Source organism: Sylvia atricapilla, chromosome 14, assembly GCF_009819655.1.
Source record: "Sylvia atricapilla isolate bSylAtr1 chromosome 14, bSylAtr1.pri, whole genome shotgun sequence".
NCBI lineage: Eukaryota > Metazoa > Chordata > Aves > Passeriformes > Sylviidae > Sylvia > Sylvia atricapilla.
This window is the reverse complement of record NC_089153.1, coordinates 2,430,547-2,711,572: the sequence shown is the minus strand read 5'-3', so window position 1 is coordinate 2,711,572 and position 281,026 is coordinate 2,430,547. Positions and strand designations below refer to the sequence as shown.

Sequence of the window (281,026 nt, the reverse complement as noted above, 5' to 3'; positions counted from 1 at the left end):
AGGGCTCTTGAGTGTTGCAAACTGGGAGGAAGGGGACAAATCCAGTGCTCCCCCATCCTGCAGGTCTGTTGCATCCAGGTTGGAGGGTTGCTGGATGGATGGTTTCTGCTGGGCTCGGTGTGGGGCCTGAGCACAAGGGAGGCTTTGCTTTGTCGTAAATGAAGTACAAAACCATCACCAGGCAGAGAACAAACAGCTCCAGGCTGGAGAGGGAGCGGGAGAGGGAGATGGGGAGGAGCAGGGGGAGCATGGGGACAGGGCATCCACAGGAGGTTTTTCAGGGACTTGTGATCTCAGAGCAAATTTCTGCTGTTGGCTGCACACCAGTGGCACCATTTCACCAACTCATGTGCCTCCCCATCGCCAGCTCCGCAGAGCTGAGCGCCTCGGGGGGTCAGGGCCGCTCTGCGGGGCTGCGGGAATATGGTCCCTGCTCGGAGAGCGTGTGATCTGCCAGGCAGCCGGGGAGCCCCGGGGACACTGCCATGCCTTTGTTCCTCCTTCTCTTTCTTTTCCACCTTCAGATTTTTTTTTCCCTCTGCTTCCAGCTGCGTATGCAGCACCCCCCCGCTTTCCACCCACGTTCCTGTCTTGATTTTCTTTCCCCTCTACAAATATGTGTTCCTTAGGCTCCTTCTCCTCCCTGCCCGGCTCCCCCCATCAGTGTTGCCTTCCCAAACTTCTTTTTTTTTTTTTTTTCTTTTTTCCCCCTTCCCCCTGTTTTCCCACAGGCCCACTTCATTCCTTCCCCTTCCTGCTTCTCTCCCCTTGCCTCCAGCCTCTCGGGCTCCCGTTCACTCACTCCGTCTCCCCTTCTCTGACAGTTTGGGGGAAATCTGTCTGTGTCAACACACAAATTCCATTATTTATTGGCTGAGTGGAGCAGGGTCCTACACTCGTCTGTAATTGTCTCCAGATCAAAGCGGCTGCTGATGGCAGCTTTGCCTTCTCGCAGCAGAACCCACCCCCAGCTTCCAGCTCCCCATCCTCCCGGGGGAGTCGGGTGCGTGTGCTTGACACCCTCGATGACTGATCTCTCAGACAGAGAGGAAAGAAGTAGGGCTGGTGGGGGAGAAAAGGGAGGCCTGGAGGATCTGCAAAGCTCCCAGGAGAAGATGGGATGATGGGGCATGTCTCAGGGAGACACGGGCCAGGGGAGAGTGGGAGGGTAGAGGTGGTCCCTATCCTGGAAATGGAGATAGAGAAATGAAGTGAAAGAAGGGACAGGGAAGCAGGAAAATCCCCATATCTGTCCAGGACTGGAAGAATTAGAATTTTAGAAATGGGGATAAAGGAGAACATGCCTTTTCATGCCTTTCCCTTCTGAGACCACCAGCTTATCCCAGGGATGTGGGACTTCAAAGTGAACTACTGGTACACACAGTTTTGTTTGGGTGCTGATGATGCAAGATATCTGTGGGGAGAGGAAACATCCACTTTGACTTCTGCTCCTTGGCCTCCTCACTGGGGCCCCGCTTCAACATGAATGGAAGAGCTACAGTGGTTTCTCTGCTAGAGGAGGTGAGATCAATTAGAACCACTCTTCCCAAGCCCAGTCTTCCCACTTTGTCATGATACACTGGGGAACTTGGGAATCTTTTGTTCCACGTGGATCTGCAGACACCAAAAGACAGAGACATCGTCAAAAGTCTGATAGCTTGGTCCCCTCTCACTGCCCAATGCATGAAGCTGCAGGCTCAAGCCATGGCTCTGCATTCCTTCTAATGTCCAAAGCATTTCCTCCTGGTGACACCTTCCTGACCCTACCATCATTTCTCCTCTGGTTTCTTTCTTCACAGAGTCCAGGCAGTTTCACTTGCACTTCTCCCTGTAAAGTATTGTTCCAAGACTTGAATCAATTTTTTAACCTTTTAGAACTTCTGGCACAAGTGTTGTGCATAATATTCCAACACCAGTCACACTTGTGCCTGACAGAGAGAGTGTCAGTTCCTCTTTCACAAAGCTTCTGCTCTTCCCCTGGGCACTCATCACACTGCTGCCCACCTTTCCTTCCTGCTCACTGTTCTTTTGTCCTTCCAGCAGAAAGGAGACATTCCCTCAGGACATTTAGGGAGACCCTCTAATGATGCCCCAGCAAAAAGAGTAGTACCAGCTCTCAGGATAATGTGGACACACTCCTTCTTTTGCTTTGGGTCCCCAGTCTCTTGCTCCAAGTGGAACAAGACACCAGCCATGGGAGCAGCTCCTCTGGCAGCTTGGGCTTACAAGGAATTCTCCCCCCTCCAGAGCTGGAGGGAGGACTTAGCTTCCTGAGCTGCCACTGAAGTCTGTCCTGCAGGGAGTCAGAGCTGCCTGCCTCAGAGGCTGTGACCTTGTGTCCTGAAAATGCTCAAAAGGAGGTGACAGCTAAGAGGGTTCACTTGGAGCTGAGCCTGTTTCAGTTTCCATCTGTCCCAGGTGAAGGGACTGGGGGAGCTGTCCCTGTGTGTGGCTGCCAAGAGAGTCAAGTGCCTTCTAGCAGTAGTGAGCCTTGAGTTGGCCGCCTCACTACAGACCTCCTGGAACTTCATGGAACAATCATGCCTAGTGCAAAAGGTTTTCCTGCACCACTGCAGAAGAAGAGGAGGGTGGTAAGCAACTCCAGCACCTTGCAGAACAAACCCCCACTGACAAGGACTCCCAGTAGGAAAAGAGTCCCAGCATCCTTCATTGCTCCATCCCCTCCACAGTGCCTGTGAAGAGAAGTGGCTCCTGACAAACCTGGGACCTGTGCTCTGGAAGCCTGGGCTCTCTGGGCTCTTTCCCTTGCCTTGGTGATCTATTCACCTCTGTTCAGTGACTGGGACTTTCTAGTTCACGAGGATTTTTTTCTTTTGGGACATCTGGAGGACCCTGGGGCATCCCTGCTATCAGAGCTAGATTCGGCAGCTCAGGAGGATCTCCAGGATGACAATCCCTGCCCCAGTCTGGTCCCTGTGACATCCTCATGGTGAAGATTTTTCCATAATAAGAATTTCCTTTCTCCAGTTCATGCCTGTACTTTCTCATCCTGTGCACTTCTGAAAGAAGGGCATGTGCTATATCTTGCATCACAGCACACAAGGGCAGGCAGAGTGCCCACCAGCTCTGATAAACATGCCAAGACAGCCACCATCCCCTTCAGGGCATGGGTTTTCCTCCCTAGGGAAGGCAGGGAACCAAAGCTTCGGAGCAGAAGGAGCACTGATCAGGGCATCCTGCTGCAAGAAAGTGTTGTGCCTTCACAGACCGAATCCCCAGCACCTGACCCTACAGAAGCAACCCCAGAGTGACTTCCCAGCTGCAGGGCCAGAGCTGCTCTCATTCCCATCAGAAGACCCCCCCTTCCACTATATTTGCCCTCCTGGGCACCACAAACTATAACTGCTCCTGCTTGGAGCGAGGAGGGAGCAGCACAGCCACATGCACGGCTGGGCAGACAGGTGCCCTGGGGAGCTGGGGGAAGGGCTGCATGGTCTGGCAGGGACAGTGTTTCTTGCAGCCCCTTCTGCTGCCCCAGAATGCAGCAGGCAGGAAAATGGAGTGACAGTGGTGGCTGGGCAGGGTTTAGCCCCCACAGGCACTGAGGGATGGTCCCCCCCAGTTCTTTGCTCTCTGCGTGACTTTTCCAAGGCAGCTCAACCTGCGGCATCTCCTGCTACATCCCACCCTGATCTCTCCGGCTGTACTTGCCAAGGCACATCAGAGCTGACCTGCGGCATCTGGCCACCCGCCCACCGGTGCCAAGACATCTCAGAGAGACATACCCTCTCCTAGCTTCCAGCATTTTCCAAAAACAAGCTCCTAGCTGCATCCTGATTCCCTGCCCCAAGAACAGGACTGGCAGCTGAACACTTCTGCAACACAAGAGGGGCCTTAAAATCTACAGGGTATGAAGTGGGATGTTAGTGATGCACTGTCCCCGTTCCATCCCCCCATCCTGCTGCTCCCCCTCCCCTGCTATGTTTCCCCAAAAAAGGCTCCTCTTTGGATTCCTCACCCCTCTGCAGCACCCCCGCCTGTGCCATTTCCTTCAGGAAAGGGATCCTTGGAACAAGTCTCTTCTCCCTAACCCCTCCCACGCCCCCCCCCCGTTTGACCTTGGTCCCCTGGAATCATGGGGTCTGGAAGAGGAGCTAGAAGAGACTACAAGGTCTGAGGAGATGAGGAAAATGAACTGGATGGGACTATCTTGTGATCTCCCTTAGGGGAGGGAAGCAAGAGGGAACATGACACGGTTCCCCTCCAAGGAAGCAGCGACGAGATGTGCGGGCGTGGGGGTGCATTACCAAGCAGAGCTGAGGAAGGGCGGGAAGGACCGGGCAGGGAGTCGGGGGGGCCGGGATCCTGCCGGTGCACCTGGGGGAGCAGGAAGTGGTGGTGAATATTTTACTCTAAATCAAACAATAGGACCAGAGCCGCTCCAATGATTTTGCAGAATGCATTTTGGTCGGAGACGGGGGAAGGACTGGAGGGAATGAAATAAGACCCCCCGAAAATTTCTGCCTCCCGTCTCACCCCCACCCTCAATCCCCCTCTGGCTGAGCAGCACTCGAGGGGGCTCCCGGAGGAACGCCACCCGCTCCATCCCACCTCCGGGGTCTCAGCCCCGGGAGGGCTGGGCGGTGATGGAAAAGGGAGGGGGGGGCGCGGGGGGGACGCAAATCGGGGATTGGGGAGGGATTAGAAAGAAACAGATCGGGGCGGGGGTGACAACGACGCCGCCGGGGTGGTCTTGGCGTGGGAGATGGCGCGGGGGACAGGCTGGCAGTGACCGGCGCTGCCGATGCAGGCTGGGCTTCACTTACCGGGAGCCGTCCCGATTCCACCCGTGAGCGGCCCGAGCCCACGCGTGTCCCGGGCGCTCCGCTGCTTCCCTGCCCCCCCTGCCAGCCCTCCTCCCCGACCGCCGACCCCACGAGCGCGGCACGTCCCGCGTGGGTCTCGCTGCACTCGCAGGGACCAGATCCTTTTCCCAGCCCGACAAACCCCTCCAGCTCCGCCGCCTCCTGCCTCCTCCGGTCTCCCGGTCGGCCCTGGATCCTGCTTCCCCTCGTCCCGTGGGGAGCAAGGCGGGGGAGCGGCTGGGGCCGGCCGTTCCCTTCCCTACGGGGACCGGTAAGCAGAGACAAAGGCGGTGAAATATCAATGCCCGGCTAAAGCCGCTCCGAGCCCCTTGGAGCCTTTAACTAGATCGTTAGGGGATTATCCGCACCCTGAGCAGCCGCGGGGCGGGGGCAGCGGCCGCCCCGTCCCGTTACCGAGCGCCTCCGGGGACGGCGACGGTGGGAGGCGATTCACGGAGCTGCCCGGGCGCGGCGGCGGCTGGAGACGGGTCTGCGGGGAGAACGGATCGGCCAGCGCAGGGACCGTGAGCGGTACCGGGGCGGGGAGGGGGGGCGCAGGGGCCGCCGTCTGTCGCGCTTCGGGGGCCAGCGGGGGACCAGCGGCTCGCTCTGCTCCCGCCTCCCCCTCGCCTTCCGCGGGGGGCCGAAAGTTTGTGCCCGCGGTGGGGCACCGCTGGGGCTGTGGGGAGGCAGATCCCGGGGTATCTGTGCTCCGAGAGCCCGAGGGGGCTGACACTGGGGTGCCCGGTGGGGAGCGGGATTTGGGACGCGGAGCCGTGGGCAAGCGGGTGTCGGGGGTGGGAAGGAGGCAGGGAAAGAAGGCGGTGGGGGGGGGTCTCTGTGCCTCCGCGCTGATGGGCTCAGCTTTATCCAGGGCTGTAATCCCTCTGCTCCTGTAATTAAAAACTCCGCATTACAAGGAAAACGGTGTGCAGGGAAATGTAATCAAGTCTGGAGGGGCTTAACCATCTGGTAAAGGTTAGGACCGGCACGGCGGGGGACGCGGCCGGGGGATTTGGCAGCAGCCGCGATCTGGGCTCCTCTTAATCTACCGCGGGGACGCGCAGCATTTGCGGGGTAATACCGGTGCCCCGGGCAGCGATCGGTCTCGCTGGAGCTCCTCCTACCGCCGTTAACGGGATCTCCCCGAAGGTGGCCCCTCTCCAGGTGCGTCCGGCTCCGGTGAACAGATTCTGCCGTGGCCCCGGGACCCGGATTGCAGCCCCTTGCGGGGGCCAGCAAAGAAAGGGTTAAGCGACTGCCGGTGGCCGCGGTTCGGCCCCGCAGCTCTGGGCAAGGCCCTCCTCCGCCCCCCCGGGAGCCCTAAACTCTTTGAAAGTGCAAGAGGCAAGCGAAGGAGAGGGGAGGAGGCGGAGGTGCGGCTGCGACTCCTCGTCTCGGGGCTGCCGCGGGGCCATGGGGGCCGGGGAAGGCTCCGGCCGGGGCAGCTCTTCCTCCGCTCCCTCCTCTTCCTCCTCTTGGCCGGGCCCCCGGGCGCCACCCGGCGAGGGGGCAGCTGCGCTACGCCGTGCCGGAGGAGCTGGAACACGGAGCCTTCGTGGCCAACCTGGGTGAGGACCTGGGGCTGGATGTGTCCACTCTGTCAGCGCGGAGGTTCCGCATCGTGTCGCGGGCCGGGGCCAGGCAGCACCTGGAGGTGAACCTGGAGAACGGGATCCTCTTTGTGAACGAGCGGATTGACCGGGAGGAGGTGTGCGAGGCCGGGGGCACCTGCCTGCTCCACCTGCAGCTCCTCGTCGAGAGCCCGCTGGAGCTCTACCGCGTCGAGGTGGAGGTGCTGGACATCAACGACCACGCACCCACCTTCCCTTGGCAGGAATATGTGCTGGAGGTGGCCGAGTCCGCCGTGCTCGGCGCCCGCTTCCCCCTGGAGAGCGCCCAGGATCCCGACGTGGGTACCAACTCTGTGCACACCTACCGCCTCAGCCCCAACGGCTTCTTTTCCCTGGAGGTGCAGACACGGAGTGATGCCAGCAAGTTTGCAGAGCTGGTGCTGGAGCGTGCCCTGGACCGCGAGCAGCAGCGTGTGCACCGGGTGCTGCTCACGGCTCTCGACGGCGGCTCCCCGAGCGCTCAGGCACGGCACACATCCTCGTCACGGTGCTGGACGCCAACGACAACGTGCCTGCCTTTGACCAGCCCTCCTACGGTGAGCCTTCCTGAGGATGCTCCTGCTGGCACTCTGGTCATCCAGCTCAATGCCACTGACCTGGATGAGGGCCCCAACGGGGAGATCGAGTACTCCTTCAGTGGGCACGCACCACCGCGTGTCCGGGAGCTCTTCCACATAGAGCCCCGGAGTGGGCAGGTGCTGCTCAAGGGCCGCCTGGACTACGAGCGGGCCAGCCTCCACGAGCTCTACGTGCAAGCCAAGGACCGCGGACCCTCAGCTGTGGCTGTGCACTGCAGGGTGCTTGTGCACCTCCTTGACGTCAATGACAACGCGCCAGAGGTGACCCTCACCTCTGTGTCCACCCTGTGCTGGAGGATGCCCCCCAGGCACTGTGATCGCCGTCATCAGTGTTTTGGACCGGGACTCTGGGGACAACGGCCGTGTGAGCTGTGAGGTTGGCCCCAACGTGCCATTCGAGCTCCGCTCCTCCTTCCGCAACTACTACACGCTGGTGACCACGCAAGCGCTGGACAGGGAGGTTGTGCCTGAGTACAATGTGAGCATCACGGCCCGAGACATGGGCTCGCCCGCCCTGCTGACCCGCAGCACCCTCACCATCCCGGTGTCTGATGTGAATGACAACGCGCCGCGCTTCCTCCAGCCCTCCTACAGCGTCTACGTGATGGAGAACAACGCACCGGGTGCCTCCATCTGCTCTGTCAGTGCGTTAGACCCCGACTGCCAACAACATGCCTACTTTCCTACCTCCTCGCTAGAGGGGCACATCCACGGCATGCCCTGGGCACCTCGTTGTCCTCAACTCGGACAGCGGGCACATGTACGCCCTGCGCTCCCTCGACTACGAGCAGATCCGCAGCTTCCAGATCCAAGTGCAAGCTCAGGACGCGGGTTTTCCCCCTCTCAGTTGCCAACGTCACCCGTCCACATCTTTGTGCTGGGACCAGAACGATCAACGCTCCGGTCATCGTTTCCCCCATGCTGCGCAATGGCTCCGGGGCCACGGAGCTGGTGCGCCGGTCAGCCCGCCTGGCTACCTGGTGGGGCACGGGTGTCGGCGGTGTGATGCGGATGCTGGGCTGAACTCTCGCCTCTCCTACCAGCTCCTCCAGGCTACTGACTTCACCCTCTTCAGCGTGGCGCCCGACACCTGGTGAGCTGCGCCCCTCCGCTCCTTCTGGAGGCAGGATGCCAGCCGGCAGCAGCTGGTGGTGCAGGTGCGGTGACGGGTGGCAGCCAGCCCTCTCTGCCACCGTGTCCCTCCTGCTTTCCGTGGTGGAGACCATTGCCCCAGACTCTCGTCCGACTTCAGCGAGTTCAGCCTCCCTCCAGAGGTGTCCTCATCTTCCCCAACTCACCCTTCTATCTCCTTGTCTCCCTGGGCTCCATCTCCTTCACCTTCCTCCTGGCCATCCTCATTCTCACAGCCTATTCGCTGCCGCGGAGAAGCGGCGCTCCCGCCCAGGGGGACAGCTGCTCGCCACCTCGCTGCCAACTGCGGTCCCGGGTCCAGACCCCTCCTCTGATTGGCCTGAAGACTTCCAACCTGACGGCACAGGCCCCTGCCAGGGAGCGCGGCTCTGCCACCTGCCTTGATGTGCCTGCGGGCGTGGCCCCCCAGGCTACTGCTACAAGGTCTGCCTCGGGTCTGAGTCTGCTCAGAGTGACTTCATGTTCCTCAAACCCTGCAGTCCCCCCCGGAACAACGAGAAGGATCCCGGGAAGCTGGTCCCGGCCAAGATAGCAAGCATCTCCAGGTCTCCAAGAGGTAACATAATGCCCAGCAGTGCTTACCAGCACTCGGCCAGGTCCCCCCAGCCCCCTCCCTCAGCCACCAGGGAAACCAGGCACGGCTGCTCCCAGAGGAATAACCAGAGCCTTTGATCAGTTGCGGGAATTAGGAGCCGTCAGGCAGAGGGATCTCCACCGAGCTTCCCGACGGTCTAATTACCGGGGAGCGCCAGGCTCGGCTGAGGCGAGAGGAAATCCCTTCTCACCGTCTTTTGTACCCATTAGAGGCAGCAGATGATGCTCCGGTGCCCTCAGGGCGATGGGATAGTGGGGGTGGCTTCCCCTTCGCGTGGGTAAGCAATCCACACTGGGACAGTCTGAGCATCTCTGCTGCTCTGCCTCCCCTGTGCTGGCAGGTCTGCGGTTGTCCCGGGCCTGGCTGCTGCCTCTGCACCAGGCTTGTGCCAGCAGGGAGGGCGTGGGTGTCTTCAGGGCAGGATTTTCATGTCAACATTTTGTTAGGTATTGAAATGAGGAATGTCTAATTTTCCTGATGAAATACTCTCCAAAAATACGATTACAAGGATGGAGAGTGATGAGGCGTTTTAATCACTTACGTCTGACTTTTAATAAACCAGCCCTTCTTAGGAGAGCCCAAGACTCTCTGCCAAGAGAGTCTCTCCACGTGTCTCCTTGCACCCCTGGACTCTCTTTCCTAACACTTAATTAGATTTTCCTGCAGTTTTCGCAACCCTCCTGGGACATGGAGCGTGCAGCCAATTTCTGCATCTCTCGCCATTTGATACCTCGGACTGGGCTAAATAAGCACTGCTCATGCAAAAAAGCCTTTTGAAAATTAGCAGGAATAGGAAAACACCTGTCTTTCCCCAGAACGACAGGCTAAAAACTCCCGAGGCAGAGAACCAATCCCTAACCACCCCATTATCTCAGGAGGGTGAGAGAGGTCCGGAAGGGAACTGGTGGATTCGATGCTGTCTCAGTTTTTTCCAACCAGGAATGTGCTGCTTGCTGTCCACAAATGGCACAGGGAAAGTGGAAGCTTTGGTCCTGCATCCCTGCCTGCTGAAGCTTGTGCTGGCTGCTGGGATTTTGGCAAAGAGTCCCAGGGGCTGTTGACAGAGGGTCCCAATAACCAACCTTGCTCTTCCCGGTTTTTCCAGGCCAAGCAGCCCAACACGGACTGGCTGCCTCCAGGCACACAGAGACCTGCCCTGAAAAGGTACTGAGCTAGCACTGGGGGGAACAGAGGAAGCAGGTGGAACGGGGGATACAGGAATGGGGAGGTTATTTCTGACACAGCTTAGAACCAGTCTGTTCTCTTTAGCTCCCAGAGCCTGGAAGACGTGGGGGGAAATCCGTAGAGCCCTCCAGAAGGAGCACGAGAGCTGTGCACCACTGGTGACCCCTGTCTCTGGTTAGTATTGGGATACTGGGGCTGGGAAAACCAGACCCTCTGGTGGCTTTTGGAGGTGCAATGGGGGCATCACATCCCTGTTCCTAGCAGTGGGTGGAGGTCTGTGGGTGGAAGGGGTGTCCAGACCCCAGGATGGAGGTTGATGACGCAGGAGTTGCACCCTGGGATGTGGATGTGACCTGAGCCAATCTGACACTCATCTTTTCTCCAGAGTTTCAGAAGCTTCAGCGGGCCCCAACAGCATCTGGACACCCCAGTACAGCCCCTTGTACCCAGCCCTGGATTATCAGCACAACGTTTACATCCCTGGCACCCCCACTCTGCTTTCCAGCAAGGATGGGCCACCTCTTCCCAGGCCGGGAGACAAAAAGCTTCTCCACCTTTGGCAAGAGGAAGAAGATGCACAACTTATTGTGACATGCATGACAGTGTGGTATATCAACAACGACCTGAAACTAGCCTGGATGGCTCTGTCCTTGGAATCTTCTGCATTATTTCAGCTGCCAGGTCCAACCACAGCACACGCCTCCATGCAATGGACCACTCGAGACTATGGGGCTGCTGGGAGAATGGCTCAACAGATCATGTGTGAAGGATTTAAGGACAAGAGATGAAAATTACAGGGATTGGGGGCGTGGTGGCTGGGGGAATTCTCCCATCTCATCTTGCAGAGCTGTATTGGCAGCAGGTGCTGTTTGAGGTCCATATGACCAGATTTAAGCAAATCTGCCTTGAGTTTACCCATTCCCATGTACCCTTAGGGACCATTCATCTCTGTAAACATTGTCTCTTCTTGTCTTGTCTGGCTGTGTGAATGTACTGAGCTGCATGCCTGTATCTCTGTCCCAGTAGGTGTGGAAAGTGTGTGCAGACCAAGCCTGGTTCAGCCAAGCCTGACCTTACACACGGGGACAGGACCACTGCTCTGTCCCTGAGATCCAGCAGGATGTGTTGCATGTCTAGAGCAGCAATTGGTGCCTGTTTTCTCTGGGAAGTGAGTGCAAAACCCCAGCCTTCATGAGGGCTTCTCTTCAGACCCTGACCCAGCCCTTGCAGGGCTGGACCTAGCCCGGCTCCAGGGCAGAGGACAGCCTTTGTGCCAGGAACAACACGTGCACACACGGATGGATGGCCAGAAGAGCTGCTGGCTTAAACGCCTGAGAGATGCACAAGGTGAGGCCCTGCTGGGTAGCTCTCTAGCCCAAGGCACCATCTTCTGAAAGAAAAACAGTTTTCCAACCATTGCAGTGACCCCAGCACAGGTGACAGTCTCTTCCCTCCTGCCCCTGCCCTCACTTGGATCTCTGTTTTCCCCAAATCCTGGATACCTGGAGGAACCCCTGCACTGGGGACCTCACCTGCACAGGACAAATATCTTCAAGTGTGCCCTGTTTCTCTTTGAGAGCTTTTAGCTGGCAGTCAGGAGCCCTCAAGGGCAGGACTCCAGCCCCAGAACAGTCTCTCCCCTGCCTTGTGCACCCTGCACCTGTCCACCAGTCTGTCTGTCCCCATTGCCAATTGCTCCAGTCATGGGACAGTTCATTTTGAATCCATCTGTGCAGAACATGACAGCTCTTTCTAAACTGACTTTGTTTCACTATGTTTGATTTGTACCAATAAATTGTATTTTAATAGCTCACCCTGGCTCCTGGCTGTCCCTGAGTTGCACACAACAGCAGGGATTGCTGCACAGCTCTGGAGCAGTACCCCTAGCTCCAGGAAATATGTCTGTCCTTCTGAGTTCTGGAGCACAGAGCTCCTTTTTTTGCCAAGAGCTCTTTTTATTCACTTCACCTGGATTCTGGGGGCTCAAGATCCCCTTCCCTCCTTCCCTGGACTCAGGAGCACTTTGGGGTCACGGTCAGAAGGAGCTGGAGATGTCACACAGCTCCTTGCTCGATATTGCAGCTCGGGCAGGGGGAATTTGCACCATGGTGAGGGCATCCACAGGCTGCTGGGGAGAGGGGCTGGATGTGGCACTAATGGCAGAACAACTCGTGGTTGTCACAGTGCTTTCTCTGGGTAATTTATCCTTCCTCTGGACAGGCACCCAGCAGCTCTCCTCAGGAGCCACAGAGATTACCGGGGGTCTGTGCCAGGTGTCAGGGCCAGCTCCCTGGGGATAGGCAAGCCTGTATCTGTTGCTGGGAAGCACTTGGCCTTCAGATGAAGTCCTGAGGTGGCTGGGCCGTGGTTGTCCCTTCTCGTACCCTGAACTTGCTCAGTGGCTGGCGTGGGGAGGGCTGCAATGCGGCTTGTGGGATTAACCCAGAAAAGTCCTTGTCTACAAGTGGGCAATGTGCTCTTCAGTGGAAGCAGGGGGCAGGGAGCACTCAAAGGGACCCCGTGGGAGTCAGGGGCCTGGGAGGACAATGCTTTGGACATGAAAGAGACCTGGCTGCTTCTGGTGACTTCACTCCCAGCTCACATCTGCCTGACTGCGGGTAGATGAAATATTCCCTGTCCCAATTAGGCGGTAGGATGAAGGATTTATGCTGCCAAGTGCATTCTTCAAGGGTCTCCAGAGAGAGTTAAGGGTAAAAGAACCCCAAACAGCTACTGCCTGAGACCTCTGCACAGTATTAGCCTGTTCCACTGCTTCAAAAGAACAAGGGAATTATGTAAAGTGATACAATAAGATTAATAACAGCCTCAAGAAGCAATAAAAGCATCAAATGGACCTGGCTCCCTGCAGGGCAGCATCTCCCCCTCCCGGATTAACTCTGGCAGTATCTCCCCTGCGTTTTTAGGTGGTGCTGGTCAGGCACTGGGAGAGGACTGCAGCCCCTCTGCAGGAGGGCCAAGCTGCTCACTGCGTTCCAGCTCACACAGTAAAAGCACGCAGCACATCCTGTCCTTCATGGCATCCCAGGGGCTAAATGAACACATGGAAGCGGGGTTTTGTATCAGCTGCCCAGGTGTGGCTTCCCAAAGGGAAATTGATCTCAAAGCTGACCTCCCAAAACCATAGGTATTTCAAAGTGACATTTTACATCTCTGTCTTCAGAAAATCATGGGGTTGAGCAAAGAAGGGGACAGGTTTGCCACCTCCCCTGTCACTCTCCATTGTATTTTCTTGGCGTTTTTTAATCCCTACTGCCAAGGCTCACTGATGCCTCCGTGTCCCCTCCATCAGTCCTGACCATCAGCCCACCCGATGAGATGGATATACACACACACATCTGTACTTCTTGCTGACCCCCCAGGGTTGTATATCCAGTTCAGGCACTTTCCAAAGGGGATTTGGGCAACACAGCACCTGGCCCTGGCCCCCATGTTCCCCCAATATCTGCTTCTGCTTAGCTGAAGGAAAACCTGCACTGACAAGAGCTCAGTTTCAATTTTTCATTTCAATCACCATATTGATAAAAAGGACAATGAAAAGGACTTGCTTTAGGGAAGAGAGGACTTGCATAAATCTAACTCAACCACACTACTATCCCTCTTCAAAGGGCATGTCTGGTCAGAATCGTCCATCTAATAGATGAGATCTCCTTTGAAGATCTCCCACAGGGACAGGGTCTCATTAAAAATGCAAGGTCTTTGCCCTACAACTAGTTATTTTTACAACTCTCCCTGTGCTAACACTCCTGCTCAGCCGATGAGCATTAGCTGCTTTCTGTAGCCTGGTAATGCACTGGCATGAGAGCTCCTTTGGAGATCTGCTCAGCAGAACACTCTCTGGATGCCCCTCTCACAAGTTCCAGCTTTCTCAGAGATCCAGAGGCAAATTTGGCTTTCAGGGACCAGCCAGCCAGCTTGAGATTTGCTTCTAGGACAGTGGGAAAGCTGCCGTGTGGTGCAGTTGGCTGCAAAATGCTTCAGGCCATGCGAGGCAGGCACACAGCGCTTCTGGGCACCAGCACAAACAGGAGGCTGTGCTCTTGCTGCTGCTGAATAGACTGCTCAGATGGAAACATTACTTGTATCTCTGTAATGACTTGAAAATGTATCCCAGAGAGACAAAACGAATCCAGAGGTAGAGAGAAGAGGCCAGAGGGAAAGACCCAGAGGGGCTGATGCTCAGTTCTACTCCCATCTGCCAGGCACGGAATGAAGAAACAGCCAGCAAATTCCCCAGAAAGCCTCAGCCTGGGCACGGCTCTCTGCATGCAGCTGGGTCGGGCTGGGTAGAGCCACGGGTACAGGTGGGTCTCAGCTCCCAGAGGGCGTGGTACTGGCAGGACAGAGCTAAACCCCATGATGACCAGTGGCCTCTGCATGGAGCTGGGATCCAACCCAGTCTGTGGCACTCAGTGGTTAGTTAGATCCTCCAAATATGCTAGGAATCTCTCCTCTCCCTCTCCTCTCCTCTCCTCTCCTCTCCTCTCCTCTCCTCTCCTCTCCTCTCCTCTCCTCTCCTCTCCTCTCCTCTCCTCTCCTCTCCTCTCCTCTCCTCTCCTCTCCTCTCCTCTCCTCTCCTCTCCTCTCCTCTCCTCTCCTCTCCTCTCCTCTCCTCTCCTCTCCTCTCCTCTCCTCTCCTCTCCTCTCCTCTCCTCTCCTCTCCTCTCCTCTCCTCTCCTCTCCTCTCCTCTCCTCTCCTCTCCTCTCCTCTCCTCTCCTCTCCTCTCCTCTCCTCTCTCCTCTCCTCTCCTCTCCTCTCCTCTCCTCTCCTCTCCTCTCCTCTCCTCTCCCTTGAAGATGATGTTGGAACACAATTTATTCAAGACTGGGTCAAGTTCCATTCAGATTTATTTTCAAGATGCCTCCTAAATGTCTCCCTGAACCCACCAACAGAGCAGCCTGTTCCTGCCTGGATCCTTTCCTCCTGTTTCCTTTTTGATCTTGGTAGATGCTTTGTAGAAACAAATATCCTTTAGCTTCTGTCATAATAACTTAGCCTCTGCCACACTGAAAAATGTCTGCGTGATTGTCACGTGCTGATTTTCTCTGCTCCTTTGCACCAACTGCTCTGAAAACATCAGTTGCCAACTCCTCCACAGAGATCAGATGGAAGAACAGGCCAGGGCTGAGGGAAGCTTTTGCTTCCCAGTTAGCCTATAATGTGTTTTCAGTTTAAGTGGGGGAAATGTCAGTGGCTCTGTTTTGCAGCATTCACTCAAGTGGAATTAATGCTTCTTGTTAGTGATAATATGACTTAATCAGCTTAATTACTTTGAGACATAAGTAGACACCTTTGTGTATTGAATAACTTATGACACACTGGACCAAAAAGCACGAATGAAGGCTTTGAAAATAAATTAAATATGACCCCTAGTGCAGCCTGCACTTCGACTAATGATTCGTCTCCCATGAAATTCAATGACTTACAAATCTTACATTTGAATAAATGATACATTTTTGCATGTTTTAAACAATAGCAGTGATTTTTATTTCAGCACTCAGAATTCAGAGTGCTTCTCCAGCGCCAGGAAGCAAGGCAAACAAGTTCATGCTAAACGGATTGAAAAATAAAACATTTGTGCAGTCAACTATCAGAAATACATTCAGAGGATCTGCAGGCATTTCTGATGAGATATTTATTTTAATTCATTGCTAGGAATATCTGCAACAACAGGTGAAAAAAAAGGCATCAGAAGAAATTAAGAGAGAGTGAAGATTCCCAGAAGGTTTACTAAGGTCTCACGTCCAATCAGTCCATTTCAATGATGTCTACAAGAGAAAATATCATTAAATAGCTCCAGAAGAGTCTTATCATACATTTTTCCTGCATAGAAAATAAATCACACAAAGGAAAGAGAAGCAGGAAAAGCAACCATCAATCAAGAAAATTATTATGAGCGTTTGTAAGATTTCTGATAGGCCAGGATGCAGAGGCTCTGTGATAGCAAGCTGCATGGGAAATAGAAAAATTGGGGTTAAACTGTTACGTGAACCCAGAGAAAAGATGAGCTGTCTGAATTTGTTCTGTTCTATTGCAGTGAGTCACCCAATTTCTGTATCCAAATCTTCCTCTAAAAAGCACTGGAGTTCAGCATGGTGCAGACAATAATGCAGATCCCTACACAGAGACTTTTGCAGCCCAAGTATATCTGAAATTCAGAGGTTAGCTTAAGCTGCAGCATCACAGGGGAGCCTCACTAGTTTGATGAGTCTAGTTTTAAGTCCATGTCCATATTTCTTGGTATTTTAGCTAACAGGAATTTTTTTCATACTGCCGAGGGTGAAGGCTGGGCACTCCAGGATTAATTTATCTTTGCTCTTGCTCTGCAGTTGTTCAGTATCTATTGACTAAATCTCCAAAGCTCCCCAGAGCACAGATGGAACAAAGCCACACAGGGATCTAAACGTGAGGAGTTTAATCTGGGGTTGAATCCCACCTGTAGGATTCCATCCTGTCCCCACTTTCCTTCTTGATCTTGCTTTAATACTATTTAGAGGAGACATCCTCAGCACCTCTCTGACACCAGCACTTCACCAGAGACCAGAGGAAAAGGTTTGCCATTTGCTTTGAGTGACCCCTAACAGACCAAACTTCAGGAATGCAATCCTGAGTGTAGTTCCTAAAACTAAATTCTTTTTCCTGTTTCCAGGAAATGCAATATTTTAATCCATTTGGTTACCTAAACCTCCTCTTCCTCTTAATCTCTCCCTGCAAAACAGTCTGACAGCTGCCCCAGAATGTAAGGAGATCATCAAAAGGATGATCGCCTGGGGCTGAATCCCTTTCCTGTGCTCCCCAAGAGTTCTCTTGGCTCATTGTGCCACATGACGTGAAGCGTTTAACCCCCTCAGTGCCTGTCGGATGTCACACGCCCTGATGGTTCTTCTCCTTTGATACCTGAGCACACTCCAGCCGGCTTCTCCTGAGTGCACCTTCTGGCCTTTTTTCTGCCTCTTTTTGGGTCCAGATTTTATATCTGCCGTAGCTCCCTGGTGCATTTCAATCAAACCTGACCCTGCCATGAGCAGAAGCCTGACCCAATCACTTCCAAGTATCCCAATTTTGCTCCACTTTTCCTGTCTATCCGTAAAGATCCATGAAGATTTGGCTGCAAACTGCCAAATCCCCGGTGAGATGGTGCCCCCTCCGTGTTACTCACATGATGCACAGCTCCACCAGCACCCAGCTGGGACTGCACCATCCCATCTGCTGTGCCTGTACCTCCCGAGCCCTGCTGTGCCCAGAGCCCTGGTGTCCCAAATCCAGGCTGGAACCACACAGGGAATCACAGGGAGCAGCAAGACACCCCAAGTCTTGCAAGGGAGGAGCAAGAACTTTGTTCCTGCTCCTCTTCTCTTGGAGATGGGCAGCGTGGGCAGCGACAAACTACACACTCTTTTTTTTTTTTTTTTTTAAACACTGTCTTTTCTTTAAAATGATTTTTAAAAATCGAATTAAAAACTCGGATGGATGTGAGCTGCAGGGACGAATCACAGCACAGAGCTTGGCAGCACGGTGGGGACCCTCGTGTCACCCCCCCCAAAACCTTCCTGCCTGGTTGCTGAAGGTATAAGGAAGGAAGACCACTCTGGGAGCCACTTCTGAAGAGCTTGATTCTGTTGGCATGGAGAATTTTTTTTCATAAAGGGGCCTCTATATGCAAATGGGAAATGGAGATGGAGTGGGAAATAAGCCCAGCAAAAAAATCATAGAAGTTTTTGCTGCCTGCAAGTGGAATTCAACCAAAAAGGGGGGGAGGGAGAAGAAAGGAAATTGAAACAGCCTCCTCTCTGCACAGATTGCATTGCTGGAGAAGCTCTGAGTGTTGCAAGGCATAATAGTTGTCTGCTCAGAGGTTCCTTCCCGGGGGACTTTCCCTGGGATAGTTTCATACATTTATCCCTGACTCCCGGCATCTGCATAACACGCTCACAGAGAGAGTTATTAGTTTAATTTTCTTGTGAATTACAATGGAGGCTGAGAGAATTAGAAAATACTTTTTTTTTTTTTTCATTATCATTACTTTTTGTTTTCCAGTTGAGAGACTGTAAATGAGGCTATTCATCCTGCTAACATCAGTAGGGACCCAAACCCAAGTCTTTCTGGGGTAATTGGTTTCTGATGAGCAATCACTTGTAAAACCAATAGCAAAGGCAAGAACTGAAATATAAATTCTCTCTTTACATGCTGAGCTTTTCATTAGGATTGTATGTCTGGTTTCTTTCTGGGATTCAGTGGAAAAGCCATGAAGTGGTAAACAAGGCAGTGGACTAAGTTTGACAAGAAGTTTGTGTTAGCAAAAAAAATTGAGATAAAAGCATTGTCTGTTATTCTCCAGAACAAATAAAGCAGCTGCAGAATCCCTCATGCTGCAGCTTTCTAGTGAGCCCTTTGGAACTAAAGCCCTGGACAGAGAGAAGAGACAGCAGATCTTCCTGTGGGCCAGATCTGAGTGTACTTTTCTCCAAAAGAGACCAAAATATTGAGGAAAGGATCAAAACACCTAGAGGCCAGGCACAGTTTTCCGTGCTGCTGCAGGTCTGACTAGGATGGCTGATGAAAATTTGCAGACCCTGACATCCTGCAGTTTGCAAAATACAGGGAACAGTAATGCCTGGATTTGTTGCAAGGGCTGAGCCTGAGTCAGGCTCCAGTTTGGTTTTTTTTTTTTTTTTTTTTTTCCTCCCAGTTACTAGTGAGGAATCTGCTAATCTGCACTGGCTTTTGTTTCCCTGATGAACGTCAGGGTGCTTAAGGCTTGATTTATTTATTTATTTTGGTGGCAAATTAAGCATCAGGCTGGATGCAGCTCTCAGTGCTTTCCAGGCTGGGGCTGTGCTGCTGTCATTCATTGGCTTAACTGGATTGCTTGCTGCTTTATGGGGTTTTTTCCAGTAAAATCTTCTGGCACACATACAGCTGGTTGTTGCCTTAAAGATGAGCAGGGAGCAGCAGGCTTGAAAAAGACAGGGAACATTTTTAAGCTCATGTACAAAGAAAGGCCTCTGAAACAAGAATGATGTGGACATATCTCACTCAAAACAAACCAAGCAAAACCCTGCAAATAAATCCATTTTTTTTTTCAGCTTTGAAATGCTGATCCCAAGGAAACAAATAGTCAAATCACTGATTGGATTCAGTCCTGAGGAACCTGCTGTGAGCAGAGGAAGGGGACACAATATGACACACTAAGTATTGTCTAGAGATCTCTTATAAACACAACTGTTCTGGGATTCTGTGGTGACAGTTTTTTTTGCTTTTATTAACCCAAAGGAGCCAAACACATCGCTGTGACCACAGCAAGAAATGAGGCAATTTGTACACTTCCATATTTGCATCACATTTGTGTACAACACATAGCTCAGGGCAATATTCTGCTGAGCTATTAAGCAAGCCTTTCTTTTTATCATTTCTCTCATTTGGAGCCAGGCTTCCCTGGAATCTCCCAAAGCCTGGATGTGCTCTGCACCAATCATGCCTCCTATTACCTGCACACCCATCAGGCTCTGCTGACTGACCCAAATTTTTGGCCTTCCACCTCGAATATAGGGCAACCTTGTAATTTTGGTATTATTTGAGAGGAAGGAAAAGTCTCTGTGACACTCCCAAGATCATTAATTCAAGTTTAAACACTGGAAGTTTTGGGAATATAAGGGAGAGGAGAGGAGAGGAGAGGAGAGGAGAGGAGAGGAGAGGAGAGGAGAGGAGAGGAGAGGAGAGGAGAGGAGAGGAGAGGAGAGGAGAGGAGAGGAGAGGAGAGGAGAGGAGAGGAGAGGAGAGGAGAGGAGAGGAGAGGAGAGGAGAGGAGAGGAGAGGAGAGGAGAGGAGAGGAGAGGAGAGGAGAGGAGAGGAGAGGAGAGGAGAGGAGAGGGAGAGGAGAGGAGAGGAGAGGAGAGGAGAGGAGAGGAGAGGAGAGGAGAGGAGAGGAGAGGAGAGGAGAGGAGAGGAGAGGAGAGGAGAGGAGAGGAGAGGAGAGGAGAGGAGAGGAGAGTTTTAGCTAAGACTGTAGTGTGATTTAAGACTTTTGGAAGAGGGCAAACTGGTCATAGCAATTTTTCCAAACTGCCCAAGCCTCTGCAATCACTTATAATTCAACCGTTTCTGTCTAGAATGTGGGCAGAGGTTTGTACCAGATTCATACCTTAGAGAAAACTTCAATGTCTTCCTGTCAAACTGTACAAGGACAACCTGCAGAATCTGGCCCTGCATCACTACCTGTGCCTGTTTAGAAATCTGTACATGTAGAAGCAGTCTGCAGATAATTAACATTTTTTCCTACTTGCAATAACAGCTGCATAAGCCCCAGTTCTCCACCTCCTTCTCGCTTCCCCAAACATTTCCACATGCTCTTTCTCTGGTGACAGCTGAAGCTCCCAACTGAGTTCTGTCCTGCAAGTTTATCCAGGTGATCTTTCAGAGGATGATTCCATTAGGTCTTTATGGATATTTCTTCCCTCCAAGTGATGAATATTACAGCTCAGCCTTTCATTCACAAGGCAATTGTGATGGGAATAAAAAGAGAAAATGTAGAAAGTGAATCCTTATAATTTTAGTTTGGTTTGTTACACGGTTCTACTTTGCAACAGTTATTTTGGTTGTGCTTGTATTTCCCTTTTCTCAAGTTTATTACTGAGGAGGTCAGCACTAGAAATAAGCAAAACAGCACCAGATCACATCATGACAACATTCCCTGAAAATATGTGTGTGACTGAAGAAGATTTACTTACTGTGGTGACAATCTGTCAGTGACAGAAAGTTGTGAGTGATTGAAGAACCTCGATTAATCCAGAAAACGATTTGTTGCTGTTGCAGGTTTTGCTCATTCTGTGCTTTATTCTGGGACCTAGGGAAACTCATTGAGGATATAAGTATTTGGAAAGCCCGTGAAAGAAAATGGAGATGGCTTTCAGGACCTGCACAGCTGGTGTACAGCAAAAGGAAATAAAAGAACTACGGGTGGAGGTTTGTCTAATTTAACTGACTCTAAGAATTTCTGCCATTGGATAATATTTGTATTTGTTATTATAGAAACAAGGAAGAAGAGTGGACAAAGCATTAAAAACTGAATTTAAAAGCTACTATCTGACCAGGGAACCTGTGCCAGTGTTGGAATTTCCCTGCACTTCCTTTCTGGTGGACATTTCAGAGAACCTGAGGAATCAGGAGAACCTCTGGATAAGAAATAAAATTGCCATGGGTTCCAGGTGCCAGGTATTAGAGGGATTCTGCCTGAAACTGGAAAGAGCTCAGTCCCTGTCAGCCCACAACCCCCCTTTGCATCTTCTCTGGCCATCGTAACACAACCCCCTGAGCTTTCATACCCTGATTTCCCTTTCCATCATTTCATGCTGCTCATCCCTCTTGCTGTAGAGCAAGGAGGAACTATTTTCCTGCAACCACGTAATTCTCTGACTTTATTTACAGAGGCTGAAATGAAGAAAACTCCCCCCTGCACTAAATCTGTTTGGCTTGGTGAAGGCAAGGAAGTGGAATTATATTGCAAATGTCAAGGGCTATGAAAAATGTAACAGACTTTAATATTCTTCTGCTGTTATTGCTGAGAGTGTCTCTCACCTGCATTCATGGAAAGTGAAGTGCCTTTTACCACTGAGCAGAAATGATTGCCTGTTTTTATTTTAAAGCTACACTGTGGCGTGCGTCCTAATAAGAAATGCATTTTCCTTCCAAACTCTCTCTTTAGCAATTAACCTTCAGCTTCAAGACTCAATTTTAGCCTTAAGCCTTTAGGGTTAACCCCTGCCTCAGGCTCCAATAAACTCCAGCCCCAAATATCCTATGTCTTGAAAGTGACATAGGGATTCTGCATTCCTAATTAAAACCACAGCCCCTACCTTCCATGATACCTGATGGCAGCTGGTGCTGAGCCAGACACTTGGATGCTGCTCTGAAGATGTAAAACATTAACTATGCCTCTCTTCATAGCTCTCTTTCCCGTGAGGTTGTGTTTCAAGGTAAGTGGTTTGCATAAGATCCCTCAGAGACCTGCATTTAGTTTATTCAGTAGGATAAACAACCTGCTGCTTTTGTGCTTCTCCCTATAGAGCAAAGAAAAGCCCATTTTATACATTAAAATTGAACATAGCATTGCTGAAAGGTCTGTGATGGCTTTTTCTGGAGCTCAGAGCATTTTATCTTGTTCCAGGAGGGGTCTCACAGGGCATAAGCCCTGTACATCTTCTCATACATCCCCCTCCTTAAAATACAAATTCTCCTCTCTCAAGAAGCCGTGTTCGTGAGGGAGAAGAGGTTACCGGCCCTCAGCTCTGCCGGTCTCGCTGACCGAACAGCCCAAGGCTGGAGGAGTTCGTGTCGAGGTTTTTTACAGGATGCTGTTTTATTTTCACCTGGATACAGCAATATCCCCACAGCTCCGGGAGGCGAAACCTGGCTGTTCGCGGCCCAATTAGCAAACCCCTCGGAATTAAAGGGCGTAAATCCGTGATGTTTTAGTGGGAATCACGACGCGTCGCTCCCTGCCAGAGCCGGGCACCAGCAGCACGGAGGGGCCCGTCCGTGCAGTGCCGGGGGACGCGGGGCGGCACAGGGCGGCTGTCCTCCCGGAACGGGGCTGGGACTGCCAACCAAGGCTGCCATCAGGCCACGTTCAGCTATCAGACACTTGTACCCTGAATTAGGACGGGGTCACACCCACTAGAATTTCACCCTTCCCCTCTTTGGTGAGGTCGGTGCTGCTAAGGCACAAAGAGGAACGGTGGGAGATAAACGAGCAGCTCTTCCCCGCCGCCGGGATTTGAGCAATCAGGAAATATAATCTGAGCTGGAAAGTGCCCGAGCATCTGTTGGGTTATTAATAAATTGTATTGCAATCTGTCCGGGATGAAGCTCGGGACGGAGGGGAACCATCTGCTCCCGAGCGGCAGCTCTAATAGTGTCTGGTGAATGAACTTGGCAAATGAAAAGCAGCGGGATGGGCCAGCCCGGCTCCCGCACGGCTTTTCCTGGGAGGGACAACAGGGAGGTTCCCTCAGCCCCTGGACCTCGCATGGATGCGCAAAGAATGGGAATTCAAGCCCAGCGTGGGCATCATCTCTGCAAGCCTCGTAGGCTCGGCCGGCTCCCTGGGAAGTCAGGCTCTTTCTCGAGATCCTTTCCAAAGGGTCCTGCTCCAGAGAAACCCCGCTCCCAGGGGCTGCCTTGTGTCCGCACCCCTGCGCAGGGACCCCGACCTCGCCTGCTCTTCCTCCGGGTCAGCGCTCATTGCTGCCCATAAACACTGTTCTCCACGTTTTATCCTCCACCTGTAGGGGTGTCTCATGTGTTTTCCCGGAGGATTTTCAGCTCAGCTCCTCCCTGCGCTAAGGAGCGGGCAGAGCAGATCACCTCCAGCCCACGGCCAGGGCTCGGCGCCGGCTGTCTCCCGGGAAAAGCGGGACTCCCTGGGCTACTGAGAGTGTCTGGATGTCACTTCTGTGAACTGAGCAAGGCTGGGAGTGTGGAGTGCTTATCGCATGAACTCTCATCGCAGAATAAGCAGCCAAAATGTTTCTTGCTGAAGGACATCTCCGCAGCCCGTGTGAGCAGACACGCCTTCCCTTAGAGGGAGAATCCAGCGGCACCACATCCCTAAAAGTCTTAACACAAGAGAAAACCCTGGCTTCCATAAACCCCACCGAGAGGAATTCCAACCGAAATAAAAGGGCTCTTGAGGACGACATTGGGAGCAATAGAAGAGAGAGGGGGAGCGAGAAGGGAAACGCCGCCGCCAGCGGGGTCAGCCCGTGGGGGCTGAGCCAGAGCCCGGACCCGCTCGGGGTGACGGCTCCATCATCTCTCGCCGGGGATGCCGAGCCCGGAGCTGCCGCCGCCGCCGCGCTCGGACCGGAGGCTGCCGGGAGCTTCCGGCGGGGCGGAGAAGGAGAAAGAGAAGGAGGCGGAGGGAAGAGAGCTCCGCCCGTGCCTCGCAGCGCCCCGGGCCCGAGAGGCTCCGTGCGCGCCCGGCGGGGAGCGCGCTGCCTGGGGAGTGGCTTGGCACTGGCTGCTATTGTTTTATTATGGTTCGATTGTATTTTCTTTTGGTTTGTGTATTTTATTAAAGGGCATTCCGACTGATGCCCCTCTTCTCTTCCTGCGGATTGAGGCGTGGAAAGCCGAGCCGGGAGCTGGGCCGCTGCGGGGAGAATGAAGGAGGTGACAAGGCGCTGGGTCCGCCGGGGACAGCGGGACAGCTCAGGGCCGGCCGCGGTCCGGTCACCGGCATCGCCAGCATCGAAGAAGGTCGGGACTTCAGCTGTGCCAGCGTCCCGAAGACAGAGGGGGAAGGGGTCGGGTTTTTGTCCGTTCCCCGCTCTCTGAGCCTGACCCCTTCTATTCGGTGACTGCTGGAGGTGATGTGCAGAAGCGTGGGTGCTCCAGCCGCTGAGCCACCACGGCATCTCCTTCCTCGGCCCCCGCTCGCATTGTCCAGGGAGGAATGCCTCTCTGAAAGACCGACAAGACCCTGTGAGCAGTGCTTGTCTCGGTGCTTAGGGTATTCTTGCATGGTAGAAGAGATTTCTGCCTCAGGACGCTTTGAAACCAGAGCCGGCTTTTCCGTGCCGTGCTCTAACCGCTAAACTGCGCTAAAGAGGTGAGAAGGACACAAAGACAAAGCCGACCGTGCGAGTTCGGGACTCGTCTCTCCTTCTGGAGGGAACGCGCTTTTCTTTCCGGATCCTCGTCGATGGAGACGGTCGCCCTGAGGCGGCTGATGTGGAGCTGCTGTGCGGTACTTTCCGTCTTGGGATGGTGGGCTGGAAGTGTCCTGGATGACGGGAGCGATTCTGTCGCAGCTGTTGGTTTTCCTTCTCTTGCCAATTCTCCATTTCTTGCCTCCAAGTGTAACTGGAGTAATGATCCAATTTCAGCGTGGGTCGAAATAGAACATTCCAAACACCCCTCGAAAAGTCAGTGTGTCTCTCTGTCCGCTAAAGAACAATAGGAGACGAACCTTTTGACTTGTGTTTGCCACTGGGCTGTACTTGCTTTTCTAAGAGCGTCCAGCGATCAATCCATGAGCTCTGATGAATGCTCTGAACTTGGGATGTCGAAACACGTGGTTATTATTTTTCAGGACTTTAATCAGGCCTTCACCCTTTCCTGCCTAATGAAGGAGGCTCAAAGTAACGCTCAGGCACTTGATGGGCTTTCAGGATGTTAAGATGAGCAGTTCATACTGTTTTTTCCTACAGATTCTTGCTGTGGATCACCACTCCTCACGTCTCGCTGCTTAGGGAGAGGCACTGGGAATGGTCTGAGGCTGACCAAAGTTGAAATAGCTAATCCAAGCCTTCCACCAACTCCTGTGCTTTTTGCAGGATCATTTCAGCTTTTTCTTATGACCTTTGTGGGTTCTCCTCATAGGTGCAGGTGGTGTAAAAGGCACTTAGTTGTGCATCTGGTAGTAAGACAATGCTGCAATGCCTAAAGGTTTTCCAATGTCACCCACCACCCCACTGCTATTCAGGTAGTAGCTGGATTTCATCAGTGTGAGAATCCCGCATGGACTGGATCCGAATAAGAAAGAGACAACTCTCTCTGTACGTGATCTCGGAGTCTTTGTCTTTGCATTTAGAAACGTTTTTATTTCGAGCTGATCTCATATATCCAGCATTGTGGGACCATTTAGTGAAGCTGCTACTTGGTGGATATGAAAATTATATAGAGACGTGTTCAGACCAGAATAAAAAGGACACCGTGTCCTATGTCCTCGACATCAGTGTTTGTCACCTCCTTAACAGCTGATTTGAAACATCCTACTACATTTTACATACAGCAATCTCAACTTAGTACGACTCTTAAAATGCTTCTAGATCGATTTTGCTGACATTTTCACCTCTATGAACACGACTTGAAATATTTCTCCAGAGAAGATCTACTTATTCCAGGTAAGTGAATTAATTTAGCAAGCAGGTAAGTAGGGGGGAAACCCGCAATCAACTGAAACAAACTCACCACAAAAATTAAAACAAAACCAACCGAACAAACAAAAAACCCCAAACCAACCCAAAACATAACCGAACTAAAAACCCAAACAAAGGAAAATAACCCAAGCCAAAAGCCAAAATCTGCTTGAACACCTCTCGTCCTGGACTCACGTGGAGCAAAGATGATTGATTTGTTGATAAAAGATCATTCCCAGCATTTCTTCCTATCCATGAGTCAAGATCGTTATTTACACTTATTATATCCATGGACCAAGACTCTACCCAAACCGTTATTTCGTTTTGCTACAGAAATTAAAACAAACTGCCTGAAAACTCCAGGAAACTCAAGAGTTCCTGAACATGTCTCCAGATCGACCTGACAAAAACTGTGCTGTGCAGGATTTTCTCACCAGTCCTCTCTTATCAAAAAGATCAGTTCTGTTGCCTGCACCTGGAAAGTTAACAAATGCTGTTCTACTTGATAGAATGAATTTGCCTGTGTCTGTTTACCTGTGGTCTATGGTAAGGAGAGTGTGAATCTGCAAACCTAATCCAAGGAAGAGAAGGATGTTTGGATGCTAGGAATGAGAAAGGGATGAGCTAATGGGTTTAATAAACCCGAGTCCTCGGCAACAACAGTGCCTACCAGAGGCTCCTTTTGCTGTTTACCGTGGGGTGCTCTGCTCAAGAGAAGCGCTGGAGGGGAAGACCACTCATCTTCAAAGTTCCACCAGGATTTGGGATATGAAACATAAACTGAATGTCTGAATTTCTCTGGGAGAAATCCCCGTTGCTGGTTGTGATATGAAAATGCAGGTAAGTCACAAAGGCGCAGTGGGAAGAATCCATCTTTGCATTGATGGCATAGGCCAGACAAAATGGCATCAGGAATGGATCTGGAATCAAGACATCATTTATATCCACAGAAAGCCTGACTGCCTCCAGCAGCAGGTTTCCGTGTGAGTCGGTGGCACTGCGGAGATCAATAAAGCAGGAACACAAACAGGTCAGTAGCACAATCGTATTTAATAGCGTTTTGAACCGTGGTTTGTGTAGCTACAGATGTAACAGCGGAAGTTATTCTTGTCCTTGGTGCTCCTGAGGGCAGGCGAGAGCTGTGAGGGCATGTGGAGGATTTTGCCCTGAAGCTTCAAATAGTGGTAGAAAATCTTCCCACAGCCATGAAATCGGCTTTGCCGGGATGGAGAAAGGGAGACTGTATTTTTTTTTCTTCTTCTTTTCTTTCCCTCCCCCGACTTTTTTTCCTCCACTAATGACGAATGTTGTGGTGGTGGGGCAGTGTCTGCGTACTGTGGCAGTGATCCTTCCCTCTGAGTGGCATGGAGTGGGGATTGGGGATTTATTGTAGGAAGGCTGAATTTGAGCAGGGAAGAGTGTTCCCGAGGAAAGGAGATGCTGTGCAGCTCGTGGGCTGTGTCGTTGGTGACAAACTGCAGAATGTCTGCCTAGCTGGAGATCTCTGCCCCTGCAGAGAGAGATTTTTGCTGTATCCTTGCAGAGCTTGTCTGCCGGAAAGGAGAAGCAAGAGCTTGCCATTCATCATGCAGGTGGAAAAGGGGGTTGCAAGAGCTTGCAGTTCTTCATCGAGCTGCAAGAATAGCGTACAGGAGCTGTGGTGGTCCCGTGCTTTCTCAGCATTCCTGGAGGATTGGTGTTCTGGGCTGTGATAAGTTTGAATGTCCGAAGTAAAGATTCAAACAATCCCCTCGTTTGTTCGGTGTAATCGAAGCCTTTTGCACAGATGTCGAAATATCTGGGGCTTGGGCTACTCTATCAAACTGAGGTAGATTATCTTCATAAGGTAACAGGTTCAGGATTGTGTCTGTCGGCCAAAAGGGGAGGGAAGCGATGGAGAAGGGCCAGTCTGGCTGTCTGTCTTGCATAAATTGCAGAAAAGCAGGAAGTTTGTTCCTCACGTGGAGAGATGAAAGTCGGCAGGAAAGAGGAAAGGGAGCTCTTGCCAAAAGATGTCCGACTCCATGTCGAAAGTGATGCAAGCATATGAAAAATTAGTCGGTTAAAGAGACAAAGAGAGTCAAAAAGAGAAGCAGAGAAGGAATCAGGGGAGCAGAAGATGATGAGGAAGAAGAGAAAGAAGGAAGAAACAATGCAGAAAAAAAAGACGCTGAGAAGGATGAAGAAATGGAAAGAGAGAGAGAACAGAAGAAACTATAAAATATTTTAGTAAAATGTCATTCACGGTATCACTGCGCACAAAAAGAAAGGAAGGTGACAAAGGAGGAAAGAAAGGAGGCAAAACATTACAAAGAAAAGAAAATAAGATGAAACCATAAATTACACTACAAGAGAACACCAAATATATAGCAGAAGAATATAGGAATAAAGGAGAAAGCCAAGAAGGAATATATATCCGTAAATTAGCAGAGAAAGGACAGACAGAGGCAGATGAGATGACTACCGAAATTACCTCTAAATGTGGAACGGAGCTGGTCCCTAAAAAATCCGCCTTGCTGACAGCACCGCATTCGGCGCTAATGTCCGTAATTAGTGCTGATCACTCCTGTTTGATGACCTCCACAGCGGCGCTGGAGGCAACGAACGATCTACCAGCAGGGGTAAGAAAGAGAAAAAGATCGGAAGAGAAGGGAAGAGGGAATAAAGGATAAAGCAATGAAAAGGCAAGGAGGAAAACGAGAACAAAGAGAAAAGAGAATAAAGAGAAGGAAGGAATATGGAAAGTAAAATAGAAAGAGAACAACTAAAAGAGACAACTGAGAAACTAGAGAAGGGTAAGGAAGGAAGAAAAAACAAGAAAGAAGAAGGAAAGACAAAAGACAGAAAGAAAGAGAGAAAGAAATTCAACCACAGTAGGAAGAAACGGCAGAAAACATACCCATCGCGGGGCGGAGGCAGAGGCGCTGTGTGTGAGCGTGTGAGGCGGCGGAGCAGCGCACGGTGTCGCTGCAGGCTCGGGAACGGCGTGTGGGCGGCTCCGCCCCGGTGCGGCGGAGAGCCCGGCTGTGAGCGCGGGGGGGCGGCGCGGGCCGGGCAGCAGAGCCGGTGCGTCCGGGCGGCGGCGGGGAGCCGTGCGGGACCGGGCCGGGCCCGGCACACACAGCGGCGGCCGCAGCAGCGGCGGAGAGAGCGGCGGCGGCGGCGATGGGGGAGCGTTGTCGTGCGGCGCTGCGGGTGCTGGTGCTGCAGGCGGCCTGGGCGCTGGCGGGCGGGCAGGTGCGGTACTCGGTGCCGGAGGAAGCCGAGGCCGGCACGGTGGTGGGCCGTCTGGCGCAGGACCTGGGCCTGGAGGCGGGCGAGGCGGAGGCGCGGCGGCTGCGGCTGGTGGCGCAGGGCCGGCGGGCGAGCGTGGAGGTGAGCGGGGCGAGCGGCGCGCTGCTGGTGAGCTCGCGGCTGGACCGGGAGGAGCTGTGCGGCAAGAGCGCGCCGTGCGCGCTGCGCCTGGAGGTGCTGGTGGAGCGGCCGCTGCGCGTCTTCCATGTGGAGCTGGAGGTCACCGACATCAACGACAATGCCCCCATCTTCCCCGCCGCCCGAAAAAACCTCAGCATCGCGGAATCGTCTGTGCCGGGGTCTCGTTTCCCGCTGGAGGGTGCTTCGGATGCGGATATCGGATCGAACGCGCAGCTCTCCTACACACTCAGCCCCAGCGAGTATTTTAGAATAGAGGAAGAAAACAGTAAGTCTCGCAGTAAGTCCTTATTTCTGGTACTGACGAAATCTCTGGACCGCGAGACGATTCCCGTTCACCGGTTGGTGCTGACGGCGAGTGACGGGGGCCGGCCGTCTCTGACAGGGACAATGGAGCTGGTGATCACTGTGGTGGATGCGAACGACAACGCGCCCCAATTCAAGCAGTCGGTCTATAATGTACATTTGCCCGAGGATGCCATACAAGGCACACTCGTGGCGCAGATGAACGCCACGGATCTGGACGAAGGAACTAACAGAAATGTGAAATATGAAATCGATACAATTATTCCTCCTTCTGCCTCAGATTTATTCAGCATAGATGGAAACAGTGGGGAGATCAGACTGACTGGCGCCCTGGACTTTGAAGTAGTTAGTTTATACGATTTAAATATTAAGGCCACAGATAAAGGCTTTCCTCCGCTGTCGGGTCACTGCAAGGTGGTGCTGGAAGTGCTGGACGTGAACGACAACGCGCCGGAGGTGCGGGTGACGTCGCTGTCGGTGCCGGTGTCGGAGGACGCGGCGGTGGGGACGGTGGTGGCCCTGCTGAGCGTGTCGGACCGGGACTCGGGGGCGAACGGGCGCGTGCGGTGCTGGGTGTGGCCGGCGTCGCCGTTCGGTCTGGAGGCGACGTTCGCGGGCTCGTACTCGCTGGTGCTGCGCGAGGCGCTGGACCGGGAGCGGGTGTCGGAGTACGAGGTGGAGGTGCGTGCGGAGGACGGCGGGGCGCCGGCGCTGCGCGCCAGCCGCGGGCTGCGGGTGCCGGTGTCGGACGTGAACGACAACGCGCCGGCGTTCGCGCAGGCCGTGTACACGGTGCTGGCGCGGGAGAACAACGCGGCGGGCGCGGAGCTGGCGCGGCTGTGGGCGCGGGACCCGGACGAGGCGGGCAACGGGCGCGTCAGCTACTCGGTGTGGGAGGGCGGCGCGGCGGCCGCGTCGTCGTCGTGGTCGTCGTGGTCGTCGTGGTCGGGGGCGGCGGGCGGCGGGTGGCGGCCGGCGTCGAGCTACGTGTCGGTGGACGCGGAGAGCGGGCGTCTGTGGGCGCTGCAGCCGCTGGACTACGAGGAGCTGCAGGTGCTGCAGTTCGAGGTGCGCGCGGTGGACGCGGGGGAGCCGCCGCTGTGCGGCAACGCCACGGTGCAGCTCTTCGTGCTGGACGAGAACGACAACGCGCCGGCGCTGCTGCCGCCCGCGGGCTCGGCGCCGGAGGCGGGCGGCGCGGCGGCCGAGGCGGCGCGGGCGGCGCAGGCGGCGGGGGGCTCGGTGTCGGCGTCGGACACGCTGTGGGCGTGGGCGGCGTGGGGGGCGCCGGCGGGGCAGGTGGTGGCCAAGATCCGCGCCGTGGACGCCGACTCGGGCTACAACGCGTGGCTGCGCTACGAGCTGTGGGAGCCGCGGGGCAAGGGCCCCTTCCGCGTCGGGCTCTACAGCGGCGAGGTGAGCACGGCGCGGGCGCTGGACGAGGCGGACGGGCCTCGCCACCGGCTGCTCATCGTCGTGCGCGACCACGGCGAGCCGGCGCGCTCGGCCACGGCCACGCTCAGCGTGTCGCTGGTGGAGGCGGCCGAGGCGGCGCTGGCCGCGGCCGCGGGATCGTCGTCGTCGTCGTCGTCGCGGGCGGCGCCGGGCGCGGACGCGGGTGCCGGGGCGGCCGGCGCGGCCACCAACGTGTGGCTGGTGGTGGCCATCTGCGCCGTGTCCAGCCTGTTCCTGCTGGCCGTGGTGCTGTACGGGGCGTCGCGCTGGGCGCCGCGGGCGGCCGTGCTCTCGGGGCCCGGGCCCACGACGCTGGTGTGCGCCAGCGAAGTGGGCAGCTGGTCGTACTCGCAGCGCCACAGCCGCAGCCTGTGCGTGGCGGACGGCGCGGCCAAGAGCGACCTCATGGTTTTCAGCCCCAACTTCCCTCCGCCGCCGCCCGGCGCCGCGCCCAAGGACACGCAGCCGGAGCCCTCCGCCCTCCTCGGCACGGTCAGTGGTGCTTCCCTCGTTCATTTCTCTGTTCCTTCTCATCCGCCCTCCGGGTAATTGCTGTTGGAAGCCGGGCTCAGTTCCCACGGCTTAGGGACGTTCGGTGCTTAGCGGGTACTTAAAGACGCCAAAGACCCCTTCGCTTCTGTCCCCGTGTCCTTTCCGCGGCCCCCGGCTCTTTCTGAGGCCGGTGCAGAATGTAATTCCCCTTCGAGCAGTTACTGTAGGCAGCTGAGGGTTTGGGCTCTGAATGTGAGTTCTTCTGCTCAAAAATTCAATTACTCTCCCGTGCGACAAGCAGTGCCCGGTGGTGTGAGGTTTGCAGACAAGAAGTGGGTTCTGATGCTGATGTGTAGCATTTCCAACCGAGCTGGGTGATGGAGTTGAAGACAGCCGGGCTGTGGCGGTGACAGACCCGCAGGCACTGTGTACCACCTCACTGCCCTTGCTGACTCTTGGTTGTGCTGGTATTCACTTGTGTTTTCATTGAAAACTGCCCTACTCTTCAATTGTAGTTATGTGTGAAGGTATGACACAAGGTGAAAAGTGGATATTCAAGGGCAATTTTTGTCTCTTATCCTTCTACTCTGAGACTCATTTAGAAAATAATGTAGTTGTGTCAGAAATTTCCAGTGATGTTTCTTTGATCCTGTATCAAAAGGATCATTGTGTTGTGGGTAGTAGTATAAAGTACTCAGGGAGAAGAGTGTATAAAGTAGAAAATATTCAGGGAGATGACCTGATATATGTGTTTGGGAAGGGAAATTGATTTGTTGTTTTCCTGTTGCCTGCGTTCCTGAGGATTTGTGTTCCTGACCAGAGACACAGTGTGAAGTGCAATGTCCTTCTTTGATGTTCTGTCGAAATTTGCATCAATTGTTACATCAGTGATCAAGACTCTAAGAGGCCCTTAAAAGTGGAAATCTTCCCTTCTGTAATGAACAAACAAATCTCCCCCAACATCAAAGAATCACCATTCCCCACCAGTTCTTATACAACATCCTGGTACACAGGCAGTATCATGTGTTAGTGTCCTCCCCACAGTATCGGTTCTTCCCTGGGATCACAAAATCAGTGCCACTGCTGTTTAGAGGTTCCAATATCACCTTCGAAAATAGCATTCCCATAGAAAAGCAGTGCAAAAGATGAGGTGTCAGCAGCAGAACATCTGCCATAGACGGTGTTGATGATACCATCCGTGGAGTTTTCTGGTGTGTCATTGCTGGGAAGGATAAGCAATGGTCATGTGGAACCTTGAGGAAGGAAAGGAAACTGTGATCTGTTGTACCGAGTAGGGCCTGGCCCTTTTCTGATGGGAAGGGTGACCATGAGCAGGAGAAAGGCTTGTGTGGGAAACTGAAAATCCTTGCAGAGACCATGGATCCTGTCATAAGAAAATATCATGAGGTTATATATTTGTCTTTAGAACAGGTCTCAGAGCGGGGGAGTGAGGGAGTTTTAGAGGAAAGGGTGAGACAGGATGGGAAGAGAGTGTTCTTTCTGAGGATGTTTTCCTTGGTCCTGAGGGTCTGGAGTGGGAGGCCTTTCTGATAATGAGATGAGAGTGTGATACAGAAATGTCCTCAATGTCCTTTGCAGTTTGGAGTCTCTCCACCAGGGACTGTGTCTTCTGCTGCTTCCTGCCTGATGTAGGCCCTGTGTTGGTAAGAGGTGGTGAGATGGAGAGTGCTGAGTGCTGTCTGATGGAACAACTTGTTCAGGTTCATGGTGTTGTGGGAGGGGAACACCTAAACTTGCTGTCCTCGTGTAGCTGTGGGCTTCCATAGTAGTGTCCACAGATGTAGATTTTGCTGTGATGGTTCCTTGCTCCTCCTCAGGTGGGGTTTACAAAGATTTATAATCTTTATGTGCTCAACTTCCTTTACTTGTTCACTGCTCAATTGGTCTCAGTAGAGATGGTGTGTCCTGATGTCACATGTGGATGGTTCTGATATTTGCAGGAAGACCCTGAAACCTGCCTGATTATCCCAGTTCATGTGGTACAAGTTGTCCCACTTGGTTGACACTGTGAGTGCTCTTGTGCTTTGGCAGTTTCCAAGTTTCTCTTGAAGAAATAAATTTGTGTGGACTGGGATCAGAACTGCCACAGCTCCAATCACAGGATATTTATGAGCTATATGTCCAGTTCTTTGGCATTTTTGCGTACACTTGCTGAAAAGGTGGAAAGCATTCATGCTGAAGATCACGTAGCTGGGAAAAGCCTGTCAGATTATTTTAGACTGTATATCATTTGTGGTGATCATGAAAGAAGATGAGGAAGCACAAGGGTCTGGACCATATGCAGAGTGGGTTTACAGACAGAGTATGTTTCTGAGGTTGAGCCATGTTGGATATTTTGGCAGTGATCCTGCGTGTGGCACTAAATAGGGGCTGGGCCTGTGTGATGGGGAGGGTGAATTTGAGAAGGAGGATTGTTGTCCCAGGAAAATGGAGCTGCTGCGTGGAAGACAATGTATGTGCTTGTGGAGGAACTTGTGGAGAATGTCTGGTTAGCTGTGGAGATCTCATTTCCCATGCCTTAGAGTGATAGATGATGCCAATAGAAAGCCTTGAGAAAACATCCACTGTAGGCAAATCTGCAGACGGCTGGGACAAGGACTTCTGCTGACCTGTATATTCTAGAACATGTGGGTTTATTGCAAGGGTCGTGGGTAAAAGGGCCTTGCCTTCAGCCACCAGCCTCGGCTGAAGAGAAGACCCAAAGAGAGAGGGAGAAAATACAGCAGGGTGAGAGCTGAGAGAGAAGGGAGCGAGAGAGCAAAGGGCAGGGGGAAGAGAGCAGGAGAGAGCGAGAATAGGGGGAGGAGGAAGGGTAAGAGCTAAGGGTTAAGAGGAGAGGTAAGAGTGAAGAGGTAAGAGAGTTAAGAGAGCGAGGTCTTTGTTACAATACATTATATTTCCTTTTGTGATGAATATTCTAATTTACAGTGAGTAACCAATATAAGACACAAAATCCTATAGAATCTACATACAGCCTATAAGAACTACTATATTACCATACTGTGTTATATTTTAAACTCTGGAAACTACTCTTTAGACTTCTGTTTTGCCACATTGACCTTTGGATCCCTCAGCCAGCAGAAAGGTTTTGTTCAATCAAAAGAGATTCTTCTTCAACTAGCTATGCTATTGTTTTCAGGTTATATAGTAACTAAGACTCAGTACCCTACAACTCAAAGTAAGCTTTCATTTCTATTTCGATTATAGGTTTCATATTTTCAGAATCTTTTGCTAAGCAATTATATTTATAAGGTTTCCCTGATTCATCTTCCCCAACATCCCACCCTGCAGTGCTGCTTTTGTGGGATCCTCTCAGGACCTCCAGCAGTTCTCAGTATTCTTGCTTGGTGTTGTTCCCTGTGATATTACAGCTTATCAAGTGACTTGCCATGCGTGCCTTTAGTCCCTTGCCATTGATGTGGAATTTTCTTGGTCATCCAGAAGACTTTTTGAAATTTATTTAGTTCTGCCAGCCTTTTTTTGGACATTGCATCAGTCATCTCCCTGGTGTTGGTCTTCTAGCTGGCATTCAGGGACAGTGTCCTTTCAAAGAAATACTCCTGGTGCTGGAGTTCGTTTTTCTGAAGAAGCAACCAGTGATGCTTCAGGTGAGTTAGTGCTACCAGCAGAGGCTCTGTGTGACACAAGCTGTACTTTGGTGGTTCCTGTCCAGCTGTGGTATCTTCATGTGTGATCGACCGAGTTTTGCCTGAATTAAAATTCCTGTAGGTTTGGAGCACCATTGTGTGCTCTCATTCATTTCTGCTGCTCCCTGGCCCCGGGTGAGAAGTGGGCAGCAAAGACAGATGGAGAGGTGACCTTAATGCTTTTCTAAGAGGAGATGTGTTGGGCATGCCGAGGATGCTTTCCGTGACAACGCCGTGGTGAATGTTTTAATAGCTCTGGAGGTGAATAGTGAGTCAGGCCGAATTGTTCTTCATCGAGGTAAATGAGGACCGTGCTGTCATCATGCTTCTTTTTTCTGCATTCTTGGAGGTTTATCATGCTGGAGTCTGCTGGGTTTCATTTTGCAAAGGAGAGACTCCCTTTGGTCATTTAGACTCGGGAGACTTTTTTGTATCAAATGTCTGAATGGGTGGGCTCTTCTCTGATGTAACAAAGCTGTTCTTTATGATGTGATTGCTTTGTTGATTTACTTCTCGGGTCGTTGAGATGATTGAAGGGTCCGAATGTGGTTTTGATTCTGAAGGGAGAGGAATCTGCAGGTGCATGTTAATGGAGGAAAGGAAGAAAGCAAATCCCTGTCACGAGGAATGAAAGCTGGGAGCGCCCTTTTGCTAAAGGGCCTGTCTGTGCTTCATGACGTGGTGGAGTAAGTATTTTAGAAACATTTCTTCAAGTGGAAAAAATAATAGAAGATACAAGGATGGCAGCACCCGATAAGGAGTGGAAAAGACTGAACAGCGAGGAGAGGAAGAAAAAAGAAAGAAAAAGTAAAACGGAAAAGGTCAAAAAGAAGTGGAATAAACGGAACAATGGAAGGAATCATTGCAAGGTACAGGAATGGGAAGTTTTTCGGAAGGAGATGTTCATTGAGAGTTTTATATAAACATTTGGAAAGGATTATAGTAAAGGAAATAGAAGGACGTAAGAGATAAAGAAAGAAAACGAGAAGGAGGATGTAAAAATTATGGCAGTTAAGAACATGAGGAGTACATAAGAAAGATAACCAGAAAACAGAATGGAAAGAGAGAAAAAAGAAAAATATGAATAGTAGAAGAAACTTAAGGAGGAAAGGATATATCAATTAAGGCGACTGTAGAAGTGAAAACTACGAGAGAAAGGGAGCAAGAAAGTAACGAAAAGAGAAGAGAATTGAAGAGGAAAAAAAAAAAGGAAGATAAAGAACCTGATCAGTAGGCAACGACCTCTGCGTTTAGACGCTGTGCAGACTTGGTGCCTAACATTCTTCCCCCGGTTACAGCACTTTGCCCCGGCGCTGATATCTCATAACTTGCGTTGACATACCATAATTAGCGCTGATATAACTTGCGCTGATATATCATAATGAGTGCTGACAAACCGCAATTTACACGGAGAGCTCCGACTTTGATGACCTCCACAGCAACGCAGAATGCAACCGACGAATTGCCGGCGAAAGTAAAGAAGAGCAAAGATTGGAAATAAAAAGAAGTTTATAAAAAGCACAGGGCAATAAATCAAAATGACAGCGAACAAGAGACACAACAATAGAAAGGAATGGGAAAAGTATACAGGAAAGAGAAGGTAAAAGAAGAATAAGAAAAACCGATGAAAACCAGAGGAAAAATAATGGAAGGAAGAAAGGAAGGAGAAGAGGACAGAAAGAAATGAAGCTATGCAAGCATAAAGCAAGCGATAAAGGAAAAGAGGTAAGAAGAATAAAACAGCACAGAGGGAGAGGCGTCAGATTGAATGGCAATGAGGGAAGCGGCGGCGCGGGGCGCTGTGGCGGAGTATGTGAGCCGGCGGATTAAACCAGATGAAAAATACGGGATTGAAAGATAAAAGAACAGACATAAAAAAAGTGGAAAAAAGAAGAAAAGGAATACAAAAAGGACGGCGCAACAAAAAGAAAAAAAGAACGAGAAGCAGGACACGGCAGAGGAGCTGGCCGTGAGGGAGCGGAGGCAGAGGCGCTGTGTGTGAGCGTGTGAGGCGGCGGAGCAGCGCACGGTGTCGCTGCAGGCTCGGGAACGGCGTGTGGGCGGCTCCGCCCCGGTGCGGCGGAGAGCCCGGCTGTGAGCGCGGGGGGGCGGCGCGGGCCGGGCAGCAGAGCCGGTGCGTCCGGGCGGCGGCGGGGAGCCGTGCGGGACCGGGCCGGGCCCGGCACACACAGCGGCGGCCGCAGCAGCGGCGGAGAGAGCGGCGGCGGCGGCGGCGATGGGGGAGCGTTGTCGTGCGGCGCTGCGGGTGCTGGTGCTGCAGGCGGCCTGGGCGCTGGCGGGCGGGCAGGTGCGGTACTCGGTGCCGGAGGAAGCCGAGGCCGGCACGGTGGTGGGCCGTCTGGCGCAGGACCTGGGCCTGGAGGCGGGCGAGGCGGAGGCGCGGCGGCTGCGGCTGGTGGCGCAGGGCCGGCGGGCGAGCGTGGAGGTGAGCGGGGCGAGCGGCGCGCTGCTGGTGAGCTCGCGGCTGGACCGGGAGGAGCTGTGCGGCAAGAGCGCGCCGTGCGCGCTGCGCCTGGAGGTGCTGGTGGAGCGGCCGCTGCGCGTCTTCCATGTGGAGCTGGAGGTCACCGACATCAACGACAATGCCCCCATCTTCCCCGCCGCCCGAAAAAACCTCAGCATCGCGGAATCGTCTGTGCCGGGGTCTCGTTTCCCGCTGGAGGGTGCTTCGGATGCGGATATCGGATCGAACGCGCAGCTCTCCTACACACTCAGCCCCAGCGAGTATTTTAGAATAGAGGAAGAAAACAGTAAGTCTCGCAGTAAGTCCTTATTTCTGGTACTGACGAAATCTCTGGACCGCGAGACGATTCCCGTTCACCGGTTGGTGCTGACGGCGAGTGACGGGGGCCGGCCGTCTCTGACAGGGACAATGGAGCTGGTGATCACTGTGGTGGATGCGAACGACAACGCGCCCCAATTCAAGCAGTCGGTCTATAATGTACATTTGCCCGAGGATGCCATACAAGGCACACTCGTGGCGCAGATGAACGCCACGGATCTGGACGAAGGAACTAACAGAAATGTGAAATATGAAATCGATACAATTATTCCTCCTTCTGCCTCAGATTTATTCAGCATAGATGGAAACAGTGGGGAGATCAGACTGACTGGCGCCCTGGACTTTGAAGTAGTTAGTTTATACGATTTAAATATTAAGGCCACAGATAAAGGCTTTCCTCCGCTGTCGGGTCACTGCAAGGTGGTGCTGGAAGTGCTGGACGTGAACGACAACGCGCCGGAGGTGCGGGTGACGTCGCTGTCGGTGCCGGTGTCGGAGGACGCGGCGGTGGGGACGGTGGTGGCCCTGCTGAGCGTGTCGGACCGGGACTCGGGGGCGAACGGGCGCGTGCGGTGCTGGGTGTGGCCGGCGTCGCCGTTCGATCTGGAGGCGACGTTCGCGGGCTCGTACTCGCTGGTGCTGCGCGAGGCGCTGGACCGGGAGCGGGTGTCGGAGTACGAGGTGGAGGTGCGTGCGGAGGACGGCGGGGCGCCGGCGCTGCGCGCCAGCCGCGGGCTGCGGGTGCCGGTGTCGGACGTGAACGACAACGCGCCGGCGTTCGCGCAGGCCGTGTACACGGTGCTGGCGCGGGAGAACAACGCGGCGGGCGCGGAGCTGGCGCGGCTGTGGGCGCGGGACCCGGACGAGGCGGGCAACGGGCGCGTCAGCTACTCGGTGTGGGAGGGCGGCGCGGCGGCCGCGTCGTCGTCGTCGTGGTCGTCGTGGTCGGGGGCGGCGGGCGGCGGGTGGCGGCCGGCGTCGAGCTACGTGTCGGTGGACGCGGAGAGCGGGCGTCTGTGGGCGCTGCAGCCGCTGGACTACGAGGAGCTGCAGGTGCTGCAGTTCGAGGTGCGCGCGGTGGACGCGGGGGAGCCGCCGCTGTGCGGCAACGCCACGGTGCAGCTCTTCGTGCTGGACGAGAACGACAACGCGCCGGCGCTGCTGCCGCCCGCGGGCTCGGCGCCGGAGGCGGGCGGCGCGGCGGCCGAGGCGGCGCGGGCGGCGCAGGCGGCGGGGGGCTCGGTGTCGGCGTCGGACACGCTGTGGGCGTGGGCGGCGTGGGGGGCGCCGGCGGGGCAGGTGGTGGCCAAGATCCGCGCCGTGGACGCCGACTCGGGCTACAACGCGTGGCTGCGCTACGAGCTGTGGGAGCCGCGGGGCAAGGGCCCCTTCCGCGTCGGGCTCTACAGCGGCGAGGTGAGCACGGCGCGGGCGCTGGACGAGGCGGACGGGCCTCGCCACCGGCTGCTCATCGTCGTGCGCGACCACGGCGAGCCGGCGCGCTCGGCCACGGCCACGCTCAGCGTGTCGCTGGTGGAGGCGGCCGAGGCGGCGCTGGCCGCGGCCGCGGGATCGTCGTCGTCGTCGCGGGCGGCGCCGGGCGCGGACGCGGGTGCCGGGGCGGCCGGCGCGGCCACCAACGTGTGGCTGGTGGTGGCCATCTGCGCCGTGTCCAGCCTGTTCCTGCTGGCCGTGGTGCTGTACGGGGCGTCGCGCTGGGCGCCGCGGGCGGCCGTGCTCTCGGGGCCCGGGCCCACGACGCTGGTGTGCGCCAGCGAAGTGGGCAGCTGGTCGTACTCGCAGCGCCACAGCCGCAGCCTGTGCGTGGCGGACGGCGCGGCCAAGAGCGACCTCATGGTTTTCAGCCCCAACTTCCCTCCGCCGCCGCCCGGCGCCGCGCCCAAGGACACGCAGCCGGAGCCCTCCGCCCTCCTCGGCACGGTCAGTGGCACTGCTTTGCTCGCCTTTACTCCTTCTCTCCCCCCTCTGCCAAGTCTCACAGTCCCCTTTGCAGTTCCTCTTTGTAGCGTGGCTCCGCCCCCACGGCCTGAGGGCAGTGGAATGTTGGCTCAATCTTTAGAATCGTAACGGCACCTTTTATCTGCCGGAGTGTCCTTTCCGGAGCTCCCCAGCTGTTAGTGAGCTGGGGAAATGTCTTCCGGGATCCTGCAGCAAATTTACGGACCGTGTCTGCGTTTGTTGCTTTGAGTGTGGGTTGTTCTCTCCTACGTTTGTTATCCCCTAGAAAGAAACCTCTGTGGATTGTGAGAATAGGTGCACCGAGGTGTCAGCTCTGCTGACAGCACTTTCCCTTGCTGGTGTGTAACATTTTAACCCTCGCTTGCTGAAGGAGGTGAAGACACGCAGGATGTAGTGGTGACAATCCCCCAGGCACCATGGACCGCTGAACTGCCTTTCCTGAGTGCTGATTGAGCCGGTATCAACATTGTCAAAACCTGTGCCCTCTTTCCTGCTCTGTTCAAGTGACTCCTGAAAGGTTACAGTTGAGGCCTCAAGGGTTTCTCCCGCTGTGGTGGATTTTCTGGATAGCATTATAATCGGTTTACGCAGGGGTTGGAAATTCAGGGACAGTGTAAGAAAATGGAAGTGGTTTTTAAGACAACCCCCTCTTTGCTCAAAATCATTCTATGTATTTTTTTTCATGCCTGGAGATTGACACTTGCCTGTCACAACATTCTTTCAATATTTGTATCCCCAGCAGCAGAGTTTTGAGTTATCCAGAAACAGTCTCTTAAAATACACAAATGTACCTCTAAGGATAATATCATTTACACTGCTGTGTTCATGAGGAGTTGTTTCTTTCCATGGGATAATGAAATTAATGCTCATTGTCATTAGAGATGTACCGGTACTGTGTCTACTAATGGATGTCCAGCATTTCAGGAGAGTGACAGAACTTGCAGGTGATTAGGATTTCCACCCAGAATAGCTGAAGCAGTAGAAAAGATCAAGGGTCAACTACAGGGAGTCTGCTGAGCACAGCATATATAACATCAGCTGTATGGGGGCTTTGTGCTGTCATTGAAGGAATGGCTGTAGACTTGCATTCCTGGCCAGAGAATTGGCGTGACCTACACTGGCTTGTTGTGATATTCTTGGAATATTTGTATCAGGAGCCACGTCCTTTCAAAAGCCCTGGAAATTTACTAACAAATAATAAACTCAACCATCCAAGCAAGCACCAAAATCCCTAATAACAAAGCTTGGAACATGGATTCTCCTAGAGAAAAAATGCAGTCTTTTATGTTGTAGTGATTGTTAGCAATTGAGTTGTTCTATCACAACATGGAATCATTGCCATCGTCATTTGGCGTTATTCTGACATCACCTTTAGAAGGAGTAGAGCGCTGGGCATGGTCTATATGACACCATCTGTATGTTTTTGATGGTGCTCTCATTGCTGGCAGTAGTGTGCAGAAGCTGCAGTGAGCCCTGTGGAGGTGAAGGGGGCAGTGACAGGTTGCAGAGGTGAATGTGGCTGTGGCATTGTGGAGGCCCTGTCCATTTCCTGGTATTAAGGTTGACCTGGAGGAGTGTGATGTGTCTAATGGCACTGAAAGTCCCTGGGGAGACGTGCACCGTGTCATGAGACAGTCCCCTAGGTACTATTCACTGTGCTGTCACTGTTGCTGACTGCTGATCATGCTGGTATTTAATGTGGTCTCCTATGAAGAACTCAGTACTCTTGTTTGACTCTCCTCCATAAGGGAGGTGATGCAAGATGAGAATTGTGACTTCACTATTCTCTCTTCTCTTGGTGTAATTTCTCCCATTTTCTTGGCTTACCAGAGTCATTGTGAAAGCAGGGAAGGCCTTAAACACTTTTCCTGTGTTCTTTCTGCAAGTATGTTGTTATTCTAGTTACCAGTAGAAGGTGTGCAGGCAGAGGATTGTGACCTGAAGTGTATGTTTTCTTTTCTTTGTCTTGCCTTTCTGATGTGGATTGCAGCTGGATTGTCCAGTGAGGTGGCATGACCATACACTGTCCTGTTTTCATGTTATGTTATTATTTGCATTCTCCAGCCATTTGCTTGAAAACCCCTGGAAACACTATTAAACAAAGAAACAAACAAACCAACCCCAAGAACAACAACAAAAACACCCCACAATCCATACTGGACACCTCATTTTCCTGTGCAGTAGGTATCATTGCTGGCACTGATGTATTTTTCAGCATTTGTGTTGGTCTTTCACAACGTTCTGTCAATGGCCATTGCCTTTAGAGTTGTCCTGACATCACCTCTATAAACAATATTCTCCAATGTAATGTTTCCAGCTGAGGCTGGGGCAGCCACAGGAGATGAGGTGAACATGGCAGTGGGGCTGAGTAGGCCCTGACCGTGTCATAATATGAAGTGTGACCTCACAGTGTGTGGGGACTGGAAATCCTTGGGAAGACCACGGGCCGTGTCATAAGAAGACAAGAATGTGAGCTGATGGTGTTGTCTGGAGAACACGTCCCAGAGTAGGGAATGGGGGATGTGTAGAGAAAATGAGGAGGCCGGATGGGCACAGGTTTCTTTCGCAAGATCCATTCCTGGGCTCCTGAAGGTATGGAGTTGAAGGCCTTCTGGGTGCTGAGTTAATTCCATGATAGTTTAATGCCCATCATGTCCTTTGAGGTTATGAATATTTCCCACCAGAGACATCCCTTGTGCTGTTGTCTGCCTGAGGCAGACAAGGTGTCAGTAAAGAGGGTGTGGCATGCAGAGTGCTGGCTAATTCCCAATGAACTTTTTGATTCCAATTTAGGACAACCTTTTGTAGGAGAGTAGCACTTCAGCCTCCTGTCCTTGTATTGTGGTGGGCATCTATAGTGGCTTCCAGAGCCACAGATCTTTCTATGATGGTTCCTTGGGTCTCCTCAAGGTAATTTTTAAAGGCACATGGTAATGTGGACGTTATTTCTGTTCATTCAACTTTCCCATAGTCGTGGACTTGAAAATTTACCCTTGGTAGAATTTGGGTGTCCCGATGTCACAGGTGGCTGACTCTGATGTCTGATGTACACACAAATCCCTGCACAGCAGCCCAGCTGTGGTTCTCCATGGTACAAATTCTCCCATCCAGCTGATACAATGGGGTGCTTTGTGCTTTGGCATTTGGTCTCATTCTCTCAAAGTGCCAACTCCATGTGGACTGGGGTGACAACAGACATGCCTTTATGTCATAAAGTTCTTGAGGAGTCAGTTCTTATGTTCTGTGCTATTTCCAGCAGAGATTGCCAAAAAGGCATAAATCATGATGTGTAGGCAGATGAGAAGAATCTGCCAGAGTGTGGGGGGCTTCATATCCCTCGAGATGTTCCTTGTGCCAATTGTAAGGGAAGGTGAGGATATGCAAAGGGCAATGTTATGGCAGGTTTTGTGGTATTGTGAAAGACATTCTGCAAGTGGCACAAGGTATGGCCTGGGCATGTGAAGAGGATGAGCTTTAGCAGGGAAGGCTCTTGCCTGAGGGAGATGATCTGCAGAACAGTTATGTCTTTGGTGAAGGACTGGAGAATGTGTGCTCAGGTGGGGTTGCCGTTTCCCAGGATGTGAGACAGAGGATTCTATTGGAAAATATAAAGAAGAGTCTCCACAGACATTACTAATACCTGGGATTTCTCCAGAAGTTTTGCATATCCTTACGCCCCAATGTTCCCTTCCTGCATTTCAATACAGTGGAGCTGGATTATTTGTCTTTCTTCTCCCTTCTTACCAAGCTCTCACAGTCTTGTTTTTCTGTCTCTCATGTTTGCAATGTGTTGGTAATACCAGACAATACGAAATATTGAGTTTTGGCAGCTTTCTGCTTGCAAACATTTGGGTAATTTTCTATCAGTGTGCAGGATGACTTTTCCATGCTCCTGAGCTGACGCTGATGTTGAGACTATGTCCTTCCTTAGCTTTAGGGTACCCATCCCTCATGATAGAAGTGCGCTGTGCTTTGCCTAACGATTCCAAGGCTTTTCTAGAATGCACATCATTATTTTCTATCTGTTGTACCCAATACTCCCTGCTAGTGTTAGAAGCAGTTTGCTGCTCTGAGAATATTTCTTTTCTGAAGAAGCAAGCAGTGATGCTACAGGTAAGTGGCTTCTTGCTGAAGAAGAGGGGTCTGAGAGACAGCTGAACCTTTCTGCCTCTTTAGTTGTGGTATCTTCATCTTGGATTGACCAAATGTGTCTAGATTGGGAGTTGGATTTAACAATCCTTGTGGCTTTCCTTCCAACCTGAAATATTGTATAACTCCCAGATTAGACCACAGTCTGCTCTCATTTCTTTCTTGCTTCTTCCAGCATGGTTTGAGCAGTTGGCAGCAAGCACAGATGGAGGGTGGCCTCTAATGTATTTCTCAGAATGGATGTCTTGGGAGTGGAGAGCATGTTCTCATGCAGAATTCTGTGGGATTAGGTTGGATATTTTGGCAGTGATCCTGCATGTGACACTAAATAGGGCCTGGGCCTATGTGATTTGGAGGGTGAATTTGAGTGGGGAGGAGTGTTTTCCCAGGAAAATGAAGGTGTTGGGTAGAACACAGTCTGTGTCACTGTGGAGGAACTTGTGGAGAATGTCTGGTTAGCTGTGGAGATCTCATTTCCCATGCCTTAGAGTGGTAGAGGATTCCAATAGAAATCCTTGAGAAAGCAGACACCCTGTAGTGCTGCTCTTGTGGGATCCTCTCAGGACCTCCAGCGGTTCTCAGTATTCTTGCTTGGTGTTGTTCCCTGTGATATTACAGCTATCAAGTGACTTGCCATGCGTGCCTTTAGTCCCTTGCCATTGATGCGAAATTTTGTTGGTGAATCAGAAGACTCTTTGAACTTTGTACAGTTCTGCCATCCTTTTTTGGGACACTGCATTAGTCATCTCCCTGGTGTTGGTCTTCCATCTGGCATTAAGGGACAGTGTCCTTTCAAAGAAATACTCCTGGTGCTGGAGTTAGTTTTTGTGAAGAAGCAACCAGTGATGCTACAGGTGAGTTAGTGCTACCAGAAGAGGCTCTGTGTGACACAAGGTGTACTTTGGTTCCTGTCCAGCTGTGGTATCTTCATGTTGGATTGACCGAGTTTTGCCTGAATCAAAATTCCTGTAGGATTGGAGCACCATTTTGTGCTCTCATTCATTTCTGCTGCTCCCTGGCACCGGGTGAGAAGTGGGCAGCAAAGACTGATGGAGAGGTGACCTTAATGCTTTTCTAGGAGGAGATGTGTTGGGCATGCCGAGGATGCTTTCCGGACAACGCCGTGGTGAATTTTTGATAGCTCTGCAGGTGTGAGAGGTGCGAGTCAGGCCGAATTGTTCTTCATCGAGGCAAATGAGAAATGTTTTGGCATCTTGCGGTTTTTTTTATTTTTTTTTTTTATTTTTTTTTTTTTTCCAGCATACTTGGAGGCTTTTCATGCTGGAGTCTGCTGGATTTCATTTTGCAAAACAGAGATTCCCTTGGGTCACTTTAGACTCTGGAGCATTTTTTGTATTAGGTGTCTGAATGGGTGGGCTCTTCTCTGATGTAACAAAGCTGTTCTTTATGATGTGATTGCTTTGTCGATTGATTTCTCGGGTCGTTGAGATGACTGAAGGGTCCAAATGTGGCTTTGATTCTGAAGGGAGAGGAAGTGGCAGGAGCACCGTTGTGGAGCATAACCAGAAGGCAAATCTCTGTCATGAGGAATGAGAGCTGGGAGCGCCCGTTTGGTAAAGGGGCTGTCTGTGCTTCATGACGTGGTGGAGTAAGTATTCTAAAAACATTTCCTCAAGTGGAAAAATTCTAGAAGGTACAAGGATGGCAGCGATAGAGAAGGAGAGGGAAAGACCACACAGCTAGGAGTGAAAGAAAAAAGCAAACAAAAGGAAGAAGATAAGCAGGGAAAAGACAAAGCAACGAAAAAGAAGAAGATAAACAGGGAGATGAAAAAGGAAAAAGGACAAAGAAAAAGTGGAATAACAGAAACAGTGGAAGAAATCATTGCATGGTAGAGAAATGGGAAGTTTTACCGAAGGACAAGTGGTGGACAAACGGGCATCTGGATTTCGAGGACATTCAGTCATATGACCTCGAGATCGAAGCAAGAGATAAAGGGGCTCCTCCACTTTCCTGCAGCGTGGAGCTTGAGGTGCTGGATGTGGACGACAATGCGCCGGAGGTGCGGTATTAATAGTAATAATATTCATAATAATAGCAGTAGTAGCCGAAGTAGTAAAGAAAATATTGAACTCGCTACAATGAAAACAACATAACTAAAAAACTACTCCACTCCCAAAAACCGGAACCCAACCAGCAACACCATTCCAAACCACAATGAAAGTAGAAAGAAGGGCAGAATGGAAATACAAAACAGAGGATAAAAGAGCTGACCAGCACGCACCGGCCACATCTGTAGACATTGAGAGGAGTTGGTTCCTAACCCCTTTGATAAGAGCAGCACAGCTCTCCAGCAACGATATTCTGTTATTAGCGGTGATGGTTCCGCATTTAATGATCTCCGCGGTGGCAGAGGACACTGACGAGTTTCCAGTGCAGCTAAAGAATACAGGTGGGTGGAAAGAGAAGGGAAAGGAGCGGATAGAATGGAGAGTGGCATAAAAAGGAGGAAAAAAAGACAGTCAAGAAAGAAACGGAAAAGAGTACAAAGAAAAAAAGGAAAGAGAAAGGAAAAATGTCCGTAAAGAAGGAACCGCAGGATGCAAGAAAAAGGAAAAGGCAGGGAAGAAAGAAAAGAAGAAATGAAGGTCTACTTTCAAAGAAAAAGGAAGATATAAGGGGAAAAAGAGTAGCACGACAGAAGACACGGCAGAAAACATACCCATCGCGGGGCGGAGGCAGAGGCGCTGTGTGTGAGCGTGTGAGGCGGCGGAGCAGCGCACGGTGTCGCTGCAGGCTCGGGAACGGCGTGTGGGCGGCTCCGCCCCGGTGCGGCGGAGAGCCCGGCTGTGAGCGCGGGGGGGCGGCGCGGGCCGGGCAGCAGAGCCGGTGCGTCCGGGCGGCGGCGGGGAGCCGTGCGGGACCGGGCCGGGCCCGGCACACACAGCGGCGGCCGCAGCAGCGGCGGAGAGAGCGGCGGCGGCGATGGGGGAGCGTTGTCGTGCGGCGCTGCGGGTGCTGGTGCTGCAGGCGGCCTGGGCGCTGGCGGGCGGGCAGGTGCGGTACTCGGTGCCGGAGGAAGCCGAGGCCGGCACGGTGGTGGGCCGTCTGGCGCAGGACCTGGGCCTGGAGGCGGGCGAGGCGGAGGCGCGGCGGCTGCGGCTGGTGGCGCAGGGCCGGCGGGCGAGCGTGGAGGTGAGCGGGGCGAGCGGCGCGCTGCTGGTGAGCTCGCGGCTGGACCGGGAGGAGCTGTGCGGCAAGAGCGCGCCGTGCGCGCTGCGCCTGGAGGTGCTGGTGGAGCGGCCGCTGCGCGTCTTCCATGTGGAGCTGGAGGTCACCGACATCAACGACAATGCCCCCATCTTCCCCGCCGCCCGAAAAAACCTCAGCATCGCGGAATTCACCACTCTGCCGGGGTCTCGTTTCCCGCTGGAGGGTGCTTCGGATGCGGATATCGGATCGAACGCGCAGCTCTCCTACACACTCAGCCCCAGCGAGTATTTCTCTCTGGATTTACAAAAGTCGAATGAGCGAAATCTTGTACCCGAACTTGTTTTAACGAAATCTCTGGACCGCGAGACGATTCCCGTTCACCGGTTGGTGCTGACGGCGAGTGACGGGGGCCGGCCGTCTCTGACAGGGACAATGGAGCTGGTGATCTCGGTGGTGGATGTGAACGACAACGCGCCCCAATTCAACCAGTCGGTGTATAAAGTGCAACTGCCTGAAAATGCTACCGTGGGGACGCTCGTGGGGCGGGTGAATGCCACGGATGCGGACGAGGGAATTAACAGTGAAATTACTTTTGCTGCAACAAGTTTCGTTCCCCCGAGTGGAAGAGATGTGATTTCCGTTAATCCGGAGACGGGGGAGATTCACCTCACGGGAGCTCTCGACTTCGAAGAAGTCAGTATATTTGATTTTCGTATTGAGGCGAGAGACCACGGGACGCCCCCACTGTCAGGTCATTGCAGCGTGGAATTGCAGGTGCTGGACGTGAACGACAACGCGCCGGAGGTGCGGGTGACGTCGCTGTCGGTGCCGGTGTCGGAGGACGCGGCGGTGGGGACGGTGGTGGCCCTGCTGAGCGTGTCGGACCGGGACTCGGGGGCGAACGGGCGCGTGCGGTGCTGGGTGTGGCCGGCGTCGCCGTTCGGTCTGGAGGCGACGTTCGCGGGCTCGTACTCGCTGGTGCTGCGCGAGGCGCTGGACCGGGAGCGGGTGTCGGAGTACGAGGTGGAGGTGCGTGCGGAGGACGGCGGGGCGCCGGCGCTGCGCGCCAGCCGCGGGCTGCGGGTGCCGGTGTCGGACGTGAACGACAACGCGCCGGCGTTCGCGCAGGCCGTGTACACGGTGCTGGCGCGGGAGAACAACGCGGCGGGCGCGGAGCTGGCGCGGCTGTGGGCGCGGGACCCGGACGAGGCGGGCAACGGGCGCGTCAGCTACTCGGTGTGGGAGGGCGGCGCGGCGGCCGCGTCGTCGTCGTCGTGGTCGTCGTGGTCGGGGGCGGCGGGCGGCGGGTGGCGGCCGGCGTCGAGCTACGTGTCGGTGGACGCGGAGAGCGGGCGTCTGTGGGCGCTGCAGCCGCTGGACTACGAGGAGCTGCAGGTGCTGCAGTTCGAGGTGCGCGCGGTGGACGCGGGGGAGCCGCCGCTGTGCGGCAACGCCACGGTGCAGCTCTTCGTGCTGGACGAGAACGACAACGCGCCGGCGCTGCTGCCGCCCGCGGGCTCGGCGCCGGAGGCGGGCGGCGCGGCGGCCGAGGCGGCGCGGGCGGCGCAGGCGGCGGGGGGCTCGGTGTCGGCGTCGGACACGCTGTGGGCGTGGGCGGCGTGGGGGGCGCCGGCGGGGCAGGTGGTGGCCAAGATCCGCGCCGTGGACGCCGACTCGGGCTACAACGCGTGGCTGCGCTACGAGCTGTGGGAGCCGCGGGGCAAGGGCCCCTTCCGCGTCGGGCTCTACAGCGGCGAGGTGAGCACGGCGCGGGCGCTGGACGAGGCGGACGGGCCTCGCCACCGGCTGCTCATCGTCGTGCGCGACCACGGCGAGCCGGCGCGCTCGGCCACGGCCACGCTCAGCGTGTCGCTGGTGGAGGCGGCCGAGGCGGCGCTGGCCGCGGCCGCGGGATCGCCGTCGTCGTCGTCGCGGGCGGCGCCGGGCGCGGACGCGGGTGCCGGGGCGGCCGGCGCGGCCACCAACGTGTGGCTGGTGGTGGCCATCTGCGCCGTGTCCAGCCTGTTCCTGCTGGCCGTGGTGCTGTACGGGGCGTCGCGCTGGGCGCCGCGGGCGGCCGTGCTCTCGGGGCCCGGGCCCACGACGCTGGTGTGCGCCAGCGAAGTGGGCAGCTGGTCGTACTCGCAGCGCCACAGCCGCAGCCTGTGCGTGGCGGACGGCGCGGCCAAGAGCGACCTCATGGTTTTCAGCCCCAACTTCCCTCCGCCGCCGCCCGGCGCCGCGCCCAAGGACACGCAGCCGGAGCCCTCCGCCCTCCTCGGCACGGTCAGTGGTGCTTCCCTCGTTCATTTCTCTGTTCCTTCTCATCTGCCCTCCGGGTAGTTGCTGTTGTAAGCCGGGCTCAGTTCCCACGGCTTAGGGACGTTCGGTACTTAGCGAGTGCTTAAAGACGCCAAAGGCCCCTTCGCATCTGTCCCCGTGTCCTTTCCGCGGCCCCCGGCTCTTTTTGAGGATGGTCCAGAATGTAAATATGACATCTCCTTCGAACAGTTACTGTAGGCAGCTGAGGGTTTGGGCTCTGAATGTGAGTTGTTCTGCTCTAGAGTTAAATTACTGTCCCATGCTACAAGCAGTGCCCGGAGGTGTGAGATTTGCAGACAAGAAGGGGGTTCTGATGCTGGTGTGTAGCATTTCCAACCGAGCTGGGTGAAGGAGTTGAAGACAGCCGGGCTGTGGCGGTGACAGACCCGCAGGCACTGTGTACCACCTCACTGCCCCTGCTGAGTGTTGGTTGTGCTGGTATTCATTTGTCTTTTCATTGAAAACTGCCCTTCTCTCCTTTTATTATTGTCATGTGTGAAGGTCTGATGCAATGTGAAATGTGGGAATTCAAGGACAATAATTCCCTATTGTCATTCTTTTCTGAGACTCACTTAGAAAATAATGTAGCTGTGGCAAAAATTTCCGATGATGTTCCTTTGATCCTTTTGTAAGTATCATGTTGTTGTGGGTAGTAGTATAAAGTACTCAGGGAGAAGAGTGTATAAAGTATTCAGGGAGACGACCCAAGGTGTGTGTTTGAAGAGGGAAATTGTTTTGTTGTTTTCCTGCTGCCTGCGTTCCTTTGGATTTATATTCATGACCAGAGACACAGTGTGAAGTGCACTGTCCTTTAATGTTCTCTCAAAATTTGTATCAGTTGTAACGTCAATGATCAAGACTCTAAGAGGGCTTTAAAAGTGGAAATCTTCCCTTCTGTAATGAACAAACAAACAAATTGCCCCCAACATTAAAGAATCACCATTCCCCACGAATTCTTAAATAACATCCTGGTACACAGGCAGTATCATGTGTTAGTGTCCTCCCCACAGTATTGGTTCTTCCCTGGGAGCACAAAATTAGTGCCACTGCTGTTTAGAGGTTCCAATATCACCTTCGAAAACAATATTCCAATAGAGAAGCCGTGCAAAAGATGAGGTGTCAGAAGCAGAACATCTGCCATAGACGGTGTTGATGATACCATTTGTGGATTTTTCTGGTGTGTCATTGCTGGCAAGGATAAGCAATGGTCATGTGGAACCTTGTGGAAGGAAAGGAAACTGTGATCTGTTGTACTGAGTAGGGCCTGGCCCTTTTATGATGGGAAGGGTGACCATGAGTGGCAGAAAGGCTTGTGTGGGAAACTGAAAATCCTTGGAGAGACCTTGGATCTTGTCATAAGAAAATATCATGAGATTATATATTGTCTTTAGAACAGGTCTCAGAGTAGGGGAGGGAAGGAGTTTTAGAGGAAAGGGTGAGACAGGATGGGAAGGGAGTGTTCTTGCTGAGGATACTTTCTTTGGTGCTAAGGGTCTGGAGTGGGAGGCCTTCCTGATAATGAGATGAGAGTGTGATACAGGAATGTCCTCAATGTCCTTTGCAGTTCGGAGTCTCTCCACCAGGGACTGTGTCTTCTGCTGCTCCCTGCCTGATGTAGGCCCTGTGTTGGTAAGAGGTGGTGAGATGGAGAGTGCTGGGTGTTGTCTGATGGAACAACTTGTTCAGGTTCATGGTGTTGTGGGAGGGGAACACCTAAACTTGCTGTCCTCGTGTAGTTGTGGGCTTCCACAGTAGTTCCCACAGCTGTAGATTTTGCTGTGATGGTTCCTTGCTCCTCCTCAGGTGGGGTTTACAAGGATTTTAATCTTTATGTGCTCAACTTCCTTTACTTGTGCACTGCACAATTGGTCTCAGTAGAGATGGTGTGTCCTGATGTCACATGTGGATGGTTCTGATAATTGCAGGAAGACCCTGAAACCTGCCTGATTATCCCTGTTCATGTGGTACAAGTTGTCCCACTTGGTTGACACTGTGAGTGGTCCTGTGCTTTGTTACTTTCCAAGTTTCTCTTGAAGAAACAAATTTGTGTAGACTGGGATCAGAACTGCCACAGCTCAAATCACAGAATTTTATGAACTGTAACATACAGTTCTTTGGCATTTTTGCCTACTCTTGTTGAAAATGAGGAAAGCATTACTGCTGAAGGTCATGTGTCTGGGAAGGGCCTGCCAGATGCTGTGTGGGTTTTACACATTCCATATGTCGTTTTTGTTGATAATGAAGGAAGATTAGGAAGCACAAGGATCTGGATCGTATGCACAGTGGGGTGTAAGGACAGAGTATTTTGCTGAGTTTGAGCAATGTTGTATATTTTGGCAGTGATCCTGCATGTGGCACTAAATATTTATGAGCTATACGTCCAGTTCTTTGGCATTTTTGCCTACACTTGCTGAAAAGGAGGAAAGCATTCATGGTGAAGGTCATGTAGCTGGGAAAAGCCTGTCAGATTATTTTAGACTGTATATCATTTGTGGTGATCATGAAAAAAGATGAGGAAGCACAAGGGCCCAGATCTTATGCAGAGTGGGTTTACAGACAGAGCATGTTTCTGAGGTTGAGCAATGTTGGATATTTTGGCAGTGATCCTGCGTGTGGCACTAAATAGGGGCTGGGCCTGTGTGATGGGGAGGGTGAATTTGAGAAGGAGGATTGTTTTCCCAAGAAAATGGAGCTGCTGAGTGGAACACAATGTATGTGCTTGTGGAGGAACTTGTAGAGAATGTCTGGTTAGCTGTGGAGATCTCATTTCCCATGCCTTAGAGTGAGAGATGATGCCAATAGAAAGCCTTGAGAAAACATCCACTGTAGGCAAATCTGCGGACGGCTGGGACAAGGAATTCTGCTGACCTGTATATTCTCGAACATGTGATTTTATTGCAAGGGTCGTGGGTAAAAGGGCCTTGCCTTCAGCCACCAGCCTGGGCTGAAGTCCCAAAGAGAGAGGGAGAAAGAACAGCAGGGTGAGAGCTGAGAGAGAAGGGAGCGAGAGAGCAAAGGGCAGGGGGAAGAGAGCAGGAGAGAGCGAGAACAGGGGGATGAGGAAGGGTAAGAGCTAAGGGTTAAGAGGAGAGGTAAGAGTTAAGAGAGCGAGGTCTTTGTTACAATACATTGTATTTCCTTTTGTGATGAATATTCTAATTTACAGTGACTAACCGATATAAGACACAAAATCCTATAAAATCTACATACAGCCTATAAGAGCTACTATATTACCATACTGTGTTATATTTTAAACTCTGGAAAATACTCTTTAGACTTCTGTTTTGCCACATTGACCTTTGGATCCCTCAGCCAGCAGAAAGGTATTGTTCAATCAAAAGAGATTCTCATTCGGGTATCCAGGCTATTGTTTTCAGGTTATATAGTAACTAAGACTCAGTACCCTACAACTCAAAGTAAGCTTTCATTTCTATTTCGATTATAGGTGTCGTATTTTCAGAATCTTTTGCTAAGCAATTATATTTATAAGGTTTCCCTGATTCATCTTCCCTAACATCCCAGCCTGCAGGGCTGCTTTTGTGGGATCCTCTCAGGACCTCCAGCAGTTCTGAGTATTCTTGCTTGGTGTTGTTCCCTGTGATATAACAGCTTATCAAGTGACTTGCCATGCGTGCCTTTAGTCCCTTGCCATTGATGTGGAATTTTCTTGGTCAAACAGAAGACTTTTTGAACTTTATATGGTTCTGCCATCCTTTTCTGGGACATTGCATCAGTCATCTCCCTGGTGTTGGTCTTCCAGCTGGCTTTAAGGGACAGTGTCCTTTCAAAGAAATACTCCTGGTGCTGGAGTTCCTTTTTTCTGAAGAAGCAACCAGTGATGCTACAGGTGAGTTAGTGCTACCAGCAGAGGCTCTGTGTGACACAAGGTGTACTTTGGTTCCTGTCCCGCTGTGGTATCTTCTTGTTTGATCTACCGAGTTTTGCCTGAATTAAAATTCCTGTAGGTTTGGGGCACCATTTTGTGCTCTCATTCATTTCTGCTGCTCCCTGGCACCGGGTGAGAAGTGGGCAGCAAAGACAGATGGAGAGGTGACCTTAATGCTTTTCTAGGAGGAGATGTGTTGGGAATGCCGAGGATGCTTTCCGTGACAATGCCGTGGTGAATTTTTAATAGCTCTGCAGGTGAATAGTGAGTCAGGCAAAATTGTTCTTCATCGACGTAAATGGCGAATGTGATGGCATCTTGATTTTTTTTTTTTTTTTTTTTTTTTCAGCATTCTTGGAGCATTATCTTGCTAGACTCTGATGGGATTGATTTTGCAAAGGAAAGACTCCCTTTGGGTCACTTAGACTCTGGAACATTTTTTGTATTATGTCTGAATGGGTGGGCTCTTCTCTGATGTAACAAAGCTGTTCTTTATGATGTGATTGCTTTGTCGATTTATTTCTCGGGTCGTTGAGATGACTGAAGGGTCCAAATGTGGCTTTGATCCTGAAGGGAGAGGAAGCGGCAGGCGCACCGTTGTGGAGCATAACCAGAAGGCAAATCCCTGTCATGAGGAATGAGAGCTGGGAGCGCCCTTTTGCTAAAGGGGCTGTCTGTGCTTCATGACGTGGTGGAGTAAGTATTCTAAAAACATTTCCTCAAGTGGAAAAATTCTAGAAGATACAAGGATGGCAGCGATAGAGAAGGAGAGGAAAAGACCACACAGCTTAGAGAGAAAGAAAAAAGCAAACAAAAAGAAGAAGATAAGCAAGGAAAAGACAAAGCAAAGAAAAAGAAGAAGATAAACAGGGAGATGAAAAAGGAAAAAGGACAAAGAAAAAGTGGAATAACAGAAACAATGGAAGAAATCATTGCACGGTAGAGAAATGGGAAGTTTTACCGAAGGACAAGTTCACTGAGAGTATTATATAAACATTTGGAAGGAATATTTGTAAAGGAAATAGAAGGACATAAGGGATAAGGAAAGAAAATGAGAAGGAGGACGTAAAAAAAATAAAGACAGTTAAGAACATGAATAAGACATAGAAAAGAGAACCAGAAAACAGAAAGGAAAGCGAGGAAAAAAAAGAAGAATAAGAATAGCAGAAGAAAATGAAGGAGAAAAGGATATATCAATGAAGGCGACTACAGAAGTCCAAAGTAAGACAGAAAGGGAGCCGGGAGGTAACAAAGAGAGAAGACAACTGAAGAGAAAAAAAGGAAGATAACCTCGTCAACAGGCACCGACCTTATGTTTAGACGCTGAGTAGAGTTGGAGCCTAACAGCCTTTTCCCGGTTCGAGCACCACACCCCAGCTCTGATACCGTAGTTAGCGTTGATATAGCTTAGTTAGCGCTGATAGAGCATAATGAGAGCTGATATACCGTAATTCACGCTGATATATCATAACTATTGTGATATAGCATAACGAGTATTAACATACCGTAATTAAGAGCGGAGAGCTCCGACTTTGATGGCCTCCACAGCAACGCAGAAGGCAACTGGCGAATTTCCGGCGCGGGAAAACAGCAGCAAAGACTGGAAAGGAAAATGACTTTAAGAAACCGCAGGGTAATAAATGAAAAGGATGGCGATCAGGATGCACAACAACAGGAAGGAATGGGAAAACTACTATGGGAAGAGAAGGTAAAAGAAGGGAAAGAAAAAGCGAAAGAAGGCAGAGAAAAAAAAGGAAAGAAGAAAGGACGGAGAAGAGGAGGGAAAGAAATTAACCTATGCAAGCAGAAAGGAGGCGATAAAGGAAAGGAGGTAAGAACAATAAGAAGAGCTCAGAGGGACAGAGCGCACAAGGCACGGCCGTGATGGAGCGGAGGCAGAGGCGCTGTGTGTGAGCGTGTGAGGCGGCGGAGCAGCGCACGGTGTCGCTGCAGGCTCGGGAACGGCGTGTGGGCGGCTCCGCCCCGGTGCGGCGGAGAGCCCGGCTGTGAGCGCGGGGGGGCGGCGCGGGCCGGGCAGCAGAGCCGGTGCGTCCGGGCGGCGGCGGGGAGCCGTGCGGGACCGGGCCGGGCCCGGCACACACAGCGGCGGCCGCAGCAGCGGCGGAGAGAGCGGCGGCGGCGATGGGGGAGCGTTGTCGTGCGGCGCTGCGGGTGCTGGTGCTGCAGGCGGCCTGGGCGCTGGCGGGCGGGCAGGTGCGGTACTCGGTGCCGGAGGAAGCCGAGGCCGGCACGGTGGTGGGCCGTCTGGCGCAGGACCTGGGCCTGGAGGCGGGCGAGGCGGAGGCGCGGCGGCTGCGGCTGGTGGCGCAGGGCCGGCGGGCGAGCGTGGAGGTGAGCGGGGCGAGCGGCGCGCTGCTGGTGAGCTCGCGGCTGGACCGGGAGGAGCTGTGCGGCAAGAGCGCGCCGTGCGCGCTGCGCCTGGAGGTGCTGGTGGAGCGGCCGCTGCGCGTCTTCCATGTGGAGCTGGAGGTCACCGACATCAACGACAATGCCCCCATCTTCCCCGCCGCCCGAAAAAACCTCAGTTTATCGGAGAACTCCCCTCCTGGGTTTCAGATCCCGCTGGAGGGTGCTTCGGATGCGGATATCGGAGCGAACGCGCAGCTCTCCTACACACTGAGCTACAGCGAGCATTTCTCTCTGGACTTGCAAAAAAACCGAGGAAGATGGTGAGTCCTTATTCCTGGTGCTCAGGAAGCCGCTGGACCGCGAGACGATTCCCGTTCACCGGTTGGTGCTGACGGCGAGTGACGGGGGCCGGCCGTCTCTGACAGGGACAATGGAGCTGGTGATCTCGGTGGTGGATGTGAATGACAACGCGCCCCAGTTCAACCAGTCGGTGTATAGAGTGCAGTTGCCCGAAAATGCAGAACGCGGCACTTTGGTGACTAGACTAAATGCAACGGATTTGGATGAGGGGGCAAACGGTAATATTTCTTATTCGCTTCAGATCCTGTCCCCTCAGGGTGGAAGGGATGTTTTCAGAATTGACAAAAACAGCGGAGAGATCCGTCTAAGGGGTGACTTAGACTTTGAGGAAGATAGTCTCTATCGCCTGCAAGTGGACGCGACAGATAAGGGGACGCCCCCGCTGTCGGGTCACTGCAAGGTGGTGCTGGAGGTGCTGGACGTGAACGACAACGCGCCGGAGGTGCGGGTGACGTCGCTGTCGGTGCCGGTGTCGGAGGACGCGGCGGTGGGGACGGTGGTGGCCCTGCTGAGCGTGTCGGACCGGGACTCGGGGGCGAACGGGCGCGTGCGGTGCTGGGTGTGGCCGGCGTCGCCGTTCGGTCTGGAGGCGACGTTCGCGGGCTCGTACTCGCTGGTGCTGCGCGAGGCGCTGGACCGGGAGCGGGTGTCGGAGTACGAGGTGGAGGTGCGTGCGGAGGACGGCGGGGCGCCGGCGCTGCGCGCCAGCCGCGGGCTGCGGGTGCCGGTGTCGGACGTGAACGACAACGCGCCGGCGTTCGCGCAGGCCGTGTACACGGTGCTGGCGCGGGAGAACAACGCGGCGGGCGCGGAGCTGGCGCGGCTGTGGGCGCGGGACCCGGACGAGGCGGGCAACGGGCGCGTCAGCTACTCGGTGTGGGAGGGCGGCGCGGCGGCCGCGTCGTCGTCGTCGTGGTCGTCGTGGTCGGGGGCGGCGGGCGGCGGGTGGCGGCCGGCGTCGAGCTACGTGTCGGTGGACGCGGAGAGCGGGCGTCTGTGGGCGCTGCAGCCGCTGGACTACGAGGAGCTGCAGGTGCTGCAGTTCGAGGTGCGCGCGGTGGACGCGGGGGAGCCGCCGCTGTGCGGCAACGCCACGGTGCAGCTCTTCGTGCTGGACGAGAACGACAACGCGCCGGCGCTGCTGCCGCCCGCGGGCTCGGCGCCGGAGGCGGGCGGCGCGGCGGCCGAGGCGGCGCGGGCGGCGCAGGCGGCGGGGGGCTCGGTGTCGGCGTCGGACACGCTGTGGGCGTGGGCGGCGTGGGGGGCGCCGGCGGGGCAGGTGGTGGCCAAGATCCGCGCCGTGGACGCCGACTCGGGCTACAACGCGTGGCTGCGCTACGAGCTGTGGGAGCCGCGGGGCAAGGGCCCCTTCCGCGTCGGGCTCTACAGCGGCGAGGTGAGCACGGCGCGGGCGCTGGACGAGGCGGACGGGCCTCGCCACCGGCTGCTCATCGTCGTGCGCGACCACGGCGAGCCGGCGCGCTCGGCCACGGCCACGCTCAGCGTGTCGCTGGTGGAGGCGGCCGAGGCGGCGCTGGCCGCGGCCGCGGGATCGTCGTCGTCGTCGCGGGCGGCGCCGGGCGCGGACGCGGGTGCCGGGGCGGCCGGCGCGGCCACCAACGTGTGGCTGGTGGTGGCCATCTGCGCCGTGTCCAGCCTGTTCCTGCTGGCCGTGGTGCTGTACGGGGCGTCGCGCTGGGCGCCGCGGGCGGCCGTGCTCTCGGGGCCCGGGCCCACGACGCTGGTGTGCGCCAGCGAAGTGGGCAGCTGGTCGTACTCGCAGCGCCACAGCCGCAGCCTGTGCGTGGCGGACGGCGCGGCCAAGAGCGACCTCATGGTTTTCAGCCCCAACTTCCCTCCGCCGCCGCCCGGCGCCGCGCCCAAGGACACGCAGCCGGAGCCCTCCGCCCTCCTCGGCACGGTCAGTGGTGCTTCCCTCGTTTATTTCTCTGTTCCTTCTCATCTGCCCTCCGGGTAGTTGCTGTTGGAAGCCGGGCTCAGTTCCCACGGCTTAGGGACGTTCGGTACTTAGCGGGTACTTAAAGACGCCAAAGGCCCCTTCGCTTCTGTCCCCCGTGTCCTTTCCGCGGCCCCCGGCTCTTTCTGAGGACGGTCCAGAATGTAAATATGGCAGAACCTTCGAGCAGTTACTGTAGGCATTTGAGGCTTGTTGCTCTAAATATGAGTTTGTCGGCTCAAAAATTAAATCACTCTCCCGTGCGACAAGCAGTGCCCGGAGGTGTGAGATTTGCAGACAAGAAGGGGGTTCTGATGCTGATGTGTAGCATTTCCACCCGAGCTGGGTGAAGGAGTTGAAGACAGCCGGGCTGTGGCGGTGACAGACCCGCAGGCACTGTGTACCACCTCACTGCCCTTGCTGACTGTTGGTTGTGCTGATATTCATTTGTCTTTCCATTGAAAACTGCCCTGGTCTTGTTTCATTATAGTCATGTGTGAAGGTCTGATGCAAGGCGAAAAGCGCATATTGAAGGACAATAGTTCCGTATTATCGATCTCCTCTGAGACTCATTTAGGAACTAATGAAGCTGTGTCAGAAATTTCCAATGATGTTCCTATGATCCTTTTGCAAGTATCATGTTGTTGTGGGTAGTACTAAAAAGTACAGAGTGAGAAGATTGTATAAATTGTTCAGGGAGACGACCTGTTGCATGGGTTTCAAGATGGAAAATGGTTGGTTTTTTTTCCTGCCGCTCAATTTCCTCAGGATTCGTTTTCCTGACCTGAGATCCAGTGTGAAGTACACTGTCCTTCTTTGATGTTCTCTCAAAATTTGTATCATTTGTTACATCAATGATCAAGAATCTAGGAGGGCGTTAAAAGTGGAAATCGTCCCTTCTGTAATGAACAAACAAACAAATTGCCCCCAACATCAAAGAATCACCATTCCCCACGAATTCTTAAATAACATCCTGGTACACAGGCAGTATCATGTGTTAGTGTCCTCCCCACAGTATTGGTTCTTCCCTGGGAGCACAAAATCAGTGCCACTGCTGTTTAGAGGTTCCAATGTCACCTTCTGAAATAGTATTCCCATAGAAAAGCAGTGCAGAAGATGAGGTGTCAGCAGCAGAACATCTGCCATAGACGGTGTTGATGATACCATCCGTGGATTTTTATGGTGTGTCATTGCTGGCAAGGATAAGCAATTTTTCAGCATTCTTGGGGGCTTATCATGCTGGAGTCTGCTGGGTTTGATTTTGCAAAGGAGGGGTCATGTGGAACCTTGTGGAAGGAAAGGAAACTGTGATCTGTTGTACCGAGTAGGGCCTGGCCGTTTTCTGATGGGAAGGGTGACCATGAGCAGGAGAAAGGCTTGTGTGGGAAACTGAAAATCCTTGCAGAGACCTTGGATCTTGTCATAAGAAAATATCATGAGGTTATATATTTGTCTTTAGAACAGATCTCAGAGCAGGAGGGCGAAGGATTTTTACAGGAAAGGGTGAGACAGGATGGGAAGGGAGTGTTCTTGCTGAGGATGCTTTCCTTGGTCCTGAGGGTCTGGTGTGGGAGGCCTTCCTGATAATGAGATGAGAGTGTGATACAGAAATGTACTCAATGTCCTTTGCAGTTCGGAGTCTCTCCACCAGGGACTGTGTCTTCTGCTGCTTCCTGCCTGATGTAGGCCCTGTGTTGGTAAGAGGTGGTGAGATGGAGAGTGCTGAGTGTTGTCTGATGGAACAACTTGTTCAGGTTCAAGGTGTTGTGGGAGGGGAACACCTAAACTTGATGTCCTCGTGTAGTTGTGGGCTTCCACAGTAGTGTCCACAGATGTAGATTTTGCTGTGATGGTTCCTTGCTCCTCCTCAGGTGGGATTTACAAGCATTTATAATCTTTATGTGCTCAACTTCCTTTACTTGTGCACTGCACAATTGGTCTCTGTAGAGATGGTGTGTCCTGATGACACAGGTGGATGGTTCTGATATTTGCAGGAAGACCCTGAAACCTGCCTGATTATCCCAGTTCATGTGGTACACGTTGTCCCACTTGGTTGACACTGTGGGTGCTCTTGTGCTTTGGCACTTGCTGTGTTCTCTTGAAGAAATAAATTTGTGTGGACTGGGATCAGAACTGCCGCAGCTCCAATCACAGAATATTTATGAGCTATAACGTCCAGTCCTTTGGCATTTTTGCCTACTCTTGCTGAAAAGGAGGAAAGCATTCATGCTGAAGGTCGTGTAGCTGGGAAAAGCCTGTCAGATAATTTTAGACTGTATATCATTTGTGGTGATCATGAAAGAAGATGAGGAAGCACAAGGGCCCAGATCATATGCAGAGTGAGTTTACAGAGAGAGCATGTTTCTGAGGATCAGCAATGTTGGATATTTTGGCAGTGATCCTGCGTGTGGCACTAAATAGGGCCTGAGGACCTTGGAATGTTGGCTGAATCTTTTAAGTGATAACGGCACCTATTTATCTGCCGGAGGGTACTTTCCGGAGCTCCCAAGCTGTTAGTGAGCTGGGGAAATGTCTTCCGGGATCCTGCAGCAAATTTACGGACCGTGGCTGAGTTTGTTGCTTTGAGTGAGGGTTGTTCTCTCCTACGTTTGCTATCCCCTAGAAAGAAACCTCTGTTGACTGTGAGAATAGGTGCACCGAGGTGTCAGCTCTGCTGACAGCACTTTCTCTTGCTGGTGTGTAACATTTTGACCCTCGCTTGCTGAAGGAGGTGAAGACACGCAGGATGTAGTGGTGACAATCCCCCAGGCACCATGGACCGCTGAACTGCCTTTCCTGAGTGCTGATTGAGCCGGTATCAACATTGTCAAAACCTGTGCCCTCTTTCCTGCTCTGTTCAAGTGACGTGCTGAAAGGTTACAGTTGAGGCCTCAAGGCTTTCTCCCTCTGTGGTGGATTTTCTGGATAGCATTATAATCGGTTTGCGCAGGGTTTGGAAATTCAGGGACAGTGTAAGAAAACGGAATTGGTTTTTTCCATAACCCCCTCTTTGCTCAAAATCATTCTATGTATTTTTATTTTTTTTTTCATACCTGGGGATTGACACTTGCTTGTCACAACATTCTTTCAATATTTGTATTCCCAGCAGCAGAGTTTTGAGTTATCCAGAAACAGTCTCTTAAAATACACAAATGTACCTCTAAGGATAATATCATTTACACTGCTGTGTTCATCAGGAGTTGTTTCTTTCCATGGGATCATGAAATCAATGCTTGTTATCAATAGAAATCTCCTGGTAACTGTGTCTACAAATAGATGTCCAGCATTTCAGGAGAGTGACAGAACTTGCAGGTGATTACGATTTCCACCCAGAATAGCTGAAGCAGCAGAAAAGATGAAGGATCAACTACAGATAGTCTGCTGAGCACAGCATATATAACATCAGCTGTGTGCGGGGTTTGTGCTGTCATTGAAGGAATGGTTGTAGACTTGCATTCCTGGCTAGAGAATTGGCGTGACCTACACTGGCTTGTTGTGATATTCTTGGAATATTTGTATCAGGTGCCACGTCCTTTCAAAAGCCCTGGAAATTTTCTAACAAAGAATACACTCACGCAGCCAAAGAAGCACCAAAATCCCTAATAACAAAGCTTGGAATATAAATTCTCCTATAGAAAAAATACAATCTTTTATGTTGGAGTGCTTGTTAATGATTGAGTTGTTCTATCACAACACGGAGTCGTTGCCATCGTCATTTGGAGTTATTCTGACATCACCTTTAGAAGGAGTAGAGCGCTGGGCATGGTCTATATGACACCATCTGTATGTTTTTGATGGTGCTCTCATTGCTGGCAGTAGTGTGCAGAAGCTGCAGTGAGCCCTGTGGAGGTGAAGGGGGCAGTGACAGGTTGCAGAGGTGAATGTGGCTGTGGCATTGTGGAGGCCCTGGCCATTTCCTGGTATTAAGGTTGACCTGGAGGAGTGACATGTGTCTAATGGCACTGAAAGTCCCTGGGGAGACGTGAACCATGTCATGAGACAGTCCCCTAGGTACTATTCACTGTGCTGTCACTGTTGCTGACTGCTGATCATGCTGGTATTCAATGTGGTTTCCTATGAAGAACTCAGTACTCTTGTTTGACTCTCCTCCATAAGGGAGGTGATGCAAGATGACAATTGTGACTTCACTCTTCTCTCTCCTCATGGTGTAATTTCCCACATTTTCTTGGCTTACCAGAGTCATTGTGGAAGCAGGGAAGTTCTTATACACTATTCCTAAGTTATTTCTGCAATTATGTTTTTATTCTAGCTGCCAGTAGACGGTGTGCAGGCAGAGGATTGTGACCTGAAGTGTATGTTTTCTTTTCTTTGTCTTGCCTTTCTGAAGTGGATTGCAGCTGGATTGTCCAGTGAGGTGGCATGACCATACACTGTCCTGTTTGCATGTTATGTTATTATTTGCATTCACCAGCCACTTGCTTGAAAACCCCTGGAAAACCCTCTTAAACAAAGAAACAAACAAAAATCCCCCAAGAACAACAACAAAAACACCCCACAATCCATACTGGACACCATATTTTCCTGTGCTGTAGGTATCATTGCTGGCACTGCTGTATTTTTCAGCATTTGGGTTGGTCTTTCACAACGTTCTGTCAATGGCCATTGCCTTTGGAGTTGTCCTGACATCACCTCTATAAACAATATTCTCCAATGTAATGTTTCCAGCTGAGGCTGGGGGAGCCACAGGAGATGAGGTGAACACGGCAGTGGGGCTGAGTAGGCCCTGACCATGTCAGAATATGAAGTGTGACCTCACAGTGTGTGGGGACTGGAAATCCTTGGGAAGACCACGGGCCGTGTCATAAGAAGACAAGAATGTGAGATGATGCTGTTGTCTGGAGAACACGTCCCAGAGTAGGGAATGGGGGATGAGTAGAGGAAAGGACGAGGCAGGATGGGCACAGGTTTCCTTCCCAAGATCCATTCCTGGGCTCCTGAAGGTATGGAGTTGAAGGCCTTCTGGGTGCTGAGTTAATTCCATGGTAGTTTAATGCCCATCATGTCCTTTGAGGTTATGAATATTTCCCACCAGAGACATCCCTTGTGCTGTTGTCTGCCTGAGGCAGACAAGGTGTCAGTAAAGAGGGTGTGGCATGCAGAGTGCTGGCTAATTCCCAATGAACTTTTTGATTCCAATTTGGGACAACCTTTTCTAGGAGAGTAGCACTTCAGCCTCCTGTCCTTGTATTGTGGTGGGCATCTATAGTAGCTTCCATAGCCACAGATCTTTCCATGATGGTTCCTTGGGCCTCCTCAGGGTAATTTTTAAGGGCGCATGGTAGTGTGGACGTCATTTCTGTTCATTCAACTTCCCACACTTGCAGTCTTGAAAATTTATTCTTGGTAGAATTTAGGTGTCGTGTTGTCACAGGTGGCTGATGTCTGATGTACACACAAATCCCTGCACAGCAGCCCCGCTGTGGTTCTCCATGGTACAAATTCTCCCATCCAGCTGATATTATGGGGTGCTTTGTGCTTTGGCATTTGGTCTCATTCTCTGAAAGTGTCAGTTCCATGTGGACTGGGGTGACAACAGACATGCCTTTATGTCATAAAGTTCTTGAGGAGTCAGTTCTTATGTTCTGTGGTATTTCCACCAGAGATTGCCGAAAAGGCATAAATCATGATGTGTAGGCAGATGAGAGGAATCTGCCAGAGTGTGGGGGGCTTCATATCCCTCGAGATGTTCCTTGTGCCAATTGTAAGGGAAGGTGAGGATATGCAAAGGACAATGTTATGGCAGGTTTTGTGGTATTGTGAAAGAGATTCTGCAAGTGGCACAAGGTATGGCCTGGGCATGTGAAGAGGATGAGCTTTAGCAGGGAAGGCTCTTGCCTGAGGGAGATGATCTGCAGAACAGTTGTGTCTTTGGTGAAGGACTGGAGAATGTGTGCTCAGGTGGGGTTGCCGTTTCCCAGGATGTGATACAGAGGATTCTATTAGAAAATATCAAGAAGAGTCTCGACAGACATTACTAATACCTGGGATTTCTCCAGAAGTTTTGCATATCCTTACGCCCCATTGTTCTCTTCCTGCATTTCAATACAGTGGGACTGGATTATTTGTCTTTCTTCTCCCTTCTTACCAAGCTCTCACAGTCTTGTTTTTCTGTCTCTCATGTTAGCAGTGTGTTGGTAATACCAGACAATATGAAATACTGAAATTCTGAGTTTTGGCAGCTCTCTGGTTGCAAACATTTGGGTAATTTTCTATCAGTGTGTAGGATGACTTTTCCATGCTCCTGAGCTCAGGCTGATGTTGAGATAATGTCCTTCCTTAGTTCCAGTGTACCCCTTCCTCATGATAGAAGTGCACTGTGCTTTGCCCACTGATTCCAAGGCTTTTCTAGAATGCACATCATTATTTTCTATCCGTTGTACCAAACAGTCTCTGCTAGTGTTAGAAGCAGTTTGCTGCTCTGAGAATATTTCTTTTCTGAAGAAGCAAGCAGTGATGCTACAGGTAAGTGGCTTCTGGCTGAAGAAGATGAGTCTGAGAGACAGCTGAACCTTTCTGCCTCTTTAGTTGTGGTGTCTTCATCTTGGATTGACCAAATGTGTCTAGATTGGGAGTTGGACTTAACAATCCTTGTGGCTTCCTTCCAACCTGAAATATTGTATAACTCCCAGATTAGACCACAGCCTGATCTCATTTCTTTCTTGCTTCTTCCATCATGGTTTGAGCAGTTGGCAGCAAGCACAGATGGAGGGTGGCCTCTAATGTATTTCTCAGAATGGATGTCTTGGGAGTGGAGAGCATGTTCTCATGCAGAATTCTGTGGGATTAGGTTGGATATTTTGACAGTGTTCCTGCATGTGGCACTAAATCGGGCCTGGGCCTATGTGATTTGGAGGGTGAATTTGAGTGGGGAGGAGTGTTGTCCCAGGAAAATGAAGCTGTTGGGTAGAACACAGTCTGTGTCACTGTGGAGGAACTTGTGGAGAATGTCTGGTTAGCTGTGGAGATCTCATTTCCCATGCCTTAGAGTGGTAGAGGATTCCAAAAGAAATCCTTGAGAAAGCACCCACCCTGTAGTGCTGCTCTTGTGGGATCCTCTCAGGACCTCCAGCAGTTCTCAGTATTCTTGCTTGGTGTTGTTCCCTGTGATATTACAGCTATCAAGTGACTTGCCATGCGTGCCTTTAGTCCCTTGTCTTTGATGCGAAATTTTGTTGGTGAACCAGAAGACTCTTTGAACTTTGTACAGTTCTGCCATCCTTTTTTGGGACATTGCATCAGTCATCTCCCTGGTGCTGATCTTCCAGATGGCTTTAAGGGACAGTGTCCTTTCAAAGAAATACTCCTGGTGCTGGGGTTAGTTTTTGTGAAGAAGCAACCAGTGATGCTACAGGTGAGTTAGTGCTACCAGCAGAGGCTCTGTGTGACACAAGGTGTACTTTGGTTCCTGTCCCGCTGTGGTATCTTCATGTTGGATCGACCGAGTTTTGCCTGAATCAAAATTCCTGTAGGTTTGGAGCACCATTGTGTGCTCTCATTCATTTCTGCTGCTCCCTGGCCCCGGGTGAGAAGTGGGCAGCAAAGACAGATGGAGAGGTGACCTTAATGCTTTTCTAGGAGGAGATGTGTTGGGCATGCCGAGGATGCTTTCCGGACAACGCCGTGGTGAATTTTTTAATAGATCTGCAGGTGTGAGTCAGGCCGAATTGTTCTTCATCGAGGTAAATGAGGAATGTTATGGCATTTTGCTGTTTTTTGTTTTTTTTTTCAGCATTCTTGGAGGATTATCTTGCTAGACTCTGATGGGTTTGATTTTGCAAAGGAGAGACTCCCTTGGGTCACTTAGACACTGGAACGGTTTTTGTATTAGGTGTCTGAATGGGTGGGCTCTTCTCTGATGTAACAAAGCTGTTCTTTATGATGTGATTGCTTTGTCGATTTATTTATCGGGTCGTTGAGATGACTGAAGGGTCCAAATGTGGCTTTGATCCTGAAGGGAGAGGAAGCGGCAGGCGCACCGTTGTGGAGCATAACCAGAAGGCAAATCTCTGTCATGAGGAATGAGAGCTGGGAGCGCCCTTTTGCTAAAGGGCCTGTCTGTGCTTCATGACGTGGTGGAGTAACTATTCTAAAAACATTTCCTCAAGTGGAACAATTCTAGAAGGTACAAGGATGGCAGCGATAGAGAAGGAGAGGGAAAGACCACACAGCTTGGAGAGAAAGAAAAAAGCAAACAAAAAGAAGAAGATAAGCAGGGAAAAGACAAAGCAAAGAAAAAGAAGAAGATAAACAGGGAGGTGAAAAAGGAAAATGGACAAAGAAAAAGTGGAATAACAGAAACAGTGGAAGAAATCATTGCACGGTAGAGAAATGGGAAGTTTTACCGAAGGACAAGTGGTGGACAAACGGGCATCTGGATTTCGAGGAGATTCAGTCATATGACCTCGAGATCGAAGCAAGAGATAAAGGGACTCCTCCACTTTCCTGCAGCGTGGAGCTTGAGGTGCTGGATGTGAACGACAATGCGCCGGAGGTGCGGTATTAATAGTAATAATATTCATAATAATAGCAGTAGTAGCCGAAGTAGTAAAGAAAATATTGAACTCGCTACAATGAAAACAACATAACTAAAAAACTACTCCCCTCCCAAAAACCGGAACCCAACCAGCAACACCATTCCAAACCACAATGAAAGTCGAAAGAAGGGCAGAATGGAAATACAAAACAGAGGATAAAAGAGCTGACCAGGACGCACCGACCACATCTGTAGACATTGAGAGGAGTTGGTTCCTAACCCCTTTGATAAGAGCAGCACAGCTCTCCAGCAATGATACTCTGTAATTAGCGGTGATGTTTCCGCATTTAATGATCTCCGCGGTGGCAGAGGACACTGACGAGTTTCCAGTGCAGCTAAAGAATACAGGTGCCGGGAAAGAGAAAGGAAAGGAGCGGATAGAATGGAGAGTGGCATAAAAAGGAGGAAAAAAAAGACCGTCAAGGAAGAAACGGAAAAGAGTACAAAGAAAAAAAGGAAAGAGAAAGGAAAAATGTCCGTAAAGAAGGAACCGCAGAATGCAAGAAAAATGAAAAGGCAGCGAAGAAAGAAAAGAAGAAATGAAGGTCTACTTACAAAGAAAAAGGAAGATATAAGGGGAAAAAAGAGTAGCACGACAGAAGACACGGCAGAAAACATACCCATCGCGGGGCGGAGGCAGAGGCGCTGTGTGTGAGCGTGTGAGGCGGCGGAGCAGCGCACGGTGTCGCTGCAGGCTCGGGAACGGCGTGTGGGCGGCTCCGCCCCGGTGCGGCGGAGAGCCCGGCTGTGAGCGCGGGGGGGCGGCGCGGGCCGGGCAGCAGAGCCGGTGCGTCCGGGCGGCGGCGGGGAGCCGTGCGGGACCGGGCCGGGCCCGGCACACACAGCGGCGGCCGCAGCAGCGGCGGAGAGAGCGGCGGCGGCGATGGGGGAGCGTTGTCGTGCGGCGCTGCGGGTGCTGGTGCTGCAGGCGGCCTGGGCGCTGGCGGGCGGGCAGGTGCGGTACTCGGTGCCGGAGGAAGCCGAGGCCGGCACGGTGGTGGGCCGTCTGGCGCAGGACCTGGGCCTGGAGGCGGGCGAGGCGGAGGCGCGGCGGCTGCGGCTGGTGGCGCAGGGCCGGCGGGCGAGCGTGGAGGTGAGCGGGGCGAGCGGCGCGCTGCTGGTGAGCTCGCGGCTGGACCGGGAGGAGCTGTGCGGCAAGAGCGCGCCGTGCGCGCTGCGCCTGGAGGTGCTGGTGGAGCGGCCGCTGCGCGTCTTCCATGTGGAGCTGGAGGTCACCGACATCAACGACAATGCCCCCATCTTCCCCGCCGCCCGAAAAAACATCAGTTTATCAGAGAATTCCCCTCCTGGGTTTCAGATCCCGCTGGAGGGCGCATCGGATGCGGATATCGGAGCGAACGCGCAGCTCTCCTACACACTCAGCCCCAGCGAGTATTTCTCTCTGGATGTTCAAAAATCGAATGGTGAAAATATTGAACCGGAACTCGTCTTAACAAAATCTCTGGACCGCGAGACGATTCCCGTTCACCGGTTGGTGCTGACGGCGAGTGACGGGGGCCGGCCGTCTCTGACAGGGACAATGGAGCTGGCGATCTCAGTTTTGGACACGAACGACAACGCGCCGAAATTCAGCCAGTCCGTGTACACAGTGCAGCTTCCGGAGAGCGCTGCGGTGGGAACGCTGGTGTTTAGGGTGAATGCCACGGATGTGGACGAGGGAAGTAACAGTGAGGTGACCTATGCCGTGACAAACTTCATTCCTCCGAGTGGAAGAGATGTGATTTCTGTCAATCCGAAGACGGGGGAGATTCACCTCACGGGAGCTCTAGACTTCGAGGATGTCAGTGTATTTAATTTTCGTATTGAGGCGAGAGACCACGGGACACCCCCGCTGTCGGGTCACTGCAAGGTGGTGCTGGAGGTGCTGGACGTGAACGACAACGCGCCGGAGGTGCGGGTGACGTCGCTGTCGGTGCCGGTGTCGGAGGACGCGGCGGTGGGGACGGTGGTGGCCCTGCTGAGCGTGTCGGACCGGGACTCGGGGGCGAACGGGCGCGTGCGGTGCTGGGTGTGGCCGGCGTCGCCGTTCGGTCTGGAGGCGACGTTCGCGGGCTCGTACTCGCTGGTGCTGCGCGAGGCGCTGGACCGGGAGCGGGTGTCGGAGTACGAGGTGGAGGTGCGTGCGGAGGACGGCGGGGCGCCGGCGCTGCGCGCCAGCCGCGGGCTGCGGGTGCCGGTGTCGGACGTGAACGACAACGCGCCGGCGTTCGCGCAGGCCGTGTACACGGTGCTGGCGCGGGAGAACAACGCGGCGGGCGCGGAGCTGGCGCGGCTGTGGGCGCGGGACCCGGACGAGGCGGGCAACGGGCGCGTCAGCTACTCGGTGTGGGAGGGCGGCGCGGCGGCCGCGTCGTCGTCGTGGTCGTCGTGGTCGGGGGCGGCGGGCGGCGGGTGGCGGCCGGCGTCGAGCTACGTGTCGGTGGACGCGGAGAGCGGGCGTCTGTGGGCGCTGCAGCCGCTGGACTACGAGGAGCTGCAGGTGCTGCAGTTCGAGGTGCGCGCGGTGGACGCGGGGGAGCCGCCGCTGTGCGGCAACGCCACGGTGCAGCTCTTCGTGCTGGACGAGAACGACAACGCGCCGGCGCTGCTGCCGCCCGCGGGCTCGGCGCCGGAGGCGGGCGGCGCGGCGGCCGAGGCGGCGCGGGCGGCGCAGGCGGCGGGGGGCTCGGTGTCGGCGTCGGACACGCTGTGGGCGTGGGCGGCGTGGGGGGCGCCGGCGGGGCAGGTGGTGGCCAAGATCCGCGCCGTGGACGCCGACTCGGGCTACAACGCGTGGCTGCGCTACGAGCTGTGGGAGCCGCGGGGCAAGGGCCCCTTCCGCGTCGGGCTCTACAGCGGCGAGGTGAGCACGGCGCGGGCGCTGGACGAGGCGGACGGGCCTCGCCACCGGCTGCTCATCGTCGTGCGCGACCACGGCGAGCCGGCGCGCTCGGCCACGGCCACGCTCAGCGTGTCGCTGGTGGAGGCGGCCGAGGCGGCGCCGGCCGCGGCCGCGGGATCGTCGTCGTCGTCGCGGGCGGCGCCGGGCGCGGACGCGGGTGCCGGGGCGGCCGGCGCGGCCACCAACGTGTGGCTGGTGGTGGCCATCTGCGCCGTGTCCAGCCTGTTCCTGCTGGCCGTGGTGCTGTACGGGGCGTCGCGCTGGGCGCCGCGGGCGGCCGTGCTCTCGGGGCCCGGGCCCACGACGCTGGTGTGCGCCAGCGAAGTGGGCAGCTGGTCGTACTCGCAGCGCCACAGCCGCAGCCTGTGCGTGGCGGACGGCGCGGCCAAGAGCGACCTCATGGTTTTCAGCCCCAACTTCCCTCCGCCGCCGCCCGGCGCCGCGCCCAAGGACACGCAGCCGGAGCCCTCCGCCCTCCTCGGCACGGTCAGTGGTGCTTCCCTCGTTCATTTCTCTGCTCTTTCTCATCCGCCCTCTGGGTAATTGCTGTTGGAAGCCGGGCTCAGTTCCCACGGCTTAGGGACGTTCGGTACTTAGCGGGTACTTAAGGACGCCAAAGGCCCCATTCGCATCTGTCCCCGTGTCCTTTCCGCGGCCCCCGGCTCTTTCTGAGGACGGACCAGAATGTAAATATGGCAGAACCTTCGAGCAGTTACTGTAGGCAGCTGAGGATTTGGGCTCTGAATGTGAGTTGTTCTGCTCTAGAGTTAAATTACTGTCCCGTGCGACAAGCAGTGCCCGGAGGTGTGAGATTTGCAGACAAGAAGGGGGTTCTGATGCTGATGTGTAGCATTTCCACCCGAGCTGGGTGAAGGAGTTGAAGACAGCCGGGCTGTGGCGGTGACAGACCCGCAGGCACTGTGTACCACCTCACTGCCCTTGCTGTGTGTTGCTTGTCCTGGTATTCATTTGTCTTTTCTTTGAAAGCTGCCCTACTCTTCAATTGTAGTTATGTCTGAAGGTAGGATACAAGGTGAAAAGTGGATACTCAAGGACAATTTTTCTCTATTATTCTTCTACTCTGAGACTCATTTAGAAAATAATGTACTTGTGTCAGAAATTTCCAATGACGTTCCTATGATCCTTTTGCAAGTATCATTTTGTGGTGGGTAGTAGTATAAAGTACTCAGGGTGAAGAGTGTATAAAGTATTCAGGGAGACGACCCAAGGTGTGTGTTTGAAGAGGGAAATTGTTTTGTTTTTTTCCTGCTGCCTGCGTTCCTTAGGATTTATATTCATGACCAGAGACACAGTGTGAAGTGCACTGTCCTTCTTTGATGTTCTCTCAAAATTTGCATCAGTTGTAACGTCAATGATCAATACTCTGAGAGGGCTTTAAAAGTGGAAATCTCCCCTTCTGTAATGAACAAACAAACAAATCAAGCCCAACATCAAAGAATCACCATTCCCCACGAATTCTTAAATAAGATCCTGGTACACAGGCAGTATCACGTGTTAGTGTCCTCCGCACAGTATTGGTTCTTCCCTGGGATCACCAAATTAGTGCCACTGCTGTTTAGAGGTTCCAGTATCACCTTTGAAAGTAGTATTCTCATAGAGAAGCAGTGCAGAAGATGAGGCGTCAGCAGCAGAACATCTGCCATAGACGGTGTTGATGATACCATTTGTGGATTTTTCTGGTGTGTCATTGCTGGCAAGGATAAGCAATGGTCATGTGGGACCTTGTGGAAGGAAAGGAAACTGTGATCTGTTGTACCGAGTAGGGCCTGGCCCTTTTCTGATGGGAAGGGTGACCATGAGCGGCAGAAAGGCTTGTGTGGGAAACTGTTAAATCCTTGGAGAGACCATGGATCTTGTCATAAGAAAATACCATGAGGTCATATATTTGTCTTTAGAACAGGTCTCAGAGTAGGGGAGGGAAGGAGTTTTAGAGGAAAGGGTGAGACAGGATGGGAAGGGAGTGTTCTTGCTGAGGATGCTTTCCTTGGTCCTAAGGGTCTGGAGTGGGAGGCCTTCCTGATAATGAGATGAGAGTGTGATACAGAAATGTCCTCAATGTCCTTTGCAGTTCGGAGTCTCTCCACCAGGGACTGTGTCTTCTGCTGCTCCCAGCCTGATGTAGGCCCTGTGTTGGTAAGAGGTGGCGAGATGGAGAGTGCTGAGTGTTGTCTGATGGAACAACTTGTTCAGGTTCAAGGTGTTGTGGGAGGGGAACACCTAAACTTGCTGTCCTTGTGTAATTGTGGGCTTCCACAGTAGTGTCCAGAGATGTAGATTTTGCTGTGATGGTTCCTTGCTCCTCCTCAGGTGGGATTTACAAGGATTCATAATCTTCATGTGCTCAACTTCCTTTACTTGTGCACTGCTCAGTTGGTCTCAGTAGAGATGGTGTGTCCTGATGTCACATGTGGATGGTTCTGATATTTGCAGGAAGACCCTGAAACCTGCCTGATTATCCCAGTTCATGTGGTACAAGTTGTACCCTATGGTTGACATTGTGGGTGCTCTTGTGCTTTGGCACTTGCTGTGTTCTCTTGAATAAATAAATTTGTGTGGACTAGGATCAGAGCACTCACAGCTGCAATCACAGAGTATGAGCTATAATGTCCCGTTCTTTGGCATTTTTGCCTACACTTGCTGAAAAGGAGGAAAGCATTAATGCTGAAGATCACGTAGCTGGGAAAAGCCTGTCAGATTATTTTAGACTTTATATCATTTGTGGTGATAATGAAAAAAGATGAGGAGGCACAAGGGCCCAGATCATATGCAGAGTGGGTTTACAGACAGAGCATGTTTCTAAGGTTGAGCAATGTTGGATATTTTGGCAGTGATCCTGCGTGTGGCACTAAATAGGGGCTGGGCCTGTGTGATGGGGAGGGTGAATTTGAGAAGGAGGATTGTTTTCCCAGGAAAATGGAGCTGCTGAGTGGAAGACAATGTATGTCCTTGTGGAGGAACTTGTGGAGAATGTCTGGTTAGCTGTGGAGATCTCATTTCCCCTGCCTTAGACTGAGAGATGATGCCAATAGAAAGCCTTGAGGAAACATCCACTGTAGGCAAATCTGCGGACGGCTGGGACAAGGAATTCTGCTGACCTGTATATTCTCGAATATGTGGTTTTATTGCAAGGGTCGTGGGTAAAAGGGCCTTGCCTTCATCCACCAGCCTCGGCTGAAGGGAAGTTCCAAAGAGAGAGGGAGAAAGAACAGGAGGGTGAGAGCTGAGAGAGAAGGGAGCGAGAGAGCAAAGAGCCGGGGGAAGAGAGTGAGAGAGAGCGAGAATAGGGGGATCAGGAAGGATAAGAGTTGAGACTTAAGAGGAGAGGTAAGAGTGAAGAGGTAAGAGAGTTATGAGAGCGAGGTCTTTGTTACAATACATTATATTTCCTTTTGTGATGAATCTTCTAATTTACAGTGACTAACCGATATAAGACACAAAATCCCATAGAATCTACATACAGCCTGTAAGAGCTATTATATTACCATACTGTATTATTTTTAAAACTCTAAAAACTACTCTTTAGACTCCTGTTTTGCCACATTGACCTTTGGATCCCTCAGCCAGCAGAAAGGTATTGTTCAATCAAAAGAGATTCTCCTTCAACTAGGTGTGCTATTGTTTTCAGGTTATATAGTAACTAAGACTCAGTACCCTACAACTCAAAGTAAGCTTTCATTTCTATTTCGATTATAGGTTTCATATTTTCAGAATCTTTTGCTAAGCAATTATATTTATAAGGTTTCCCTGATTCATCTTCCCCAACATCCCACCCTGTAGTGCTGCTCTTGTGGGATCCTCTCAGGACCTCCAGCAGTTCTCAGTATTCTTGCTTGATGTTGTTCCCTGTGATATTACAGCTTATCAAGTGACTTGCAATGCGTGCCTTTAGTCCCTTGTCATTGATGTGGATATTTCTTGGTCATCCAGAAGACTTTTTGAACTTTATTTAGTTCTAGCAGCCTTTTTTTGGACATTGCATCAGTCATCTCCCTGGTGCTGGTCTTCTAGCTGGCTTTAAGGGACAGTGTCCTTTCAAAGAAATACTCCTGGTGCTGGGGTTAGTTTTTGTGAAGAAGGAACCAGTGATGCTACAGGTGAGTTAGTGCTAACAGCAGAGGCTCTGTGTGACACAAGGTGTACTTTGATTCCTGTCCAGCTGTGGTATCTTCATGTTGGATTGACCGAGTTTTGCCTGAATTAAAATTCCTGTAGGATTGGAGCACCATTGTGTGCTCTCATTCATTTCTGCTGCTCCCTGGCCCCGGGTGAGAAGTGGGCAGCAAAGACAGATGGAGAGGTGACCTTAACGCTTTTCTAGGAGGAGATGTGTTGGGCATGCCGAGGATGCTTTCCGTGACAATGCCGTGGTGAATTTTTAATAGCTCTGCAGGTGTGAGTCAGGCCGAATTGTTCTTCATTGAGGTAAATGAGGAATGTTATGGCATCTTGCTTTTTTTTTTTTTTTTTTTTTTTTTTTTTTTTTTTTTTTTTTTTTTTCCGCTAGCATTCTTGGAGGATTATCTTGCTAGACTCTGATGGGATTGATTTTGCAAAGGAAAGACTTCCTTTGGGTCACTTAGACTCTGGAGACTTTTTTGTATTACGTCTGAATGGGTGGGCTCTTCTGTGATGTAACAAAGCTGTTCTTTATGATATGATTGCTTTGTCGATTGATTTCTTGGGTCGTTGAGATGACTGAAGGGTCCAAATCTGGTTTTGATCCTGAAGGGAAAGGAAGCTGCAGGTGCATGTTAATGGAGGAAAGGAAGAAAGCAAATCCCCTGTCATGAGGAATGAGAGCTGCGAGCGCCCTTTTGCTATAGGGCCTGTCTGTGCTTCATGACATGTTGGAGTAAGTATTCTAAAAACATTTCCTCAAGTGGAAAAGTTCTAGAAGATAGAAGGATGGCAGCGATAGAGAAGGAGAGGGAAAGATCACACAGCTAGGAGAGAAAGAAAAAAGCAAACAAAAAGAAGAAGATAAGCAGGGAAAAGACAAAGCAAAGAAAAAGAAGAATATAAACAGGGAGATGAAAAAGGAAAAAGGACAAAGAAAAAGTGGAATAATAGAAACAATGGAAGAAATCATTGCACGGTAGAGAAATGGGAAGTTTTACCGAAGGACACGTTCACTGAGAGTATTATATAAACATTTGGAAGGAATATTAGTAAAGGAAATAGAAGGACATAAGGGATAAGGAAAGCAAATGAGAAGGAGGACGTAAAAAAAATGACAGTTAAGAACATGAATAAGACATAGAAAAGAGAACCAGAAATTCGAAAGGAAAACGAGGAAAAAAAGAAGAATAAGAATAGCAGAAGAAAATGAAGGAGAAAAGGATATATCAATGAAGGCGACTACAGAAGTCCAAAGTAAGACAGAAAGGGAGCCGGGAGGTAACAAAGAGGGATGACAACTGAAGAGAAAAAAAGGAAGATAACCTCATCAGCAGGCACCGGCCTTATGTTTAGACGCTGAGTAGAGTTGGAGCCTAAGAGCCTTTTCCCGGTTCGAGCACCACACCCCAGCTCTGATACCGTAGTTAGCGTTGATATAGCTTAGTTAGCGCTGATAGAGCATAATGAGTGCTGATATACCGTAATTAACGCTGATATATCATAACTATTGTGATATAGCATAACGAGTATTAATATACCGTAATTAAGAGCGGAGAGCTCCGACTTTGATGGCCTCCAGAGCAACGCAATAGGCAACTGGCGAATTTCCGGCGCGGGAAAACAGCAGCAAAGACTGGAAAGGAAAATGACTTTAAGAAACCGCAGGGTAATAAATGAAAAGGATGGCGATCAGGATGCGCAACAACAGAAAGGAATGGGAAAACTACTATGGGACGAAAAGTTAAAAGAAGGGAAAGAAAAAGCGAAAGAAGACAGAGAAAAAAAGGAAAGAAGAAAGGACGGAGAAGAGGAGGGAAAGAAATGAACCTATGCAAGCAGAAAGGAGGCGATAAAGGAAAGGAGGTAAGAACAATAAGAAGAGCTCAGGATGACAGACCGCACAAGCACGGCAATAGGGAGCGGAGGCAGAGGCGCTGTGTGTGAGCGTGTGAGGCGGCGGAGCAGCGCACGGTGTCGCTGCAGGCTCGGGAACGGCGTGTGGGCGGCTCCGCCCCGGTGCGGCGGAGAGCCCGGCTGTGAGCGCGGGGGGGCGGCGCGGGCCGGGCAGCAGAGCCGGTGCGTCCGGGCGGCGGCGGGGAGCCGTGCGGGACCGGGCCGGGCCCGGCACACACAGCGGCGGCCGCAGCAGCGGCGGAGAGAGCGGCGGCGGCGATGGGGGAGCGTTGTCGTGCGGCGCTGCGGGTGCTGGTGCTGCAGGCGGCCTGGGCGCTGGCGGGCGGGCAGGTGCGGTACTCGGTGCCGGAGGAAGCCGAGGCCGGCACGGTGGTGGGCCGTCTGGCGCAGGACCTGGGCCTGGAGGCGGGCGAGGCGGAGGCGCGGCGGCTGCGGCTGGTGGCGCAGGGCCGGCGGGCGAGCGTGGAGGTGAGCGGGGCGAGCGGCGCGCTGCTGGTGAGCTCGCGGCTGGACCGGGAGGAGCTGTGCGGCAAGAGCGCGCCGTGCGCGCTGCGCCTGGAGGTGCTGGTGGAGCGGCCGCTGCGCGTCTTCCATGTGGAGCTGGAGGTCACCGACATCAACGACAATGCCCCCATCTTCCCCGCCGCACGAAAAAACCTCAGTTTATCGGAGAACTCCCCTCCTGGGTTCCGTTTCCCGCTGGAGGGTGCTTCGGATGCGAATATCGGATCGAACGCGCAGCTCTCTTACACACTGAGCCTCAGCGAATATTTTAGAATAGAGGAGGAAAACAGTAACTCCCGCAGTAAGTCTTTATTCCTGGTACTGACGAAATCTCTGGACCGCGAGACGATTCCCGTTCACCGGTTGGTGCTGACGGCGAGTGACGGGGGCCGGCCGTCTCTGACAGGGACAATGGAGCTGGTGATCTCAGTGCTGGACGCTAATGACAACGCGCCCCAGTTCAACCAGTCGGTCTATAATGTACATTTGCCCGAGGACGCTGTACAAGGCACACTCGTGGCGCAGATGAACGCCACGGACCTGGACGAAGGAACTAACAGAAATGTGAAATATGAAATCGATACAATTATTCCTCCCTCTGCCTCCGATTTATTCAGCATAGATGGAAACAGTGGGGAGATCAGACTGACTGGCGTCCTGGACTTTGAGGCAGTTAGTTTATACGATTTAAATATTAGGGCGACAGATAAAGGGACACCCCCGCTGTCGGGTCACTGCAAGGTGGTGCTGGAGGTGCTGGACGTGAACGACAACGCGCCGGAGGTGCGGGTGACGTCGCTGTCGGTGCCGGTGTCGGAGGACGCGGCGGTGGGGACGGTGGTGGCCCTGCTGAGCGTGTCGGACCGGGACTCGGGGGCGAACGGGCGCGTGCGGTGCTGGGTGTGGCCGGCGTCGCCGTTCGGTCTGGAGGCGACGTTCGCGGGCTCGTACTCGCTGGTGCTGCGCGAGGCGCTGGACCGGGAGCGGGTGTCGGAGTACGAGGTGGAGGTGCGTGCGGAGGACGGCGGGGCGCCGGCGCTGCGCGCCAGCCGCGGGCTGCGGGTGCCGGTGTCGGACGTGAACGACAACGCGCCGGCGTTCGCGCAGGCCGTGTACACGGTGCTGGCGCGGGAGAACAACGCGGCGGGCGCGGAGCTGGCGCGGCTGTGGGCGCGGGACCCGGACGAGGCGGGCAACGGGCGCGTCAGCTACTCGGTGTGGGAGGGCGGCGCGGCGGCCGCGTCGTCGTCGTGGTCGTCGTGGTCGGGGGCGGCGGGCGGCGGGTGGCGGCCGGCGTCGAGCTACGTGTCGGTGGACGCGGAGAGCGGGCGTCTGTGGGCGCTGCAGCCGCTGGACTACGAGGAGCTGCAGGTGCTGCAGTTCGAGGTGCGCGCGGTGGACGCGGGGGAGCCGCCGCTGTGCGGCAACGCCACGGTGCAGCTCTTCGTGCTGGACGAGAACGACAACGCGCCGGCGCTGCTGCCGCCCGCGGGCTCGGCGCCGGAGGCGGGCGGCGCGGCGGCCGAGGCGGCGCGGGCGGCGCAGGCGGCGGGGGGCTCGGTGTCGGCGTCGGACACGCTGTGGGCGTGGGCGGCGTGGGGGGCGCCGGCGGGGCAGGTGGTGGCCAAGATCCGCGCCGTGGACGCCGACTCGGGCTACAACGCGTGGCTGCGCTACGAGCTGTGGGAGCCGCGGGGCAAGGGCCCCTTCCGCGTCGGGCTCTACAGCGGCGAGGTGAGCACGGCGCGGGCGCTGGACGAGGCGGACGGGCCTCGCCACCGGCTGCTCATCGTCGTGCGCGACCACGGCGAGCCGGCGCGCTCGGCCACGGCCACGCTCAGCGTGTCGCTGGTGGAGGCGGCCGAGGCGGCGCTGGCCGCGGCCGCGGGATCGTCGTCGTCGTCGCGGGCGGCGCCGGGCGCGGACGCGGGTGCCGGGGCGGCCGGCGCGGCCACCAACGTGTGGCTGGTGGTGGCCATCTGCGCCGTGTCCAGCCTGTTCCTGCTGGCCGTGGTGCTGTACGGGGCGTCGCGCTGGGCGCCGCGGGCGGCCGTGCTCTCGGGGCCCGGGCCCACGACGCTGGTGTGCGCCAGCGAAGTGGGCAGCTGGTCGTACTCGCAGCGCCACAGCCGCAGCCTGTGCGTGGCGGACGGCGCGGCCAAGAGCGACCTCATGGTTTTCAGCCCCAACTTCCCTCCGCCGCCGCCCGGCGCCGCGCCCAAGGACACGCAGCCGGAGCCCTCCGCCCTCCTCGGCACGGTCAGTGGCACTGCTTTGCTCGCCTTTACTCCTTCTCACCCCCCTCTGCCAAGTCTCACAGTCCCCTTTGCAGTTCCTCTTTGTAGCGTGGCTCCGCCCCCACGGCCTGAGGGCAGTGGAATGTTGGCTGAATCTTTAAAGTGATAACGGCACCTTTTATCTGCCGGAGGGTACTTTCCGGAGCTCCCCAGCTGTTAGTGAGCTGGGGAAATGTCATCCGGGATCCTGCAGCAAATTTACGGACCGTGGCTGAGTTTGTTGCTTTGAGTGAGGTTTGTTCTCTCCTACGTTTGCTATCCCCTAGAAAGAAATCTCTGTTGACTGTGAGAATAGGTGCACCGAGGTGTCAGCTCTGCTGACAGCACTTTCCCTTGCTGGTGTGTAACATTTTAACCCTCGCTTGCTGAAGGAGGTGAAGACACGCAGGATGTAGTGGTGACAATCCCCCAGGCACCATGGACCGCTGAACTGCCTTTCCTGAGTGCTGATTGAGCCGGTATCAACATTGTCAAAACCTGTGCCCTCTTTCCTGCTCTGTTCAAGTGACGTGCTGAAAGGTTACAGTTGAGGCCTCAAGGCTTTCTCCCGCTGTGGTGGAATTTTCCCCACTGGTTCTCCCAGCTGATTGATTACAGTAGTCGGGATGGCTTTGGTGGACTTTTGCTGTGTTTTTTCCCAGTGTGTTGGTTTTCTGGGTAGCATTATAATCGGTTTGCACAGGGGTTGGAAAATCAGGGTCAGTGGAAGAAAACGGAATTGGTTTTTTCCACAACCCCTTCCCCCCACCAAATCATTATATATACATTTTTTCCTTGTTGGAGATTGACACTTGCCTGTCAAGATGTCTTTCAATGTTTGTATCCCCAGCAGCAGAGTTGTGAATTATCCTGAAAAATTCTCTTAGAAATCACAGAAATTTACCTCTAAGGATATTATCCCTTATACTGTTGTGGTTATCAGGAGGTTTTTTTTACATTAGATCACGAAATCAATGCTCAGTGTCATTAGAGATCTCCTGATACCGTGTCTACAAATACATGTCCAGCATTTCAGGAGAGTGACAGAATTTGCAGGTGATTACGATTTCCACCCATAATAGGTGAAGCAGTAGAAAAGATCAAGGGTCAACTACAGGGAGTCTGCTGAGCACAGCATATATAATGTCAGCTGTGTGGGGGCTTTGTGCTGTCATTGAAGGAATGGTTGTAGACTTGCATTCCTGGCCAGAGAATTGGCATGACCTCCACTGGCTTGTTGTGATATTCTTGGAATATTTGTATCAGGAGCCACGTCCTTTGAAAAGCCCTGGAAATTTACTAACAAATAATAAACTCAACCATCCAAGCAAGCACCAAAATCCCTAATAAGAAAGCTTGGAATATAAATTCTCCTACAGAAAAAATGCAATCTTTTATGTTGTAGTGCTTGTTAATGAATGAGTTGTTCTATCACAACATGGAATCATTGCCATCGTCATTTGGAGTTATTCTGACATCACCTTTAGAAGGAGTAGAGCGCTGGGCATGGTCTATATGACAGCATCTGTATGTTTTTGATGGTGCTCTCATTGCTGGCAGTAGTGTGCAGAAGCTGCAGTGAGCCCTGTGGAGGTGAAGGGGGCAGTGACAGGTTGCAGAGGTGAATGTGGCTGTGGCATTGTGTAGGCTCCGGCCATTTCCTGGTAATAAGGTTGACCTGGAGGAGTGTGATGTGTCTAATGGCACTGAAAGTCCCTGGGGAGACGTGCACCATGTCATGAGACAGTCCCCTAGGTACTATTCACTGTGCCGTTACTGTTGTTGACTGCTGATCATGCTGGTATTCAATGTGGTTTCCTATGAAGAACTCAGTACTCTTGTTTGACTCTCCTCCATAAGGGAGGTGATGCAAGATGATAAATGTGACTTCACTATTCTCTCTTCTCTTGGTGTAATTTCTCCCATTTTCTTGGCTTACCAGAGTCATTGTGGAAGCAGGGAAGTTCTTATACACTTTTTCTGTGTTCTTTCTGCAAGTGTGTTTTTATTCTAGCTGCCAGTAGACGGTGTGCAGGCAGAGGATTGTGACCTGAAGTGTATGTTTTCTTTTCTTTGTCTTGCCTTTCTGAAGTGGATTGCAGCTGGATTGTCCAGTGAGGTGGCATGACCATATACTGTCCTGTTTTCATGTTATGTTATTATTTGCATTCACCAGCCACTTGCTTGAAAACCCCTGGTAAACACTATTAAACAAAGAAACAAACAAACCAACCCCAAGAACAACAACAAAAACACCCCACAATCCATACTGGACACCTCATTTTCCTGTGCAGTAGGTATCATTGCTGGCACTGATGTATTTTTCAGCATTTGGGTTGGTCTTTCACAACGTTCTGTCAATGGCCATTGCCTTTGGAGTTGTCCTGACATCACCTCTATAAACAATATTCTCCAATGTAATGTTTCCAGCTGAGGCTGGGGGAGCCACAGGAGATGAGGTGAACACGGCAGTGGGGCTGAGTAGGCCCTGACCATGTCATAATATGAAGTGTGACCTCACAGTGCGTGGGGACTGGAAATCCTTGGGAAGACCACGGGCCGTGTCATAAGAAGACAAGAATGTGAGCTGATGCTGTTGTCTGGAGAACACGTCCCAGAGTAGGGAATGGGGGATGAGTGGAGGAAATGAGGAGGCAGGATGGGCACAGGTTTCCTTCCCAAGATCCATTCCTGGGCTTCTGAAGGTATGGAGTTGAAGGCCTTCTGGGTGCTGAGTTAATTCCATGGTAGTTTAATGCCCATCATGTCCTTTGAGGTTATGAATATTTCCCACCAGAGACATCCCTTGTGCTGTTGTCTGCCTGAGGCAGACAAGGTGTCAGTAAAGAGGGTGTGGCATGCAGAGTGCTGGCTAATTCCCAATGAACTTTTTGATTCCTATTTAGGACAACTTTTTCTAGGAGAGTAGCACGTCAGCCTCCTGTCCTTGTATTGTGGTGGGCATCTATAGTGGCTTCCAGAGCCACAGATCTTTCCATGATGGTTCCTTGGGCTTCCTCAGGGTAATTTTAAAGGCACATGGTAATGTGGATGTCATTTCTATGCATCCAACTTCTCATAGTTGGGGACTTGAAAATTTCCCCTTGGTTGAAGTTACATGTCCTGTTGTCACAGGTGGCTGATTCTGATGTCTGATGTACACACAAATCCCTGCACAGCAGCCCCGCTGTGGTTCTCCATGGTACAAATTCTCCCATCCAGCTGATATGTTGGGGTGCTTTGTGCTTTGGCATTTGCTCTCATTCTCTCAAAGTGCCAATTCCATGTGGACTGGGGTGACAACAGACATGCCTTTATGTCATAAAGTTCTTGAGGAGTCAGTTCTTATGTTCTGTGGTATTTCCACCAGAGATTGCTGAAAAGGCATAAATCATGATGTGTAGGCAGATGAGAAGAATCTGCCAGAGTGTGGGGGGCTTCATATCCCTCGAGATGTTCCTTGTGCCAATTGTAAGGGAAGGTGATGATATGCAAAGGACAATGGTATGGCAGGTTTTATGGTATTGTGAAAGAGATTCTGCAAGTGGCACAAGGTATGGCCTGGGCATGTGATGAGGATGAGCTTTAGCAGGGAAGGCTCTTGCCTGAGGGAGATGATCTGCAGAACAGTTGTGTCTTTGGTGAAGGACTGGAGAATGTGTGCTCAGGCAGGGTTGGTGTTTCCCAGGATGTGAGACAGAGGATTCTATTAGAAAATATCAAGAAGAGGCTCCACAGACATTACTAATACCTGGGATTTCTCCAGAAGTTCTGCATATCCTTACACCCCATTGCTCTCTTCCTGCATTTCAATACAGTGGAGCTGGATTATTTGTCTTTCTTCTCCCTTCTTACCAAGCTCTCACAGTCTTGTTTTTCTGTCTCTCATGTTAGCAGTGTGGTGGTAATACCAGACAATACGAGATACTGAGTTTTGGCAGCTTTCTGGTTGCAAACATTTGGGTAATTTTCTATCAGTGTGTAGGATGACTTTTCCATGCTCCTGAGCTGAGGCTGATGTTGAGATAATGTCCTTCCTTAGCTTTAGGGTGCCCATCCCTTGTGATAGAAGTGCGCTGTGCTTTGCCCACTGATTCCAAGGCTTTTCTAGAATGCACATCATTATTTTCTATCCGTTGTACCCAATACTCCCTGCTAGTGTTAGAAGCAGTTTGCTGCTCTGAGAATATTTCTTTTCTGAAGATGCAAGCAGTGATGCTACAGGTAAGTGGCTTCTTGCTGAAGAAGATGAGTCTGAGAGACAGCTGAACCTTTCTGCCTCTTTAGTTGTGGTGTCTTCATCTTGGATTGACCAAATGTGTCTAGGTTGGGAGTTGGATTTAACAATCCTTGTGGCTTTCCTTCCAACCTGAAATATTGTATAACTCCCAGATTAGACCACAGTCTGCTCTCATTTCGTTCTTGCTTCTTCCAGCATGGTTTGAGCAGTTGGCAGCAAGCACAGATGGAGGGTGGCCTCTAATGTATTTCTCAGAATAGATGTCTTGGGAGTGGAGAGCATGTTCTCATGCAGAATTCTGTGGGATTAGGTTGGATATTTTGACAGTGTTCCTGCACGTGGCACTAAATAGGGCCTGGGCCTATGTGATGGGGAGAGTGAATCTGAGTGGGGAGGAGTGTTGTCCTAGGAAAATGAAGGTGTTGGGTAGAACACAGTCTGCGTCACTGTGGAGGAACTTGTGGAGAATGTCTGGTTAGCTGTGGAGATCTCATTTCCCGTGCCTTAGAGTGGTAGAGGATTCCAATAGAAATCCTTGAGAAAGCACCCACCCTGTAGTGCTGCTCTTGTGGGATCCTCTCAGGACCTCCAGCAGTTCTCAGTATTCTTGCTTGGTGTTGTTCCCTGTGATATTACAGCTTATCAAGTGACTTGCCATGCGTGCCTTTAGTCCCTTGTCACTGATGTGGAATTTTCTTGGTCAAACAGAAGACTTTTTGAACTTTATATAGTTCTGAAGCATTTTTTGGGACATTGCATCAGTCATCTCCCTGGTGTTGGTCCTCTAGCTGGCATTAAGGGACAGTGTCCTTTCAAAGAAATACTCCTGATGCTGCAGTTCCTTTTTCTGAAGAAGCAACCAGTGATGCTACAGGTGAGTTAGTGCTACCAGCAGAGGCTCTGTGTGACACAAGGTGTACTTTGGTTCCTGTCCCGCTGTGGTATCTTCATGTTGGATCGACTGAGTTTTCCCTGAATTAAAATTCCTGTAGGTTTGGGGCACCATTGTGTGCTCTCATTCATTTCTGCTGCTCCCTGGCACCGGGTGAGAAGTGAGCAGCAAAGACAGATGGAGAGGTGACCTTAATGCTTTTCTAGGAGGAGATGTGTGGGGCATGCCGAGGATGCTTACCGTGACAATGCCATGGTGAATTTTTAATAGCTTTGCAGGTGTGAGTCAGGCCGAATTGTTCTTCATCGAGGTAAATGAGGAATGTTATGGCATCTTGCTGGTTTTTTTTTTTTTTTTCAGCATTCTTGGAGGATTATCTTGCTAGACTCTGATGGGTTTGATTTTGCAAAGGAGAGACTCCCTTGGGTCACTTAGACACTGGAACGGTTTTTGTATTAGGTGTCTGAATGGGTGGGCTCTTCTCTGATGTAACAAACCTGTTCTTTATGATGTGATTGCTTTGTCGATTTATTTATCGGGTCGTTGAGATGACTGAAGGGTCCAAATGTGGTTTTGATCCTGAAGGGAGAGGAAGCGGCAGGCGCAGCGTTGTGGAGCATAACCAGAAGGCAAATTCCTGTCATGAGGAATGAGAGCTGGGAGCGCCCGTTTGGTAAAGGGGCTGTCTGTGCTTCATGACGTGGTTGAGTAAGTATTCTAAAAACATTTCCTCAAGTGGAATAATTCTAGAAGGTACCAGGATGGCAGCAATAGAGAAGGAGAGGGAAAGACCACACAGCTAGGAGAGAAAGAAAAAAGCAAACAAAAAGAAGATGATAAGCAGGGAAAAGACAAAGCAAAGAAAAAGAAGAAGATAAACAGGGAGATGAAAAAGGAAAAAGGACAAAGAAAAAGTGGAATAACAGAAACAGTGGAAGAAATCATTGCACGGTAGAGAAATGGGAAGTTTTACCGAAGGACAAGTGGTGGACAAACGGGCATCTGGATTTCGAGGAGATTCAGTCATATGACATTGAGATCGAAGCAAGAGATAAAGGGACTCCTCCACTTTCCTGCAGCGTGGAGCTTGAGGTGCTGGATGTGGACGACAATGCGCCGGAGGTGCGGTATTAATAGTAATAATATTCATAATAATAGCAGTAGTAGCCGAAGTAGTAAAGAAAATATTGAACTCGCTACAATGAAAACAACATAACTAAAAAACTACTCCCCTCCCAAAAACCGGAACCCAACCAGCAACACCATTCCAAACCACAATGAAAGTAGAAAGAAGGGCAGAATGGAAATACAAAACAGAGGATAAAAGAGCTGACCAGGACGCACCGACCACATCTGTAGACATTGAGAGGAGTTGGTTCCTAACACCTTTGATAAGAGCAGCACAGCTCTCCAGCAACGGTATTCTGTAATTAGCAGTGATGGTTCCGCATTTAATGATCTCCGCGGTGGCAGAGGACACTGACGAGTTTCCAGTGCAGCTAAAGAATACAGGTGCCGGGAAAGAGAAGGGAAAGGAGCGGATAGAATGGAGAGTGGCATAAAAAGGAGGAAAAAAAAGACAGTCAAGGAAGAAACGGAAAAGAGTACAAAGAAAAAAAGGAAAGAGAAAGGAAAAATGTCCGTAAAGAAGGAATCGCAGAATGCAAGAAAAATGAAAAGGCAGCGAAGAAAGAAAAGAAGAAATGAAGGTCTACTTTCAAAGAAAAAGGAAGATATAAGGGGAAAAAAGAGTAGCACGACAGAAGACACGGCAGAAAACATACCCATCGCGGGGCGGAGGCAGAGGCGCTGTGTGTGAGCGTGTGAGGCGGCGGAGCAGCGCACGGTGTCGCTGCAGGCTCGGGAACGGCGTGTGGGCGGCTCCGCCCCGGTGCGGCGGAGAGCCCGGCTGTGAGCGCGGGGGGGCGGCGCGGGCCGGGCAGCAGAGCCGGTGCGTCCGGGCGGCGGCGGGGAGCCGTGCGGGACCGGGCCGGGCCCGGCACACACAGCGGCGGCCGCAGCAGCGGCGGAGAGAGCGGCGGCGGCGATGGGGGAGCGTTGTCGTGCGGCGCTGCGGGTGCTGGTGCTGCAGGCGGCCTGGGCGCTGGCGGGCGGGCAGGTGCGGTACTCGGTGCCGGAGGAAGCCGAGGCCGGCACGGTGGTGGGCCGTCTGGCGCAGGACCTGGGCCTGGAGGCGGGCGAGGCGGAGGCGCGGCGGCTGCGGCTGGTGGCGCAGGGCCGGCGGGCGAGCGTGGAGGTGAGCGGGGCGAGCGGCGCGCTGCTGGTGAGCTCGCGGCTGGACCGGGAGGAGCTGTGCGGCAAGAGCGCGCCGTGCGCGCTGCGCCTGGAGGTGCTGGTGGAGCGGCCGCTGCGCGTCTTCCATGTGGAGCTGGAGGTCACCGACATCAACGACAATGCCCCCATCTTCCCCGCCGCACGAAAAACCCTCAGCATCGCGGAATGGACCACTCTGCCGGGGTTCCGATTCCCGCTGGATGGTGCTTCGGATGCGGATATCGGAGCGAACGCGCAGCTCTCCTACACACTCAGCCCCAGCGAGTATTTCTCTCTGGATTTACAAAAATCGAACGGTGAAAATATTGAACCGGAACTCGTCTTAACGAAATCTCTGGACCGCGAGACGATTCCCGTTCACCGGTTGGTGCTGACGGCGAGTGACGGGGGCCGGCCGTCTCTGACAGGGACAATGGAGCTGGTGATCTCAGTTTTGGACACGAACGACAATGCGCCCCAATTCAACCAGTCTGTGTACACAGTGCAGCTTCCGGAGAGCGCTGCGGTGGGGACGCTGGTGATGAGGGTGAATGCCACGGATGCGGACGAGGGAAGTAACAGTGAGGTGACCTATGCCGTGACAAACTTCATTCCTCCGAGTGGAAGAGATGTGATTTCTGTCAATCCGAAGACGGGGGAGATCCACCTCACGGGCGCTCTAGACTTCGAGGATGTCAGTGTATTTAATTTTCGTATTGAGGCGAGAGACCACGGGACACCCCCGCTGTCGGGTCACTGCAAGGTGGTGCTGGAGGTGCTGGACGTGAACGACAACGCGCCGGAGGTGCGGGTGACGTCGCTGTCGGTGCCGGTGTCGGAGGACGCGGCGGTGGGGACGGTGGTGGCCCTGCTGAGCGTGTCGGACCGGGACTCGGGGGCGAACGGGCGCGTGCGGTGCTGGGTGTGGCCGGCGTCGCCGTTCGGTCTGGAGGCGACGTTCGCGGGCTCGTACTCGCTGGTGCTGCGCGAGGCGCTGGACCGGGAGCGGGTGTCGGAGTACGAGGTGGAGGTGCGTGCGGAGGACGGCGGGGCGCCGGCGCTGCGCGCCAGCCGCGGGCTGCGGGTGCCGGTGTCGGACGTGAACGACAACGCGCCGGCGTTCGCGCAGGCCGTGTACACGGTGCTGGCGCGGGAGAACAACGCGGCGGGCGCGGAGCTGGCGCGGCTGTGGGCGCGGGACCCGGACGAGGCGGGCAACGGGCGCGTCAGCTACTCGGTGTGGGAGGGCGGCGCGGCGGCCGCGTCGTGGTCGTCGTGGTCGTCGTGGTCGTCGTGGTCGGGGGCGGCGGGCGGCGGGTGGCGGCCGGCGTCGAGCTACGTGTCGGTGGACGCGGAGAGCGGGCGTCTGTGGGCGCTGCAGCCGCTGGACTACGAGGAGCTGCAGGTGCTGCAGTTCGAGGTGCGCGCGGTGGACGCGGGGGAGCCGCCGCTGTGCGGCAACGCCACGGTGCAGCTCTTCGTGCTGGACGAGAACGACAACGCGCCGGCGCTGCTGCCGCCCGCGGGCTCGGCGCCGGAGGCGGGCGGCGCGGCGGCCGAGGCGGCGCGGGCGGCGCAGGCGGCGGGGGGCTCGGTGTCGGCGTCGGACACGCTGTGGGCGTGGGCGGCGTGGGGGGCGCCGGCGGGGCAGGTGGTGGCCAAGATCCGCGCCGTGGACGCCGACTCGGGCTACAACGCGTGGCTGCGCTACGAGCTGTGGGAGCCGCGGGGCAAGGGCCCCTTCCGCGTCGGGCTCTACAGCGGCGAGGTGAGCACGGCGCGGGGCGCTGGACGAGGCGGACGGGCCTCGCCACCGGCTGCTCATCGTCGTGCGCGACCACGGCGAGCCGGCGCGCTCGGCCACGGCCACGCTCAGCGTGTCGCTGGTGGAGGCGGCCGAGGCGGCGCTGGCCGCGGCCGCGGGATCGTCGTCGTCGTCGTCGTCGCGGGCGGCGCCGGGCGCGGACGCGGGTGCCGGGGCGGCCGGCGCGGCCACCAACGTGTGGCTGGTGGTGGCCATCTGCGCCGTGTCCAGCCTGTTCCTGCTGGCCGTGGTGCTGTACGGGGCGTCGCGCTGGGCGCCGCGGGCGGCCGTGCTCTCGGGGCCCGGGCCCACGACGCTGGTGTGCGCCAGCGAAGTGGACAGCTGGTCGTACTCGCAGCGCCACAGCCGCAGCCTGTGCGTGGCGGACGGCGCGGCCAAGAGCGACCTCATGGTTTTCAGCCCCAACTTCCCTCCGCCGCCGCCCGGCGCCGCGCCCAAGGACACGCAGCCGGAGCCCTCCGCCCTCCTCGGCACGGTCAGTGGTGCTTCCCTCGTTCATTTCTTTGCTCTTTCTCATCCGCCCTCCGGGTAGTTGCTGTTGGAAGCCGGGCTCAGTTCCCACGGCTTAGGGACGTTCGGTATTTAGCGGGTGCTTAAAGACGCCAAAGACACCTTCGCATCTGTCCCCGTGTCCTTTCCGCGGCCCCCGGGTCTTTCAGATTACGGTCCAGAATGTAAATATGATAGCCCCTTCGAGCAGTTAATGTAGGCAGCTGAGGGTTTGAGCTCTGAATGTGAGTTGTTCTGCTCTGTTATTAAATCACTGTCCCGTGCGACAAGCAGTGCCCGGAGGTGTGAGATTTGCAGACAAGAAGGGGTTTCTGCTGCTGATGTGTAGCATTTCCACCGGAGCTGGGTGAAGGAGTTGAAGACAGCCGGGCTGTGGCGGTGACAGACCCGCAGGCACTGTGTACCACCTCAGTGCCCTTGCTGACTGTTGGTTGTGCTGTTGTTTGTCTTTTCATTGAAAACTGCCCTGCTCTTGTTTAATTATAATCATGTGTGAAGGTCTGATGCAAGGTGAAAAGTGGATGTTCAAGGACAATAGTTCCCTATTATCGATCTACTCTGCGACTCATATAGAAAATAGGGTAGTTTTGGTAAAGATTTCCAATTATTTTTCTATGATCTTTTTGCAAGTATCATGCTGTTCTGGTTAGTACTATAAAGTACACAGGGAGAAGAGTGTGTAATGTATTCAAGGCGACGAGCCAAGGTATGTGTTTCAAGATGGAAAGTGATTTGTTTTCCTGCTGCCCACTTTCCTGAGGATTTGTGTTCCTGACCAGAGACCGAGTGTAAAGTACACTGTCCTTTTTTGATGTTCTCTCGAAATTCGCAACAATTGTCACATTAGTGATCAAGACTCTAAGAGAGCTTTAAAAGTGTAAATCTTCCCTTCTGTAATGAAGAAACAAATAGCCCCCAACATCAAAGAATCTCCTTTCCCCACCAATTCTTAAATATTATCCTGGTACACAGGCAGTAGCATGTGTTACTGTCCTCCGCACAGTATTGGTTCTTCCCTGGGAGGACAAAATCAGTGCCACTGCTGTTTAGAGGTTCCAGCATTACCTTCGAAAATAGCATTCCCATAGAGAAGCAGTGCAAAAGATGAGGTGTCAGCAGCAGAACATCTGCCATACACGGTGTTGATGATACCGTCCGTGGATTTTTCTGGTGTGTCATTGCTGGCAAGGATAAGCAATGGTCATGTGGAACCTTGTGGAAGGAAAGGAAACTGTGATCTCTTGTACCGAGTAGGGCCTGGCCCTTTTCTGATGGGAGGGGTGACCATGAGCAGCAGAAAGGCTTGTGTGGGAAACTCAAAATCCTTGGGCAGACCATAGATCATGTTATAAGAAAATATCATGAGGTTATATATTTGTCTTTAGAACAGATCTCAGGGTAGGGGAGGGAAGGAGTTTTAGAGGAAAGGGTGAGACAGGATGGGAAGGGAGTGTTCTTGCTGAGGATGCTTTCCTTGGTCCTAAGGGTCTGGAGTGGGAGGCCTTCCTGATAATGAGGTGAGAGTGTGATACAGAAATGTCCTCAATGTCCTTTGCAGTTCGGAGTCTCTCCACCAGGGACTGTGTCTTCTGCTGCTTCCTGCCTGATGTAGGCCCTGTGTTGGTAAGAGGTGGTGAGATGGAGAGTGCTGAGTGTTGTCTGATGGAACAACTTGTTCAGGTTCAAGGTGTTGTGGGAGGGGAACACCTAAACTTGCTGTCCTCGTGTAGTTGTGGGCTTCCACAGTAGTGTCCAGAGATGTAGATTTTGCTGTGATGGTTTCTTGCTCCTCCTCAGGTGGGATTTACAAGGATTTATAATCTTTATGTGCTCAACTTCCTTTACTTGTGCACTGCTCAGTTGGTCTCAGTAGAGATGGTGTGTCCTGATGTCACATGTGGATGGTTCTGATATTTGCAGGAAGACCCTGAAACCTGCCTGATTATCCAGTTCATGTGGTACACGTTGTCCCACTTGGTTGACACTGTGGGTGCTCTTGTGCTTTGGCACTTGCTGTGTTCTCTTGAAGAAATAAATTTGTGTGGACTGGGATCAGAACTGCCACAGCTCCAATCACAGAATATTTATGAGCTATAACGTCCAGTCCTTTGCATTTTTGCCTACTCTTGCTGAAAAGGAGGAAAGCATTATGCTGAAGGTCGTGTAGCTGGGAAAAGCCTGTCAGATAATTTTAGACTGTATATCATTTGTGGTGATCATGAAAGAAGATGAGGAAGCACAAGGGCCCAGATCATATGCAGAGTGAGTTTACAGAGAGAGCATGTTTCTGAGGATCAGCAATGTTGGATATTTTGGCAGTGATCCTGCGTGTGGCACTAAATAGGGCCTGAGGACAGTGGAATGTTGGCTGAATCTTTAGAATCGTAACGGCACCTTTTTATCTGCCGGAGGGTACTTTCCGGAGCTCCCCAGCTGTTAGTGAGCTGGGGAAATGTCTTCCGGGATTCTGCAGCAAATTTACGGACCGTGGCTGAGTTTGTTGCTTTGAGTGAGGGTTGTTCTCTCGTATGTTTGCTATGCCCTAGAAAGAAATCTCTGTTGACTGTGAGAATAGGTGCACCGAGGTGTCAGCTCTGCTGACAGCACTTTCCCTTGCTGGTGTGTAACATTTTAACCCTCGCTTGCTGAAGGAGGTGAAGACACGCAGGATGTAGTGGTGACAATCCCCCAGGCACCATGGACCGCTGAACTGCCTTTGCTGAGTGCTGATTGAGCCGGTATCAACATTGTCAAAACCTGTGCCCTCTTTCCTACCCAGTTCAAGTGACGTGCTGAAAGGTTACAGTTGAGGCCTCAAGGCTTTCTCCCTCTGTGGTGGATTTTCTACATAGCATTATAATCGTTTTACGCAGGGGTTGTAAATTCAGGGTCAGTGTAAGAAAACGGAATTGGTTTTTTCCATAACCCCCTCTTTGCTCAAAATCATTCTATGTATTTTTATTTTTTTTTTCATGCCTGGGGATTGACACTTGCTTGTCACAACATTCTTTCAATATTTGTATCACCCATGGCAAAGTTGTGAATTATCCAGAAACAGTCTCTTAAAATACACAAATGTACCTCTAAGGACAATATCATTTACACTGCTGTGTTCATCAGGAGTTGTTTCTTTCCATGGATCATGAAATCAATGCTTGTTATCAATAGAAATCTCCTGGTAACTGTGTCTACAAATAGATGTCCAGCATTTCAGGAGAGTGACAGAACTTGCAGGTGATTACGATTTCCACCCAGAATAGCTGAAGCAGCAGAAAAGATGAAGGGTCAACTACAGGGAGTCTGCTGAGCACAGCATATATAACATCAGCTGTATGGGGGCTTTGTGCTGTCATTGAAGGAATGGCTGTAGACTTGCATTCCTGGCTAGAGAATTGGCGTGACCTACACTGGCTTGTTGTGATATTCTTGGAATATTTGTATCAGGTGCCACGTCCTTTCAAAAGCCCTGGAAATTTTCTAACAAAGAATACCCTCACCCAGCCAAGCAAGCACCAAAATCCCTAATAACAAAGCTTGGAATATAAATTCTCCTATAGAAAAAATACAATCTTTTATGTTGGAGTGCTTGTTAATGATTGAGTTGTTCTATCACAACACGGAGTCATTGCCATCGTCATTTGGAGTTATTCTGACATCACCTTTAGAAGGAGTAGAGCGCTGGGCATGGTCTATATGACACCATCTGTATGTTTTTGATGGTGCTCTCATTGCTGGCAGTAGTGTGCAGAAGCTGCAGTGAGCCCTGTGGAGGTGAAGGGGGCAGTGACAGGTTGCAGAGGTGAATGTGGCTGTGGCATTGTGGAGGCCCTGGCCATTTCCTGGTATTAAGGTTGACCTGGAGGAGTGAGATGTGTCTAATGGCACTGAAAGTCCCTGGGGAGACGTGCACCATGTCATGAGACAGTGCCATAGGTACTATTCACTGTGCTGTCACTGTTGCTGACTGCTGATCATGCTGGTATTTAATGTGGTTTCCTATGAAGAACTCAGTACTCTTGTTTGACTCTCCTCCATCAGGGAGGTGATGCAAGATGACAATTGTGACTTCACTGTTCTCTCTCCTCATGGTGTAATTTCCCACATTTTCTTGGCTTACCAGAGTCATTGTGGAAGCAGGGAAGTTCTTATACACTTTTCCTAAGTTATTTCTGCAATTATGTTTTTATTCTAGCTGCCAGTAGAAGGTGTGCAGGCAGAGGATTGTGACCTGAAGTGTATGTTTTCTTTTCTTGGTCGTGCCTTTCTGATGTGGATTGCAGCTGGATTGTCCAGTGAGGTGGCATGACCATACACTGTCCTGTTTGCATGTTATATTATTATTTGCATTCTCCAGCCATTTGCTTGAAAACCCCTGGAAAACCCTCTTAAACAAAGAAACAAACAAAAATCCCCCAAGAACAACAACAAAAAACGCCCCACAATCCATACTGGACACCATATTTTCCTGTGCAGTAGGTATCATTGTTTGCACTGATGTATTTTTCAGCATTTGGGTTGGTCTTTCACAGCGTTCTGTCAATGGCCATTGCCTTTAGAGTTGTCCTGACATCACCTCTATAAACAATATTCTCCAATGTAATGTTTCCAGCTGAGGCTGGGGGAGCCACAGGAGATGAGGTGAACACGGCAGTGGGGCTGAGTAGGCCCTGACCATGTCATAATATGAAGTGTGACCTCACAGTGTGTGGGGACTGGAAATCCTTGGGAAGACCACGGGTTGTGTCATAAGAAGACAAGAATGTGAGCTGATGCTGTTGTCTGGAGAACACGTCCCAGAGTAGGGAATGGGGGATGAGTAGAGGAAAGGACGATGCAGGATGGGCACAGGTTTCTTTCCCAAGATCCATTCCTGGGCTCCTGAAGGTATGGAGTTGAAGGCCTTCTGGGTGCTGAGTTAATTCCATGGTAGTTTAATGCCCATCATGTCCTTTGAGGTTATGAATATTTCCCACCAGAGACATCCCTTGTGCTGTGTCTGCCTGAGGCAGACAAGGTGTCAGTAAAGAGGGTGTGGCATGCAGAGTGCTGGGTAATTCCCAATGAACTTTTTGATTCCTATTTAGGACAACTTTTTCTAGGAGAGTAGCACGTAAGCCTCCCGTCCTTGTGTAATGGTGGGCATCTATAGTGGCTTCCAGAGCTACAGATCTTTCCATGATGGTCCCTCTGGCCTCAGGGTAATTTTTAAGGGCACATGTTAATGTGGATATCATTTCTGTGCGTCCCAACTTCCCATAGTTGGGGACTTGAAAATTTCCCCTTGGTTGAAGTTACATGTCCTGTTTTCACAGGTGGCTGATTCTGAAGTCTGATGTACACACAAATCCCTGCACAGCAGCCCAGCTGTGGTTCTCCATGGTACAAATTCTCCCATCCAGCTGATATGATGGGGTGCTTTGTGCTTTGGCATTTGCTCTCATTCTCTCAAAGTGCCAACTCCATGTGGACTGGGGTGACAACAGACATGCCTTTATGTCATAAAGTTCTTAAGGAGTCAGTTCTTATGTTCTGTGGTATTTCCACCAGAGATTGCTGAAAAGGCATAAATCATGATGTGTAGGCAGATGAGAGGAATCTGCCAGAGTGTGGGGGGCTTCATATCCCTCGAGATGTTCCTTGTGCCAGTTGTAAGGGAAGGTGAGGATATGCAAAGGACAATGTTTTAGCAGGTTTTGTGGTATTGTGAAAGAGATTCTGCAAGTGGCACAAGGTATGGCCTGGGCATGTGATGAGGATGAGCTTTAGCAGGGAAGGCTCTTGCCTGAGGGAGATGATCTGCAGAACAGTTGTGTCTTTGGTGAAGGACTGGAGAATGTGTGCTCAGGCAGGGTTGGTGTTTCCCAGGATGTGAGACAGAGGATTCTATTAGAAAATATCAAGAAGAGGCTCCACAGACATTACTAATACCTGGGATTTCTCCAGAAGTTTTGCATATCCTTACGCCCCAGTGTTCTCTTCCTGCATTTCAATACAGTGGAGCTGGATTATTTGTGTTTCTTCTCCCTTCTTACCAAGCTCTCACAGTCTTGCTTTTCTGTCTCTCATGTTAGCAATGTGTTGGTAATACCAGACAATACGAAATACTGAGTTTTGGCAGCTTTCTGGTTGCAAACATTTGGGTAATTTTCTATCAGTGTGTAGGATGACTTTTCCATGCTCCTGAGCTGACGCTGATGTTGAGACAATGTCTTTCCTTAGCTCCAGTGTGCCCCTCCCTCATGATAGAAGTGTGCTGAGCTTTGCCCACTGATTCCAAGGCTTTTCTAGAATGCACATCAATATTTTCTATCTGTTGTACCCAATAGTCTCTGCTAGTGTTAGAAGCAGTTTGCTGCTCTGAGAATATTTCTTTTCTGAAGAAGCAAGCAGTGATGCTACAGGTAAGTGGCTTCTTGCTGAAGGAGATGAGTCTGAGAGACAGCTGAACCTTTCTGCCTCTTTAGTTGTGGTGTCTTCATCTTGGATTGACCAAATGTGTCTAGGTTGGGAGTTGGATTTAACAATCCTTGTGGCTTTCCTTCCAACCTGAAATATTGTATAACTCCCAGATTAGACCACAGTCTGCTCTCATTTCGTTCTTGCTTCTTCCAGCATGGTTTGAGCAGTTGGCAGCAAGCACAGATGGAGGGTGGCCTCTAATGTATTTCTCAGAATGGATGTCTTGGGAGTGGAGAGCATGTTCTCATGCAGAATTCTGTGGGATTAGGTTGGATATTTCGGCAGTGATCCTGCATGTGGCACTAAATAGGGCCTGGGCCTATGTGATTTGGAGGGTGAATTTGAGTGGGGAGGAGTGTTGTCCCAGGAAAATGAAGCTGTTGGGTAGAACACAGTGTGTGTCACTGTGGAGGAACTTGTGGAGAATGTCTGGTTAGCTGTGGAGATCTCATTTCCCATGCCTTAGAGTGGTAGAGGATTCCAATAGAAATCCTTGAGAAAGCACCCACCCTGTAGTGCTGCTCTTGTGGGATACTCTCAGGACCTCCAGCAGTTCTCAGTATTCTTGCTTGGTGTTGTTCCCTGTGATATTACAGCTATCAAGTGACTTGCCATGCGTGCCTTTAGTTCCTTGCCATTGATGCGAAATTTTGTTGGTGAACCAGGAGGCTCTTTGAACTTTGTGCAGTTCTGCCATCGTTTTTTGGGACATTGCATCAGTCATCTCCCTGGTGTTGGTCTTCCATCTGGCATTAAGGGACAGTGTCCTTTCAAAGAAATACTCCTGGTGCTGGAGTTAGTTTTTGTGAAGAAGCAACCAGTGATGCTACAGGTGAGTTAGTGCTACCAGCAGAGGCTCTGTGTGACACAAGGTGTACTTTGGTTCCTGTCCAGCTGTGGTATCTTCATGTTGGATTGACCAAGTTTTGCCTGAATCAAAATTCCTGTAGGATTGGAGCACCATTGTGTGCTCTCATTCATTTCTGCTGCTCCCTGGCACCGGGTGAGAAGTGGGCAGCAAAGACAGATGGAGAGGTGACCTCAATGCTTTTCTAGGAGGAGATGTGTTGGGCATGCCGAGGATGCTTTCCGTGACGATGCTGTGGTGAATTTTTAATAGCTCTGCAGGTGTGAGTCAGGCCGAATTGTTCTTCATCGAGGTAAATGAGAAATGTTTTGGCATCTTGCCTGTTTTTTTTTTTTTTTTTTTTTTTCAGCATTCTTGGAGGCTTTTCATGCTGGAGTCTGCTGGATTTCATTTTGCAAAGGAGAGACTCCCTTGGGTCACTTAGACACTGGAACGGTTTTTGTATTAGGTGTCTGAATGGGTGGGCTCTTCTCTGATGTAATACATCTGTTCTTTATGATGTGATTGCTTTGTCGATTTATTTATCGGGTCGTTGAGATGACTGAAGGGTCCAAATGTGGCTTTGATCCTGAAGGGAGAGGAAGCAGCAGGCGCACCGTTGTGGAGCATAACCAGAAGGCAAATTCCTGTCATGAGGAATGAGAGCTGGGAGCGCCCTTTTGCTAAAGGGCCTGTCAGTGCTTGATGACGTGGTGGAGTAAGTATTCTAAAAACATTTCCTCAAGTGGAAAAATTCTAGAAGATACAAGGATGGCAGCGATAGAGAAGAAGAGGGAAAGACCACACAGCTAGGAGAGAAAGAAAAAAGCAAACAAAAAGAAGAAGATAAGCAGGGAAAAGACAAAGCAACGAAAAAGAAGAAGATAAACAGGGAGATGAAAAAGGAAAAAGGACAAAGAAAAAGTGGAATAACAGAAACAGTGGAAGAAATCATTGCACGGTAGAGAAATGGGAAGTTTTACCGAAGGACAAGTGGTGGACAAACGGGCATCTGGATTTCGAGGAGATTCAGTCATATGACCTCGAGATCGAAGCAAGAGATAAAGGGGCTCCTCCACTTTCCTGCAGCGTGGAGCTTGAGGTGCTGGATGTGAACGACAATGCGCCGGAGGTGCGGTATTAATAGTAATAATATTCATAATAATAGCAGTAGTAGCAGAAGTAGTAAAGAAAATATTGAACTCGCTACAATGAAAACAATATAACTAAAAAACTACTCCACTCCCAAAAACCGGAACCAACCAGCAACACCATTCCAAACCACAATGAAAGTAGAAAGAAGGGCAGAATGGAAATACAAAACAGAGGATAAAAGAGCTGACCAGCACGCACCGACCACATCTGTAGACATTGAGAGGAGTTGGTTCCTAACACCTTTGATAAGAGCAGCACAGCTCTCCAGCAATGATATTCTGTAATTAGCAGTGATGGTTCCGCATTTAATGATCTCCGCGGTGACAGAGGACACTGACGAGTTTCCAGTGCAGCTAAAGAATACCGGTGGGTGGAAAGAGAAGGGAAAGGAGCGGATAGAATGAAGAGTGGCATAAAAAGGAGGAAAAAAAAGACAGTCAAGGAAGAAACGGAAAAGAGTACAAAGAAAAAAAGGAAAGAGAAAGGAAAAATGTCCGTAAAGAAGGAACTGCAGGATGCAAGAAAAAGGAAAAGGCAGCGAAGAAAGAGAAAGAAGAAATGAAGGACTACTTTTAAAGAAAATGGAAGATATAAGGGGAAAAAAGAGTAGCACGACAGAAGACACGGCAGAAAACATACCCATCGCGGGGCGGAGGCAGAGGCGCTGTGTGTGAGCGTGTGAGGCGGCGGAGCAGCGCACGGTGTCGCTGCAGGCTCGGGAACGGCGTGTGGGCGGCTCCGCCCCGGTGCGGCGGAGAGCCCGGCTGTGAGCGCGGGGGGGCGGCGCGGGCCGGGCAGCAGAGCCGGTGCGTCCGGGCGGCGGCGGGGAGCCGTGCGGGACCGGGCCGGGCCCGGCACACACAGCGGCGGCCGCAGCAGCGGCGGAGAGAGCGGCGGCGGCGATGGGGGAGCGTTGTCGTGCGGCGCTGCGGGTGCTGGTGCTGCAGGCGGCCTGGGCGCTGGCGGGCGGGCAGGTGCGGTACTCGGTGCCGGAGGAAGCCGAGGCCGGCACGGTGGTGGGCCGTCTGGCGCAGGACCTGGGCCTGGAGGCGGGCGAGGCGGAGGCGCGGCGGCTGCGGCTGGTGGCGCAGGGCCGGCGGGCGAGCGTGGAGGTGAGCGGGGCGAGCGGCGCGCTGCTGGTGAGCTCGCGGCTGGACCGGGAGGAGCTGTGCGGCAAGAGCGCGCCGTGCGCGCTGCGCCTGGAGGTGCTGGTGGAGCGGCCGCTGCGCGTCTTCCATGTGGAGCTGGAGGTCACCGACATCAACGACAATGCCCCCATCTTCCCCGCCGCACGAAAAACCCTCAGCATCGCGGAATGGACCACTCTGCCGGGGTTCCGATTCCCGCTGGATGGTGCTTCGGATGCGGATATCGGAGCGAACGCGCAGCTCTCCTACACACTCAGCCCCAGCGAGTATTTCTCTCTGGATTTACAAAAATCGAACGGTGAAAATATTGAACCGGAAACTCGTCTTAACGAAATCTCTGGACCGCGAGACGATTCCCGTTCACCGGTTGGTGCTGACGGCGAGTGACGGGGGCCGGCCGTCTCTGACAGGGACAATGGAGCTGGTGATCTCAGTTTTGGACACGAACGACAATGCGCCCCAATTCAACCAGTCTGTGTACACAGTGCAGCTTCCGGAGAGCGCTGCGGTGGGGACGCTGGTGATGAGGGTGAATGCCACGGATGCGGACGAGGGAAGTAACAGTGAGGTGACCTATGCCGTGACAAACTTCATTCCTCCGAGTGGAAGAGATGTGATTTCTGTCAATCCGAAGACGGGGGAGATCCACCTCACGGGCGCTCTAGACTTCGAGGATGTCAGTGTATTTAATTTTCGTATTGAGGCGAGAGACCACGGGACACCCCCGCTGTCGGGTCACTGCAAGGTGGTGCTGGAGGTGCTGGACGTGAACGACAACGCGCCGGAGGTGCGGGTGACGTCGCTGTCGGTGCCGGTGTCGGAGGACGCGGCGGTGGGGACGGTGGTGGCCCTGCTGAGCGTGTCGGACCGGGACTCGGGGGCGAACGGGCGCGTGCGGTGCTGGGTGTGGCCGGCGTCGCCGTTCGGTCTGGAGGCGACGTTCGCGGGCTCGTACTCGCTGGTGCTGCGCGAGGCGCTGGACCGGGAGCGGGTGTCGGAGTACGAGGTGGAGGTGCGTGCGGAGGACGGCGGGGCGCCGGCGCTGCGCGCCAGCCGCGGGCTGCGGGTGCCGGTGTCGGACGTGAACGACAACGCGCCGGCGTTCGCGCAGGCCGTGTACACGGTGCTGGCGCGGGAGAACAACGCGGCGGGCGCGGAGCTGGCGCGGCTGTGGGCGCGGGACCCGGACGAGGCGGGCAACGGGCGCGTCAGCTACTCGGTGTGGGAGGGCGGCGCGGCGGCCGCGTCGTCGTCGTGGTCGTCGTGGTCGGGGGCGGCGGGCGGCGGGTGGCGGCCGGCGTCGAGCTACGTGTCGGTGGACGCGGAGAGCGGGCGTCTGTGGGCGCTGCAGCCGCTGGACTACGAGGAGCTGCAGGTGCTGCAGTTCGAGGTGCGCGCGGTGGACGCGGGGGAGCCGCCGCTGTGCGGCAACGCCACGGTGCAGCTCTTCGTGCTGGACGAGAACGACAACGCGCCGGCGCTGCTGCCGCCCGCGGGCTCGGCGCCGGAGGCGGGCGGCGCGGCGGCCGAGGCGGCGCGGGCGGCGCAGGCGGCGGGGGGCTCGGTGTCGGCGTCGGACACGCTGTGGGCGTGGGCGGCGTGGGGGGCGCCGGCGGGGCAGGTGGTGGCCAAGATCCGCGCCGTGGACGCCGACTCGGGCTACAACGCGTGGCTGCGCTACGAGCTGTGGGAGCCGCGGGGCAAGGGCCCCTTCCGCGTCGGGCTCTACAGCGGCGAGGTGAGCACGGCGCGGGCGCTGGACGAGGCGGACGGGCCTCGCCACCGGCTGCTCATCGTCGTGCGCGACCACGGCGAGCCGGCGCGCTCGGCCACGGCCACGCTCAGCGTGTCGCTGGTGGAGGCGGCCGAGGCGGCGCTGGCCGCGGCCGCGGGATCGTCGTCGTCGTCGTCGTCGCGGGCGGCGCCGGGCGCGGACGCGGGTGCCGGGGCGGCCGGCGCGGCCACCAACGTGTGGCTGGTGGTGGCCATCTGCGCCGTGTCCAGCCTGTTCCTGCTGGCCGTGGTGCTGTACGGGGCGTCGCGCTGGGCGCCGCGGGCGGCCGTGCTCTCGGGGCCCGGGCCCACGACGCTGGTGTGCGCCAGCGAAGTGGACAGCTGGTCGTACTCGCAGCGCCACAGCCGCAGCCTGTGCGTGGCGGACGGCGCGGCCAAGAGCGACCTCATGGTTTTCAGCCCCAACTTCCCTCCGCCGCCGCCCGGCGCCGCGCCCAAGGACACGCAGCCGGAGCCCTCCGCCCTCCTCGGCACGGTCAGTGGTGCTTCCCTCGTTCATTTCTTTGCTCTTTCTCATCCGCCCTCCGGGTAGTTGCTGTTGGAAGCCGGGCTCAGTTCCCACGGCTTAGGGACGTTCGGTATTTAGCGGGTGCTTAAAGACGCCAAAGACACCTTCGCATCTGTCCCCGTGTCCTTTCCGCGGCCCCCGGGTCTTTCAGATTACGGTCCAGAATGTAAATATGATAGCCCCTTCGAGCAGTTAATGTAGGCAGCTGAGGGTTTGAGCTCTGAATGTGAGTTGTTCTGCTCTGTTATTAAATCACTGTCCCGTGCGACAAGCAGTGCCCGGAGGTGTGAGATTTGCAGACAAGAAGGGGTTTCTGCTGCTGATGTGTAGCATTTCCACCGGAGCTGGGTGAAGGAGTTGAAGACAGCCGGGCTGTGGCGGTGACAGACCCGCAGGCACTGTGTACCACCTCAGTGCCCTTGCTGACTGTTGGTTGTGCTGTTGTTTGTCTTTTCATTGAAAACTGCCCTGCTCTTGTTTAATTATAATCATGTGTGAAGGTCTGATGCAAGGTGAAAAGTGGATGTTCAAGGACAATAGTTCCCTATTATCGATCTACTCTGCGACTCATATAGAAAATAGGGTAGTTTTGGTAAAGATTTCCAATTATTTTTCTATGATCTTTTTGCAAGTATCATGCTGTTCTGGTTAGTACTATAAAGTACACAGGGAGAAGAGTGTGTAATGTATTCAAGGCGACGAGCCAAGGTATGTGTTTCAAGATGGAAAGTGATTTGTTTTCCTGCTGCCCACTTTCCTGAGGATTTGTGTTCCTGACCAGAGACCGAGTGTAAAGTACACTGTCCTTTTTTGATGTTCTCTCGAAATTCGCAACAATTGTCACATTAGTGATCAAGACTCTAAGAGAGCTTTAAAAGTGTAAATCTTCCCTTCTGTAATGAAGAAACAAATAGCCCCCAACATCAAAGAATCTCCTTTCCCCACCAATTCTTAAATATTATCCTGGTACACAGGCAGTAGCATGTGTTACTGTCCTCCGCACAGTATTGGTTCTTCCCTGGGAGGACAAAATCAGTGCCACTGCTGTTTAGAGGTTCCAGCATTACCTTCGAAAATAGCATTCCCATAGAGAAGCAGTGCAAAAGATGAGGTGTCAGCAGCAGAACATCTGCCATACACGGTGTTGATGATACCGTCCGTGGATTTTTCTGGTGTGTCATTGCTGGCAAGGATAAGCAATGGTCATGTGGAACCTTGTGGAAGGAAAGGAAACTGTGATCTCTTGTACCGAGTAGGGCCTGGCCCTTTTCTGATGGGAGGGGTGACCATGAGCAGCAGAAAGGCTTGTGTGGGAAACTCAAAATCCTTGGGCAGACCATAGATCATGTTATAAGAAAATATCATGAGGTTATATATTTGTCTTTAGAACAGATCTCAGGGTAGGGGAGGGAAGGAGTTTTAGAGGAAAGGGTGAGACAGGATGGGAAGGGAGTGTTCTTGCTGAGGATGCTTTCCTTGGTCCTAAGGGTCTGGAGTGGGAGGCCTTCCTGATAATGAGGTGAGAGTGTGATACAGAAATGTCCTCAATGTCCTTTGCAGTTCGGAGTCTCTCCACCAGGGACTGTGTCTTCTGCTGCTTCCTGCCTGATGTAGGCCCTGTGTTGGTAAGAGGTGGTGAGATGGAGAGTGCTGAGTGTTGTCTGATGGAACAACTTGTTCAGGTTCAAGGTGTTGTGGGAGGGGAACACCTAAACTTGCTGTCCTCGTGTAGTTGTGGGCTTCCACAGTAGTGTCCAGAGATGTAGATTTTGCTGTGATGGTTTCTTGCTCCTCCTCAGGTGGGATTTACAAGGATTTATAATCTTTATGTGCTCAACTTCCTTTACTTGTGCACTGCTCAGTTGGTCTCAGTAGAGATGGTGTGTCCTGATGTCACATGTGGATGGTTCTGATATTTGCAGGAAGACCCTGAAACCTGCCTGATTATCCCAGTTCATGTGGTACACGTTGTCCCACTTGGTTGACACTGTGGGTGCTCTTGTGCTTTGGCACTTGCTGTGTTCTCTTGAAGAAATAAATTTGTGTGGACTGGGATCAGAACTGCCACAGCTCCAATCACAGAATATTTATGAGCTATAACGTCCAGTCCTTTGGCATTTTTGCCTACTCTTGCTGAAAAGGAGGAAAGCATTTATGCTGAAGGTCGTGTAGCTGGGAAAAGCCTGTCAGATAATTTTAGACTGTATATCATTTGTGGTGATCATGAAAGAAGATGAGGAAGCACAAGGGCCCAGATCATATGCAGAGTGAGTTTACAGAGAGAGCATGTTTCTGAGGATCAGCAATGTTGGATATTTTGGCAGTGATCCTGCGTGTGGCACTAAATAGGGCCTGAGGACAGTGGAATGTTGGCTGAATCTTTAGAATCGTAACGGCACCTTTTTATCTGCCGGAGGGTACTTTCCGGAGCTCCCCAGCTGTTAGTGAGCTGGGGAAATGTCTTCCGGGATTCTGCAGCAAATTTACGGACCGTGGCTGAGTTTGTTGCTTTGAGTGAGGGTTGTTCTCTCGTATGTTTGCTATGCCCTAGAAAGAAATCTCTGTTGACTGTGAGAATAGGTGCACCGAGGTGTCAGCTCTGCTGACAGCACTTTCCCTTGCTGGTGTGTAACATTTTAACCCTCGCTTGCTGAAGGAGGTGAAGACACGCAGGATGTAGTGGTGACAATCCCCCAGGCACCATGGACCGCTGAACTGCCTTTGCTGAGTGCTGATTGAGCCGGTATCAACATTGTCAAAACCTGTGCCCTCTTTCCTACCCAGTTCAAGTGACGTGCTGAAAGGTTACAGTTGAGGCCTCAAGGCTTTCTCCCTCTGTGGTGGATTTTCTACATAGCATTATAATCGTTTTACGCAGGGGTTGTAAATTCAGGGTCAGTGTAAGAAAACGGAATTGGTTTTTTCCATAACCCCCTCTTTGCTCAAAATCATTCTATGTATTTTTATTTTTTTTTTCATGCCTGGGGATTGACACTTGCTTGTCACAACATTCTTTCAATATTTGTATCACCCATGGCAAAGTTGTGAATTATCCAGAAACAGTCTCTTAAAATACACAAATGTACCTCTAAGGACAATATCATTTACACTGCTGTGTTCATCAGGAGTTGTTTCTTTCCATGGGATCATGAAATCAATGCTTGTTATCAATAGAAATCTCCTGGTAACTGTGTCTACAAATAGATGTCCAGCATTTCAGGAGAGTGACAGAACTTGCAGGTGATTACGATTTCCACCCAGAATAGCTGAAGCAGCAGAAAAGATGAAGGGTCAACTACAGGGAGTCTGCTGAGCACAGCATATATAACATCAGCTGTATGGGGGCTTTGTGCTGTCATTGAAGGAATGGCTGTAGACTTGCATTCCTGGCTAGAGAATTGGCGTGACCTACACTGGCTTGTTGTGATATTCTTGGAATATTTGTATCAGGTGCCACGTCCTTTCAAAAGCCCTGGAAATTTTCTAACAAAGAATACCCTCACCCAGCCAAGCAAGCACCAAAACCGCTAATCAGAAAGCTTGGAATATAAATTCTCCTATAGAAAAAATACAATCTTTTATGTTGGAGTGCTTGTTAATGATTGAGTTGTTCTATCACAACACGGAGTCATTGCCATCGTCATTTGGAGTTATTCTGACATCACCTTTAGAAGGAGTAGAGCGCTGGGCATGGTCTATATGACACCATCTGTATGTTTTTGATGGTGCTCTCATTGCTGGCAGTAGTGTGCAGAAGCTGCAGTGAGCCCTGTGGAGGTGAAGGGGGGCAGTGACAGGTTGCAGAGGTGAATGTGGCTGTGGCATTGTGGAGGCCCTGGCCATTTCCTGGTATTAAGGTTGACCTGGAGGAGTGAGATGTGTCTAATGGCACTGAAAGTCCCTGGGGAGACGTGCACCATGTCATGAGACAGTGCCATAGGTACTATTCACTGTGCTGTCACTGTTGCTGACTGCTGATCATGCTGGTATTTAATGTGGTTTCCTATGAAGAACTCAGTACTCTTGTTTGACTCTCCTCCATCAGGGAGGTGATGCAAGATGACAATTGTGACTTCACTGTTCTCTCTCCTCATGGTGTAATTTCCCACATTTTCTTGGCTTACCAGAGTCATTGTGGAAGCAGGGAAGTTCTTATACACTTTTCCTAAGTTATTTCTGCAATTATGTTTTTATTCTAGCTGCCAGTAGAAGGTGTGCAGGCAGAGGATTGTGACCTGAAGTGTATGTTTTCTTTTCTTGGTCGTGCCTTTCTGATGTGGATTGCAGCTGGATTGTCCAGTGAGGTGGCATGACCATACACTGTCCTGTTTGCATGTTATATTATTATTTGCATTCTCCAGCCATTTGCTTGAAAACCCCTGGAAAACCCTCTTAAACAAAGAAACAAACAAAAATCCCCCAAGAACAACAACAAAAAACGCCCCACAATCCATACTGGACACCATATTTTCCTGTGCAGTAGGTATCATTGTTTGCACTGATGTATTTTTCAGCATTTGGGTTGGTCTTTCACAGCGTTCTGTCAATGGCCATTGCCTTTAGAGTTGTCCTGACATCACCTCTATAAACAATATTCTCCAATGTAATGTTTCCAGCTGAGGCTGGGGGAGCCACAGGAGATGAGGTGAACACGGCAGTGGGGCTGAGTAGGCCCTGACCATGTCATAATATGAAGTGTGACCTCACAGTGTGTGGGGACTGGAAATCCTTGGGAAGACCACGGGTTGTGTCATAAGAAGACAAGAATGTGAGCTGATGCTGTTGTCTGGAGAACACGTCCCAGAGTAGGGAATGGGGGATGAGTAGAGGAAAGGACGATGCAGGATGGGCACAGGTTTCTTTCCCAAGATCCATTCCTGGGCTCCTGAAGGTATGGAGTTGAAGGCCTTCTGGGTGCTGAGTTAATTCCATGGTAGTTTAATGCCCATCATGTCCTTTGAGGTTATGAATATTTCCCACCAGAGACATCCCTTGTGCTGTTGTCTGCCTGAGGCAGACAAGGTGTCAGTAAAGAGGGTGTGGCATGCAGAGTGCTGGGTAATTCCCAATGAACTTTTTGATTCCTATTTAGGACAACTTTTTCTAGGAGAGTAGCACGTAAGCCTCCCGTCCTTGTGTAATGGTGGGCATCTATAGTGGCTTCCAGAGCTACAGATCTTTCCATGATGGTCCCTCTGGCCTCAGGGTAATTTTTAAGGGCACATGTTAATGTGGATATCATTTCTGTGCGTCCAACTTCCCATAGTTGGGGACTTGAAAATTTCCCCTTGGTTGAAGTTACATGTCCTGTTTTCACAGGTGGCTGATTCTGAAGTCTGATGTACACACAAATCCCTGCACAGCAGCCCAGCTGTGGTTCTCCATGGTACAAATTCTCCCATCCAGCTGATATGATGGGGTGCTTTGTGCTTTGGCATTTGCTCTCATTCTCTCAAAGTGCCAACTCCATGTGGACTGGGGTGACAACAGACATGCCTTTATGTCATAAAGTTCTTAAGGAGTCAGTTCTTATGTTCTGTGGTATTTCCACCAGAGATTGCTGAAAAGGCATAAATCATGATGTGTAGGCAGATGAGAGGAATCTGCCAGAGTGTGGGGGGCTTCATATCCCTCGAGATGTTCCTTGTGCCAGTTGTAAGGGAAGGTGAGGATATGCAAAGGACAATGTTTTAGCAGGTTTTGTGGTATTGTGAAAGAGATTCTGCAAGTGGCACAAGGTATGGCCTGGGCATGTGATGAGGATGAGCTTTAGCAGGGAAGGCTCTTGCCTGAGGGAGATGATCTGCAGAACAGTTGTGTCTTTGGTGAAGGACTGGAGAATGTGTGCTCAGGCAGGGTTGGTGTTTCCCAGGATGTGAGACAGAGGATTCTATTAGAAAATATCAAGAAGAGGCTCCACAGACATTACTAATACCTGGGATTTCTCCAGAAGTTTTGCATATCCTTACGCCCCAGTGTTCTCTTCCTGCATTTCAATACAGTGGAGCTGGATTATTTGTGTTTCTTCTCCCTTCTTACCAAGCTCTCACAGTCTTGCTTTTCTGTCTCTCATGTTAGCAATGTGTTGGTAATACCAGACAATACGAAATACTGAGTTTTGGCAGCTTTCTGGTTGCAAACATTTGGGTAATTTTCTATCAGTGTGTAGGATGACTTTTCCATGCTCCTGAGCTGACGCTGATGTTGAGACAATGTCTTTCCTTAGCTCCAGTGTGCCCCTCCCTCATGATAGAAGTGTGCTGAGCTTTGCCCACTGATTCCAAGGCTTTTCTAGAATGCACATCAATATTTTCTATCTGTTGTACCCAATAGTCTCTGCTAGTGTTAGAAGCAGTTTGCTGCTCTGAGAATATTTCTTTTCTGAAGAAGCAAGCAGTGATGCTACAGGTAAGTGGCTTCTTGCTGAAGGAGATGAGTCTGAGAGACAGCTGAACCTTTCTGCCTCTTTAGTTGTGGTGTCTTCATCTTGGATTGACCAAATGTGTCTAGGTTGGGAGTTGGATTTAACAATCCTTGTGGCTTTCCTTCCAACCTGAAATATTGTATAACTCCCAGATTAGACCACAGTCTGCTCTCATTTCGTTCTTGCTTCTTCCAGCATGGTTTGAGCAGTTGGCAGCAAGCACAGATGGAGGGTGGCCTCTAATGTATTTCTCAGAATGGATGTCTTGGGAGTGGAGAGCATGTTCTCATGCAGAATTCTGTGGGATTAGGTTGGATATTTCGGCAGTGATCCTGCATGTGGCACTAAATAGGGCCTGGGCCTATGTGATTTGGAGGGTGAATTTGAGTGGGGAGGAGTGTTGTCCCAGGAAAATGAAGCTGTTGGGTAGAACACAGTGTGTGTCACTGTGGAGGAACTTGTGGAGAATGTCTGGTTAGCTGTGGAGATCTCATTTCCCATGCCTTAGAGTGGTAGAGGATTCCAATAGAAATCCTTGAGAAAGCACCCACCCTGTAGTGCTGCTCTTGTGGGATACTCTCAGGACCTCCAGCAGTTCTCAGTATTCTTGCTTGGTGTTGTTCCCTGTGATATTACAGCTATCAAGTGACTTGCCATGCGTGCCTTTAGTTTCCTTGCCATTGATGCGAAATTTTGTTGGTGAACCAGGAGGCTCTTTGAACTTTGTGCAGTTCTGCCATCGTTTTTTGGGACATTGCATCAGTCATCTCCCTGGTGTTGGTCTTCCATCTGGCATTAAGGGACAGTGTCCTTTCAAAGAAATACTCCTGGTGCTGGAGTTAGTTTTTGTGAAGAAGCAACCAGTGATGCTACAGGTGAGTTAGTGCTACCAGCAGAGGCTCTGTGTGACACAAGGTGTACTTTGGTTCCTGTCCAGCTGTGGTATCTTCATGTTGGATTGACCAAGTTTTGCCTGAATCAAAATTCCTGTAGGATTGGAGCACCATTGTGTGCTCTCATTCATTTCTGCTGCTCCCTGGCACCGGGTGAGAAGTGGGCAGCAAAGACAGATGAGAGGTGACCTCAATGCTTTTCTAGGAGGAGATGTGTTGGGCATGCCGAGGATGCTTTCCGTGACGATGCTGTGGTGAATTTTTAATAGCTCTGCAGGTGTGAGTCAGGCCGAATTGTTCTTCATCGAGGTAAATGAGAAATGTTTTGGCATCTTGCCTGTTTTTTTTTTTTTTTTTTTTTTCAGCATTCTTGGAGGCTTTTCATGCTGGAGTCTGCTGGATTTCATTTTGCAAAGGAGAGACTCCCTTGGGTCACTTAGACACTGGAACGGTTTTTGTATTAGGTGTCTGAATGGGTGGGCTCTTCTCTGATGTAATACATCTGTTCTTTATGATGTGATTGCTTTGTCGATTTATTTATCGGGTCGTTGAGATGACTGAAGGGTCCAAATGTGGCTTTGATCCTGAAGGGAGAGGAAGCAGCAGGCGCACCGTTGTGGAGCATAACCAGAAGGCAAATTCCTGTCATGAGGAATGAGAGCTGGGAGCGCCCTTTTGCTAAAGGGCCTGTCAGTGCTTGATGACGTGGTGGAGTAAGTATTCTAAAAACATTTCCTCAAGTGGAAAAATTCTAGAAGATACAAGGATGGCAGCGATAGAGAAGAAGAGGGAAAGACCACACAGCTAGGAGAGAAAGAAAAAGCAAACAAAAAGAAGAAGATAAGCAGGGAAAAGACAAAGCAACGAAAAGAAGAAGATAAAACAGGGAGATGAAAAAGGAAAAAGGACAAAGAAAAAAGTGGAATAACAGAAACAGTGGAAGAAATCATTGCACGGTAGAGAAATGGGAAGTTTTACCGAAGGACAAGTGGTGGACAAACGGGCATCTGGATTTCGAGGAGATTCAGTCATATGACCTCGAGATCGAAGCAAGAGATAAAGGGGCTCCTCCACTTTCCTGCAGCGTGGAGCTTGAGGTGCTGGATGTGAACGACAATGCGCCGGAGGTGCGGTATTAATAGTAATAATATTCATAATAATAGCAGTAGTAGCAGAAGTAGTAAAGAAAATATTGAACTCGCTACAATGAAAACAATATAACTAAAAAAACTACTCCACTCCCAAAAACCGGAACCAACCAGCAACACCATTCCAAACCACAATGAAAGTAGAAAGAAGGGCAGAATGGAAATACAAAACAGAGGATAAAGAGCTGACCAGCACGCACCGACCACATCTGTAGACATTGAGAGGAGTTGGTTCCTAACACCTTTGATAAGAGCAGCACAGCTCTCCAGCAATGATATTCTGTAATTAGCAGTGATGGTTCCGCATTTAATGATCTCCGCGGTGACAGAGGACACTGACGAGTTTCCAGTGCAGCTAAAGAATACCGGTGGGTGGAAAGAGAAGGGAAAGGAGCGGATAGAATGAAGAGTGGCATAAAAAGGAGGAAAAAAAAGACAGTCAAGGAAGAAACGGAAAAGAGTACAAAGAAAAAAAGGAAAGAGAAAGGAAAAATGTCCGTAAAGAAGGAACTGCAGGATGCAAGAAAAAGGAAAAGGCAGCGAAGAAAGAGAAAGAAGAAATGAAGGACTACTTTTAAAGAAAATGGAAGATATAAGGGGAAAAAAGAGTAGCACGACAGAAGACACGGCAGAAAACATACCCATCGCGGGGCGGAGGCAGAGGCGCTGTGTGTGAGCGTGTGAGGCGGCGGAGCAGCGCACGGTGTCGCTGCAGGCTCGGGAACGGCGTGTGGGCGGCTCCGCCCCGGTGCGGCGGAGAGCCCGGCTGTGAGCGCGGGGGGGCGGCGCGGGCCGGGCAGCAGAGCCGGTGCGTCCGGGCGGCGGCGGGGAGCCGTGCGGGACCGGGCCGGGCCCGGCACACACAGCGGCGGCCGCAGCAGCGGCGGAGAGAGCGGCGGCGGCGATGGGGAGCGTTGTCGTGCGGCGCTGCGGGTGCTGGTGCTGCAGGCGGCCTGGGCGCTGGCGGGCGGGCAGGTGCGGTACTCGGTGCCGGAGGAAGCCGAGGCCGGCACGGTGGTGGGCCGTCTGGCGCAGGACCTGGGCCTGGAGGCGGGCGAGGCGGAGGCGCGGCGGCTGCGGCTGGTGGCGCAGGGCCGGCGGGCGAGCGTGGAGGTGAGCGGGGCGAGCGGCGCGCTGCTGGTGAGCTCGCGGCTGGACCGGGAGGAGCTGTGCGGCAAGAGCGCGCCGTGCGCGCTGCGCCTGGAGGTGCTGGTGGAGCGGCCGCTGCGCGTCTTCCATGTGGAGCTGGAGGTCACCGACATCAACGACAATGCCCCCATCTTCCCCGCCGCACGAAAAAACCTCAGCATCGCGGAATCGTCTGTGCCGGGGTCTCGTTTCCCGCTGGAGGGTGCTTCGGATGCGGATATCGGATCGAACGCGCAGCTCTCCTACACACTCAGCCCCAGCGAGTATTTCTCTCTCGATTTACAAAAGTCGAATGAGCGAAATCTTATACCCGAACTCTTATTAACGAAATCTCTGGACCGCGAGACGATTCCCGTTCACCGGTTGGTGCTGACGGCGAGTGACGGGGGCCGGCCGTCTCTGACAGGGACAATGGAGCTGGTGATCTTGGTGGTGGATGCGAACGACAACGCGCCCCAGTTCAATCAGTCGGTGTATAAAGTGCAGCTGCCGGAGAATGCTGACGTGGGGACCCTCGTGGGGCGGGTGAATGCCACGGATCCGGATTTGGGAAGTAATAGCGAGATGACCTTTACGGCGATCAGTTTCATTCCTCCGGGTGGAAGAGATGTGATTTCCGTTAATCCGGAGACGGGGGAGATTCACCTCACAGGAGCTCTCGACTTCGAAGAAGTCAGTGTATTTGATTTTCGTATTGAGGCGAGAGACCACGGGACGCCTTCACTGTCAGGTCATTGCAGCGTGGAATTGCAGGTGCTGGACGTGAACGACAACGCGCCGGAGGTGCGGGTGACGTCGCTGTCGGTGCCGGTGTCGGAGGACGCGGCGGTGGGGACGGTGGTGGCCCTGCTGAGCGTGTCGGACCGGGACTCGGGGGCGAACGGGCGCGTGCGGTGCTGGGTGTGGCCGGCGTCGCCGTTCGGTCTGGAGGCGACGTTCGCGGGCTCGTACTCGCTGGTGCTGCGCGAGGCGCTGGACCGGGAGCGGGTGTCGGAGTACGAGGTGGAGGTGCGTGCGGAGGACGGCGGGGGCGCCGGCGCTGCGCGCCAGCCGCGGGCTGCGGGTGCCGGTGTCGGACGTGAACGACAACGCGCCGGCGTTCGCGCAGGCCGTGTACACGGTGCTGGCGCGGGAGAACAACGCGGCGGGCGCGGAGCTGGCGCGGCTGTGGGCGCGGGACCCGGACGAGGCGGGCAACGGGCGCGTCAGCTACTCGGTGTGGGAGGGCGGCGCGGCGGCCGCGTCGTCGTCGTGGTCGTCGTGGTCGGGGGCGGCGGGCGGCGAGTGGCGGCCGGCGTCGAGCTACGTGTCGGTGGACGCGGAGAGCGGGCGTCTGTGGGCGCTGCAGCCGCTGGACTACGAGGAGCTGCAGGTGCTGCAGTTCGAGGTGCGCGCGGTGGACGCGGGGGAGCCGCCGCTGTGCGGCAACGCCACGGTGCAGCTCTTCGTGCTGGACGAGAACGACAACGCGCCGGCGCTGCTGCCGCCCGCGGGCTCGGCGCCGGAGGCGGGCGGCGCGGCGGCCGAGGCGGCGCGGGCGGCGCAGGCGGCGGGGGGCTCGGTGTCGGCGTCGGACACGCTGTGGGCGTGGGCGGCGTGGGGGGCGCCGGCGGGGCAGGTGGTGGCCAAGATCCGCGCCGTGGACGCCGACTCGGGCTACAACGCGTGGCTGCGCTACGAGCTGTGGGAGCCGCGGGGCAAGGGCCCCTTCCGCGTCGGGCTCTACAGCGGCGAGGTGAGCACGGCGCGGGCGCTGGACGAGGCGGACGGGCCTCGCCACCGGCTGCTCATCGTCGTGCGCGACCACGGCGAGCCGGCGCGCTCGGCCACGGCCACGCTCAGCGTGTCGCTGGTGGAGGCGGCCGAGGCGGCGCTGGCCGCGGCCGCGGGATCGTCGTCGTCGTCGTCGCGGGCGGCGCCGGGCGCGGACGCGGGTGCCGGGGCGGCCGGCGCGGCCACCAACGTGTGGCTGGTGGTGGCCATCTGCGCCGTGTCCAGCCTGTTCCTGCTGGCCGTGGTGCTGTACGGGGCGTCGCGCTGGGCGCCGCGGGCGGCCGTGCTCTCGGGGCCCGGGCCCACGACGCTGGTGTGCGCCAGCGAAGTGGGCAGCTGGTCGTACTCGCAGCGCCACAGCCGCAGCCTGTGCGTGGCGGACGGCGCGGCCAAGAGCGACCTCATGGTTTTCAGCCCCAACTTCCCTCCGCCGCCGCCCGGCGCCGCTCCCAAGGATACGCAGCCGGAGCCCTCCGCCCTCCTCGGCACGGTCAGTGGTGCTTCCCTCGTTCATTTCTCTGTTCCTTCTCATCCGCCCTCCGGGTAGTTGCTGTTGGAAGCCGGGCTCAGTTCCCTCGGCTTAGGGACGTTCGGTACTTAGCGGGTGCTTAAGGACGCCAAAAGCCCCTTCGCATCTGTCCCCGTGTCCTTTCCGCGGGCCCCGGCTCTTTCTGAGGCCGGTGCAGAATGTAATTCCCCTTCGAGCAGTTAATGTAGGCAGCTGAGGGTTTGGGCTCTGAATGTGAGTTGTTCTGCTGTAGACTCAAGTTACCGTCCCGTGCGACAAGCAGTGCCCGGAGGTGTGAGATTTGCAGACAAGAAGGGGGTTCTGATGCTGATGTGTAGCATTTCCACCCGAGCTGGGTGAAGGAGTTGAAGACAGCTGGGCTGTGGCGGTGACAGACCCGCAGGCACTGTGTACCACCTCATTGTCCTTGCGGTGTGTTGGTTGTGCTGGTATTCATTTGTCTTTTCATTGAAAACTGGCCTACTCTTTAATTGTAGTCATGTGTGAAGGTATGATGCAAGGTGAAAAGTGGATATTCAAGGACAGTTTTTCTCTATTTTCCTTCTACTCTGAGACTGGTTTAGAAAATAATGTAGCTCTGGCAGTAATTTCCAATGATGTTCTTAAGATCCTTTTCCAAGTATCATGTTGTTGTGGGTAGTAGTATAAAGTACAGAGGGAGAAGATTGTATAAAGTATAAAGTATTCAGGTAGATGACTGAATATATGTCTTTGAAGAGGGAAATTATTTTCTTGCTTTCCTGCTGCCTGCATTTCTTAGGATTTGTGTTCCTGACCAGAGACACAGTGTGAAGTACACTGTCCTTTTTTGATGTTCTCTCGAAATTTTTATAATTTGTTACGTCAATGATCAATACTCTACGAGGGCTTTAAAAGTGGAAATCTTCATTTCAGTATTGAACAAACAAATAGCCCCCAACATCAAAGAATCTCCTTTCCCCACCAATTCTTAAATAGCATCCTGGTACACAGGCAGTAGCATGTGTTACTGTCCTCCGCACAGTATTGGTTCTTCCCTGGGATCACAAAATCAGTGCCACTGCTGTTTAGAGGTTCCAATATCACCTTGTAAAATAATATTGCCATAGAGAAGCAGTGCAGAAGATGAGGTGTCAGCAGCAGAACATCTGCCATACACGGTGTTGATGATACCATCCGTGGATTTTTATGGTGTGTCATTGCTGGCAAGGATAAGCAATGGTCATGTGGAACCTTGTGGAAGGAAAGGAAACTGTGATCTGTTGTACCGAGAAGGGCCTGGCCTTTTTCTGATGGGAAGGGTGACCATGAGCAGCAGAAAGGCTTGTGTGGGAAACTGAAAATCCTTGGAGAGACCTTGGATCTTGTCATAAGAAAATACCATGAGGTCATATATTTGTCTTTAGAACAGGTCTCAGAGCGGGGGAGTGAGGGAGTTTTAGAGGAAAGGGTGAGACAAGATGGGAAGGGAGTGTTCTTGCTGAGGATGCTTTCCTTGGTCCTAAGGGTCTGGAGTGGGAGGCCTTTCTGATAATGAGGTGAGAGTGTGATACAGAAATGTCCTCAATGTCCTTTGCAGTTCGGAGTCTCTCCACCAGGGACTGTGTCTTCTGCTGCTCCCTGCCTGATGTAGGCCCTGTGTTGGTAAGAGGTGGCGAGATGGAGAGTGCTGAGTGTTGTCTGATGGAACAACTTGTTCAGGTTCAAGGTGTTGTGGGAGGGGAACACCTAAACTTGCTGTCCTTGTGTAATTGTGGGCTTCCACAGTAGTGTCCAGAGATGTAGATTTTGCTGTGATGGTTTCTTGCTCCTCCTCAGGTGGGGTTTACAAGGATTTATAATCTTCATGTGCTCAACTTCCTTTACTTGTGCACTGCTCAGTTGGTCTCAGTAGAGATGGTGTGTCCTGATGTCACATGTGGATGGTTCTGATATTTGCAGGAAGACCCTGAAACCTGCCTGATTATCCCTGTTCATGTGGTACAAGTTGTACCCTATGGTTGACATTATGGGTGCTCTTGTGCTTTGGCACTTGCTGTGTTCTCTTGAATAAATAAATTTGTGTGGACTAGGATCAGAGCACTCACAGCTCCAATCACAGAGTATGAGCTATAATGTCCCGTTCTTTGGCATTTTTGCGTACACTTGCTGAAAAGGAGGAAAGCATTAATGCTGAAGATCACGTAGCTGGGAAAAGCCTGTCAGATTATTTTAGACTTTATATCATTTGTGGTGATAATGAAAGAAGATGAGGAAGCACAAGGGCCTGGACCATATGCAGAGTGAGTTTACAGACAGAGCATGTTTCTGAGGTTGAGCAATGTTGGATATTTTGGCAGTGATCCTGCGTGTGGCACTAAATAGGGGCTGGGCCTGTGTGATGGGGAGGGTGAATTTGAGAAGGAGGATTGTTGTCCCAGGAAAATGGAGCTGCTGAGTGGAAGACAATGTATGTCCTTGTGGAGGAACTTGTGGAGAATGTCTGGTTAGCTGTGGAGATCTCATTTCCCCTGCCTTAGAGTGAGAGATGATGCCAATTAAAAGCCTTGAGGAAACATCCACTGTAGGCAAATCTGCGGACGGCTGGGACAAGGAATTCTGCTGACCTGTATATTCTCGAATATGTGGTTTTATTGCAAGGGTCGTGGGTAAAAGGGCCTTGCCTTCAGCCACCAGCCTGGGCTGGAGGGGAGTCCCAAAGAGAGAGGGAGAAAGAACAGCAGGGTGAGAGCTGAGAGAGAAGGGAGCGAGAGAGCAAAGGGCCGGGGGAAGAGTGAGAGAGAGAGAGCGAGAATAGGGGGATCAGGAAGGATAAGAGTTGAGAGTTAAGAGGAGAGGTAAGAGTCTAGAGGTAAGAGAGTTAAGAGAGCGAGGTCTTTGTTACAATACATTAGGTTTCCTTTTGTGATGAATCTTCTAATTTACAGTGACTAACCGATATAAGACACAAAATCCTATAGAATCTACATACAGCTTATAAGAGCTACTATATTACCATGCTGTATTATTTTTTAAACTCTAGAAACTACTCTTTAGACTCCTGTTTTGCCACATTGACCTTTGGATCCCTCAGCCAGCAGAAAGGTATTGTTCAATCAAAAGACATTCTCCTTCAACTAGGTATGCTATTGTTTTCAGGTTATATAGTAACTAAGACTCAGTACCCTACAACTCAAAGTAAGCTTTCATTTCTATTTCGATTATAGGTTTCATATTTTCAGAATCTTTTGCTAAGCAATTATATTTATAATGTTTCCCTGATTCATCTTCCCCAACATCCTACCCTGTAGTGCTGCTCTTGTGGGATCCTCTCAGGACCTCCAGCAGTTCTCAGTATTCTTGCTTGGTGTTGTTCCCTGTGATATTACAGCTTATCAAGTGACTTGCCATGCGTGCCTTTAGTCCCTTGCCATTGATGCGGATTTTTCTTGGTTATCCAGAAGACTTTTTGAAATTTATTTAGTTCTAGCAGCCTTTTTTTGGGACATTGCATCGGTCATCTCCCTGGTGTTGGTCTTCTAGCTGGCTTTAAGGGACAGTGTCCTTTCAAAGAAATACTCCTGGTGCTGGGGTTAGTTTTTGTGAAGAAGCAACCAGTGATGCTACAGGTGAGTTAGTGCTACCAGAAGAGGCTCTGTGTGACACAAGCTGTACTTTGGTTCCTGTTCAGCTGTGGTATCTTAATGTTGGATCGACCGAGTTTTGCCTGAATTAAAATTCCTGTAGGATTGGAGCACCATTGTGTGCTCTCATTCATTTCTGCTGCTCCCTGGCACCGGGTGAGAAGTGGGCAGCAAAGACAGATGGAGAGGTGACCTTAATGCTTTTCTAGGAGGAGATGTGTTGGGAATGCCGAGGATGCTTTCCGTGACAACGCCGTGGTGAATTTTTAATAGCTCTGCAGGTGTGAGTCAGGCCGAATTGTTCTTCATCGAGGTAAACGAGGAATGTTATGGCATCTTGCCTTTTTTTTTTTTTTTTTTTTTTTTTTTTTTTTTTTTTTTTTTCGCTAGCATTCTTGGAGGATTATCTTGCTAGACTCTGATGGGATTGATTTTGCAAAGGAAAGACTTCCTTTGGGTCACTTAGACTCTGGAACCTTTTTTGTATTACGTCTGAATGGGTGGGCTCTTCTCTGATGTAACAAAGCTGTTCTTTAAGATGTGATTGCTTTGTCGATTGATTTCTTGGGTCGTTGAGATGACTGAAGGGTCCAAATGTGGTTTTGATCCTGAAGGGAAAGGAAGCTGCAGGTGCATGTTAATGGAGGAAAGGAAGAAAGCAAATCCCTGTCATGAGGAATGAGAGCTGCGAGCGCCCTTTTGCTATAGGGCCTGTCTGTGCTTCATGACATGGTGGAGTAAGTATTCTAAAAACATTTCCTCAAGTGGAAAAGTTCTAGAAGATAGAAGGATGGCAGCAATAGAGAAGGAGAGGGAAAGATCACACAGCTAGGAGAGAAAGAAAAAAGCAAACAAAAAGAAGAAGATAAGCAGGGAAAAGACAAAGCAAAGAAAAAGAAGAATATAAACAGGGAGATGAAAAAGGAAAAAGGACAAAGAAAAAGTGGAATAACAGAAACAATGGAAGAAATCATTGCACGGTAGAGAAATGGGAAGTTTTACCGAAGGACAAGTTCACTGAGAGTTTTATATAAACATTTGGAAGGAATATTAGTAAAGGAAATAGAAGGACATAAGGGATAAGGAAAGCAAATGAGAAGGAGGACGTAAAAAAAATGACAGTTAAGAACATGAATAAGACATAGAAAAGAGAACCAGAAATTCGAAAGGAAAACGAGGAAAAAAAGAAGAATAAGAATAGCAGAAGAAAATGAAGGAGAAAAGGATATATCAATGAAGGCGACTACAGAAGTCAAAAGTAAGACAGAAAGGGAGCCGGGAGGTAACAAAGAGGGATGACAACTGAAGAGAAAAAAAGGAAGATAACCTCATCAGCAGGCACCGGCCTTATGTTTAGACGCTGAGTAGAGTTGGAGCCTAAGAGCCTTTTCCCGGTTCGAGCACCACACCCCAGCTCTGATACCGTAGATATAGCTTAGTTAGCGCTGATAGAGCATAATGAGTGCTGATATACCGTAATTCACGCGGATATATCATAACTATTGTGATATAGCATAACGAGTATTAATATACCGTAATTAAGAGCGGAGAGCTCCGACTTTGATGGCGTTCACAGCAACGCAATAGGCAACTGGCGAATTTCCGGCGCGGGAAAACAGCAGCAAAGACTGGAAAGGAAAATGACTTAGAAACCGCAGGGTAATAAATGAAAAGGATGGCGATCAGGATGCGCAACAACAGAAAGGAATGGGAAAACTACTATGGGAAGAGAAGGTAAAAGACGGGAAAGAAAAAGCGAAATAAGGCAGAGAAAAAAAAGGAAAGAAGAAAGGACGGAGAAGAGGAGGGAAAGAAATGAACCTATGCAAGCAGAAAGGAGTCGATAAAGGAAAGGAGGTAAGAACAATAAGAAGAGCTCAGGATGACAGACCGCACAAGCACGGCATTAGGGAGCGGAGCAGAGGCGCTGTGTGTGAGCGTGTGAGGCGGCGGAGCAGCGCACGGTGTCGCTGCAGGCTCGGGAACGGCGTGTGGGCGGCTCCGCCCCGGTGCGGCGGAGAGCCCGGCTGTGAGCGCGGGGGGGCGGCGCGGGCCGGGCAGCAGAGCCGGTGCGTCCGGGCGGCGGCGGGGAGCCGTGCGGGACCGGGCCGGGCCCGGCACACACAGCGGCGGCCGCAGCAGCGGCGGAGAGAGCGGCGGCGGCGATGGGGGAGCGTTGTCGTGCGGCGCTGCGGGTGCTGGTGCTGCAGGCGGCCTGGGCGCTGGCGGGCGGGCAGGTGCGGTACTCGGTGCCGGAGGAAGCCGAGGCCGGCACGGTGGTGGGCCGTCTGGCGCAGGACCTGGGCCTGGAGGCGGGCGAGGCGGAGGCGCGGCGGCTGCGGCTGGTGGCGCAGGGCCGGCGGGCGAGCGTGGAGGTGAGCGGGGCGAGCGGCGCGCTGCTGGTGAGCTCGCGGCTGGACCGGGAGGAGCTGTGCGGCAAGAGCGCGCCGTGCGCGCTGCGCCTGGAGGTGCTGGTGGAGCGGCCGCTGCGCGTCTTCCATGTGGAGCTGGAGGTCACCGACATCAACGACAATGCCCCCATCTTCCCCGCCGCACGAAAAAACCTCAGTTTATCGGAGAACTCTCCTCCTGGGTTCCTAATCCCGCTGGATGGTGCTTCGGATGCGGATATCGGATCGAACGCGCAGCTCTCCTACACACTCAGCCCCAGCGACTATTTCTCCCTGGATTTACAAAAATCGAATGAGCGAAATCTTGTACCCGAACTTATTTTAACAAAATCTCTGGACCGCGAGACGATTCCCGTTCACCGGTTGGTGCTGACGGCGAGTGACGGGGGCCGGCCGTCTCTGACAGGGACAATGGAGCTGGTGATCACTGTGGCGGATGTGAACGACAACGCGCCCCAGTTCAACCAATCCGTGTATAAAGTGCAGCTGCCGGAAAATGCTACCGTGGGGACGCTCGTGGGGCGGGTGAATGCCACGGATGCGGACGAGGGCATTAACAGTGAAATTACATTTGCTGCAAAAAGTTTCGTTCCCCCGAGTGGAAGAGATGTGATTTCTGTCAATCCGAAGACTGGGGAGGTTCACCTCACGGGCGCTCTCGACTTCGAGGATGTCAGTGTATTTGATTTTCGTATTGAGGCGAGAGACCATGGGACACCCCCGCTGTCGGGTCACTGCAGCGTGGAATTGCAGGTGCTGGACGTGAACGACAACGCGCCGGAGGTGCGGGTGACGTCGCTGTCGGTGCCGGTGTCGGAGGACGCGGCGGTGGGGACGGTGGTGGCCCTGCTGAGCGTGTCGGACCGGGACTCGGGGGCGAACGGGCGCGTGCGGTGCTGGGTGTGGCCGGCGTCGCCGTTCGGTCTGGAGGCGACGTTCGCGGGCTCGTACTCGCTGGTGCTGCGCGAGGCGCTGGACCGGGAGCGGGTGTCGGAGTACGAGGTGGAGGTGCGTGCGGAGGACGGCGGGGCGCCGGCGCTGCGCGCCAGCCGCGGGCTGCGGGTGCCGGTGTCGGACGTGAACGACAACGCGCCGGCGTTCGCGCAGGCCGTGTACACGGTGCTGGCGCGGGAGAACAACGCGGCGGGCGCGGAGCTGGCGCGGCTGTGGGCGCGGGACCCGGACGAGGCGGGCAACGGGCGCGTCAGCTACTCGGTGTGGGAGGGCGGCGCGGCGGCCGCGTCGTCGTCGTCGTGGTCGTCGTGGTCGGGGGCGGCGGGCGGCGGGTGGCGGCCGGCGTCGAGCTACGTGTCGGTGGACGCGGAGAGCGGGCGTCTGTGGGCGCTGCAGCCGCTGGACTACGAGGAGCTGCAGGTGCTGCAGTTCGAGGTGCGCGCGGTGGACGCGGGGGAGCCGCCGCTGTGCGGCAACGCCACGGTGCAGCTCTTCGTGCTGGACGAGAACGACAACGCGCCGGCGCTGCTGCCGCCCGCGGGCTCGGCGCCGGAGGCGGGCGGCGCGGCGGCCGAGGCGGCGCGGGCGGCGCAGGCGGCGGGGGGCTCGGTGTCGGCGTCGGACACGCTGTGGGCGTGGGCGGCGTGGGGGGCGCCGGCGGGGCAGGTGGTGGCCAAGATCCGCGCCGTGGACGCCGACTCGGGCTACAACGCGTGGCTGCGCTACGAGCTGTGGGAGCCGCGGGGCAAGGGCCCCTTCCGCGTCGGGCTCTACAGCGGCGAGGTGAGCACGGCGCGGGCGCTGGACGAGGCGGACGGGCCTCGCCACCGGCTGCTCATCGTCGTGCGCGACCACGGCGAGCCGGCGCGCTCGGCCACGGCCACGCTCAGCGTGTCGCTGGTGGAGGCGGCCGAGGCGGCGCTGGCCGCGGCCGCGGGATCGTCGTCGTCGTCGTCGCGGGCGGCGCCGGGCGCGGACGCGGGTGCCGGGGCGGCCGGCGCGGCCACCAACGTGTGGCTGGTGGTGGCCATCTGCGCCGTGTCCAGCCTGTTCCTGCTGGCCGTGGTGCTGTACGGGGCGTCGCGCTGGGCGCCGCGGGCGGCCGTGCTCTCGGGGCCCGGGCCCACGACGCTGGTGTGCGCCAGCGAAGTGGGCAGCTGGTCGTACTCGCAGCGCCACAGCCGCAGCCTGTGCGTGGCGGACGGCGCGGCCAAGAGCGACCTCATGGTTTTCAGCCCCAACTTCCCTCCGCCGCCGCCCGGCGCCGCGCCCAAGGACACGCAGCCGGAGCCCTCCGCCCTCCTCGGCACGGTCAGTGGTGCTTCCCTCGTTCATTTCTCTCTTCCTTCTCATCCGCCCTCCGGGTAGTTGCTGTTGTAAGCCGGTCTCAGTTCCCACGGCTTAGGGACGTTCGGTACTTTGCGGGTGCTTAAGGACGCCAAAGGCCCCTTCGCATCTGTCCCCGTGTCCTTTCCGCGGGCCTCGGCTCTTTCTGAGGCCGGTGCAGAATGTAATTCCCTTTCGAGCAGTTACTGTAGGCAGCTGAGGGTTTGGGCTCTGAATGTGAGTTGTTCTGCTGTAGACTCAAATTACCGTCCCGTGCGACAAGCATTGCCCGGAGGTGTGAGATTTGCAGAGAAGAAGGGGGTTCTACTGCTGTTGTGTAGCATTTCCATCCGAGCTGGGTGAAGGAGTTGAAGACAGCCGGGCTGTGGCGGTGACAGACCCGCAGGCACTGTGTACCACCTCATTGCCCTTGCTGACTGTTGGTTGTGCTGGTATTCACTTGTGTTTTCATTGAAAACTGGCCTACTCTTCAATTGTAGTCATGTCTGAAGGTCTGATGCAAGGTGAAAAGTGGATATTCAAGGACAGTTTTTCTCTATTTTCCTTCTACTCTGAAACTCGTTTAGAAAATAATGTAGCTCTGGCAGTAATTTCCAATGATGTTCTTAAGATCCTTTTCCAAGTATCATGTTGTTGTGGGTAGTAGTATAAAGTACAGAGGGAGAAGATTGTATAAAGTATAAAGTATTCAGGTAGATGACCGAATATATGTCTTGGAAGAGGGAAATTATTTTCTTGTTTTCCTGCTGCCTGCATTTCTTAGGATTTGTGTTCCTGACCAGAGACACAGTGTGAAGTGCACTGTCCTTCTTTGTTGTTCTGTCGAAATTTGCATCAATTGTGTCGTCAATGATCAATACTCTAAGAGGGCCTTAAAAGTGGAAATCTTCCCTTCTGTAATGAACAAACAAATCGCCCCCAACATCAAAGAACCACTTTTCACCACCAATTCCTAAATAGCATCCTGGTACACAGGCAGTATCATGTGTTAGTGTCCTCCCCACAGTATCGGTTCTTCCCTGGGAGCACAAAATCAATGCCACTGCTGTTTAGAGGTTCCAATATCACCTTCGAAAATAGTATTCCCATAGAAAAGCAGTGTAAAAGATGAGGTGTCAGCAGCAGAACATCTGCCATAGACGGTGTTGATGATACCGTCCATGGATTTTTCTGGTGCGTCATTGCTGGGAAGGATAAGCAATTTTTCAGCATTCTTGGAGGCTTATCATGCTGGAGTCTGCTGGGTTTGATTTTGCAAAGGAGAGGTCATGTGGAACCTTGTGGAAGGAAAGGAAACTGTGATCTGTTGTACCGAGTAGGGCCTGGCCCTTTTCTGATGGGAAGGGTGACCATGAGCAGCAGAAAGGCTTGTGTGGGAAACTGATAAATCAGTCCTTGCAGAGACCTTGGATCTTGTCATATGAAAATATCGTGAGATTATATATTTGTCTTTAGAACAGATCTCAGAGTGGAGGAGTGAAGGATTTTTACAGGAAAGGGTGAGACAGGATGTGAAAAGAGTGTTCTTGCTGAGGATGCTTTCCTTGGTCCTAAGGGTCTGGAGTGGGAGGCCTTCCTGATAATGAGGTGAGAGTGTGATACAGAAATGTCCTCAATGTCCTTTGCAGTTAGGAGTCTCTCCACCAGGGACTCTGTCTTCTGCTGCTTCCTGCCTGATGTAGGCCCTGTGTTGGTAAGAGGTGGTGAGATGGAGAGTGCTGGGTGTTGTCTGATGGAACAGCTTGTTCAGGTTCATGGTGTTGTGGGAGGGGAACACCTAAACTTGCTGTCCTCGTGTAGTTGTGGGCTTCCACAGTAGTCTCCACAGATGTAGATTTTGCTGTGATGGTTCCTTGCTCCTCCTCAGGTGGGGTTTACAAGGATTTATAATCTTTATGTGCTCAACTTCCTTTACTTGTGCACTGCACAATTGGTCTCAGTAGAGATGGTGTGTCCTGATGTCACATGTGGATGGTTCTGATATTTGCAGGAAGACCCTGAAACCTGCCTGATTATCCCAGTTCATGTGGTACAAGTTGTCCCACATGGTTGATATTGCGAGTGGTCCTGTGCTTTGGCAGTTTCCAAGTTTCTCTTGAAGAAACAAATTTGTGTGGACTGGGATCAGAACTGCCACAGCTCAAATCAGAGAACTTTATGAACTGTAACATACAGTTCTTTGGCATTTTTGCCTACTCTTGTTGAAAAGGAGGAAAGCATTACTGCTGAAGGTCATGTATCTGGGAAGAGCCTGCCAGATGCTGTGTGGGTTTTACACATTCCATATGTCGTTTTTGTTGATAATGAAGGAAGATTAGGAAGCACAAGGATCTGGATCGTATGCAGAGTGGGGTGTAAGGACAGAGTATTCTGCTGAGTTTGAGCAATGTTGTATATTTTGGCAGTGATCCTGCATGTGGCACTAAATATTTATGAGCTATACGTCCAGTTCTTTGGCATTTTTGCGTACACTTGCTGAAAAGGTGGAAAGCATTAATGCTGAAGATCACGTAGCTGGGAAAAGCCTGTCAGATAATTTTAGACTGTATATCATTTGTGGTGATCATGAAAGAAGATGAGGAAGCACAAGGGTCTGGACCATATGCAGAGTGGGTTTACAGACAGAGCATGTTTCTGAGGTTGAGCAATGTTGGATATTTTGGCAGTGATCCTGCGTGTGGCACTAAATAGGGGCTGGGCCTGTGTGATGGGGAGGGTGAATTTGAGAAGGAGGATTGTTGTCCCAGGAAAATGGAGCTGCTGCGTGGAACACAATGTATGTGCTTGTGGAGGAACTTGTGGAGAATGTCTGGTTAGCTGTGGAGATCTCATTTCCCCTGCCTTAGAGTGAGAGATGATGCCAATAGAAAGCCTTGAGGAAACATCCACTGTAGGCAAATCTGCGGACGGCTGGGACAAGGAATTCTGCTGACCTGTATATTCTCGAATATGTGGTTTTATTGCAAGGGTCGTGGGTAAAAGGGCCTTACCTTCAGCCACCAGCCTCGACTGAAGTCCCAAAGAGAGAGGGAGAAAGTACAGCAGGGTGAGAGCTGAGAGAGAAGGGAGCGAGAGAGCAAAGGGCAGGGCGAAGAGAGCAGGAGAGAGCGAGAATAGGGGGATGAGGAAGTGTAAGGGTCAAGAGGTAAGAGAGTTAAGAGAGCGAGGTCTTTGTTACAATACATTGTATTTCCTTTTGTGACGAATATTCTAATTTACAGTGACTAACCAATATAAGACACAAAATCCTATAGAGTCTACATACAGCCTATAAGAACTACTATATTACCATACTGTGTTATTTTTTAAACTCTAAAAACTACTCTTTAGACTTCTGTTTTGCTACATTGACCTTTGGATCCCTCAGCCAGCAGAAAGGTATTGTTCAATCAAAAGAGATTCTCCTTCAACTAGGTATGCTATTGTTTTCAGGTTATATAGTAACTAAGACTCAGTACCCTACAACTCAGAGTAAGCTTTCATTTCTATTTCGATTATAGGTTTCATATTTTCAGAATCTTTTTCTAAGCAATTATGTTTATAAGGTTTCCCTGATTCATCTTCCCCAACATCCCACCCTGCAGTGCTGCTTTTGTGGGATCCTCTCAGGACCTCCAGCAGTTCTCAGTATTCTTGCTTGGTGTTGTTCCCTGTGATATTACAGCTTATCAAGTGACTTGCCATGCGTGCCTTTAGTCCCTTGCCATTGATGTGGATATTTCTTGGTCAACCAGAAGATTTTTTGAACTTTGTACAGTTCTGCCATCCTTTATTGGGACATTGCATCAGCCATCTCCTTGGTGCTGGTCTTCTAGCTGGCTTTAAGGGACAGTGTCCTTTCAAAGAAATACTCCTGGTGCTGGAGTTAGTTTTTGTGAAGAAGCAACCAGTGATGCTACAGGTGAGTTAGTGCTACCAGAAAAGGTTCTGTGTGACACAAGGTGTACTTTGGTTCCTGTCCAGCTGTGGTATCTTCACGTGTGATCGACCGAGTTTTGCCTGAATTAAAATTCCTGTAGGTTTGGAGCACCATTGTGTGCTCTCATTCATTTCTGCTGCTCCCTGGCACCGGGTGAGAAGTGGGCAGCAAAGACAGATGGAGAGGTGACCTTAATGCTTTTCTAGGAGGAGATGTGTTGGGCATGCCGAGGATGCTTTCCGTGACAACGCCGTGGTGAATTTTTTAATAGCTCTGGAGGTGAATAGTGAGTCAGGCCGAATTGTTCTTCATCGAGGCAAATGAGGAATGTGATGGCATCTTGCCTTCTTTTTTTTCTGCATTCTTGGAGGTTTATCATGCTGGAGTCTGCTGGGTTTGATTTTGCAAAGGAGAGACTTCCTTGGGTCACTTAGACACTGTAACGTTTTTTTGTATTAGATGTCTGAATGTGTGGGCTCTTCTCTGATGTAACAAAGCTGTTCTTTAAGATGTGATTGCTTTGTTGATTTATTTCTCGGGTGGTTGAGATGACTGAAGGCTCCAAATGTGGCTTTGATTCTGAAGGGGGAGGAATCTGCAGGTGCATGTTAATGGAGGAAAGGAAGAAAGCAAATCCCTGTCATGAGGAATGAGAGCTGTGAGCGCCATTTTGCTAAAGGACCAATCTGTGCTTCATGACATGGTGATGTACCTGTTTTAAAAACATGTCCTTCAGTGGAAAAAATTAATAGAAGATACAAGGATGGCAGCAAGAATGGAAGGAGAGGGAAATACTGCACAGTGAAGAGAGAAAGAAGAACAAAGAAGCAAAAAAGAAGAAGAAGAAAAAAAAGAAAGCAAGAAGAAAAAGGAAAAAGGACAAAGAAGAAGTGGAATAAGAGCAGCAATGGAAGGAATCGTTGCAAGGAAGAGGAATGAGGATTTTTTCCAAAGGACTTGTTCATTGAGCGTGTTATATAAACATTCGGAAGGATTATTAGTGAACGAAATAGAAGGACATAAGTGATAAGGAAAGTGACAAGAGGAGGTAAAAAATAAGACAGTTAAGAACATGAAGAAGACATAGGAAAGGGAACCAGGAAACAGATGGAAAAAAAGAGAAAAAAGAAGAGTAAGAATAGCTGAAGAAAATGGAGGACGAAAGGATATATCAATGAAGGGTACTATACAAACAACACGTAGGAAGGAAAGGAAGCAATGAAGTAACAAAGAAAGAAGAGAATGGAAGAGAAAAGCAGGCAGATGAAGGACTTGATCATCAGGCACCGACCTTATCTTTAGACGCTGAGTAGAGCTGGTCCCCAACAGCCTTTTCCCGGGTTCGAGCACAGCGCCCCGACGCTGATATACCGTAATTATTTCTGATATAGCATATTAGCGCTGATGGAGCATATTTAGCGGTGATATAGCTTAATTAGTCCTGAGAGCACCAAGTTAGATCGTCTCCACCACCGCGGCGCCGGAGGCAACTGGCGGATTTCCAGCGCGGGTAAAGAAGAACCAAGATTGGAAAGGAAGAGAAAATGGCTCAAAGATTAGGACAGGGCAATAAAAGGGAAGGACAGTGAGCAGGAAACGCGACACTAGAAAAGAATAGGGAGACTATAAAGGAATAAGTAGGAAAGAGAAATGAAAGGCAAACGAATAAAAAAAATAGAAAAAATGGAAGGAAGAAAGGAAGGGGAAGAGGACGTAAAGAAATAAGCCTGTGCAAGAAAATAGGAAGCGATAAAGGAAAAAAGATGAGGAAAAAAAAAAAAAGAAAATCAAAAGAAGAGCCGTGGGACGCACGGCAGAGGGCACGGCCGTGAGGGAGCGGAGGCAGAGGCGCTGTGTGTGAGCGTGTGAGGCGGCGGAGCAGCGCACGGTGTCGCTGCAGGCTCGGGAACGGCGTGTGGGCGGCTCCGCCCCGGTGCGGCGGAGAGCCCGGCTGTGAGCGCGGGGGGGCGGCGCGGGCCGGGCAGCAGAGCCGGTGCGTCCGGGCGGCGGCGGGGAGCCGTGCGGGACCGGGCCGGGCCCGGCACACACAGCGGCGGCCGCAGCAGCGGCGGAGAGAGCGGCGGCGGCGATGGGGGAGCGTTGTCGTGCGGCGCTGCGGGTGCTGGTGCTGCAGGCGGCCTGGGCGCTGGCGGGCGGGCAGGTGCGGTACTCGGTGCCGGAGGAAGCCGAGGCCGGCACGGTGGTGGGCCGTCTGGCGCAGGACCTGGGCCTGGAGGCGGGCGAGGCGGAGGCGCGGCGGCTGCGGCTGGTGGCGCAGGGCCGGCGGGCGAGCGTGGAGGTGAGCGGGGCGAGCGGCGCGCTGCTGGTGAGCTCGCGGCTGGACCGGGAGGAGCTGTGCGGCAAGAGCGCGCCGTGCGCGCTGCGCCTGGAGGTGCTGGTGGAGCGGCCGCTGCGCGTCTTCCATGTGGAGCTGGAGGTCACCGACATCAACGACAATGCCCCCATCTTCCCCGCCGCCCGAAAAAACCTCAGCATCGCGGAATCGTCTGTGCCGGGGTCTCGTTTCCCGCTGGAGGGTGCTTCGGATGCGGATATCGGATCGAACGCGCAGCTCTCCTACATACTCAGCCCCAGCGAGTATTTTAGCTTGGAAGTGAAATCCAAAGATGAAAAAAAAGTCTCTGTATTGCTTGTATTAAGGAAATCTCTGGACCGCGAGACGATTCCCGTTCACCGGTTGGTGCTGACGGCGAGTGACGGGGGCCGGCCGTCTCTGACAGGGACAATGGAGCTGGTGATCTTGGTGGTGGATGCGAACGACAACGCGCCCCAGTTCAACCAGTCGGTGTATAAAGTGCAGCTGCCGGAAAATACAGCCCCGGGAACCGTGTTTTTTCAGTTAAAAGCGACAGATAAAGATGAGGGAAGTAATCGAGAAATAGATTATTCTTTTAGCGAAATGATTTCTTCTGAAGTTCAGGACCTATTCATAATTGACAAAAATTCCGGGGAAGTAAGGACAAACGGGCAACTGGATTTCGAGGAGGTTCAGTCATATGACCTCGAGATCGAAGCAAGAGATAAAGGGACTCCTCCGCTGTCGGGTCACTGCAGCTTGGAGCTGGAGGTGCTGGACGTGAACGACAACGCGCCGGAGGTGCGGGTGACGTCGCTGTCGGTGCCGGTGTCGGAGGACGCGGCGGTGGGGACGGTGGTGGCCCTGCTGAGCGTGTCGGACCGGGACTCGGGGGCGAACGGGCGCGTGCGGTGCTGGGTGTGGCCGGCGTCGCCGTTCGGTCTGGAGGCGACGTTCGCGGGCTCGTACTCGCTGGTGCTGCGCGAGGCGCTGGACCGGGAGCGGGTGTCGGAGTACGAGGTGGAGGTGCGTGCGGAGGACGGCGGGGCGCCGGCGCTGCGCGCCAGCCGCGGGCTGCGGGTGCCGGTGTCGGACGTGAACGACAACGCGCCGGCGTTCGCGCAGGCCGTGTACACGGTGCTGGCGCGGGAGAACAACGCGGCGGGCGCGGAGCTGGCGCGGCTGTGGGCGCGGGACCCGGACGAGGCGGGCAACGGGCGCGTCAGCTACTCGGTGTGGGAGGGCGGCGCGGCGGCCGCGTCGTCGTCGTGGTCGTCGTGGTCGTCGTGGTCGGGGGCGGCGGGCGGCGGGTGGCGGCCGGCGTCGAGCTACGTGTCGGTGGACGCGGAGAGCGGGCGTCTGTGGGCGCTGCAGCCGCTGGACTACGAGGAGCTGCAGGTGCTGCAGTTCGAGGTGCGCGCGGTGGACGCGGGGGAGCCGCCGCTGTGCGGCAACGCCACGGTGCAGCTCTTCGTGCTGGACGAGAACGACAACGCGCCGGCGCTGCTGCCGCCCGCGGGCTCGGCGCCGGAGGCGGGCGGCGCGGCGGCCGAGGCGGCGCGGGCGGCGCAGGCGGCGGGGGGCTCGGTGTCGGCGTCGGACACGCTGTGGGCGTGGGCGGCGTGGGGGGCGCCGGCGGGGCAGGTGGTGGCCAAGATCCGCGCCGTGGACGCCGACTCGGGCTACAACGCGTGGCTGCGCTACGAGCTGTGGGAGCCGCGGGGCAAGGGCCCCTTCCGCGTCGGGCTCTACAGCGGCGAGGTGAGCACGGCGCGGGCGCTGGACGAGGCGGACGGGCCTCGCCACCGGCTGCTCATCGTCGTGCGCGACCCCGGCGAGCCGGCGCGCTCGGCCACGGCCACGCTCAGCGTGTCGCTGGTGGAGGCGGCCGAGGCGGCGCTGGCCGCGGCCGCGGGATCGTCGTCGTCGTCGTCGTCGCGGGCGGCGCCGGGCGCGGACGCGGGTGCCGGGGCGGCCGGCGCGGCCACCAACGTGTGGCTGGTGGTGGCTATCTGCGCCGTGTCCAGCCTGTTCCTGCTGGCCGTGGTGCTGTACGGGGCGTCGCGCTGGGCGCCGCGGGCGGCCGTGCTCTCGGGGCCCGGGCCCACGACGCTGGTGTGCGCCAGCGAAGTGGGCAGCTGGTCGTACTCGCAGCGCCACAGCCGCAGCCTGTGCGTGGCGGACGGCGCGGCCAAGAGCGACCTCATGGTTTTCAGCCCCAACTTCCCTCCGCCGCCGCCCGGCGCCGCGCCCAAGGACACGCAGCCGGAGCCCTCCGCCCTCCTCGGCACGGTCAGTGGCACTGCTTTGCTCGCCTTTACTCCTTCTCTCCCCCCTCGGCCAAATCTCACAGTCCCCAATGCAGTTCCTGTTTGTAGCGTGGCTCCGGCCCCACGGCCTGAGGGCAGTGGAATGTTGGCTGAATCTTTAAAATCGTAACGGCACCTTTTTATCTGCCGGAGGGTACTTTCCGGGGCTCTCCAGTTGTTAGTGAGCTGGGGAAATGTCTTCCGGGATCCTGCAGGAAATTTACGGACCGTGGCTGAGTTTGTTGCTTTGAGTGAGGGTTGTTCTCTCCTACGTTTGCTATCCCCTAGAAAGAAATCTCTCTTGACTGTAAGAATAGGTGCACCGAGGTGTCAGCTCTGCTGACAGCACTTTCCCTTGCTGGTGTGTAACATTTTAACCCTCGCTTGCTGAAGGAGGTGAAGACACGCAGGATGTAGTGGTGACAATCCCCCAGGCACCATGGACCGCTGAACTGCCTTTCCTGAGTGCTGATTGAGCCGGTATCAACACTGTCAAAACCTGTGCCCTCTTTCCTGCTCTGTTCAAGTGACGTGCTGAAAGGTTACAGTTGAGGCCTCAAGGGTTTCTCCCGCTGTGGTGGATTTTCTGGATAGCATTATAATCGGTTTACGGAGGGGTTGGAATTTCAGGGTCAGTGTAAGAAAATGGAATTGTTTTTTTCCATAACCCCCTCTCTGCTCAAAGTCATTTTATGTACTTTATTTTTTCTGCCTGGAGATTGACACTTGCTTGTCATAACATTCTTTCGATATTTGTAGCCCCAGCAGCAGAGTTTTGAGTTATCCAGAAACAGTCTCTTAAAATACACAAATGTACCTCTAAAGGATATTATCCCTTACCCTGCTGTGTTCATCAGGAGTTGTTTCTTTCCATGGGATCATGTAATCAATGCTTGTTATCATTAGAGATCTCCTGGTAACTGTGTCTACAAATAGATGTCCAGCATTTCAGGAGAGTGACAGAACTTGCAGGTGATTAGGATTTCCACCCAGAATAGCTGAAGCAGCAGAAAAGATGAAGGGTCAACTACAGGGAGTCTGCTGAGCACAGCATATATAACATCAGCTGTGTTGGGGTTTGTGCTGTCATTGAAGGAATGGTTGTAGACTTGCATTCCTGGCCAGAGAATTGGCGTGACCTACACTGGCTTGTTGTGATATTCTTGGAATATTTGTATCAGGAGCCATGTCCTTTCAAAAGCCCTGGAAATTTGCCAAGAAAGAATACACTCACCCAGCCAAGCAAGCACCAAAATCCCTAAGAAGAAAGCATAGTAACAAAACTTGAAACATAAATTCTCCTACTTTATACTGGGGTCCTTGACAACGATAATTCATTCTATTACAACATGAAATCAATGCCATCGTCATTTGGTGTTATTCTGACATCAGTTTTAGAAGGAGTAGAGCGCTGGGCATGGTCTATATGACACCATCTGTATGTTTTTGATGGTGCTCTCATTGCTGGCAGTAGTGTGCAGAAGCTGCAGTGAGCCCTGTGGAGGTGAAGGGGGCAGTGACAGGTTGCAGAGGCGAATGTGGCTATGGCATTGTGGACACCCTGGCCATTTCCTGGTATCAAGGTTGACCTGGAGGAGTGAGATGTGTCTAATGGCACTTAAAGTCCCTGGGGAGACGTGCACCATGTCATGAGACAGTCCCCTAGGTACTATTCACTGTGCTGTCACTGTTGCTGACTGCTGATCATGCTGGTACTTAATGTGGTTTCCTATGAAGAACTCAGTACTCTTGTTTGACTCTCCTCCATCAGGGAGGTGATGCAAGATGATAAATGTGACTTCACTATTCTCTCTTCTCTTGGTGTAATTTCTCCCATTTTCTTGGCTTACCAGATTCATTGTGGAAGCAGGGAAGTTCTTATACACTTTTTCTCTGTTCTTTCTGCAAGTGTGATTTTATTCTAGTTACCAGTAGAAGGTGTGCAGGCAGAGGATTGTGACCTGAAGTGTATGTTTTCTTTTCTTTGTCTTGCCTTTCTGAAGTGGATTGCAGCTGCATTGTCCAGTGAGGTGGCATGACCATACACTGTCCTGTTTGCATGTTATGTTATTATTTGCATTCATCAGCCACTTGCTTGAAAACGCCTGGTAAACACTATTAAACAAAGAAACAAACAAAAATCCCCCAAGAACAACAACAAAAACACCCCACAATCCATACTGGACACCTCATTTTCCTGTGCAGTAGGTATCATTGCTGGCACTGATGTATTTTTCAGCATTTGGGTTGGTCTTTCACAACGTTCTGTCAATGGCCATTGCCTTTAGAGTTGTCCTGACATCACCTCTATAAACAATATTCTCCAATGTAATGTTTCCGGCTGAGGCTGGGGGAGCCACAGGAGATGAGGTGAACACGGCAGTGGGGCTGAGTAGGCCCTGACCATGTCATAATATGAAGTGTGACCTCACAGTGTGTGGGGACTGGAAATCCTTGGGAAGACCACGGGCCGTGTCATAAGAAGACAAGAATGTGAGCTGATGCTGTTGTCTGGAGAACACGTCCCAGAGTAGGGAATGGGGGATGAGTAGAGAAAATGATGGGGCAGGATGAGCACAGGTTTCCTTCCCAAGATCCATTCCTGGGCTCCTAAAGGTATGGAGTTGAAGGCCTTCTGGGTGCTGAGTTAATTCCATGGTAGTTTAATGCCCATCATGTCCTTTGAAGTTATGAATATTTCCCACCAGAGACATCCCTTGTGCTGTTGTCTGCCTGAGGCAGACAAGGTGTCAGTAAAGAGGGTGTGGCATGGAGACTGGCTAATTCCCAATCAACTCTTTGATTCCAATTTAGGACAACTTTTTCTAGGAGAGTAGCACTTCATCCTCCCGTCCTTGTATTGTGGTGGGCATCTATAGTGGCTTCCATAGCCACAGTTCTTTCCATGATGGTTCCTTGGGCCTCCTCAGGGTAATTTTTAAAGGCACGTGGTAATGTGGACGTCATTTCTGTTCATTCAACTTCCCACACTTAAAGACTTGAAAATTTATTCTTGGTAGAATTTAGGTGTCGTGTTGTCACAGGTGGCTGATGTCTGATGTACACACAAATCCCTGCACAGCAGCCCAGCTGTGGTTCTCCATGGTACAAATTCTCCCATCCAGCTGATATGATGGGGTGCTTTGTGCTTTGGCATTTGCTCTCATTCTCTCAAAGTGTCAGCTCCATGTGGACTGGGGTGTGTGGAGAGTCTTGCTACAGAGTGGCTGCATAGAAAAGGCCACGATGCTATGCAGCTGGTTGGAATTTAGGCATCAAGGTCGGAATGCAACAACAGGATGTACATCCTGCTTATGTGATAAGTTGTAGCTGCAAGATAAGGGAGCTGAAGGACATGATAAGGAATTTGTGGTTGTTACTAAGAGACATGTATGTAATACTTAGGTAAGGATGTAGGCACCAATAAGAATGTTCGCTTTGTGCATATGTATGAGCTAATTACTGTCTGTATAAGTATGATGACTTTAGAGCAATAAATCGATGCCAGCTGACCATGATAGCATGAGGCTGGCCATCCCGCGACTCCGACAGGGGTGACAACAGACATGCCTTTATGTCATAAAGTTCTTGAGGAGTCAGTTCTCATGTTCTGTGGTATTTCCACCAGAGATTGCTGAAAAGGCATAAATCATGATGTGTAGGCAGATGAGAAGAATCTGCCAGAGTGTGGGGGGCTTCATATCCCTCGAGATATTCCTTGTGCCAGTTGTAAGGGAAGGTGAGGATATGCAAAGGACAATGTTATGGCAGGTTTTGTGATATTGTGAAAGAGATTCTGCAAGTGGCACAAGGTATGGCCTGGGCATGTGATGAGGATGAGCTTTAGCAGGGAAGACTCTTGCCTGAGGGAGATGATCTGCAGAACAGTTGTGTCTTTGGTGAAGGAATGGAGAATGTGTGCTCAGGTGGAGTTGCCGTTTCCCAGGATGTGAGACGGAGGATTCTATTAGAAAATATCAAGAAGAGGCTCCACAGACATTACTAATACCTGGGATTTCTCCAGAAGTTCTGCATATCCTTACGCCCCATTGTTCTCTTCCTGCATTTCAATACAGTGGGACTGGATTATTTGTCTTTCTTCTCCCTTCTTACCAAGCTCTCACTGTCTTGTTTTTCTGTCTCTCGTGTTTGCAATGTGTTGGTAATACCAGACAATACGAAATACTGAGTTTTGGCAGCTTTCTGGTTGCAAACATTTGGGTAATTTTCCATCAGTGTGTAGGATGACTTTTCCATGCTCCTGAGCTGAGGCTGATGTTGAGACAATGTCCTTCCTTAGCTTTAGGGTGCCCATCCCTCGTGATAGAAGTGCGCTGAGCTTTGCCCAATGATTCCAAGGCTTTTCTAGGATGCACATCATTATTTTCTATCCGTTGTACCAAACAGTCTCTGCTAGTGTTAGAAGCAATTTGCTGCTCTGAGAATATTTCTTTTCTGAAGAAGCAAGCAGTGATGCTACAGGTAAGTGGCTTCTTGCTGAAGATGAGTCTGAGAGACAGCTGAAACTTTCTTCCTCTTTACTTGTGGTGTCTTCATCTTAGATTGACCAAATGTGTCTAGATTGGGAGTTGGACTCAACAATCCTTGTGGCCTCCTTCCAACCTGAAATACTGTATAACTCCCAGATTAGACCACAGTCGCTCTCATTTCTTTCTTGCTTCTTCCAGCATGGTTTGAGCAGTTAGCAGCAAGCACAGATGGAGGGTGGCCTCTAATGTATTTCTCAGAATGGATGTCTTGGGAGTGGAGAGCATGTTCTCATGCAGAATTCTGTGGGATTAGGTTGGATATTTTGGCAGTGATCCTGCGTGTGGCACTAAATAGGGCCTGGGCCTATGTGGTTTGGAGGGTGAATTTGAGTGGGGAGGAGTGTTGCTCCAGGAAAATGAAGGTGTTGGGTAGAACACAGTCTGTGTCACTGTGGAGGAACTTGTGGAGAATGTCTGGTTAGCTGTGGAGATCTCATTTCCCATGCCTTAGAGTGGTAGAGGATTCCAATAGGAATCCTTGAGAAAGCACCCACCATGTAGTGCTGCTCTTGTGGGATCCTCTCAGGACCTCCAGCAGTTCTCAGTATTCTTGCTTGGTGTTGTTCCCTGTGATATTACAGCTTATCAAGTGACTTGCCATGCATGCCTTTAGTCCCTTGCCATTGATGCGAAATTTTGTTGGTCAACCAGAAGACTTTTTGAACTTTATATAGTTCTGCAGCCTTTTCTGGGACACTGCATCAGTCATCTCCCTGGTGTTGGTCTTCCAGATGGCTTTAAGGGACAGTGTCCTTTCAAAGAAATACTCCTGGTGCTGGAGTTCCTTTTTCTGAAGAAGCAACCAGTGATGCTACAGGTGAGTTAGTGCTACCAGAAGAGGCTCTGTGTGAGACAAGGTGTACTTTGGTTCCTGTCCAGCTGTGGTATCTTCATGTGTGATCGACCGAGTTTTGCCTGAATTAAAATTCCTGTAGGTTTGGGGCACCATTGTATGCTCTCATTCATTTCTGCTGCTCCCTGTCCCCGGGTGAGAAGTGGGCAGCAAAGACAGATGGAGAGGTGACCTTAATGCTTTTCTAGGAGGAGATGTGTTGGGCATGCTTTCCGTGACAATGCCGTGGTGAATTTTTTAATAGATCTGCAGGTGAAAAATTTGTCTGGCCGAATTGTTCTTCATCGAGGCAAATGAGGACAGTGCTGTCATCATGCTTCTTTTTTTTTCAGCATTCTTGGAGGCTTATCATAGTGGAGTCTGCTGGGTTTGATTTTGCAAAACAGAGACTTCCTTGGGTCACTTAGACTCTGGAGCCTTTTTTTGTATTAGATATCTAAATGTGTGGGCTCTTCTCTGATGTAACAAAGGTGTTCTTTATGATGTGATTGCTTTGTCGATTTATTTCTCGGGTCGTTGACTTGACTGAAGGGTCCAAATGTGGCTTTGATCCTGAAGGGAGAGGAAGCGGCAGGCGCACCGTTGTGGAGCATAACCAGAAGGCAAATCCCTGTCATGAGCAATGAGAGCTGGGAGCGGTCTTTTGCTATAGGGCCTGTCTGTGCTTCATGAGGTGGTGGAGTAAGTATTCTAAAAACATTTCCTCAAGTGGAAAAATTCTAGAAGATACAAGGATGGCAGCAATAGAGAAGAAGAGGAAAAGACCACACAGCTTGGAGAGAAAGAAAATAGCAAACAAAAAGAAGAAGATAAGCAGGGAAAAGACAAAGCAACGAAAAAGAAGAAGATAAACAGGGAGATGAAAAAGGAAAAAGGACAAAGAAAAAGTGGAATAACAGAAACAATGGAAGAAATCATTGCACGGTAGAGAAATGGGAAGTTTTACCGAAGGACAAGTTCACTGAGAGTTTTATATAAACATTTGGAAGGAATATTAGTAAAGGAAATAGAAGGACATAAGGGATAAGGAAAGGAAATGAGAAGGGGGGCGTAAAAAATATGACAGTTAACAACATGAATATGACATAGAAAAGAGAACCAGAAAATAGAAAGGAAAGCAAGAAAAAAGAAGAATAAGAATAGCAGAAGAAAATGAAGGAGAAAAGGATATATAAATGAAGGCGACTACACAAGTAAAAAGTAAGACAGAAAGGGAGCCGGGAGGTAACAATGGAGAAGACAACTGAAGAGAAAAAAAAAGGAAGATAACCTCATCGACAGGCACCGGCCTTATGTTTAGACGCTGAGTAGAGTTGGAGCCTAACAGCGTTTTCCCGGTTCGAGCACCACACCCCAGCTCTGATACCGTAGTTAGCGTTGATATAGCTTAGTTAGCGCTGATAGAGCATAATGAGTGCTGATATATCGTAATTAAGAGGGGAGAGCTCCGACTTTGATGGCCTCCACAGCAACGCAGAAGGCAACTGGCGAATTTCCGGCACGGGAAAACAGCAGCAAAGACTGGAAAGGAAAATTACTTTAAGAAACCGCAGGGTAATAAATGAAAAGGATGGCGATCAGGAAGCGCAACAGAAAGGAATGGGAAAACTACTATGGGAAGAGAAGGTAAAAGAAGGGAAAGAAAAAGCGAAAGAAGACAGAGAAAAAAAAATGAAAGGAAGAAAAGAAGGAGAAGAGGAGGGAAAGAAATGAACCTATGCAAGCAGAAAGGAGGCGATAAAGGAAAAGAGGTAAGAACAATAAGAAGAGCTCAGAGGGACAGAGCGCAGAAGGCACGGCAATAGGGAGCGGAGGCAGAGGCGCTGTGTGTGAGCGTGTGAGGCGGCGGAGCAGCGCACGGTGTCGCTGCAGGCTCGGGAACGGCGTGTGGGCGGCTCCGCCCCGGTGCGGCGGAGAGCCCGGCTGTGAGCGCGGGGGGGCGGCGCGGGCCGGGCAGCAGAGCCGGTGCGTCCGGGCGGCGGCGGGGAGCCGTGCGGGACCGGGCCGGGCCCGGCACACACAGCGGCGGCCGCAGCAGCGGCGGAGAGAGCGGCGGCGGCGGCGGCGATGGGGGAGCGTTGTCGTGCGGCGCTGCGGGTGCTGGTGCTGCAGGCGGCCTGGGCGCTGGCGGGCGGGCAGGTGCGGTACTCGGTGCCGGAGGAAGCCGAGGCCGGCACGGTGGTGGGCCGTCTGGCGCAGGACCTGGGCCTGGAGGCGGGCGAGGCGGAGGCGCGGCGGCTGCGGCTGGTGGCGCAGGGCCGGCGGGCGAGCGTGGAGGTGAGCGGGGCGAGCGGCGCGCTGCTGGTGAGCTCGCGGCTGGACCGGGAGGAGCTGTGCGGCAAGAGCGCGCCGTGCGCGCTGCGCCTGGAGGTGCTGGTGGAGCGGCCGCTGCGCGTCTTCCATGTGGAGCTGGAGGTCACCGACATCAACGACAATGCCCCCATCTTCCCCGCCGCCCGAAAAAACCTCAGCATCGCGGAATCGTCTGTGCCGGGGTCTCGTTTCCCGCTGGAGGGCGCATCGGATGCGGATATCGGATCGAACGCGCAGCTCTCCTACACACTCAGCCCCAGCGAGTATTTCTCTCTGGATGTACAAAAGTCGAATGAGCGAAATCTTATACCCGAACTTGTTTTAAGAAAATCTCTGGACCGCGAGACGATTCCCGTTCACCGGTTGGTGCTGACGGCAAGTGACGCGGGCCGGCCGTCTCTGACAGGGACAATGGAGCTGGTGATCTCAGTTTTGGACGCTAACGACAACGCGCCCCAGTTCAACCAGTCGGTGTATAAAGTGCAGCTTGCGGAGAATGCTGCCGTGGGGACGCTCGTGGGGCGGGTGAATGCCTCGGATCCGGATTTGGGAAGTAATAGCGACATGACCTTTACCGCGATCAGCTTCATTCCCCCGAGTGGAAAAGATGTGATTTCCATTAATCCGAAGACGGGGGAGATTCACCTCACGGGGGCTCTCGACTTCGAAGAAGTCAGTGTATTTGATTTTCGTATTGAGGCGAGAGACCACGGGACGCCCCCACTGTCAGGTCATTGCAGCGTGGAATTGCAGGTGCTGGACGTGAACGACAACGCGCCGGAGGTGCGGGTGACGTCGCTGTCGGTGCCGGTGTCGGAGGACGCGGCGGTGGGGACGGTGGTGGCCCTGCTGAGCGTGTCGGACCGGGACTCGGGGGCGAACGGGCGCGTGCGGTGCTGGGTGTGGCCGGCGTCGCCGTTCGGTCTGGAGGCGACGTTCGCGGGCTCGTACTCGCTGGTGCTGCGCGAGGCGCTGGACCGGGAGCGGGTGTCGGAGTACGAGGTGGAGGTGCGTGCGGAGGACGGCGGGGCGCCGGCGCTGCGCGCCAGCCGCGGGCTGCGGGTGCCGGTGTCGGACGTGAACGACAACGCGCCGGCGTTCGCGCAGGCCGTGTACACGGTGCTGGCGCGGGAGAACAACGCGGCGGGCGCGGAGCTGGCGCGGCTGTGGGCGCGGGACCCGGACGAGGCGGGCAACGGGCGCGTCAGCTACTCGGTGTGGGAGGGCGGCGCGGCGGCCGCGTCGTCGTCGTGGTCGTCGTGGTCGGGGGCGGCGGGCGGCGGGTGGCGGCCGGCGTCGAGCTACGTGTCGGTGGACGCGGAGAGCGGGCGTCTGTGGGCGCTGCAGCCGCTGGACTACGAGGAGCTGCAGGTGCTGCAGTTCGAGGTGCGCGCGGTGGACGCGGGGGAGCCGCCGCTGTGCGGCAACGCCACGGTGCAGCTCTTCGTGCTGGACGAGAACGACAACGCGCCGGCGCTGCTGCCGCCCGCGGGCTCGGCGCCGGAGGCGGGCGGCGCGGCGGCCGAGGCGGCGCGGGCGGCGCAGGCGGCGGGGGGCTCGGTGTCGGCGTCGGACACGCTGTGGGCGTGGGCGGCGTGGGGGGCGCCGGCGGGGCAGGTGGTGGCCAAGATCCGCGCCGTGGACGCCGACTCGGGCTACAACGCGTGGCTGCGCTACGAGCTGTGGGAGCCGCGGGGCAAGGGCCCCTTCCGCGTCGGGCTCTACAGCGGCGAGGTGAGCACGGCGCGGGCGCTGGACGAGGCGGACGGGCCTCGCCACCGGCTGCTCATCGTCGTGCGCGACCACGGCGAGCCGGCGCGCTCGGCCACGGCCACGCTCAGCGTGTCGCTGGTGGAGGCGGCCGAGGCGGCGCTGGCCGCGGCCGCGGGATCGTCGTCGTCGTCGTCGTCGCGGGCGGCGCCGGGCGCGGACGCGGGTGCCGGGGCGGCCGGCGCGGCCACCAACGTGTGGCTGGTGGTGGCTATCTGCGCCGTGTCCAGCCTGTTCCTGCTGGCCGTGGTGCTGTACGGGGCGTCGCGCTGGGCGCCGCGGGCGGCCGTGCTCTCGGGGCCCGGGCCCACGACGCTGGTGTGCGCCAGCGAAGTGGGCAGCTGGTCGTACTCGCAGCGCCACAGCCGCAGCCTGTGCGTGGCGGACGGCGCGGCCAAGAGCGACCTCATGGTTTTCAGCCCCAACTTCCCTCCGCCGCCGCCCGGCGCCGCGCCCAAGGACACGCAGCCGGAGCCCTCCGCCCTCCTCGGCACGGTCAGTGGTGCTTCCCTCGTTCATTTCTCTGTTCCTTCTCATCTGCCCTCCGGGTAGTTGCTGTTGGAAGCCGGGCTCAGTTCCCACGGCTTAGGGACGTTTGGTACTTAGCGAGTGCTTAAAGACGCCAAAGGCCCCTTCGCATCTGTCCCCGTGTCCTTTCCGCGGGCCCCGGCTCTTTTTGAGGATGGTCCAGAATGTAAATATGACATCTCCTTCGAACAGTTACTGTAGGCAGCTGAGGGTTTGGGCTCTGAATGTGAGTTGTTCTGCTCTAGAGTTAAATTACTGTCCCATGCTACAAGCAGTGCCCGGAGGTGTGAGATTTGCAGACAAGAAGGGGGTTCTGATGCTGGTGTGTAGCATTTCCACCCGAGCTGGGTGAAGGAGTTGAAGACAGCCGGGCTGTGGCGGTGACAGACCCGCAGGCACTGTGTACCACCTCACTGCCCCTGCTGAGTGTTGGTTGTGCTGGTATTCATTTGTCTTTTCATTGAAAACTGCCCTTCTCTCCTTTTATTATTGTCATGTGTGAAGGTCTGATGCAATGTGAAATGTGGGAATTCAAGGACAATAATTCCCTATTGTCATTCTTTTCTGAGACTCATTTAGAAAATAATGTAGCTGCGGCAAAAATTTCCGATGATGTTCCTTTGATCCTTTTGTAAGTATCATGTTGTTGTGGGTAGTAGTATAAAGTACTCAGGGAGAAGAGTGTATAAAGTATTCAGGGAGACGACCCAAGGTGTGTGTTTGAAGAGGGAAATTGTTTTGTTGTTTTCCTGCTGCCTGCGTTCCTTTGGATTTATATTCATGACCAGAGACACAGTGTGAAGTGCACTTTCCTTTAATGTTCTCTCAAAATTTGTATCAGTTGTAACGTCAATGATCAAGACTCTAAGAGGGCTTTAAAAGTGGAAATCTCCCCTTCTGTAATGAACAAACAAACAAATCAAGCCCAACATCAAAGAATCACCTTTCCCCACGAATTCTTTAAATAGCATCCTGGTACACAGGCAGTATCATGTGTTAGTGTCCTCCCCACAGTATTGGTTCTTCCCTGGGAGCACAAAATCAGTGCCACTGCTGTTTAGAGGTTCCAATATCACCTTCGAAAACAATATTCCAATAGAGAAGCAGTGCAGAAGATGAGGCGTCAGCAGCAGAACATCTGCCATAGACGGTGTTGATGATACCATTTGTGGATTTTTCTGGTGTGTCATTGCTGGGAAGGTTAAGCAATGGTCATGTGGAACCTTGTGGAAGGAAAGGAAACTGTGATCTGTTGTACTGAGTAGGGCCTGGCCCTTTTATGATGGGAAGGGTGACCATGAGTGGCAGAAAGGCTTGTGTGGGAAACTGAAAATCCTTGGAGAGACCTTGGATCTTGTCATAAGAAAATACCATGAGGTCATATATTTGTCTTTAGAACAGGTCTCAGAGTAGGGGAGGGAAGGAGTTTTAGAGGAAAGGGTGAGACAGGATGGGAAGGGAGTGTTCTTTCTGAGGATGCTTTCCTTGGTCCTGAGGGTCTGGAGTGGGAGGCCTTCCTGACAATGAGATGAGAGTGTGATACAGAAATGTCCTCAATGTCCTTTGCAGTTCGGAGTCTCTCCACCAGAGACTGTGTCTTCTGCTGCTTCCTGCCTGATGTAGGCCCTGTGTTGGTAAGAGGTGGTGAGATGGAGAGTGCTGAGTGTTGTCTGATGGAACAACTTGTTCAGGTTCATGGTGTTGTGGGAGGGGAACACCTAACTTGCTGTCCTCGTGTAGCTGTGGGCTTCCACAGTAGTGTCCACGACTGTAGATTTTGCTGTGATGGTTTCTTGCTCCTCCTCAGGTGGGGTTTACAAGGATTTTAATCTTTATGTGCTCAACTTCCTTTACTTGTGCACTGCACAATTGGTCTCAGTAGAGATGGTGTGTCCTGATGTCACATGTGGATGGTTCTGATAATTGCAGGAAGACCCTGAAACCTGCCTGATTATCCCTGTTCATGTGGTACACGTTATCCCACTTGGTTGACACTGTGAGTGGTCCTGTGCTTTGTTACTTTCCAAGTTTCTCTTGAAGAAACAAATTTGTGTAGACTGGGATCAGAACTGCCACAGCTCAAATCACAGAATTTTATGAACTGTAACATACAGTTCTTTGGCATTTTTGCCTACTCTTGTTGAAAATGAGGAAAGCATTACTGCTGAAGGTCATGTATCTGGGAAGAGCCTGCCAGATGCTGTGTGGGTTTTACACATTCCATATGTCGTTTTTGTTGATAATGAAGGAAGATTAGGAAGCACAAGGATCTGGATCGTATGCACAGTGGGGTGTAAGGACAGAGTATTCTGCTGAGTTTGAGCAATGTTGTATATTTTGGCAGTGATCCTGCATGTGGCACTAAATATTTATGAGCTATACGTCCAGTTCTTTGGCATTTTTGCGTACACTTGCTGAAAAGGTGGAAAGCATTCATGCTGAAGGTCATGTAGCTGGGAAAAGCCTGTCAGATAATTTTAGACTGTATATCATTTGTGGTGATCATGAAAGAAGATGAGGAAGCACAAGGGCCCAGATCTTATGCAGAGTGGGTTTACAGACAGATCATGTTTCTGAGGTTGAGCAATGTTGGATATTTTGGCAGTGATCCTGCGTGTGGCACTAAATAGGGGCTGGGCCTGTGTGATGGGGAGGGTGAATTTGAGAAGGAGGATTGTTTTCCCAGGAAAATGGAGCTGCTGAGTGGAACACAATGTATGTGCTTGTGGAGGAACTTGTGGAGAATGTCTGGTTAGCTGTGGAGATCTCATTTCCCATGCCTTAGAGTGAGAGATGATGCCAATAGAAAGCCTTGAGAAAACATCCACTGTAGGCAAATCTGCAGACGGCTGGGACAAGGAATTCTGCTGACCTGTATATTCTAGAACATGTGGGTTTATTGCAAGGGTCGTGGATAAAAGGGCCTTGCCTTCATCCACCAGCCTCGGCTGAAGAGAAGGCCCAAAGAGAGAGGGAGAAAGTACAGCAGGGTGAGAGCTGAGAGAGAAGGGAGCGAGAGAGCAAAGGGTAGGGGGAAGAGAGCAGGAGAGAGCGAGAACAGGGGGATGAGGAAGGATAAGAGTTAAGAGTTAAGAGGAGAGGTAAGAGTCTAGAGGTAAGAGAGTTAAGAGAGCGAGGTCTTTGTTACAATGCATTGTATTTCCTTTTGTGATGAATCTTCTAATTTACAGTGACTAACCGATATAAGACACAAAATCCTATAGAATCTACATACAGCCTGTAAGAGCTATTATATTACCATACTGTATTATTTTTTAAACTCTAAAAACTACTCTTTAGACTTCTGTTTTGCCACATTGACCTTTGGATCCCTCAGCCAGCAGAAAGGTATTGTTCAATCAAAAGAGATTCTCCTTCAACTAGGTATGCTATTGTTTTCAGGTTATATAGTAATTAAGACTCAGTACCCTACAACTCAAAGTAAGCTTTCATTTCTATTTCGATTATAGGTTTCATATTTTCAGAATCTTTTGCTAAGCAATTATATTTATAATGTTTCCCTGATTCATCTTCCCCAACATCCCACCCTGCAGTGCTGCTTTTGTGGGATCCTCTCAGGACCTCCAGGAGTTCTTAGTATTCTTGCTTGGTGTTGTTCCCTGTGATATTACAGCTTATCAAGTGACTTGCCATGTGTGCCTTTAGTCCCTTGCCATTGATGTGGATTTTTCTTGGTCATCCAGAAGACTTTTTGAACTTTATTTAGTTCTAGCAGCCTTTTTTTGGACATTGCATCAGTCATCTCCCTGGTGCTGGTCTTCTAGCTGGCTTTAAGGGACAGTGTCCTTTCAAAGAAATTCTCCTGGTGCTGGGGTTAGTTTTTGTGAAGAAGCAACTAGTGATGCTACAGGTGAGTTAGTGCTACCAGCAGAGGCTCTGTGTGACACAAGGTGTACTTTGGTTCCTGTCCAGCTGTGGTATCTTCATGTTGGATCGACCAAGTTTTGCCTGAATTAACATTCGTGTAGGTTTGGAGCACCATTGTGTGCTCTCATTCATTTCTGCTGCTCCCTGGCACCGGGTGAGAAGTGGGCAGCAAAGACAGATGGAGAGGTGACCTCAATGCTTTTCTAGGAGCAGATGTGTTGGGCATGCCGAGGATGCTTTCAGTGGTGATGCCGTGGTGAATTTTTTAATAGATCTGCAGGTGAAAAATTTGTCTGGCCGAATTGTTCTTCATCGAGGTAAATGAGGAATGTTTTGTCATCATGCTTCTTTTTTTCCAGCATTCTTGGAGGCTTTTCATGCTGGAGTCTGCTGGATTTCATTTTGCAAAACAGAGACTCCCTTGGGTCACTTTAGACTCTGGAGCATTTTTTGTATTAGGTGTCTGAATGGGTGGGCTCTTCTCTGATGTAACAAAGCTGTTCTTTATGATGTGATTGCTTTGTCGATTTATTTATCGGGTCGTTGAGATGACTGAAGGGTCCAAATGTGGCTTTGATCCTGAAGGGAGAGGAAGCAGCAGGCGCACCGTTGTGGAGCATAACCAGAAGGCAAATCTCTGTCATGAGGAATGAGAGCTGGGAGCGCCCTTTTGCTAAAGGGCCTGTCTGTGCTTCATGACGTGGTGGAGTAAGTATTCTAAAAACATTTCCTCAAGTGGAAAAATTCTAGAAGATACAAGGATGGCAGCGGTAGAGAAGGAGAGGGAAAGACCACACAGCTTAGAGAGAAAGAAAAAAGCAAACAAAAAGAAGAAGATAAGCAGGGAAAAGACAAAGCAACGAAAAAGAAGAAGATAAACAGGGAGATGAAAAAGGAAAAAGGACAAAGAAAAAGTGGAATAACAGAAACAGTGGAAGAAATCATTGCACGGTAGAGAAATGGGAAGTTTTACCGAAGGACAAGTGGTGGACAAACGGGCATCTGGATTTCGAGGAGATTCAGTCATATGACCTGGAGATCGAAGCAAGGGATAAAGGGGCTCCTCCACTTTCCTGCAGCGTGGAGCTTGAGGTGCTGGATGTGAACGAAAATGCGCCGGAGGTGCGGTATTAATAGTAAAAATATTCATAATAATAGCAGTAGTAGCCGAAGTAGTAAAGAAAATATTGAACTCGCTACAATGAAAACAACATAACTAAAAAACTACTCCCCTCCCAAAAACCGGAGCCCAACCAGCAACACCATTCCAAACCACAATGAAAGTAGAAAGAAGGGCAGAATGGAAATACAAAACAGAGGATAAAAGAGCTGACCAGGACGCACCGGCCACATCTGTAGACATTGAGAGGAGTTGGTTCCTAACCCCTTTGATAAGAGCAGCACAGCTCTCCAGCAACGATATTCTGTTATTAGCGGTGATGGTTCCGCATTTAATGATCTCCGCGGTGGCAGAGGACACTGACGAGTTTCCAGTGCAGCTAAAGAATACAGGTGGGTGGAAAGAGAAGGGAAAGGAGCGGATAGAATGGAGAGTGGCATAAAAAGGAGGAAAAAAAGACAGTCAAGAAAGAAACGGAAAAGAGTACAAAGAAAAAAAGGAAAGAGAAAGGAAAAATGTCCGTAAAGAAGGAACCGCAGGATGCAAGAAAAAGGAAAAGGCAGGGAAGAAAGAAAAGAAGAAATGAAGGTCTACTTTCAAAGAAAAAGGAAGATATAAGGGGAAAAAGAGTAGCACGACAGAAGACACGGCAGAAAACATACCCATCGCGGGGCGGAGGCAGAGGCGCTGTGTGTGAGCGTGTGAGGCGGCGGAGCAGCGCACGGTGTCGCTGCAGGCTCGGGAACGGCGTGTGGGCGGCTCCGCCCCGGTGCGGCGGAGAGCCCGGCTGTGAGCGCGGGGGGGCGGCGCGGGCCGGGCAGCAGAGCCGGTGCGTCCGGGCGGCGGCGGGGAGCCGTGCGGGACCGGGCCGGGCCCGGCACACACAGCGGCGGCCGCAGCAGCGGCGGAGAGAGCGGCGGCGGCGGCGGCGGCGATGGGGGAGCGTTGTCGTGCGGCGCTGCGGGTGCTGGTGCTGCAGGCGGCCTGGGCGCTGGCGGGCGGGCAGGTGCGGTACTCGGTGCCGGAGGAAGCCGAGGCCGGCACGGTGGTGGGCCGTCTGGCGCAGGACCTGGGCCTGGAGGCGGGCGAGGCGGAGGCGCGGCGGCTGCGGCTGGTGGCGCAGGGCCGGCGGGCGAGCGTGGAGGTGAGCGGGGCGAGCGGCGCGCTGCTGGTGAGCTCGCGGCTGGACCGGGAGGAGCTGTGCGGCAAGAGCGCGCCGTGCGCGCTGCGCCTGGAGGTGCTGGTGGAGCGGCCGCTGCGCGTCTTCCATGTGGAGCTGGAGGTCACCGACATCAACGACAATGCCCCCATCTTCCCCGCCGCCCGAAAAAACCTCAGCATCGCGGAATTCACCACTCTGCCGGGGTCTCGTTTCCCGCTGGAGGGTGCTTCGGATGCGGATATCGGATCGAACGCGCAGCTCTCCTACACACTCAGCCCCAGCGAGTATTTCTCTCTGGATTTACAAAAGTCGAATGAGCGAAATCTTGTACCCGAACTTGTTTTAACGAAATCTCTGGACCGCGAGACGATTCCCGTTCACCGGTTGGTGCTGACGGCGAGTGACGGGGGCCGGCCGTCTCTGACAGGGACAATGGAGCTGGTGATCTTGGTGGTGGATGTGAACGACAACGCGCCCCAATTCAACCAGTCGGTGTATAAAGTGCAACTGCCTGAAAATGCTACCGTGGGGACGCTCGTGGGGCGGGTGAATGCCACGGATGCGGACGAGGGAATTAACAGTGAAATTACTTTTGCTGCAACAAGTTTCGTTCCCCCGAGTGGAAGAGATGTGATTTCCGTTAATCCGGAGACGGGGGAGATTCACCTCACGGGAGCTCTCGACTTCGAAGAAGTCAGTATATTTGATTTTCGTATTGAGGCGAGAGACCACGGGACGCCCCCACTGTCAGGTCATTGCAGCGTGGAATTGCAGGTGCTGGACGTGAACGACAACGCGCCGGAGGTGCGGGTGACGTCGCTGTCGGTGCCGGTGTCGGAGGACGCGGCGGTGGGGACGGTGGTGGCCCTGCTGAGCGTGTCGGACCGGGACTCGGGGGCGAACGGGCGCGTGCGGTGCTGGGTGTGGCCGGCGTCGCCGTTCGGTCTGGAGGCGACGTTCGCGGGCTCGTACTCGCTGGTGCTGCGCGAGGCGCTGGACCGGGAGCGGGTGTCGGAGTACGAGGTGGAGGTGCGTGCGGAGGACGGCGGGGCGCCGGCGCTGCGCGCCAGCCGCGGGCTGCGGGTGCCGGTGTCGGACGTGAACGACAACGCGCCGGCGTTCGCGCAGGCCGTGTACACGGTGCTGGCGCGGGAGAACAACGCGGCGGGCGCGGAGCTGGCGCGGCTGTGGGCGCGGGACCCGGACGAGGCGGGCAACGGGCGCGTCAGCTACTCGGTGTGGGAGGGCGGCGCGGCGGCCGCGTCGTCGTCGTCGTGGTCGTCGTGGTCGGGGGCGGCGGGCGGCGGGTGGCGGCCGGCGTCGAGCTACGTGTCGGTGGACGCGGAGAGCGGGCGTCTGTGGGCGCTGCAGCCGCTGGACTACGAGGAGCTGCAGGTGCTGCAGTTCGAGGTGCGCGCGGTGGACGCGGGGGAGCCGCCGCTGTGCGGCAACGCCACGGTGCAGCTCTTCGTGCTGGACGAGAACGACAACGCGCCGGCGCTGCTGCCGCCCGCGGGCTCGGCGCCGGAGGCGGGCGGCGCGGCGGCCGAGGCGGCGCGGGCGGCGCAGGCGGCGGGGGGCTCGGTGTCGGCGTCGGACACGCTGTGGGCGTGGGCGGCGTGGGGGGCGCCGGCGGGGCAGGTGGTGGCCAAGATCCGCGCCGTGGACGCCGACTCGGGCTACAACGCGTGGCTGCGCTACGAGCTGTGGGAGCCGCGGGGCAAGGGCCCCTTCCGCGTCGGGCTCTACAGCGGCGAGGTGAGCACGGCGCGGGCGCTGGACGAGGCGGACGGGCCTCGCCACCGGCTGCTCATCGTCGTGCGCGACCACGGCGAGCCGGCGCGCTCGGCCACGGCCACGCTCAGCGTGTCGCTGGTGGAGGCGGCGCTGGCCGCGGCCGCGGGATCGCCGTCGTCGTCGTCGCGGGCGGCGCCGGGCGCGGACGCGGGTGCCGGGGCGGCCGGCGCGGCCACCAACGTGTGGCTGGTGGTGGCCATCTGCGCCGTGTCCAGCCTGTTCCTGCTGGCCGTGGTGCTGTACGGGGCGTCGCGCTGGGCGCCGCGGGCGGCCGTGCTCTCGGGGCCCGGGCCCACGACGCTGGTGTGCGCCAGCGAAGTGGGCAGCTGGTCGTACTCGCAGCGCCACAGCCGCAGCCTGTGCGTGGCGGACGGCGCGGCCAAGAGCGACCTCATGGTTTTCAGCCCCAACTTCCCTCCGCCGCCGCCCGGCGCCGCGCCCAAGGACACGCAGCCGGAGCCCTCCGCCCTCCTCGGCACGGTCAGTGGTGCTTCCCTCGTTCATTTCTCTGTTCCTTCTCATCTGCCCTCCGGGTAGTTGCTGTTGTAAGCCGGGCTCAGTTCCCACGGCTTAGGGACGTTCGGTACTTAGCGAGTGCTTAAAGACGCCAAAGGCCCCTTCGCATCTGTCCCCGTGTCCTTTCCGCGGCCCCCGGCTCTTTTTGAGGATGGTCCAGAATGTAAATATGACATCTCCTTCGAACAGTTACTGTAGGCAGCTGAGGGTTTGGGCTCTGAATGTGAGTTGTTCTGCTCTAGAGTTAAATTACTGTCCCATGCTACAAGCAGTGCCCGGAGGTGTGAGATTTGCAGACAAGAAGGGGGTTCTGATGCTGGTGTGTAGCATTTCCAACCGAGCTGGGTGAAGGAGTTGAAGACAGCCGGGCTGTGGCGGTGACAGACCCGCAGGCACTGTGTACCACCTCACTGCCCCTGCTGAGTGTTGGTTGTGCTGGTATTCATTTGTCTTTTCATTGAAAACTGCCCTTCTCTCCTTTTATTATTGTCATGTGTGAAGGTCTGATGCAATGTGAAATGTGGGAATTCAAGGACAATAATTCCCTATTGTCATTCTTTTCTGAGACTCACTTAGAAAATAATGTAGCTGTGGCAAAAATTTCCGATGATGTTCCTTTGATCCTTTTGTAAGTATCATGTTGTTGTGGGTAGTAGTATAAAGTACTCAGGGAGAAGAGTGTATAAAGTATTCAGGGAGACGACCCAAGGTGTGTGTTTGAAGAGGGAAATTGTTTTGTTGTTTTCCTGCTGCCTGCGTTCCTTTGGATTTATATTCATGACCAGAGACACAGTGTGAAGTGCACTGTCCTTTAATGTTCTCTCAAAATTTGTATCAGTTGTAACGTCAATGATCAAGACTCTAAGAGGGCTTTAAAAGTGGAAATCTTCCCTTCTGTAATGAACAAACAAACAAATTGCCCCCAACATTAAAGAATCACCATTCCCCACGAATTCTTAAATAACATCCTGGTACACAGGCAGTATCATGTGTTAGTGTCCTCCCCACAGTATTGGTTCTTCCCTGGGAGCACAAAATTAGTGCCACTGCTGTTTAGAGGTTCCAATATCACCTTCGAAAACAATATTCCAATAGAGAAGCCGTGCAAAAGATGAGGTGTCAGAAGCAGAACATCTGCCATAGACGGTGTTGATGATACCATTTGTGGATTTTTCTGGTGTGTCATTGCTGGCAAGGATAAGCAATGGTCATGTGGAACCTTGTGGAAGGAAAGGAAACTGTGATCTGTTGTACTGAGTAGGGCCTGGCCCTTTTATGATGGGAAGGGTGACCATGAGTGGCAGAAAGGCTTGTGTGGGAAACTGAAAATCCTTGGAGAGACCTTGGATCTTGTCATAAGAAAATATCATGAGATTATATATTTGTCTTTAGAACAGGTCTCAGAGTAGGGGAGGGAAGGAGTTTTAGAGGAAAGGGTGAGACAGGATGGGAAGGGAGTGTTCTTGCTGAGGATACTTTCTTTGGTGCTAAGGGTCTGGAGTGGGAGGCCTTCCTGATAATGAGATGAGAGTGTGATACAGGAATGTCCTCAATGTCCTTTGCAGTTCGGAGTCTCTCCACCAGGGACTGTGTCTTCTGCTGCTCCCTGCCTGATGTAGGCCCTGTGTTGGTAAGAGGTGGTGAGATGGAGAGTGCTGGGTGTTGTCTGATGGAACAACTTGTTCAGGTTCATGGTGTTGTGGGAGGGGAACACCTAAACTTGCTGTCCTCGTGTAGTTGTGGGCTTCCACAGTAGTTCCCACAGCTGTAGATTTTGCTGTGATGGTTCCTTGCTCCTCCTCAGGTGGGGTTTACAAGGATTTTAATCTTTATGTGCTCAACTTCCTTTACTTGTGCACTGCACAATTGGTCTCAGTAGAGATGGTGTGTCCTGATGTCACATGTGGATGGTTCTGATAATTGCAGGAAGACCCTGAAACCTGCCTGATTATCCCTGTTCATGTGGTACAAGTTGTCCCACTTGGTTGACACTGTGAGTGGTCCTGTGCTTTGTTACTTTCCAAGTTTCTCTTGAAGAAACAAATTTGTGTAGACTGGGATCAGAACTGCCACAGCTCAAATCACAGAATTTTATGAACTGTAACATACAGTTCTTTGGCATTTTTGCCTACTCTTGTTGAAAATGAGGAAAGCATTACTGCTGAAGGTCATGTGTCTGGGAAGGGCCTGCCAGATGCTGTGTGGGTTTTACACATTCCATATGTCGTTTTTGTTGATAATGAAGGAAGATTAGGAAGCACAAGGATCTGGATCGTATGCACAGTGGGGTGTAAGGACAGAGTATTTTGCTGAGTTTGAGCAATGTTGTATATTTTGGCAGTGATCCTGCATGTGGCACTAAATATTTATGAGCTATACGTCCAGTTCTTTGGCATTTTTGCCTACACTTGCTGAAAAGGAGGAAAGCATTCATGGTGAAGGTCATGTAGCTGGGAAAAGCCTGTCAGATTATTTTAGACTGTATATGATTTGTGGTGATCATGAAAGAAGATGAGGAAGCACAAGGGCCCAGATCTTATGCAGAGTGGGTTTACAGACAGAGCATGTTTCTGAGGTTGAGCAATGTTGGATATTTTGGCAGTGATCCTGCGTGTGGCACTAAATAGGGGCTGGGCCTGTGTGATGGGGAGGGTGAATTTGAGAAGGAGGATTGTTTTCCCAAGAAAATGGAGCTGCTGAGTGGAACACAATGTATGTGCTTGTGGAGGAACTTGTAGAGAATGTCTGGTTAGCTGTGGAGATCTCATTTCCCATGCCTTAGAGTGAGAGATGATGCCAATAGAAAGCCTTGAGAAAACATCCACTGTAGGCAAATCTGCGGACGGCTGGGACAAGGAATTCTGCTGACCTGTATATTCTCGAACATGTGATTTTATTGCAAGGGTCGTGGGTAAAAGGGCCTTGCCTTCAGCCACCAGCCTGGGCTGAAGTCCCAAAGAGAGAGGGAGAAAGAACAGCAGGGTGAGAGCTGAGAGAGAAGGGAGCGAGAGAGCAAAGGGCAGGGGGAAGAGAGCAGGAGAGAGCGAGAACAGGGGGATGAGGAAGGGTAAGAGCTAAGGGTTAAGAGGAGAGGTAAGAGTTAAGAGAGCGAGGTCTTTGTTACAATGCATTGTATTTCCTTTTGTGATGAATATTCTAATTTACAGTGACTAACCGATATAAGACACAAAATCCTATAAAATCTACATACAGCCTATAAGAGCTACTATATTACCATACTGTGTTATATTTTAAACTCTGGAAAATACTCTTTAGACTTCTGTTTTGCCACATTGACCTTTGGATCCCTCAGCCAGCAGAAAGGTATTGTTCAATCAAAAGAGATTCTCATTCGGGTATCCAGGCTATTGTTTTCAGGTTATATAGTAACTAAGACTCAGTACCCTACAACTCAAAGTAAGCTTTCATTTCTATTTCGATTATAGGTGTCGTATTTTCAGAATCTTTTGCTAAGCAATTATATTTATAAGGTTTCCCTGATTCATCTTCCCTAACATCCCAGCCTGCAGGGCTGCTTTTGTGGGATCCTCTCAGGACCTCCAGCAGTTCTGAGTATTCTTGCTTGGTGTTGTTCCCTGTGATATAACAGCTTATCAAGTGACTTGCCATGCGTGCCTTTAGTCCCTTGCCATTGATGTGGAATTTTCTTGGTCAAACAGAAGACTTTTTGAACTTTATATGGTTCTGCCATCCTTTTCTGGGACATTGCATCAGTCATCTCCCTGGTGTTGGTCTTCCAGCTGGCTTTAAGGGACAGTGTCCTTTCAAAGAAATACTCCTGGTGCTGGAGTTCCTTTTTTCTGAAGAAGCAACCAGTGATGCTACAGGTGAGTTAGTGCTACCAGCAGAGGCTCTGTGTGACACAAGGTGTACTTTGGTTCCTGTCCCGCTGTGGTATCTTCTTGTTTGATCTACCGAGTTTTGCCTGAATTAAAATTCCTGTAGGTTTGGGGCACCATTTTGTGCTCTCATTCATTTCTGCTGCTCCCTGGCACCGGGTGAGAAGTGGGCAGCAAAGACAGATGGAGAGGTGACCTTAATGCTTTTCTAGGAGGAGATGTGTTGGGAATGCCGAGGATGCTTTCCGTGACAATGCCGTGGTGAATTTTTTAATAGCTCTGCAGGTGAATAGTGAGTCAGGCAAAATTGTTCTTCATCGACGTAAATGGCGAATGTGTTGGCATATTGATTTTTTTTTTTTTTTTTTTTTTTTCAGCATTCTTGGAGCATTATCTTGCTAGACTCTGATGGGATTGATTTTGCAAAGGAAAGACTCCCTTTGGGTCACTTAGACTCTGGAACATTTTTTGTATTATGTCTGAATGGGTGGGCTCTTCTCTGATGTAACAAAGATGTTCTTTATGATGTGATTGCTTTGTCGATTTATTTCTCGGGTCGTTGAGATGACTGAAGGGTCCAAATGTGGCTTTGATCCTGAAGGGAGAGGAAGCGGCAGGCGCACCGTTGTGGAGCATAACCAGAAGGCAAATCTCTGTCATGAGGAATGAGAGCTGGGAGCGCCCTTTTGCTAAAGGGGCTGTCTGTGCTTCATGACGTGGTGGAGTAAGTATTCTAAAAACATTTCCTCAAGTGGAAAAATTCTAGAAGATACAAGGATGGCAGCGATAGAGAAGGAGAGGAAAAGACCACACAGCTTAGAGAGAAAGAAAAAAGCAAACAAAAAGAAGAAGATAAGCAAGGAAAAGACAAAGCAAAGAAAAAGAAGAAGATAAACAGGGAGATGAAAAAGGAAAAAGGACAAAGAAAAAGTGGAATAACAGAAACAATGGAAGAAATCATTGCACGGTAGAGAAATGGGAAGTTTTACCGAAGGACAAGTTCACTGAGAGTATTATATAAACATTTGGAAGGAATATTTGTAAAGGAAATAGAAGGACATAAGGGATAAGGAAAGCAAATGAGAAGGAGGACGTAAAAAAAATAAAGACAGTTAAGAACATGAATAAGACATAGAAAAGAGAACCAGAAAACAGAAAGGAAAGCGAGGAAAAAAAAGAAGAATAAGAATAGCAGAAGAAAATGAAGGAGAAAAGGATATATCAATGAAGGCGACTACAGAAGTCCAAAGTAAGACAGAAAGGGAGCCGGGAGGTAACAAAGAGAGAAGACAACTGAAGAGAAAAAAAGGAAGATAACCTCGTCAACAGGCACCGACCTTATGTTTAGACGCTGAGTAGAGTTGGAGCCTAACAGCCTTTTCCCGGTTCGAGCACCACACCCCAGCTCTGATACCGTAGTTAGCGTTGATATAGCTTAGTTAGCGCTGATAGAGCATAATGAGAGCTGATATACCGTAATTCACGCTGATATATCATAACTATTGTGATATAGCATAACGAGTATTAACATACCGTAATTAAGAGCGGAGAGCTCCGACTTTGATGGCCTCCACAGCAACGCAGAAGGCAACTGGCGAATTTCCGGCGCGGGAAAACAGCAGCAAAGACTGGAAAGGAAAATGACTTTAAGAAACCGCAGGGTAATAAATGAAAAGGATGGCGATCAGGATGCACAACAACAGGAAGGAATGGGAAAACTACTATGGGAAGAGAAGGTAAAAGAAGGGAAAGAAAAAGCGAAAGAAGGCAGAGAAAAAAAAGGAAAGAAGAAAGGACGGAGAAGAGGAGGGAAAGAAATTAACCTATGCAAGCAGAAAGGAGGCGATAAAGGAAAGGAGGTAAGAACAATAAGAAGAGCTCAGAGGGACAGAGCGCACAAGGCACGGCCGTGATGGAGCGGAGGCAGAGGCGCTGTGTGTGAGCGTGTGAGGCGGCGGAGCAGCGCACGGTGTCGCTGCAGGCTCGGGAACGGCGTGTGGGCGGCTCCGCCCCGGTGCGGCGGAGAGCCCGGCTGTGAGCGCGGGGGGGCGGCGCGGGCCGGGCAGCAGAGCCGGTGCGTCCGGGCGGCGGCGGGGAGCCGTGCGGGACCGGGCCGGGCCCGGCACACACAGCGGCGGCCGCAGCAGCGGCGGAGAGAGCGGCGGCGGCGATGGGGGAGCGTTGTCGTGCGGCGCTGCGGGTGCTGGTGCTGCAGGCGGCCTGGGCGCTGGCGGGCGGGCAGGTGCGGTACTCGGTGCCGGAGGAAGCCGAGGCCGGCACGGTGGTGGGCCGTCTGGCGCAGGACCTGGGCCTGGAGGCGGGCGAGGCGGAGGCGCGGCGGCTGCGGCTGGTGGCGCAGGGCCGGCGGGCGAGCGTGGAGGTGAGCGGGGCGAGCGGCGCGCTGCTGGTGAGCTCGCGGCTGGACCGGGAGGAGCTGTGCGGCAAGAGCGCGCCGTGCGCGCTGCGCCTGGAGGTGCTGGTGGAGCGGCCGCTGCGCGTCTTCCATGTGGAGCTGGAGGTCACCGACATCAACGACAATGCCCCCATCTTCCCCGCCGCCCGAAAAAACCTCAGTTTATCGGAGAACTCCCCTCCTGGGTTTCAGATCCCGCTGGAGGGTGCTTCGGATGCGGATATCGGAGCGAACGCGCAGCTCTCCTACACACTGAGCTACAGCGAGCATTTCTCTCTGGACTTGCAAAAAACCGAGGAAGATGGTGAGTCCTTATTCCTGGTGCTCAGGAAGCCGCTGGACCGCGAGACGATTCCCGTTCACCGGTTGGTGCTGACGGCGAGTGACGGGGGCCGGCCGTCTCTGACAGGGACAATGGAGCTGGTGATCTCGGTGGTGGATGTGAATGACAACGCGCCCCAGTTCAACCAGTCGGTGTATAGAGTGCAGTTGCCCGAAAATGCAGAACGCGGCACTTTGGTGACTAGACTAAATGCAACGGATTTGGATGAGGGGGCAAACGGTAATATTTCTTATTCGCTTCAGATCCTGTCCCCTCAGGGTGGAAGGGATGTTTTCAGAATTGACAAAAACAGCGGAGAGATCCGTCTAAGGGGTGACTTAGACTTTGAGGAAGATAGTCTCTATCGCCTGCAAGTGGACGCGACAGATAAGGGGACGCCCCCGCTGTCGGGTCACTGCAAGGTGGTGCTGGAGGTGCTGGACGTGAACGACAACGCGCCGGAGGTGCGGGTGACGTCGCTGTCGGTGCCGGTGTCGGAGGACGCGGCGGTGGGGACGGTGGTGGCCCTGCTGAGCGTGTCGGACCGGGACTCGGGGGCGAACGGGCGCGTGCGGTGCTGGGTGTGGCCGGCGTCGCCGTTCGGTCTGGAGGCGACGTTCGCGGGCTCGTACTCGCTGGTGCTGCGCGAGGCGCTGGACCGGGAGCGGGTGTCGGAGTACGAGGTGGAGGTGCGTGCGGAGGACGGCGGGGCGCCGGCGCTGCGCGCCAGCCGCGGGCTGCGGGTGCCGGTGTCGGACGTGAACGACAACGCGCCGGCGTTCGCGCAGGCCGTGTACACGGTGCTGGCGCGGGAGAACAACGCGGCGGGCGCGGAGCTGGCGCGGCTGTGGGCGCGGGACCCGGACGAGGCGGGCAACGGGCGCGTCAGCTACTCGGTGTGGGAGGGCGGCGCGGCGGCCGCGTCGTCGTCGTCGTGGTCGTCGTGGTCGGGGGCGGCGGGCGGCGGGTGGCGGCCGGCGTCGAGCTACGTGTCGGTGGACGCGGAGAGCGGGCGTCTGTGGGCGCTGCAGCCGCTGGACTACGAGGAGCTGCAAGTGCTGCAGTTCGAGGTGCGCGCGGTGGACGCGGGGGAGCCGCCGCTGTGCGGCAACGCCACGGTGCAGCTCTTCGTGCTGGACGAGAACGACAACGCGCCGGCGCTGCTGCCGCCCGCGGGCTCGGCGCCGGAGGCGGGCGGCGCGGCGGCCGAGGCGGCGCGGGCGGCGCAGGCGGCGGGGGGCTCGGTGTCGGCGTCGGACACGCTGTGGGCGTGGGCGGCGTGGGGGGCGCCGGCGGGGCAGGTGGTGGCCAAGATCCGCGCCGTGGACGCCGACTCGGGCTACAACGCGTGGCTGCGCTACGAGCTGTGGGAGCCGCGGGGCAAGGGCCCCTTCCGCGTCGGGCTCTACAGCGGCGAGGTGAGCACGGCGCGGGCGCTGGACGAGGCGGACGGGCCTCGCCACCGGCTGCTCATCGTCGTGCGCGACCACGGCGAGCCGGCGCGCTCGGCCACGGCCACGCTCAGCGTGTCGCTGGTGGAGGCGGCCGAGGCGGCGCTGGCCGCGGCCGCGGGATCGTCGTCGTCGTCGCGGGCGGCGCCGGGCGCGGACGCGGGTGCCGGGGCGGCCGGCGCGGCCACCAACGTGTGGCTGGTGGTGGCCATCTGCGCCGTGTCCAGCCTGTTCCTGCTGGCCGTGGTGCTGTACGGGGCGTCGCGCTGGGCGCCGCGGGCGGCCGTGCTCTCGGGGCCCGGGCCCACGACGCTGGTGTGCGCCAGCGAAGTGGGCAGCTGGTCGTACTCGCAGCGCCACAGCCGCAGCCTGTGCGTGGCGGACGGCGCGGCCAAGAGCGACCTCATGGTTTTCAGCCCCAACTTCCCTCCGCCGCCGCCCGGCGCCGCGCCCAAGGACACGCAGCCGGAGCCCTCCGCCCTCCTCGGCACGGTCAGTGATGCTTCCCTCGTTCATTTCTCTGTTCCTTCTCATCCGCCCTCCGGGTAGTTGCTGTTGGAAGCCGGGCTCAGTTCCCACGGCTTAGGGACGTTCGGTACTTAGCGGGTGCTTAAGGACGCCAAAAGCCCCTTCGCATCTGTCCCCGTGTCCTTTCCGCGGGCCCCGGCTCTTTCTGAGGCCGGTGCAGAATGTAATTCCCTTTCGAGCAGTTACTGTAGGCAGCTGAGGGTTTGGGCTCTGAATGTGAGTTGTTCTGCTCAAAAATTAAATTAGTGTCCCGTGCGACAAGCAGTGCCCGGAGGTGTGAGATTTGCAGACAAGAAGGGGGTTCTGATGCTGGTGTGTAGCATTTCCACCCGAGCTGGGTGAAGGAGTTGAAGACAGCCGGGCTGTGGCGGTGACAGGCCCGCAGGCACTGTGTACCACCTCACTGCCCCTGCTGAGTGTTGGTTGTGCTGGTATTCATTTGTATTTTCATTGAAAACTGCCCTTCTCTCCTTTTATTATTGTCATGTGTGAAGGTCTGATGCAATGTGAAATGTGGGAATTCAAGGACAATAATTCCCTATTGTCATTCTTTTCTGAGACTTATTTAGAAAATAATGTAGCTGTGGCAAAAATTTCCGATGATGTTCCTTTCATCCTTTTGTAAGTATCATGTTGTTGTGGGTAGTAGTATAAAGTACTCAGGGAGAAGAGTGTATAAAGTATTCAGGGAGACGACCCAAGGTGTGTGTTTGAAGAGTGAAATTGTTTTGTTGTTTTCCTGCTGCCTGCATTCCTTTGGATTTATATTCATGACCAGAGACACAGTGTGAAGTGCACTGTCCTTTAATGTTCTCTCAAAATTTGTATCAGTTGTAACGTCAATGATCAAGACTCTAAGAGGGCTTTAAAAGTGGAAATCTTCCCTTCTGTAATGAACAAACAAACAAATTGCCCCCAAAATCAAAGAATCACCATTCCCCACGAATTCTTAAATAACATCCTGGTACACAGGCAGTATCATGTGTTAGTGTCCTCCCCACAGTATTGGTTCTTCCCTGGGAGCACAAAATCAGTGCCACTGCTGTTTAGAGGTTCCAATATCACCTTCGAAAACAGTATTCCAATAGAGAAGCCGTGCAAAAGATGAGGTGTCAGAAGCAGAACATCTGCCATAGACAGTGCTGATGATACCATCCGTGGAGTTTTCTGGTGCGTCATTGCTGGCAAGGATAAGCAATGGTCATGTTGAACCTTGTGGAAGGAAAGGAAACTGTGATCTGTTGTACTGAGTAGGGCCTGGCCCTTTTATGATGGGAAGGGTGACCATGAGTGGCAGAAAGGCTTGTGTGGGAAACTGATAAATCCTTGCAGAGACCATGGATCTTGTCATAAGAAAATATCATGAGGTTATATATTTGTCTTTAGAACAGGTCTCAGAGCGGGGGAGTGAGGGAGTTTTAGAGGAAAGGGCGAGACAGGATGGGAAGGGTGTGTTCTTGCTGAGGATGCTTTCCTTGGTCCTGAGGGTCTGGAGTGGGAGGCCTTCCTGATAATGAGGTGAGAGTGTGATACAGAAATGTCCTCAATGTCCTTTGCAGTTCGGAGTCTCTCCACCAGGGACTGTGTCTTCTGCTGCTCCCAGCCTGATGTAGGCCCTGTGTTGGTAAGAGGTGGTGAGATGGAGACTGCTGAGTGTTGTCTGATGGAACAACTTGTTCAGGTTCATGGTGTTGTGGGAGGGGAACACCTAAACTTGCTGTCCTCGTGTAGTTGTGTGCTTCCACAGTAGTTCCCACAGATGTAGATTTTGCTGTGATGGTTCCTTGCTCCTCCTCAGGTGGGGTTTACAAGGATTTTAATCTTTATGTGCTCAACTTCCTTTACTTGTGCACTGCACAATTGGTCTCAGTAGAGATGGTGTGTCCTGATGTCACATGTGGATGGTTCTGATATTTGCAGGAAGACCCTGAAACCTGCCTGATTATCCCTGTTCATGTGGTACACGTTATCCCACTTGGTTGACACTGTGAGTGGTCCTGTGCTTTGTTACTTTCCAAGTTTCTCTTGAAGAAACAAATTTGTGTAGACTGGGATCAGAACTGCCACAGCTCAAATCACAGAATTTTATGAACTGTAACATACAGTTCTTTGGCATTTTTGCCTACTCTTGTTGAAAATGAGGAAAGAGTTACTGCTGAAGGTCATGTATCTGGGAAGAGCCTGCCAGATGCTGTGTGGGTTTTACACATTCCATATGTCGTTTTTGTTGATAATGAAGGAAGATTAGGAAGCACAAGTATCTGGATCGTATGCAGAGTGGGGTGTAAGGACAGAGTATTTTGCTGAGTTTGAGCAATGTTGTATATTTTGGCAGTGATCCTGCATGTGGCACTAAATATTTATGAGCTATACGTCCAGTTCTTTGGCATTTTTGCCTACACTTGCTGAAAAGGAGGAAAGCATTCATGGTGAAGGTCATGTAGCTGGGAAAAGCCTGTCAGATAATTTTAGACTGTATATCATTTGTGGTGATCATGAAAGAAGATGAGGAAGCACAAGGGCCCAGATCACATGCAGAGTGGGTTTACAGACAGAGCATGTTTCTGAGGTTGAGCAATGTTGGATATTTTGGCAGTGATCCTGCGTGTGGCACTAAATAGGGGCTGGGCCTGTGTGATGGGGAGGGTGAATTTAAGAAGGAGTATTGTTGTCCCAGGAAAATGGAGTTGCTGTATGGAACACAATGTATGTGCTTGTGGAGGAACTTGTGGAGAATGTCTGGCTAGCTGTGGAGATCTCATTTCCCATGCCTTAGAGTGAGAGATGATGCCAATAGAAAGCCTTGAGAAAACATCCACTGTAGGCAAATCTGCGGACGGCTGGGACAAGGAATTCTGCTGACCTGTATATTCTCGAACATGTGATTTTATTGCAAGGGTCGTGGGTAAAAGGGCCTTGCCTTCAGCCACCAGCCTGGGCTGAAGTCCCAAAGAGAGAGGGAGAAAGTACAGCAGGGTGAGAGCTGAGAGAGAAGGGAGCGAGAGAGCAAAGGGCAGGGGGAAGAGAGCAGGAGAGAGCGAGAACAGGGGGATGAGGAAGGATAAGAGTTAAGAGTTAAGAGGAGAGGTAAGAGTCAAGAGGTAAGAGAGTTAAGAGAGCGAGGTCTTTGTTACAATGCATTGTATTTCCTTTTGTGATGAATCTTCTAATTTACAGTGAGTAACCAATATAAGACACAAAATCCTATAGAATCTACATACAGCCTGTAAGAGCTATTATATTACCATACTGTATTATTTTTTAAACTCTAAAAACTACTCTTTAGACTTCTGTTTTGCCACATTGACCTTTGGATCCATCAGCCAGCAGAAAGGTATTGTTCAATCAAAAGAGATTCTCCTTTAACTAGCTATGCTATTGTTTTCAGGTTATATAGTAATTAAGACTCAGTACCCTACAACTCAAAGTAAGCTTTCATTTCTATTTCGATTATAGGTGTCATATTTTCAGAATCTTTTGCTAAGCAATTATATTTATAATGTTTCCCTGATTCATCTTCCCCAACATCCCACCCTGCAGTGCTGCTTTTGTGGGATCCTCTCAGGACCTCCAGCAGTTCTGAGTATTCTTGCTTGGTGTTGTTCCCTGTGATATTACAGCTTATCAAGTGACTTGCCATGCGTGCCTTTAGTCCCTTTTTTTTGATGCGAAATTTTGTTGGTCAACCAGAAGACTTTTTGAAATTTATTTAGTTCTAGCATCCTTTTTTTGGGACATTGCATCAGTCATCTCCCTGGTGCTGGTCTTCTAGCTGGCATTAAGGGACAGTGTCCTTTCAAAGAAATTCTCCTGGTGCTGGGGTTAGTTTTTGTGAAGAAGCAACTAGTGATGCTACAGGTGAGTTACTGCTACCAGCAGAGGCTCTGTGTGAGACAAGCTGTACTTTGGTTCCTGTCCAGCTGTGGTATCTTCATGTTGGATCGACCGAGTTTTGCCTGAATTAACATTCGTGTAGGTTTGGAGCACCATTGTGTGCTCTCGTTCATTTCTGCTGCTCCCTGGCACCGGGTGAGAAGTGGGCAGCAAAGACAGATGGAGAGGTGACCTTAATGCTTTTCTAGGAGCAGATGTGTTGGGCATGCCGAGGATGCTTTCAGTGGTGATGCCGTGGTGAATTTTTTAATAGATCTGCAGGTGAAAAATTTGTCTGGCCGAATTGTTCTTCATCGAGGTAAATGAGGAATGTTTTGTCATCATGCTTCTTTTTTTTCTGCATTCTTGGAGGATTATCATAGTGGAGTCTGCTTTTGATTTTGCAAAACAGAGACTTCCTTGGGTCATTTAGAGTCTGGAGCCTTTTTTTGTATTAGATATCTAAATGTGTGGGCTCTTCTCTGATGTAACAAAGGTGTTCTTTATGATGTGATTGCTTTGTCGATTTATTTATCGGGTCGTTGACTTGACTGAAGGATCCAAATGTGGCTTTGATCCTGAAGGGAGAGGAAGCAGCAGGCGCACCGTTGTGGAGCATAACCAGAAGGCAAATCTCTGTCATGAGGAATGAGAGCTGGGAGCGCCCTTTTGCTAAAGGGGCTGTCTGTGCTTCATGACGTGGTGGAGTAAGTATTCTAAAAACATTTCCTCAAGTGGAAAAATTCTAGAAGATACAAGGATGGCAGCGATAGAGAAGGAGAGGGAAAGACCACACAGCTAGGAGAGAAAGAAAAAAGCAAACAAAAAGAAGAAGATAAGCAGGGAAAAGACAAAGCAAAGAAAAAGAAGAAGATAAACAGGGAGATGAAAAAGGAAAAAGGACAAAGAAAAAGTGGAATAACAGAAACAATGGAAGAAATCATTGCACGGTAGAGAAATGGGAAGTTTTACCGAAGGACAAGTGGTGGACAAACGGGCATCTGGATTTCGAGGAGATTCAGTCATATGACCTGGAGATCGAAGCAAGAGATAAAGGGGCTCCTCCACTTTCCCGTCACTGCAGCGTGGAGCTTGAGGTGCTGGATGTGAACGACAATGTGCCGGAGGTGCGGTATTAATAGTAAAAATATTCATAATAATAGCAGTAGTAGCCGAAGTAGTAAAGAAAATATTGAACTCGCTACAATGAAAACAATATAACTAAAAAACTACTCCACTCCCAAAAACCGGAACCCAACCAGCAACACCATTCCAAACCACAATGAAAGTAGAAAGAAGGGCAGAATGGAAATACAAAACAGAGGATAAAAGAGCTGACCAGGACGCACCGACCACATCTGTAGACATTGAGAGGAGTTGGTTCCTAACACCTTTGATAAGAGCAGCACAGCTCTCCAGCAATGATACTCTGTAATTAGCGGTGATGGTTCCGCATTTAATGATCTCCGCGGTGGCAGAGGACACTGACGAGTTTCCAGTGCAGCTAAAGAATACAGGTGCCGGGAAAGAGAAGGGAAAGGAGCGGATAGAATGGAGAGTGGCATAAAAAGGAGGAAAAAATAAGACAGTCAAGGAAGAAAAGGAAAAGAGTACAAAGACAAAAAGGAAAGAGAAAGGAAAAATGTCCGTGAAGAAGGAACCGCAGGATGCAAGAAAAATGAAAAGGCAGCGAAGAAAGAAAAGAAGAAATGAAGGTCTACTTTCAAAGAAAAAGGAAGATATAAGGGGAAAAAGAGTAGCACGACAGAAGACACGGCAGAAAACATACCCATCGCGGGGCGGAGGCAGAGGCGCTGTGTGTGAGCGTGTGAGGCGGCGGAGCAGCGCACGGTGTCGCTGCAGGCTCGGGAACGGCGTGTGGGCGGCTCCGCCCCGGTGCGGCGGAGAGCCCGGCTGTGAGCGCGGGGGGGCGGCGCGGGCCGGGCAGCAGAGCCGGTGCGTCCGGGCGGCGGCGGGGAGCCGTGCGGGACCGGGCCGGGCCCGGCACACACAGCGGCGGCCGCAGCAGCGGCGGAGAGAGCGGCGGCGGCGGCGGCGGCGATGGGGGAGCGTTGTCGTGCGGCGCTGCGGGTGCTGGTGCTGCAGGCGGCCTGGGCGCTGGCGGGCGGGCAGGTGCGGTACTCGGTGCCGGAGGAAGCCGAGGCCGGCACGGTGGTGGGCCGTCTGGCGCAGGACCTGGGCCTGGAGGCGGGCGAGGCGGAGGCGCGGCGGCTGCGGCTGGTGGCGCAGGGCCGGCGGGCGAGCGTGGAGGTGAGCGGGGCGAGCGGCGCGCTGCTGGTGAGCTCGCGGCTGGACCGGGAGGAGCTGTGCGGCAAGAGCGCGCCGTGCGCGCTGCGCCTGGAGGTGCTGGTGGAGCGGCCGCTGCGCGTCTTCCATGTGGAGCTGGAGGTCACCGACATCAACGACAATGCCCCCATCTTCCCCGCCGCACGAAAAAACCTCAATTTATCGGAGACCTCCCCTCCTGGGTTTCAGATCCCGCTGGAGGGCGCATCAGATGCGGATATCGGAGCAAACGCGCAGCTCTCCTACACACTCAGCTACAGCGAGCATTTCTCTCTGGACTTGCAAAAAACCGAGGAGGGCGGTGAGTCCGTATTCCTGGTGCTCAGGAAGCCGCTGGACCGAGAGACGATTCCCGTTCACCGGTTGGTGCTGACGGCGAGTGACGGGGGCCGGCCGTCTCTGACAGGGACAGTGGAGATGGTGATCTCGGTGCTGGATGTGAACGACAACGCGCCCCAATTCAACCAGTCGGTGTATAAAGTGCAGCTACCCGAAAATGCAGAACGCGGCACTTTGGTGACTCGACTAAATGCAACGGATTTGGATGAGGGGGCAAACGGTAATATTTCTTATTCGCTTCAGATCCTGTCACCTCAGGGTGGAAGAGATGTTTTCAGAATTGACAAAAACAGCGGAGAGATCCGTCTAAGGGGTGACTTAGACTTTGAGGAAGATAATCTCTATCGCCTGCAAGTGGACGCGACAGATAAGGGGACGCCCCCGCTGTCGGGTCACTGCAAGGTGGTGCTGGAGGTGCTGGACGTGAACGACAACGCGCCGGAGGTGCGGGTGACGTCGCTGTCGGTGCCGGTGTCGGAGGACGCGGCGGTGGGGACGGTGGTGGCCCTGCTGAGCGTGTCGGACCGGGACTCGGGGGCGAACGGGCGCGTGCGGTGCTGGGTGTGGCCGGCGTCGCCGTTCGGTCTGGAGGCGACGTTCGCGGGCTCGTACTCGCTGGTGCTGCGCGAGGCGCTGGACCGGGAGCGGGTGTCGGAGTACGAGGTGGAGGTGCGTGCGGAGGACGGCGGGGCGCCGGCGCTGCGCGCCAGCCGCGGGCTGCGGGTGCCGGTGTCGGACGTGAACGACAACGCGCCGGCGTTCGCGCAGGCCGTGTACACGGTGCTGGCGCGGGAGAACAACGCGGCGGGCGCGGAGCTGGCGCGGCTGTGGGCGCGGGACCCGGACGAGGCGGGCAACGGGCGCGTCAGCTACTCGGTGTGGGAGGGCGGCGCGGCGGCCGCGTCGTCGTCGTCGTGGTCGTCGTGGTCGGGGGCGGCGGGCGGCGGGTGGCGGCCGGCGTCGAGCTACGTGTCGGTGGACGCGGAGAGCGGGCGTCTGTGGGCGCTGCAGCCGCTGGACTACGAGGAGCTGCAGGTGCTGCAGTTCGAGGTGCGCGCGGTGGACGCGGGGGAGCCGCCGCTGTGCGGCAACGCCACGGTGCAGCTCTTCGTGCTGGACGAGAACGACAACGCGCCGGCGCTGCTGCCGCCCGCGGGCTCGGCGCCGGAGGCGGGCGGCGCGGCGGCCGAGGCGGCGCGGGCGGCGCAGGCGGCGGGGGGCTCGGTGTCGGCGTCGGACACGCTGTGGGCGTGGGCGGCGTGGGGGGCGCCGGCGGGGCAGGTGGTGGCCAAGATCCGCGCCGTGGACGCCGACTCGGGCTACAACGCGTGGCTGCGCTACGAGCTGTGGGAGCCGCGGGGCAAGGGCCCCTTCCGCGTCGGGCTCTACAGCGGCGAGGTGAGCACGGCGCGGGCGCTGGACGAGGCGGACGGGCCTCGCCACCGGCTGCTCATCGTCGTGCGCGACCACGGCGAGCCGGCGCGCTCGGCCACGGCCACGCTCAGCGTGTCGCTGGTGGAGGCGGCCGAGGCGGCGCTGGCCGCGGCCGCGGGATCGCCGTCGTCGTCGTCGCGGGCGGCGCCGGGCGCGGACGCGGGTGCCGGGGCGGCCGGCGCGGCCACCAACGTGTGGCTGGTGGTGGCCATCTGCGCCGTGTCCAGCCTGTTCCTGCTGGCCGTGGTGCTGTACGGGGCGTCGCGCTGGGCGCCGCGGGCGGCCGTGCTCTCGGGGCCCGGGCCCACGACGCTGGTGTGCGCCAGCGAAGTGGGCAGCTGGTCGTACTCGCAGCGCCACAGCCGCAGCCTGTGCGTGGCGGACGGCGCGGCCAAGAGCGACCTCATGGTTTTCAGCCCCAACTTCCCTCCGCCGCCGCCCGGCGCCGCGCCCAAGGACACGCAGCCGGAGCCCTCCGCCCTCCTCGGCACGGTCAGTGGTGCTTCCCTCGTTTATTTCTCTGTTCCTTCTCATCCGCCCTCCGGGTAGTTGCTGTTGGAAGCCGGGCTCAGTTCCCACGGCTTAGGGACGTTCGGTGCTTAGCGGGTACTTAAAGACGCCAAAGGCCCCTTCGCTTCTGTCCCCGTGTCCTTTCCGCGGCCCCCGGCTCTTTCTGAGGCCGGTGCAGAATGTAATTCCTCTTCGAGCAGTTACTGTAGGCAGCTGAGGGTTTGGGCTCTGAATGTGAGTTCTTCTGCTCAAAAATTAAATTACTCTCCCGTGCGACAAGCACTGCCCAGAGGTGTGAGATTTGCAGACAAGAAGTGGGTTCTGATGCTGATGTGTAGCATTTCCAACCGAGCTGGGTGAAGGAGTTGAAGACAGCCGGGCTGTGGCGGTGACAGACCCGCAGGTACTGTGTACCACCTCACTGCCCTTGCTGACTCTTGGTTGTGCTGGTATTCACTTGTGTTTTCATTGAAAACTGCCCTACTCTTCAATTGTAGTTATGTGTGAAGGTATGACACAAGGTGAAAAGTGGATATTCAAGGGCAATTTTTGTCTATTATCCTTCTACTCTGAGACTCATTTAGAAAATAATGTAGTTGTGTCAGAAATTTCCAATGATGTTTCTTTGATCCTGTATCAAAAGGATCATTGTGTTGTGGGTAGTAGTATAAAGTACTCAGGGAGAAGAGTGTATAAAGTAGAAAATCTTCAGGGAGATGACCCGATATATGTGTTTGGGAAGGGAAATTGATTTGTTGTTTTCCTGTTGCCTGCGTTCCTGAGGATTTGTGTTCCTGACCAGAGACACAGTGTGAAGTGCACTGTCCTTCTTTGTTGTTCTGTCGAAATTTGCATCAATTGTGTCGTCAGTGATCAATACTCTAAGAGGCCCTTAAAAGTGGAAATCTTCCCTTCTGTAATGAACAAACAAATCGCCCCCAACATCAAAGAACCGCTTTTCACCACCAATTCCTAAATACCATCCTGGTACACAGGCAGTAGCATGTGTTAGTGTCCTCCCCACAGTATCGGTTCTTCCCTGGGATCACAAAATCAGTGCCACTGCTGTTTAGAGGTTCCAATATCACCTTCGAAAATAGCATTCCCATAGAAAAGCAGTGCAAAAGATGAGGTGTCAGCAGCAGAACATCTGCCATAGACGGTGTTGATGATACCATCCATGGAGTTTTCTGGTGTGTCATTGCTGGGAAGGATAAGCAATGGTCATGTGGAACCTTGAGGAAGGAAAGGAAACTGTGATCTGTTGTACCGAGTAGGGCCTGGCCCTTTTCTGATGGGAAGGGTGACCATGAGCAGCAGAAAGGCTTGTGTGGGAAACTGAAAATCCTTGCAGAGACCATGGATCCTGTCATGAGAAAATATCATGAGGTTATATATTTGTCTTTAGAACAGGTCTCAGAGCGGGGGAGTGAGGGAGTTTTAGAGGAAAGGGCGAGACAGGATGGGAAGGGAGTGTTCTTTCTGAGAATGTTTTCCTTGGTCCTGAGGGTCTGGAGTGGGAGGCCTTCCTGATAATGAGATGAGAGTGTGATACAGAAATGTCCTCAATGTCCTTTGCAGTTCGGAGTCTCTCCACCAGGGACTGTGTCTTCTGCTGCTCCCTGCCTGATGTAGGCCCTGTGTTGGTAAGAGGTGGTGAGATGGAGAGTGCTGGGTGTTGTCTGATGGAACAGCTTGTTCAGGTTCATGGTGTTGTGGGAGGGGAACACCTAAACTTGCTGTCCTCGTGTAGCTGTGGGCTTCCATAGTAGTGTCCACAGATGTAGATTTTGCTGTGATGGTTCCTTGCTCCTCCTCAGGTGGGGTTTACAAGGATTTTAATCTTTATGTGCTCAACTTCCTTTACTTGTGCACTGCACAATTGGTCTCAGTAGAGATGGTGTGTCCTGATGTCACATGTGGATGGTTCTGATATTTGCAGGAAGACCCTGAAACCTGTCTCATTATCCCTGTTCATGTGGTACAAGTTGTCCCACTTGGTTGACACTGTGAGTGCTCTTGTGCTTTGGCAGTTTCCAAGTTTCTCTTGAAGAAATAAATTTGTGTGGACTGGGATCAGAACTGCCACAGCTCAAATCACAGGATATTTATGAGCTATATGTCCAGTTCTTTGGCATTTTTGCGTACACTTGCTGAAAAGGTGGAAAGCATTCATGCTGAAGATCACGTAGCTGGGAAAAGCCTGTCAGATTATTTTAGACTGTATATCATTTGTGGTGATCGTGAAAGAAGATGAGGAAGCACAAGGGCCCAGATCACATGCAGAGTGGGTTTACAGACAGAGCATGTTTCTGAGGTTGAGCAATGTTGGATATTTTGGCAGTGATCCTGCGTGTGGCACTAAATAGGGGCTGGGCCTGTGTGATGGGGAGGGTGAATTTAAGAAGGAGGATTGTTTTCCCAGGAAAATGGAGCTGCTGCGTGGAACACAATGTATGTGCTTGTGGAGGAACTTGTGGAGAATGTCTGGTTAGCTGTGGAGATCTCATTTCCCATGCCTTAGAGTGAGAGATGATGCCAATAGAAAGCCTTGAGAAAATATCCACTGTAGGCAAATCTGCAGACGGCTGGGACAAGGACTTCTGCTGACCTGTATATTCTAGAACATGTGGTTTTAATTGCAAGGGTCGTGGGTAAAAGGGCCTTGCCTTCAGCCACCAGCCTCGGCTGAAGAGAAGACCCAAAGAGAGAGGGAGAAAGTACAGCAGGGTGAGAGCTGAGAGAGAAGGGAGCGAGAGAGCAAGGTGGCAGGGGGAAGAGAGTGAGAATAGGGGGAGGAGGAAGGGTAAGAGCTAAAAGTTAAGAGGAGAGGTAAGAGTGAAGAGGTAAGAGAGTTAAGAGAGCAAGGTCTTTGTTACAATACATTATATTTCCTTTTGTGATGAATATTCTAATTTACAGTGAGTAACCAATATAAGACACAAAATCCTATAGAATCTACATACAGCCTATAAGAGCTACTATATTACCATACTGTGTTATATTTTAAACTCTGGAAACTACTCTTTAGACTTCTGTTTTGCCACATTGACCTTTGGATCCCTCAGCCAGCAGAAAGGTATTGTTCAATCAAAAGAGATTCTCCTTCAGCTAGCCAGGCTATTGTTTTCAGGTTATATATTAACTAAGACTCAGTACCCTACAACTCAAAGTAAGCTTTCATTTCTATTTCGATTATAGGTTTCATATTTTCAGAATCTTTTGCTAAGCAGTTATATTTATAAGGTTTCCCTGATTCATCTTCCCCAACATCCCACCCTGCAGTGCTGCTTTTGTGGGATCCTCTCAGGACCTCCAGCAGTTCTCAGTATTCTTGCTTGGTGTTGTTCCCTGTGATATTAGAGCTTATCAAGTGTCTTGCCATGCATGCCTTTAGTCCCTTGCCATTGATGTGGAATTTTCTTGGTCAACCAGAAGACTCTTTGAACTTTGTGCAGATCTGCCATCCTTTTTTGGGACATTGCATCAGTCATCTCCCTGGTGCTGGTCTTCTAGCTGGCATTAAGGGACAGTGTCCTTTCAAAGAAATACTCCTGGTGCTGGAGTTCCTTTTTCTGAAGAAGCAACCAGTGATGCTACAGGTGAGTTAGTGCTACCAGAAGAGGCTCTGTGTGAGACAAGGTGTACTTTGGTTCAGTCCAGCTGTGGTATCTTCATGTTGGATTGACCGAGTTTTGCCTGAATCAAAATTCCTGTAGGTTTGGGGCACCATTGTGTGCTCTCATTCATTTCTGCTGCTCCCTGGCACCGGGTGAGAAGTGGGCAGCAAAGACAGATGGAGAGGTGACCTTAATGCTTTTCTAGGAGGAGATGTGTTGGGCATGCCGAGGATGCTTTCCGTGACAATACCGTGGTGAATTTTTTAATAGCTCTGCAGGTGAATAGTGAGTCAGGGCCGAATTGTTCTTCATCGAGGTAAATGAGGACCGTGCTGTCATCATGCTTCTTTTGTCTGCATTCTTGGCGGCTTATCATGCTGGAGGCTGAAGGGATTGATTTTGCAAAGGAGAGACTCCCTTGGGTCATTTTTACTCGGGAGACTTTTTTGTATCAAATGTCTGAATGGGTGGGCTCTTCTCTGATGTAACAAAGCTGTTCTTTAAGATGTGATTGCTTTGTTGATTTGTTTCTCGGGCCGTTGAGATGATTGAAGGCTCCAAATGTGGCTTTGATTCTGAAGGGAGAGGAATCTGCAGGTGCATGTTAATGGAGGAAAGGAAGAATGCAAATCCCTGTCATGAGGAATGAGAGCTGTGAGCGCCCTTTTGCTAAAGGGCCTGTCTGTGCTTCATGACGTGGTGGAATAAGTATTTTAAAAACATTTCCTCAAGTGGAAAAAAAAATAGAAGATACAAATACGGCAGCACCCGATAAGGAGAGGAAAAGACTGAACAGGGAGGAGAGGAAGAAAAAATAAAGAAAAAGTAAAAGGGAAAAGGTCAAAAAGAAGTGGAATAAACGGAACAATGGAAGGAATCATTGCAAGGTACAGGAATGGGAAGATTTACCGAAGGAGATGTTCATGGAGAGTTTTATATAAACATTTGGAAAGGATTATAGTAAAGGAAATAGAGGGACATAAGAGATAAAGAAAGAAAACGAGAAGGAGGATGTAAAAATTATAGCAGTTAAGAACATGAAGAAATACATAGGAAAGAGAACCAGAAAAACAGAATGGAAAGAGACAAAAAGATAAAATGTAAATAGAAGACGAAAATGAATGAGGAAAGGATGTACCAGTGAAGGCGACTACACAATTAAAAACTAAGACAGAAAGGGATCCGGGAGGTAACGAAAAGAGAAGAGAATGGAAGAAAAAACAGGAAGATAAAGAACCTGATCAGTAGGCACCGACCTGTACGTTTAGACGCTGAGCAGACTTGACGACTAACATTCTTCCCGCGGTTTCAGCACTTAGCCCCGGCGCTGATATACCATAACGAGCGCTGATATACCATAATTAGCGCTAATATAACTAGCGCTGATATAGCGTAATGAGTGCTGATATACCGTAACTTGCGCGGAGAGCTCCGACTTTGATGGCCTTCACAATAATACAGAAGGCAACTAGCGAATTGCCGGCGAATGTAAAGAAGAGCAAAGATTGGAAAGGAAAATGAGTTTTAAAAAAGCACAGGGCAATAAATCAAAATGACAGCGAACAGGAGACACAGCAATAGAAAGGAATGGGAAAATTATACAGGAAAGAGAAGGTAAAAGAAGAAAAAGAAAAGCCGATGAAAACCAGAGAAAATAATGGAAGGAAGAAAGGAAGGAGCAGAGGAAAGAAAGAAATGAACCTATGCAACCATAAAGCAAGCGATAAAAGAAAAGAGGTAAGAACAATAAAAGAGCTCAGAGGGAGAGGCGTCAGATTGAATGACAAAGAGGGAAGCGGCGGCGGGGGGCGCTGTGGCGGAGCAGGTGAGCCGGCGGATTAAACCAGATCAAAAATACCGAACTGAAAGATAAAGGACGAGACATTAAAAAATGGAATAAAGAAGAAAATAAATACGAGAAAAGACGGCGCAACAAAAAAGAAAAAAAGAGAGAGGAGCAGGACACGGCAGAGGAGCTGGCCGTGATGGAGCGGAGGCAGAGGCGCTGTGTGTGAGCGTGTGAGGCGGCGGAGCAGCGCACGGTGTCGCTGCAGGCTCGGGAACGGCGTGTGGGCGGCTCCGCCCCGGTGCGGCGGAGAGCCCGGCTGTGAGCGCGGGGGGGCGGCGCGGGCCGGGCAGCAGAGCCGGTGCGTCCGGGCGGCGGCGGGGAGCCGTGCGGGACCGGGCCGGGCCCGGCACACACAGCGGCGGCCGCAGCAGCGGCGGAGAGAGCGGCGGCGGCGATGGGGGAGCGTTGTCGTGCGGCGCTGCGGGTGCTGGTGCTGCAGGCGGCCTGGGCGCTGGCGGGCGGGCAGGTGCGGTACTCGGTGCCGGAGGAAGCCGAGGCCGGCACGGTGGTGGGCCGTCTGGCGCAGGACCTGGGCCTGGAGGCGGGCGAGGCGGAGGCGCGGCGGCTGCGGCTGGTGGCGCAGGGCCGGCGGGCGAGCGTGGAGGTGAGCGGGGCGAGCGGCGCGCTGCTGGTGAGCTCGCGGCTGGACCGGGAGGAGCTGTGCGGCAAGAGCGCGCCGTGCGCGCTGCGCCTGGAGGTGCTGGTGGAGCGGCCGCTGCGCGTCTTCCATGTGGAGCTGGAGGTCACCGACATCAACGACAATGCCCCCATCTTCCCCGCCGCCCGAAAAAACCTCAGCATCGCGGAATTCACCACTCTGCCGGGGTCTCGTTTCCCGCTGGAGGGTGCTTCGGATGCGGATATCGGAGCAAACGCGCAGCTCTCCTACACACTCAGCCCCAGCGAGTATTTCTCTCTGGATTTACAAAAAACCGAGGAGGGCGGTGAGTCCTTATTCCTGGTGCTTAGGAAATCTCTGGACCGCGAGACGATTCCCGTTCACCGGTTGGTGCTGACGGCGAGTGACGGGGGCCGGCCGTCTCTGACAGGGAGAATGGAGCTGGTGATCTCGGTGCTGGATGCGAACGACAACGCGCCCCAGTTCAACCAGTCGGTGTATAAAGTGCAGCTGCCGGAGAATGCAGAACACGGCACCTTAGTCATCCAGCTAAATGCCACGGATTTAGATGAAGGGTCAAACAGAAATATCTCTTATACGCTCCAGACGCTGTTCCCTCAGGAGGGAAGAGACGTTTTCCGAATCGACAGAAAGAGTGGAGAGATTCGTCTCGGGAACAATTTAGATTTTGAAAATGTTAGCCTCTATCGCCTGCAAGTGGACGCGACAGACCAAGGAAATCCTCCGCTGTCGGGTCACTGCAAGGTGGTGCTGGAAGTGCTGGACGTGAACGACAACGCGCCGGAGGTGCGGGTGACGTCGCTGTCGGTGCCGGTGTCGGAGGACGCGGCGGTGGGGACGGTGGTGGCCCTGCTGAGCGTGTCGGACCGGGACTCGGGGGCGAACGGGCGCGTGCGGTGCTGGGTGTGGCCGGCGTCGCCGTTCGGTCTGGAGGCGACGTTCGCGGGCTCGTACTCGCTGGTGCTGCGCGAGGCGCTGGACCGGGAGCGGGTGTCGGAGTACGAGGTGGAGGTGCGTGCGGAGGACGGCGGGGCGCCGGCGCTGCGCGCCAGCCGCGGGCTGCGGGTGCCGGTGTCGGACGTGAACGACAACGCGCCGGCGTTCGCGCAGGCCGTGTACACGGTGCTGGCGCGGGAGAACAACGCGGCGGGCGCGGAGCTGGCGCGGCTGTGGGCGCGGGACCCGGACGAGGCGGGCAACGGGCGCGTCAGCTACTCGGTGTGGGAGGGCGGCGCGGCGGCCGCGTCGTCGTCGTCGTGGTCGTCGTGGTCGTCGTGGTCGGGGGCGGCGGGCGGCGGGTGGCGGCCGGCGTCGAGCTACGTGTCGGTGGACGCGGAGAGCGGGCGTCTGTGGGCGCTGCAGCCGCTGGACTACGAGGAGCTGCAGGTGCTGCAGTTCGAGGTGCGCGCGGTGGACGCGGGGGAGCCGCCGCTGTGCGGCAACGCCACGGTGCAGCTCTTCGTGCTGGACGAGAACGACAACGCGCCGGCGCTGCTGCCGCCCGCGGGCTCGGCGCCGGAGGCGGGCGGCGCGGCGGCCGAGGCGGCGCGGGCGGCGCAGGCGGCGGGGGGCTCGGTGTCGGCGTCGGACACGCTGTGGGCGTGGGCGGCGTGGGGGGCGCCGGCGGGGCAGGTGGTGGCCAAGATCCGCGCCGTGGACGCCGACTCGGGCTACAACGCGTGGCTGCGCTACGAGCTGTGGGAGCCGCGGGGCAAGGGCCCCTTCCGCGTCGGGCTGTACAGCGGCGAGGTGAGCACGGCGCGGGCGCTGGACGAGGCGGACGGGCCTCGCCACCGGCTGCTCATCGTCGTGCGCGACCACGGCGAGCCGGCGCGCTCGGCCACGGCCACGCTCAGCGTGTCGCTGGTGGAGGCGGCCGAGGCGGCGCTGGCCGCGGCCGCGGGATCGTCGTCGTCGTCGCGGGCGGCGCCGGGCGCGGACGCGGGTGCCGGGGCGGCCGGCGCGGCCACCAACGTGTGGCTGGTGGTGGCCATCTGCGCCGTGTCCAGCCTGTTCCTGCTGGCCGTGGTGCTGTACGGGGCGTCGCGCTGGGCGCCGCGGGCGGCCGTGCTCTCGGGGCCCGGGCCCACGACGCTGGTGTGCGCCAGCGAAGTGGGCAGCTGGTCGTACTCGCAGCGCCACAGCCGCAGCCTGTGCGTGGTGGACGGCGCGGCCAAGAGCGACCTCATGGTTTTCAGCCCCAACTTCCCTCCGCCGCCGCCCGGCGCCGCGCCCAAGGACACGCAGCCGGAGCCCTCCGCCCTCCTCGGCACGGTCAGTGGCACTGCTCTGCTCGCCTCTTGCCCTTTGATTCACCGCATCTTTTCATCTCTGCTCCTTCTCCCCCGCCCCCTGGGTAGCTCTCTCTTGCCGCGAGGCTCCGCCCCCGCAGCCTGAGGGCTGTTGGTGTTTGAAGACATTAAAGGGGCCGTTTTATCTTCCACCATGTCCTTTTCCAGTTTTGGGATTTCTTGGTGTGTCCTAGCGGAAATGAGGTATTATGTCGCCCCAGACCACTTATCACCCACAGCTGAGTCTTGCTGCGCTGGGGAGGAGTTTTACCCTTGGATGAAATCACTGCCTATTGGAGGGAGAGCTGCCGTGGGGTGCCAGTTTTGCAGACAACTTTCTTACTTTTTTACATGAAGGGCTTCGATATTAGCTTGGTGGAGGAATACAAGACAAGCCGTGGTGGTGGCAGACCCCCTATCACTTTGTGTTGATTTAATACCTTTGCTGACTTCTGACCATATTGGTATTAGGTCTGGATTGGTTTTGAAAACTGTTTTCTTTAGTTTTTCTTGCAGGAGACGTGACACAAAATTACACATGGGGCAAAAAATTTTTGTCTTACTGTGGAAACAGCATTCCTGCATTTTGATTCTATGAGCACGCTCATTAACAAAGTAGACAGGGATGTATGAATTTTTATTATCATCTTTTTCCTTGTATATTCCTTTCTGTAAAGGAAGGGAACTGTGACATGTTTATTAAAGTGAATGTGGCAGTGACAGAATAAGGCTCAGATATTTCTATATGTGACCTTGAGCAGAAGACGACTTACCCAAGGTAGTTGGGATTCATTGGGAAGACCACGGGCCATGTCTTAATAGAAGACCGAGTGATGATGTGGTTATCTTGAGAACTCGTGTCCTAGAGTGAGCAGTGATGGATACCTAGAGAAAACTGTGAAGCAAGATGGGCACAGAGTCTTCTGCCTGGGATGCTTTGCAGGGCTCGAAACTTCTGGAGTTGGAAGCCTTGTGAATCTTGAGATGCTGTGTGCTATATGAATGGCCACAAAGTCCTTTGAGGTGATGAAGTTCTCCCAAATAGAACGAGGTCTGTGCTGATACATTGTTAATATATTAAATGTGTTGGTAAGAGGAAACGCAATGCTGAATATTTTTTGATGAACCACTTCCCTCTTATTTTGAGAAAGGCATTGTGGGAGTGTAGGATTTCAGCTTGCTGGAGTCTTTGTGTAGGGATGGATGTCTATGGGAGCTTCCTCATCTGTTGATTTTGCCATGATGGGTCCTTGCTGCTTGTCAAGTGGGATTTGCAAGAGGATGTGGTGAGAAGGAGAGTATAATCTGTGTGTGCCTCATATCTCCTACTTGAGCACTTGCAGGGTCAGCCTCAGTAGAAATGGGGCGTTCCCTTGTCATGCCTAACCTTGGTACTTGCACAGCCACACAAAACCCTGCAGAGCAGCCCAGCTCTGATGTTATCATAGAAATTCTCCCCCACAGTTTATCTTGTGACTGTGCTTGTGCTTCAGCATTTGGTGTGGTTCTCACAAAACAAAATGAATCCGGATCAGCTGTCACTCTGATCACAGAATTTTAAACATCTCTAATGTGTAGCTCTGTGGTGTTTCCATCTGAGATTGCTGAAAAAGCACAGAACATTTAGGATTGATTTCACACAGTCTGCCAGACATTCTGTGGCTTTGCATCCCTTCGTAAATTCTTTGAGGCAGTTGTGAGGGAAGATGCAGATGTGTGGAGGCCTGGATCATGCTCAGAGTGGGTTTTATTGCTAGGCCAAGCTGTTTTGGTGGGGCAGTTTGGGTGCTGCCACTGTAGTCCTGCAAGTGGCATGGAGTATTGCTTGGGCCCTCTGTCATGGGGAGGGTGATTCTGAGTGGGGAGGTTTCTTCACTGAGGAAATGAAAATGCTGTGTAGCATAAGGACCATTACTGGGGAAGAAAAGCTCCATCTGCTTAGCTGGAGATTCATTTCCCAGAGCTTGGGTTAGAGGATTCCACTGGAAAACCTTGTGAAGGCACCTGTCACTCAGGACTGCTTGCCTGGGATCCTCTCAGGCCCTTCTGAAGTCCTGTGTATCCTTGGTACTCTCCATGCCCTTCCTGCCAGATGTGAAGACATCTACCATGCACAGCTCGGACCACTTACTTTTGAAAATAGGGTGTTGTTGAAACAGCAGCTTTTCCAAATATCAGTTCTGCTTGGTCAGCCTTCTCCAAAGCTCTCTGGATGAAGGAACTAGCAGAGTTAGTTCCTCCTTGTTTACATCTCTTCTCTTGTCTTGATAGGGAGTGGAAAAAGTTCTGCCCATAACCAAGAAGTTGACAGACCTAGCATTTTGATACGGTGTAATGGGACCTTCTAGTTTTCTTCTCTCCTTTAAAAAAAAAAAAAAAAATCCGTATTTATCCATATTTTAAATTTTTTCTACTTTAGCATTGGCAATGTGTTGGTAACAGTGGATGAAATGCAGACTGCTGAATTTTGGCAGCTCTCAGGTAGCAGATTTCCAGCAGCCAACCACCAGTATGAGGGATGGATTTTCCAGTCTTCTAAGCTGAGATTGATATTGGGAGGATGTTCTGAGATTTGCAGGTTCTCTCCTACTTCGCATGTGATAAAAGTACATGAAGGAGCATTATCCTTTGTTTAGTGATTTAGAGGCTTTGGCAGAATGTGGGTCATTTCCCCCTATTAATCTTCCCCAGAATTTTCTGATAACATTAAAAGAAAATATGTTTCAGAACCAATTCCCTCCCTTGAAAGTAAATCTCTTCTGAAGAAGGAGCCAGAGATGCTTCAGGTAAGTTGCTGTTATCTAAAGAAGATGAGTCTGAAAGACAGTTGTACCTTTATACATCTTTAGTCATGTCATTTTGGATTGGCCAAATGTGCCTGGATTTGGAGTTGGCCTGGGTGATCATTATGGATTCCTTCCATTTGGAAGAGGTCTATGATTCCTTTACTGGGTCAGCAGAGCACCGCTGCCTCCTCCCATTCCTATTTTGCTGCTTCCAGACACAATACGAGGAAATGGCAGGAAGCACAGATGAAGAAAGGACCCTAACATATGTCTCAGAGGGGATCTGTTGGAAGGCGGGGATGTGTTCCCAGAGAAAATTAAATTACACAGATAGAATGACTTTGTTGCCTTAGCCTGTGGATCAGGCTTCGCAGAGGCATTCCACGGGGAGTAATCCCCGGGGGATGGACGTTCTTGCTGTGTTTCTGACTGTCCTGGCCTGCCTGAAATATGAAGCCAGAAATTTTCATTCATCATGCAGGTGGCAAATGAGGCCTGAAAAAGTCCTTCATCGAGGTATATGAAGAGTGTTTGGAAGCTTTGGTTGCTCCATTTTTTTCTTTTTTTTCAGCACTCAGGAAGGATTGGTGTGCTGCACTGTGATGGTTTTGAGTTCGTCAAGAAGATACCCCTGGGTTGTTTGTGTTGAGTGAAGTCTGTTTGCACTAATGTCGAAATACCTAGGGATTTGGCCTGTGTGTCTGAGGGCTGTGGGTTCTTTTCCTGATGAGGATGAGGCCTGAAGAGTGTGGTTTCCATCCAGACCGTGAGGTGCAACAGCCCTCTGTCAGTCTGGCATAGACTTGAAGTGAGCAGGAAGTTTGTTCCTTGAGTGGAGAGATGAAAGACGACAGTGGAGAGGAACGAGAACTGTTACCAATGGGGTGTTTGTGCTTCATGGGGAGGGTGATGTAACCACATGGAAAAATACATTGATTACAGAGATGAAGAAGAAACAAAGAGAGAAGAAGAGAGAGTAAGTGTGCGTAAGGACCGTGACGAGGAGGAGGAAGATGGGAGAAGGAAGGAAGGCAGGCAGGAAGGACGAGTTTACTGGCATGCCGCAGATTCTATTGCTGTACACAGAAAGGGAGGAGATCCAGAAAGGAAGACATGAAAGGAGCGAGAGAAGAGAAAGAAAATCAAAAAGAAAATGCCGTGAAGGAATGACACAAGGATGAAAGATGACAAACACAAAAAAGAAAACAACAGCAAAGGAGAGGAGCAATAGCCACCGACCCTACCTGTAATCGCTGGGTGAAGCTGGTTATCAAGAGCCACTGCCTGGATTAGAATATTCCACGGTCTGACAGTAATGCCACGTAAATAGAGTTCATGGATCCGGCTTGTTTATTCTGCTGTCTGGCTCCGGAAGCCTCCTGCAAGTTACCGGAAGGAATAAAGAAGAGTAAACGGGAAAAAAAGGAAAGAAAAAAGCCCAAAGAAGAAAATTAAAGACGAGCACGTTTGGAAGAGAAAAAGAGAAAAGATGACCATTACGGAGCGGAGCGTGTGAGGCGGCGGAGCAGCGCACGGTGTCGCTGCAGGCTCGGGAACGGCGTGTGGGCGGCTCCGCCCCGGTGCGGCGGAGAGCCCGGCTGTGAGCGCGGGGGGCGGCGCGGGCCGGGCAGCAGAGCCGGTGCGTCCGGGCGGCGGCGGGGAGCCGTGCGGGACCGGGCCGGGCCCGGCACACACAGCGGCGGCCGCAGCAGCGGCGGAGAGAGCGGCGGCGGCGGCGGCGGCGATGGGGGAGCGTTGTCGTGCGGCGCTGCGGGTGCTGGTGCTGCAGGCGGCCTGGGCGCTGGCGGGCGGGCAGGTGCGGTACTCGGTGCCGGAGGAAGCCGAGGCCGGCACGGTGGTGGGCCGTCTGGCGCAGGACCTGGGCCTGGAGGCGGGCGAGGCGGAGGCGCGGCGGCTGCGGCTGGTGGCGCAGGGCCGGCGGGCGAGCGTGGAGGTGAGCGGGGCGAGCGGCGCGCTGCTGGTGAGCTCGCGGCTGGACCGGGAGGAGCTGTGCGGCAAGAGCGCGCCGTGCGCGCTGCGCCTGGAGGTGCTGGTGGAGCGGCCGCTGCGCGTCTTCCATGTGGAGCTGGAGGTCACCGACATCAACGACAATGCCCCCATCTTCCCCGCCGCCCGAAAAAACCTCAGCATCGCGGAGTCATCGGTGCCGGGGTCTCGTTTCCCGCTGGAGGGTGCTTCGGATGCGGATATCGGATCGAATGCGCAGCTCTCCTACACACTCAGCCCCAGCGAGTATTTTACCCTGGATGTTAAATCGTCTGATGAAAACAGGAAGTCTCTCTTTCTGGTGCTCGCAAAGTCTTTAGACCGCGAGACGATTCCTGTTCACCGGTTGGTGCTGACGGCGAGTGACGGGGGCCGGCCGTCTCTGACAGGGACAATGGAGCTGGTGATCACTGTGGTGGATGCGAACGACAACGCGCCCCAATTCAACCAGTCGGTGTATAAAGTGCAGCTGCCGGAGAACGCTACAGAAGGGACGCTGGTAGCGCGTGTGAATGCCACGGATCCAGACGAAGGAAGCAACAAGGAGTTTTCTTACACCATCTTGACTTCGATTCCTCTTAACAAAGAACTCTTTACCATTGACACCAAGACGGGCGAGATCAGACTGAACGGTACTTTGGACTTCGAAGACATCCATTTACACGAATTGCAAATCGAAGCCACAGATAAAGGGACACCCGCACTGTCAGGTCATTGCAGCGTGGAATTGCAGGTGCTGGACGTGAACGACAACGCGCCGGAGGTGCGGGTGACGTCGCTGTCGGTGCCGGTGTCGGAGGACGCGGCGGTGGGGACGGTGGTGGCCCTGCTGAGCGTGTCGGACCGGGACTCGGGGGCGAACGGGCGCGTGCGGTGCTGGGTGTGGCCGGCGTCGCCGTTCGGTCTGGAGGCGACGTTCGCGGGCTCGTACTCGCTGGTGCTGCGCGAGGCGCTGGACCGGGAGCGGGTGTCGGAGTACGAGGTGGAGGTGCGTGCGGAGGACGGCGGGGCGCCGGCGCTGCGCGCCAGCCGCGGGCTGCGGGTGCCGGTGTCGGACGTGAACGACAACGCGCCGGCGTTCGCGCAGGCCGTGTACACGGTGCTGGCGCGGGAGAACAACGCGGCGGGCGCGGAGCTGGCGCGGCTGTGGGCGCGGGACCCGGACGAGGCGGGCAACGGGCGCGTCAGCTACTCGGTGTGGGAGGGCGGCGCGGCGGCCGCGTCGTCGTCGTCGTGGTCGTCGTGGTCGGGGGCGGCGGGCGGCGGGTGGCGGCCGGCGTCGAGCTACGTGTCGGTGGACGCGGAGAGCGGGCGTCTGTGGGCGCTGCAGCCGCTGGACTACGAGGAGCTGCAGGTGCTGCAGTTCGAGGTGCGCGCGGTGGACGCGGGGGAGCCGCCGCTGTGCGGCAACGCCACGGTGCAGCTCTTCGTGCTGGACGAGAACGACAACGCGCCGGCGCTGCTGCCGCCCGCGGGCTCGGCGCCGGAGGCGGGCGGCGCGGCGGCCGAGGCGGCGCGGGCGGCGCAGGCGGCGGGGGGCTCGGTGTCGGCGTCGGACACGCTGTGGGCGTGGGCGGCGTGGGGGGCGCCGGCGGGGCAGGTGGTGGCCAAGATCCGCGCCGTGGACGCCGACTCGGGCTACAACGCGTGGCTGCGCTACGAGCTGTGGGAGCCGCGGGGCAAGGGCCCCTTCCGCGTCGGGCTCTACAGCGGCGAGGTGAGCACGGCGCGGGCGCTGGACGAGGCGGACGGGCCTCGCCACCGGCTGCTCATCGTCGTGCGCGACCACGGCGAGCCGGCGCGCTCGGCCACGGCCACGCTCAGCGTGTCGCTGGTGGAGGCGGCCGAGGCGGCGCTGGCCGCGGCCGCGGGATCGTCGTCGTTGTCGTCGCGGGCGGCGCCGGGCGCGGACGCGGGTGCCGGGGCGGCCGGCGCGGCCACCAACGTGTGGCTGGTGGTGGCCATCTGCGCCGTGTCCAGCCTGTTCCTGCTGGCCGTGGTGCTGTACGGGGCGTCGCGCTGGGCGCCGCGGGCGGCCGTGCTCTCGGGGCCCGGGCCCACGACGCTGGTGTGCGCCAGCGAAGTGGGCAGCTGGTCGTACTCGCAGCGCCACAGCCGCAGCCTGTGCGTGGCGGACGGCGCGGCCAAGAGCGACCTCATGGTTTTCAGCCCCAACTTCCCTCCGCCGCCGCCCGGCGCCGCGCCCAAGGACACGCAGCCGGAGCCCTCCGCCCTCCTCGGCACGGTCAGTGTTTCTCCTTTTCTAGCTCTGCCCCCTCTCACCGGGCTCCGTCCTCGCGGCTTAGGGCCGTCTCTGTCTCGTGGTCGGTTACCCTCTGAGTGCTGGTTGCACTATCCCTTTGTCCTAATGGTCTGTAATGTGCTACATCGCAGCAGGTGCTGTATGCCGCTCTGGTCTTCTCTCTTCCTTATAGCGTATTAAGGAGTGGAACTGTGCAAAATAGTTAAATATTGGTGCCCTCTGTGCAAAGCTGAATGAAATAGTTCGTTGTTTTGTGGCTTCTTGTGAGTCTTGACTTTTTTGATATCACTGAGAATGTTGTTCTTATAAATGTAATTTTCTTCTCTATTATATAATTTCAGAACATTACTTGACTGTTTCAGGATTAGTTTCTTTCTGTCTTAAAGCCTCATCTTCTTGTCTACTGAGATTTTTAGTCCTTGCATTGAAAATTTTTTGCCTTTTTCCTTCGTAGATCTTAAGAGTCATCAATTCTTTCTGCACTTCTTTTTCAGCAGACCTGTATTTGAACTCTGTTCAATAGGGTGATATCTTTTGTAATCTTTGATATATTACTGTCTGTGACTTTCTGAGATCCCCTCATGAGTTTTTAAATGGAACAATTCCTTGTAAAGATCTCTTCCCGACTGCAGTGTTTATCTTATCTTGCTGGTTTATCAGGTCTGGTTCTTCCACTGTCGTGTTAATCGTAACTCTTAGTGCCTCTTTCAGTCTTTTATCTTGAATGGAGTATCTTCACTTGCCCACATTTCCCTGTCTTAAAGGTAGGGCTGTTCTAATGAATTTCTTGCTTTTGACTGCTGAAAATTTCTGGTTTCCAGTTCTTTTTTTACTCAGAAGTCTGTCCTCCTTTTTGATTCACCTCTGGAACAGAAATCTGTATAATAAAGTTCTTGCCTCTTCACTGTGCATGGCACGTATTAGTTTGTGAATTACTACAGAATTACTATGGACCTGATAAAGACAGATGCGTTTCGTGTTTTCCCCTTCTAAGTATGATTGAAATGCACTTTCTGATGTAAGGCACTTAATTGCAGAAGAACAGGTACCGAAGGAGATGTCAAAATGTTCAGCTGTAGTGCTAGAGCGAGCAAGACATATTGGCAGAGGATTTGTTTTTGATGGGTTAATATATTTGTAGAAGCACCTTAGTTTGGTTTCCGACTTGGGTAGCCCCATGCACTCAGCAGTCATAGATATTATATTTCTGGGATGTTGTGGGATTTTAACACGATCTTATTTGTATTTACCTAATTTATTTTTATTTTTCCCATCCCTGAGAATATTTATAAAAATAAACTGGGATTTTTTTGGCTCCTTGTGTGCTTGACCTATGATGGTCATGTGAATACGAAGATGGGTGACGCTTGAAACTTCCGATTTCCTCATAATGCGATTTAGCTTGATTTTATCAGGAGATGTGTAGGCAATTGTGAGTGAAAGCCATGCTGCCGAATAATGCTCTTTTATTTCAGAGTCTGTGCCCCTTGCCATGGCTGTGGTTCACTGTCTTGTCGTCTCTTAAGGTCAATTTTACCTCGAGAGAGTCTTCAGGTTTCATTTGTTTCTGCCTTCATAGAAATGGATCCAGAAATGCTGGCAATACAGCGGGGATTTGAAAGGATGAAAAAAAACCCTGTTCGCTTTTTCAGCCCTGCTTCCCCGAAATCTTGAACAGTGATCCTTGAACACAGGCCTGACAATGGACACCCGTTATTTAGAAATAAATTATTATATTTGTGGTTTATATTACAAACCATATGGTTTATATTATAAACCATTTATTTAGAAATAAATCAAGGCAACAGTTAGAATAGCAACAGGTGTAATTAAAAATATCTATCGAGGGACCTACATGGACTTTTTTACCTCCGGGTACATGCATCATTAATTCTTCCCGTGGTAGAACCAGCACCTCACTAATGTGTGAAATTACCTGGTTTATATTACTGCCTGGCTTGTGTGGCAGGGCAGCAGAAAGTGCTGTAGTTGTGTAGAGAAGAGTCTCTGATGTATTTATGTCAGTAGATGAGGTGGGAGACTGGGAACATGTTAAGAGGTGAACTGTGCCTTGCCAGAACAGTGGTGCAGCCCTTTTATCTTGTCTTCAGTTGTGTCATGGTTGTATGATTCTGCTGTGTCCTGCACAGCTCATCTCCATCAGTAATGGGCAACTGTTTTGTCATACTGTGAGTTTCTACCTGCCTAAAAATGATAACCAAGACTTTGATCTTCACTGTCCAGCTACACTTGGGGGATAAAACTTACAGAAAATACTTTACTGATACATAAAGGTGGGAGAGTTCAGGTTCCCTGAGCTATTTCACCCTTCTGAGAGGATTTCTGCTCTTTTGGTTAACGTTTAGAGCATAGCGTTAGGGCATCGCTGATGGAGTTGAAAGCCTTTGGAATTGGTATGTGCCGATGCTTTACTCGATTGGAAATATACTTCAGAAGGCAAAACAATTCTTCTATGGACAGACACAGGTACTCTTCGTAACATGAATTTACTGTGTTATTTACTGTACAAAGAACCGAGGAGAATGTGTGGAATTGCTCAGCTACATCCCCGTCACAAAGCCATGAAAAGGTAAGCAATTTCTGTTTCTAGCATTCATGGACTAAACCAAATACATTAAATGGGAATCTATGTCTTCTGAAGACCTGAGTACTTTCTGCAGATGGAAGATGGAGGATACAATCTTCTTCTGTAGAGGAAAAAACAGAAATGTTTTCCTGAAGAAAACGTAAATAAGAAAATTGAGTTTTGCCTCCTCAGGCATAAGAGAAGATAAGTCCGGAGATCAGAAGTGGGGTAGGCTTCATGCAGTGAAGATATTCCTAGGTGTGATCCCTGGGTTAATATGAGCGTTCAATGATATGTACCTTTTCGCAAATGTACTTCTGAATTAAAGTGCCTTTAGGAAGGAGAAGTGGAAGAGGAGAAGGAGAAGGGGAGGAGACGAAAGAACCAACTATTACCGCTGCGGAGAAAGGCAGGATTCGGAAGGGAAATCGCGGGGCGCGTCGGCCGAGCGGGCGGAGCCGCGGCAGGTCCATCCCCGCACGGAGCCGCGGCGGCCGCGGTCGGAGGGCGGCGGCTCACGGAAGGAGCCGCGGTCGGACACCAGGTGCCGCTGTTGGCCGCGAAGGAGCCGGGAGACGGGGAAGGGCGGCAGCTCCTCCCCGAGCCTCAGTCACGGCGCCGTCAGCAGGAGGAAGAATGCGGTGGACCGGCCTGGGCGAGACGCCGAGAAAGCCGAGCGATTTGCCGCTGCTCCCAGGGAGACCCTAAGGCGGGGGAGCGGCGGAGAGCGGATCAGAGTCAGGGAAGGTCCCGGAGGCGATAGCGGCGGCGATGCGGTGGGGGCCCGTGCTGCGGGTGCTGGTGCTGCAGGCGGCCTGGGCGCTGGCGGGCGGGCAGGTGCGGTACTCGGTGCCGGAGGAAGCCGAGGCCGGCACGGTGGTGGGCCGTCTGGCGCAGGACCTGGGCCTGGAGGCGGGCGAGGCGGAGGCGCGGCGGCTGCGGCTGGTGGCGCAGGGCCGGCGGGCGAGCGTGGAGGTGAGCGGGGCGAGCGGCGCGCTGCTGGTGAGCTCGCGGCTGGACCGGGAGGAGCTGTGCGGCAAGAGCGCGCCGTGCGCGCTGCGCCTGGAGGTGCTGGTGGAGCGGCCGCTGCGCGTCTTCCATGTGGAGCTGGAGGTCACCGACATCAACGACAATGCCCCCATCTTTCGTGTGGAAGAAGAAGCCCTTAACATCGCGGAGTCATCGGTGCCGGGGTCTCGTTTCCCGCTGGAGGGTGCTTCGGATGCGGATATCGGATCGAACGCGCAGCTCTCCTACACGCTCAGCCCCAGCGACTATTTCAGTCTTGATCATCAGGGGAATAATGACCGGAGTGCCTCTTTGGGTCTTATTCTAACGAAATCTCTGGACCGCGAGACGATTCCCGTTCACCGGTTGGTGCTGACGGCGAGTGACGGGGGCCGGCCGTCTCTGACAGGGACAATGGAGCTGGTGATCACTGTGGTGGATGCGAACGACAACGCGCCCCAATTCAACCAGTCGGTGTATAAAGTTAAAGCCTTAGAAGGTTCAGAGCTCGGGACTCTTTTAGTCACTCTTAGTGCCACAGATCCTGACGAGGGGATCAATAGCGATATTATATATTTATTTAGTAGACGTGTTAATACGAAAGTTAAAGAAATGTTCACTATCGACGAAAGCAAGGGAGAAATTAGACTTCAAGGCAAATTAGACTATGAAGAAATAGATAGTTACGAGATCCCTATAGAAGCAAGGGACAAAGGCTTTCCTCCGCTGTCGGGCCACTGCAAGGTGGTGCTGGAGGTGCTGGACGTGAACGACAACGCGCCGGAGGTGCGGGTGACGTCGCTGTCGGTGCCGGTGTCGGAGGACGCGGCGGTGGGGACGGTGGTGGCCCTGCTGAGCGTGTCGGACCGGGACTCGGGGGCGAACGGGCGCGTGCGGTGCTGGGTGTGGCCGGCGTCGCCGTTCGGTCTGGAGGCGACGTTCGCGGGCTCGTACTCGCTGGTGCTGCGCGAGGCGCTGGACCGGGAGCGGGGTGTCGGAGTACGAGGTGGAGGTGCGTGCGGAGGACGGCGGGGCGCCGGCGCTGCGCGCCAGCCGCGGGCTGCGGGTGCCGGTGTCGGACGTGAACGACAACGCGCCGGCGTTCGCGCAGGCCGTGTACACGGTGCTGGCGCGGGAGAACAACGCGGCGGGCGCGGAGCTGGCGCGGCTGTGGGCGCGGGACCCGGACGAGGCGGGCAACGGGCGCGTCAGCTACTCGGTGTGGGAGGGCGGCGCGGCGGCCGCGTCGTCGTCGTGGTCGTCGTGGTCGGGGGCGGCGGGCGGCGGGTGGCGGCCGGCGTCGAGCTACGTGTCGGTGGACGCGGAGAGCGGGCGTCTGTGGGCGCTGCAGCCGCTGGACTACGAGGAGCTGCAGGTGCTGCAGTTCGAGGTGCGCGCGGTGGACGCGGGGGAGCCGCCGCTGTGCGGGAACGCCACGGTGCAGCTCTTCGTGCTGGACGAGAACGACAACGCGCCGGCGCTGCTGCCGCCCGCGGGCTCGGCGCCGGAGGCGGGCGGCGCGGCGGCCGAGGCGGCGCGGGCGGCGCAGGCGGCGGGGGGCTCGGTGTCGGCGTCGGACACGCTGTGGGCGTGGGCGGCGTGGGGGGCGCCGGCGGGGCAGGTGGTGGCCAAGATCCGCGCCGTGGACGCCGACTCGGGCTACAACGCGTGGCTGCGCTACGAGCTGTGGGAGCCGCGGGGCAAGGGCCCCTTCCGCGTCGGGCTCTACAGCGGCGAGGTGAGCACGGCGCGGGCGCTGGACGAGGCGGACGGGCCTCGCCACCGGCTGCTCATCGTCGTGCGCGACCACGGCGAGCCGGCGCGCTCGGCCACGGCCACGCTCAGCGTGTCGCTGGTGGAGGCGGCCGAGGCGGCGCTGGCCGCGGCCGGGGGATCGTCGTCGTCGTCGCGGGCGGCGCCGGGCGCGGACGCGGGTGCCGGGGCGGCCGGCGCGGCCACCAACGTGTGGCTGGTGGTGGCCATCTGCGCCGTGTCCAGCCTGTTCCTGCTGGCCGTGGTGCTGTACGGGGCGTCGCGCTGGGCGCCGCGGGCGGCCGTGCTCTCGGGGCCCGGGCCCACGACGCTGGTGTGCGCCAGCGAAGTGGGCAGCTGGTCGTACTCGCAGCGCCACAGCCGCAGCCTGTGCGTGGCGGACGGCGCGGCCAAGAGCGACCTCATGGTTTTCAGCCCCAACTTCCCTCCGCCGCCTCCTGGTCCTGCTGCAGAAAGCGGTTCTGCCGGGAAGGGGCCGTCTCTTTCGCCTCTTGCTTCAAGCGTGGTAAGATTCTTCGACAACTTACTTTTTTTGTTTCCCTCTCTTTGGACGTACGATATACTTAATAAATCGATCTTCGATCTATTAAAGCAACTTTTATGTGATCAGAGTTTTACAACATTGTCCTTGCTTTGCAGTGTGTTGTGTTCAGACGTGGTGATTCTTTAGACCCGCGTTTTCGCATTTTGAAAATTAATTTTCTTGTTACCTGACTGCCCTTCAAAATCTTCTTGCCTTCATTTCTTTTTTAATTAAAAAAAAAGTCTTTTATAGGACGTTATTTTTATCATGGGTTTTGTAATTTTTTTTTTTTTTTTTTTTTTTTTTTTTTTTTTTTTTTTTTTTTTTTTTTTTTTTTTTTATTACTGCCTACTTGGCTTCAAATTGCAATACTCGGTCTTAGGGAATATTTTCTTTTCCTGTTTTAATAGCCTTTCCATCTCTGCGTTGTTCAGTAGGTCCATGCTTGTCTCATGGTAAATGTACTTTTGTCTTTGAACCAGGTGACTTTATGCTTATTTGATTACTATCGTGTCTATGTGCGTTAAGGCACACTCATGAGTTTAGGAGATTTAGGACCTTTCTGATTGTTGCGATTCGCCACTCTTGAGTAGCTGAAATATACGCGGTAATAATTTTGGGATGAAATATTGATGGAGGTTGTGAATATTGTTCTGTTCCTGGAAGTCCGTCGAATATATCTGCGTGTGTGAGGGTGGAGTGAAGTAAAATTCTGGTTGCTGTGTGGAAAAATGGAGAATTTTTGAGGGAGGGGTTGCTCAGTGGCCATTCCCCACAACCTGATCTCACATTTCATAGTGATGGGGCATCTCGTTTATCCTATCCGTACAGAAATATCTGTGGAAAGAAGAGTCCAAATTTGGTAGGAGTGGAAAGAGGACGGAAAAATGGTTAAGGGAAAATTATAAAGGAAATTTTGTGTGGTGTTCAACAGTCCGGGGATGGTAGGTTGAAAGCTTTTGGCTCTCACAGCAGTAGAGCAGAAAAAACAAGAGAACAGTTTTGATACTAGTTTCCTCAGCGATTTCCAGACATAGAGACCAATTGTTTAATTACCGAGTGGTTTTCGACACCATTATTTTTCAGCTAGTCCTGTCCGTGCCCTGATGGCACTGAATTGACTCCGTTCTCACCTCGGCCAGCTTCGAAGCACTCTTTGAGATAAGATTTTAGGGTCATGTTTAGGGTTTCTTGTCCAGTGTCACAAAATTAAAGTAATTTTTAAGGGGAAAAGAGAAGATCTATCTCATTTAATTTTCTCTATAGCTGAAAAGCGAAATGTGTAAAGCTGCCGGGGTAATACAAACAAGCACCGCATGAATAATTTCGTGTTATGTATTCAATTCGTTTGGTAAAACCCCCATATTTTTAAGACACAGTGATATCTGAAAACGCGGTATTTTTATTTTGACAAAGAACACTTGGTTGGGCTTTGAGCTAATAGAATTCTTTCGATGCAGGACACGGGCTGAAGAACTTAAATGACGGGTAGTTATTTCCGAAATTACGAGACCGGTCCTTATAGATGTGCAGAAAATAGCAACGAATTTTGAAAACTTCCTGTTCCTTTTGAAAAGTATCGTAGGATATCGTAGGAGTGGATTATCTCTTGTCGATCCGTAGAAAATCATTTGAATGTGTCCCACGGTGTCCTCTTTCCTTCTCTTAGATCACTTAGCACCGGCTTTGAGTTCTTTGTGTATTTGCTGGGGGTTGTTTGTTTATTCTCCTCTGATGGTGAACGGGAGTCGCGTGCCGAAGGGGAGTGGGTCATCACCACTTAACAATTACCACTTAACATCACCACTTCACTAGGAGTGAACTACCTTCACTTGTGAGTAGCAAGGTTTACCCTAGCTCTGTAGAACTGTCACCTCTTTCCTTTATTCACGTGAATGTGATGAAACCATGGTTTTCTAAAGGAAAACCATCTATTTAAAACTTTTAAACAGATGTAACTACCTCTGTAGTAGATGGAGAAACAGCATCTGCGCACATATGTGGGAAGCGACTCATTTCTTTGGGTTATGATTGAGGGCGATGTGCGGTCACAGTGCCGGTCGTTTGGGACAGGGGAGGATTTGGCTTCTGCTCGGTTCCGCTTGGTTTCTCTAACTGTAGTAATGAGTTAAAGACCTTGGTTATAGACATATACTTTCAGGACAGTATTTCAATATTTCTGTTAGAAGCATAAAGCAGTCTTAACTTTATAAACAGCTCGTGGGCGCTTTTACTTCATGGAATAGTCTAGGCAGGGCTCGTTAGCAGAAGGCTCTAGAATATCCGTCAGTGCCTTGAATAAACGACGCCGATTTCGCGCAGAGCCGTCAGTCGCTGCCAGCCCAGGCTCTTACCGCCGCACGTTGTTCTGGAGAGTGATGCTGATTAACGCGATGTCACCAGGCACAGCGCAGCGCTGGCAGCCGAGGCGGGGCTGGCAGCCGGGAGCGCTGCTGAGCGCTTCTGCGGGCGGCTCCGGGAGCCGGAGAGGCGGACGGCGAGCGTCTGCAGCGCCTGCTCCGCCGTGGTGGCGGGAGGATGTTTTGCAGCTTCCAAACGAGATTTTACAGGCAGGGAAATGCCCGGCACGGCTACTTCGGAGCTGTGAGAGACTCCGAGTGCTCGGCTCGGAGCCGCTCCTGCCCTACGAGCGGGACTGAGCTCCTGTACCCGCTGTCGCTGGTGTCCTCCTCGGCAGCTTCCGTCAAGTCCGGTGGTTTCTGGCTGGGGGTCAACAGAGCGATCTGTGTCCTCGTGTTAAAGAAACGGGTTCTTGCCTGCGGAGTACTGAATAGCATGTCGTGGGTACCTGTTTCTGTGCCTTGATGCGGGTAATGAGGATTTTCGTGGGAATCTAGAAATCCTTTGCATATGAGATTGTTATTTTGGGCTGCTGGTAGCTAAAAGTCATCTCTGCTCCCGCGTCCCCCCGGAGCAGCTGCGAGCTTTTTGAAGGGCATCCTGACACCACTGCTCGCTCTGCCAGCAGGCGCAGCCTGCCTCGGCAAAGGGGACGGGCTCAGAGCAGATCAGCCGGGAGATGCTGCCAGAATTTCTGTCAGCCCCATCCTCCGGGAGAAGCGTGGGGCTGAGAATGAGCCTGGGCTGGGGGACTCCCGCAGGGCTCAGCGCGGGCTGACTGCCGCTCCTCCCGAGCAGGAGGAGCCCGGTGTTTCGGGTAGCCGGGGCACCCTGTCCTTCCTCTCTGTGAAAGGTGATATCGGGGTCCTGGCACCTCTGTTGGCGGCTCCACGCTGGCGATTTGGGCTCCGTCCGAGGTCCGGTCATCCTTGGTTCTCAGGCAGACCCTATTTACTGCCAGGTTCCCATCATTGTGGGAGATTTTCATGTGCTCCTTTCGGGCGGCGGTGAGGGCTGGAGCTGCCCTCTGGGGACAGCAGCCGCTGCGCAGAGCGGTTTCCTTGGGAGGAGAAACAGCAGAGCTGTTGCTCCGTCTGTTCTCCTTCACAGGTTCCCCTCGTGTCTCTCGAAGAAGTTCAGTGCCCTAATTTAGCACCAATGGGCGCCCCTTAGTTCTGGTCAGCTCCCCAGGGATTTTCCCAAGCCGCGGTACCGAGCAGGACGTGTCCTGCAAACCTCCATCGAAGGCACCAACTCTGATGCATTGCCCGCGGAAACGGCGCTTTTGAATCATTGCTGACGTGACGGTGATGCTCAAACACGAGTGTCCCTTGTGTGGTGCTTGAGTGTCCCTTGTGTGGTGCTCCACAGCCACGATGCAAATCGGTTTTGCTCTTTGCCTTTATTTTTTGCCTTTGCTGGTTTAACATTTTCTTCTGGCAGCCACCGTTGTTCTGAGCACAAGGTGCGTGGCTGGACTAGTGACGTCTAATCGCAGGAAAAGGGGGAGGATCGGCCGAAAATGTAAGACGGGGAGAGAGAATGAGTGCGCTCCGAGGTGGGGTAAGGGCAAGCAGAGGAACGTGGAGGAAGAGCTCTGTGAACATGTCAGGGAGTGAGACATGACGAGGGGTCGTGTGGAAGTGAATGGTACCTCAGAAGGATCGCAAAGATGAATTCCTCCATGAGCTGGGTCAAATGGGCTCTAAAGCAGAGAGAAGGGAATAGGGAGTGGTTTGGATATGGCATACTGAAGGCAAACGTAAGATGAGGGGGGTTTAAACAGAGGTTAAATTGTCTGCTGTGATACCAAGGGAAGTGTCTGTGTTAAAGATGTTTAATACAACTTAATTCTTTAATACAGCATAATAATGTAATTAGGGTAAGTGACTTGAAATGGAGAGGAGACCTTTGAGATTGGAGACCCTGAAAAGAAGGATTAGGTGGAAGGGTGGCCCAAAAGGCTGAGTAGGGACACTGTTATAAAGGTACACTTGAGACTGCCTTGAGCTGGATGTGGAAGGGAAAGCACAAACAGGCAGGGAGGAACATGCCTGGGACTCAGCCAAGCAGAGCACTGGCTTCACACAGCGGGCAAGGCTGGATTCTGCCCCCGTGGCACAACCGTGTTATTCCCTTCATGGCAGCAGTGTCTGTGCTGTAACTGGCCCTCGATATTTAATATTACTCGGCACTGGATCTTGGCTGTGGCCTGGAGCTGTTTACCTGAGTGATGTGCAGGTCAGATATTCGTGTGCTGGGAAGGATTGGGAAGGCAGAGTGGTAGGATCTGGGTGCTGAGATGGTGCTGGCAACCCATGCACGTTCTGGTGAGCAAAGCTGCCTGATACATCACTGTCCAAGAGGAAAATGACAACAGGATAATCTATGCCAAAACACTTAAGCAGGGTGGTGAAGTTTAAAAATAATGTTAAAAACAATTGACAACAAATTTACTTGGAGTCCTGTAAACAAGCACTGGGCAATGGTGCAAAATTAGAGATGTAGCAGAAAGATTAAGAACTTATTTCATGCTTAATGAGTAGTAAATGAATGGAATAAAGACTAATATCATTGTAGGCTGCCAGATACTTCTCAAAAGGTGAGTACATCTGAGAGGTAAATGTTCATTACTTTGGTTTTGGCCATTCATTAATCAGTTTCTTCTAGCACTGCTAGTATTTCAGGCACCAGGATGAATAAATACAGCTTGTCGTTACAATATTATATTTGAGGAAAATCTGCCTTTGAGAGGGTTTGTCCGTTCAATAGGAGGACGTTGAGCCCAAAATTCTTGGGTTTCTTCATTGTAAGCTAGGTGACAAACGGGCAGGTAGAGGCTGTTTGTTATACCTGTGTGTACACCTGAGGGATCAACGTGGCTTTTCAGCTCTTCCTGGGCAGATGGGTTTGTCCTTGCTGCAGGTTAATGTTAAGGAAATATATCACTCTTTCCTGTGACTTTAATAGATGTTATTGCTTTGGTTCAGGGTGTTTAGAACGATTGTGCATCAGTAAAGAGCAGTAAACCCAGCAACTTCTCAGGTACTGTAGATGACATGGTTGCAGAAGTTGAATCTAGGGCAGATTGGGAGTGGGGGGAGTCTGGATGACAATTCTGTACTGATTGGGTAGGATCTGGATATTTCTGCACTTAAAAATCAAGACAAGGGAAAGGGATAAGTACAAACCATGAGTATTTGCATTGTATACTGTGTGCAGTGGGTTATTATGTCCTCTCTGAATTGGGGTGGATGCACAGCAGCAGCTCTGTAGCTTTCTCTCAGCCTTCTGCTGCCACCCCTGCTTCCCCCTGAGCTGTAAGAGATTCGGTAGCATCAATGAGCAGAAGTAAAATGCAACATTCAGATACTGCCAGGACCTCCTGGAGTTAAAAAAACTCACATCTGCAGACAGCTGTGCTGGAGCAGACCAAAATGTGTTCCAGTGTGCCAGGATGAGAACCTTTTGCTGAGTTGTGAAGATGCAAACAGATGTATTGATTTTTTTTTTAATTTAATGTACAACTTTTGGCTGTGCTCCAGATTTTCTCCCATTTTGAAAGCCCCTGTGTATACTACATATAATTTAAATGTTCTGTTTCACTTGCCTGGAAATTCTCAGCTGCAGAAAGAAACAATGAATATGAGAAGGATTAAGATCTGTCCTTGTCACATTTATAGCCTCTTGCTTTTGATCGATCAGGATTTCATCATAACAAGCTCTCACAAAGGGGAACTGGAAATAGAGGAGATGGAGGTGCTGCCAGGGCCCATCTGTATAAACTGCTGCTGAAGATCATTCCAGGAAGGTTTCCCAGAAGGATATTTTGAAATGCTTTTCTTCCCTCTCGTACCTGCTTTGGGGTGTAGGTGGTAACCCTTCCCTCTGTGTGGAAAGCTGGAGGAGCAGAGAGCTTTGATGGTTTTTTTTCCCATTCATGATCTACAGTCTCTGTGTGGTATCAGCTCGTCTCTTCCCACAATTCCTGGGCATGTCCTAAATGCAAAACCTCTTTGGTGCCGATATTTAGCTCTATACGAGTAGTTGAACTGCTGCAGCGTCCCATTTTCCCCTGCCACTCGAGCCAGCCCCATCCTGCTTTGGCGGGCTGGATGGGAGCTCGTCTGTGGCTAGGGGTGATCTGACTGTCAGAGCAGAGGAGCAGAGACTCTTCTCTCCAATAATTCCTGTTAATTCCCCTTGCTCAGAAGGTGAAGCAGAAAAGAGACTGTTTCTTTTTCCTTTTCTCATTTTCTCTTTCTCTCCCCGCTGCTTTTTTTTTTTTTTTTTTTTTTTTTTTCCCTCCCGTAAAGTTTAACAGGGGTAGAGTCGACTGCCTCCTTTAATTGCGCTCTTAAAACCCCTCTGGGAAATGTTGTGCTCAGCCGGAGCGTGCCTGGGCTGTGCTGACCCATGTTTAGCCGATGCCTGTCACTTCTCATCCACCTTTCCCTTCCACCGCGGTTCCCTGACAGCGCTCGGCAGCGCGTCCTCCCGCTGCCTCTCCCGCAAGGAGCGGAGGGAGGAGGGGGCTCCGCTCCGCATCTCTTTTCCGCGGAAACACATCCATGACGCGCACTCGGCTGCGCTCAGCCCCCCGCTCCATCTCCGTCGGGGCGTTAAAAAAAAAAGAGGGGAAGGGAGAGGAAAGGGGCGGAGGAGCAGCCGGCGGGACAGCGGCGGCGGGGGGAGCGCAGCCCCGTCCCCGGGTGCCGCAGGTGTCGCCGCGGCCTCTGGGTGGCGTCGCCGCCGCTGCCCGTCTAAGAACCGCGCGGGGCCGGCGCTCCGGTCACAGCGAGCGGCGGCGGGCGCAGCGCTGCGGAGCTGCCGCCTCGCCCCGCACGGCAGCCGGCGGCACGGCCGCGGGGGGAGCGGAGCCGCCGCGGAGCCTCCCGAGCCTGCACCGGACTCTTCGCTTTGCCGCCGGCGCGCCCCGCTGCCCGTTCGCTTCGCGCCCGGGAGCTTGGGGTGTCCGCCGAAATTCTGGATTATGTTCCTGCTGAGCCGGTCTGCGGGGAGCTGAGCCAGGGGAGGAAGCATGCGGGGCTATTTAATGGTTTTCTGCCTTATTTGCTGCACCGCGGACGGGCAAATAGCGTATTCCATCGCCGAGGAAACAGAGCGTGGAGCGTCTGTTGGAAACATAGCAAAGGATTTAGGAATAGATGCAGCTACACTTTCAGCTCGGAAATTTCGCATGATCACCGGTTCAAGTAAGCAATATTTTAATATAAATGCCAGCACAGGGGCTTTGTCTGTTAACGAGCCCATAGACAGAGAACAGCTTTGTGAATTAAAGTCTGTCTGTCTTCTGAATTATGAACTCGTGTTAGAAAACCCTCTAGAGCTTTATAGGATGGAATTCAAAGTCTTGGACATAAATGACAACTCCCCCAGCTTTCCCTTAAGTGAATATCATATAAACATGCCTGAGTTCCTGTCACCTGGGGCACGGTTTACACTGCCTAGTGCCCAAGATCTTGATGAAGGTGCTAACAGTGTCCAGAATTATACTCTGAGCCCTGATGAACATTTCTATTTGGAAATGCAGATACGCGGGGATGGGAGTAAATATCCTGAATTGGTGCTGAAGAAAGCCTTAGACAGGGAGCAGCAAGCCACTCACAGACTTGTGCTTACAGCCAAAGATGGTGGGAACCCTCCAAAGTCTGGTGATGTCCCGGTCATTGTGACTGTGCTGGATACCAATGACAATGCACCAGAATTTGAGCACTCGGTCTACAGGGCGAGTATCTTGGAAAACTCCCCCAGTGGCACTTTGGTAGTCCAAGTGCACGCCACGGACTTGGATGAAGGTCCAAATGGAGAGGTCAGGTATTCCTTTAGCAATACAACTTCTGCTGACTTACAGCGAATGTTCTCAGTCCACCCACACACTGGGGAGGTGACAGTCAATGGCGTTTTAGCTGTTCAGAGACCCCTTCTCGAGATGCTTATTGAGGCGAGGGATAATGGGGCATTTGGCATGTCCAGCACAGCTAAGCTGCTGGTGGAAATCACAGACGTGAACAATCATGGCCCAGAGATTACAATTACATCCCTTTCCAGCCCCATTCCTGAGGATGCTGTTCCTGGCACAGTGATAGCTCTGCTGAGTATTTTGGATAAGGACCCTGGGGAGAATGGGAAAGTAACCTGCCAGATCTCTGAAAACCTTCCCTTCCAGTTAAAGCCTTCCCTTCAAAACTACTACAGCCTTGTCACCAGTGAGCTTCTGGACCGAGAGCTGATCAGTGAGTACAACATCACCATTACTGCCACAGACTTGGGTTCTCCTCCTCTCACCACTCAGAAGACTGTTTGGGTGCAGATTTCTGACGTCAATGATAACGCCCCTGTCTTCAGTGCTGATGCATTCGATGTGTTTGTGGAGGAGAACAACCCACTTGGTGCTTTTCTCTACCAGGTCTCGGCATCTGACCCCGATATAGGGGAGAATGGACGGGTCTCTTATGTGCTCAGGAATTCCACAGTTGCGGGCAGTGCCCTGACCAGCTTTTTGTCTATGAACTTGGCCAATGGGAGCATCTATGCAAAACGTGCCTTTGATTTTGAGCAGCTTAGGAGCTTCCACTTCCAAGTGGAAGCCAAGGACAATGGGTCACCAGCCTTGAGTGCTGCCGTAACAGTGAATGTTTACATCTCAGACCAGAATGACAATGCCCCAGCCATCCTGTACCCCATCAGCCAGAATGGCTCAGTAGCTGTGGAAGTTGTGCCCCGCCTGGCTGATGAGGACTACCTGGTGACCAAAGTGGTGGCAGACGATGAGGACAATGCACAGAATGCCTGGCTTTCCTATCACCTCACCCACTCCTCTGACTCCACCCTGTTCCAGCTGTCACCGCACACGGGCGAGCTGCGCACCACGCGCTCCATGCGCTCCACCGACTTCCTCAAGCACAAGGTGGTGGTGGTGGTGCGGGACCACGGGGAGCCACCGCTCTCCTCCACGGTGACAGTGGGCATCCTGCTGGCTGACACCCTGCCCCAGGCACTGCCGGACTTCGATGACAGCGGGGAACTGCCACCGCTGCTCAACGCTACCAACATCTACTTGATCGCTTCCCTCGCCTGTGTCTCCTTCATCTTTGCGGCGTTTATCTTCTTCCTCGCCATCATCCGGCTGTGCCGGTGCCGGACTTGCTGCTGCAATGGCTGCTGCTGCCCAGCTGATGACTATAAAAAGTATTGCTACAGTGTGCACATGCTTCCCAGCTCCCACCTCCCACCAGACATGCTGGAGGTCACTGGTGTGGGCAAACTCACTCACACCTACTTGTACAGGGCATCTGTAGGTCTTGGGCCTGGTAACAGCAGCATCCCAAATGGAGATGCTGGGAATGTTCCCAGTGGCTCAAGGTTACAGGTGCCAGGACCCTGCATCCAAGTGCAGCAGGTCCAGAGTGACCGGTTGAGTGCTGTCCTCGTGGTAAGTGCTTCTTCCTTTCACTTTTTTTCTCTCAGGCACGTGGCCTTGTGTCTGCACCAGGCTGCTCAGTGCAGAACACACTGAGGGCATTTGCAGGAAAACAGGTGTCAATTCATGGCACCTGGAGGAAATTTCAGGTTTTTTAATGTATTTTCTAAAGCCAAGAAGTTCTTCGGCTGAATTATTGTCATGGGATGACAAAAGAGATTTTTTTTCCACTGTAGACATTAAGGACCTTGAGACACAACTGAAGGCAAAGGTGTAAGTGAAAACTAAATACTTTGCAAGCCAAGCCATTATTTTCAGAGAGCTAAGTAGGGGCATGGTAAGAGTCCATGCAAGTTTCTAATCAATGGGTGGTTCCAAGATACACTCTAGAGTCTGTGATTTTATTGTTTTTTTTTTTTTTTATCCCTACCCTGCCATTCCTGAGATTTTTTTCATTGAGGGGGAGTAGTTTGTTGAGCCAAGATGCTGGTTTGCAATGCCTGAGGTAACACTGTGGTGGAATAGCTGTAGTTCCATATCCAACATCTCTTTAGGAAAAGTGACTTGTAGTGCTCATCTCACTTTCCAAGCAATCCACAGGTTTTGTGAATCTGAAGTAATTATCTTCTGGGCCTCTGACTGATCTGGTTTCTTCTCAGGAGGGTGATGAGTGATTTTTCAGGAGAAAATATCTTCCTGTGATTACAGTGTAGGGCTACATGGTGGGGTATGTCTGCAGGCCTAATCTGCTGGGTGTTGCTGTGTTACTTATCCAAGGTTCAGTTGTTTTATATCTATTTTTAATAGGTTCTGTAAGTTGTCTTTATATTTTTTATGAAGTTTTGAGATGTTTTGCCTGCAGACTGTCAAATTCCTTGGTGTGCATAACAGTAACTAACCACTGTTGGGTCAGGCCAGTACTCTGTGTCTGGTAAGAGCCACTCCAGATGTTTCTACGGGAAATGTAAGAACTCATGTTAGACAGACATGGTGTAATCTGCTTCCTGCTGTTGTTTTTTATTCTAGTTTACAATTATTAGAGGCTGTCCAAACTCTGTAGCCATCATGTTTATTTTCACCTGAAATCTTTATTGTACCTTTTAATATGTGTAAATGCCCAGCCCCTTTTTAAACCTTGATGTAGGGGTAGCTTCAAAAACTTCTTTGGATGATCAAATATACATTCAACTATATAACACTTTGATTTATAACTCTTGAATTTCCAAGTAGTGAATTTTTGTAAGCTTCCTTTCCTAGAAGAATTTAAATTTACTCTTCAGTATGCAATTAATTTCTCACGCCTTCCCTTATTTATATGTTGACCAGGTTTGATTTACACATGATGGTTTTGCTAGTATTTAATCAGTCATAATTAGTTTTAAATTCTGTTCTCTGAAGCAGCAGAGGGTTGCAGATGTTGTGGGTTTCTCACTGTTCAAAGAGGGGTGTGTGGAATACCGAGGTCTTGCAAAAGCAGAAGAGTGGGTGTCCTTCCTTAAGAAACTGTAGAGTCTAGGAAAACAGCAGCTGGCAGTATGTAAAGAAGGATCTGTACCTAATGCATTGGATGCTTTGGGAATATCATTGACTACTTGAGGATCTGAAAAACAAAAAAGTTGTGTTAGAACCTTTGTAATGGGGAGATAAAAAATGTTTTGGCAATATCTTGACTCAGAAGGTGTCCGCAAGAACCCTGACAGTGTCTGGGGGGTGTAACTTTGGCTAGAGAGTCATTCATAATTGCAAAATTAATAATAGGAATAAAAACAAAAAAAAAAACAAAACAACCCCCCCCCCCCCCAAAAAAAAACAAACCCCACCAAACAAACAAAAAAAAAACCCAAACAAAAACCCTCCAAAAATTGTCACAACTCATTTCTTTGTTCCAGTTGATCAAGATTTGGAAACTCAGGTTACCAACAAATTAAAGAACCAAATAATAGTAAAAATGCCCAAGTATCCCTAATCTCTATAATCAGAACAACTCTGATGTGTCTCATTTCATCTTGCTGTACTTTAGTCATTCAGGTGAATTTTTAAACTTATAACATGAGATACCTTTTGATAGTGGGCAAAATAAATCCCAGATGTCATCTTTGGCAATTTTATTTCTTTGGCTTCTAATACTCAGAGATGGGCAACCATAGATATGGCTTATGTGGAAATTCAAAGGCTATACATGAATTGAGCTGAGTAGGGGAGCAGAGGCAGTAAAAATCCATCTACTCTTGAAACAAAAATCATGCTGGTTATTATTAATTTGGTGCTGATCATTCCAGTGGCATTTGAGCTGGAGAATTAACTACCTATATATATATATATATATATATATATATACGTGTGTGTGTGTGTGTATCTACTATTAGAAATACTGGTTAAAATTTTTTAAATTTCATTTTGGATGTTTACTAAATGCAGTCTGTGTGTGCTTTCAGCCTGATTAATTTGGAGTTAAAAATATAAACCTACATGACCCTCTGAGCTTTTGAGGAGGGGTGCTTTTATTGCTCCCTAAGAGTATAAATGTAACAAAAAGGAAGTAATAAATACTTAAAAGGCACTAGGAGCAACTTCATAGTTATCATTCAAGGCACTGAAAAGTATTTCAAAATTACAATTTTAGCAGAACTTAAATAGACATGATTTTTATTTTTTTGGGTTTTTTGAATTGAGGAGGTGATTACAATTTTCAGGACATGTAGTACATGTAGTACAGTACCCACATACAAGAAAATGTAATTAAATTTCCAGAAATTGGATGTATTTTCAAAATTTGGGTTGATTTCTTTATTCATGTTCTGCTTTTTCTACTGAATTAAACAACAGGCTTGAATGGTTTTACACATGCAGACGCATGAGACCCATTTGTGCTTTTATATTTTCTATTTGGGTTAGAGCTATAAATAGCTCTGTGTATGGCCATAACAGCAGTAGAGTAAACTGTGATTGTATCTTTTACAGTATTTTGTTGTGTCTTTCTGCAGCATGGCATAAATGGCAGCTCAGTGAAAGGCTGGGTACGCCGCTGTGCTGCACAGGACACAAAGGCACCAGCGGTTACTAAAGTAAGCAGTGGTTCCCTGACTGATTTCTGGGATTGTGATGTGCCCGTGGATTGCTCCAGTCCTTTTGTTTGCTTGTGTTGGCCATTGTGCTGCACAAAAGGCCTGTGAGATATTTCCACATTCAGAGCATAGTGACCTCTCTGTGACTTGGCATTCGATATTTAGGTTACACCCAAAAATAGACGCGAACCTTGCAATGGAGAATTTTTCTCACTCAACTGTAATGGGAGTGGAATAATTTTGCACAACATGGCATGCATTTCCTGTGACAAAAATGGATCCACTTCCATTGAGACAGGCTGGCAACTGAGGCTGAACTGCTGCAGGCTAAGCATCAGTGGCTGCCTCACACAAGTGAAGACCAGATGTGTGTTTAAGCCCTTCCAGTGGCTAATTCTGATGAGGATAACACAGTCAAATGTAAGAGTGAAGGACCTTCCCAATTCTTCCTGTCAGTGCTAATAACAACCTGTCTAGAACCAGCAGTCTTATGCCCACATTACAAGAATTCAGTTTTTAGGAAGACTTCTTAGCTATGAATGTTGCTCCTGGGGTCAGGCCAAGCAAATCCTAAAAGGAGTGATGATCAAAGAAAATTCAGTGAGGGAAAGTGCCTCCTTCTGACCACTCCAATTGCCTTTCACAAAGAGGGATGTGTTCAGCAAAAGAACTGAGTCTTGTAAACTCTGCAAATGCCTGGACTGAAACTTTGCTTGTCTGATGACTGCCTTAGAGTGTTTTTTTTAGAAGTAGGTGAAGGGAGAGTGACAGGAGAAGCTGGTTGAGACAAAGGGCTTGAGGGAATCTGGAGAGTAATATGATTGTATTTGGAGATGGATAAGGGGAAGAGAAGGATGAGGCTGAATGGTGATGTGGGCTGAGGAAGGGTAATCCTTATATGAAAGCCTAACACAAGAAAACACAATTTAGATCAAGTCCAGTCCTTTCCTGTGTCAGTCACAATTTAATCTTAAATATTGAAATTCAAATAATGAAATTTTAATTGTAAAAAATAATAATAATAAGGAAAGTTATTCCTCCAAGGCTTTGAAATGCTCTTCTGACATCCTGCCAACTATTCTTTGCTATGAGTTTGTAGACTTTTGATTTTGTGCCAGGAATTCCCTTTTAGTATGAGTAGTTCCTTCTCTCTTTGCATCTTGCTTTATCCATGGCTTAGAAAGCAACCACATCCTTTCTAACCCTTTGTTTACCAAGCTGAACAAGTTGATCTCTTCCAGTCTTTTTTCTGTGGTCACCTCTGCACTTACCTGGTTATGCTGATATTCCTTCTCAGCATCAGTTTTTAATTTTTGGATATATATTTCTTGCTTGCAAATATGTGACCAGAATTATATATGTTTCAGGGAAAGGACTTCCTATGTACATAGGAATACTTCCTCACTCAGGTCATAGGGAATACATCACCTGATTCTTCTTGGGAGGCCAATTCCCTCCTCCATGGTTTTAATAAGTTGATTAATCAGTCACATAGTCATTATTGCAGAACTTCTTTGGGGGTAGAGGTGGATGGGTAAAGGTTAATTCCCAGCATGGTTCTTCTGCCCAAATTCATCCATATAAGTGCTTCATGTTTGAGCCTTAGATGTTAAAAATCTTAGTCGCCTGCTCTGAACATCTTTGTTATATGAGCTTAGACAAAGCCTACAGACAGCACTGAGAGCACATGAATGACTTTTGCCTTGACAGATATCCAGATTTTGAAGTGAATGATTCCATATGACTGTCCTCTGGAACTGTTGTCAGAATAACCCAACTTCTTGGGTCTTAAACCTTTCAATGCTGCACTGTATTCAATGTTCTACTGAAATCAGAATAGATGAGATGAATTTCTAGCTTGTTTCTATTGAAGAGAATTGAAAACCAGTCTAGGAAATTGTTGTCTTTGATAAATCTATGACTGTTTTCCTTCCTTTTCAGTGTACCTTCATTTATCTTTTAATCCTTCCTCCAAATTTGTATCCAAACAGAGTAATGAGCTTGTGGTCACAAAGGCTAGGTTTCACTGTTTTAAATTATGTCTGCAGTTGTTTTTCTTTAATGAGATTATTGTACTTCAGACTTGACAGGTTTATATTAAAAAAAAAAAAACAAACACAAAAACCACAAAGTAAACCAAAACAAATTATCTTCATTCCTATGCTTTTATTTATCAGTTCTTTTAGAAATCTATGATGGAAATCAGGTAGTGGGGAATTGAGGATTTTTAACTGTCAGCATTTTGGTTCTTCCTTGGTGACAGCAATTTCTGTGCCCTTGAGTAATTTGTCACATATTCAATGTCACCCTCAAGATACTGAAAGCAGAGGAAAATACAGATTAATTGTCATAAAATGGATTGGTGGCTCTAGGGGATCATTGGTCCATGTGTGCCATGTTTTTGTACCAATGGCCTGTGCATCCTCTGCTTCCTGGTGGAGACAAGCTGCTGGATTTTAGTGTGGCTCTAGAGAACTGTGTTAATGCTGTGTATTTGTGGGGTTACAGCTCACTTGCTTCAAAATAACAAAAGGAGTTGTGACTTGCTGAAGATTATTTAAAATTGCAGTTAATCAAAAGAATGGCAACAAAATCCAGCATCCAAACTTAAAAAGAGGGCAAGCAGGCACGTGGGAATTAAGGTATTTAGTTGAGAATTTGTGAGGAAAAGAAACAGGGAGGGCAATAGCTCAAAGATTTGGTGCTATCAGAGGCATTTGGAGAAGAATAAAAGCAAATTTGACCAATAAGGCAAGTGGAAGTTTAATATCATAAAAAGAAGGCACATTAAAAAAAAAGAAAAGGTTTGAAACCTCTCGTCTTTGAGCAGTCTCTCTAAGGAAAATGAACATATTTTTGTTCTTTGGATTCTTTCTTCTCCAAAGGAATGATTTTTATACTTTGATCTGTTAGTTCTTCCATCTCCCCCATGGCTGGTCACAGTCTGATGGGTCCTGACACTGTTTTTAGTGGCTTTTTACTTCCTTCTTACTCTGCAAAAGTCAAAGATCGTTGCACCATTGGCCTGCAAAATCAAAGTTTATGATGTTCCCTCACAAAACCCGAAGGTATTGATTCCAAAAGGTTCTGTGGTGCTACTTCTCAACCTTTTCCAATTCCTTTGTTGGGGTCAGAAGCAAAGGAGCAGGGAAGTCTTACAGCTGAGTGGGCTCTTCATCTTTTGAACTACACAGCTCTTTGCTCTTTGTCTTGGGAATGTGCTTTAGACAGCTTTTAGGTTCTGCTCTGTAGCCAAAATTTATATGGAGACTGGTGTAATATCCTTATGGTTAAAGCAGTTTTCATTGCATGATATTAAATTCACAGGATTGTGATCATACCTGTAGTATGATGGCATTTCAATAAAGGCTTGAATTCAGTCTTTAAGCTTTGTGATTTCAATAAAAGACAGATGTGGAGCTACTGGAGACAGGCCAGTGGTCAGCCTCTGAGGTAACAAAGGGACAGAAGCATTTCTCATATGTGGAAAGACAGAGAGCTGGGACTTTTAACCAAGAGAAGAGAAGGCAGTGGGGCTGGGAGCATCTCATTACTGTGTGAAAATACAGCCAGGCCCTTTTCAAGGGTGCTCAGTGAGAAGAAAAGAGGAGGATGCTCTGTCTAAACTTAAGTAGTTTGTTTTGTTGGTTGGGTTTTTTTCCTCTGTGATGATCTGAGCACTGTCACAGGTTGCCCAGGGAGACTGGGAAGTCTCCATCCTTGCAGATATTCAAAAGCCATCTGGACGTGGTCCCAGACAACCTGCTTTGCTTGACCCTGCTTGGGAAGTGGGGTTGGACAAGACAATCTCCAGAGATTCTTGTCCAACCTTAACCAGTCTGTGATTCTGTGCTGTCCTTAATGGAGAAGTTGACTCAGTTTTCTTCTTTGTAGAATATTAATCTTGTGGAATATGTCCTATGTCCATTCTATTATCTATGTATATCCCTCCAAGTGAAGTCTTCACTTCCATCGATTTATTGTTGTGTGTGGGTTTTGCTTTTTATTGAACAGTCATAAATACCCTAAAGATAATCAGTCTCTAAAGCTATTTGCTTTAAATATCATATTGGTTGGAAGGAGAGTTGGTGGAAAAAGAAAGTGATTTCTTCCCTGCAGTCAGAGGAGATATAACTGCTACATTATCTCACCTTTTTGGGGCTGGTGAAGTAGAATCACCCCAGCAAATGACTTCTATAATCAAAGTTGCCAGCTGGAATAGCTTCAAAGGATCTGGGGTTGTTGGTTTAGGACTGCTATTTGCACTTTCATCTTTGTTTTAATCTTATTATATATTTGTCTAGGGATTAGAATTAGCAAATTCCTGTCTTGTCTTCCACAGCACTGTGCTTCTCTACAAAGTATTCCACCTCTTTAATGCCTCTCACCTTATTTAAAAAACTACAGGAAAAATTAACCTGAGCTAATACAGAACATGGCAAGATGCCAGTTTGATCGTGGTCAGAATGGAGCTGCAGAATACAAATGTGCACTGACAAATATGATAACTTTGGAGCTGTTGGTCTGGTGAGGCCATTTAGCATTGTCGTGTCATGTTTTATAAGAACAGGTTTTCTTCACTCAACCTGCTCAAAGAGGATCCAGATGTTTCTGAATCAAATCCAAAACCATCAAGCTGTCACCATTCTATGAATTATACAGTTCATCTCCAAGTGTTTCTCTTCTGTTTTGTTTGTATTCTCAGCTAGGAGAGGGGGAAAATGTGGGTAATGTAGGTAACTGAGGTTCCTGCAAAACTTGTAAAACTGATAGTATTGGATTAAACTTGATTGGGTGGGGGAAAAAAAAAGAAACTTTGTGGCTGCCCAAGACATTTGGAAAGCCAAAGATGAGTTTAAATGTCCCTACTCCCTTTTAAACAGTTTCTGTAGAACAGAGATCTTGTTAGAATGGAAGTAGAACAAGGATGGAGTTACAATACTACTATTTTGTTGTAGTTTTTTTTTCTCCTCTAAAAACACTGACACATTTTTTCTCCTTTGTAAAAAATATATATTGGCTCTGAATTAATCAGAGTCTTGGCATAAGTGTTTTATGTGCAGTCTGGAAAATCTCCCTAATTTGTGGCCATTTCAAACACACTTACAATCTCAAAAAGATGTATATTGCATTATCTCATAACTTATTACATCTCTGTACTCAGGGTTTCCAGTCACCTCAAAGGTAGCAGAATTATTCTATTTATCAACCTTAATGTTGTATATTTAGACTGTTCCAAGTCTATATTTGGCTACTGCTAATGCTCAAGCCTGGTTTGCTTCCAATAAAGCTGGTGGAATTTTATATACAAAAGTGGTCTGCCTGAAAAACACTTTTTAGTTACTATTATAAATAGTGATGAGTCACTTAATATCATGCATTTTTAATGTAGTAATAATTTTTCCAAAAGGACTGTTTTTCAAAATGCTTTAACAGAGGAAAAATGGACCAGCAGCAATTACTGTCAGCATCCTGTATCCAAAGATCCAATCTAAATTTGCTTCCAGGGCCAAATCTATGTTGTTTATGGGGGATATTTTGCTTAAACCAAAGGATGGGTTTCATATGTGCCATCTGAAGAGAACTCTCACCTCAGGAACAGATGAAAGGAAGTTCAACAGTATGAGCAACTTTCAAATTGTTCTATTTTATTTAATGAAAGCAATTGCAATTGGTGGTCTTGGAGCCATCGAGTTCTGTATTTTCAGCTCTGTCCACTAATGAATGAACAAAAGCTTTTCAGCATTTTAGGCTGTGTTCATACCATTACTTACTACAAAAATGGTCTGATGCACAGAAACCCTGTCATCACAGAAACCCTCGGGTCTCTCAGGGTGGTGATAGGTGGGAACTGGGAATTACCTGTTAGACAGGTTTGACTGCACAGTTTGGTCTTTTCTCAGATTGGTTACTCCAAGCTCCATCCAGCCTGGCCTTGGACACTTCCAGGGATCCAGGGGCAGCCACAGCTTCTCTGGGCACCCTCCCAATGAACAATTCCTTCCCAATATCCCATCTATCCCTGCCCTCTAGCAGTGGGAAGCCATTCCCCCTTGCTCTACAACTCCACACTCTTTCAAATATTCTCTCTCCATCTTCCTTTTAGACTCCCTTAGGCACTGGAAGGCTGCAGTGAGATCACCCTGAAGCTTCTCTTCTCCAAGCTGAACAATCCCAATTCTCTTAGCCTTTCCTCACAGGAGAGGTGCTCCTGGACTCATTCCAACAGGTCCTTGACCTCCCTGTGCTGGGGACCCGAGGGCTGGAGGCAGCTCTGCAGGTGGGGTCTCAGCAGAGCCAAGGAGAGAGGCAGAATCCCTTCCTTTGACCTGCTGCCCACACGGCTTTTGACGTGGAATGTGTCTGATCTTTCCTTTAAATGTCTTGCTGGAGTATGTTTTGGAAAAAGGACTTGGTATTTGTTGCAAAGTGGTCTTTGTGTCATGCTTGATAGCCATTAAGAGCTGCTAAGGTTGGCTGAGTTACAAACTTTTGAGAAATTATTGTTCACTCTCCTTGGTAGATAATCACAGGAGCTGGAAAGCTCAGCTGCCTCTGAGCCCTGCCAGCAGAGAGCCCAGATCCAGCCAAGAGCTGGCAGGACCTTCTGATAATTGCAGTTGTATGACTGTGGCCCAGACCAAAACTGAGGCTGGGGCTGGAACTGAGGACAGAGGATTGGGAGGAAAAAAAAAAAACCCAAAATTGACACAGTGCCCCGTCCAGGACCAGGGTGTGTTGGAGTCCAGGACATCCCCTTGGATGGCCTGGGACCTGAGGAAAGGAGTTTGAGCCCTGGACAGGGGGGTGTGGAGACGGTCGAGGGGGCTCGGAGACCTTGGCACAGAGCCCAGGGAGACACCGGGTTTGATTTTGATCCATGGGAAAAGCTCTCAACATTGCAGAAGTAATTACAAACTCCCAGGATGTGAAAATTGTAGTCTAGCACAGTAGATGATGTAGAATTTAATAGTCTTAGAATTTTTAGAATAGAAGTAAATGGGGACAAGATGGTGGAATTTGGGTGGTACCTTATGTACTTTTCCTTCTTCCTCATCCTCCATTTTCTGGGGCGGTGATGGCACAAAGTAGTTCGAGTGGATTGGACCGAAGTAGAATGTCACTTCTGGTGTGGGCACTGGGCATTGGCACAAAATAGTAAATAACTAGTATGTAATAATCTGTATAAATGTTAGGGGACATCCCATCTGTGAGGCAGTCGCCTCGTGTCCCAGCTGCTGTCCGGACCTCGGCTGGGAGCAGAGAAAATTTTGAGATACCAAATAATAAACAACACGAGAAACCTGAAAACAAACCTTGAGGACTCTGCTTTCTTACACGGATGTGACTTGGGGCTTTTTAGAGGGCCAAGGACTTTAAACCACCTAAAGCTCGGGTGAGGAAACCCCCCCGACAAGGGTGCAGGGAAGAGGAGGGTCCCTAATTTTAGCACAAAGGTTTAGAAATATAAGTCCTGTACATGGGTACTGTTGAAGGCAGCACCTTGTCTGTGGCAGCCTTAGTTTAGCCTTTAGTTTCACAGTGTCACTAAAAAAAAATCTTCAAGGAGAATAAGAAACTAAGAGAAGTGAACAAATAAGTATCAAAGATGAGCATAAATAGATAGCTTAACTAATTGCATGATGCAAGAGTATAGTAATTAAATGCATGTGTCACAATGGAAGATAAAAGATAAAATATTTTATGCCTCAGAAATCTAATAGCTATTTTCTTCTACTACTTCTACCTGAAGTGAAGATGTTTTGTTTCAGAGAGATTCTAGCAAGGCTGAAGATTGTTCAGGCTTTTGTATTTCAGCAGAATAAAAAGACCAGAAAATAACTCATCAGTGTTAAAATTTGGCATAGTTCCTATTGTGGGTGAATTTAAGTGCCAGAATTCTTGAATGAAGGATTAAAGGAGAACTGAAAGTCTTTGGTGAAAATACAGTGTCAAGATTGCTCCCAGTGTATGTACAGCAGAAAGAGAACTGTGGTGTTCATGGTTAAAGGATTAAATACCCAAATGATAGCAATATCTATTGGCTTGTGCCTCCTTGTCTTTCAAAACCTCTTTTTGTCTGTTTTTATTTTGTCCTCCCTTATGCTTCCCTCTTTTTCCTTACCTTCTCCTGAGGTCTCGTTCCTACCCTCAGAAATGTTTTCACATTTCACTCTGATTTAAAATACATAAACCCCTGAGAGAGGGACCAGACCCAGTCTCCTGTTCTCACTGAACCAGCAGACAGAACAATCCTGCTTTTTGTGTTCTTATAAACCTTGATTTTGACTGCCTCTGTTTCCACAGAACTGCCTCCCCTGACCACCATGGTAATGGTTTGGGGGGTATGTCCTCCTCAGTGAACTGGATTTGAAGGCTTCTAAACTCTGTCTTTAACCCCTATTCAGAGTGATAAAGAAACCCAGGAGGTACACTGATGTAGCTGGACACTATTTTAATTTTTTTCCCAGCCATGTGCTCAGTGATAGTTTGTATTCCAAATGCACAATCCTAAAATCTGTCTCCAAAGCTCACACTTTGCAAGGAATATGAAATGCAAAAACCATGCTGAGACACTGCAGGTTTATCTCATTGTGGAGGACAATGTTTTGATTAGTACAAGGAGAGGAGATTGGTTTCACTGGGTACATTTGATATCATCATCCCTGCTCATCACTCAGAGTCTCACATGTCCTGCTGTGGTTTCTCTCTTCAGCGGTGGAAGGAATATGCTGAGCTCAGCTGAGTTGTTAAAAGCTGGAAGCCTGGTGTCATTTGAGGTGTTCCAGGGCTGGCAGATGTATCCTGTAAGGTTGGGAGATCTGTGTCCTTCTGGAAGAAGCAGCTGAGGAGCAGGCAGGACACCCTGTCCTCTGCATCCCTCAGCCTCTGCCTGCTGTTGCAGGACCCAGTAAAAACTGTGGGTTTTCCTCAGTACACAAAAATGTTTGGTTTTGCCACGTGTATGATCCATGCATAATGCAGTAATAAGGTAATTCTGCATTAATTCTACAGCACTAACTCTTGCTAAACACCTGGTACAGTCCAGCTTTTAAAGCAATATTTCATTAGGCCAATCACTCTGATCTATTCAGTAAGAGCTCTCATGCTCAAGGAAACAAATATTGAAATCCTACTAAATTCAAACCATAAATATTTTGTGTCGCTGATATTTTAAGAATTCCAAAGGGAAGTTTGAAAACAGATTTGCTTAATGTTTACTTAAAAATCCCCAAACACTTATCTTCCTTCAGCACCTAGTGCAAACAATAAATTATACATGTGCATATGTACCTTATTGCTTGAGACTACCCAAGGATCCTTTGCAGTAGTGCTTTAAACCTTGCTGTGGCCATTTGAGCCCAGATATTGCTGACATCTTAGGAACCAATTAAGATACTTGCCAAAAATCATGAAGTCCCTGGTGTAACAGTGAACAGAACCCAGCTCCCCTGACTTCCTGCTTTTATGGCGTGTGATCAATTGCCTCTGCCTCTATCTCACTTTTGTCTTGTCTTGATTTCTAAAGCCCCAGTTTAGCCCCAGGGTACTTTTCTTGTTACTGCATGAGTGCCACTGCTTCTCAAGCGTTCCTCTGAGCTTCTGGTCATAATCTGCCCCACCTCAAATGTTGCATCTCCCTTTTTCTTTGCTTCCCTTTCTGGGTACTCTCAGATGCCATAAATCAGAGGTGAACTTGTTGCACTGGTGGATCTGACAGAGCAATCACAGCAGCGTTGAGACTGGGCATACAGGTTCTGACCTGGACAGCTGTGATCAGTGGCTTTCCACCGTCACCTTAATACCTTGGCCACTGTTTTATCCTGAGGTGTGCCTGTCAGCCTGTACAAGACAGGATATTTTTTATGCCATGCTGCCAAATCCTTTTTTAATACAGTGTTTGATGTTAGAGTTCTTGTGTTTCCTAAAATCTGCTCACTGCTGCCTCATTCTGTGCTGCTATACCCATCCAGGGAATGAGCTGAGAGGTGTTGCTGGCTGCTGCCATTTCATCTCCCTTCTACTTTGCTCCTTGCAACCTCTCCAGCTGCCTGGAGCTCGTCCTGTTCTCCAGCAGTGATAGCACCAGTGAGTGCTACAGACTGAGGAATGCTGAGGAAGGATGCAGGAGCTGGTGTCTGTGTGTAGGTAGGGAAGTGGACTTGGAGCAGAGACCTCATATAGCTGTGCCTCATCCCTTTCCTAAAGTCTCTCTGGGTTGTAAAAACCAATATTGCTTTTTCTTCTCTGGGCCCCTCCACACAGTGTTGTCTGTGTTTTTGTTTTAACTTGGTTGCTGACAGCATCTTCTGGCATCAGTCTCATCCTTTCAGACTGAACTCTTGCCCCTCTCAGGGTCTGTGCAAATTGAGTCTTGCATGGAACAATCTGGAATTATTATGTAGAAAACCAGGATTACAGAAGTGATTGTAAGATCCTGTGGCAGGGATCAGTGATTTCAGTCTGAAAATCCCTGAAGTTTCCCACTCTCACTCGTTTTCTTACTGGATTTTGCAGACTCACACCCACATAGTCCCAAGCATCAGTGTCCAGGATCACTTGTGTGCAGTGCTTTGGAACAAGGGACACTGGCTGTTGTGGCTCACAGTCTCATTCCGTGGTGACAAGAGACTGATCTGGGACTTGACTTGGGACCATGAGCAATGGGTGCTGTCTGGGATCTTTTTCATCATTGTTTCATTTCACCTTTTTTTGTCTTAAGTAAAATTCCTTACTTTTCCAGTTCTCTTGTATTTCCCTCTGTGCATCTTAAGGCTTCAGTTCTCTTCTCCATCTTCTTTACACCTTATTTTAGGTAATTTTCCTCCTCTTCTTTCATTTGGATTAAAACCTCATATAGGGTCTTCTGTAGCAATTAATGCATTGTTTTCCTGTTAATCCTTGTTTTGTATTTTCCTTGTGTGCTTGAACATTTGCACACACTTAGAGTCATATATTGCCTTTATATTAATCCTAAATAAATATTTTTTTGCAAATCTCTGCATGCAAAAGGAAAGGAAGTAAATGGGTGCAAGTTATGAATTAAAGACAGGAAAAATTCAGATAAATTACATGTAATGAACTCAAACTACTGATTAAGTGTTGACAAGAAATGAGGAAGCTAAATTGTTGCTGGGGCTTTTTTTCTGCATAGAATTATTATCAGATTATTTTGGTGTGTTATCAGGTACTACTTGGAAGTGCACAGTTGGAATCCAATCCTCTGTGCTGTTTTGATAACCTTATTAAATATGACTGAGATTGTAAAGGGCATAAAATGGCTGGAATATAGATTCCAAGTCAGGAAAAAAAAACAACCAAACCAAAAACTCCAAGCTTTGACGTGTCTATTTAGGAGAGAGTTGCAAGCAAGGAGGGTGTGGAATCTCACTGTGTGCCAGCACCCTGCAGAGAAACACAAATCTAAACCAAAATCATTTAGCAGAGAGTGTAAGTCAGGGTCAAATGCTGCTCCTGGTTCTGCTGAGTAAGGAAATCAATGAGATGTGTCCTGAGGTCAGATAATATCAGCAGTATCTGCAGTATTAACATTTTGCCCATCATCTACATGGCTATAGGTTATAAATAGTCCAAGAACAGCACAGTTTGGGCTGAAGGATTTTTTTGTAATAGGATTTGAAGTAAAAATCTTCTAAGCTCAGAAATGCCTGCTGAGAATTAGCAAACAAAATGAAATATTCTCCTGCCCTACTTTCCTTGCTTAGCCATGCCCATGCAGACACATGAAACACAGAAAGATGTGGAGCAGAGTACTGGTCTTATTAAAAAATCCTCACATATTCAGTATGTTTTATGGAGTCTGTACTCTAATCCCCTCCTGCCTCCTTTATGGCTCTCAGCTGCTCTTTAAAATAGTTGAAGGGGTTTAATTTTCTATCTGGCTGCATGAGACATGGCACGTGTATCAGAACTGCAGCTGCAAGGAGGGTAAGAGCAGAGAGTTCTTGGGTGTTTGCCTGTGTTGCTCAGCAAAGCCTTTCCTATTTGTTCTCAAAGCCGTGTGGATTCTGTGATGGAGATTTTCCCCAAGAGGAGATTGAGGGCAGACCTCATAACAGTCTACAATTTCCTTATGGGGGCAGGCATTGATCCCTGCTCAGTGGTGACCAGTGACAAGAGGGCAGATTTAGGAAAATTTTCTTCACCCAGGGGGTGGTTGGGCACTGGAATAGGCTCCAGTGGTTGAGGCACCAAACCTGCCAGAATTCAAGGAGTGTTTGTACAACACTCTCAGGCACATGGTGGGGTTGTTGGGTGTCCTATGCAGGGCTAGGAATTGAGCTTCAATGATCCTTATGGGTCAGCTCAGAATATTCTGTGATTCTGTTTGTCCTTGGGGTCAAGTTTCTTCCTTCCCACCACACAGAGAACTGCAAATCTAAACCATGACTAATCCTGAGCCCACCATGAGAGGCTGGAACCAGAAGTGCAGAAGTTCAGTCCACACCATACCTGGCTTGTCTGTCGTGGCAGGTGTGGTGAAAAAACCCTGTACCAAACCTGTGTTTGTGCTGGTGAACTCTGGAAGCCCAGAGCACCACCTTCATTGCTCCTTTGGTTGCTCATCCATTCTACAGCAAGGAATGTCCCTGATATATCAACAGCTCTGCCTTTTCTGGCTTGGTGATGGCTGAGCCTCTGGCTGCAGAAAGCTTGGGACTTCTGTCTGACTTTAGCCAGGGGGAGAGGTTATGATTTGCTTCACTTCTGTGTTTTAAAAAGCATAGCTATAGTGATTTAATTTCCTGGCAAAGGTGACATTGACTTTGTCCAACATCAAGAAAAGAGCAATCAAGCAGTTAATTCTAAAATATAACCTTGAAAGGGAAAGTCATCGCTACACTTTAAAGTCTGATTAAGTAGAACTTGTTCTAGTAATTTGAGAAATTCAGGGCAGCTCTGTACTACTCAGTATAAGAGCATTCTGGGTCTGATTTTAGATTGAGAAAATCTGTCCATCGCTTCTCTGCTGCTTTACATATTTAGCTTCAGGAGCAAATTGTAGCTTGGTGCTGTGTAAGGATATCTTGGTGGTTTGAAACAAACCCTTGTAGTTCAGAGCTAACCTCCCATACAGCTTTGGAGTGATGTGTAGAGAGTAGGAAGAAATTCTTCCCTGGGAGAGTAGTAAGGCCCTGGCACAGGGTGCCCAGAGCAGCTGTGGCTGCCCCTGGATCCCTGGAAGTGTCCAAGGTCAGGTTGGATGGGGCTTGGATCAGCCTGGGACAGTGGGAGGTGTCCTTGCCCATGGCAGGGGCTGGAAAGAGATGAGCTTTAAGGCCCCTTCCAACTCAAACCATTTTAGGTGTCACAGAGAAATAAAGGACTAGAAAAAAAAAAAAAAGAGCAACATGAACACAGCTTAGATGTGTCCATTGCATGATCCAGCCATCTTCCAGCTGTGCATCTGAGCTTTCTACTTGTGTCTTGGGCTGCCTGGAGTGCCTTCAGTGAACATGTATTGGAAGGCATTCCTGTCTAGGGAATAAGCACAAAACCCCTAAGTCCCATTTAAATTGTCATGTGGGACTGAAGTTGCATGTAGGTGTGCTTTGGTGTGAGAACGCACCTGGTATTCCAGCACAGTTATAGGTTAATAGGTTAATGCTTGCTTCAGCTGGTGTTTTGAAAATACCAGGGGCAGAGTGGCAGCAGGTGTGAGACTGGTGAGTCTGGGCTGGGCTCTCTCTCCTTCTCTCAGTGAAAGGTCTGCAACATTTTAGAAGAAGTGTTAAGGATGGATTAGGCAGGCTTGTAAAAGGAAGTTGCAGTGAAAGCATCTGTGAATAACAAAAGCATGAGTTACCAGGAGTAATCCTGTTAGTACCTTAGCAGGGCAGCTGTGAGGAAAGGAGATTTTCACGTTGTTGTTTTGTGGCTCTGAACTGAATATGAATGCCCAATTGTGCACCTCAATAAATTAGGTATTGAAATCAGAACTTAAGAAATGCTTTTATGACTTAAATTTATCATTATGTTGCTTGATGTACTTTCACGAACTAAGAGAATTCATGGAAATGTTATTAGCAAATACAACAAACCTGGAAAAGTCATTAGTGAGCAGGAAAGAAACAAAGAAAAGTGCAAATGAAGGAGGAGAAAACACCAACCTCCCAAAAAGCAAAATCTGATCCAGCACAAGGTGTGCAAGTTACAATTAGGGCGTTTACGGTCAATACTTCCAACAGACTCAAAGGCAAACTCGGGTCATTATTAAAACTGTGTTTTCAAACCTTTCGAATTGCCAGTTCCTTGTCAGATCCAAACCAGGCAAATTCAGGTTTAGGTTGTTAACTTCTAAGGGACACTTTAGGAATATGGGAGTATAAACAAGGCTAATAGATGTGACTCAGCATGTGTTTTCAAGAGAGGGAATCCACAGTACTTGGGTACTTGTACAGTCTTTAATTATACAAACCAGATCTCTTTTCCCTATTAAAGAGAGGCACTGACAGGCTCTAAAGAAAATGCCTTTGGTCTTTCTCAGCAGTGAAGAAGGTGACTGTTCCTCATATTACTCCTTGCCTCTGCTTTTGATTCTTGCCCTCTATTTTTATACCTTGGTCTCCATTTCCATTGGTTCTGTGCCACTGTTTGGTGCTTAGCTTCCTACTTTATCTGAACTGTGTTGACAAAAACTTGGGGAAAAGGAGACCTCAGCATACCTTATCAGCATCATTTTGGAACACAGTGTATTTCTTGTATAGCCACAAGGAAAAACGCAAAGCTCCTAGTTGAGGAGGGAGAAATATGGAAAATTAACACAAAGGGAGAAAGTGAGTGGACATCCTGTGGCTTATGTTGAAGGCAATTCTGAGGGAATTGAGCACAAAACTGCTCCTTAAAGCAGAAAACTAAATTGAGTCTTCAGTTTCCAGACAAGTGCTTACTCATTTATGAATTCATATGTACATATTGAATTAAACATTCAGAGACAGTTTCAGGAGGGTCAGAGCTACCTCATAACCTTATTTGAGTTCTCAAACTCTAAAGGGGTCTGCAACACATGTGAATATAAGTATGGAGCAAAGCAGCAGCTGGAGCTGAGAAACTAATTAAATTATAATCCCCTGGAAGAAACTTGTCTGACTCCAGCGTGTCTCACCATCAGTTCACTGAGGTGAAATTTAGTGGTGATTGCTTGAGCTGGAGAATCACAGCCTGCATGGACAAGTGGTAAAGACTCTGTCTCCAAAGAGAGATAAAGGTGATAAAGGAAAGCACACCAACCAGAACCTTCCAGAAAATATTTGGTGCTAGAAGTGACACTTACAGGCTTGGTGGTGACTTTAGAAAGGTGAAAGTTATTTTGTTGGTGTCCACGTTGTTAATGTCCTTCCATTTAGAATGGTGCAGTGTGTGACATTATGCATAATAAATTACAAAAGCACTTTTAAGTCATTGGAAAAATATAGCAGAAGACAAACAGAATGAGTCAGACATTTCCATCCTCAAAATTTAGACTAGAAGTGAGAAATGATTGAATGTACTCTGACGATCAGGAGAAGAAAAGGAATTTTTTTCTATGTATCTTTGTGGTTTATCTGAATTGAAATTTATAACACCAACCCCATCTCCATACCCCAACCCCAATTTTTTTACATGACATTTTCTAGAACAAGCAAGTTACATTACTGCAAAGAATTTGTGACCTAAATACAAACAGGATTTTTTTTCTGGCTGTTTAGCAGACTTGGTTCCCATAACAGCAATGTTTTAAATAGCCTGGCTTCAGATGCTTGTGATACAAAAAGCAATTCTCAGCAGTTAGATTCCTACCAATGGGAAAATGGATTTAAGGAAAGACATGAAAAAACAGACCCAATCCAACTGAGTAATTTGGCACAGGATCTGTCTGTTTCAAACATGGGAGAGGCAGGTTCCAAATGAAAAGATGACTTGTCAACAAGTAATTCAAGTGTGGAAGATGGCTGAGACATAGGAGCAAAGAAATTTGCTGTAGAAATAAGTAGTTCACATTCCCTCAGGGAGGCATTTTCAGCATTTTTAGGAAAAGTGGGAATCCCACATCCCCAAGAAATTCCATACAGAATGCAGACCTTCATGTTGCCGTATCTCCAGGCAGTATCTTCCTGCTCATATAGTCCTTGAGGCATGGAAGTCACCAGAAAAAAAACCTTGTACAGTCTCCTTCAGACAGAGTTGAGGGGGGTCCTCACTGAAGTAAGCAGGGTTGCAGAAGACTGTAGGAATCCTAAGAACATGAAGTGGGAGATGGGGATGAACTGAAGAAAGTAGTGTGAGTGCCCCCTTAAAATACCAAAATGTTTTTTTCCATAGACTACGAAGTACCCATGGACTAGAAGATGGTGCTCACAGGAAAAAAACTGTGTATAACAAACTGCACAAACTCATCATTCCCTTACAATTTATTGTTAATGTTTTCCACTTTGGTTGATGTAATCTGGCCTGTGACTGATGGATGTGCCTTTCTCTGGAGTTGATTTAATTCTAAGCAAGGCAGACAAATTGCAGGCACCAAATGCAAGCAGGCACATAGAGGAAATCTAGTTTTTTTTTTTTTTTTCTGGGGAATGACACCAATTTCCTGTTTGTTAATGGCTAAAGTATGGATTTTGTGGAGTTTTCTCCATATTTTTTGCACACAGTTGTATCAGTAGGCTGAAACCATGTCTGTTTTTATACAATACTCATTGCTATTAAAAATCTATGTGCTGTGAAGTATGTGCAGGAATCTGGAGTCCAGTGCTTGGAGCTGATGTCTTCCCACCAGTTTAGAAAGGACACTGAGTCACTGGATTGAATGTTTAAGGGATGTGAGTTACTGAAAATGAAATTATAAAGAAGTGAATTGTCTCTTCAGATGTCAGAACACCTTGGAGTTCTTCAGTCTGAATGTTGTACTTTCACATCTTTCTGGTTTCTAATATGTCTTTCTCTCTCCTTTTATTGTATGAGACTCAGAAATAGCTAGAGGAGGGACTTTGCCTCGTGCTCTGCAATGGAGCAAATGCAACACAAATTTATTGTTGCCCAAGCAAGTTTATGAGATCCTTGTTACAATTTTATAGAAAAAAAATTACTTGTAGAAGTGTGATTAGAAATGGATGAACTTTTCAAGGGCCCAAATACCTACAGAAGTGTATCTGTATATAATTGTATCATTACCAAGAGAAAAATCTGCAGAGACGTGTTTCCGTGGCACTGCATCAGGCTGCTACTAATTCAGGCATATCTATATGTAGAACTGTTTCAAGGAAGACTTGCAGAGAAAATGTGAGGATTTTCCATACTGAAATAGTTATATTTCCATGCCTGCTGAGGTATACATGTATCAATGTATATCTGTCTTGAGATATACTTGATTTCCTTGTGCAGGACTTGATAAAATCAGTATTCTTTGCTCCACCTGCATGTTTGTACTTGTGCCATTTAATTTAGCCGAGCTAATTAAAGTGGTGCAGTTTTTGTATGTCAGCAAATAGCAGAGGCCTGTGTATATAGATACTGCACACAGGCTGTGGGCAATCACTCCAGGGGTTATCAGGTTTATCAGCTGGTTTTGCTGCAGGGATGAATTCTGATTCTCTTGCTCATGTGCATTGTTCTGAACTCAGTGGGTACATTTTTCTCTAGTGAGATTTGGAGGTGTTTCAAAATTTTAGATGAAATTTCAAGCAATTACTGAAAAGGAAAAGTCTGGGATAAAAAAAAGAAGCCCCTAAGCCTTGATTCAATTGAACAGAAATTACATTTTTCTGTGTTTCAATTTTTGGCTATTACTAGAAAAATCAATATTACTATGGGCTAGATCCTGAAGTATTTTCTCAATTGAAATTTTTCCTGAATTAAAAATCACAGCCTGCAGGACTGACTCAGCATTCACACTGAAGCTGATGGAAATAACTAAAATTATTATGACCATTGATGAACTTTATATAGATTTAAAAGGACCTGGGGAACATTTAATCAGAACAGAACACATTTTGGTATATCACTTAGCCACTCTGTAGGCAGCATTAACTTCATAAAGCAAGATTTTTGAGAAAGACTGTGACATTTGTGCAGTGCTACTGTAAATAAGCCAAGCTATATTATCAATTCATACAATGAGTATCAGAGTAGTATTTTATTGGTGCTATAAAACTTACAAAAAAGGCGAAAAGCCAGGCAATCCTAGATCCTACAATTCAAGAAGAGAAAGAGAAAAATTTTTGAAGAACTTGAGGTTGAGAGACAGGTTTGATGGGAAGGAAAATATTATGGAATATGTGTAGTACCTCTGTTCAGTTTTATGTTCTGTAGTGTTTTGCAACACTTTGGCTGTGCACAGTCTTAGCTGACCACTGAGGCACAGGGTATGAGAAAAGAGGACCCAACGTAATGTGTAAATAGTGAGGTGGGCCAGGATTTGGAGGTTCATCAGCCCTACCTTGTTGAAATACAATAGAGCAGAGCCTGAATGTCTATCACAGGTACCTCACTGAGGTCCAGAAACAGTGTGAAATATTCCTTGCTGTTATTAAACCCCTCTGGGTGTCTGATTGATGTGTTCCATTCACACAGAGTAAAATCAGCTTGTGGTTAGAAAGCTACTGCCTACAGAGAGGAGATTTATCTTCCCACCACCTCCTGGCCACGGGCATGGTCCATTGCCTGGAGAGTCTTCATTAAAGTGTTCTTTAAGGCAGGGCCTTAGATGTTACCAGTGTTGCTGGGGCTTTGGGCTTTTTATTGTTGTTTTGTGTGTTTATTAGAGGACTCTGTGGGTGTACACCTGGAGGTGTGGGGCAGACATGATCTGTGGGCTGTCTGGTGAAATCACTGTGTGATTTGTGGAAAACTGAGGGTGTCTCTCTTCAGGCTTCTTTCTGATGTGATGGCTGCAAGTTGCTTTGATACATGGCTGGATAGTGCACGGTCATGCATAGCACCATGGTATGTTAATGGTGCTGTAACTTGTATTTTTATTGCATTCAGCAGGGCATTGGGTTCTTTGATGGGTGGGGGTTTCTTCTGTTTTCGTTGATGGGGGTTTTGTTGTTTGGCACCTTTTTTTTTTTTTTTTTTTTTAGACTGTCAAGGTATTTTGTTCTGAATCTGTGAATAATGTGATCTTGAAGGTGAGAGCCTCGCCAAAAATTTGCAGTTAATTTTTTTCTAAGTATTTGGCTCCTGGCAACTGGTTGAAATGGGCAATTTTCCATGTGTTCTAGGCACTTGGCATTTCTACCTGCTCTTGTTGGTCTGCACAGACCTACATTTATCCTACTTAAAAATATAAACAGGGTTGGGTGGTTTGACAGTAGTAATTGCAGTTACTGGGCTACTGGGAGCATCAGAATAAATATGGGGGCAAATAAACATGTGACATTTGAGCCACAAAAAATGTGCTGAGGATAAAGGAACCATCAGCTAAAATGGGGTAATGTCTCTTCTGGTAGAGGTGGCCACAGATAAAAGCTGATTGGTGGCAGTTTTGGTGGTGCTGAGTCAGAGTGAGGGCAGTTGTGCTCTGAGGCTTGTGCATCAGATATGGTAGAGAAAAGCCTTTAGAGATTTATAGTGTTCTCATGGTGAGGGGTGCCCGGGCCAACAAAGGGCAATGAAAGAGGTTTCAGCTGAACATTGGGGTTACCCCTCCCCTTGACAGACCAGCCCAATCCAGAAAGGATTTTTTGGATGTTCCAAGAGACTTTATGGGGAAAAAAAAAAAAAAAAAAAAAAACCAAAAACAACAACAACAAAAAAACACCAAAAAACCAACCAACTCAAAAAACCAAAACCAAACCAAACAACCCAAAAAAACGAATCCAGAAACAATCCAATAAAAACCCAGGGAAAGAAATACCTGTAGAGAAAGAATTTCTCTTTTGGGTAGTAGGTGCAACATAGCTGCACACCTGGAGGACTACAGCCCACGGTTTATTTCATTGAATCTCTCACCTCAGTGACTTAGGTGGTGTATGAATGGGAGTTAAGTTTATTGTCTTTGCTGGGACTTTTGACATTGGGGTAAAACTCATTGCAGCTGCAACATCTCCACCCCCACTGCTGAGTTTGTTCAATTTCGTGACTGTTTTTTGTCAGCCCTCTGTCACAAGGGGAGAGGAGGCAACAAACTGTAACCGGAGAACAGATCATGTTCCACCTTCTCTGCAGCTGCACCTGATCACCTTGAGCCTGTGTATTGCGTTGGATGAGAAACTGAGGCTCACCTTAAATGCTCATAATTCATGGGTGTGACTTGCAGAATTCTCTCAGCCGAGCGGAGGTGCCCATAGAGGTTGGGCAGGGGGATGGTGCTGCAGCAAGGATGAATCTCCGAGGGAGCAGAGGGGCAGGTCTCCAAGAAAGAGGTCGTCAAACCCACTGCAGCAGCACACAAACGGCACCAGACCTGGCTGGAAGCCCGTTCTTTTGGGAGCTCTGCGCCGATTTAACCCTCTCGAGCGGACGTACTTCAGCGCTGCAGCAGCGGCGGGTCCACGAGTGAACGCAGTTGTCAGCTCCCCCGGCCGCCTCCCCGCGCCCCCAAAGCTTCGGCAGCGAGGCCAGGGCGGAGGCGAGGAGCGGCGGGGACGGCACGGGAGCCGCGCCCCTCCAGGCTCGGCGGCCACCGGCGCCGGGGGTCCCGGGGCTCGGCGGGGCCGCAACACGTGTGCGCGGCGGCGGGGCCGGGCGGGGCGGGGGCGGCGCCCGCCGTGCCGCTGTTCCCGGCCCAGGTGCTGAACCGGCGCCAGCCGCGGCTTAGCGGCCGCCCCCGCCTCCTCCCGCGCGGCAGCTGGAGCGGGAGAAAGCGGATCCGGCAAGTCCCGATCCCTCCTCCTTCTTCCTCCTCCTCCTCATCCTCCTGAGAGCCGCCGGAGGGAGAGAGGTCGGAGCGGCCGCTTGGCGCAGCCGGCGGGGCAATGGAGCGGGCGGCGGCGGGGCCGGAGGCGGCCGGCGGCTGCCGCTCGCCGCTCGCATGAAGCGGCCGGGCGGCGGCGGGGAGTGAGGCCGGGCCGGGGCCGGGCTCGGCCGCTCCGGGCTCCGGCTGCTCCCGTAGCCACCCCCCCGCCCCGGCCATGGCGGCGGCTGCTCGGCGGAGCCGCGGCGGGGCGGCGGTGCTGGGCCCGCTGCTGCTGCTGGGGCTGTGCGCCGGGCGGGCGGCGGGCGGGCCGCTCCGCTACTCCGTGCGGGAGGAGCTGCCGCACGGCGCCTTCGTGGGCAGCGTGGCCGGCGACCTGGGCGTGGATCCGCGGCGGCTGGCGGCCAGGGGAGCGCGGATCACCTCGGGCAGCGGCCGGCAGTACCTGGAGTTGGAGCTGGGCCGCGGGGCGCTGCTGGTGCGGGAGCGCATGGACCGCGAGGCGCTCTGCGAGCTGAGCCCCTCCTGCTTCCTCAGCCTGGAGTTGGTCATCGAGCAGCCCATTGAGGTGCACAACGTGGAGGTGGAGGTGCTGGACATCAATGACAACGCGCCGCGGTTCCCCCGCCAGGATTACCGGCTGGAGATCAGTGAGTCTGCCGTGCCCGGGGCCCGTTTCCACATCGAGAGTGCCCAGGACCCTGACGTGGGCACTAATTCTGTGCAGAACTATCTGCTCAGCCCCAATCGCCACTTTGCCCTGGACCTTAAAGGCTTCCAGAGTGGCAGCAAACTCCTGGAACTGGTGCTGCAGCAGCCACTGGACCGGGAGCAGAGTGCCCTGCAGCAGCTGGTGCTGACTGCTGTGGATGGTGGGGATCCCCCAAAATCTGGTACAGCCCAGATCTCTGTGCGAGTTGTGGATACCAATGACAACCCACCTGCCTTTGACCGCTCCACCTACACCGTGAGCCTTCTGGAGAACTCCCTGCCTGGCACGCTCGTGGTCAAACTCAATGCCTCAGACCCAGATGAGGGCTCTAACGGCGATGTGATCTACTCCTTCGGCAGCTACACCCCCCAGAAGGTGAGGCAGCTCTTCAGTGTGGACCCACATTCAGGGGAGGTGAGGGTTAATGGCACTTTGGACTATGAGGAGGCATCCTCCTATGAGATCTATGTACAAGCCACTGATCAGGGCCCTGTCTCTATGGCTGGGCACTGCAAAGTGCTGGTCAACATTGTGGATGCCAATGATAATGCTCCTGAAGTGGAGCTGACCTCCCTGTACAGCCCAGTACCAGAGGATGCAAGGTCAGGGACTGTGGTGGCCCTGATGAGTGTCACTGACCAGGACTCAGGGCTGAACAAGCAGGTGAGCCTGCGCATTCCCCCCGGCCTCCCCTTCACTCTTAACTCCTTCAAGAACTCCTACACCTTGGTCACCCAGGGCAAACTGGACCACGAGAAAGCAGCAGCCTACAACATCACAGTTACTGCTACTGATTCTGGGAGCCCCCCTCTGTCCTCCCAAAGGGTGATCCATGTGGAGATCTCTGACATCAATGACAATCCTCCACGCTTCGAGGAGCCTGTGTACTCAGTTTACATCCCTGAGAACAACCCCCTTGGAGCCTTCCTGTGCACTATTAAAGCCACTGACCCAGATGTCGCCAAAAATGCCTATGTGTCCTATTCTCTGCTAGATGGAGAGATTGAAGGGCTACCGGTTGCTTCCTATGTCTCCATTAAATCTGATAGTGGCAACATGTATGCTGTCAGGTCCTTTGACTATGAGACACTGAGGGAGTTCCAGGTGATTGTCCAGGCTCAGGATGCTGGGATCCCACCACTGAGCAGCACTGTCACTGTATACATCTACGTGATGGATGAGAATGACCATGCTCCACAGATTCTGTATCCTACCTCAACCAACACTTCAGCAGCCCTGGAGATGATCCCGCGCTCAGCATATGCTGGATATTTGGTAACCAAAATTATAGCCATTGATGGGGACTCAGGACAAAATGCCTGGTTGTTCTTCTACCTGGTGCAAACCTCAGATCCGGGTTTGTTCAGGATAGAGCTCCATACTGGGGAGATTAGGACTACTCGCAAGCTGGGGGAGGACAGCACACCTACTTTCAACCTGACGGTGGAGGTGAGAGACAATGGAGAGCCATCGATGTCCTCATCAGTGTCCATCACTATTGCTGTGGTGGATAGAGTTTCCAAAATCATCCCCGATAGAAGAAGACACTTTAAAAGCCCAAGCAATTACTCAGAGGTCACTCTTTATCTCATTATCGCTTTGAGCGCCATCTCCTTCGTTTTCCTCTTCACAATCATTGGGCTTTCTATTATCAAGTGCTACAGATACAGTCTGTATGGGAGCTCCTGCTGTGCAGGGTGCTGTACTGTCAGAGAACGGAGCCCTGCTGAATTGTACAAGCAGGCCAACAACAACATTGATGCTAGATTGCCCCAAGGTTTGAAAGTACAGCCCCATTTCATTGAAGTGAGGGGCAATGGGTCTCTCACTAAGACCTACTGCTATAAGGCCTGCCTGACTGCAGGATCAGGAAGTGACACTTTCATGTTTTACAATACCTGTGGCCCAACAGGAACTACTGGTCCCTCTGCAGTGGTGACTGAGAGGCATCTGACAGGACAAAGTGGGCAGAGTGCACAAAACCTGATCATACTTAGAAATGACTCCATTACTCCTAATGAGGTGAGGCTACCTTGGTAAATGGTCTGCACAGTGCTCTGAGCAAATCTGTACTCAGGCAGAGGTTCCAACTAGAAAACTCACATGAAGCATATTCCCTTAGGGGCTTGCTGACACTCACCTCTGGAAATCGGTTGCAATGAATCTAATCTATGCCATGCATTTTGTTTCTAGGTAAATACTGAGACTTTCAGGGTCCAGTTGGTAAGTTCAGTATATGCATCTGTTGTTTGAGATTCACCTCATTTTTGCAGCATATGCTATACTGGATATTGCATCCTTCCCTGTCTAAAATTGCCTGGTGCTACAAAGTGCTAGTGAATGACACATCTAGTCTAACAGTTTTGATGGGAAAACTCATATTGCAGGAGAAAAAATAATCAGTGATTAGCCTTGAAATCAAAAGGTTCCTTTATGGCAGTTTGGGATGTTTGCTGCTTTGCTGTCTTCATACCTAAGTAAATCTCTTGAATTTAGAAAAGCATATTATTGCGAGGATCTTGCTAATGTGACAGTGTTTTAGTTATCTGAAAACTGCAACCCCTCCTCTGATAATGTTTGTTCTACCCAATGCTGCATTTTATGCTTTCTGGCCTGTGATAACCCAGTGAGATCTTTGCAGAGAATTACAGCAGGTCACCATCATTAAGTTACAGAGCCACAACTTCAAACCTGCTGGGTTGCTGTTGAAAATTGTTTGATACCTATGGTTTGACCAGCCATGTGTTAACCTTTGCAATATTTTCCCACAGTGAAGAATTAATGGTTGCTTTATGCTGGCGTGCAGGAAGCCTGCAGCTGGTGTGTGGTTTGCATGGTTTGTGTGGTTTCCTTTTTACACATGTTAGGACTGAACTCAGAAGCACTCACAGGAGAGACTAATTCTGGTGCACAAAAGGAAAATATTGCCATTACTGTGTGTTGTTTCTGTCCCATAACCATGGCAGGTGTAAAATCAGTTTGTGCATTAATGTGTGCTATGCCCCAGATGGGAGAAAGTCAGGGAAATAACTGATGGGATAGAAAGAATACACAATACTCGTGTATTCTTGCCACAGAAATAGAACACGTTTGTTTATTTATTTATACTTTTTCACATGTGAAGATGTTAGCATCTTTAGCAACTGCTTTTTGTTGAGCAAACATGCCCTTATCTTAAGGGCCAGCAAGTCTTCCATAAAAATGCTTTTAGAGAGTAATGATCATCCACTCAACATTAATCCATTTAAAATTAATGCACTGTTTTTCTGTAAATCACAGTGGCAGGGTACAGGGGAAGTATGTTTTCTCTTTCTCTGCAGTTGTTGTATCTTAAATTTTTTCTGAGTCGAAAAAAATGCCTGGAGCATGTTTGATATAGGAGGAAATATGAGACATGCACTATAAGCATGTACGCTGAGGAATCAAAGACTGAAATACACACTTTACGGCTGAGTTTTGGGGTGGGGGGGTGTGCAAGAAGAAAAGCACTAACTGAAAATGTCTTCACTTTGGATGCAAGATGAGCAGGAAATCAGTTGAACAAAGAGATTCCTATCATATTTTTGAGAATGCAGGGAATTAGGAAGTTATGTAGATCATGCAGTGGCAGCAAAGCCAGCCCAAACCTGGAGTACAAAACCAGAGAAATGTATAGAACAAACTAATGAATGCTGCCTGTGTGGAGTTGTCATCCGAAATGGGAATCAATTATTCAACTCATTCTGTATGATTTAAACAGAGGTGAAGTTCTGACAAGTTTTACTCATCACAAGCTCTTTTCTTAGGTCTCTGCTTCTTAACCTGTCCTGTGGTAGGACATTCTATGAAGATGTATCAAGGCCATGTGCACATAAGGAAATGGCTGAATGTAATGGCATTCAGTAATTACTAGTTCCTTGCTAATTACATACTAAAAGTCACATCTTCCTCCTGTTTCAAGCTCAGCATTTGCACTGAGGATGCCATCAATTGCTTAGCAACACTGAATTCTACATTATAAGGATAATGATCTTTGTATTATTAGATTTTCAGAGAACTGTGTTTCTCTTTCTAGTTAAAGTGAATTTGAATCAGCCTTTAAGAGCCTGTGCCCTCACTTGTGAGGCATAACAAGGCAGTATTGTCCTTGCACCAATTTACAAAGACAGTCTCTGGTCCGTGTGTTACTTTTGGATAATGTGAACAGGTTCTTTCTTGCTTTTCTTCCACACAGTTTTTGGAAATGGATTTTCTACTGGTTGTTCATTGATGAGGATGGGACCAGGGGAATGGGTTTGCTATGCATGGATAATCATACCTAGGGGTTTACAGTAGCTAATGTTTTAAAAATATTGTTTATACAGTGAGAGGGAAAATATTTCCAAGTTATTTGGGATTAATCTCAGTAACATTTGGGGCAATAAGTCTTAGTTCTTTTCATATTTGCTGATAAGGTCAAGGATCCTAAAAACTAAGTTGTGACTGACTTTATTGGGTTATTAAAAGGATGCAGTGGAAGTACAAACAAGTGCAATAAGGTTAGGTAGAGGCTTTTTTATACCTAGTCAAGTTCTGATTCCTGTGTGACTATTCCTTTTTTACTGCCAGTGTTGTGATGGTGGAATGGGAGCTTGTTTCTGCAGGAGAGCCACTGCTTCTGTGCTCACCCTGCTTACCTGCACAGTCCTTTATGGGTTTACAAGTATGACTCAGACCAGGGTGCTCTGTAAAGGAAGAAATGTACTAATGCAGCTGCACAGAAAATCTTGGACACGGTTATTGCTGTCAGGGGGCTGGTGATAAGGGTAGCAGTGTGAGGTTAATGGATATTGCTCTCTCATCAGATAACTACTGCAGAGGGACCAGGCAGGCAGTGTAGGCAAAATAAAGGGATAAAAAAAATACTGTGGCTTCATTTCTAGTGCTGTGTGGGTTAGGGGCAGACTGGGCTCCTGTCTTTTGAAAGAGGGGTGCACACACTATGAAGAGGTTGTGTGTGAAGTTGTGATTTTCTTACTGGGCACTGCTGCAGTGATGATCTGTCATTTTCAGGAAGGGTTTCAGTGCTTTAGTCTGGAGTCTGCTTCTTCATATTCCTGTGAAGATGCTGAATGATGTCTGGGTAGTGTCTGGTCCTTGGTTTTTCTTTTCATCTTTCCTGTTTTGTTCTTATATCCTGAGCAGTTAAGCTCATTTCTTGTGTCTTGCATCTCATGACAGCCTTTTCCCTTCAACACAGGAAATAACAATCAAACCAAAATGTTTTAACTGGAGTTTTCTGTCCCAGAAGGCAGCCTGGCACATTCTTAATGAGGAGTGGGCAGTCAGGATACTTGATAGAACTAGATAAACTCCTTTCTATTATACATTTCCTTGTACCCTTTTTTGTGTGATGACACATGTGGATGAAAAAATATGATGTTTCATGTGTTGATCAGAAATAGAGTGTGTTGCTCTATGGACATTTTTAAAGAAACTGAAAAAACCTGCACATTGATGGTGGTTCGCCCCAGGAGATCCATTTGAGTTCTACAGCTGTTTGCTCTGCTTCTGTCTCTTTCTCTGTATTTTTTCACTTCAAAACCAGCTTGCTAAACACATGGAAAAAAAGAAAGCAACACTTGAGTTGGACACATTTTGATACTGCTTTAAATGCAAGCATGTTTTGAAGTGTCTAAACCTAGTAACCTCACAGCATTGTTTGCAGCAGTCTGTCCAGATTTCTCTCGGAGGATTTAAAGGTATTAATGGTGGAATGTCTTACAATCTCAGTTCAAGAACTTAAGCCTTTAAGAAATTCTCCAGCCCTCCTGACATTGAAAAGGTTAACTATAAATGTTTGTTCTTTTGTTTAATGGCAGTGTCTGAACCTGCTCGGCTCAGCAGGGACAGTTCTCTGTGCTTCAGGGCAGTCAGGAGCTTGGATTCTGCTGTGCCAGCAGAATTCTGCATCCAAGATTAAGCAGAGGTGTTTTCCTTCCCTTAGAACTCATTAAATGTACTTTACAGAAGCACTTGTCTCTTCCCTTCACCTCTGTTTTCTCAGAGTTTGGAATGAAAATGATCATTCTCAGACTTTGGGCTTTTGAATTACACCCCTTTCCAGTTTCCTTTTTCATTTCTCGAATCATAAGCACATATTTAAATAGTTTGTTCTCCACATCAAGTTAGCTCTAAACATTTACAGAGGGAAAGCAGGAATAGAAGCCTCTGTTTCCTCACACCTGTCAGCATTGTCTCACTGGAAAATAAGCAAACCCTTGTGTGGTCAGAGGTTCTAAAAGGCTTTTATTATTGCTTCAAAGCAGATGCATTTGATAAATATACCTTATGTCATTCTGTTGTGCATTTGTGTGGAAATCAGAATGAAGCAGGATATTTTTAGGAGTCTCAGCATCTGGAAACTGTTTGTAAATATTTGATTCACGCTTCTCTACCTCAAGCAGGTTTTGTTCTAGCGAGCACTGAAGTAAAAGGTAGTGTTTACTTTGATCCATTGAATATGGGAACAGGACAGTGTTTTAAAAAATTAGAATTTTCTCCTACCCCAGGGAGAAATTCTTACTGTATCAGGTAAAAAAGAGAGCTGAGGAAAATGTTTCTAACAATACATTTTCAACTAAATGTATTCTCCACAAACCAATGAAACGATTCTTCAGTTAACCCTCTTGAAAACAACTGCATGACGTTTTGCATGAGCATTCTTGCTCCTAAGATGGCTCTGTTTTACATTATACATTCACATTATCAGATTTCCCAGCGGGGCTGGTTTTTTATGACTAGTAACACTAATGCCTGTGGTTATGTGGTCGGCAGAATGTGAGCCTGGTGCCTGGAAGGAGCAGCAGGAGCAAACTGGTGGCAGGAAGTGTTCACCTGGGGCAGTGACTTCTATAGGCACCTGGATAGATTTTGGCTCATCTCACACTATGATGATGTGTGCTGTAACTGAACCAGAATAAGCAGCTGATGGGGGGAAAAGGGAATGGTTGATTACTTCTGTGCTGGATCGTGGGATTTATTTCACTTACTGACAGGACTGCTGGATTTGCTACATGACTTCCAAAAATCTCTGAGGGAAGTGGCAAGCTAAAATTACCTTCAACGTAGTAGAATGTGGTGGATTGTGATAAAACAGAGTCTTGCAATGAGCTGGGGAGGTAAAAAGAACAATATTATCTTCTTCAGCATTGTGTGACATAAGTGAGGATGTGGGGATTTACAAGTGGGAAGCATCCAGACCCCTTCAGAGACTAGTTCCTCTTTGTGCTCCCCCTTCCTGTGCTCACACTTCCTGCTCAGCTGTGCCTGGCCCTGGCGGCGTTGGTTTAGGGCACAATGCACATCCCACAGTCTGTGACAGGGCTTTGCAGAGGGGCTGCTGTGCAGCCCCCCAGCCCCTGGGGCTGCCTGGGGACTCAGCTCTACCCTGAGAGCACAGTGACACAGTCCTGGCACAGTGACTCTGTGCTGTGGGACACACCTGGCTGTGAGGCAGATTTCAGGGAGTGGTGAAGGTGGACTGTTCACTGAGACATAAACCAACCCAAGCTTGCAGAGTGTGAATTCCTGTTGGATTTCTAAGAAGCAGCACTGCTGCATGTGAGCTGGGGACAGATACTACTGAATAGGTTTGCTGCTTCTGCTGTGCTCAGCTTCTGTTACTGGTCATGCTTTATTGCTTTTCTAGTCCAGTCTCATTTAGAGATGTATTGAAACAACTTTTCAATATGGCCAGAGAAACTAAAAGAATTACTGCCTATAGCAGAGCAAAAGGAGAAGCCAGTTCTGCTGACAAAATAGAAATTTCACTGATTTTTCAACTGCAGGACACTGACCCTTGGTAACACAAGTGTGGGACAAATGTGCCTCTTGCTGAGCTCTGAAAATACCCAGCGAAGCAGCAAGCACATGGTAAAACTGGGTGAAAATAGGTCTGCACAAAGGCAAACTGCTATCCAACTGCTTTGTGCTCTAGTTCTTCCTGCAATCACTTCAAAAAGTCACAGATATTGATTTTTTTCACAGTTAAAAAAAAAACCCCAGCCCCTGATGGTCAACTTGGCAATAAAATTCCACCTCCAGAGTACATTTTTCTCATCCTGTTCCCTCCTTTCCTTCTTCTGCTCCTCTGGGAGCAGCACTGCAGCCCTACCTAAAGAGTCATAGGAAAGAAAGAACTGTTTGGGAATAGACACAAGATGTTACAGCTTCTGGATAATAACCCCTGAAAATACCAGTTTCCTAATTTCTCTTATGAGGAGTCTTGGTCCATGCATGTGAAGTGAAAAAATGCTTCTAGCTGATGAGTTTCTCCTGCCACCATCACCCATTTAAGATCTGATGTCCCACTGCAAACACAATATAGATTTTTGTGTTCTAGCCAGGAGTTGGAAAACTCTCATCCAAAACCCAAAAATCTGTGTACTGTGAGTGAGTGGTCATTTTCCTCTTTTCTCACTCCTACCCAACTCGTGTCAGACTTTTTCATTGCTTTCATGCAATCTCATTTAATCTGTGTTTTGCCTGGGACTCTGGTAAGATCCCTCCTCCTCACCTTGCCTACGGGCCTGTACATGTTAGTGACCTGCACCTCTTAAACTGCAAAACAGAACAAAACTCCAGCAGTTCCCCTGCCATAAAAAACCCCCAGCAGAAGGAAAGACAAATCTTCTGGTGTCAGCACCCTTCATACTCAAAAAAGGCAAACTCAGGAGAGGATCTGATCAGTGTGTGTTGTTCTCTATCCTCTTTCATTGACTGCTACTATGTGGTTGACTTTAGAGTTGCTTTGACATCCCTGGGACTAGGGCCAAAATGGAATTAATAAGAAAATACTAGAACCATGCATAATGGGCTTCTTACCAAACCACTTTCTGCTAAACTCAGCAGAACCTGAGCATGACAGAGAACAGGGGGCTAAATGGGAAGGAAATTGCTAGCACAGATGTTTAATGTGTGGTTGCAAACAGCAGCCTCCTCCCTTTTGTGTAGCTCAGACCATAAAGAATACTCGTATGTGCATCATCCAAGAGCATCTCAGCCTTGAGTGATGCTGGACCTGGGAAGTGTGGTGATAGAGCAATACTGTAAGTTGTAATTGCTCCATTTTTGCTTGAATAAAACCTATTGATCCAGGGAAAAGTGTACGCCAAATCTCAAGAGGAAAGACAGAGTTGGCTTTAAATAATTCAGAACATTCAACACTTTCTTTTTCTCTTTCAAGTAATGGGGTCAAATTCATTTCTGATCTGCCTCCAATAATTTGAAGAGAATTAAACCATTACTGTCATTTATTATTTGTATGATTGGCACTGTGCAAGACACATCAGGAATGAATGTAGTCCATTATGGTTTTGGATAGAAGTTCTGTCTTTGAATTCCAGTGCCTGATCTTATGCATTCACTAGACTATCACCTACAGGATAACATTTTAGTATCCTGAGAAATAACCTTGGTATGTCCTCAGGACTTAATTTTAAGGGACCTGAACTTGCACTCATTGGCTGTAGTTGGAAATTACAGTGATGGTCCCCTGACAATGTGAAAATTATTTTCTGGATTAATTTTTGATCAGCGCAGGATTTCTTAATTATCTCCTTATTTAGCAAGTCATGCTGCAGCACATCAGCATATGCTGAGGTTTGTTGGTCAAAGGGTATTGCTGGCTACTTTCCCCTTCTACCTTTTATGCCCTCTCATGAATATGGAGAATCTAATAGGGTTTGGTATTATGGACATGTCTGTCCTTAATAAAAGACTTGCTGCAGTCTGCAAATCTGATACCATCCATTGCAGTCCTCTGCAGCACACTGAATTCCAGCAGAAACATCACTGCCCTCACAGGGAGCTACATTTATCAGGGAGATAATATTCAGTACAGGAGTTTGAGTTTCCTCACCTTATCAGGTAAACAAAAAAAAATGCATTTTCTGGATTTCTGATGTTGTTTTTTATCCTATGCCCAAAAGGTTGATGAATGTATGAAATAACTTTCCACCAGTTTGCAGCATTAAATGTTGTTCCACAGAGATCATCTCTAGCTAAAGGGCTTGGCATGCAGACAAGTTAATTGCAGAGACACTCCCTGTGTGCCCATTTGAAACTTGAGATTTGTAGAAAGATTTGGCAATTCACAAAAATTGAGTATATCCATATAGGCTTTTCTGACAAAATTAGCCAGATGCAGATGCTTTTTAGCATGTTTTACTGACACTAACAGCATTGTCCTGGGCTTTTGTTTCTACAGCCAAAACACCCCAATCCGGACTGGCGCTACTCTGCATCCCTGAGGGCAGGAATGCAAAGGTATGTGTGGTGTTTCTCCCGAGAAGGGGAAATCTGTCTTTTTCCTCTGTGAAAAGGACAAAGTTTCTTCTGATGCCCTAGACTGATGATATCTGTGCTGAGGTGGAAAGCACCTGAGTTCTGCTGCTGTCACTTCCAATCACCACGTGCTACAGATTCAGTCTGACTTGCATCTTATGCTGTTATTGCACTGCTGTAGAGCTGTGCTGTTCTTTCTTTTTACCTCCTGCTTTTGTATCCGTTGACTGCCAAGGCTTAATTGTTCCAATTATTGAATCATTCAATTGTCATTATATACTTTTTGTTTATTTTAAAGCTCCCTGTAATCATTGGTGCTGATGTTTCAATAGGCAGTCTGCATTTCCATCTTCTTTTTCTCATTACCATGAAAGTAGCTGCTCCTGCAGCAGGTTTATTAACCACATGGTGCAATCAAGAAGATTAGTACAGTTGAAAGGACTTTTTGAAGATGTGAGATGGATTTTCAAAGAAGGAAAAGTGAGGGTTTTGTCCAAATCTCTTTAGACATCTTTGAAAATCTGCTGCCTAACACTGCAAGCAGTCTCTGCTATAATTTTCTACTCACCACACTTGAAAAAAAAGAATTATACTAAAATTGCATCTGCAGAGCCTAAATCAAACAGCATTTTTACTCTCCCTGAGCAGACTAGAAAATGAGTTCTGTGTTCAGGTGTAATCTGATGGTATTAGTAAGATTCCTGTACAGGTGTAGATGCAGTTATGAGGCTGCAGTCATTCCTAGTGGCATCACAAAGTGCAGGGTTGTATATGGGCTTCTCAAAATTGTAGGTGCAGTGGTGCTGTACCTTTATCCATTAGCCACAGGCCTGAATAGTCTTTATGAGATTGAAGTCCTAAATTCAGAGTCACACTGTGCTTCATGTGAGTGAGGACACAGAGTGACTCCCAACTGACTTTGAGATGCTGTGTGAAAAGGAATCTAAACCTCAAGGATCAAAAGCAAAGGAAGACAGAGCAAGCTTGACTTTAGGCCTACTGGGCAAGCTGATTTCTTTCTTTTATATTTCTGCTGTGACTTTCCATTTTTTTGTAATCCATAACGGCAAAATCAATGGACAGTCTGGGGAGCAGGATTCTGAAGAAGGAATTCTGCCTACCTGAGCGCCTTATCTGCTGGTCCTGAGTCAGGCATGCTCTTGTGGATCCCCATTCCTATCTATACAAAGTACAAGATCTTATCTGAAGCTACTTGAACAATTAATGAAAAGTAAGAGCTTATTTTAATCCCACAAGACTAATGGGGCCTTTCTGGGGAATTGTACATGTTCCTCTGCTCTCTCACATCAGCAGCCTCTGTCCTTACCTGAAATCTCAGGTTCTGAGCCTGTCTGCCTTGCCCAGTTGGATGGTTTACATAAAATGCTGATTTTTCATAAAACTTGTAGAATTTTTGTGCCTTTGATGTCTGCCACCTTTGGATGAAACTTGTCCTTAAGTTCAGCTGGAAGTGTGAAAGGGGGTGTGAGGCCAATGTGCAGAGACAGGGACACAGTCACGGAATCCTGTTTCCCTTAAGGAACAGCATACAAATATCATGTTTAGTTTCGTATTTTAAAATAGCAGATTTTTTCTTTTCCTTCCATTTAAGGTGCAAACTGGTGTTTTTGATGCTGGATTCTCATGATGTGGTACTGTTAAATTTGCTGTATTTGTTTTTGCATTTGAGAAAATGCATTTCTCTTCCTGAATTCCTCACTTGAAATGTGCAGTAACCCAGAAAGGTGGGATTTGTTAAAATGACATAATGACAGAAGCTCAGAGCTAAGTTAACCAACTTTTTAAACATTTCCCCAATGTTGCTACATCCTAATAGCAAAAATGTGTCCCTTCCTTATTAGTGACTCCCAGCCAATGAGAGCAAAGTGTCCTGCAGGTGTGTTTGTTTTATAACTCACAAATGAGTTTTAGTAAATAATCAAAAGTATTTTTTGCAAGTCAAAACAGCTGCTTCTTGTGCACTGCTGTAGGAGTGGCTGCACAGTGACAAATAGTTCTGAACTTTGAAGAGTAGCAGGAAAGGGAAATGCTGTGAAGTCCAGAGCAGAAGGGAACTGTATAATCCAACTGTGATATTTGCTTACCCAGTGCTGTGCATATGGAGGAGGCAGGAGTCCTGCGTGGAGGACCAGCAGGGCCTGAGCAGCAGTGGCCAACAGTCTCCAGTGCTACAGCAGGTAAGGGTGTGAAAATCCAGAATATTTGTAAAGAACTGATGTTAATTGCGTTAGTTAACCTCCTAATGCTGCTATTTACTTTTTCCTCTGTTTTATATCTCTGAGTGAAGACCCTCAGATGAGCTCAGCTGGTCAGAGCATGGTGCTAATAACCCCAAGGCTGTGGGTTCAGTCCCTGTAGGAGATATGAGCCATTCACTTAAAACTTGGACTTGATGATCCTTGAGGGTCCCTTCCAACTCAGAACATTCTGTGATCTGGATATAAAGTTCTTGTAAATCGATCTGTTGGATCTAAATAGAGTGGAACAATAAAGCATAAAATACATATTTTTCTTTACTCAGTCTCAGATGGGCACTGGAGATAAGAGTCCCTGATTCCAGCTTTCACCCTGCTTTTGGAAGTTACTGGTTTGTGTAATGGAATAATGGAAGAATGGTTCAGTTCTGATGTGTGTATTCAGGTGTGTGCATTCCAGAGCTGGTTTGCCCTCCATTTCAAAAGAACAGTGAAACTGGGGTAGGAGCTTATCAGTTTTCCCTTTGTTGTTTTTACAAAGCCAGTAAGTCTCTTTGAATGTCTCTTCTCATTTTACTTTTCTGTGGTGAAATCAGACCTAAATTTTTGCTAGCTATTTTCATTCACTAACACATGATTATGGAAAACAAAAGATTATTTATTTGTCAAAATAATGACAAAAAGCATGGTTTAGAATGTAGCTTAATTTACTCTGTCACTGACAACTTCACAGCAGTCAATAAGAATTGGCAGAAGTTTTTCACAGAGTTTAAGGGGGGAAAATCACCTGGATGTTTTACAGTGTAGACAAAAAATATTCTCGATTTTGATTTTGGAGTAATAATAATATAAAGACGTTGAGGAGTATTCAGTCACTGTTCTCAGCCTGGAAGCTGTAAACTCAGTGGATGTCCTGTGCAGGGGGATGAGCCCTGTATGGCAGTTCTGTGAGCACTGTCAGTCAGGAATTCAAATGAGGAGTGATGCTCATGTCACAGAGGCACCTCAAATGCTGGGAAATGGGAAGCAGCAAAAATTATAATTAGTTCATTTAATCTTTTTTGGTTCAAACCTTTCTTTCTGTTTAAATGGGATTTTCACCTGGGTAAAGGGCTGAGGAACAACCTGAGGATTTGCAATCGCGGTTACAACATCCACAAATTGACGGTGCCCAGCAAAACCTGCACTGGTGTTCCAGAAGTGCTGTTTGCAGAAATAGATTTGGAAATTAATGTAATATATAATGGAGCCCTAGGCTATGATCACCTGGGGTTTGTGTGCCCTTCCTCCTGCTGCAGGCCTTGCAGGAAGACACAGCCTTTGCAGAATACGAGGGGGGTGTGACTGTTGAGCTTGCATTTGAAAATGTCACAAGAACACTCTAACCTTTGCAAGGGCTCCTCTCAGGCTTTTGGCTGTGCTGATCATCCTTGACTGAGCGCTCAGTGTATTGTCTCATACCCAGTTCAGTATGGATACAAACATTCTCCCAGATGTCTCCTTGCTGGTACTGCCGATTTCCAAGCACCTGAATGTAAGTGCAAGGGTACAATGGTTCTGCCATCTGAGGAGGTCCAGTGGGCATTTGGGTCCCAGAGCCCTGTACCACTATCTGGAGTCCTGACTGCTATTCTATTTTGGGTCTTATCATTTTAGACCTCCTTTGGGAACCTGAACATCTCTTCCTTTGAGCAGCCAGTATATTGTATAGTTATATAGCAAGAGCCAGTAACCCTTGGCTCTTATTGCTGCTTCCTTCCACAACCTGTGAGGCACTTGTTGAATAAATGCATCCCAACACAAAGAAGATTATTTTGTTTTGTCTTTGTCCATTCTCAAGGGATTAGTGACCCTTATATTACATTAATTAGACCTTTTTTCTTTTTTTGTGATTGGTTTCAGGTAATATTGTTCTCCTCTCTTTGTAACCAAAGGCTTTGTATGTCTCTGATCCTTAACAGCAAGCAGGTGTTTCATGGAGAAATCTCAGGATTAATGGCTGTGTTAGCTTCTGTAGCCTCAGTACACCACATATTTAGCAAATTACTACCACTGCTTTAGAATCCTGCCCATAGTTTCCCAGAGATATCTCTTTCAGTGCTTCTTTCCTTTTTTTGGTTTAGGTTCAAGACCTGTAATAGCAAGTCAAGTGTTAAATCAGTGAATCCTTTATTCCTAATATATAGCTGAACTCGAACATCATCACATGTTTTTCAGCATATATGTGTTGCCCAAGCAAAACCTGGTCCTTATTTGGCTGAAAGTATTCCTGTTGGCTTTATTGAATATTTCATCCATGCAAGGAACAGTGAATCTGGATGTGGCATTTTTAAAATTGTGTTTGCATCTTCTTAGGCACCAGTCCAACCAATTGTAGGTTTGCAGTTGGGAAACTTCTGGGTGAGGTGGGACAAGAGGGTTCAAAGTCCCTCTGGCTTTGAGTTTAGCTCTCTGGGACATCTTTTTAGTCCCCCACCTGCTATATAGTGAGATCAGGGAATGAAGACAGATTTCTGGTTTCTGCTCTGTGACCTTTGGCAGTTTTGGCAATTCCATCAGACTTTAGATGACAACTAACCTGAGTGAACTCTGGTTTTTGATAACTAACTCAGAATAAATGGAGCTTGACTAGCAAAACAATGGTGAGAGCTCATAACAGAAACTAAGATGAACAGAAATTTTGCTGGAGACATAAAACACTGACAATTTCTGAATAAATCAGGCTTATGAATAATTCAGAGCTTAGAGTTAGTAGGCATTAGACAAATCTATGTGTATTTCTCTGTGCTGCTGGTTCCAATCTACAAAACAGAACTGGTGTAATGCAAATGCTTCACAAAAGCAGTCTAAAAATGCTTTCATAGCACATGTAAGGCTCAGGAGAACAATAAGGATTTGTGATGAAAAACAGTCGTGAGAAATTTCAAATCCTGTATTCAATGTAGACTATATATGTGTGCAGTAAATGAGGCACTGGGCCACACACCACATGTAGAGAGGGGAAAATAAAAGACTTCCATTCAGATAGCTCTGTAAAAGATGAAAGGATCTCATGATAAAATCTGCATCTGAAATTTGTGTGTAGGTGAAGCTGTGGGTGAAATACTGGCATCTCTGAAGTCCATGTCAAATAGCTCATGGACTTTCAGGAAATTAGGATTTCAGTGTCTACCCTTATAAATATACACAAGGGACTGAATTAAGGTTTCTGGGCAAATGCCATCCTAAAATACACTAATTTTGTACTTCTGGTTTTGCTGTGGTAACACTCCTCTAAATATATCTGCTATTTCTTTTCCTTTTCTCAGGGAATTAGCTGGGGAGGAGAATTGGTAGTGCTGGTTTCTAAAGCTCCAGCAGGTCCATGTCCTCCCTGTGCTGGGGCCCCAGAGTTGGATACAGTGCAATTATTTTAACAGAGCCTGTCTGCACTCCCTGGGCTCTCCCAAGGACAGAAGGACACCAGACAGACCAACATGGACTGGTTGGGGGCACTGCAGGAAGAAATTCCTCCCTGTGAGGGTGGGGAGGCCCTGGCACAGGGTGCCCAGAGAAGCTGTGGCTGCCCCTGGATCCCTGGAAGTGTCCAAGGCCAGGTTGGATGGGGCTTGGAGCAGCCTGGGACAGTGGGAGGTGTCCCATGGCAGGGGGTGGAACAAGATGATAAATAAGGTCTGTTTATACAAAGCTCTTAGCATCTCATCACCCCAAATCCGAATCTTTCATCATTTGTCCTCTGAAATTTGTGTCTCACAAGTTTCCTGGTTTTATTCCAGTTTTCCTGCTGTTTCTTACTTCCTGCCTGTGACCTTCTCACACGTGCCATGCTAGCTAGGGATATTCCTTGTCCACATACTCCTAGACTGCCCTGGGTTTATGCTGGGAACTACAGTTCCTCTGGAATAAATTTATATTGCTCTCAGAGGAAGGTTCCTGCTGCAATCACCTGGAATGCAGACAGGCTCCACTGATGGGGTATGATATGCAGAATAAATTATGACTTCAGAAAACTAAATGTGAAGCAACTGTATATATGTCAAATAAGCAAAATTTCCTGAAAAGTAAAGTCAGTCTTCCCTATGAGTTTTGTACTCCTGGTTTGGGGTCGGGTAAACAGAATGACTGTGGGAAAACTGAAGAAAGGACAGGGAGTTTTGTCTGGATTTTACGAAAATGTCCAAATGCCTTGATAGGGAAAGAAATCATTAAAATAATCCACTGTTAGTTGTGGCATTCCCAGTTCTCTGTTTCACAGACTGATTTGCATGTCAAGCAAATAAATCCAACCTGAATGAAAATATTAGATCTGAAAATGATACTTAATTCCAATGAAACTGTGAGAAGGGCCCAGATGAGATACAGCATGATAATGCAAGGAGAAGAGATCTGAGCAGAGAAACCTAAGGGCATGAGAAGGGAGACCAGTAAAAATCTTGTATGGAAAGGTGAGCACAGAGGATCTGGTATAGAGAAACAATTGGAAGAGATGCTGGAAGGTCTACAGGAGGCAGAGAGCCGTGGGAATGGCACAGTGTTGATTTTTAAGTGACTACTGAGCACAGGTCACTGGAAAGAAGATTGGCACCCTGGGGTTGGGCAATAGATTGTGATGAGGGGCACAAAAGCTGCCCTGCAGTTGTTCTTTTCATGGAACAACCATTTGACATTGCATCTTGGAGTCCCTGCAGCATCAGCACAGAAGGAATGGAAAGTGTGAGGGGGAGTTGACTCTCACTATTAGAGCAGACACTGGTCCTGAAATCAGGCAGGCATTACAGGAGAGGCTCACAGGGCCCCACAGTACTGTCACAAAGCTCTTGGCCACTGAATTAGTCTTCTTAAAATCCAGTCTGAAGGGAAAGAGCCCAAGAAAAATAACTCAGAGAGTGATGAGACCTAAGTTGCAACGTTTTTCATATGATACAGCTTTACACTGTGGCTGTAAGCAGAGGACAATTTCTTCCTAAAATGTCAGTGACTTTCTATTCTCCTTCAAATGACCTTCCTCATCTACAGGAAAAGGGTGTGATTAAGACTCATCAAGCAGTCACTGCAAAGAACGTGCAGGTGCTGAAAGTGCTGCTTCTTTGAGACTGTTAAAGGTTAATTTACAAATAAAAGCACTGCTCTGGCTTAGGTTTAGCAGTTCGTTGATTAAAGCTATAAAAGATAATAATTAATTAGCAACCCAGAATACAAAACTGGGTTCTTGGTTTGTTGCAGAATGCTGCAGCTGTTTAAAATGGAAGGAGCTAGAAAATGCAGCTGTGAAAATCTACAAGCTCTCTGTATTTTTTTAATTGATAACCACTTTGCTGTGGAATTTTATTATTCCAACCTTCAAAACTAGAAATATATAGAAAGCCAAATATCAGCCATAAAATTAGTATCTTTAGTGGTCTCAGAAACACTGTGATAATATATGCAATATTTTAAAGAACAGAATAGGGGAAATACAGAGCAGCCTAGTTATTTATGTTTCTCATGAAAATTAGTCTTCAAATCAGTGATTTAATAAATTCCCCAAATAGACGTCCTGAGCAGTTCCTAAGAACTCATAGGAAAGTATCACAGAGATTTGGTTCACAGCCTCTTGAATCATAGAGAAAATCATGCCCTTAAAGCACACTGAAGTAATTATTTGAAGCTGCAGTATCTATCAGCTCAAGGCAGTCTGGGGAAGGAAATGATGCCAGCTTACTTGTGTGGATGCAGTGCAACGACCTAAACTGAAATAGAAATAATCTGCAAGGGCTATATAAGGCTAAATCCCTTTCTTGCATTTTACGTTTAGATTTCGGTCACTGAATCCTCAAGTCAATTCCAGCCAGTTGCTGAGACCTTCAGCATGATGTACAGTCTTCAGTTCTGCCCCTACCCACAGAACACTTTATTCCCAAGACATTCCCTGCATACCTCCTGCTTTTTGGCTTTCCACTTCTGTTTATTCCATTTTCACTCCTTTCTTGTTACCCATCTGGTTTGCCAAGTATGTACCTCTCTCTTTCTAATTTTTCTTGTTTTTTTCCTTCCATCTAATGACTTTGATCTCTTCCTGCTCATCTGTCCACTGTCTCCCCTCTGTATTGTTATTTCAGGAATGTTGAAATGTAGGTCACCAGCTTGGCCCCACATCACCTTTTCAATATTTCATACTGAACTAAGAATTTTTCGGGGATAAATACTTCCTATTTTGACAGCCTGATGGAAGCTGGAGAGGACTGAGAATTCCAAATGCTACTTGGACTGAAGAAAAGCATTTTGAAATCAAAAGGACTTTTTCAAAAGAGCATGTCAAAAATACATATTTTTATGACAGATGCAGCTTGACATACTGAGCATTATTTTTTAAAAACTGATGACTCTTATGACCAGGAACTCATTTGCCTTACCCCATCCAAACTGTGGTAGAACCAGCACTTTTGGCTTTCCATATTGGAGCCAGAACTGGGTAAATTAATAGGTTAGTTTAGATTTCTGTTCAGCTGAGTGAGCAAAGAGAGGAGGGGATGATAGATGATATTATACAGAAACTGCAGTCATGACTTGGCAAAAGTTAAATTTACTTTCTGTTAATTTATTTTCCTTTTAGCTGCAAAACCCTCATGACTGACCTGAAATAGTGTTTGTGATCTTTATCAAAGGGGTCTATTATTTTTCAGCAGGGTGTACCAAGTAGATGAGATGACACGGATGAGAGATTTAATATCTTAGTCCTTGAAGGCTCAGAGTAAGGAAAAAAGAATAAGATTCATCAGAATTTGGAAAAGGCTAATGCTAGAAACTTCTAAATTGTGTGGTCTCTTTGACTTCATGTATTTGAAAAGGCTTTGTGTTAATTTTGACTGTCAAAGAGAGTGGTCTTGGAAGAGTTTATGTCTTCATCTACTACAGATAATTCTTGGTTTCTCCTGCTGCAAATATTTGTGAGAACAATTTCCCTTTCCCATTAGGCCCAGAATACATTCATGCATCTCATCATTTAGTCCAGCCCTTATGTATTTGCATCCTTCCATCTGGATCAGGACCATATCTGTCCCTGATGGGAACCAGTTGCTGAATTTTCCCAACTGGAGATCAATCCAGTTTGTGATTCCCACATGGGGGGATTGTTTCAATGCAGGTTTCTTAAAGGCAGGACTGATAGCTCCAGCTGAGATGTAAATAACCCAGGGGACCTGCAAAATTTCTAAAACCAGAAATGAAATAAGAATAAAGGGGGCAAAAGGCTAGAGGTTTTCTGTGCCTGAACAACATGAAGAAAGTCTTCTGAAACTGTAGGCAAAAGCTGCTGCAGCTCCAGACGTCATCATTTTAAAAACTGATACAGAGATTTTATGTAAGCAGTTTATCTGGATATAATTTCTATATTTAAGCACTGGGAGAAAGTTTAATAGCAATAACTCCTTGTTTACCTAATTCATCCTTTCCTGCAATAATTTTTTTGCCTCCTCAAAATGAAGGTTAAATTTGCACTTAGAAAATAAAATATTTCTCATAACAGCAAAAATATAAAAGGGGGAGGGGGAGCAAGTGTAACATTTGCCAGATGATGTGATTAGTTCTGAGACATCTGGTAGGAAATCATTTTATAAATATAATAAAGTCAGATTTTCAAATCTAGGCAACTTTTTCACTGTCTGTTGCTTTAGGCACACAGTTCTTTGTGATCTTCATAACAATACCAGTGAGTTTGCCTTGTCTGCCTACTGGTAATATTTTGTAGGTACACAGAAGACATGGACTTTGATTCCTGTCTTTATTATTTTCTCAGCAGTTTCAATAAATAAATAGAAAAAAATCACTCTCTTGCCAGTGTACTACCTTGGGTTGTGATCTTGTCAGAACTTATAAACTAAACAAGTGTTTATCTGGTCAGTACTTCAGGGAATTGATGGTAATCAAATTGTTTCCACTTGAGGTTACAGCCGCTTCATTTTTTCCCTGTTATGCCTTGCTTTTGTGTGCATGGTTTGGGGGTTGTTTTCTATCTCTTTCTCTACTGCTGTGGGCTTTTTTTTTTCTGTTTAGATTTTTTTAAAAGAAAATATACTCAAGTAAATGTTTAAATAACCTATGGTATTTGTGATCCCAGATGAAGTTTAACCCTGTTATCTCTTGCAATACACAATTCACCCTATCGGATAGAAAATAGATGGATAAAATAAGGATGTTTCTAAATAATCCTAAGAAATTCTGATCTGGAATGTATTTATACTGTGAGTGGTGGAAGAAGAAAAGAGGTTGAGGGAGCCCAGACCTCTCTGTGATATTGAATCTTCTCTTAATGGATGTCTGCCTGTGTGCAGCACTTTGCTGTACACAAGGGTCATAAATGTATTTTTCATGTGTTTATTTTTGTAACCAGGCATTGCTTCAGCGTCTGTTGTTAATGTTGCAGTGTGGCAGTGCCTCTCAGGTCAGATGGTGCTGCACAAAGCCCACACAAACAGCAAAAGACAAGCCTTGCCTTAAGGAACTTGCCACTGACATGAGCAGGGCAGACAAAGTCTGGGAACACAAGGGAAAAGACATGTTCATTATCCTGGTTTAAAAAGAGGAAAACCAGGGAAATTAGAATGACTCTTATCGCAGAGTGCTCTGTGAGGATGTTGATCAGCATCCACCTGGCCCAAAATGCTCTCACTGCAGCAGGAGTGAGTGAAGGATAACAGCATGGGAAAACACAGACTGTTTTGGGGCTCTCCTTCCCTGCTCCTGCTGAGCCACGCAGAGTCCATTAGGTCAGGACTCCCAGAACACTGTGCAGTAATTGCAGGAAAGTCCTGTTTCCCTGCAGTGCTCACAGGCCCTTTGCCTCTGAAGTCTGACCTTTAGCAGCTCCCAAGCCCTGCTTTTAAAGAGGCAAGCAGAGCCTGCTTCCTGCTCCTCTGGGCCATTGCAGGCAGACTTTCTACAAGAGCACAGTGTCAGGACAAGGGGAATGGCTGCACAATGACACAGGAGGCTTAGCTTAGATACTAGGAAGAAATTCTTTTTTTTGAGGCTGGTGGGGCACTGGCACAAGTTGCCCAGGGAAATTATGAATCCCCATCCTTGGGAGTGTTCAAGGCCAGGTTGGCAGGAGCACGGAGCACCCTGAGATAGGGGAAGGTGACCGTGGCCATGACAGGAGGTTTGAAACTGGATGATCTTTAGGGTCTCTTCCAACCCAAGCCATTCCATGATTCTGTAATGATGTTCCTCTTTTGTGAACCTCTCTGATCTCTTGACTGTACCCTGGTTTTGTTGAGACTCCAGAACAGAAGAGGGCTGCACAAGGCAGAGAAAGCAATATGTGCATGTTTTTCCAGCACACATTCTGGCTATTTATGTATCCTCGACCTAGAGGTGCTGATTTTACTTCAAGAGCTAAACCCTGAAATCATTTGGTCATTACTTGTGTGCACAGGGAGGGTGTAATGAGAGATGGGGAAGCCACACAAAGGCTTCCCCTTCATTATGGGGATTTAATTCTCAGAAAATCAAGGCTCTGGCTGTGGAGGAAATGAATCTGAATGCAGCTTCTCTGCTCTTGTCTTATATAATTACAGTCAGCCATCCCTAAAAGCATCCCCTCTTAGCATGCACACGCAACTAGCAAAATAAATGGGTTATTAGGAAGAAAAAAAAAAAAAAAAGCCGTGCCAGAAACCCTTTGTGGTCTTGTGGAAATTGTTCCAATGTGTTTATGATGAGAAAAAGTGTGCTGCTTCTATTTGCACAGGTGGATCAAACAGGTTCAGGGAGCACAAAGGAGGCTTGGTGAAGCCTGGATGTCCCCAGTCAGCGTGCAATGCTGGGGTCAGATACCAAGAGGCGACCAGAATAAACCAGTTAACAGCAGCAGCTCACCCCACAACAAAGCTGTGGAGACTGGAGCTAGAACAGAACTGACCGAGAGCGGTTTGAATATAGTGAAATTAAATTTTTTTATATTTTTACTGAATTGGTTACTAGGAACGGGAGAGGTGCTTCCAAAGAATGAGGGTGTGGAGTGACAGGACAAGGGGGATTGGCTTCAGACTTAAAGAGAGTAGGTTTAGGTTGGCTGTTAAGATGAAATGCTTCACTGTGAGCATGGTGAGGTACTAAGATGAGCTGCCCAGAGAAGCTGTGGCTGTCCCATCCCTGGAAGTGCTCCAGACCAGGCTGGATGGGGCTTGGAGCAACCTGGCACAGTGGAAGGTGTCCCTCCCCATGGCAGGGGGTGGGACTGGCTGAGCTTTAAGGTCCATTCCCCCCTAAGCCTTTCTACAATTTGCTGTTTATATCCCAGTTTTGTCTCATGCCTGCCTTGCATGGCTTCTTCTCGGGCTCTTCTGAAAAGGAGTTTTGAAAAAGCAAGATTTGTTTCCTGACAAGTAAATCCTGTGCCAGTGGATCACAGACTCTCCTGTGGTGTGTGTGCTATGCTGAAGCACGGCGTGAGCTGGGGTTTGAGGGGCTGCAGAGGGAGTTCAAACTCCATTTCCAGGTCAGACCTCAGGTGTATAATACTGAAGCACAGAAAGCAGGCTGCTGTCCTGGCTGGGAGTGGCACTAATTAGATCCCTAATTGTGCAGCTAATCTCCTTAGGCTCACTCAGACAATTAAGGGCAAGAGAGGTCCTCTGCCCTTCCCTCTCTGCATTTGTCCCTGTGATTACTTGAGCTGGCCAAGGGATTTAGCCTCAGGTTACTCCTTCTTATCCTGTAACCACACCTCCTTGGCCCACTGCCTGGGCCTTTGGGTAGCTTATTCTAGCTAAATTATTCAAACCTTGGGAAAAGGAACAGTTATTTCCAAGATGCAAGGTCTGATCTTCAAGTCATTTCAGCGGTTTTCTCATATGCAGATTTTTAATGCAATGAGAGGCACTTGAAAATCCAGAACACAGATTACCCTTAAAAACAATTGGGAAAGTCATAAGCCTTCTTTAGTTCCTTTGATTAAATTTTATTATAGTTTTGTTCCACATCATCACTTGAATGTGGTAGCCGAGTTTAAAGGAGAAATGTTGTAAGATAGAATAAAATGGAAGAAGTTTTGACCAAAGGCAGTGAGTGAAAAAAGGCAAAATAAACATCAAACATATTATCATAATACTGAAAAATGCAGAACAAACAATTCCTCCCCCCACTTTCCTTCAAACCCTGCATGTAGACCTTATAACTTCCCTTTTAAGAACCAAAATCCAAACGAGAATTTTCTTTACCAAGGAACACTATGCATTAAACACATTGCAGGATTTGAGGTCAAATGTACAAAGTACATTCTCCTCCCTCCTGCTTTCTGCTTTTCACTGTCTCCCGCTGCATTTGTGATCCAGTATGCTCCCAGCAGCAAGAGACTGTCATTTTAGTGGTAAATCATCTTGCACACCCATAGCTGTGCAAAGTGGTCACGATAAATAACTACAGCAGCTGAATTGTCCATACTGAACCATTTCAGACCGCTCCTGTTGTCACCTCTGACAACAGAAACGGGCGGATTCTCATGGTAACAACGTCCTTTCCAAATGCCTGGAGTCAAATGCCTTCAGTCACATACAGAGGATAAATTCTTCCAAAACCCCTGTGACTGCAGCATGTGTGGACTATCAGCAGGAGGAGTGGGCCAGCACCACGCTGCTGATTCGGTTTCCAGGTGATTTGTTCTCTTCAGTTACCATATATAATGTCATCTCTTCACGGGGAAAATTACCTGTTCTCAGTAGATTATTATCTTGCTGCAAACTTATGCTAAGTAGGTAGCAGAGTCTCCCACATGTGTAGCTGCAAAGCAAAGAATTAAAATAAATTAGTAACATTAGTGTCAGATTATCTGCTTCATTTATTCCCAGACTTCAGTTAGGAGAAATAAATCACCATGAGGAACATTAGTTTTTACTTTTAATTGCACTGATTTTCTGTGGAGCAAGAAAGGTGACAGAGTTTCTCCAAGAGCACAAATGCTCTGGGTCCCTGCCTTTTCCCCTCTGAAGAGTGCAGGTGCAGTTAGACAATAAAACTATTTTCAGCAGTGAAGTCTGGCGCCAGAACAAAGCACATTTCTCTTGGTCAACACTGTAAATCAGTGCATCCATCCTGGTGCACAGGCTTCCAAACTGCAGCTGAACCTATCCAGAAGACCTGTAAATGGAAAAGAGAACTGCTTTACTTCTGGGCTGACAGGCAAAGTAATTTGGTGATCTTAATTCAGTTCCCCACTGGCAACTTGCCACATCGCAGAAAACATTATCACAACTGAAGCTAATTGGCAGCCCCAGCAGGGAGGCCAGTGGGTCGTGCAGACTAAATCCGTGCAGGTCAGCTCCTGATCTTCTCTGAGGCATGTTGGCTAGACAGTGTGCATGGAGAGCTCGGAGCATTTCTGCCAGCTTCGGAGCTCTTCTCAGTGGAAAATAAATTCCCAGCCATAAATCCTGATGCTCCCAGTGTTTATTTCTTGGTGCATTTTTATGAATGTTCAAATGATATGCCAAATATAATTTTAAAAGCTCGGTGCTCATCAAGGTCTAGAGTTAACCTGGTTATTCTTGCTTGGTTTTTCTCCTTTTACCATTCACAGATAGCAAGTTTTTGTAACAGACATTGCAGAAACTGCATCTGGGTCCTTCATAGCTATGATGTGAGGTCAGCTCTAGCTTTGATCTTCTTTGATAATAGCTTCATTTTAATCTGCAGATTCTCCTTTCCATTTGTTCATTTCCCCTGACCAATTTGATTAAATACTAGTTTAAGAGCTCTTCATCATTTTTTCATGTGGAATAAAAAATCATCAGAGGATGGAATGTAGGTAAAAGTAAAACGTAGGTGTTACTGATCTACCAGTCAGCCTAAGATTGCACTTTACTTGTGCATTAAAGGAGAGAGGGAGGCAGTTAAGGATTCTTAAGTCTCTCTGTGAGAAGAGCTGAAGCAACCCTGTAACTGGTGCTCAGTATGAAACCACTGCTGAATTTGCCTTCGGAGTTGCTAGGAAACCAAAATACAAATCCCTAGTCTGTAAGGCACAGATATCATAAGCATGACAGATTTTTGCTGCTGTTCCTCTTTTTTTTCCTTCCTTGGTGGAGGATGGAGAGAATCTGCACAAACCAGTTTGGAGAAAACATTAGGAAGCTGATTTCTGTCCTGATGTCTGTAGTCCTACCTGCAAGTGATTTTAATTTCTAGAAAGAGCTATGTTTCAGCTTTAAGAAGAGCTTGCATACATTCCAGGGAGATTATGAATTAAATGAATGGCTTTATGTAGTTCCCTATCAGCTTTTACCTGTCTAGGTCTCTTCCTGGAAGTGTTCACGGGCAGGTTGGATGGGGCTTGGAGCAACCTGGTGTAGTGGAGATGTCCCTGCCCATGGCACGGGTCTGGAACAAGATATTTAAGGTCCTTTCTAATCCGGGCTATTGTATGAAATCTTGGTGGTTTTTTGTTTGCTATTTTCTTTTAGCTCCTGCCATATATTCCAGTCCTCTATCAAATCTCCTCTGACTATAGAATTAGCTGGTTCAGGGAATGGCTCTGCCTGGAGAGGCTTGTGTAGGCTCGATTTTCAACTCAATTAGCTGCTGCTGAGAACTCAAACTGGCACAAAAGGGGTGAGGGATACCATGGACTCAATGTGTGGAACTGCATGTTCAGAACAAAGGACTGTTGTGCTTGTGGAGAATCAGATTTGTGAAAACAAGGCAGAAAGAGGAAAAAAGGACTGATCTTGCTGTAGAGCTGATCAGAGCAGATGATGAAAAGCAAAGAAAGATAAGGACTTCCATTGTGAGTAAAACACAAACAATGAAAGAGACACAAACAGTGAAAGAGATACTATGTCTAAGAATAATAAAGTATTTGATAAAGGGGTTGAGAAGTATAGTAACCCCCTGAAAAATATTATTTCTCCTAAAATTTGTTGGTGTATTTATGAACTAGAATGTTGAATAGAAATCTGCTTGAAGAACATAAGACTGCATCATTCGATACAGCAAATTTAGAAATTACAGATGAAATGCAGATGGGTTACACCTATGCTATAACAAGTTAGACAAGTAAAAAACTAAAAATCAGGAAAAAAAAGATGAGATTTTGGTTGATCTTTAGTCTCCTGTGGTGTCAATGGTAGCATCCCACTTGGTCACACAAACTTGCAAATTCTGGTGGAGAGAAGGGATGTGCTACTTTTAATTAGTCATTTCCTTGAGCAAGTAATTAAAGAGGTCAGCTGAACTATGTTCACCAAGTTCCTTTTTCACTGTTTTGAGTAGTTTTATCATCACTACTGCAAATGCACCCAGACCCATGACTATAACTTTTGCCCTTTGCTGGGAAAGACCAGCAGTGATACTGGGTATGGAAAAATATTTACTCCAAGTCTGGATACAGCAGCCATAAAGCCATGCAGTCTTAAACAAACCAGGTACAAGGATCCACCTGGTAATGTGGAAATGCAGGATGAAGATGACACCCATGGCAGGATTTTGCAGACCCAGACTGCCCCAGGAGATATCCTCACCACAAAGAGCTGCCAGGCATTCAGCTGCCATCTGGGCAGCCTGATCGATGACCAATTCCATTTCAGATGGATTGTGCTGCCAGCTGCAATATGATCAGCAATGCTGATGAGGAGAACGTGACCCAATGATGTATTCAGGTTTGATGGCTGGTGGGCACGTGGAGGCTGTGGGGAAGAAACCCACCAACCATGAGACTGTTATTTGGAATTTATCCCAGTAGGCAGAGTCACTCTTGCATGTGGCTGCAGTGTTGCCTGAGCATATTCTAAAGAGAGAAGGGAGAACTCCTTTGTGTTTTTCCTCCCATTCCCACACTCTCCAAGAATGTTTCTAGGAGCAAGCTGAAGTCAAAACAGAGTTTGACAGTTTCCTCTGTTCATGAAATGCAATAGCCATCAGATGCAGTAATACCACTACAGAAAGAACAGAGTGTGAAGAAGGGGAAGTGTTATCTTCATTACAATTGGAAAACAAATCCACAACTAAATAATTCTTTTAAAATTTGTGGGTAAGCTGAGAATCATCATTGGCAATCCACTGATAAAAATGTCATCTATTTCCACAATCTGAGGACAAAGTGACCTGCCCGAGGCAGTATTTCCTGACTGTGGTGCCAGGACTCTGTTCTGTCACACAGAACTCTCTGTCTGTTTTTGCCTCAGCTTTTAGGAGGCATTTCTGGGAGTAAGTATTTAAGGGCATTAGGGCTTGAAAAAAATGTATTGATATATGCAGACAATAGAGGAACTAGACATCTAAATAGCACCCAGTGTCACTGAATTACCATTTATTTGGAAAGATCCAAGCCCAGAGAGAAATCCTCATATCATACCCTAGAAGTGGGTGTAGGGGGTACGTAGCCAACTGGAGTCCTGGAAATGAGGGGAAATCTTCCATGAGTATTTATCCAGTGCTTTCCATGGAAAGTGAGGCTGCTCAAGGAAGTGATTGTTCTCTTCTTATGTGGGCTGACCAGTTGTTATCTTACCTGTACCTGCTCCTGTTAAAAACCAAAAATGCTGAAGTTGTGGTGAGGAGACTCTTAATTGGAGACCCAAATTTTTGAATTTAAGTTTTAACTCAATCACTCAATGTAGTTGATGTCTTTCCAAAATGATAAGCAGTGCCTAGAAAGCCAAAGATATTTTTTTTCCAAACATTTCATCAGTCTTTGATACTACTGCTTGGGATTTAGGTAATATGCTGATGGATTGTGGCTAAAGTGGGCAAGATTGCATTGGGTTCTACTGTTGAGATACAGCCTGGGAGTTGGAGAAAACAGTAATTAAATATTTGCTCTGCCATTCTGAGTTAATGGCAATAACCTTTCCTTTGAGCTGTGCAAAGCATTATACTTGAGAAAATCCTTGAGAAGTAATTATTACCAACCCCATGCACAGAGCTCAGTAGTTAAAGATCATCTAACTTTAAAAAAATTAAACTTCTTATTTGTTCTTTTTACATCATTACAGTTGTGTTTATTTCTTTTTCCTTCCCCCCCTTGCCCCAGCTTTTTCTAAAGCCGTAGAGATTATACATTTGATTTTGTTTAATTCTGTGATTATGTAATGCTGGAGCAGCTTTTGAGCCTTCAAAAACTCTAGCAGCCATCATGTAGCATGCACAAAATGAGAGAACTGGGCATTTTGCACTTCAGAGTAATTACTGCTAAAAAGTGGAGCTGTGTTAATTCTGTGGTATTAATTTTTGTGAACATTCTGTGACTTTTGGGAGCCAAACTACTCACATCCTGTGTTACATTAATAGTTAAGGTCAGCTCAGATACTCAGTGTATTACTCTTGGAACTGGCAGATAACTGTTCTTGTGGAGCAGAGCTTGCTTTCTGCTCTGCCATATGCTGAGCTTTTGGCTTTCTGGTCTGTATACAAGGTCCTACTTTCCCAGGGGAACTGAGGGGACAGAAGATGATTTTGGTTTCAATGGCCTTTATCTGATTTGCAAAGTGGCAGCTGTTGCAGGGGCTTTTTTCCCCTACAGAAGATGTGATCTGAGACTGTGCAATTCTCATGGCAAATATGACAAATATAAAACATGAGTTAAGGTAAGTGGAATATTTGGCCGTTGAGGTCAATTTAATGTTTGTAGAAGGGAGCAAATTGTTGCACCTGGCAGTGAGGTCTCCTTTTTGCTACACTGAAGAGGTGCTGGGCAGAAATCCCACCTCCTTTGCAGACCTCTTTCATCTGTGACCTGGAAGAATCCAGGCTAGCAGTCAATAGCTAATTCTTATTTAGGTGTTAATAGATCTTTCTTTCTCTGCTGAGGTTGGTACCACCACTTGACAGAGAATTGTCACTTCATAACACGTGTGCTGGGAGAAATAAGGGGCAGCAATGTCTGGAATCTGGAAGTTAAAACTTCCAAATCATGCTAATAACTGAAGTTTTTGAAATACAGACAGTGTCACACATCTGGGTTTTCAGAATAACTCCAGCACACCTTTATGCTGAGACAACAATTTGAATGTACAAACAGAGTTTCCAGATGAGAATGTCACTGCCTAATCGAGAGAAACATATTCAGGTCAAGTGCCAGATAGAGTTATGCAGGATAACAGTGTTGGTCCACACAGCCTTTAGGGAAGCTGCATAATCCTGAAATACTGAAAAAGAATCCAGAATCTGGTGCACAGCTTTGAAGGAAGCCATCGGAAGATATTTTTCTGTCTTGCAGACCATGATTATTGATTACGCAGTTCTGTGATTCTCAGACACAAACTCTTCATTGACTGGAATTAGATTTATGAAGGCAGTTGCTTTCTCTGCAGCATGTTCTGTTTGTCACAGATGCCTGGGTAAGGGAAAGCACCTGTTATTAAATGCATTATGGTGTAGAGAACAGGATGGATAAACAGACCATGAAATTGTGTTGGGTCAGTCCTATGCTGCCAATCCCAAACATTCAAAGCTTAAGCCTCAAGTTTGCTTTCTGGTGTGTTAACAGCCAAAATTCGCTTTTTTAAAGGTTTGAGGTTTCTTTATTCCCATGTGAAACCTGAGATTCTCACAAAACTGCTGATACTTTTAAAATAAAGTGACCTGTCAAGGTTGAATGGGTATGACATGATTCCACGTTGCAAAGACTGGAGACACTAAAATCCCACATGGAATTTTCCACCCCACATGGGGAGAAAAAACTACATGAGAGAATCCAGGCTGTAATTTATGCTCCTTCATTATTTAATTGTGTTTAAAATACAACAGCCACGAGGGAACAAGCTTGATTCCTTTCTCTGTTTGTTAGACTATGGCAGTGCCACCTGCTCAGCATTTTTCTATCTTAATGTAGCTTTTCTTACTGAGCCCAAAGCAGAATTACCTGGAGGAGCAGCAGAGAACCTGCAGAGCTTTGTGATAGAGTGAGGATTAGGAGTCAGGAAATGGGTGATTCACTCTGGCTTCTGAAGACAGGCATGAAATCAAAGCTGAGGGCAGGAGTGGGAGGGATATTTGGGAGGAGTATGAACTGATTCCTAAAGTTATTTTTAGAGGGGGAAGAGTGGGTTTTGCATGAAGAAAGCTCTGTAGGCTTGGATGCAGTTGCAGACATATTTGTACAAACAGGAGAGTTTGGGTGAAAGGAGAAACAGAAAATTCCTACTATGTCCATGGATTAATTAGTTTATCTGAGCTTCCTCAGTGAGGGTGAAGCCACCCCACTTAGCACCACTTGGTGTATTTTGATGAAAGTCTGAGGCCCTGAAGAGAGCAGCTGAGCAATTAACACAATATTCTCAGTAGTTGCAAACAGTTGTTTTGTTGTCATATTGTTGGCTTTCCCTCTCACTTCTTTTTTTAAGTTGTGTTTATATCTCTCAAAAAATATGTGGCAAGAAAAAGCTCTGATCCCTGCAAAAAAAAAAAAGAGAGTAAAGCCATCATAATTAATTTTTGTCAACTGATTCTCTCCCATACTAAAACCTGTATGGCTCATATCACTAGAAGCATAGAGTCACAGAATGGTTTGGGTTGGAAAGGACATTAAAGCTCATCCAGTTCCAAACCCCCTGCCATGGGCAGGGACACCTCCCACTGTCCCAGGCTGCTCCAAGCCCCATCCAGCCTGGCCTTGGACACTTCCAGGGATCCAGGGGCAGCCACAGCTTCTCTGGGCACCCTGTGCCAGAGCCCCCTCACAGGGAGGGATTTCTCCTGTAACCTAATTTTTCTGTATTTCAGTTTTAAACCATTCCCTCTTGTCCTATCACTACAGTTCCTAATGAAGGGTCTCTCTCTGGTATTTGCTCTTAAGCCTAAATATTTGTCCTCTCTCCAGGTATTGTCCCTTCCTGAAGACCGACACTTTAAGCAATTGGCAGATCTGCTCAAGCACAGAGATAAAAATCTGTTTGCCTGTTCACTGAGTTGTTTCACTTGAGATGCAAATTGGATGATTGCTGAGGCAAAAATGGTCCATAGCTGCTTGTGGAAGATCTGCAGGCATGATTATCTTGTTTTTGCAAGAGGAGGTATTAAATATTCGTGCTAGTTTCAGGAGCTATGCACACATGTTTTTGAATATGAAATTGTGTGCCTCCCTGGTGAGTCGAATGAACCAGATCAACCAGAGCATTTCAAAGCATCCTTTTGCTGTCTCTCCTCCTCGGCACAGAGAATATCTGCTTTGACTGCACTTCCTCGAGCCTCGAAGCCGCTGCAGAAATTCCAGCCACTGAGCAGCTGCGTGTATGCTTGAATGAAGTGTGTGCTATTCCATGTGTCAGCAGGAAGGGATATAAATAGAGCTTTTTCCTCCTTGTTGTCATGGTCTGTGTTTCCGCTGGCTACCCCAAGCCATTTCTTCTTCAAGTCTGGTGGAAGGGGAATACATTTAAGTGATGTTTGGTGCTGCAGTTGTGGATCATAGAGAGCATATGAAGCAATTTGAGGGTTGCAGCCATTTACACCTAGAGCTTAGTGGGGCAAGGCACATCAGGATTAATGAATGGCAGCTCTTGCTGTCCAGGGAACTGGCATTTGGCATTGGAAGTTGCTTTTTCTTGTTGTTTTGTTGCTATTCCCTTCCCTTTCCAGTGAGGGAATATATTGAAATAGCTGGAAAAAAAAATCCCTTTTTATGGAACTGTCAGATTGCACAGTGTGAGGAAGAAGCATTTTTGACTTTGCACTCCCCTTCTGACACATGCTCCTTGGTCTCACACCTTTGCAGTGAAGAGTTGCCAACTCAGACATCAAAGCTGAAACCTGATTCCCCAGTCCAAAAAAGGGAAGGAGCCACTGGAGAGGGTCCAGTGGAGGCCACAAAGATGATGAGGGGTCTGGAGCATCACTTTGATAAGGAGAGACTGCAGAAGCTGGGCCTGTTTAGTCTGGAGAAGACTGAGAGGGGATCTCATTAATGCATATAGATATCTCTGAGCGGTGTCAGAGGATGGTGCCAGTGACAGGACAAGGAGCAATGGCCATAAACTAAAACACAAGAAGTTCCAGCTTAACATGAGGAAGAACTTAATAACCTTAAGGTGGCAGAAGAGTGGAACAGGCTGCTCATGAAGGTCAGGGAGTCTCACTCTCTGGAGACATTCCAACTCCACCTGGGCACATTCCTGTGTCACGAGCTCCAGGTGTCCCTGCCTTGGCAGGGAGGTTGAGGTGGATGGTCTCCAGGGGTCCCTTCCAATCCTAAAAACCTCTGTGACAGCACCCACACAGCTACTTCCAGTTACAGGGTTGATAATGTAGGAAGCCCTTTCCTCCATCACATCACCTGGTTGTGGTGGGACTGGAAAGGTGCTGGGAAAGTAGACTCTGATGTGTGACATTTAGAAGTCAGTCACCACCTCAAGAATTGCAGACTCCAAACAAATTACCTAGTTTTGTAGTAACCTGGACACATATAATACACACAGGATATACACAATATACACAATACACACAATACAACAGGAAAATGAAACTGTTAAGTTTAATTCAGTGTTAAAATAGTTTTAAAATACTCTACAGGTGGATTCCACCAGATGGCAAATTAAAATTCCTTTTGAAGTGAAGATTTAAGAAGCAATAACATCACCTTTTAGCCTTTATGAAAACTAAGATCTTTTAAATGTTTCTATTCTTTGACAGCTTGTCCTAGTTACCTGAGCATATGACACATTTCCTGGAAGGAAAATAACTATGCTATCAATCCAGATACAGTCTGTCCTGATTTTTTCCCCCTGCCTATTCATTTAAAGGGATCACAAATAAAAGAAAAATTCTCCAATTTAACCAGGGTGGGATTTTTTCCTAAGTCAGCCTCCATTAAGCAATGATGTGGAAACAAAGTTAATTTCCCTTTCTTTGCTCTCAGATACCCATTGCAATTGATGCGTGATAATTAATTTCCCAGATTTGATCTTCCTGTTTGTATCAAGCCAGTTCTTCCATTTTTAATAGTTCCTTCAGAAAAGTGAAATGGCAGGAATATTAAATAAATAAGTTTTGGATGTTTTACTACAACTCTTTGAGCCTTTCTTGACAGACAGTTCATTAACGAATGAGCAGAGTATAATGTAAAGCATCATTTTATGTGGCAGGACAAGTCTGAGCCATTTCTCCAATTGTTCCATTGAGAGAACAATTCTTGGCTTAAAGCGTGACTGGGGATATAAAACTAAAATCAAAATATTGAAATACAAAGCATATAATTTACTAACTCTTACACTGGGATTATGAGTGGCCTATTCTGAAATGGTTCTAGTGATGAAGTGAGATAGCTCTACCCACTTTTTGTGTGTTAGACTTCAAAGAGCCTCCCAGAATTAATACTCACCATCTGATGAATATTTAAGAAGGTGTAGTCTAAGAGAAAAGTCACAAAGGCAGCTGCAGCTGTTAAAGTGCCTTTTGCAAAATCCATTTCGAGCAACTGCCAAATTTGATCTTAGCTTTACTTAGGTAAATGTACCTTAATATTCCCTAGCTGTGTATCACCCCCCCTCAAGTTATGGTTTTGTTAAGTATATTTTGTTTCAGTATTACCTGGCCTTTACAGCACATCACCTGGCAGTTTGTGATTTCAGTTCGTGTGACCAAGTAGAATAAAGCACTGACCAAGTTAGGAGGTTTATAAACACATTTAAATGGGATTTTAACAACCAGCCAGAGGTGGGGTTTGATATTTGATGGATTAGCATGCAGACTTACACCTATAAAATCCTTTGAAAAACTAATTCATCATATGGCTCAGTTTTGAGAGGACACCCTTAGGTGCAGCAGAAGACAAACAGAAGGTTTGGCTGCATGATCCAGCAGGTCCAGACCTGCAGAGCAGTCAGGCAGGTTCATCTCATCAGCACCAAAAAAAATCTGCTTTAAAGAGTTAAAGGCCCAGATAACTCTCAGTGATCGTAACACCTGGATTTACCTACAACTTGAGAAAAAAAATCCTCCAAATGTGGGCCTTACAAGCTCTTGAAAGAGCAAAACTATTTCTGCAGTAGGAGAAGGGATGTGGGGAGTCTTTGCAAGGTCACCTCCATTTTCTTCTCGAAGAATATTAAAAAGATTCTGAAAAAGAGAGAAATTATGTAGCGTGCTTATCCAGGGGGCTTATCATATTGTATTAGCACTTAGTCATCACGTTTAATTAAGATTCCTTTTTAACTGATGTGGAATATTATTAGCTCCATTCATCCCATATCAGTAGAAAGGGATAATAACAGGATGTGATGCTAACAGGAGATGATAGGAAGCTGCTAATATGACATATATATTGTGGGAGGGAAAGAGTGCTGTGACTGCCAGAGTCTGTTTTGAGGCCTTTGATGTCTTCAGTTTTACAGCCTCGTTTTGTGGAAGGTATTACAGTGACAGATGTCTTTTAGGGCAGGTTGCTGGCTAACAGCCACGTTGGAGAGAATCAAAATAGGCATTGGTTAGTGTTTAGTTAATTGGCTTTCAGAGGAGGAGAAGTTTGCAGAGATTTAGTGATGAACTAGTCAAAGTAGGTCAGCTAAAGGATTTTGTAGGTATAAATTAATTTTGTTTATCTGTATGGTACAGTTTACTTTTAATATTATGCAATCAGCTGGGGATGACACAATCAAACTAAATTAAAAATTAATAGTACCCTTTCTTCTCCTTCATAAATAGAGAAAAGACCAGTTTCAGGTTTCATCCATAAACTACTGGTAAAATTATCCCTTTATTTGAGATCAGATCCAGAGGGAGCCAGGGAACAGGTGTCAGCTCTGAGGTTCTGAGCCACCTCCAACCTCTGAGAGACAAGGAACTGCATTTCCCACTGTCTGAAGTTTTGTGGGTTTGGAGGTTTTTTTAAGAATATCTAAGCAAAAAGCTTTACCCTGTAATCATCTGGGCTGGAGATTGCAGTGGTTTGGGCTACTGGGGTGAGAGCCCAAGAGGAATGGTTGGAGTCTGTGAGCTAAACACAGATGAAGAAAGAAAGAAAGAAAGAATTATCTCTAAGACCATTTCTCATGTATCCCTGTTCCATTACTATCCTATCCTCTCCAACGAGTGAAGCTCACACATTCATTCATGTTTAAAATAGATGCCTCTAAGATCACTGACAAAAATGTGTCCCTTTTTCTTCCACTACCACTTCAACATCCAATTAGTTGGTTAAAATTAGATTCTGCCTTGAAAGGCTAAAATTGATGCTTCAGGTTTCCATAGTTACTGTCTTTCTATTAATTGTGCTCAGCCAAGCAGTGGGGATTCTCTCTTGCCTCTCCCACTTGGTTTTGGGGGCTGTGCTGGACACTGCTATTTGTGCACCTGCAGTGATGTGGACTGTGCTCAGGTGAGCGTACCTGTGGAAGGTTTTCAGGGCTGTAGAGGCTGGTAATTGATAAAGTTTTGTTGAGGGGAAGCAGGAGGGAGGGGCTGAATTCGAGTCATTTCTCTTAGTAGTGTTCATTCCCCAAGATGGACACAAATGAAACCAATTTAAGCCTGTCTAGGAAAACATAGAATCACAGAATCATGGAATGGCCTGGCTTGAAAAGGACCTTAAAGATCATGTTTCCACTCCCCCTGCCATGGACAGGGACCTTCCACTGTCCCAGGCTGTTCAGAGCTCCATCCAGCCTGGCCCTGGACACCTCCAGGGGCAGCCACAGCTCCTCTGGGCACCTTGTGCTAGGGCCTCCCCACCTTCCCAGTAAAGGATTTTTTTTCTAATATCTAATCTAAACCTATTCTCTTTCAATTTGAAGCCATTCGCCTTCTCCTGCCACTCCAGACCCTTGTAAATAGAAATCCAATACTAGAACATTTAATCCTGTCTTTCTTTTAAGTAACCTGAAATTTTCCTTCTTTGGGGATCAATCACAGCCGGGCTTTGAGATGGCTGGAGGCAGGAGTCCCGGTGAATCCTGAATCACCCCATAGAAGCAGAGTGGCCTCCAGTGGCAGGAGATGCCTGGAAAGAAGGCACGTCTGTGCTCTGGCTCCAGTTCAGCAGCTCATCCAGCAGAGAGCAAGGGGAGGAGGGGGCTGGCTGGCTGCAGGGCACTGTTACAGGCTCCAGCAGCAGCCAGGAAATGCTTCCTCCTTTTCACCTTCACAGCAGGATTTATGATGCTCAGTGAGCCTGTTGTCTCTCACATAAAAAGGGCTTGGATGTTGGAATAAATTTTTTTAAATTTAAATTTGACAGAAGACAGTAACCAGAATTGGCTTTCCGTAATATCGATTAAGCAGTGCACAGACATGTTTTGTCCTCCCGAAATTCAGGGCTTTGCTTTCTGCAGTGGTTTTTGCTCTCTTTACAATATTTCATGTCCTTATGTAACAGAGGCAAACCCCACCTACAGCAGCAGCCTCCTGAAAATGTCTCAATCCCCACTCCCGGTCACATACAAAAGATGTGAGCCACAAAACAAAAAATCTTTAGAGATCTGACTCCACCTTTTTGGGATGTGTTACCAAGCACTCCTAAAATCAGCCTTCTGCAGAGGTCTGGGCAGCTGCTCCAGTCATTCAGTTTAGGGCGTTCCAGGACGTTTAATTAGGGCATTTAGGCTACATAGCACCGAGTTTGATATGATAGCAAGAAAAGCCTTTCCTTTGTGGTATTCAGACCGACCCACCACAGATCTTCAGGGGAACACTGTCCCCAGCCTCTGCCCACACCCTTCCCAGGTACTGAAGGGCAGAGCAGTCCCCCCAGCTCCAGTTTCAATTTTTCTTGCACTTTTCACTGCTCTTTACCTTAGTGCTGACATTAAAACAAGGGCGGAATGGCTGCTGCTGTAACTGCCCACACTGTATTAAAAGCACATTTATAAGATGAAAATAATTTCAGGAGGTTTTTTGGTTAGCTGGTTTGGGTTTGGATTTTTTGGGGGTGGGGGCGTGCGGTTCTCTTTTCAGCTATGAACTCTTAAAAACAAACACTGTGAGTCTGCAGACATAGGGAACACAACACCCCCCCCCCCCCAAATATTTTTTTTTGTATTGCAGAAATAATATCTCTCCAGTCGCTTCTTCATGCGACACAAACATTCAGTGCTGCATCCCCCCAGGTCCAACATTCAATTAGCGCTAAAAAGATGATAAGGAGCAGCCTGGATGTGTGGACGTGCAGTCTCAGGGATGCAGCAGATTAACCCTCAATTTGGGGAGGAAAGGGTTAAAATTGAGCCTGTGGGAGCAGGACTGGGCACAAGTGCAGCAGTAGAAGGATATTAGCTGAAGAAGTCGATGTTTTATGAGAAGAAAAGCATCTCTTTGCCAAAGAAGAGTGAGAGGGGTTGCGGAGCCCGTGCTCTGTTTGCTCCTTCAGCAGCTGCGGGAAACCATTTACCCCGGGCTGTGCTCTGGCCACAGCGGGCTGTGGTGGCAAGGAAATCAAATTAGGCTTCCACATATCTCCAAGTGTGCTGGCAGAGCTATTTGATAGCTGAGACAATTCCTTTAATGCAGCCGTGTAAGATTGTTTTTTTATAATGAGGTAAATAATCTCTGTTTAAATTAATTGTCGGTGTCAGCGTGGACAGTGTGAGCTGGAAGTGACCTCCGTGCCCACCCCCTGCTTTGTGCTGGATGTTGGAGCAGTGGGGGGTTACAAATCTCCCGCAACATGTGTGCTATAATTACCTTCTTTAATGGCCCTGACTTTAAACCCAAGCACTGGATTAAAGCTACAGGCTCCTTGGTGGGGACGAGTTTCCATTTTGTTCATTCCTCCTGGTTCATTGATGCAGAACAGGTCAAAGAGATGGGAGGGCAGAGGGTGAGAATTTGGGTTTGTGTTTAATACTCCGATTTGATGAAGACATTAGAGATGGTTGGGGTTGTTTGGCAAAGTGATAGTTAAACTGGTTCAGTTTTGTTGTGATTGAACAGTTTTTTTGTCTTTCAGTTCTATTTCTGTCATTTTATCGTGCTGATGATGGATTTTATTCGCTGTCTTTTTTTGTAGGATTGAGTTTTTGGTTTGTTTTGTTTTTTCAGAAAAAAAAAAAAAAAGAGAAAGATTAAATGGGCTTTTTAATCCCAAAAAGGCTTAGGGATGATCAGTGAAACCAGAATGTCCGCAGAGATCCTCCAAATGACACAGAGAGGGTTTTTCAGTGCACGCTGTTTGCATTGGATGTGCTGTTTCAGACTCTTTATCATGGTGAATATTCATTAAGCCTGCCAGAGGCAGAAGCTGCAGTCAGTACAGCATCAGAGGAGGAGGCAGGGAAGAGAGAAATCAGGTTAATGACTAGCTTTCCCTGCAATTTGCTTCCTGCTTATTGCCTCATCTCAGTTTTAAACAAATTCATTTAATTAATGTGTTTTGCTGCTTTGACCTGCGGACAGAAGGGGCTGTAATTAATGATGGGGTATTCCGAGACTTACAGAGGCTTTAGCCTGCATATTCTGCTGTCTAGAAAAAGAGCACTGAAAAATATTCTCTTTAAATTTAATATTAATGGAAGTTTGGATGGAAAGCTTTTATCTATGATATTTTCTGATTCCACGAGGTACCAAATTTTTTAAGACAGGGACAAAGTGGGGAGGGGTGGAACAGAGGGAAAACAAGCTGCTGTCTTGGCTGAGCATGTCACACAGTCAAAGATGTCTCTGCAGGCAGACAGAGCTGCACAGAAATGCTTTCCTCTTCTCCCCCTTGAGCAGGGGCACATCTGTTCTAACATGAGTTAGCCCTTTTCTGACAAAGGTTCTTGGAGAAAGCAGCAGAGGCATAGGAGGGAGAGAAGATGTTCCTGACACTCAGGATATATGGGCAGCTCGCATTATGGGAAGTGAGCACCACCTGTTCTCAGTAAACACCAGATTGGAGCTGTGGGGCTGTGCAGGGTCAGGGGAAGACCATGTGGCCTCCCCAAAAGCGAGAAAAATGTCAGTGAGATAGAAGCTGCAGGCCTGATGGGGCAGCCCAGACCTGATGGGATACTGTTTCCTGGGCTGAGTGATGGGATGTTCTGTGAGCAGACATTTTGCCCCAAATTTATGAGACAGCTCAATTTCAGACTGTTTGTACCCATCGCTCAGCATTACCTTTCAGCTTGGATGGTTTTACAAGCTGATGAAAACCAGCCCTTCAATTGAGTGTATTTGCAAATTCCACATCTGAAAAGACAGCACCTTAAATCTCAGTGACAGACCTGCACTTGGGAATTCTGCACCAGAGGTTCTGAGCTGTCCTGGTGTCATTGCTGTCACAACAAAAATGTGGCCTTTTAAAGGGTGGAAATGTGGCAACCTTAAGAATTTGGCTGCACTTCCTCAGGCATTTTTGGACAGAAGATACCAATGCCTATCTAAGTGAAAATCCCGTGAAACGATTAGAGCTGAGGAAGTTGCAAACAGTTGCACAGGATTTTTTGTGGCTGCCACCATTTAAAGAGATTAGTTTCAGACTTCTGTTTTTTCCCAAAATACTCTGGCATGGTCATTAGTACAACACCCCCTGAGCCATGGTGCTGCTCACCTGGCTCCTGAGGGTAGAATTCAGCTCCTTTTTCACTAGCTACCCAAAAGTTCACTGTCTCCAGCAGAGAAAGAGGATCAAAGAAAATCTGGATTTTTTTTAACAAAATCATTTAGGTTGGAAAACACCTCGAAGATCATCAAGTCCAACCTTTGACTGATCTTGTCAACCAGACCAGAGCACTGAGTGCCATGTCCAGTCATTTCTTCAACACCACCAAGAATGGGGACTCCACCACCTCTCTGAGCAGCTCCTCTCAGTGCTTGTCGCCCCTTGTATGCAAGTTCTCCACACAGCAGTAAGGACAATTAGTTTCCTTTGGCTTAGTGAGTATTAAGGAGTATTAAAATGCTTAATTTGTATGGACAACAAACATATTCAGGGGCTGAGACAAAACCAGATGTAAGTGCTGTCGTCCTTTTTGTGAAGAAATTCTTCCTAATGTCCAATCTGAATCTCTCCTGGTGCAGTTTGAGGCCATGTCCTCTTGTCCTGCCACTGGCTGCCAGAGAGAAGAGGCTGATCCCAGCCTGGCTACAACCTCCTCTCAGTGACTTGTAGAAAGCAAGAAAGTCTCCAAGGAGAGTAATAAGGTCTCCAATTCAATACCTCCTAAACCAAGCTTTTAAACCAGGTGGCTTGAACTGCCTTCTGAGGGTGCCTATCTGTTTATAGACCAGAGGATGAATTAAATTAGACAAGGTAGATTGGATGCCTACATTTCTGGTGGCCACATTTAGGGAAGGGGTGTCTAACTCTGTAAAAAAAAAGAGATGTAGGTGCCTACAGTTACTACAGGTTAAATTTTAGAGGCCTGGTTCCTTGTAGGTGTCTGAGCTTCCTGCACAGAGAGCATGGGTGCCTCTGAAAAGCCTGTGTGCTGAGAGCAGGACTGCCTGGGGCATGCAGGAGAGGATCAGTGAGGGGACACAGCTCACCTGCAGCCTGCTCCCATTCTGGAATCTCGGAGACTGTGACATCCACACAGAATCCTGAAATGGTTTGGGTTGGAAAGGACCTTAAGGACCATCCAGTTCCAACCCCCTGCCATGGGCAGGGACACCTTCCACTGTCACAGGGTGCTCCAAGCCTCATCCAGCCTGGCCTTGGACACTTCCAGGGATCCAGGAGCAGCCACAGCTTCTCTGGGCAGACATGGGCCTCTGTATCTGACATTGTGTGGGAAATCAGGTGTTTCAGAGCAATTAGGGCTTTTGAACCAGTGCCTATTAACTGAGGTGTTCATGTTTTTCAAGTCCTATGAGAGGTAGAAGCCTACAATACATGGCCATTAAATACCTCTGGAAGACAAAAAACATCAGCCATGCACCATACCCTGTTCCCTCCAGCTTTCAGATAGGTTATTTGAGGATATGGAGTTTTTTTCTAAGTCTGCCTGTGCACTTCAGACACCAGCCATGGAATGGAAAAAGAAGTACTTTGAAAGACAGCTTAGAAGTCCCATCATGCCAGCTAAATATGTGACCTACTCAGCTGCAGAGTTTATGCTGGTCTGGGTTCCATTTAAAGTCTACTGAGACTTTTGTATTTCGGTGAGAGTAGGAAAGGGATGGGGTGAAAAGTTCATCTCCCATTTTAGCTTGCAGACACACAGGCAAAGAAGCATCAGGACCTGCAGGTGCAGCCTAGATTTTGGGTTCTGCTGCGTGCAAGCATTTAAAAATTTAATTATTTGGTCATTGAGCATGAAGTCTGAAGTATTCCTTGAGAATGAAAGAAAAGGTCCAAAGTAATCCCATAAATCACCCCAGGAAATGATCAGACCCTGGGCTTTTATGTATGAAGTCTGGCAACCCCCTCTGTCTAGCTGTATCAAGAAAAGAAGTGTAATGTTTTAAATTGAGTATTATAAATATAACCAGAGGGGTTGTTTTATTTGGATTTTCCTCTAAGTTTAACAAACAAATTTGAAGCATTCAATTAAAGATGCAGGAAATATGCATGAGAAGTACAACTAATCCCATTAAATGTAGTATGACACATAAGAAGAAAGCTTTTGTTGTTGAATCCCTGCTGATAAGAAACAGAAGAGACATTTAAGGAAGCCTTGGAAAGTAGCTAGTAAATGACATTTATCCTTGATCTGAAATGCCTAAACATACAACTTTGTTAGTACAGCTGAACTGTGACCTTCCAGCCTGCCAATACAGATAATCAGACATCTTTTCAGGTAAATCACGCAGAAGAGAAATTTCCTGAGGACTGGAGAAGCCCCACTTGTAGGAAATGATGGCCATTAACTCAGTAGATTCTCTATGTCTCTGTCTTTTTGTATGCAAGTTCTCCAAAGCAGTAAGGATAATTAGTTTCCTTTGGCTTAGTGAGTATTAAGGAGTATTAAAATGCTTAATTTGTATGGACAACAAACATATTCAGGGTCTGGGACAAAACCAGACATAAGTGCAAGCAAACCCCCATATTCTGACAGAATCCTGACTCCAAGGTAGGTGGGATGGGTTTGTTGTGTTTGGATGCACAAAGTCAGATGTTTTTGTGACAAACATTACTGACTTCAGCTGGTGAGTTGATTTGCCTAAGCAGAACCGGATTAAACAGTTGGTTTCCTGCTCTGAATTAGATTTCAGTAGTGCAGATGTGTATGTGCATCCCAATAGTCTGGCAGGAGGGTTCATGCAGGGGATTTTTTTACCTCAGGGATACCCTGGGTTCTTGCATGTTACTGTATTTGTGTGGTGAGATGGACAACATGAAGTCTTCTCATTGTCCCATGTCCTGTGTTCAGCCTAATAAACTGGTCAGAGGACTGGAGCAGCTCTCCAGGAAAGGCTGAGAGAATTGGGATTGCTCAGCCTGGAGAAGAGAAGCTTCAGGGTGACCTAACTGCCTCTTCCAGTACCTGAAGGGAGAGCACAAGAAAGATGGAGCAAGACTATTTAGAGGGGCCTGGAGTGACAGGACAAGGGGAATGGTTTCAAACCCACAGAATAGGTTTAGATCAGATATCAGGAAGAATATAAGGTGGTGAGACCCTTGCACAGGTTTCCCTGAGAAGCTGTGGCTGCCCCATCCCTGGAAGTATTTAAAGCCAGGTTGGATGGAGCTTGGAGCCACTTGGTCCAGTGGAAGGTGTCCCTGCCCATAGCAGGGGATTGGCTCTGGATGATATTTGGAGTCCCTTCCAACACAGGCCATTCTATCATTTTATGTTTCTATGCTCACATCGAAATGGCACAGCCATGCCCTGCAGTCCCAGCTGTGCTGTGGTGGCCCTGCAGCCCACAGAGTGCTCTCACCCTGTACTCTTCAAAGTAATTTTTCCACTGTTATCTGCTACAGGGTTCTCCGCAGCCAGAGCAAGGGTGGGTCAAACATGATTTGAGTCACCTTCAGCTGTCTTCTTCCTGCCAGGAACAGTAAAAGAGCGTTGGGTCTGGGCCAAACTTTGGAATGCATATTGTGTGGGCTTGTGGGAAAAAAGAGAGGATTTGTTTGTCAAATAGGGCTTAATTTATTATGTGCAATATGAAAGCTCACATTTTTTGTTTTGCAGTAAAAAGAGAATTGATTAATAATTTGGAAAAAGGCCAAGACACACTTTTTCCACCTTTGTAATTTATCATTTCAGAGAAACAAAAGTGATATAAAAGCTACCTGAACAAAACAGTTTATTAAGCAGAAATGAAAGCTGGTTCATATTAATGCATTTATTATGAAAGGACTTTTTAGGACATTGTTGTTGCTTGCAGAAAACATGTAAAAAGTCTGAAGCTGATAGTTAAGACCATAGGAAATTTACAGAAAAGCTACAACTGATAAAATAGAGGAACTTCTACATTAATAATAACTTCAGAAAAGCTATTTGAGACTCAAGAGCTTAAGGTCACTAAAACAATGTCAGCGACTCCTGGAAAGAGCATAAAGTCAAAGCTTCTTCATCATTAAATCCAGTCTTAGGGGGAAAAGAAGTGTACAGTGTCTTCTAGCTCTTGATTAAATATCAGACTAGAAAAGCAGTCATGTCCTGTCTGTGTGCCATGGAGGTTCAGAGATGCTGAAGATTTCATGTACCAAACCTCTTTCATAGATGGGTTCAGAGATGGTCCCAGTGTGTTTTGTAAACACGTTTCTTGGGCTCTGTAACATGGGCCTGCTGCATCACTATGGAACAGCTTAAAGAAGGAATCCTGCTTCCCAGCCTTGCTGGTTTTGCTGCCAGGCAGGGGTTGTCAAACAGCAAAATATGTCTTTTCAGCTTTTGAACCTAAAAGGAGAGCCTTATGTCTGCATGTGCCACACCCCATTTTTTTTGTAAAACAGAAAATTATACAAACAATGTAACAAAAGGTGAAGGATCGTTAAAGAATGAGAAATATAGGAGTTGCTAATGTTAACAAACATTCTTCATTACAGCTGCAGGGGTACAGGGCAGCTAGTACCAGATGTTTTCTGGCAAAGCATTGGGGATCTCCCTCCAGGTTATCTGCTTTGTTTCTCTCCCTGCCCTCTTTAACCAGCAGGAGACCTAGGACTTCTCAGTTCCTTCTCCCCCATTCAGTGTCTTCATCTGCTCTTCCAAGGGACATGGAGCCCTTCTGAAATGGTTTTCCAACACAGTTCCCACCTCCTTCTTTATCCCAAATATCACTACCTCTTCAGCTGGACAGCTCTGATGCATGATGCTGAGGCTTAACCAAATCGGTGGTATTGGACTGTTTGTGTGGTATTGAGAGGATTTGTGTGTGGCTGGGAGTGTTACAAGGGTGAGAGTCCCATGTTTTGTTGCTACATTTTTTAGGGTGTAAATAAGAAAGCTTTCCTCTGATTGAAGGGCTTTAGCATCAGTGCATAAACATTGAGCTTTCCCCTGGTCACAATTGTTTAAACACTCAACATGATACATTAAAATAGGTATGCTGCTCCTATTCAAAATTGGGAGTTATGTAAATTACAACAAATGTTCAAAGTATAAAAGGAAAGAAAACAACCGAGTCTTAAGGCTTTCTCTCATAGGAAAACCTAATTCTGTTGCATTTTATTATGCTAGAAATTTGTCCTTGTCAGAGCAACATACGCAAACATTTCAATCTGATTAACTCAATCTAATCAAAATAACAGAAATAAAATTAAAACTTACTTCCTACTGCAAGCCTAAAACTGGGGGTAGAACATCACTTTATATTTGCCTGTATAAAATAACTGATCTAGAGGGAATATCAGGATATTCTGTGATTCTGTGAAGACCGTGAATATTTCTGAGACCAGATTGTGCACCCTGATGGAAGCAATCCTGCAGTATCTCTGCCCAGACAATTCAGTTCACTCCTGGTGTTGCTCTGGGGCTGTGTCTGCTGCTCAGCCAGATTGCATCCATACCAGAGCTACCTGCTGGTGGGCCTCAGGTTCCTCTCTGGGATGCACCAGCTCAGTCCCACAGTGGGTCAGCTCAGAAGGGACCACAATGGCTCATCTGGTCCAACCTCTCTGTTCAAGCAAAGCACATGGCTCAGGATTACATCCAGATGGTTCTGGAAAATCTCCAGTGAGGGGAACCCCACAACCTCTCTGGGCAATCTGTTCACTGCTTGGTCACTGCGCAGGAAAGAAGTTCTTCCTCGTGTTCAGGTGGAACTTCCTGGGCACCCATTCCTGTTACCTCTTGTCCTGTTGCTTGGCACCACCAAACAGAGTCTGGCTCCATTCTGTCCTCTTGACACCCTCCTTTTCCCCTGCATGAGAGTTCCTGAACACATCCATGACAGGATGGTTTGCTAAAATATCCACCTGGATGTGCATAATGGCAAGGCTGTCACCCCCTGCCCTGGGCACTCTTCTAACCCTGTCCCAAGAGACTCAACACCCTAGATACATCTTTTGGCCGTGCAATGCATGTAACTTGTGTTTCCTGCTATAAAACACTACAGTGGGCTGCATCACAGTGATCTCTTACTCCAAACACTTCAAGTCTAAAAGAAGAAAATGAGCTCCAGAGCGTGTTGCTCCCAAAGGCACATGGAGTGGGTCAGTGCATGCAAACACTGAGCAGACTGCACAAGAACCAGATGAGACAACCAGATCTGGATAGCTCCCAGATGAGCAGCCAGGCAAGCAGGAGTCACTAGGCTGAGGCCAGAGCTTTCGAACAAAAAGCTGCTGCTCACTGAGTGCCTGTGTTTAAAGATGCTTTAACCTTTTCTTGCTGTTTTGACTTTTTCAGAACCTGAGGCAGGAGAGGTGTCCCCCCCAGTGGGAGCTGGTGTGAACAGCAACAGCTGGACCTTTAAATTTGGACCGGGCAATTCCAAACAAGGTGGTCCTGGTGAGTTGCCAGACAAATTCATTATCCCAGGATCTCCTGCAATCATCTCCATCCGGCAGGAGCCACCAAACAGCCAAATTGACAAAAGTGACTTCATAACCTTTGGCAAGAAAGAAGAGACCAAGAAAAAGAAGAAAAAGAAGAAGGGAAACAAGACTCAGGAGAAAAAAGAAAAGGGCAACAGCACCACTGAGAACAGTGACCAGTGAGGGAGTTATACTGAAAAAACCCTCTTAGCCAGTTTTTGTAATAATGGCAGATTTCTCCTATGTAGCAAATCCCAACTTCTTCCTACTGTTAACAAATTTCCTGTATGTACAGACTTGAGAAAATCAGCAGGAAATTCAGTGTCTGTCTAAATTGCTTAACAGGTTTTGTCTTAAAAGCTTTATTAAGTCTGGTGTTAACTCTTTTTCTCCACTCTGGCTTGTTTTCAGAATCTAAAAAGCAGACACAAGTTTCCTTTCTCCTACGCCGAAAAGGAGAATCTTCACAGTACAGCCAGTGAGAGGTTGGACTCTGCACTGTGGTTCCTGTGCTCCTGTCTTGATGACACTTACAGGACAGGTTTAAAAGTTTTAATGTTGTGCACCCTCTATCTGATTGGAAATATTTGTGTGCAGATGTCAGCTAGGTGATATGAGATCAGATTATAAAATGCAAGAAGAGCTGGTAAATATGCAACAGAGAAAACACCTAATGAACAAAAATATTCAAAGATGTTCAGGCTGGGGAGAAAATGTCTGAAAGGGGATGAGCAGACTTGTCAAATCCTGAGAAGTCACTGTGTGGAAATACTGACTCCTATACATGACGTATTGTACACACTGCTTCAAATGAAACTTCACATTTACAGCTCTTTCAGACACCATAAATTATATCTCTTTGCCAAGCAAGCCATTGGAAAAATTGTCCCTTAAAGCCCTGCATTACCCTGGTGAGGCTAGCCCTCAGAGAGTGAGAGTGGCTGGGCTGACATCCCAGGAATGTAACTGTGATGCTGTGTGTCCCTATTTCCACATTATTTTGCACATTATGTCTCTGAGAAGGTCAGAGTTTTTCCACGACACTTATGCAAAAGAGAGAAAAAAAGTAACATTAACTATGCTATTTGTTATTTGAGATATTTATTTATAAAGAAATATAGCTGTAAATGTTAAAGAAATACGATGCCCTTTGACCCAAACAGAAGTCAATCTAGAGCCATTATAAATTACAATTGCTGCTATTAAAGTGCTTTAGAAAAATTGCCTGAAACATCTGTATTATATCGGCCACTTGCCAATAACAGCTTTATTCTGTCGGGTGATTTGGGGGCTGCCTCTTGCATGTATTAATAAATACAAGAATTTCTTCTCTTTTTTTTTGCATTACTCTGCACTTTGAATACACCTTTGCAAACAAACTGTCCTGATATGAAGGAAGAAAACTCCTCACACAAATGGATTTATTAACCTGCTAGCTCTGTGCAGTACCTTGGTGTTACCTCCTACACGACCTTTTCTGATTTTAGTTTTACTTTTCTATGAGATTATGAATTTCTGACCCTACTAACACTCCTTATGTAAAATTCAAGTACTGTATGTATGCTGTATGCTCTTATAAGAATCCTGAAATATTTATTCTGTGCTTGTGTATGTGAATGTCAATGCAACTATTATTAGAGTGGACTTTAAGCTTTACCGTTGAATGTAAATTCATTATTTCTTTTTTGTACACTTGTGAAAAAGTGGAGTAGTGTTAATTTTTTAAGCCACTGTTGATTATCAGTTTCTTTTGTGTATGAAACACAAGTAAAATATCTTTCTTAAACCAAGCCATGCATGCATTTTGGGATTTATTGGTAAGAATCTGTGAAGCTGAAGTTCTGTGAATTACTAAACCTAAAGGTACAAATGGAGTATTGAATGTGGTTGAGGATGTTGATATAAAACCAATACATGTATTTTTAAATAGAATATAGCTGATGAGGGAATACCAAGGAGTTTTCTACATTGTTGTACATTCACAGAATAAAGCTCAAGTGTCGTGTTAATTGGAACTGTGTAAGAAACTACATAGCTCTGAAATTTCTAAAGGCCCTTTAATCTAGGATCAAAGAGAACAACTGGATTTCTTGAGACATGTCCTGGATGTTTTAAGTTTCCAAACTGCTGACAGTTCAGAATAGAACAATTCCTATTCATTTTTAAGAACCTGCAGCTAATCTTAAAACATCACAGCAAAGCTCCAATAAAAGAATTCATATCTCAAAGCATGAACCACCAATGGCCTCATGTGGTCTATTTAGAGTTTTCTTTTGTTACCAGTCTTGTTTTACTGGCAATAAAAAGGTGCTACTTGAGAAAGAGAATCCATGATTCACTTTTAAAGGCTAGACAAGATGAAAAAAAAACCTTAAGCTTTGGGGAGAGAACTGTTCTTTTATGCAAATGTGCTATGCAAGTACATTTAGATGTGATTTTTTTTATTTGGTGACTAATCTAACAGCTCCCAAAATGTTCATCAGCTGTAGTTAGCGTGGTAGCTTAAACACACAGAAGAATACTGTTGTTTTGTATTCGTCATAAAATAGCTCTCTCAATGCCTCTGGCAAAAATTCAGTACAAAGATTTAATTCTTACAGGAATCTTCTACACTTGATTATTTTTAAATTTTAACTGAATATTGGGGGGGCTTTTTTGAGTGCTTGCATTTTCCCCTATGCAAGCCAGTTCTGATTCATTCCTTTTTCACCAGTGGACATACACAGCTGATTTTCCAAGGCTTGCATCTATTAGAATGAACCAAGAGCTGCAGTATAATTCCAAACTGCTGGTTTTAACACAAAATTACATTTACCAATGCTGCCTTTGTTGCAGGTGCTCACTGTATGTTTGCGTGCCTTGGGAGACAAAACATAATCTGAAGCTAATCATTCCAGCATGATTATCAATGATGATAATCATTCCAGTGTGGAGAGCTGAGAGAACAGAGAAAAACCTCTCAGAGGAGAGGAGGAGCTCTCACTGGACCTGTTTGAAATGAGGCTGGGTTGCACCAGGAGGATATACATCCCACACATTAATTGTGTTTTATGAAGATTGAATCAGGCACCTCACCAGATTTTTTAAAGTTTATATGAACTAGAAGGTTTGTATTTGAACCTTCTAGAACAACTGGAATGCTGTGATGGCTACAGTGAAATTTGGCTGTTTTATAACTAATATACAGATTATACCATTAACATCCTTGCTTTTGGGTGTCCAGGATGAAACGAAACCCTTGGCAAGAAGTATGTTTGGAGGACCAGGGGTAGGTGGGGGCAGAATCTGCACATTCCACCACAGTTTAAGGGTTACTGCTTTAATAGTACACAATGGAAATTGAGAACTGGAGGTGGTCAATAATAACACAAATTAAAAAAAAAATATTCTTTAATCCTCCTGCTGACAATGAAATGAGCACAACCAAATACACTGCAGAGTTTGCTAACAAGGAAATTACAGTTTTGGGGCCTTTTACCACTTGAACAATTAATGTCTTTCTGAATCCTTATATACTTTCTGTGAGCATATTGTCTTTGGAAGTCTGGTTTCTATGCATACAAGACCAGTGATGAAAACTATTGGGCTTTTATAACAATAAACCTGAGCTATGTTGTATATTAATTACAGCCTGTCATTAAACAAATATCTCATTTTACATTAGGCTTCTAAGATTTAGTCTTGTGCAGTTTCTTTCTGCTCAGCACATGGGTCATTGCACATCATACTAGGGGATCTGATTAGAAGTTTTCACATCAGGGGAAGAACATAGAACCCAAAATGCATTTCCCAAATTTCAGATATGAAGATCAATCATGAAATTAATTTCAGGTAGTTTTGATACCTTTTAGAAGCTTCTTTGATATCTGCTTCTACTTCACTCATTCACGACCTGCTTTTGTCAACAACTGGGTAAAATAAACCAGGAGCAATTTTCCTTCCAGTTCCGATTCTCCCCTAGCAGCAGTTTTGAGGATCTTGTTTAAGACAAATATTAAGGAAGGAGCTGAGCCATTTTTCCTCATTTGAGTACCAAAGAATGAGAAGGTTCCTCATTTTTGCTGTTATTTGATTGCTCAGAAACCACTGATTGTTCCTCACACCTTTTTAAGACAGTGTCAAGAGCCCTGTGCTCTGTTAGGGCTCCTGTAAATATGCAGAAATATCACTTTGATCAAAATTTTGGCTTTGGTAAGTGAGTGTACCCTGAAGTCCCTTGTTTTCTTCCTATACAAGCCTCTGAAGGAGAAAAGAGTGAAGAGCTGAGCAATGTTTTGATATCACACATAGCTGGATCTGCATGAAGCAAATGGATACTCTGGAAAGTGGAGCTGAGGGCTCCAAGCACAGCAGTAATAAATCGTGGCTGTGAAGGGCTTCATGTGGTGGCTGGAATCATATCAGAAGCTGACACATGCCTGAATGGCTGGCTTGGCTGCATCAACTCTGAGCAGGCAGGGAGTGCACAGCACTGACAGAATAAATGCTTTATCACATTGAACTGACCTTGTACAGCTTCAACCAGCATGCTATGGAATCGATATTGATAGCATATACATTAATTTTCCATTAACTCTGGGTATGGGGATACTGTACTCTCTCCTCCTCTGGGTTCATTCTCCTCTCTGTGGATCCCTGGAGGGATCCCTGGAGGATCCAGTGTCACTGCTCTGCATTTCCAGGGTGGGAGGGGGGCTGTATCCAATCATTTCCAGACAAAAACAACCCTACCCTGGGCTCATCCCAGAGAGTGGCCATCAAGGGAGGGGATTGTGCCCCTGTGCTCAGGTGAGAGCCCACCTGCAGAGCTGCCCCAGCCCCGGGGCCCAGCACAGGAAGGAGCTGGAGCTGCTGGAGCCAGGCCAGAGGAGGCTCCAGGATGAGCAGAGGGATGGAGCAGCTCTGCTGGCAGGAAAGGCTGCGAGAGCTGGGATTGTTCACCTGCACAGGAGAAGCTTTGGGGTGAGCTCAGTGTGGCCTTGCAGGGCCTGAAGGGAGATGACAAGAAAGATGGAGAGAGACAATTTATAAGGGCCTGGAGTGACAGGACAAGAGAAATGGCTTCAAACTAAGAGATTGTCAGTTTAGACTATATGTTAGAAGAAAAGTCTTTCCCTGTGAGGGTGGGGAGGCCCTAGATGAGATTTGGAGCAACCTGGTCTAGTGGAATGTGTCCCTGCCATAACAGAGGGGTGAAACTAGATAATATTTAAGGTCTCTTCCAACCCAACCCATTCTATATGTATTCTAAATATAAAAATATGGGACATGGTTATGTTGTTGTACAGAACACTTCAATAACCACTGTCGGTGACAACACTGCTTAGGTATCATGAAAACCTGGTTTTTCAAAGTGATTCTACTATGGTGATAAAAGGCACCTGCTTCTAGAATATTTGTAGTTCAGGTGCCTTAGGCTGGCTTAAAGAACTAATGAATGAAATCCTTCAGCATGAAGTAGCACAGAATTTTCTCTGCCACACGGTGAGCAGAGCAGATTTTACACTGCACCATGCATTCCCTTTCATATCCCAGGACAGCCTCCATGAAATCACTCTGACACAGGTATTAACATCAAAAGATGACAGAGATGCGGTGAAGTAAACATCTCTCAGAAGTCACACAGCTTGAAAATATTAAAAATGTTTGCCTGCCAGTGGTGCCCAGAGCTGTGTCACTGTTGTGTGCAAAAAGACAGCAAGTGACTCATGCACATTTAGGACCTGATGTCTGAAACACATTACACAACAGACATGCCAGGCTTGAAAACTAGATTTTAAAACCTTGACAGAGGGTCAGAAATACTAAGCTGGCCTTCATACCAAATAGAGCAGCCCTAAGTCTCTGTCAATCCCACTCCTCAACTCCCTTGTTCCTTCATTATGGTAGGGGGGACCTGTGGGAAGCAGAAATCCTGAGGAGATAGTCCCATTTATGCTGCCAGGAGGGAAATGTTACCCTCCAGGCAAACCATGGCCACAAGCACATAAACGAGTGTTGAACACACCTGTGGGGCACAGTGTTAGGTGAAGAGTGACGATGTCACCGAGGTGCCGTCCCAGCAGGAGTCACACCTGAACCTGACCCAAATGCGAGAGCCTGAAGCGCTCCCTGGGAGCTCAGCAGTGGGTGGTCATTAGTGCCAGGGTGTTACATGGGATTTCAGGCTTCAGCACTGAGATAGGGTCGCTTTAGAGCTGGCCCCGGCAGCCCCGTTCCAGCTCCTCTGGCAATAGTTTATGGACACCGCGAGTGTCTTGGCACCACTTGAGCTGCACTGAGGAGAATTAGAAAGTCTCTGCCCATTAATTACAGGAATGGTGCTGCATAAGAAGGCTGATAAGATGTAATTTTTTACACACATCAATCACAGCCATCCAAGACTTTTAATCCTGCAATAGTTTTCCTGGTAGATAAATCCTTCTGCTTTCCTGTGTCTCAAATTCCACTTAGTGCAGACTCAGTGGGAGCAATGTCTGTGGTTCTGAGGGAAGCTAGAATGAAAATATCCTAACGAAGCCCACAGTGTATCTTAGCTGCGACTGAGGGAGGCATGAATCACTCTCTACCATGAAGAACTTCCTTGTGTAGGTGTTTAAAGGATCCTGCCTGAAGTCTCTCAGGTGTGGAGTGAGGTGCTGAGCAATTACAAATCAAACCAACTCTGTATAGCAGGACTTAAGACCTTCCACACATTCCCACTTCTACCCCAAATTATCTACACGGTGAAAGCCTTTACTGACTGATGTCCAACTTCCTCATCATCACCTGTGATGCAAACAGCCTGAGGCTCAGTGAGGACCCAGGATTTTGTCCTGTGGGCTGGCACAGGAGGCTCAGCACCTGTCTAGAGCAGCTTTTTCACCCTGGCTCTTCTCGGATGCCCTGAACCCCAGCTGTGAGTGATTTCATCCAGCACCGGGGCCACATGGTGACAGGATAAGGGGCTTAACTTCGCTGAACTTGCTCTCACCTTTCACCTTCAGTACAGAAGTTTCCTGAGGTGTATGCTAGATAAAAGACAAGCCTAAAATAATGAAAAATCTAGCCTAAAATCTGCTTGTCTTCTTACATGCTTAAAAGGGGATTATGCAACACTTAGGTACTGACATTTGAGGAAATGATCCACAAAGCTCCTGATGGGTGTTTACACAATAAAGAGGATCTGCCAAACCCCAAGGGTGTGTAAATTGTGTTTGTCCAGCTACTTGCAGACTCAGAAAGTACTTTGTACAAATATAAGCAGCCACCAAGCATCACAAAAGCTACCTTAATCTTTCCAAAGCCACATGTAACAATCTCCTGTTAATCTACTTTAGTGCAGTCACAATATAAATACAATCCTGAAGATGAGCCACATCCTACCCTGAAGGATGACTACACTGAAAATGGCAGGCACAAGTACCTCCTTCTGTTCTCAAGGAACAAAAAGTTGAAACTAGTTTTATTTTATCCTCAGGCTCCCTTCATATGCACAGGAGTAGGTCTCAGCTAGCCACATTGAGTCAGATTCTGACCAGCAGCATGAGCAAGGAGATATTTATTAGCTAGAAAGTGATAAAAGGGTTATGTGACTGAATTCTTTCACAACATTAGAAGGTACTAGAGATTCAAAGTGTGACAGGTCAGCCCAGGTCGCTAAATGCACTTACTTTCAGTCATAGGGAGTGGCTGGTCTGCTCACAGAGCTTGCTAATGGCCCCCTGGGTCAAGCGGGCTTTCACAAATGCACAGCCCATATCATCCTTAAAGCTGTCAGATATGCTGTTGGGCTCATGGCAGGAACTGCTGACCTGTGAATTATATTGACACATTTTTTTAGTATCTAAGACAAAAATTAAAATTCCTCTGAAGCATCTTACTTTTGGCCCTTATTGTGCTCTGCTGGGCTCCTCTGTGAGCCTGTCAGGCTGCGGAGGTTCATGCATTAATCTGCACACAGGCTCCTGCAAAGCAGCCTGGAAAAACCAGGATATTGCAGTGCTATAATGCCAAAGCCTTCACAGTCTGATCAATATTGATGGTGCAGTTATTCTGCATTGATTAACTTCCAGAGGCAAACCCCTACAGCAAGTGAATTCTGTGGTGAAGCACTGCTGCCGCCGCGGCTGCCAGATCTGTGTGGGATAATAAATAGGTCACAGGCAAGCTGCAGGTGTGTGTGCAGCCCAGATGTTACACCGTGCAATGAGCACGAACAGGAGGGCTGCACACCCCTCAGGGTGATTTATGTTATGCAGTCTTGTCCTCCCCTTGCACAGAGGTTTGTACTCAAATCTCTGAAGCCCCAGGGGCATTTCTCCGTGCTCCCTGAGCTCAGTGTGTAAGGACATGTGTACACTGCACCATAAATGTTTGCATTGCTGGCTGTGGGTGCCAGTGGGCTTTGGGCTGCTGGTACCTGCTCTCTGTAAAGGCATAAGGCTGCCTCCAAAATCCATACATGCAGCTAATCAATGATGGCATTATGGTGGCAAATGGGATAGATGACCTGATGCTTACCCATCCACAGTGCAAGTGATGATTTGCTTCTTCCCATCCTGAAAGATCCCAAGTTTCTTCCTGCCTGTGCAGCTGGGTGAAGTCATTTCCTCTGCTCTGGTGAGTTAGCTCAACCGCGAGTTCTGTGGGTTTTTTTAGACGCATGGAGGAAACTACATCTTCCTGTGGTTCCTATGTATTTCCCTGTCCTCCCCTTAAGGGCAGAACTGGGCATATTGAGCAAGACTGGATTTCTGCCCAAGTCTAGACACACATTTAAAATTAAAATCTGTCCAAACACTTCCTGTCTAAGCCCATCATGTCAGCTTCTCTTCTGTTCTCCTACCCATTCACCTACCCCAAATTCTGTTCCAGAAAATTCATTAAAATGCTTTGAAATGCCATGTCTCTCCTTCCTGGCAGCAGATGGCTCATGGATTTTTAGCTGTTTGTAAATTTGAGTGGCCAGTGGCTGACAAAAAACAATTCCAACACCCCCAAACTCCACTAACCAGTGTGCCTATCCTTCCCTAGCAACACTTACACATCCAGGACAATCCTAGCTGACATGCTCAGCATAAGCTCCCATGGATTCATTCAGTGACTGGTCCAAAGCCCTTTTCAATCCGTGGCTGTTATGGGTATGATTCCTCTAGTCAGACACATGACCTACATTCTTGATCATATAAGATAATGCCTTTGGATGTTGTAAAGTAGATCTGTCTCAGTTGCTCTCCACCTTCCAAACCAGTTGAGCTTAGTCTGTGTGATTGACCTAAGTGTCTCATTTCTGACAGTGTGTGCCATCTGCATGTTTTTCCTTAAATAATTTTGCATCTTCTTATACATTATTCATTTAGCAGCATTTGGTGAAGAAGAAATTCCCTGAAGATGTACAGAAGATCCCAAAAATTCACATTGGTCATGTTCTATCTCTTGTAAGATATTTTGTAGCCAGAATCTTCCAATGAGCCTTGTGGATGCCATCCAGCTCAGGATATTCAATGATTCTTATGATTCTTTGATTATAGCTTTATTATATATCATCACTGTTGTGGAAAACTAAGGACGAGAAATTGATTAGGTTTTTTTGTTAACACACTTTTCTATATAAATCAGGCCAATGAGTAATTAAAAATTGTATTGCACCTACTTGACAAGACCCATTTTTCATAGAACTGTGGTTTTACTTTTTACCGTATACTTACAATTCCTGGATTTTCTTTTGTATTCCTGACACAAATTCCAGGCTCTTTGCCCACTAATTTAGGAAAGTGGCCCAGTCTCTTTCACAGGTCTCTCTCCAGAGTTCCAAGAGGTGTTAAAAATACTCAGTCACTGAAGGGACCAGAGCCAATTCTTGTACTGTACTTGAATGAAGATAAAGAATCATAGAACAGAATTACAGAATAATTTGGGTTGGAAGGGACCTTAAAGACTATTCTATTTCAAGTCCCTGCCACGCCAGAGACACCTCTCACTATCCCAGACTGCTCCAAGCCCCTTCCAACCTGGCCTTGGACAGTCCCAGGGATCCAGGGGCAGCCACAGCTTCTCTGGGCACCCTGTCCCAGGGCCTCCTCACCCTCACAGGGAGGAATTTCTTTCATTTATCTAGCCTAATCTCCCTACTTTCAGTTTGAACCCACTATTTCTTGTCAGGTCCTGATGAAGGGTCCCTCTCTGGATCCTTTGTAGGTCCCTTCTGATGCTGGATGGCTGCTACTGGGTTTCCATGCATCCTTCTCTTCTCCAGGCTGAACAGCCCCAACTTTCTCAGCCTGTCATCACACCAAAGGTCTATTTTATATTTAACAAAGAAGAACAGCCATTTTAGATGAAGACTATGGGACAACACTTTGATAAAATAACAATCACTGCTGAAAATCCATGCACAGCACAGAAGAAACCTGTCCAGAAATGTCATTTCTTGCAGTCATTTTTGGCAGATACTTATCTAGCAGTTTCTCATTCCCTTCAATGTTCTCACAGCTTCTCAGGGCCTGTTTCTTATCTCACAAAAGTCACCCTTTTATTAACAGTGGGGTGTACTGAAGCTTGGACTCTGATGAAATCTTTTACTTGGGCCACAGTGATGTGTAATAATCAAAATAATGCCACTGCCAACTGCAGTTTAGGGTGGGATAGGGAAATGTCACAAATCTAATTGTCAAGGCCATGTACATGCTGCAGCAAACAGTCCTAAATCCTACTTTCAAGCAGCTCATTCCAGAGTTCCCTGGTGCAAAAGACTAGAAATTTTGCACTGGTTTCTTTTTCAATTGCTCACATAATCAGTACAGTTCTTCTGAACTGTTTCCTTTAATATGAAATTGCATACATGACACAATTTCTCTTTTTATTCTCTAGAGCCCTGATTGTCCTATTCTCAGAAAATAGTCTCAGAGAAAATGTCAAAAATTATGAGAAAAGAATTGGAGCTTTTGGCACATGAAAAAATGTGGGAGAGAGTTGTAAATCAAGGAGCTTTTCTGTAAAAATGAAAGAGTTAAAGGCATTGATTTTTGAACTCTGGATGTTTCATTTCACCATTTTCAGCTCTTTAGATGTGGCAGTTCACATTTCTCTGGCTGACTGGCACCTTAGGACAACCCCCTCAGAATGGAGACACGCTGTCAAGTTTGTCATCTGTGTGACAAGGACAAGCAGGAAATAACAGAAATAAAACAGGAATCAGATCATGCAGTGGGCAAATGGCACAAGTTCTTTCATCAGCCTCTAGTTTTTTACAGTAATGAAATGTAGCATGTCACAATAAAAGCTGGGGGCAAGTTTGTCTTTGCTGGCGTGTTTTAGGAAAAGTGGATTATTACATACACTTCTTTTTTCTGCCAGTACAAGACATTTTCTGCTGCAGCCACATAGCTTCTTCCTCAAATATATCCAGCAAGGTCACTGTGACAGCTCTTTTTCCCTGCTAATATGAGATTATCATGACTTACTGTGAATAGGGGTAAGAAAAAGCTCATGTAGACTCAAGGCATTAGCAGGCACTATTCCTTTTCCACTCAAGGAACATTATTAACAAAATGTTTGTTCTTTCTTGTTTCACTGCTTGGGCAGTGACCACAGCAGATCCTACAAGAAATGGTGTTACTGCTGTTAGAGAAATTGTCCAGAGCTGGCAAAGTTTAGCAGCTGTCTGCTTAAGGAATCCAGAAGACTGAGTGATGAAACCATATCCTTACAGCTGGAAAAGTATTTAGAGTTTCCTTGTTGCACTGGAGGAGATGCTATCTCACTTGTTAGGAAAACTGGCCTTTTCTGTTCTTTAGGTTTTTTTATTCTAATTCACTTTTTCTCAGTATTGGCTCAGAGAATTATTATCAATAAAGCACCAGCTCTCTGATGCAGAAAAAAAAATCAAGTAGTATTTGATGTTAGTTATGATCCTTATTATGCAAAATGTATTTCCTTCAAGAAATCTGTTGTTTTCTTTCCCTGTGAAAATTTTAGGAAGGCATTTTTAAGATGAGACTTCACATAAATGGATGTTGGTCTAAGTTCTGGCTTTTGAGCTCTTTTTTTCCTAAGCAGCACCAGGTAAGAAATTCTTGGCTGTTTTTGAAGACTCAGTCTAAAAGAAAATCCCTTGTTTTCAAATATGTGAAATGTTATCCGTGTTTTCTTAGTCCCGAGTGTTGCAAACTGTCATAAACAATTTTACTCCAAATCACAAGTATGGAATTATGTTGTTGAAGTCTCAGCAGACTTTCCAGATGAGGCTCCCTATTCTTTTCTTTAACAGTTTTGTTTAATCTCTGCTGAACTTTTTATGCTCCTTTTTGAAGTAAGCATAGAAGTCTCACTGAAAAACAAGGGCAATAAGAGCCACAAATTCAGACAGGGCAGCTTGAAGAATGAAGTTCTTTAATTTGTAAATAAGGCTACAGTTTCTTCATTAGTATAATGAGTACTTGTATTTTTGGACAAGGCACTTGAGACTGATAGCTCTTTCTGGAGAAGATGAGGCTTTCAAAATATTCTGTAGCCAGACTGGAAACCTGTTGGACCCCTGGAAGCAGGAACTCCATAGGCAGGATGTAATTAATACCATTTTGTTTTGAATTCATACATGAGGACATTAATATCACACAACTATCAAACAGTGGATAAGCATTTTTGTATCTGGGGTCCCAGTAAAAGGAATAATAGCAGTGCCAGGAGCAGGTCACAGGCTTTATGTGAATTGTGCCAGACTGCAATCCTTCCTACAACAACCTTGTGTCAGCTTCATCTGGGGTCTTCAGCTAAATACACAATTTAAACATAGGATAGCATTTGAGGCAGAGCCCCCAGCAATAAACTGATCACTGCTGATCAGACACTGGTGACTAAACACACCCTGAAAAACTGGGAAAGGGCTGCTGCTGCTGTGAGGTGGTGGTGATGGGCAGCAATTGCACAGCTTATCAAGAGATTAAAAAAGAAACAAATGCACATAAATGCTAACACCAACCAAGAAACAAGTCACAGGCCAAGACACATTTGGTAGCCTGGAGAAGTAACACCCCCAGCATGCTGCAGTGAACAAGTGAATGGCTTACAACTGTCTAGAAAATGAAACACTTATGAAAGGAGTAAACATTGAATTTGTGGGTTGTAAAGAAAGGGGGAATTATTTCTCAAAACTGATCACCTTCACCTCAAGGACTGAACCTCTTGGCCCTGTATATATGACACCCTCTCCAAGGCACTGACCACTTACAGCAAAATCAGAATAAGGTAGTTAAAATAACCTATGTGACTATGTTGTGATGGTTATTTATAGTAAGTACCAACAAACACTCATTGTGTGTATGTTAATATCTAACAAGTCAAGTGGACTTGATTTTTAGAGTTTAAAGCTGCCTTTGTTTATCTGCCCTCTAAATGTTCCTATGGCAGCAGTCTCCTTTTCTCTGACTAGTACAGCTGTAGTCAGTTACAGCATGGTAAGCAATCTACTAAGGGATTTTATTTTCACTAGAGAAGGAAGAAAATATCTAATATTTAATATTATATCTAGTGGTTTTGTATTTCATGTTACATAGGAGAAATGGGAATGGTGTGGGCAAGATTTACAAAGTCTAGTGAGACTCATCTCATCTAATCGGAGAAGTCTGCATCACAGATATCTGCCTCTGATCTAATCTTTAAGTCTCCTTTCATATCCATTGGAGGGAAATAAATTCTTCTGAAATTCTAGTCATTTGTCCTATCTCTGAGGGAGATGAGGTGACCCTTGAAAGGCCTATTTCTGTCTCTTTGTCAAGAGAGCCCAGACAATGAGCTCCAAGGTGACAGTCTGCACCACGAACATCTCCATTTTGACAGGGGAATCTCACCCTTTGGCTGTTAGGGATGTCTGCTCCTGGAAGCTTGTCTAGCCAGAGGTTCCTCTTCTGTCTCTTCACGGGGAAAAGGTACTAAAATATTGATTTAGACAGGGCAAGAAAGCCCAGCCAAATTACTTTTTGTTATTTCTAATCTTCTTCAAGCAGTTCAGTTTTTGGAGTCAAGTAGGTCATAGATCAGTCATTAATAAATCCTGAGTTAATGAGGTAAATGAGTTTTGGTATTTTTTTTCCCCCTGGTTAAATTGTTCCCAGTATCCCTTCTCCCTAAGCCTTGCCACACTCTGCTCTGCTCCCCAGTTTGAATCCCATCAGTTTGTTGTTGGAGTGTGGGAGGAACGCAGGTTTCTAAGTTAATGAAAATATTAACTGGTTGCTGTTAACTTCAGGCAAATCCAGTAGGGTTGATTTTTAAAATTTTAAGCTTCTCTAGTTTCTTTGGCTTCCTAATTCTAAAACTAGAACTATTCTGGGGGGCAAGGGATGGTGACAACACAATTTGCATGGGCTAAAGGGAGAGGATGACTAATGGAATGAAATCCAAGCTCTTCTAGATGTCACTATCTCATAATGTGGGACAAATAGGCACAGAAAGAGGCAGAGATGGAGAATTAGTTGT

The 281,026-nt window shown here is 49.6% G+C and overlaps 19 protein-coding genes and 1 pseudogene across 19 annotated transcripts; all 20 read left to right on the top strand.

The window, feature by feature from the left end:
* Positions 1-4,208: 4,208 nt before the first annotated feature.
* On the top strand, positions 4,209-10,758 carry LOC136367688 (protocadherin gamma-C3-like). The gene is given in 21 exon segments (XM_066329490.1): positions 4,209-4,245; positions 4,873-5,097; positions 5,204-5,475; positions 6,166-6,907; positions 6,910-6,997; positions 6,999-7,319; positions 7,321-7,758; positions 7,760-7,886; positions 7,888-8,002; positions 8,005-8,201; positions 8,203-8,265; positions 8,268-8,333; positions 8,336-8,587; positions 8,590-8,746; positions 9,850-9,949; positions 10,055-10,076; positions 10,078-10,144; positions 10,364-10,488; positions 10,490-10,546; positions 10,548-10,580; positions 10,582-10,758. Coding segments are annotated over 21 exon segments (3,681 nt in total).
* An 18,316-nt stretch (positions 10,759-29,074) lies between these two features.
* On the top strand, positions 29,075-31,651 carry LOC136367746 (protocadherin alpha-6-like). The gene has a single exon (XM_066329542.1). The coding sequence runs from the start codon at positions 29,075-29,077 to the stop codon at positions 31,649-31,651; it is 2,577 nt and encodes an 858-aa protein (XP_066185639.1).
* Positions 31,652-37,498: 5,847 nt separating this feature from the next.
* Positions 37,499-40,116, top strand: LOC136367745 (protocadherin alpha-6-like). The gene is made up of 2 exons (XM_066329541.1): positions 37,499-40,006; positions 40,093-40,116. The coding sequence occupies exons 1-2, from the start codon at positions 37,499-37,501 to the stop codon at positions 40,114-40,116; spliced, it is 2,532 nt and encodes an 843-aa protein (XP_066185638.1).
* A 7,024-nt stretch (positions 40,117-47,140) lies between these two features.
* Positions 47,141-49,711, top strand: LOC136367743 (protocadherin alpha-6-like). The gene has a single exon (XM_066329540.1). It carries the CDS (start codon positions 47,141-47,143, stop codon positions 49,709-49,711), a length of 2,571 nt encoding a protein of 856 aa, XP_066185637.1.
* A 6,007-nt stretch (positions 49,712-55,718) lies between these two features.
* On the top strand, positions 55,719-58,284 carry LOC136367687 (protocadherin alpha-6-like). The gene is given in 2 exon segments (XM_066329489.1): positions 55,719-56,246; positions 56,248-58,284. Coding segments are annotated over 2 exon segments (2,565 nt in total).
* Positions 58,285-67,700: 9,416 nt separating this feature from the next.
* On the top strand, positions 67,701-70,262 carry LOC136367686 (protocadherin alpha-6-like). The gene has a single exon (XM_066329488.1). The coding sequence runs from the start codon at positions 67,701-67,703 to the stop codon at positions 70,260-70,262; it is 2,562 nt and encodes an 853-aa protein (XP_066185585.1).
* A 5,769-nt stretch (positions 70,263-76,031) lies between these two features.
* LOC136367685 (protocadherin alpha-6-like) lies at positions 76,032-78,646 on the top strand. Its single transcript, XM_066329487.1, has 2 exons — positions 76,032-78,536; positions 78,623-78,646. Exons 1-2 carry the CDS (start codon positions 76,032-76,034, stop codon positions 78,644-78,646), a joined length of 2,529 nt encoding a protein of 842 aa, XP_066185584.1.
* Positions 78,647-85,732: 7,086 nt separating this feature from the next.
* LOC136367684 (protocadherin alpha-6-like) lies at positions 85,733-88,316 on the top strand. Its single transcript, XM_066329486.1, is given in 2 exon segments — positions 85,733-87,742; positions 87,744-88,316. Coding segments are annotated over 2 exon segments (2,583 nt in total).
* Positions 88,317-97,657: 9,341 nt separating this feature from the next.
* LOC136367683 (protocadherin alpha-2-like) lies at positions 97,658-100,229 on the top strand. The gene is given in 2 exon segments (XM_066329485.1): positions 97,658-98,208; positions 98,210-100,229. Coding segments are annotated over 2 exon segments (2,571 nt in total).
* Positions 100,230-108,965: 8,736 nt separating this feature from the next.
* LOC136367682 (protocadherin alpha-6-like) lies at positions 108,966-112,139 on the top strand. Its single transcript, XM_066329483.1, is given in 4 exon segments — positions 108,966-109,038; positions 109,386-110,845; positions 110,847-111,067; positions 111,122-112,139. Coding segments are annotated over 4 exon segments (2,772 nt in total).
* Positions 112,140-117,888: 5,749 nt separating this feature from the next.
* On the top strand, positions 117,889-120,456 carry LOC136367681 (protocadherin alpha-6-like). The gene has a single exon (XM_066329482.1). The coding sequence runs from the start codon at positions 117,889-117,891 to the stop codon at positions 120,454-120,456; it is 2,568 nt and encodes an 855-aa protein (XP_066185579.1).
* A 5,987-nt stretch (positions 120,457-126,443) lies between these two features.
* Positions 126,444-129,110, top strand: LOC136367680 (protocadherin alpha-2 pseudogene; annotated as a pseudogene).
* Positions 129,111-136,450: 7,340 nt separating this feature from the next.
* Positions 136,451-139,018, top strand: LOC136367742 (protocadherin alpha-6-like). Its single transcript, XM_066329539.1, has one exon. The coding sequence runs from the start codon at positions 136,451-136,453 to the stop codon at positions 139,016-139,018; it is 2,568 nt and encodes an 855-aa protein (XP_066185636.1).
* Positions 139,019-144,936: 5,918 nt separating this feature from the next.
* On the top strand, positions 144,937-147,498 carry LOC136367741 (protocadherin alpha-6-like). Its single transcript, XM_066329538.1, has one exon. The coding sequence runs from the start codon at positions 144,937-144,939 to the stop codon at positions 147,496-147,498; it is 2,562 nt and encodes an 853-aa protein (XP_066185635.1).
* A 6,009-nt stretch (positions 147,499-153,507) lies between these two features.
* LOC136367740 (protocadherin alpha-6-like) lies at positions 153,508-156,072 on the top strand. The gene has a single exon (XM_066329537.1). It carries the CDS (start codon positions 153,508-153,510, stop codon positions 156,070-156,072), a length of 2,565 nt encoding a protein of 854 aa, XP_066185634.1.
* Positions 156,073-161,985: 5,913 nt separating this feature from the next.
* On the top strand, positions 161,986-164,553 carry LOC136367739 (protocadherin alpha-6-like). The gene has a single exon (XM_066329536.1). It carries the CDS (start codon positions 161,986-161,988, stop codon positions 164,551-164,553), a length of 2,568 nt encoding a protein of 855 aa, XP_066185633.1.
* A 5,824-nt stretch (positions 164,554-170,377) lies between these two features.
* LOC136367738 (protocadherin alpha-6-like) lies at positions 170,378-173,439 on the top strand. The gene is made up of 2 exons (XM_066329535.1): positions 170,378-172,897; positions 173,431-173,439. The coding sequence occupies exons 1-2, from the start codon at positions 170,378-170,380 to the stop codon at positions 173,437-173,439; spliced, it is 2,529 nt and encodes an 842-aa protein (XP_066185632.1).
* A 4,005-nt stretch (positions 173,440-177,444) lies between these two features.
* On the top strand, positions 177,445-268,359 carry LOC136367737 (protocadherin alpha-2-like). Its single transcript, XM_066329534.1, has 5 exons — positions 177,445-179,952; positions 230,526-230,584; positions 232,712-232,800; positions 266,442-266,543; positions 266,981-268,359. The coding sequence occupies exons 1-5, from the start codon at positions 177,445-177,447 to the stop codon at positions 267,049-267,051; spliced, it is 2,829 nt and encodes a 942-aa protein (XP_066185631.1). The 3' UTR covers positions 267,052-268,359.
* On the top strand, positions 183,329-186,388 carry LOC136367679 (protocadherin alpha-2-like). The gene is given in 3 exon segments (XM_066329481.1): positions 183,329-184,552; positions 184,554-185,843; positions 186,344-186,388. Coding segments are annotated over 3 exon segments (2,559 nt in total).
* Positions 189,845-196,340, top strand: LOC136367678 (protocadherin alpha-C1-like). The gene is given in 5 exon segments (XM_066329480.1): positions 189,845-189,872; positions 192,701-193,182; positions 193,185-193,250; positions 193,252-195,678; positions 196,326-196,340. Coding segments are annotated over 5 exon segments (3,018 nt in total).
* Positions 268,360-281,026: the final 12,667 nt, after the last annotated feature.

What these genes read in the sequence shown, in the direction of transcription:
- LOC136367741 (XM_066329538.1), top strand. Translation starts at nt 144,937, where the DNA reads ATGGGGGAGCGTTGTCGTGCGGCGCTGCGGGTGCTGGTGCTGCAGGCG.
- LOC136367737 (XM_066329534.1), top strand. Translation starts at nt 177,445, where the DNA reads ATGGGGGAGCGTTGTCGTGCGGCGCTGCGGGTGCTGGTGCTGCAGGCG. An exon ending in CCTCCGCCCTCCTCGGCACG is followed by an intron (nt 179,953 to 230,525) that starts GTCAGTGTTTCT and finishes TTGTTTCTACAG; the next exon opens with CCAAAACACCCCAATCCGGA. An exon ending in CTGAGGGCAGGAATGCAAAG is followed by an intron (nt 230,585 to 232,711) that starts GTATGTGTGGTG and finishes TTGCTTACCCAG; the next exon opens with TGCTGTGCATATGGAGGAGG.
- LOC136367738 (XM_066329535.1), top strand. Translation starts at nt 170,378, where the DNA reads ATGGGGGAGCGTTGTCGTGCGGCGCTGCGGGTGCTGGTGCTGCAGGCG.
- LOC136367746 (XM_066329542.1), top strand. Translation starts at nt 29,075, where the DNA reads ATGGGGGAGCGTTGTCGTGCGGCGCTGCGGGTGCTGGTGCTGCAGGCG.
- LOC136367739 (XM_066329536.1), top strand. Translation starts at nt 161,986, where the DNA reads ATGGGGGAGCGTTGTCGTGCGGCGCTGCGGGTGCTGGTGCTGCAGGCG.
- LOC136367745 (XM_066329541.1), top strand. Translation starts at nt 37,499, where the DNA reads ATGGGGGAGCGTTGTCGTGCGGCGCTGCGGGTGCTGGTGCTGCAGGCG. An exon ending in CCTCCGCCCTCCTCGGCACG is followed by an intron (nt 40,007 to 40,092) that starts GTCAGTGGCACT and finishes TCCTCTTTGTAG; the next exon opens with CGTGGCTCCGCCCCCACGGC.
- LOC136367743 (XM_066329540.1), top strand. Translation starts at nt 47,141, where the DNA reads ATGGGGGAGCGTTGTCGTGCGGCGCTGCGGGTGCTGGTGCTGCAGGCG.
- LOC136367740 (XM_066329537.1), top strand. Translation starts at nt 153,508, where the DNA reads ATGGGGGAGCGTTGTCGTGCGGCGCTGCGGGTGCTGGTGCTGCAGGCG.
- LOC136367681 (XM_066329482.1), top strand. Translation starts at nt 117,889, where the DNA reads ATGGGGGAGCGTTGTCGTGCGGCGCTGCGGGTGCTGGTGCTGCAGGCG.
- LOC136367685 (XM_066329487.1), top strand. Translation starts at nt 76,032, where the DNA reads ATGGGGGAGCGTTGTCGTGCGGCGCTGCGGGTGCTGGTGCTGCAGGCG. An exon ending in CCTCCGCCCTCCTCGGCACG is followed by an intron (nt 78,537 to 78,622) that starts GTCAGTGGCACT and finishes TCCTCTTTGTAG; the next exon opens with CGTGGCTCCGCCCCCACGGC.
- LOC136367742 (XM_066329539.1), top strand. Translation starts at nt 136,451, where the DNA reads ATGGGGGAGCGTTGTCGTGCGGCGCTGCGGGTGCTGGTGCTGCAGGCG.
- LOC136367686 (XM_066329488.1), top strand. Translation starts at nt 67,701, where the DNA reads ATGGGGGAGCGTTGTCGTGCGGCGCTGCGGGTGCTGGTGCTGCAGGCG.